The 261,820-nt window shown below is 39.8% G+C and overlaps 2 protein-coding genes and 2 long non-coding RNA genes across 15 annotated transcripts; 3 read left to right on the top strand and 1 right to left on the bottom strand.

Annotated features, from left to right (window-relative positions):
* Positions 1 to 69,209: 69,209 nt before the first annotated feature.
* RXYLT1 (ribitol xylosyltransferase 1) lies at positions 69,210 to 80,524 on the top strand. The gene is made up of 6 exons (XM_086884573.1): positions 69,210 to 69,461; positions 69,874 to 70,053; positions 71,018 to 71,120; positions 76,340 to 76,654; positions 78,326 to 78,496; positions 79,564 to 80,524. The coding sequence occupies exons 1-6, from the start codon at positions 69,320 to 69,322 to the stop codon at positions 79,979 to 79,981; spliced, it is 1,329 nt and encodes a 442-aa protein (XP_086740699.1). The 5' UTR covers positions 69,210 to 69,319; the 3' UTR covers positions 79,982 to 80,524.
* A 3,624-nt stretch (positions 80,525 to 84,148) lies between these two features.
* On the bottom strand, positions 84,149 to 111,873 carry LOC111932414 (uncharacterized). Of its 3 annotated transcripts, XR_015285552.1 has the most exons (7): positions 110,277 to 110,491; positions 109,181 to 109,420; positions 99,367 to 99,528; positions 97,575 to 97,655; positions 97,071 to 97,173; positions 96,798 to 96,891; positions 84,149 to 88,191 (listed from the first exon to the last, which is right to left on the bottom strand). It is a non-coding gene; the product is annotated as an uncharacterized LOC111932414 (long non-coding RNA). The 3 variants fall into 3 exon arrangements; XR_015285553.1 differs by lacking the exons at positions 109,181 to 109,420; positions 110,277 to 110,491 and adding an exon at positions 111,706 to 111,873; XR_002866132.2 differs by lacking the exon at positions 110,277 to 110,491 and having other exon boundaries at positions 109,181 to 109,638.
* SRGAP1 (SLIT-ROBO Rho GTPase activating protein 1) lies at positions 110,386 to 249,398 on the top strand. 10 transcript variants are annotated; one of them, XM_086884567.1, is made up of 23 exons: positions 110,386 to 110,478; positions 111,147 to 111,241; positions 177,191 to 177,386; positions 179,797 to 179,959; positions 188,081 to 188,143; positions 197,751 to 197,933; positions 198,324 to 198,452; positions 205,398 to 205,619; positions 206,412 to 206,513; positions 208,193 to 208,390; positions 208,511 to 208,595; positions 212,854 to 212,881; positions 215,857 to 215,890; positions 219,021 to 219,081; positions 219,235 to 219,312; positions 220,833 to 220,967; positions 230,696 to 230,801; positions 234,066 to 234,290; positions 235,395 to 235,474; positions 243,184 to 243,364; positions 243,932 to 244,066; positions 244,193 to 244,538; positions 246,294 to 249,398. In XM_086884567.1, exons 2-23 carry the CDS (start codon positions 111,175 to 111,177, stop codon positions 246,669 to 246,671), a joined length of 3,195 nt encoding a protein of 1,064 aa, XP_086740693.1. In that variant the 5' UTR covers positions 110,386 to 110,478; positions 111,147 to 111,174; the 3' UTR covers positions 246,672 to 249,398. The 10 variants fall into 10 exon arrangements, with proteins under 10 accessions (XP_086740693.1, XP_086740692.1, XP_086740694.1 ...); XM_086884566.1 differs by lacking the exon at positions 215,857 to 215,890 and adding an exon at positions 215,244 to 215,346; XM_086884568.1 differs by lacking the exon at positions 110,386 to 110,478 and adding an exon at positions 110,508 to 110,653.
* On the top strand, positions 125,984 to 132,372 carry LOC111937178 (uncharacterized). Its single transcript, XR_002868478.2, has 3 exons — positions 125,984 to 126,025; positions 126,697 to 126,730; positions 132,264 to 132,372. It is a non-coding gene; the product is annotated as an uncharacterized LOC111937178 (long non-coding RNA).
* Positions 249,399 to 261,820: the final 12,422 nt, after the last annotated feature.

Raw genomic sequence — 261,820 nt, 5'->3', positions numbered from 1 at the left:
AAATTATGTTGGACTCTACAGACCTCTTTAGACTTCCTGGAACCAAAGGATAAGACAATTGCCAAGGAGCTGCTGTGCACATTGCACAGTACTGTGAAACAAGCAGGTACACAGGGCAATAGGAAGAAACAGAATGGGATTTAACACAAGCTAAAGTCTTAGTGGCTTTGTTTCACTTCCAAGAATGTGAATAGAAGCTTTTCCTAAATGTGTTGAGATCCGTGGATACAGAAAGAACCTTGGTGTAACAGGTGCTTGCACAAGATACAAAGCTAGGCAGGCTGAAGTGTTCCATGTATGTGCTGTCTAATCTAATGCTGGCCAAGGAACATTGCAGATTTCCTTACAATACTGTGATCATATCCAAATGTTTCTTATGACAAGTCAAGGAAATTAATCTCCTCAAACAAAATGAATAAATGTTTATAACAATTAAAAGAAACACATGCAGCATTTTCCCTTTGCTTCTTTTTCATAGATTTCTTATCTTTCTGGGTTTTATAACAAAAAACAAACCAAAAAAAATCCACTATACATAGACTTGGAGCAACTAGTCCATGCATTTCCAATGCCACAGAAGAGGCCTCCTGCATTTTGCAGAAGAATATGTAGAGCAGACCAAGAGTTTTGGATTGTTGTCTCTTGTTTATCATTTGTGCACTGAATCAATACAGCAGTGGGGCAGGTGTCTAAATGCTCCTGTGGAACAGAGATGCTTTTCCAAGTCAGGAGCCAGCCCCTGCATAAATGCTCTTTATTTTCCAAGTCAACACCATGCAGTAGCTAAGAAGCACTGTAGAGATGAAACACTTTTTTAGAGATTAAATCACTTGGAGATGTGAACTATTTGCCAGAATGACACATACCTAACATTTTGAGGACTGAGATAAATTTACAAGTATAGGTCCCAATTATATTTTTGGGTCTAATACATTAACTCAAATGTCACTTGTATAAGTAAGTGAACTCTGTCCTGCTTGTACTGTGCATTTTGCAGAATTCAAACTTTGATTTAAAAATAAAAAACACATGGATGTTGTAGGTACTAGAATATATCCTATTCAGGCATGGGAGCTACTTTATAAGCTAAATTTGGATTATATATCAGTGTATAACAATGGGTCTGAGAGAAGAGAGTTTCTCTTTAAAGACTCCAAATCTGGAACCCATTTATGACTCCAAGGGGCAACAAACTTGCATATAACTTTTTTACTATGGGATAACAATAAAGAAGCTGTTTCTGTTGAAATCCATTTTAGGGAGGGAATAAACTGTGCTGCAGCAGAGGACATGCAGAGGTGACAGGAAAAGAGACAAGAAACAGGAAAGAGGTAAGCAAAGAGAATAGAAGAAATGAGGAAATATCAAACTCCATTGAGACAACAATGCCCATAATGAAGAAATATCTGAGGTTTCAGCTGTTATGGTCAAAGGAGAGAGGAGTGTTGCATATAGGTAAAACCTTACAAAAGGAAGGTCTTGTGAAACTATGGCTCAGGCTTGTTACTTTGACTAAGTATAAAAAGACTTTGGGAAAGTGGTTCAGCTGAATTAGACATAGAAAAACAAATTACATAAATCATTGTGTGTTCACACCGTGGTGTATGGTGGTTGGATTAATGATGTTTGTTATGATTTAAAACTATGTAGCTGATAATGGGCTAACTGCTTAAAAAGGCCTGGGTTTTTGCAATGAAGCAGCTCTCCCCTGCACCTGCCTGGGGTCTCTGTGTTGCTTCACACAGAGGAGAGGTAAGATTTGTGATACCACTCTAATGATTTGTATCTGTTGTTTTAATGAATCTTTTTACCTTTGCCTACCAATATGGCCTCTGGTACTGACAACCACCAAGGATTGATGTCAGAAAATTTGGTTGTCTTGGGGTTTTTGCTTATTTACTTTTGTTTGTTGAAAGTACATTAAGGAAATATGCACTCCTAATTTTTCAGGATTTCACAGAAAACCTTTTAATCTAAGCCCCTCAAACTTTTCATTTTCCTGCAAAAAAACCTTAACATTGCTTGCAGGAGAAAACATAATTGAAAATTAACATTCTTTTTTGGTGAGTGATTTTAATACACATAATATTACATTGAACATGACAGTATTTTTCAAGCAAAAAGATTGGAATATGAACTTCCCTCAGTTGAATTATTTTCTACCTTAAAGAACTGCCCTGACTCACAACAACTTCTCTTCCTTTTGCCTAACTGCTGAACTAATTTGTAATGATTTCCTGCCACTACCTCAGAAGAGAAAAATTTATGGAGTAAGGGAGATCACACTAAATATACCCTGAGTTCTGTAGTAAGGATCCTGCTGACAGGAGCTGCACTGCAGCTTTATGAAGTCTCCTGCAGTAAATACATCAGATGAAGTAACACCTGCTGAAGAGTACTTCAAAAAATGACCAGATATTACTCCAAGGTGCTGTCCCCACTGAGCACAGAGAACAAACTCAGATGGATGCATTGATCTCTCAATCCATCAGTCACCCCATCTTTGCTCAGGGCTACCCCAAAAGCTGGAGGTTACTTAGCATTACTTCTCCAGTCAAGGCAGGTGATAATCTAAGCCCCAGCCACCCTCCAAAGCAACTAAGGGTTAGAGCCAGCTTTATCTGGACTTTGTGGAACTTCTGAAGCCCCAGCATTCCAAGAGAGGGAATGTCTACATGCCATTCATCACCCAGGAGCAAGATGTTGTTATCCTCTGGATGATGTTCATCTGGATGAGGTTCATAGTCTAGGGAAGACAAGACTCAGAAGTGGGTTTCCCTGAATGATTCAAGTTGAAATTTTTATGCAGAGGCCACACAAAAATATTGGTTGCTGTGGCAGAGCCTTTGAGGCAGGACAAGCTGCAGAGGAGGCTGCAATAGTAATCAGGGGGTACAGTGAAGCAATGTCAGAGGTGCAGAACTCAAAGGATCCTGGGGTCCATCTAGGCACAAAGTAACTCAGAAAGCTGACAATAGCCCAAGCAAATCTTGTCTTGCACAAAGGGGACAGGAAATATTTTGTGAATTTGTTTTTGTTATGTAGTTTGCAGAAAATGTGAGAAGGGAGTAAAATAGTGTGGACAAATTTCTGGAAGCAGGTGGGGAACAAAAAGTTAATGATCTAATGGAAAAGTAGGGATGGAGGGGGGCAGCAAGAAAATGCTTGTCAAAAATACATCAGAAATAAGAGACAGCAACATTAGGAGGGGATTGAGGTTACACATGTCAGGAACACAGACATAGGGAGAGAAAACAGATCTGTTTCCTGTCTCTTCTTAGGGTAAGGCATGAGGATATAGTGGCTTCTGTTGTAGTGTTTGCTAGGGCTGTGATGGCAACAGATAGCTTCATGTACTACTTGATGGTGTCTGCTGGTGAGAGAAGGGGGGAAAGTGAGGTCAGAGTAGGTGCACAGGGCCTGGAAGACATTAATGATGCTTCTGCTATGAGATGCTTCCAGAAATTGCTAGGGCATTAGCAGCAACCACAACATGTCTGTATCCCAGTGTTTATGTCCAGCTGCCCAAAAGTCTATTCCACATGAGACCATGCAGGATCAATTTCAATGTGTGAGCATCCTGGGTTCAGAAGTGTTTAGGATTCTTGCCAGGGTCACTTCAAGTAGGCACATAATTTGGATGCAGCCACCTCAGTCTGCAGGCAGCAATTTTCAGTGTACAGACACAGACTAAGCTTGCATTTTGGCCGTATGGTCAGAAGCCACTGTCAGGCCCCCTCTGGTTACTAAAATGGTAATGGACCTGGCCCTCTTGCAGGCAACTGAGATTATATGAGACAAAACCAAACTCTACTCAAACCTGGCTGGTTTGGTCTCCTCTCTGCAGTTCCCTGCATTGATCACTTGTATAAGGGCCTCACATTCTGCTGGCTCTAGCTGATTTATGTCTTCGCCTATGAAAAAGCGTCACCTCGAATTTCTCATCACCTTTGTCCCTTTAGAAGTTGCAAAGGGCTTAAAACAGCTCAGTGACTGTGAGCTCTGCTCTGTGACTCGTTGGTACCATTGGTGGAGCTTGGAGAGAAAGTGACAGCAGTGTGTGTGTACATACATACAGTGTGTGGTACTACGGCAGCAATGGCAGTGCAAAGCATTGCCTTACTTGAGAACACCCTTTCAGACCCTACAAAATGCAAGGAAGAAGGGAAAGAAGGAATGCTTTTTGAATGGCAGGTGAAGGTCAAGTGCACCTGCTTACAACACTCATACACTTTCTCTTCTCTTCTGCTTGACACATCGATCATGGAAATGCATGCAGGGCTCAGCTCACAGGGAGAAACTCTGACAGACCAGAGGGAAAATACTTATTCCAAGAACACAACATCTCATGTCCTTCCCTTGCCTTTTAAGTAGGATTATGTTAACCTGTCAGCATTAAAATAAACTGAAATTCTTCAAGCCAGTGCTATTTAAATTAACATTAATTTTATCTTCCTGTACTGTGGAATAAAGAAGTAACTTCCGGTACTTTAGGTAGAGCAAAGCAAAGATGAAATATGTTTTTTGTTTGTAGAAACCTCTTTCTGCATCAATAAATATAGCAAAGTCAATGCTTGCCATCTAAATTCTTAGATGGTTTCTGCAGGTTTAGCAGATTTCTGCTTTCCATCAATTTCAACAGATTCACTGACATCCAAATGCTTTGTTATAATGGTCGATAACTGCTACAGTAATGGGAGGCAGAACCATCCATTATCCAAATAGCTTTGCAGACAAGCACTAACTAATATTTTATCTCCCCTACTTGTATTCCTGGTTGTCTTCCAGTTCTGCATGAGCACCTCCAACCCAGGTTCCTGCAGCTGGAAATGCACCTGTACTATTCTAGACTATTTACAGTTATGATTTAGATGGTTTTAATTAAAATTTCATATTAATAATACCAAACACATAATGGTTTGTTACTGAAGGTAATTTCATACAAGTGCAGATAGTTTCATACAAAAAGTTTTATGTTTTCTCCCACTGAAATAGTCTTCACTTCTCCACCACCAGAAATGAAGTAACCCTCAGTTTTATGCAGTGTAGTAGATACTGGAAGCATGAATGTCTACCTCCTTGTCATTCCTTGGCCTACAGCTCCTGACTGAATCACCCATTTCCCTCTTCTCCTCAGGCAGTGTAAACAGTTTCCCTGCGCTGTTTATGGGGATCCAAGAAACAAATGATAAACAGAATCACTAACGTATTTGGAGATAGAATGCACAAGGTCTGGCCCTCATACTTGTCCCAAAGAAAAATGGGGCTCAAGTTGTGACAGAAGAAGACCATTGCCGGAAGAAGACATTTCCCACCTTCAACTCTTAGGTATGGAATATGTTCAAATCATAAAATACAGAGAATTTACTGGAGTTCTCAGTAAATAGCAGCTCACAAAACATCAGGGCTCCTATGAACCTGGAGATGGAAACTTTCACCCAAAAGTCCATCCAAAGATGGAAAGATTGCATTGCGCTGAGGGTGGAGAGCTGGGTGATCCTTCTCCCTAGACAGCATACAGCACCAGGAGATCTATCAGAGAAACTGCCCTTCCATGGGGTAGAAGGACAATGGCAAAAGGAGCAATAAACCCACACGTTCTTTCAGATGTTCTAGAATAGTCTGGATGCAATGACACTTTCTTATGTGACTTAGGGCTCTGCCTCTGTCCAGCCAAGAATGCATCTGGGCTGGCATGCAAGTGATCTTTTCAGCTGATTTGGTTGAGGCTGTAGATTTGGCTCTTCCTGATGCCTCTCATGCTTACTTCCTTTGGTGAAATTAGGGCTTCGCATGCAGAGTATATCACCTGTAGCTCCAGAGTCAACCTAGTCCAGTGAACGGGACTGTGTTCTCCCCTTCCCCCTTGCACACCTCCTCAGCTGCTTTGGGGGGATCCTGCACTAAAGTTTGTGATCAGAGATGATAGAATTACATTTCACAAGGTTTCAAAGAAACTTTGGAAATGATGGACCATTCCTGTCCTCATTTGTCCATGATTATGTTAAAATATTCAGTTCACACAGCGTTCAGCAGTGGTGCCTGTCAGACATGGTGGTTCTGCTTGCTTTTCCAGGTATCAAAAGCAAAAGGTAGAATATCCTGGGCACTTGTCCTATACTGCTGCCTTGAGGTATATCTAGTTCTCTTTTACTTATGTAGGAAACCTCTTTGACACACCCTTTCCCCTTAGTGACACCACAAACAAGCAAAGAGCTCTCATATCCTTCGTGAAACATGAACCACCTTTTCAAACCCTGCAGTAGACTGCAATTCATTTTCATATTTGCATCAGAATATTTGAGAACAGGATACTTGCAGCTTTTGAGAAATAAGTCAGGCACTAAGTCCACTGTGCTTCCACATGACCCTCAAACCAAAGGTCAATCCATATTCTCACTGCTCTCAGCACAGATGGTGAGTTTGATACCAGACTTCTGGCATGAAGGATCATTTTGGTGTCTAAAATAAAATATAGCTAAATGCTCTAAATTTTTCACTTTCAGAATGATTCAAGAAAAAAGTGTGTCAGTGTTCCAAGAGCAATGATGCTGATATGAGAGATCAGAAAGTTAGCTGAGAAAATTATGGGACATTTGAAGAGTTAATTATTACCTTAATTCCTGCTTGAATTTGACCTGGCTTTTCATAGGAATGGAGCTCCCTGGCTACCTGCCTGTACTGAGCTGGCAGTGTCAGAAACAAAACCAGCACACCACAGCTGAACTTCTCAAGCCAACACAGAAAACCAAGCAAGCAGGATAAGCATTTTTATCACTACTCAATTCTGACACTGTCATCACTTCTCTGTAAATTATTTTCAGAAGGGAGGGAAACCAAAACTAAGCATGATTTATAACTTGAAACTTTAAAGGGGGAAAGAGATGTTGAATTGAGATTTTATATATATATATATATATATATATATATATATACCAATCTCCAGGCAAATGAATGATAGAAGTTTGGAAATGAGGTGGTAAGTTACCTACTGTGCATAAAGCCTTGGAGAGCCTTTTCTCCTACTATCTGTTCCCTGTCTTATCTGCTAGCAGAACAGTTACCTGATGACTTACAACAGGGGGACACATGCAAAAGCTAAATATAGCTCAGTCATAAGTGTTTATATTTGAAACATCTATGCAACTGGATACAAAACAAAGGCACTGCAGTAAAACACACACAAAACACAGAGAAACCCGTGACATGACACCAGGATCTGCAATCTGTGTATTTTCTGAGCAAAAGAAAACACTTTTTACTGTGAGCATGATGGAACAGGTTACTTGAGGATGTAGTGGAGCTCCCATCCTTGAAGAGCTTCAAACTGTGACTGGACACAGTCTCTGGCAACTTGCTCTAGGTGACCCTGTCTGACCAGGTGAGTTGGGTCAGATATCTCCAGGTCTCTCTTTCTGCCTAAAGACTTCTAATTAATTAGTGTAAGTACTAACATGTGCAGTTCATTTAGCAAGCGATGAGATCTAATACTCTACTGCATTTAGAAGCAGTGGGCTCACATATCATGTCAAGTTACACACATACCACTTCCACTCTCCTGTGTGAAAGCACAAGAGGAGTGCATGCAGATCAACAGCCTGTGAGACCCAGGTAACCTCTTATACAGATTCTAAGACAAATTATAAAAATAAACTAAAATAGCTTATCCTTCTGCCTTGGTCTGCCCATTTGTCATAGTAATTTTTGTCCCAGTTGCTTTCATTGACTGTAAAAATCCCAGTTATTAAAGACAACACAATATTGTTATTTTCTTACTGCCGGTAGCTCATCTGGGGACTGTGTGCAGCTGCAGTACTGTGCAGGGTAGGAGTGAGCTTTCTTATGTATGCTCTGGTTCCTTTTCACATCACTTGCAATGATCAATGGCCTAATATTCACAAAGTACTTTGTCCTTTGCACAAGCACTTATGAAGTAGATGCTTCTATTTTGCTGCCCTAACAGAGTCCTTTTTGTTTCTTTTGTATAGTCTTGTGAAGAGAATGAAGAGTCTAGTTAAAGAAGATATTTTGTGGCAGTTTGCTTTATTTTACTTTAATTTCTTAATGTATCATTATTATAGAGAAAAATGGGACCTGTCTTGCCATTTTCATTCCAAATTAATCTTTCCTGCACTGGATAGGTAGAAAAGGCACCAAAGGACCTCTGGTGATTCCTCAAGGAAGAATTTTTCCAAGCCAAGAGGCCAGTTTTCATTTTGGTGGCTTGTCCTGCACCCTGATGGACCAGGTCCTCTCTGTCCTCTTTTCACAAGCCCACATTTTCGAAAACACTTGTACAAGGATGGCTCTATTGATCAGAACAAAGGGCTATCTGAATTTCTACCCTATCACTGGCAGTTGCCGACACCCAAAGAGAGAAACATCTATCATTATATTTTACAAATATTTTTCCTCCAGCAGTTCAAAGAGTAAGGATTTTACTGACCCTGAGGGGATGAATGTGTTTAATGACTGTCATGGGCTCTTCTGGGAGTTTTGTTTAGTTGCCATTTGAACTCCTGAAAGTTCTCAGGTGGCCATGTGTCTGCCACCTGTCTGTGGTAAGAACCAGACCAAGGACTCTTTTTTATATTGAGCATACCACCAACTAGTTTCTCTCAGTATCTTTCATTTTTGTACTAAATAGATGCCTGTTTCTTCAACACTAGTCATGACTTCAGAGAGTTTTGTAGTATCCCATCCCCCTCAATAGTTCTTTTACAGTCAGTTTGGGCATTCCTTGTACAGAATATATTCCATACTTTCATCACACTTGTGGTCTACTTTAGAACTTTTCCATTGGTACTACTCATTCTGAAATGGAAGAAAGGAAATGTAATGTAGCATTTCAGATAAGAGCTAACCATCAATTCAGAGAGTGGCATAACTGCTTTGCTGTGTTCCTTTCTAATCCCCTCTAATATACAGGTGGGGTTGTGACTTTTCCTGACTGTTAACCTAATGGTTTTCTAGAAACATTTCTAAGACTAAAACCTTGTTTGTGAGACATGGCATTCTCCTCCCTGGTCCTGGGATGACTGAATAGTACTACCCCCTTTTTTTAAGTTCCTATCAGAGTCCAAACTCCAGTCAGTGGGCATATTTGGTGAGGGGTGGGCTTTGATGCTCAAAGATGAATTCCTGTTTGTAGTTTACTACAGTGAGCAATGTCCTTCAACGATTTCAACAATACTTAAGCCATTAACCATTTTAGTCTCTCACACTTGCTCCTATGTTTATGGATTCCTATACACCCCTCTTCTGATATAAATTTAAACCAAGGTCCAGGAAAAGAAGAGGATTCTTGAGCCATGGTGTATCACATGAACTCTTATTCACACGTTCTTATTCACACTCAGGCATGGTGAGAATACAGCACGGCACAGCTCTGTAAAGGATGGAGCTTTGAGCTTCCCCTGCACTAGAGCACCCCATTGTGAACAGAAAGCTGACCACAGTGAACACATCCCCTTTCCAGAACATTTGACAGCTCGTGCACAAGTCAGTTTTCAGAGCTGTATCTCTTGCTTGACACAAGGCAGAACCATGTCAGTTATCCTTGAGGCCTCTGTGGAAAGATGACAAGCACAGTACATACATAAGTGTTCAGCATAAAATCAACAAGCACCTTTCACTTTTAGTGATGCCTAACACCCAAAACACTTACTACCCTCTCCATTTATTTTTCCCTTTTGTCTGTATGCAGTGGATATATTCAACTTCACAACAGATTTACTCCTGAATGCCACAGCTTCTGAAGAGTCAGTAAATGGTTATCATAAAAAGTCATTTATGTCAAACCACGGTCCCCTAATAAAGCACAAGAAGAAACTAGTCAGTTCTATGGCCCATCTCTAAAAACATTTCCTATGCTTTCCTTAGTTATTCTTGGAATTATGGTGTCTGTCTGCTGAGCTTTTCCTGCTCTGGAGCTTGACTTTCACCAGTATTCCCTGCATTAGCTTTGACATTACCCTGCTTTTATATTCTGGAATAACTTTGCCTTTAAGGGCAAGCAGGTACTTTTTCTGGACCAAGTTTAAAGTAGGTGAAACATCCATAGTAATCCCCCAGTGTTCAGGTAATTCAGTCACTGCATCTTCACCCACATGGTGTTAAATTCAACTCCAGGCTCAGTCCTTTGCCTCCAGATCTGAGATCCAAATAAATCCTGGTCCATGTGGGTTGCTCCAGAGCCTATGTTTCCCAGATGTCAATGTCATCAGAAAGGGTCATCAACACTAAGCATATTAATGATAAAAGGGTGACTGCTCAGGAGGGAACCAACCAACCTGAAAGAGAAGTTCTCAAAAAAACTCCAAATGTACAAGAATTTTCTTTGGCGTTCAAGTAACATGTACAAGATATTCTTTGGCCTCGTCTGACAATGAAGGAATGTGAACCTCTTTGCCTAGCCATGCATTTCTCTGCCTGCTTTGGGAAAAAAATTATGCTGGTACAAAGTAGGTCACAATGATAATGACTGCAGATGTAGTCTGACCTCTGAAGGTGGATACTCCTGAAAATCTGTTGGCTGGTTCATAGAGAGAGGAGAAGGCTGGGACATAGTGCAAGGGATGCTACACCAGGAGGAAGAGTCCTACAAGGATGAGGCAGTGCTATTACAGACGAGTGGTGTGAGTACAAGGTATTTTCCCTTTCCCACCTTGCTGGAAGCAACTATTCAAGACTGGTTTAGGGTGAATTCAGGATGTGCTCAGGGAGAGGGAACTGCCCCAAGGTCTTCTGGAGGCAGTTTACTGTGGCTGTTGCAGGAACCTCTCAAAACCAGAATAGCAACAGAAGATGAAAAACACAACAAAGTTACAAAAAGCACAGACCAGATTTTGCTGGTGTGTTGCCTTCCTTCTAGGAGCCAGGATACTCCTAGCTCATTCTTCTGTGTCAAGGGGTCAGATTATGGGTTATAGAAAGAAAATTGAATGGTAAGGAAAAAAGTGGCCATAATCATGTGCAAGCAAAAGCATTCTAAGAATTTTTTTCCCTTTTGGTTAGAATTTGGCAAGATACATTTAAAAACAGTAAGATATATTCTTTCTTGAAATAATTGGGACAGAAAGTATAATAACAAACAAGAAAATTGCTATATTCCTCTGACCCCAAGGGTTCTGTACATCATCAGCTATGATTTAATATAGGGACCTGCAGCCTGGGCATAAGAAGTTCAGCAAAGCATGGTCATGAGGAACAGGCAGAAGTTTACTGTAATGGCCAAAGTCCTCTGTAGCAAGAGATGAGATCTAATACCTGCTTGAGAGACCTTGAATTTTGAGACATGTCCCTTTGGAGAAAAGACCTACAGCTTCAGGCAGAACAGAGTATTCCTGATTAAAGCAAACTGAGAAACTTTTATAGCACTGCTATTCTAGGTTATGTGAATGCATATGCCAATTATATTACTACAAATTTGTAACTGTGAATTAAAGCTGAGACCTGTAATTTAATCTAGTGTATACAGCCTTTCACTTTGGAATCAGCAACAGTTTAATGCTGGCTCTCTATTGAAAAGTATTCTCCACCTCAGAAACTTATATTCCTAAAAAGTGCCTTCTGTTTGTTCTTCCCACCATTGTTATATTTTTATACTAATATTTATTGACAGTTATCTACCATTCAGTCGATTCCCTTGATATGTCCTCAGTTAGGGAATTTAAGTGAACTCAAGCCCAAATAATCCTTGTTGCATCAGGTACTAATGTCTTTGCAACTATGAAATTCTGTAATATTTTTTCAAAAGTACACATCCTACTGTACTAGGTCAGTTATGGGCTCAGCTGGAGAAGCCTCTACTTTGTAGGAAGTCAAAACTAATACAGAGTAAAACTACAGCTCCTTATGTGCATGTGCTGTAAAGCATAAATTACTTGTAATAAAAATATGGAGTTATTTCACATTGTATTTTTGACAAATAAGCATGGGCATTGTGCACATAATTTTTATGCAAGAGAGAGAAGATGGATGGGAATGAGAAAGAGAGATGACTCATCATCTCAACAGTCTGTAATTCCAGCAAAATGTCATGGCATATTTGGAGAGCACAATCATAGAACCCTATCCATCTAACAGAATGTTTATGAGCCAGGACGGCTATCAAAAGATGCACAGACTTGTATTTTTGGAAGTTGAGAATGGTACCCAGAGTGGGACAGATTCAACTTGCAAGCATCTATCCTGCCTTTCAGGCTGAATATACAAGGTATTCCTTCTGGCTCATGACTTTCATGCTGATTACCCTGTCCACTCCAGCATCTGCAAATAATTTGTACTCATTGACAATGCAGGTAAGAATTGCTGTCTCTGGTGACCACCACACAGAACTAACAGCCATGGGTTCCCAAAATTTAAGTAGTTTATTATGGCCCAGCACTTAATTCTTCAGGCAGCTGTGACAATATATGGAGAAAAAAAACTTTGGGCCATTGAAAATAACCTTGGTTGTTTAACTGTGTGCACCTCTGTGAATATCCTTCACAAGGTTTATAAACAACCTTACAATCTCTAAAGTAAGGCATGATTGGAAACAGAACATTTTGCATTACAGAGTACATTACATTTCACATTGCAGAGCATTGCCTGTTTTAATTGTTTGTCAGTTTCCTGGGATTGTTATGAGCAATCAGACTTACAGGCTGAAAAATGAGATGTTCAGAAAGCCCTTACTTCTTCATTACCAGGAAAATACTAAATTAGTAGGAAAATGCTCTTCACCTAGAGGGGAATTTTGGGCTTGTATTTATTGTCTCTTTGCATATACCTGAAATATCACTCCTTGCTAATCAGCTTGGAGCCAAGAACTTTTCTCAATGCTTGTTCTATTGAAGTGCTTGGAATTAGATTAGCAGAAACTCCATGAAAAAAAGACAGACAGAAAGAAAGAAAGTTACTAAAACATGGAACTTATTTACAATTGGTCTTTTTTTAATAAGGTTTTAGCTTGGGTTTGGGATAATGCAATAAAACTAGTCTCTGTTTAACACAGAAGGCATTCTGCAGGGGCACAGTAGGATGGCTCCAGATGACCTGTATCACATCTGTTAGAGATGCTATTTTATCCCGTAAGAAGACTGAAGGCATTCAGTCAGACTTCTCATCAGTCTGGTTTAAAAGCTCCAGGCTGAAAATGAATCACAAAAATTTAATCATGTCTTATAAAATAGAAACACTTTCCTCTTCAAATCAAACATTTTGTAACAACTAATACATAACTTGTCTCTCCTCTTCTGCTTTAGCTTTGGCTCCAGTAATTATTTCAGGAAAATAGTGAGAAACCAACAGAGTTTGAGAAAAAATTAAGAGTATGCAAACTCAATACATGAAATACATTTTCAAGAATAACTTTAATAAGAAAGTTTAAAAAAGGTAATCATGTAAGCCTTCATCTGAAAGAAATATAGACAAGTATTAAGTACTTTTGCTTCTGTTAGTCCAAAAACAGACACTTGCAAGAAGGAAGCTGATAGAAGTAAAACCTGCTCTTAGAAGGGAAAAAAAAGAATGATTATAGTCTATTAAGTGGCATAAACAGTGTACTTAACTAAACAGGAACTCCATCATGTGTGATAAATAACACACACGCATTAGAACAGTGTCACACAGAATTTTGATCAGACAAGAACCCTTGAGACACAGACCAGAGCAGGAAACCATCAAGATATTATAACCAGTATGATGTTTCTAATAAAATGAAATTCTACCTGAAGTCCTAGAAGAAAAAAAAATAACAAAGAGTAGTTCTGCACATTACTTTCATGTCTGTAGAATACAATGTTGAAAAATTCCCGTCATGTTTTGACTGTGAATGCTGGAATAAACCAGGCCAAAGAAGGGAAGTCTGCTCTTCTCATCTGTGCATTTAAGTTTAGAGAAATGATGAAACTCTATTTCATCTGCCATTAAAAGGGGCAGTGTCACTCTCCCCAGTTCTTCTAGCCAAGAATCTCCCACTTACAGTAGCAAGAGCAGTCTTAGATTGTTAGGTCAGTTGTAAAACTGCATTCTCAAAGCAGCCTTCTTAAATGTTTTCTCTTTGGACAAATCCAGTAACTTGGCAAACTGTGTCTAAATCACCTAGACAACAGGAATTATCAAAGTTTGCAACACCAAGCGTGTCTGAATGGACAGATACCTACAGAATGCTGCTTTCCTGTAAAATATATGACAAATGCAGTTTAAAAACAGATTCCATTGCAGAAAAATCTCACAATATTAAAAGTTCACACAACCATTGGAGCACTGATCACCTCCTTAAATCATCTGAGAAATATTGAACCTGATTCAAAGGGAGAAGGGAGCTTTCTTGTAAAGCTGCCAGTATTTGAACTGGGGCATGAAGTTTACCTAAGACATTTCTGTGTTCAGTACTGTAATACAGAGCAGAAACTCTCATTTTGAAGGCTACATACACATCCTTTCTTCTGGTGTTCACCACAGCTGACCATCTCTTCATTTGCTTTCCAATTACCTGCCTCAACCATTGGAACAATAAACATTAGCCAAATACCTTTCATCTTTCTCAGATAGTGACCTCTGTATCCCAACTACATCTGGGAGCAATGGGCCTACTCAGATTCTAAGGCAAGCATCTTTCTTGCAAGTTTTGCTTGGGTGATTAAGATTCTACTGACTGTCAGTGAAATTTGGGACCTCCCTGCAGAGGTCTAAAAACTAGCAAGGTTGTGGTGAGTGCCCTGAGGGCATGACAAGAGCAGTTGGGTGTTCAGAGGCTGCCGCGACATGGGCATGAAACAACAATCAGACACTCCATGGGCCTCTGGGAAATGCCTCTGTCCATGGACAATACCAAGGGAGAGAAAGAAAATGAGAATGCAGTCCACTGGGGGAGAGGTGGGCTCATCAGAGTCAGACTCCCTGAATGGAAAAAATGCCCAAACCTTAAGAAGATGCCCAGGGTCACAAAACCAAACACGGCCATCATGCAAGGGAAGAGGGTCACTTTGCAGTTTGCAGTTTTAAAGCAGCATCTGCAAGAAGACAAGTGCAGACACAGACAAAGAACCAGTGATGTTTTATTCTGAAAAGAGTTTCATCCAGTGAATTGAATCCAGATAGAGCCCATGTCTTTCACTTCAGCTGCTCCCATGTCCAGCCTCAATCACACAGAGAGAGTTATGATGCTGAATTTATTCTGTCATCTTCTTTGTCCAGCAAACTCCCAACTGACTTTGGCAGATGGGAGACAAGCAGAACATTGAAATCTGAAATGCTGATGGATGCTCCAAGGAAATGGCAAGGACTATTTACCTGCTCCTCCTCATCCTTTTTCCCAAGTCCTACAAGCATCACTACACCAGTTATCATCCTGTTAACCCATGCACTGGGAAGAGTCCCATGGCTTTTTTTCCTCCTGTCATGCTGCACCATGCTAAGATACCTGAGCCTGCCCAGGCCTCCCTTCACCTGCTTCAGGACTTCAGAATTATTCAGGCTCCAAGACTTCCTCAACATTCCCTGAAGCATCTTTCTCTCCTCAGCCCAGACAAAAACAGCTAGTCACCTAGAAACATAAAAAGTGGAATTCAAAGTTTTTATTAGAAGTAATAAAAAATTATTATATTTATCTTACAAAGAAGCTACCAGATAAGCAAATACAGCTGAGTTATGACAGGCTACAATTCGCTTAAATGTAATACAGTATAAACATCAAATTTCAGCCATTATAGGAGAGAAAGTTAATCAGATCATAAAAATTTGTCTAGACATTGTCAGATGTCAGACCACGGAGACACATATCTATCTTTCTAGTAGAAACACTGAAGATATTAATATTGAATCAGGCTTCTGTATTAAACCACAAACCATGTTAAAAGCCAAAATCTTAATTTCACAGGTAAACCCTGCCTCCCATCTCTATGGGATTGTATGTTACAGACTCCTGAAAGGTTTAAAAAAATCTCTTACCCATGGGAGATGAGATTGTTACAGTTCCACTCTGACTATATCCACAGGCATCATCTGCTCTGCATAACACTGATGGTCTTCAGGATGCTGGCATTTTATTCATTTAAGAGAGCATAAGCATATCCCTGATTATTCATGCCAAAAATAATTTCTTTGCATTCCTCATTACAGCAGGTTTAGGTTGTTGTTATCTTTATTATTAAAGGTTAAAATAAAACAGCAAAACAGTGATATGGTTTATACTGTTCATTATGATTTTGGTGGGTTTTGTTTGGTTCTTGTTCTGGTATAATTTATCAAAATTCACTAGTATTTCCAGATTTTGGGAAGGAAAAACAGCAGATTTGGGTGATGAGAGAGAAAAGAGCCAAGGGAAGAAGCAGCAATGTTGAGATATTATGGACAAAACGCATAGATGCACATCACACATCTGTCCCCCTTCCCATCACAAAATTCAGCATTGCCACAAAACAAGTCAGCCTGTGGCCAGGCATTCCCGTAATTTCTGAATCTCATCTTCTTTTCTCTCTCATGACCATAGAAGATCCTGAGTTTCCTAAGACAGTGCTCAGCAAACAGTCCCACCTAAACCAAACAGTCCCTCTTGGATGGGATCCTGAGCATCAGGCAGGCCAATACGTGACATCACCTGGAGTCTAGTGCACACAAGGGTCTCATATCACACTGTAGGCATCTTATTTAGAAACAGCTAGTCCCAAAACACTGGTGATTAGCAAGAGGACACCATGAAAGAGCGAAGTGTGTTCTTCTGACAGAGCATCCAGCCAACCAGGCAAACCTGGAGACAACAGGGAGCTAAAGAAGGGCCAGATGGGCATCGGGACACACGATCCCCTGAGCATGGCACTGCCAAGGGGCAGCGTAGGGCTGGGGAAGGATGAAATTGGGAGAGGAAGAGCAGAATGCTGACTCTTAGGGAGACAACAATAAATCCAGTGAGAAATTGCCAAATTCAAATATGAGAGCCATTGTTAACAGGCTTCTAGGAGCTCTCAGAAAACTCTCTGGACTGAGCTTTTTGACAACATCTGCTGTGGACTAATCCTACATAAAAATCTCCTAGAAAAAAAAGTTCTCTTTATTTTTTCACTACATCAGACTTGCAGTTCAAAAATCTATTCTTCTTGTGGTCAATGGCCACATTTCTTAAGTAATTTTTTTTTATGATCTTGACCAGTAATTCCAATAATATTCGACTGAAGGAGCTACAATCATAATTTTTAACATAAAAATGCTATCTGCAAAAGGCCTCTAGACTGTGAGGGTTATACTAAGCAGTCTTGCCTGTATAATTTAACCATTCACAGATAAGTGATGGACCATACAAAATAGGGCTGAGTTTTTTTCATTCCTTTGCAATAATAATTTATTATTGCCAATATAATTGCAATTGACCAAACCATTTTTGTTGAAAAAAATACATAGCATATTAAAGTACAACTAAAATATTAATATAATACTAAGAAATCTTTGAATGGTTTGCTACTGCCTTTATATTTTGTGAAGTACAGCAATTATTTAGTTGCTAGTAGAGTTAACATAAAATACTTCTCTACACTTTTATCCTACTATTGCAGTAATTGCAGTGTTCTCTAGATCAAGATGAATTTGTTGCCATGGTAATAAAAGCTTCAGTTTTCAAGTGTCTATAAAACAGTGGCTGTTTTTTTTGCTGACAGGAATGGGCTCATTAATCACAGCGGCTTCAGAAAAGCTCCTGCACTGTAGTTCTCCATGCAGAAGTTTTGGACCCACTGTGGAGGATCTCTTGTACATGTGATGATATCACCTCTCTTGTTCACATCCAAAACTTCCCCATGGAGGGACCTGTAATAACAGTGACTAACATCAGCACAAAGTCCTTGGACCAGCCAACATTCACGCCATCCACTGGTCACCTCACTCCTGGCAGCCCCTTGGCCCTACCATCTCCATCACCAGGGCCTCCCAACCCTGGCAGAGGGTATTTGTTGTGGGGAATGGCTGGAGCTTCCTACAGAGACCCTCTGCCAGGCTGGCCTGGAGGACAGACTGCCAAGTACAGCAAAATGAAAGTGCAGCAGACGTCACTGTCCACAGCCAGAGTCTATAGCCAGTCATAGCTTTGTGGGGAGAAATGTTAGGCCAGAAAAGTACCAGAACAGGAGCCTACCAGCTGACATTGACAACCAAAATGCTGCCAGACTTCTGTTTCACAGTACTGCCAAGTGGACTCTAGGAAAAACAGAAAGCAAACAGCACGAAGGGTCATGTTGAATCATTTGCTCCAAAAACCAGAAATGGTCCTCAACATAATTAAACAAATGCGATTTTTTCCATCACCAAAAATTAGTTCAGCCAGCAGAAAATTGTGAAGGCAATAAATATACATATGGAGTGAAGGAGAGTAAAGTAATTTAACATATAATATTTCAGTTCACACACAATTTAAAATTGTTTTTAACTTTGCATATTTAATTTTATGTTTTGTTTCAAACATAAACTACTGCAGCAAAGTAATTTCTATAGAGATGAAAACCAGTGCTACTGGGATTTTGGATTTAGTAGCTTTCTGTACATAATTGCAGGAGGCTTGACACTTTGATGCAAAACTAATTTATAAACGTATTTTCAGTGCATATATTGGAAATTAAATACATTATTAATACATTGTCAGACTACCTGTTGCAAGCAGAAAGTTAAACAAAGTAGGGAAATAAATTGGTGCCACCTTGGTGTACAATCAAGGCATAGGAATATCTCTTGCTTCTTTTACACTGCCTAGATGTTTCATAATGATAGCCAAAATTATAAAATAGTTTGAAGGAATTGTGATCCTCCATTTTTAAGATATTAACTTTTGAAACATGTTGCTTTAGATGTACCCTTTCTTGTATTATTCTGAGAGAGTGCAATTCATCTGCAAAACCAAAATTTGAACAACCCTTTTAAGGGTTGTATTTGAAGGCAACCATTATTAATTCCTGTATAGTGGCCAAAACATAGCCTATACATCTTAGGCAGGAACTGATTTAAATTCCAGTAAATCCTATTTTAGGGAGAAGACCATTAACATTATTAAATCAGTAGGCCATTAGGGGAAATAGCAGTAGCACAGTGACTGTAGTGACGTTTTTCCTTAGTTGGTCCCAAAACACAGTCATGATGTCTCTATTCCCTGGTCTCCCATATTGCTTAATGGGGTGCCATCAAGGTCCAGGAATGGATTTTCAAGTAGGAGCAGTTCCCCTGCTCAGCTCTGAGACAAAAAATGGCATTTGCTGCAGCAACTTGCTTAGGGGAGCAGGATGGGTCCCCGGAAAGCCTGTGTCAATGTCTCTCCTTGATTTGCCAGCTCTGCTCCTTTCAGCTGGGGAACAGGACAGCTCAAGGAATACCACCTAAAAGCAGACAGCTCACGGTGCTAAGGAGTCCAGGGCTGCAGCCAGGTGTCTGCAGAGTGAAGTGAAATGCAGTCTGGCTGGCAAGCTCCAGAGCTGGCAAGCTCCAGAGCTGAGCCAGGGCCCTGCTCCTCAGGGGAGTGAGTGCACCAAGCATTCCACTGCCCGGCAGACAGCAGTCTCCTTCACTTTAGAGAGAGTCTTAAAAACACTTGAACCAAAATAAAATATTCTTTTCTTGCAAGACCATTTCACAGAATCTCAGGCAGGAGCAGATGAGAGGAGAATAAGGTTATAGGCAGAGAGCGGTTCTTGACATATTGAGGTGTATTTATGGGTGTTTTGACAAGAAAAATTTTCCTGTGTGATACTTGAGAACGAGCCAGACCACCAGTTACAGAATTAGTTTTATAAGGAAGAAACGTACCATGACACCAACATGCCTAATCTTGGGGGAAATCTTTGCTCAAACCCCAAACCTACCAACTCATTTAAACAAAAAAACCTTCTAGTTAAGACATATGAACTGGATTTTTAAGAATCCAAGGATCTTGCTCCTGTGTCCTTGTTCTTGCGAGTTCCTAGAAAGAAACTGTTGTTTTTCCCAAAGAAGATAAGAAAAAAAATCCTGACTTCTAAGCAGCAGGACAGTTCATTACCTGCTACATCATCTCCCAGTTTTTATTTCCATCTGCACAAGCACTAGGTATCCCCAGCTGATCTCAGCGGTTACTTTCTCTGCAAACACATTCCAGTTTGCTTTCTCTCTCTCTCTCTGTATCTACCAAAATGGAAATGGAAAATCTCTCCTGAAAACTGCTGCTTTCTCTGCCTCCTAACTGAAGCTCTTCATATGGCTTCTCAGCCCTAACTCCAGGAGAACTCTCTTCCACAAGGAAATCTTTCACCATTAGTGAAACATCACTGGTCAGGAGCCTTTTGCTTCTAATTGTTCACTTAAGTCATTATACCTGTCCAAGATGGAAGGATTTAGGGTCTGACAGAGAAAATCTCTCAGGTGGAGGGTTGTGCTGGAAGTGTTAGAATGATAGAGTTCTGTTGCACTTCATATTTTGCAGCTGTGGCAGCAGATTTGGTCAATTCTGGACTATAGTTACTAAATTAATCATTTTTCTGCAGCAGCATTTTACAGCAAAAGATTCATTGAGGATTTTAAAATGTGAAGCTTGTGCAATTATGTTTTTAAGTTCCCTCTCTTCTGTCTCGCTCCAATGCCTCTGGTCACTATCCCTCTGGTCTGGTATGTCATTGTCACCATACCCCATGTCTCTGGTGCTTTGCCAAGGGAGGCAAAGGAAAGACAGAGACATGCTGGTTGGAAAAAGACAAGAAATTATTATGGCAAAGTAAGCACAAATTCAATAATCCCAAAAGAGTTTTTGATTGGCTCTTTCAGAGGAGCAAGAGCTCTTCTGAACTCTGGAAAACATTTCTGCAACAGTGCTTGAACTGCTGCATCTTTGCTCTCACCCTACTATTTAATCAATGAGAAGCGCTGCTAGCCAGCCGAGTCCTTCCATTCACTGCTTTTTTTCCCTGTGTCACCTACTCATAGCTCTGATGTGAAAGCACACTGCACACTCCCTGAGAGATCCTCCTTTGCTTTTTGCTTTTATGGGAAAGCCATTTCACTCTGGTAATACAAGTGTGCAATTCCCCACACAGACAGCAGCTTCCAAAATCGGAAAACATAGGTCATGCCAGGTCAAGCATCTTTCTGCAATTGTACAGCATCTAATTGGAGCCTCCAGCCTCCACTCTACAGCACTTGTACCCTGGTGTCAGCATCACACAGTCCTGAAGGGGGACTGCTTTAGAGGTCTGTGTGTTCCAAGTCAGACTGTACTTACAGCTACTCCTTGTCACCTTACAACACAAAATAGATGCAATGTATGCTCATTCATAAGCTCTACAGACAGGTAGGAATATGCAAAGTTGTCATAGGATTTTTAAAGTAAATCCAAAACACCTCACCATATGACAATATGTCAGGTTAAAAGGAATAATTCAAATATTAACATATGTGACTTGCAGTATGGACTTCACCATCCAGGCTAGCTCGTACACTATCAGAAACCTGTTTATATTATCATAAAATCACCTCTGAAATGAGTCCAGGCCTTGTGATTGTGATGAAGGTTAGTTTATTTAGCTATTCTATTCCTGTGAAGTGATACATTTTCCAGAGATTCATGCTAAGAATTCTTTCTTTTTTTTTTCCATACAGCATCAAAGTCATCCTCCCATCTTTGTCTTTAGACCTTACCCAGCTCCCTAGTGCTCTGTACATCAAACTCAGAGCCCCTGCTTTGAAGGCTTGCAGCATGTGTCTGTGGCAGTGAATTTACCTTCTTTTACAAACCATATTTTCTATACTACTCCCACCACCTCCCACTCAGAAGACATGCAGTTCCTTTCATACTGCTTTACAATTCTGGAATGTCCACCCTAAATCTGTCCTAGCTCTGAGCACCTCCAGCTGTTCCTTATCTTTCGCTCTTTCCTTCAATTAAGTGATTAAGCTGGTTTCAATGCAATCAAAAGCTCGTAAAGACTCTGCTGTCTGTCACCCTCTTCTCGGGTTCTGCAGACACATTTTGACACAAATCAAATCATAAATCTTTATGGTATTACATCATCTTTTATACAGTAAAGAGGCCCTTACAGCTGCTCCAAAATTCTTACCTTGACAGTAAGGTATATAGTGCAAGCAGCTCTGATTTCTTTAATTCTTGAAAAGGTAGTTAAAGCCTTATCCTGCTATCCTTTGGTTGAAGTGGAAGGAAAAAAAAGAATGTATGTAACCTATTAAAAATAATATTGATCAAGTAAAGATGAGACATAGGGAAGGAAATTCAGGTGAGTGAAGTTGGAACCATTTCAGTCAGTCACAGTGAGATTCCAAATTCTTAATTAGAAACTGAAGACTCTTCTTTCAGATACTCAATTAAAAATGATACAGACATTCCTATTCTGTTTTCCCATAAAACTGCAGTTTGAGTATCTCATAACAGTATACACATGAGATACACAATGAAATACATGCAATATGCATATTATTGCCTATAAATAATGCATATAAATAATGTGTATGCACATAAATAATACACAATTAATTATGGCTGAAACTAAAAAGCATCCACTATGCATTTTGTGAAGAGCTAGATGCCTCTGAATCCTGGAAAATTCTGTTTCTTTGTCTGGGATTCTCTGGTGGCTCAGACCAAGGGTGAGCATAAACGGGAACTCCTGGATTGTTTTGAAATTCCATCTCCACATACAGGATCTCAATTATTTTTGCAGGATCCAAGAGAGGGCAAATGATAAAAGAATGAAAATTTTTCAATTTGCAGAAATGGCAGTCCTGCTCCACACCAGCTCCCAAATCAGCATGGACATCCCTCCCAATCTGGCTCAATGGATCATGTGCCAGGGACGTCCCCTGTGGGATCTGCTGAACAGACACTGCTGGATGTTCAGCCCGCCCAGAAGCACGGGACACTCAAGGTTCCCTCCAGAGCTAGCAGCCAGGTTTGCAGTCCAGAAGGACTCTGAGGGGAAAAAGAAGAAAAGATGTCTCAGGTTTCACTATTGAAAAAAGTAATAAATATGATCTGTCTTGGTGCAGATCATAGAATCACAGACTATTTCGTGTTGAAAGGGGCCTTAAAGACCATCTAGGGCCATGGGCAGATACTCCACTCACTGCATCAGGTTGGCAAGGGCCCCATCCAACCTGGCTGTAAAGACTTCCAGGAATGGGGTGTCTGGTTTCTGGCCTTCCTTGCTTGATTTCTTACACTTCAGCTCTTGTGTTCTAAGAAAAACGGCCTAAAAGAGTTGCCATCCCTTCCAGAGCTCTCTGCCAGAGAGCTAATGCTTTTTTAAAGCTCTGATTGCTGAGAAAGGAGGAGTGGAGTATCGTGCCTCTCCTTTTTTTATGTCCCAAAGAAACCCATGGGCTGATTCTGGCAAGTTTGGCAGGAGAGTGGAGATCTCAAAGATACTTACCCACCTCTTCATCTGCTGTAAATAAGTAACTAGGCTTTTAAAACAGTGTGCATCATAAATAGCTGAGGCTCCATGAGAAGCAATCCTTCCAGGAGGGAACCACCATGTCTGAACATGTTCAGTCTTTGGAACTTATTTGCTAAACACATTAGAGCATCTGAATGCAACACATGCATCAACAGGAAGCTGGTGTGGCTGCTAAACCAACCTCTCCATGCCAAACATGCAGTACAGAGCCTGATCTCTTCAGACACGTTGCCTGTCCGTGATGCACGCAATAAACAAAGACAGACCCAGGACAGGCTAGTCTGTTGAGTAGAGCTGATGTAGGTCTAGCCATGACCCCTTGCATTTCAGGAGATTCTCAGGGATGTTGTAAACAAGTACAGTTTATAAGCAACCTCTTAACCTCTAGTAAAACAATCACATTATGCTTGTCCCCAGGAGCTAACTCCAGGATCTGTCTTTCTCCCTGCATCATTTGGAGGCTAGAACATGCTAAGTTAAGTGCTGCAGCAACCTTCTGATAGCAAGTCTCTTTGGTGTTAGCTCTGTACCTAGCACTTCACCACTGAGCACCAAAATTCTCATGGCCACATTTACATCTGGATGATGAATCTTCATACCAAAGAATGTGTCAATGTTACATTGTCTCAGTCATAATAGTCAAATCTTGAATTTTGCTTACTTCCACATAGCTCTTCAGAAACTCCAAAGACAGCCCAAAAGGAATCAGATTTGTGCAAACCAAGGTATCTGAGGGAAAGAGCACAGAATGGCATGCATTTCTCTCCTCATACTAAATATGGACCTGATAAAGGTGCACATAACTCAAGTTATGAATAAGAAGTAAGGGTAGAAACAGAATGATGACACTTTTCTATTTTTCGTTGCTGCTTATAATTCATTCTTTGTTTCTCCATTACATTAAGAATACATAAGCACGTCCTTTTTGAAAGATCTATATTTAACTTGTGCTTCTGGGTTAATAACTCAGGTTATTAACCAGGTTATTGAGTTATGTCTCGAATCAAGGGTTTTGAAAAGTGAGTCTATTATGAATATTCAGACAGATTCTCTCAAGTTAACTCAGGCAGGCACTGCAAAAAAAAACACTAAGGATGGGTGAAGCACAATAAGGAAGAGCAAAACATTCTTTTACACTCAAAAACTGCCTTGTATGTTGAGCACCTCTCCTTTTAAAGTGCTAAAAGCCATCTTATGTAAGAATTTAAGTACCAGCACGTTCACAGATGCCAGTATTCACAAACATACAACCCTCCTTGCTAAATGAGCATTGAATTCTACCCAGAGAGCAGAAAACCTGGTAAAACACAGTGAAGTCAGTCAGTCAGCATACATTTATTTCTATGAACATTAAAGGAATAAGGGACTTTGACAGAGAGAAAGAAGATTTAAAAATGAAAGCAGTATTAAATAAGAGCAAAGATAAATCTAGCAGTATCCTATTGCAATAAACCAGTTTGCAGACTAGTGATGAAAAATAGCCTTAGATGACACATGCATGACCCTTACATTCATTCTGAGGCCTGTCAGTAAGAAAGGGGAAAATTTTTCATTTTTTTGTCGTTTGCCCTCTTGTAAAAGATGAGCTGTTGGATACTGATAGCAGGTATATTTGTATCAAAAGTACCCTGAAGAGAATATTAACAATAACTTCCATATCCACCCACATACAAGGACAAATCCTTCAATATTTTTGGGCAGCCACAGCAAATGTTGGAAAAAGAAAAGGAAAAGGAAGATAATTTGAATGAATCATGAATGTGGACTTCAACAGCCATCAGATTTTGAACATAAGGACTGTGTTTTCTAGCCTGACATGACTCACATACCAGGATCAATATACCCCATTTCTCCAGCACCTTAGAAAATCAATGGAATGCAACCTCAAAGACTCAAGAGAAGATCTAAATGATCATCACTATATCCAGAATTATTCATCTGGGCGTTAACCTACACATAGCAACTTCTTCAGTTACTTAGGGTATTTATAGACATCTAAAAGTCCAAGAGAAAGCAATAAAGACAAAACAGATAAGAAAAAGTAAGGGAATAATGAAAAGTATTATTACTAAATATTTCATCTTGGTGAATGAAACAGAAATAAGATTCCTTCAGTTTTGCAATTCAGCATCGAGGTACACATATTCCCAAACTTCATGAGAAGATAGTGGAAGACAAGGAAAATGGAATCGCCCATGAAATTATGACAATGTAAAGAAGGCAGACAAGTGGTTAGAGAAAATCTCATAGGATGATGAGCCCATAAGAATGAGGGAGAACTGGTAACTGGCACAGATGAGGTAGAGAAAGCAGTTGAAAATATTTACAAAACCCTGTCCATTGTAGAGTAATATTCAAGTTAATAATAGAAAAGCTAAGAAAATAACTACCTCAAAGGCCTAGCTTTATTTAAAAACAGAATATAGACAAATTTACATTATTGGTACTGCAGAAGAGAAAAGTGAGGCTTTTACAAGGTTCTTAATGTGCACATCCATTTATTTATTTAATGAAATCACAAAAAAAGGAGTAACTCAAGTCTTCTTTATTAGCAGCTTGGATGATTCAGATGCCTAAAGAGGAAGGAAACTGGACCAGCTGTTCTCCACAGGAGCTAATTTTATTAATAAATATTGACTCAGAGATTCTTGATAATATGTTTGACAAATAAAGACAAGTGAGTATATCAGTGTTATGTGCAGCCAGATAAGGATTTGTAGTTTGCTGATTTTCTGTGGAGTACAGTAAGAAGACCTTTTTGCAACACACAATTTTCAGGGGAAAAAAAAGGCTTTTGGGTTATTTTAGGTTCTGTATGCATGTCTACAAATCCTGCACTGAGAAGAGGATGATAAGCTGCTTTTTGTTCAAAAGCATATTGGTATACATGTATGTGTAGTAAACACAAATGCATTCTTACCCAAAAGAGAAAAAAATCTCTTGACTGAGCAGATTAGGAAGTGTAGTATGTGGATTGCAGAAAATAATATCACTGAGGATTTTAATTTCTGCCTTACTTAAGCCTTGCAGAATTCGTCTTTTAAACAGTAAAATTATCTTAAGTAGATTTAAATTAATAAAGAGTACCTGGCAGAATGCTCTCTCATTCAGGACATGCATCTGAACCATGATAACTCTTACTGAAGTAAAATTTCAGCTTTACCACATGAGGAACGAATTTTGGAACAGACCAAGATCACAGTTTTAGGCAAATGGTTGCTAGTTTTGTACAACATCACTGTTCTTGAAAGCAGTACCATCTGTGTTAGATCTTAGTTCTGATTCAATTCCCACTTTACTACAGATCTCCTAGTCAGTCACACTGCCACAATGGTAGGTCACCCAAATCTGCCTGTAAACCAGGCAGTACCCAACCCCAAAATTTGTTGTTTGAGAATAAATCACATTGTGTTTCACTGCTGCCACCTGAGACTGTCCTCCAGCAACATCCCAGGAAGCCCTCTGTCCTGTTGAATTCCTGTTAACCAGCATACAGTTAGCGTGACAGGATTCTTCAGAACAGAAGCAAGAACTCTAACCAGTTCAGTTTTGAAATCTACATGACTTACCAATCAAAATATTTATACCACAGAACACCAGTAAAATGTTCTTTTTAAAGTCATGTTAGGTAGTAATCCAAAGAATGTGAAACTCTTTTATGTCTCCAGATAATTAATGTGGCTGATATTTTGAGAATGAATAATATGATGTTTTGGAAAAAAGTTATTCCAACAATAAATAAGGATGTTCTTTCCTAACTTTCCCATGCATGAGAAAGAGGCATAGACACCATTAATTTGCTTTACTACTCCTGACTAATACCCCATACCCCTACCAGCAAAACAACAAAAGTATGACCTATTAACTTAATGGATCGTTAGTGAAAATTAGGAGTTTATTTTATTTTTTGTAATAATTTATTCTGTGACACGGATGTTCATTAATACCTTCTTCTGACAAGTTATAGTTAGAAGCACAAGAATTGGTTTAATGATCTGAGCTTTCACTGTGAATATTCCGGTCAATTTTAGTCAGATCTAGCAAGTGCTTTTGAACAAATTCAGCGTATCCACATACAACTTACTAAATTCTGTTAAAATGACATTTGACATTACCAAAATGTGCTGCTTTCCTTTAAACAGTTGTGTGGGGCAGGTTCTTTGGGAGCAGAGCTCTGCCACTGCACATCTCTCACTCAAACATCTGTCTACATGAGCCTGCAGGCTCTCTGCTCTGCATGAGTGCACAGAAATCCCCACCCAGCCGAAGGGTGAGGTGTACCTACTCACCTGGAACAGAGAAACACCATCTGGTACAGCAGGACCACCACACTGAGATGCCAGAGCTGTCTCCAGGTTCAGTGCTTGGCTGTGGAAGCAGCACCTGGTGGCCACAGGAGTGAGACAGCCGAGAAGTGTGGCTTAAATGCACAAACTCAGTGAGCAAGGGCCCTTTGCATGCTGCGTGTGCAGTGCTGTGATTCACCAAGGTCCGTGCTGGAAATAGGGCATGGAGAAAAAAGCTGAAGCAGGTAACTGTTGAAAAACTTAACCCAGCAGCCTGTACTTCCTGTTCCAAAAGAGAATCACAGGTTTAATGTCTCACAAACGATTTGCCAGGAAAGTTGGCAGGTAGTGCAGGATTTTATAAAGAAACTATGATTATCTTTCTGGGGCAAGGCTGTCCAGGGTTGCTCTGTGGGCCTTTAATTTGGTGGGAGAACTCAGAAAACGCAGGAACATGATCAGACCTGAGAATTTACAGAAATTCCACGGAGTTTTTGAAGCAAAGCTTTATATCCACGAGTCCCTTCACATCAAGGGCATTAAGAAAAATTAAGTTACTTGCAAGGTGAGGCCTTTCCTGAAGCTGTCACAGACCATCCCAAGCCTCCTGGACTGAGGTCTTGCTCCCAGTTGCATGAAGATGATCTGGTTGCTACACTAGCTCACCAGAAGTTTCTACATGCTTCAACCATACTGTCAAGTTGAAGTTTAATGTCAACTTGAAATGAAAACACAGATTTGACAAACAACTGATTAGGTCACTGCACCAAGTGAAGCCAGTTAAGCTTTCTACCAGGTATTTTCTAGAAATTCTGGAGCCTGTTTTCTGTTACACACATAAGCACAGAAACTTCACAACTGTGTCTGGACAACTTTTAGTTATTTTATGAGATTCTGGTCTTCCATTTAATTTTTCCAGCTCCATCTATTCTTTTTTTACTGCTGTAGTGTAAGCCATTAAAAATACCTGAGAAGATGGGGCTAGAAAAGGCAGTATCATCTTTAGCAAAAGAAAAGCAGACATATATTTCTGTAATTTTATCTTTTTCAGTGAGTAAATGTTTTTGATTCTTTACTTTTCAGTGAAGATTTCTTTTGTCTTTCATTTTAGAAATGTTCCCTTAATTTTAAATCATATTCACAGCCCTGAAAGCTTCAGATAAAATAGTTGTGCTCATCTGAAGCATTCTCTTTGATCAGTAGCAATGGTGAAATTACAGAAGACTCTTTATAAATTGGCATTGCATGAAATAATGATTTTTACAATATTAATCCAGAGCAGCAGATCCCTCTGCTTCCCTCCCCTGCTCAGCAATGTTGCTCCTGAGGTAGAAGGTGTGAAGCATTTTTTTTTACTATTCTTTCCAGTTACATTAAGAGGAGGCAATAAAAAAATAAATGTCACTTTCATGATCTTGTTTCACATTCCAAGAACGAAACCTAGAAAATTCCCCAGCCTAGGCTATATATGAATAAATAATATATGCAAGATATATGAGAAACACCAGAAACAAGCCAGAGCTGCATTATCTCAGAACATTTTTATTAACATAATGTACAAACATTGCTCTTTCCCATCGTGATCTCACATCATTCCAGTATTATAAAGCAACACATAAAAATGTCTATCAGAAAGAAAACATTGGGGTGAATAAAACCCTTTTGGAATGACATCCTACCTACTCTACCAACCTCCTTTCTCCAGGTTTGGTGTGATATGTGTGGCATGTAAGCAAAGGAATCTCTTTTTTCGGTGCTATTCTGGGAGGGGTGTCAGGAGGTAATAAATCTGTGCAGGGCTGGAGCAGGAGGCTCATGTCTGGTACACATCAAGGTAGGGAGGGGGTGCACAGCGGGTTCTGGGAGTCACCAGCTTCCTCCTCCAGTGTCACATCTCTGCACCTACAGCTCCCACTGCTTGGAATGGGTCAACAAGGGGAAGACATCACCATTTTTCTGATGGTGTCTTTTTCATCATCCCTCAGGGCTGCTGTGCTTTCCCCCAGGAATGTGCACAGACAGAAGGGATGACAAGCACCATCCAGATGCTTAACACATCCTTGTTCTCTACTGAGGAGAGCACCCCTTGGAATAAAACCCACTGTGTCTGAAAGGACTGCAATGTTGGAGCATGATAATTATATTATATATATTATATTATAATGTTACATCTGGGTGAAGACTTCCATTACATTTTGGTATCAATGGACACTGACATCTCCTCTGTAGCTGCTCAAAACTGAATAATTGCTTGGTCCAATTATTGCTGAGGCTTAGAAGAAAGACTTTTCATGATGCATTTAATCAATATTATCCATTATATGCATTCACAGGCAGATGAAACAACAAAATTAATTGACCAGTCATCAGAAGGACTCATGTTTTCCCCAAGAGAAATAGTCATCACTGATACAAATGTTACAGTCATTTGTCTGTCATTTGTCACATGTCACACAGAGACTCTGCTTTGGTTTCAAAAGCGGGCTTGAGCTACGAAAAAAAAGTGTTTCAATTTAAATTTCAAAGTAGATGATAAAACTAAAGCAAAAACAGTGGTACATATAACAATATGAAGCTGTGGGACTGCAGAAGAAACATTTATAAAACGTTTTCTGAAATATTTTTATATGGGATGTTGTTGCACTAAGTATTAAAAATATCCTTCAGATTCCACCATAGAAAAGTTCATGGAGTCATCTGACTGAGAAGCTGTGCAAGAGTCAGTAATGGTCACTAACTGGGAAACAGAGGCAGATAATTAAGGAAAACAATTCCTTGAGTTTTATGTTGTCATTCATTAAAAATCAAATCTACTTAAGATGATTCAACCAGAAAATAATTTTCAGCAGTAGAGGGACCTGCAAATTGTAATGATACATTTACTATACCCTGGTTTTGAGTAGTTCTGAGCTGAATTTTTTCCTTGGGTAAGAAATCCCCAAATCTTTCAATAGAGAATGTAGAGGAGAGGGCTGTTCAGCCAAATATGGTGAACAAACACTAAATAAGAGAAGCTTATGTAATGTGGAAAAGGTGGAACTACCAGGTCAGCAAGAAGATAATACAAATATAACACTGCCTTTATATTGTTTAGCCAGACACCATAAAAGGAATTGATCTAGAAAGTATCTAATACAGCTCCAGTTTTGGTTCCAGTGCAGTAAAACATAAAATTAATTCTTATATTTAAACACATGCATAAATACTTTGCTGTGATTTGGCTATTTGGATTCATATTTTGTCCTGCCACATCTAGTTTTGCAAATGTGCTGACACCTATGCCACATCTTCTCCAAACTAAGCCAAAGATAGATTTGAAATAAGCAGTTTTGGTTTTATGTGTAATAGCCACAGAGGTAGTTTTGTAGCCAGGTCCATGTTTGGATCATCAATAAGCAGAAAAATGAGTGAAGGTTTTAAGAAACCACAGATGTCATGGAAAAAGGCAAAAATTAGAGAGTCTTCAGAAGAAAATGTAAATAAGTAAATAAGTAATGTAAATAAGTAATGTAAATAAGTAAAGCTTCGTTTTGTGGGCTTTATTTGGACAATGCCAGTGTCTTAAATTTAGGCACAGTCTTTGATGTATTTCTGTGTGGAAATTTTCTATATGAAAGTTAAATTTCAGGCACTTGTATAAAAATATTTTCACCCATAATCTGCTAGATACTGGCACTTAGTATTTTCTCATTCTTCGAAATACAGCTAATGGGTCTCATGTCTAGACACTCTGTGAAGAATCCACCCATTTGATAAGGATCCTGTGCTGTAATTCACATTACCAGAACTGAGCTCAATGCTTCCACAAAAGTGAGCTGTGCCTGGTGGAGCCTTCGTGCACAGCTAAAATCCAGATGTTTATTTCAAAGTTGAATTTTACAGTGCTGACATTTTCATTCTGATTTATAACAAAGCAGTTCATTTTAGAATCAAGTCAACACTTCACCAGGTAATAGAGATACCTTTTTTTTGTGCTACAGTTTCCATTGGATTATTCATTACACTGTTTCAGGAGCTACTCTGTAAAACTTTTTGAAGCTTCTGATTATATATGAGAGAGTATTGATAGTACATGATAGATTCATAAATCACTCTAAGAATCATTTTCATGTAAATGAATATTGGGATCTTAGTATAATTAACAGTAAAGACTAGAAGACACTTCATATTTATCTGAGCCATAGAATCATAGAATGGTTAGAATTGGACGGGACCTTAAGGATTATTTAGATCCAACCCCCTGTGCTGTGAGCAGGGACACCTCTTACTAAATCAGGTTGCTCAAAGTCCTGTCCAAACTGGTCTTGCAATCATCAAAGAAAATCTAATTAAAACAAACCAGTGTAATAAGTAAAAAGTATATTCTCTGCATTCATTTTGACAGATTAATTTATGAATCATAATATAGCAGACTAATCTGATCAATGTATTATATATTGTGGGAATAGGAAGACAATTCTATAGCAACTAAGTTTCTATTTTTATGTGTATTTAAAATTGATTCTAAAGAATAGTAACCAAATAATCTGTCTGATTTAGGGAATAATAAGCAGCAATCAATTTCACTGGCAGCAATTAATTTAATTGAAAATCCCAAAGGATTCATGGTGAGTCAGTGTCTCAACCTGGGCTGCTGTTGACAGGGAATTCTGCAAGTCTAGCATCCATCCTGCTCACTCCCAGAGGTCTCCCAGGATGGATGGGGACCAGGAGAAAAATGTGAATGTTTCTGGGTGGTGGCTGCCTCTCCCCAGACACCCTCCCTCCCTGGTATAGGCAGCACAGAAGAAAACTGTACTGCAAACCCAGCTCTGGGAGACAGCCTCAGTCCTGCCGCTGCCCGGAGCCCCAGGGAAGGGTGGCAGCCACTGAGTGGACCAGCATATGCCCATGCTCATGGTCCTGCGGCAGGAGCATAAAGGAGCATGTGACTCTTTTCTGACACTCAAAAACACTGATACTTTCTTGGCCAAAAGATTGGCCATCACAGACTTTGAGAGTTTTCCACTAAGGTGTGTAAAACATATTGCTGTAATTCGCAGATTGCTATCAGCAGTTATTAATCACTGGTTGTCTCTTTATAAATCATTTATAATCTTATTAATCCAAATTCCTACCTCCAAATCCATGCCACCAAAGGAGGAGAATCTGCTTTGTCTGTAAAGCACAGGAGAAAAGAAAGCAAAGCTCTACCTACCTACAGCTTGATAAACTTGGCAGTCATCCTCATCATCCTCCTCCCCTCCTCCTGCTTCTCCTCTTCCTTCTCCTCCTTCTCTCTCTATTCCTCCATCAAGCAGACCTCTTGTTTAGGGAGGAGGTAAAAAATACAAAATAGAAAGAGATGACTACTTAGACATTGCATAAATCTTTCCATTATAAAAGTTACTGTGGATGACCAGCTCTGTGAGACTCCATAAATTGTTTTATTGAACTGTCCTTGCAAGAAGATAGTAATATCTGTTATTATTTACCAGTTAAAATGTTTGAGGATCTTGTAAAGGAGGATCAAGGTATTTTTCAAGAGAAATCATTGACACATGACTATTTTTAAAAACAGACATTTATAATGTTATGTAAGAGCACTATCCTCTTTCAGTCACCCCTGAAGCAGAGATAATTCTTAAAATTTCCTGTGTGTAAGTATAAATATTTATTATACTGCTCTAAACTTCATCAAAAACCATGATAGGAAAGACTTCCAACGCTTGATGTGAATTGTCTCATGTAAAACATCTGGTTAGTTCTGTTTGTAATAAACAAAAATCTCCAAATTCAAATTACCCTGATTTGTTTTGTGCCGGTTGCTTATGGCTTGTATGTACTCTAAGCAGTTCCTGAAAGTAGAACCATAAAGCCTCCCATGTCCTCTCCTTAATTTCTGTATCACCTGCCTGGTTTTCACAAGATTTCTCTTATGATACCTTCAATCCAACCACCAAATTAATTCCTTAAAGCAAACTTTTACCTCTGGTCCAGCCCTTTTTTACTAAACAGCATGCAGTGGCATTCTTTTGGTTTATAGGCATGCACAGTTAAGTCTTCTGAGGCTTTCTGAAACAACTATTTGCATTAAAATACACTAAAAGGAAGAATGACAGAACTGGAATCATCATTTGGACAAGTTGTGCCACAGTGTGATACCCAAAGGAATCAAGCATTCATTACTTTTAAACAAATTATTGAAACTCAGTTCATCCAGAAGTTATAAAAGAAAAGAAAAAGTTATCTGCTTGCTGTAGATAAAGACTATTGTAACCTTTACTTGCCTGCAGTCAATAAATTTGATGATTACATTCTGATTGCTTCAAACAGGATCAACAGGAAAGGACTGTTGCCTGTAATGCTCTGAAGAATTCTTCTGAGGAGGGAAAAAATAACAAATAATTAAGAACTTGAAGATTTCAGCAGCCACAAGTAAAAGTGCCTGTCAAGGGGGTAATTTTGCCAAAACCCAATCTGCCTGGAGTTGCTGCCAGTTTACCAGCTGTGACTGAGCATCTCTGCAGCACTGATGTTTTGCATGGGGCACTGCATTCAACATCTGGATGTCTGCAGGGTCATCCAGCCTCTGCAGCACAGGGAGCAGAGCCCATTGCCCAGCAAAGCACGCCCCAGAGCAAGGCTACTGCTGTCTGCAAAAAACAAGGAACAGTTGTGGTGAAACCCCTTGCACTGGCAGTGAAGAGCACACACTGTTCCAGAAAGAGGGTAGCAACCAAGCAGCGTATTTTTCTCTCTTCTTTCCTTACTTGCTGGCTTTAATCTCTCTGTCATCACAACTACACAGTGAAGGCTCAACCTTTTAACAGCAGACATCGCCTATGAGCTGCTCTCTTCTTCACACAGGACTACAAAATGGGGCTATGGAAGGCCTGGCAACACCTGGGTTCCAACAGGAGTGGAAAAAATTCATAAAACATTCCGAAAAATTTAAATCCAATTACTCTCTCAGTATCTGAATGAAGCTCTACAATAAACATTCAGTTTATTGTAGAGCTCCAGCATATGACCCAGAAACACAAACAAATAATAGAGATCATTATTATCATTATAATACAAGTATTGAGGCAAGGTACTTGAAACATCCTCCTGAGCCACACAGATGAGGACCAATCCTGCTTTATTCTCAAACTGCCATCAAGGGTTGCAGCTCCTTAAAGAGTACAAAGCAAGTTGATGTCAGAAAATCCTGATGACTGAAATTTTGTTATTGTCTTGACAAACCTTTTGCTTTATTAAAAAAGTTGAACTTCACATTCAGTGGTGTAAAAGTCAGCTTGAATACTGAATCAAAGTCAAACTTGTTGACGTAGTCATACTTCTAAAGCATGCTGGAATATGTGTGTCTTGGAGAAATAAAAACCAGGGCACGTGTCTCTGGAAGGGGTCCATACCTTAGCAGAAGGTGGTATAACGCCTTTACAGTTTGGCCAGAAATCATCAGAATTCAAAATCAGTTAATGCAAATACTCTTTCCCATCCAAATTTTTACTGATCAAAATATGAAAATATATTTTTTAAGTATGAACTGGAAAGTGTTAATTTTTATCAAAAGGGTTTACATTGGTTACTTTTTTTTTCAGTAGACAATTCATTTTATAAATATGTCTTTTAGAAAACAGTAACATCATTATGATGCAGTTGATCTCACAGACTGACAGCTATAATGGACTCAGACATCACATTAGAAGGAAAACACTTGTGAACTCCTAGCTAGAAGTAATTTCTCTGTGTTTTCAAATTCTATTAGAGCTATGAAAAGGTTACACTGTTTAGTCTGGAAATATTACACCCAGAGGAGAAGTTTAAGCAGCAAGAATAAAACCACCAGGGTGCAAAGTATTCTTTGTACAACGTATTCTAAACAAAGTATTCTTAAAAGCAGGTGATGTATTATTTTATGGTGAGCAAAACAGTGTGCAATAGTAATGTGTCTTTACAAGTAAGCTGGTAGGACAAAAATATCAATCAGACTGTGAGCCACAAAGTAAACACTGAGCAAAATGACTACAGGGACTTCTGCATTAGTTTGGACAAAGTAGGAAACTTCCGTCAAGTTACTCTCAAAAAAGGGCAGGAAATGCAATATTAAGGAACTGCTTTCTGTGCTGATCCTGAATCACATGCAGAGGGCCAAAGCAGATGCTTTAATGCATCATATGCAAGGCAGTGGTAGACCCTGTTCAACTCTGCAGAGCAGCAGCCCCCATGGCCAAACACTTTCCTCTCCTGTCAGGCAGTGTAAGAAGGGCAGGTCAAGCTGGTGAGATGTCTGCTGCCACAGACACAGTGACATATAAAGCAAGATTAGCAGGTATCTAAGAAACCTCAGAGAAAATGGGGAAAAAAAGAATTATTCTTCCTTCTATGGGAAGAACTTCCCTGCACAGATCGACAGTGAATGAACCAGTTGGCAGGCAGTGAACAAGTCATCATATTTGCTTCTGTCCAGGCCATGGGCAGAGATCAGACACCCTCAGGGAGCAAATGAAAAGCAGTTTTATTCCACAGACTCTCAGCAGCACAGTCATATGAGAGATTCTGTCAGTAAACCAAGTTTCTTCACATTCAGTCATTAAGGCAATGATAGCCAAACTGCTCAAGGAAACCACTGAACTGTTACAATATTTTGCTACCTTTATATTCCTACATCAAATATTACTTTAAGAGAAACACTTCTTGATTTTAATTACTTAGACAGATTTCACTACTGATTTTGATATATTGAATACATTTCAACATGTTTATATACCTACTCACTAATAAGAATGGGCTTTGAAAACATTCAAAGAAGTTGATCAGAATTCATTTTTAGAATAGGCTGATTAAACTAAAATGAATCCTTTTGTGAGAATGTTCTTTTAATATGAAATAAGGCAAACTGAATTAATTTGGCTTTTGCATTGGAAATGGGGTGTAGTAATTTCATTTCTGTATGACATTAATACATAGTGCAGTCAGACTGATCCACTATAGATTCTTACTTAGTACAGGAAAATTTTCTTAATTTGCCACTCAGCATTAAGCACAGAGAACCTATTCCCTGTGCCATCAATCACCAAAAAGCTGTGTCCTACTGAAAAGCCAACACACAGTTTGCTGATATATTACCTCCTCTTTTTAAAAGGCAGTAAGTAGTACTAAAATGTATAAAGTCTTCTTTCCATTCACTGATTTGTCTAAAAAAATATGAGAAGGGTCATACTGAGCAGCAAGATTGTTGTATCTTGCAGCATTGAACAATGGAAGGCATTTAAAAGAGTACATTCTCTCTTCCCTGAAATATTCATCCTTTATTCCGACCTTTAATCTGAAATAAATGGGATTGTGTGTTAGAGACTGTAATTTACATCTTTTCAGGGTATCACAAGAGTGCTGTCCACACCCATATTTGTGGTTAGGCTGAGTTTCATCATCCCTCTTTTTCTTGGTTGTGGTGATAGAGGCAGGTGCAGACAGTCACATTCAGAATCCTTACTCCTGTGGTCAGTGAAGCAATTAATTTCTTTTATAGTGGCTCAGGTGCTTTTCCTGAGCCTTTGATACTGAATGCAACTTGAACCCTTCAGGAACTGCCTTTCTCCGGTAGCTGTAGAGGCTGAGATTTTCAGTGACTACACAAGTCACCAAGTACTGTCTGCACACAGTTATTCTGTAAGATAACTAAAAATTTAAACCTTACTTATTTTGATAAGCATTAGCCCACTAATTCCATTCAATCTAACTACTTAGATTACTTAAATTGAAAACCACTACTAATTATTGCTGTCTATATGTCAGCAGTTATGGCTGTTTCCTTGTCTAATTATAGAGAGAAACCCTACCATAGCCCACACAGTACTTAGAAATTGTAATATTAATACTTGTCACTACTAATAGTTCAAAAATTGAAACTGTATCTCCAACTGACTTTTTTTGTTAACCTGGCCAAGCTATTTGTAGTGAATACAAATAATGAGGTCGGTGCTTTCCCTTTTTATATTGATTTATTATATAAGTGTTCCCTTGTAAGAAGATAATCCATCACCCCTTGAATGTCAGAAATAAAAGCAGTAAATAGTCAAATGACATATTGTCTCTCCTTATCAATATTCTGACTCACCTGCATCCACACTTGGATCAAATAAAATTTGCAATTTGTATTCTAAATTTTGTATCCAGTGGGACTGTGCTTGCAGGATGGCCACTTAATCTTTCCACTGTGAATGTCAGAGCAAACTATATCTCTTAAAGATAAAAATCCAGGAGCTCTACTAGACCACTGAGCATTCATGGAAGAACACATAAACCTCAGACTGTTTCTGCCTTAGAGACTTATTTAAAATACCATGGCAGAAAACAAACCATTATGGACTTTAGAAGGCTCTTATGAATATGTGGGATCTCAACTAATTTTTTTCTATTTGTTTGTTATTTGCTTGTTTCTTAGTATATAGAGTCTAAGGTTAATTATAGTCACCCCTTCTGCAGTAGGGAGACTGAACAAAACCAAGAGATCCTCCCAGTAGTAATGATGCTTGCAGGCAGGGATATCCAGATCTTCACCCCTGCCTGGATATAATAGTGAATAAATCTAATGGAAAAGTGCTCATTCTCTTGAGACACAGTTTGACAAGTTCTTCATATCAACAAATTCATCCAAACCTCCATCTACCAGATCCCAGCTTGTGTTTCTCTTCAGAACTGAGCACAAAGGGCACTGTGCTCACTGTGGGGAGCAGGCTGTCAGTGCTCACTTCATGCTTTTAACTGGAAGCTGCTCTAAGCCCATGGTGGAGCCCAGGAAAAGGGCTTTGGGGTGGTATTTAATTGATTTGATTATTAATTAATGTATTCTTTTAAATGTTAAGATGCAATTTGCTTCTTTTGTCCTCAATTTTCCAGAGCTGCAGAAAATGTATGGAGCAGGCTGTAAGTATAACATATAACAATATAACATAATAACAAATGAATGGTAGAGGATTTTGCACATTTTGTGGCCTTTCCTGAAATTTCCATGATTCTTGGTAACCTCAGAAATTATCAGCAAGCTCCTTGTTCAAACCAGAGCTGGCCTTTCTGTTTTTATCTTTGGCAGTGCCTAGCACTGTGAAGATGGGGGTAGCTGGAAGAGTTGCTGTCAGATTGCTGACAATGCAGAACAATTATTATTGGTGCTGTTGGAGTCATTGTCGACATTTCAGCCTCATGGATTGATCTAAATTACCATCTGACCTGACCTATGTAATGTTCTATGGTACCTAGCAGAAGTGAAGAAGGATTTCTAGGAAATTGCCAGACGTCTGACTGTCTGCTCTAGTCCACTAAAGCAGCTTAGAGCTGCTTGTCCTCATAGCTTTTTATTCTTTGTTTTTCTCTCAAGAAGCCCTCAAGTCGTACATTTTTTTGGATGGGATGGATCAAACTCGCATTACCAGCTACTCAAATTTATTTCATTTGTGAAAATATGTGAAAACACATATCTAAAATTTAAAAGTTTCCATTTCCTTATACCTTTTTTCACTTTTTCAGGTGAGGGGTTACACCTAGATACTTCTGAAGAGCCTCTACAACCAGGAGACAAGCCCTCCTCTTGGAAATGGCAAGTCATGAGCACAAGGAAGGTGGGTACTTCATAATTTTAATATGTGTTTCAGTTAATGCACTCTGAGAAATCTTTCAATCTCACAAGACGAGGGCCTAGGGAAGGTCAGAAAAAGACAAATGGTCTACAATATCCCTTACTGACTCTTATTTTACTTATGCTCAGGCAATTTCCAATACTGGGAGCATTAAGTTTGCAGCAGTTTCTTGCAGGAACTAGGACAAGAGCACAACACTTTAATATCTTGAGAAAATTAAAGACAGAAAACTTCATTCCTCTAAAGCATTTTCTCAAAATGGAGGTATATATAGCCACAGCTTGATTACAGCCTCTGCAAGTTTCTCAAGCAGATTTTTTTTAACCACCAGACTGGTTAGAGAGAGTATATTCTATCTTGTATTTTGTTCTGTTGTTTTTGTTTTACCTATCTTTATTTTACTTTACTTTTACTTTTACTTTACTTACACCAAATGATTTGTCTCTCCAGTTCTGAGCTGCTGATCTAATGATGAGAAAGTTAGACTGAACTTCCCCAGGGATGCAATCACAATATATAAGTCAGGAAATTCCAGATACAACAATGTCTGTGGTGCAGCTGGCAGTAGGAGGATTGAGTTTAACCCAATGCCTTTGTTGTAATCCTGCCACAGGCTGGACCTTCCTGGCCCTCACACTCTCCTTCAGCTGCCTCCCAAATGTTCAGTGCCTGTGCAGTAAGATGTGGCCTCAGGCATGATCTTCCCAAGCCCCTGTTGCTGCTTTACTCCCTCTCAGGGAAATAGAGCTGCCTATCCCAGAGCTGGTTTTACCCTGCTGGGTGGATATCATCCACTAACCCAGTTGGTTTCATCCTTGCCTACCAAAACTGGTATCTGCCAGATCTAGTGGAGAAGGGAAAGCTGCATAGTCAGGCTGTGGAGAATCTACAGCACCTGAACCTCCAACATGAGATGGAGGCACAGAGCCTCTTTTCTTCTGCCTTTACATTTCATCAGCCTGGATCTTTTATGGCTTTTGCCAGCATAAAGTCCTCATGGAAAAGAAGAGAGGTGTGAGGACAATGCTTTGTTTTTTTAAAATGTCCTTCAGTTTCAGGATTTGGGCTAGCATTAAACAAAATATTGGACTAAATATTAATCTAAATATTATTAATACTGTTTGGCATTTTCCTCAGAAAGCCTGTGTACCAGCAAAGGTAGGTAAGTCTGATAACCACAGTGGCTGCAGGAGGCAACAGCTGGCAAATTCTGACAACAGCTGACAATGACCTTGATATGAAAATGTCATTTTCATATCAAGCTGCAAACAGACTGAAGTATCCTAATTAATAGCCTTGTGGACCTTAGCACAAAGCACAATGATAATCCTTCTCAAACACTAAAATATTCCTCTTCAAAATACTCAAACGCTTTTATTTCTATCCTATTTATGTTGAGTTTTTTTCAAAATCCCATTCAAATTGGTGGGATTATTTTTCTTATGTGATTTTAAGGCCAGGAATTTAAGGTACACTTAGAAACTGACAGACACCTTGGTGCTCAGATAACTCCTAGTGCACTCAAGTAGCTGCTTTCTTGCAACACCCTTTATGTGGTAAGTATTACTATAATAAATCCACATGTCAATTAAGTTCTACTCCAGTGATCTTCAGGGACAGGAGGATTTGAGGCATTAGAAACACCTAGGTTCTCGCTTTTTCCTGTGCCACAGTATTCTGTGTTTCCTGTGACCTTTGGTACTCAAGTACAAATGTTTGCATATGCAAAAGTAGAGGTAGGGGAAGCAAGGTGTGCAGTAGCTTGTATTTCTCCTTGGAGGTAAGGACACAGCAGATACCTGGGATTTCACATGTTTATTGACTAGCAGACACTTGCATTTAACCACAGAAATATCATTGTTAGGGTCCTCCCTGCTTTCATGTTTCTACTACATCATCTTGTTATGGGTTTGCATCTGATTGTATCTTGGCATCTGAACCACCACCTGCTTTATAAGGACCACAGTCTGCAGGAAAGTTATGCAAAAGTTTCTGGTACACAGGAGGAGCAGTTTACACGCTCATCTAGGAAAAGTAAGGGTCTCTCAGTACTTATGCATGCTATGTTTTCATCCTCTATAACTAACTCTACTAATCAGATTGGACTAAAAGCCTTCAAAGAGCTGTAAAATACTGTCTTAAAACTGCAAAGTACTGCCTCTAGACACTATGTTTAAGCTGTCAAGAAAACTCCAAATTCATCTGAACAGCAAAATTTTGAAGACCTTTTTTTCCACCTTTAACTTTTGAATTATTTTTCATTTCAAAAACAGAGCAAGCGAATAGCAGAAGATGGTGCAGAAGGATGCCAGAAGGGGGCTGAAAAATCAGTAACTTTGAAGTTAAATGCCTTTGAAGTAGTACTAAATAGCAGTAGTTCATGCCAGTATCTAAAAAATCACGGTTAACTCTTTATTTTTGTTAGCAAAATTAAGAATACAGGCTGCCAAACAACATTCATGCAAAACTGTGCTGATAAATACTGTTTTCTATTTTTTGTCCCATCTCAATTCCCCTTAATTTCTCTTTAAAAATTTGAAATTATTCTATTGTTTCATGGAAGCTAAATCTTTTAATGTGGCAATTTTTTTCTGTATTTTCCAAAGTAAGCACATAAATTTCTGGTTTACTTTTTTTTCCCCCTTTTGTTCATCAATATTTTGAAAAAAATACATTTTTCCAGCCAGTATTTTCAAAGTAAGCTTGGACTGATAGATGTGTGAATTAAGAGCAAGTCTTTAAGGACTACTGACACCACCAACCCAAGTGTCAAATCAGATGAAACACTGATTATTGGATTTTTGTAGAAAAATATATAAATATAATAAAAGTACATAATTTTAAGATGCATTGGACTTTAAATCACCATTAGCACAAGTGAGAATAAAAACTACAACGGATAGATAGCTAGCCTACATTTACAAGATTTTATTCCTAGTACAAGAAAAATATATGCAGAATTATGCAAAAACAGATCATACAAAATTATTATTGTGGCTTTTAAAATTATTATTTCCAGGGACTCATTGCTGGAGGTAGCATCTTTACTCTTTCAGCAATATCATATAATCTTTATAAAGCCTCAGCTGTTGAATAAAGAGACTGCCTGATGATCTAAGCTTTCAGAGCATTCAGGAAAGATTACCAGTTCTATTTTGTGAACATCATAGTATTTGAATGGGGGAATTTGCAGATATTATCATATTGTATCCTATTGCCTCACAAACTCAAGCAAACAAAAGTAACCCATCATTTTTTTTGCTGTTTCAGACAATTTTTTTGCATAAGTATTGATTTAGATGCTTTATTTATGTTTTTGTTTTCAATTTATACAGGAAAACAAAGCCCTGTAAAATATGACTCTACATCTCAGTGTTTGGTCAAGCTTTAATGTTCTGTTTTTGAAGAGATAGATAATACTTGTACCAGAACATGGTATCTGTATCTTTTGAGTTTAGTAATATACAGTTTTTACCTAATTCTGCACTAAGCAAATTGTACACTGTTCTGACAGCTTCTTAATTTGATTCAAGTATGCCCTTAAGGAAAAGATAGCCGGCTATCCTTGAAAAATATGATTTAAAAATTTATTTGAACATGAAAATGCCTCATTATCTCTGACATGTGTTTCTGAGTAATAATGGTTAAACAATAAATCACTGAAGACATATATTGAGTTGATTCTGCTTAAAAACAACCTGTTTTCCTTTGTGAAGATATTTAGATACACCTCTGCTCTGCTTTTGTGAAACCTCACCCGCAGTGCTGTTTTCTGTGTCCTCCAATATAGGAAGGCCATGAACCCACTGGAGTGGGTCAGAGGGCTGGAGCATCTCTTCTGTGAAGACAGGCTGAGAGACCTGGGTTTGTTCAGCCTGGAGAAGAGAAGGCTCTGGGGAGACCTTAGGGCCCCTTCCAGTACCTAAATGGAGCTACAAGAGAGCTGGAGAGGAACTTTTCACAAGGACCTGGACTGACAGCACAAATGGGAATGACTTCAAACTGAAAGAGAGTAGATTTAGGTTAGATATTAGGAAGAAATTAATGAGTGTGAAGGTGGTGAGGTGCTGGAAGGGGTTGTCCAGAGAAGCTGTGGATGTCCCATCCCTGGAAGTGTTCAAAGCCAGGCTGGATGGGCCTCTTTGCAACCTGATCTAATGCAAGGTGCCCCTGCCCCTAGCAGGGAGTTTGAATAGATGATCTTGAAGGTCCTTTACACACTCAAATATTCTTATTCTATGGTTAATGATGCTATGTTTATATGATAACTACTACATTAGAAATTGCACACAGCAGAGTTTATTAGATCTACTTCTTGCTCCACTTAAATCTGTAACTAAACTTCATTAAATTTCATAAGTGCAAGTCTGGTTTTGCAATATATTATGTTTGAATCTTCTCTTCTTAGCACTTCTTTATGCATGTGACTGGATTTCTTCCATAAAAATATAAAAAGAATGTTCTAAGAAACTGAACAGCTTTCTTCTAATGAGAACCACTACTTCACTTCAGCAATACTGCTGCTAGTTGAAGGAAGGATTTGCATATTTTTTTTTGTGCAAGCAACAGATATACAACTTGTTCACAAAGGCAGGAAGTCATCAGACTTACTTTGGTTAGCTTGGACCTGCCCTATTGTGTCCATTTATTTCCTTTGTTTCATTGAAGAGACACATCAAAACTTAGCAACAGCCAAATAAAAAAAGTCCAAAAGTTGACCTTTTTTACCCAGCTGTCAAAATGACCCAATAGAAGATATTACTCCTCACAACCCAAACCCCACTAAACATATGATAAATGTACTTTTTTGAAAGATGCTCACAACCTCTACCTGCAAAAAATCTTTACTGTTTACACATAACAGACTATGTTAGGGCTTTTTGTGAGGGTACTTTTATCCTTCTGGCTAGTGTCTGTAGCAACCAAAATAAACAGGGAATAGGAATCTTCCTGGTTTCTAACAGTCATCTAGGGATCCACTCAAACACCTTGTCATTTCTAGATGTCATTCTGGCATACATAGTCATAAGCCGATTATTGAGTTAATTATTCTACAGCCAGACAGCACAGGTTAAGAGAAGGCTGTCCTGGTTGCTTTTAAGCATTGTTTTTGAGACAATTCCCCACACCCAAATTAATTTGAAGCGTCAATTTCAACATTTAGGATGTCTTTGATAGCAACTCTGCCAGGGAGATGCCCTTTACAGGGTGTAAATTTAGGTAAAATTGTCAAAAGCAAACAATAAAATCAAGTCTGATGCTGTGCACAGCTGGTACCAACAAATTTCTAAAACATCTTTCATTCAGACAGAGGTAATAAATTGATATTTTAATTAGCAGGGATGGATGGATGGATGGATGGATGGATGGATGGATGGATGGATGGATGGATGGAATCCTTGTTCTTTTCTCTGTGCCATGTACCCTCTTCACCAGCTGCAGAAGAGGCTAACAGCATGTCAAGATGTACAGCAACTCATTGCTATCTGCTGCTTTCCATACCCAGCATAGGTACCAGCAGACATAGTGTAACATTTCATTGTTCTTTGAAAGAGTGGTTTTGGGAAGACTTTCTGCACCACAGATCCTTTTATCCATACTGTACCAATGAGCATTGCAGGAGCTGGAAATGCTAGTGCAGTTAGGTGAGTGGAATTCCTGCTTAACATTTTAGAAAAGCTTTAAAATGTGCTCATTGCCATCAAGCTCACAGGGCTCTAGTTCCGGGTTTTGGAGGCATCACAACTCAAACTCTCATTTTTTAATCTATTTTTCACTGCTTTCTGTTTATACCACAGTGGAAGCTGGCATTCAGGAAATCAGTATGACTGAGGAATTGATTAATTATCCAATAGCAGCATAATCTCCAAAGTGTACTTCTAAACTTATGAATCCAAAACTTTACCCAACCAAAAAAAAAAATCTCAAGCTGAAATCTTGTCATTTGGTTTGGAGTTTGACACTGGGGCTGTCCTTTCCCTCCTTTGCCCTGAAATCATCCCCACAGAATTAGTTGCAGGTCACTGGCATTGGAAATGCTGCTCCGTGCTGCTCCAGCAGCCCTGTGCTTGTCTGGACTAGCAAGAGAGCCAGCTAGCATCCAGCATATTGTGTTGCCAAAACAAAGCAAAATAACTGCAGTGAATGGTCTTCCCTGCTCTGCATTTTTTGAATATATTTGTACTCCAGGAAGCTAATGGTTTTTGCAAGATTCATATTCTTTTGCATGTATGTATCCAATGAAGTAAACAGTCTTCCTGGATTGCTTGAGTATGTGCTTTTCTTTCTATCTATCTATCTATCTATCTATCTATCTATCTATCTATCTATCTATCTATCTATCTATCTACCTATCTATCTATCTATCTGTCTGTCTGTCTGTCTGTCTGTCTGTCTGTCTGTCTATGCCATAAACAGTCTCCCCTGCCATGTAGGCAGCAGATTCCCTCTGAGGTGCATCGCTTGTGCTGAAATCATGCAACATATGTGCTGAGTGGAACTTAGACATCTGTATTCCAGGAAGATCGTGCCTAATGTTGCTGAATTAAGTTGCTAAGCACTGTCCTTGTTAATAACTGACTAGTAACATGAAAAGGGAAGTGGCCAGCTTTGGCAGACTTTGACAAGCTGTGTAAATCAAGCACTGAGTACACAGAGGGCTTTTAGGCCATGCCAGATGCTCACAGGCAGCCCCCCCTCATTGCCCTGTTAATGCATTAAACTGTCACGGCATGGCCCAATATAAGAACCATGTGAACAGCAGAGCCTCCAGCAGCAGGTGCTGGGCTCAGAGCCCCTGGAGCCCTGGGGGTGACATGGAAGCCTCTCTGGGCCCAGCTGTGCCACCCCCCTGGTACTGTGTGCTGTCCCCTCAGGCATCCTACACCAGAAGCCTTGGAGCAGCTGGGGCTGAGGGAGGTGAGCCCAGGGTCCCCTGCTGCTCTGGCACTGCAGAATTGCTCTACTCCCTTCTCTCATGCATCTACTGAAGCATTTATTAGCACCATCACTAGCCACCTGTATAAAAATGAACAGACTCTTTGCAACCTTCTGTCTTCCAGTTCCTGGCCCTGTTCAGAACACAGAAGCCCATCAGACCATTTCCTTACTCAGTAGCCACAAATCTGCTGATTGATAATGGCTCACATCAAATCTTATCAGAAGGAAGCAGAACTGATATATGTTCTCCTCAAATGCAATTAAAAAGTATTTCTTCTGGGTGTAGATGCAGCAATTGGTGGTAGGCTTTGGCTGCAGGGCTCCATCTTCTGGTTTTAGGGAGATATTGTCTGACATGAGGAAACAGCTCATATTCAAAAATACTTGTGAAATTAAGACATTATTGATACACCGGAAAGATACTGAGATGTATTAAAGATCGATGTTATTTTTCATTTCTAAATTAACAAAAAACATTACCAAGATTTTATGATAATATATGCTGCTGTGTGCAGCTTTGGACTTGCTTCTTTGAGATTAAATTAAATCACCCTTTGACCACTTAGGAAACTCTTGCTGTCACTGAAGAAGTGTGCTAAGCTGGAAGTGACTTCATTTCCACCTGAGCCTTTAACTAGATGCTGTAGCTGAACTTTGAAGGTCCCTGAACTTTGAAGGTCCCTTCCAACCCAAACCGTTCCATGATTCTATGAAAACATTGCAAAGAGGCATTTTGCTGGTTTTCTTTTTATCAGACAAGGTCACCAGGGACATCATCTTAGATGTGGGAAGTGGAACAGCTGCTCCTCTGGGATGTACAATTTTCCAGACCCCTGTCACCTTTCTCTACAGAATTCATCTTGCCAGCTCTGTCTAGACATGCTGGAAATATTGACCTTTGGCATGAGTATGTCCTCAATAGCACTCATTCACCAAATAATTTTGAAATTCATTCTTATTGGGTTTTTATCTCAATCAAATGAAAAGACTAGAAGAATACTTTCACATATTTATCATCCACACACTACTCAGGGACACATAGACAGCAATGTGGTCAATTCATGGACCCAAAGCTGACTAACAGCATAGGAATTGCCACATTTCCCTGCACTGCCTCAATGCAAAGCAACTAAAAATAAAAATAAAAATAAAAATAAAAATAAAAATAAAAATAAAAATAAAAAATCACAGCAGAGCAATTTCAGCAAACCTGTCTAACAACAATCCTTGTATGAGAAGTGAGACCCAGCTTTACTTGCAAATGCTATTGTTCATATTAGCTTCAGACACACATAAAACATACCTGGAAAGTAGGATGAAGGTCAAACCTTGAGGTGATCTACAAAGGCAATGTTAGCAGAGGAATTGTAGCACTTGCAGTGAAATGAGTAAAATAATCTGCTATGCAAGAAAGCAGAGATCACCTCATGTAAAAGTCTGCTTATTATTTTTAATTGTTGAAGAGAAAGGTTTTTGAAATACTGAAATACTGCATTGAAAATGCAAATAGTGCACTGAAATATTTTTATTTCAAGCTGTGTATTTAAATTATGACTTTACAGTGCACTACCAGAGAAGATATCAAGAAAAGACATCAGCATTCATCACGATCATGATTTACAGTTTTTATTTGAACATCAGTCCAAAAGGCAGAGCATATAAAGGAAACACCAGATTCCTACACCACAAACCAGGCAGTCTGAGCTTCTCTATTATCTGTCACTCAAAGAGCCAGAAAAATCCTTCAAGTTCTTCCTGCACAATATTATAAGAGACCTGTCCTTATCTTCCCACTCTCTCTGAAGTCAATGGAAATCTCCTGCCTTGCAGTGGTGATGCATCTAGTCTCACTTGTTTAAAAATGCCACTACCAGCAGAAATGATTCCTCTTCAGAGCAGATAATACTCCACATGGATCTGACATTTTCAAAGGCTGCAAAGGTAGACATGGAGGACTTAAAGACATTTGACCCTGCTTTAAATTTGCCCTGTCCTTTTCACTGTCTCCTTGTGAACATAACACATTTTTCATACAACTGTGGGCACAAAAAAAAAATCCTACAATTTTCTGACATAAGGTGCTTTTTTCTCTATGTTGCCTCATCTCTTTTCCCCAAAGAACATTTTACCTGTCAATGGATGACATAAATATAACCAATGGTGTGATGTTGAAAGGCAATTTCAATGTAAATGAGCTACATGTAGCAGCTTTCTTGTGTCTGTAATAAATGACAGGTTACTCTGCTCAGTGATCTCAGCATACATTGAGGAATGTTGTGCCAGTGGTGTGTCCACATTTCAGGCATTTTGCAGTGCAGTAAAGTGACCCTTAACAAATACTTCAACACCCTTCTTACACCCTTTTGACCAGTTTGTGGCATCTTTGATCTGACCATGCAGCATTTTCTGCTGCATCATTCCCATAGAAACATGAAAAAAGCATGGGAATGAGTCCCCATACAGTACTTTTTTCTCTTTACTCTTTTTTTGGGAGGATAGTATTTACGCATAACCAAGTTACAAAATCATTTGACCAAAACTATTATTTTGTAAAAATAAATTATGCATAAGGCCAAATGGAGGTAAGAGCTTGATAACAACTTGAAATCATACAGCCTTAGATTTGCCTGCATTTAAAGTGGCAAATGAGCCACTGGGAACCAAATTCTGTCAGTTTTATAAAGGAAACATTTTATTAACTTCATGCCCTACACAACTTCCATATATTAGCCATGAGAGTATTGTGCATGACTACCATGTTCCTCCAACTTACACTTTAAATTGTTGCCTAGGCTGGTGGCTGGTGGCTCCTTGTTTCTGTGACTCTGGAAACCACCAGGGCTGACTTTAGCAAAGCTGTGGCTGAGAACATGGGTCAGGTCCCTGTTCTCCCTCACACAGAGGATGGTAATGATAAAGAAAGGGGAGAAGAGCCCTACAGGCAAAGTGGGTTGACCTTGGCTGGCTAACAGCTGCCCACCAAGCCACTTTCTCCCCTTCCTTAGCAGGACAGGGAGCAAAAATACAATCAAGAGCTTGTGTGCTGAGATAAGGACACAAGGATTGCTCACCAATTGCCATCATGGGCTAAACAGACTTCACTTCGGGAATATTAATTTATTGTCAGTTAATGACAATAAATATTGTCAGTTAATGACAGAATAGGATACTGAGAAATAAGAATAAATCTAAAAACCTCTTCGCCCCACCCCTCCCTTCTTCCAGGGCTTGACTTCACTCCCCATTTGTCTACCTTCTTTGCCACAGTGGCACAGGGGGACAAGGAATGCGGGTTGCAGACAGTTTATCACATGCTGCCGCTGCTGCTCCTCCCTCCTCACAGCCTCACCCTACTCCAGCACTGGGAGCTTCTCACTGAATGAGAGTGAGTCCAACATGAGCTCCTCCTTCATGGCCTGTCCCTCAGACTGCAGTTCTTCAAGAACCACTCCAGCATGGATCCCTTTCCATGGGGTCAGTTCTCCAGGAACAGTGTGCTCCAGCATGGGTCCCATGCCAGGACCCTTCACTGCACCTTCCTCCACGGCATCTCTGCCTGGTCTGGCATAAGGTCCTCCTCCACAGGCTGCATGTGGGTCTCTGTTCCACTCTGGACTTCCACAGAGGAGTCTCACCAAGGTCTTCATCACCGCCTGCAGGGGAATCTCTGCTCTGCTGCCTGGAGCATCTCCTCCACCTTGATACCTGCAGAGCTGTTCTTCTCATTTTTCTCACTTCTTTCCAACTCAGTTCTTGCTCAGAATTTTTCTACTCTCTCTTAAATATCTTATCACAGACAATGCCCTGGCAACACTGCTAATGGGCTCGGCTTTGGTCAGCAGCAGGTCCATCTTGGAGCCTGCTGACATGGGGCAGTGCCTGGTGTCTTCTCACAGAAGCCACCTCTGTGGCCCTCCACTACTAAAACAAGCCAAGCAAACTCAAGAGGAGAGGCAATCACTTCAGTATTCCATTCTCATAATAAATGTCTATCAAGCCCAGAACCTACCACACTTAAAATCTACTTATGGGAATGTGGTACCAGCTTTTGGTCAATGTTACTAGTCACACAGAGCTGCAGCTGTATGAATGTACATCTATGTTATGAACCACACATCACTAGACACAGTGAAAAAAACAAGATTCAGCTGAGCAGAGAGCTGGAGACTGAATTCTGAATTTTCAGAAAGCAGTCCATACTTCAAAACAGTAGAAATCTAATGTGTCACAAATTCTCCTGCTCCATTCCCTAATTATATTTCTAACTCATTTAAAGCTGAATTCAGAAAATTATTCTGTCTGTATATAATGACTTATGTAGCCTGTTCAAATTGTTACACTGCTTTTTTTGTGGTAATTGTTTCTTTGTTTACTTTTTCCCTTTTTTTCACACATTTTTGTATGCATCTTTTCTCTGTACAGCTTTGAAATGCATCATGAGATGCCAAAGAGCAGTGAGGTCACAGAATAATAGCTTCAATTTTCCTGATATTTTCACAGTTGAGTTTCAGAATGCACATTTTCTTTTGCCTTTTGAATAATGAAATTCAACAGAAATATTTTAAAAATATGGCAAAATCAATGAAATTTTCTGTTTTGTTCTAAGGAAATCTGTGAGTCACTATATTTGCATTTTGTCCCCCCTGACTACCCGTGCTTCCTTTTCTTCCCTACCACATATTACTCTCTGGTGTCTCAGGTGTACCATAAGGATTGGTATTTGTTTCCTGAAGCCAGGAGAGAACTTTATTATCCTCAAGCTGAAAGAGCTGGTGTATTGCTCATGTCTGCATTAAACACTAAAACAGTGTTTCTGAAGCAAGGGGCAAGGCTGATAAGGATGTATGTCACTCCCCAGTGTGGATAGCAGCCCACAGTAGCTGAAACCTTTGAGGAGGTCTCTGAGGACTTCAAGGCAGACACCAGCCTGTTTTTATTCAAGCATATTCCCATGTGTCAGCTGTGGCACTCTTAAATACAAAGGTATGGATCAAGCTCTTTATTTTTGCTCCCCCTTCCTAGTAGCTGAATTATTATGGGGACACGTTGCACAAATTACATCCTATTGGTGTTTGGAACTTGCTAAAGGAGAGGCATTATTACCTACAAGCAGCTAATCCCACATCTTCCACTCAGAGAGCGAGGGCCTCTTTGCTAGAGGAAATCAAGCACTGGCCAGGCAAAACAACACCAGATCCCACCTGGCTACAGCTCTCTCCCAACTACAACATGAATTCAGCTTCTCAGATGGGATTTCGGTAGCAACTGAGGAGCCAATGTGCAGAAAACAAACCCTGTCACAGAGAACGACTCTCACATGGGTTGCTGTCGTTTTCCAAGCCTGACTTGTCATTTCACAGGACAGAACTTGTTCTTGTTTGCATTTAAATCCCTAGGTGAATTCCTACTGAATCCCTGGATGGCTTTGTGTTCAGCAGAATCTAGATCTGGTCATGGCAGTACACTGGGGCCAGCAGCAAGCTCCACACCATTCTCTATTTGCAGCAGTCCTGGAAGGCAGCATCAGGGGCAGAGAAAGCACAGGCTCACATTTCCACATGTGTTTCCCAGCAATATCTTTAGCACCATGAATAGCTATTTAATGCTGATGAGCAGAGCCCTCAGATCTGGGTGTATTTAAGGACAGGAGAGAACCTATATTATTGCAAATAAATAAAAAAATAATTCAGCACCAAATTGAAATTAAAAATGTAAAAAAAATATATATTATTGCATACCCAAAGGAAAAGGTATTGTCAGAACTGAGGTGGCAACAGGAAAATACAGCTATAGAGTGCATTCTGTCACATGGCAGGTAGCATGTTGCTGCATGTCCAAAACCCCAATCACAAACTTAGTACCAGCTATTTCTGTTCTCCCACTGTCCTGCTAACAAGAGAAAGCAAGCAAGGTGAAGTCTGCTCAGAGCCTCTGCTTGTTTAATCTGCAAACAGAGCTACAACACACTGGTGGTTCAAGTGAGAGCATGGCCTAATGGCAGTCAGTACAAGGGGGCTTTGCTTTACTCATCTGGGCAGTCCCTAGACTTTCAGTGGGTAACCCAAAGAAAGGCTACCGAGGAGGAACAGTGCCCTTGAAACGTTCTCCCTGTTCCAGTGGAGTGTTTTTAAATTACTTCATGGCCAAAGGAGCACCAGATGAGTTTCAAAAGAAGAGATTAATGTTTGGGGAAATACTGTCTTTCTATAACACTGTAAGTGCAGCAAGAATTTTCTACTTTCTGGCAGTTGACATTACAGGATTAAAACCTCATTTATGTTATAAAAAGCCTTGGCTGGGTAATATTTTAAAATGAAAAGAATGTTCATAAAATATAACAGTTTCTGTATTTGTTACCTTTTAGGGTCTTAAAAAGGTATTTAATTAATGTAACAGGAATTAATCCCTGTTACATTAACATTAAACACTGCATTTTTCTTAAAAAGTGACTGAGGTCTAATAAAAAAGGGGAAGGGATCTACAAAACTAAATAAAACTTAAAACACCATTACAGCTGATCAATTTGCAGAAAATGAATAAAATAAATAACATAAAACATATATAAAATAACATGCTTCTATGCTCAAAATAGCTCAACTGCTGCTGTAAAAATACTGTTCTGTTTAACAAAGAACTAACTTAAAAATATTAAGAACTAACTAACTTAAAAATATTAAGGCTTTACTTAATGATACTTCAGGCATCCTTCCTTCAGGCATGGGATTTCAGCTCATTCAGAAAGAGAGATGAATGCCAGATATGTACCTCAACTGCTGGATGAGATGAAGTATTTTGACCTCAAGCCCAGTTCAACTTGGGCTGCCAGGTCTTTTACACAAGATTGGCCTTTGGAAGGTGAGTCTCAGAGGTCCCACTCATTTCAGTGAAGACAGAATGCCATTACCATGAGCCAGGCTGCAGAGGTAAAGTTTGGCCACTGGCATGAGTCATGTGAAATTTAGTTTATTTTATTAATTTTAACCTAAATATGTTTCTATTTTATCTTCTTCATGATTCAAGCACTCACTTCTGAAGCCTGTCTAGTGAATTTTCAAGTGTCAAACTCCCAAGGCATCTGCTACAGATCACTGATAGCATCTGAGGATCAGCTACTAGGACCATTCTAGTATAAGCAAAATAGAAAGAGTTCAAATCAGACACAAATGGTCACACTATCAAGGATTTAATGTAACTCCTCAGCATTTCTTGCTAAAGCCTGAAAATTACTGCTTGCTTTCCCTTGTGTTTCTGAAGATGAAAAGTTGTTGAAAGCCCATACTCTCACTCCTACTGCCTGCTTTATCTAAACACAAGAATGATAGTCAGACACATGTTCACAGAATTTTCCATCATAAACACTTATCTTCCTCATATAATTTCTAGACTGTGCATGTGATTAGAACATTATTATGTTCTAAGAATTTCTAAGAATGTGTAAATTAGCAATAGCTGAGATTAAAAACTTTCATACCCAGATTAAAAGGGGAGGAAAAATCTGTGAAGTTCCAAAATGTTTAGCAAATTTCTTTTACACTTCATTTTCTCTTGTCAACTTTAATCCAAATCTTAATATATTAACGGTTATTAGCATTAATTTCCAGGCATGTGATATAGATGAGGCCTAATCAGTTTCTATGCCATGTCATCTAGCATTCATATGCAAATTTTCCCAGATCATTTAATCATGAGATATTGTCACTTAATCAAGCTACTGAAAACAGAAACCCTGCTAGAGGAAGGAAATTATCCCCACAGATGAGACAAAGACACATATATTTGATTACACTTTTTTTTAAAATCTCTCCCTCAAGAATTATTTTAAGTTATTTTAGGAAAATTAGAAAAGTCCATATTCTGCAGCCTTCAGACTTTTTCCCTAAACATTTTTTAACCTGTTCATTCTCTTTTTTGGTCCAAGTTCCCAGATCAAAGGGAGCTTGATCTTGCCAGGCAGACCTCTGTTTGCTGTGGGCCCTGGGGTTATATAGTGTGCAAGGGAGGTTATCACTTAATTCTGTAGCTAAAATGAATGGTAATTAATTAGCTAATCCAGTTGTTAAAAATTTGCTGGATTAACAAATAAAACACTGTTTAGTAAAGCAAAATGTTCAGATTTCTTTCTTAGTTTCCACAAAATTGAATTTGTTTACAGACTTCATTATCAGAAAAGAAAAGCAATAATCATGATGGAATTCTATGGACTTTGTTTGGGATTCATCTCATCTAACTTTGGCCAGCTCACATCAGTATTTACATCTGAGCTGGCTATGTAGTCTCTCTAGTGAGCAGTAAGAAACATGCATTCAGGAAATGCAATCCATTGCAATTTATTCTATACATTTACACTTTTACATTTTATACATTTACACATATTTGAGTGAGTGATATCCTAATAACGAAATATTTAAAACTATAACAAAACTGTCTCTCACACAAGCACAGAAGCCTTTCATATTAGAAAAACTAAGACCTAAAATCCAGCATAAGTTTAGATATGGAGGTTTATAATGGCTTGAGTATCTTTAATTCAGCTGTCTCCAATGCATTTTGATTCACTCCTAACTGAAAGATCACATCCTTTTTCCCCATCAGATGCCTCCACTCCATACATGATTAGTGACCTGGCATTCAGTGACTGAGAAAGGGAATACAGGCTATGTGGAAAAGTCAGAATCTTTGGCACTACACAACATTTTGATAATTAAAACAAAGCCATGTGGTACACAGAAAATTAATTTTTAAAAGCTATTGACAGGTTGCAAAACAGGTTTGCAAACAGCGAGGTCTCATTAAGGGCATGTATCCTTAAGGCCATGCTAGGGTCAGTTCTTGCCCTTTGCATTTTTATTAGTGCTCTGGAAGAGATGAGAGAATCTTTACTGATCAAAGTGCACATGTGACTCATGAAGAGGGTACACTGAAATGAATGAGTTGATAAGCTGCTGCAAGAAAATGACATGTGCATCAAGACAGATAATTGTAATTCAACAATATTCAGGAATTACAGACATAATGAGACACTGTTTGGAGCAGTAAGTGAAATAATTGGGGCATCATGTCAGTCAAATGGAGATTAGCTCCTTGTGCAGTATGAAAAGGGCATAACAGCAAAACAAAATGCCAATCACGTCAGGAATTAGCAGAACAATATCAAAAAAGTGTTAGAAAGATTATGCAACCTGGGACTAACAAGCCTCCTTCTGAGATGCTGGTCACAGTCCCAGCTACCCACAGCTGAAAAAACAATATATATGGTCTGTCTGGTTCAGAGGTGAGCCAGGAGAAAGATCAAAGGACTGGGGAAATGCCATGGTGGAAAACTGAAGTTCAATCTGTTTATCTTAACAAAAAGTCTAAAGGGTCCCTTGATCACAGCTTCTAATTACCTCTAGGAGGAATAGAAATTCAATAATTGAGGGCTCTTCAGTCTCAAAAAAAAACAAACACGACAAGATCAAGTGCCTGGAAGTTGAAAGCAGAGACATTTCAAAACAGAAAATGCATGTATTAGTACTATGAAAATTAATCACTCCAATAATTTAACAAGATAACAATAGCTTTTTCATACTACAAATATTTAAATTTAGATTTTCTAACTTTTTTAAAGAGATTCTGTAGTTAAACTAAATCTAATTCAGGGACGAACTGACCTGTGCTACACTGGAGGTCAGTCTAAACTACCATCTCCGAATTTAGGATATAGAACACCACTGCTTCATTTAATTGCTGAATTAGGCCTCTGTGTCTTACTTACAGTACATTATTCAAAACCTCATCTGGTTACAAAATGTTCTTTCTTCATGGAATTACTTTTGCTGTACTGTTACAGTGTGGCACCAGCCTTAATCTGTACAGCAGACCAGTTCAAGATGAAGAAGTGGAATTGTGGGTATTTTGGGGAAAGAGCACTAATACGAGATTAAATTTAAAAGTACCTGTTAATTGTGGATGCACAATTTGGAAGGTTTGTACTTGATCTTTAAAAATATCTTGCACTTTTTAGCACTTCACATATTTAAAGCACAGCTCCTACCAGCTTCAGTCATGGCTCTGAAATGTCAATACTTCCACAAATCAAACCCTAGCAATTCACATGGAAACTCAGAAATGAACACGACACAGTTTGTGACCACTTGTGTATGAAAACTTATTTCAAATTATTCCTGCAATAGAGAACTGCAGGAACTCTGTATCCAAACCCAGTTTGAGGCAACATTCAAAGATTTAATTTCAGTTTTTCTATTCTGAAATCCCTTTCTATGATCTGTAAAGACCATTTTGTTCCTGGTGTGTAGAAGGCAGGGAGAATAAATAGCAGTTCCCTTCACTACACAGTCCTAGTTGATCCTTGGAATACACCCTGTCCCCACAGTCAGCCTCATAAAGGTCCTTATGTATAGAGACAATGAAGGTACAGTATAATGCATATATATCCAATATGCTGTAGAGATTTTTTTCTGCAATTCTGGTATGTCTTAGTTAACAAGAGTTTGAATTAGCAATCTTGGTGGTTTCTGTTTGTAACAGCTGAGTTTTAAAAACATCAGTTCCTGCGTTCTTCTATTATCTTTCAAGAAGAAAAGGTATTTTCACTGTCATTTTACTAGCTGGTTCCTCAATAGAGTAAAGATTTTTCAGAATTGTGCCATACAGGCTAGAGCAGGAATGAGCTGACACTGAGCAGCTGACATCCTTCTCTATCCCCAAATGCTTTCTCACTGAATCTCCTACACAACCGCTGAAGCAGAGTGCTCTGCTACCATGGATCACTCCCTCATAACCTGCAGCATGTCCATCCCTCACAGCTTGTCTCCAGCCCAGACCTTCCCCTGTTGCACTCATGACCTCCTATCCATCCTTGCTTGTGCAGAGAGGTAGGGACATATAATAGTGAGCTTTTGCAGGTGCAGAAAGTAAGGGGAGGATCTTGGCACATGTCTGCATTAAAGAAAGGTAGGACAAAAAGGGGAAGTCCAAAGAAAACAGAAGGACAAATCTGCAGAAACAGCTTCTCTGGACACCTTATCTGCTACAAAGGCAGCTCTGGGATCTGAATCAGAGACCTGCCATCAGAGCTTTCTATAAAAACAAAATGCCTTTGGCTGTTAAGCACATTGGGATGCAGAGGGTGCATGGAGCAGGCTGAAGGCAAGGAAGAGGTGGCAGAGGCCACCGGGTGGCAGCCACCCCTGTGAGACTGCTGCAAGCCAGGCTCTGTGCAGTGTCCCAGAGCCCAGCAGCGAATGCTTCCCTAAGCAAGCTGGGGCACCAGCTGGACTGGTGGGCATGGGCAGCACTGCAACAAGGTTGGGAACACCAGACTGCCTCACCATGCTGGCCTCACTCTCCAGATACACATTCCTAACTTTACAGGGTACATAATTCTTTTAATAGCATAGAGGTGCCTGGGAGAAAGAGACTTTTCTCTAATATGCAGGGAGTATATTGTGCCCAACTAATTTATGGGTACTTATTGACAAAAGGCTTTATCTGTGTTTTCTATCCATTCAGTTACAAATCTCTGTGATTCATGGGGACCCATATAATAGTTTGATGAATGATTCTGTGTTTTATGATAAGGCCATGAAATTTTTTGGTAGGATGTAGTAATTCATTTCTTCATAATTAAGGGGTCACAGACAACACAATACAGAAATAACTGATTTTTGATCAACAAATATATAAAGGTGAGCCAAAGCCTACATAAACTGCCAGTTACGAACTACACAGTGCTTTTGTAACAGTATGAAATCCAACAAAATATGTAAAATTAAATTATAAATTAATTTCCAAGCAGTCTTGGTCCTAGATATTGCCTGTAGTATCCATCTGAGACACCCTTTCCTCCTTCAGTGCCTTGTGTACACTGTGGGGCCACCCACTGTATGTAATACCTGCCCTCACAGACTGTGGGGCTGGAGTTGCTACAATTGCCTTGTTCTTCATCATCACCTCACATGCTTTGTGATTTCCAAGACCCTTCAAGTGAATAATATTGACTGGAGAGTTGGAGGGATGCCTTGAGTCTGCATTGCTTGCACTGGAGAGGCAATCTGTGTCAGGAGAGCAGATGCTTCTCCCCAGGAACATTCCCATGACGTTTCCCATCTAATAAATATGACATGTTCAGTACATCTAGAAACTTGTATTTCACTTAATGACAAGGTGAACATCAAACATTATTGAAAGCTTTTTATTATTTACCTAGAGTCTCTCAAAGAGATAATGTTTCTTCATCTTATTTACTGAAAGGTCAAAACTGTATTACAGAGGACCCTGTTTGTATTCTGTTTATATTTAATATCTATTTGAAGGAACCAAAAGTAGATACCGTGGCTGACAGGCTAGATAGGATAACAGATGTTGATACCTACAAACAAAACAAGCTCTCCATAATTATGCCTTAAAGTATCCAATTGTGCAAATCTATTTTAAAATGCTAATGTTGCCTGGTTTCCACCCAGTAGCCTAAGGTAGTGGTTCATTATAGTTCATTAAGAACATGAGAAAAAACAAACAACAAAACAGAAGCCATTTAGAAGCTTTCAGTTTCTTGCTGCTGGAATATCTCCACAGAGAGTCTCCTTATAATCAACATAACTATTTGAAATTTGTGCATGGCTTTGATCAACAAGACTTCGTGTGACTTGTCATATATTAAAGATGCTTTCCACAGCAAGTGTTTGACCCCTGTGCCATGGGTCAGCTCTCACTGGTATTCTGAACATAGTGAAAGGTGATCCAGAACTCCCAAAGCTTAGAGTACCCAAAGGAGATAGGATCACATGCCTGATGTACATGACAAGCTGTAAACTCTGCATTGCTGAATTAGACACAGATAAACTCCACTGACCTGTATTTCTCACACAATAGGTGCACACCTTGCCTGCCTCCTTGCAGGGTGTGCTGCAGGTGCAGACACCACAGCTGCTGAAGTCACCTGCGTCAGGTACAGCAACAAAGAAACTGACACATGGCTCTTTTATGCTGAAAGGTTAATGAGTTTTGTCACCTTGGATGATGAGGCTACAGACATTCTGCTGTGAAGAACAGCCAGCCCACACATGGCCTCAGAGCCAAATTACCTGCTGCTGTCTACTGTCTGTCCCAGGGTACATCATAATGTGGTGTCAGCAGAGAGGGGATTTGAGAAGATGCTCTGCAGCACTTCTAGGGTATCCTTACTAGCACCATATATATATGTGTCTGATGCTCTATGCAGTGGCTACCTGTCCTGGAGGTCATAACATCAGATAGTCCAGTGACACAGGGTCCTTCCATGAAAGTCCCTGACCACTCCTGCTGGAAGAGTTATAATTTGCAGGCAGTCTCAGCTGAGGCTGAATTAATGAAGAATCAGTCTGGTTCTGTGCTCAGGAAGCAGTAAATCTGTATACTGCACATTTTCTGGGCGGTCTGTTGAGGGCTGCAGACAACTTGAGAGGGTCTTATCTACTTTGGGGTCTTACATTGTCTCATTGTCTCAGTTTCTTACTTTTATCACTGGCAAGACACTTAACAAGGTAAATCTTTTATCTGATCCATCCATTGCCTTTGAACATATTGACTTTAACTGCAAGAGAGGCCTTCCCAAAATTTTGTATCTATGAACTAAATTTGGAAGCAGAAGTCATATGTTAACATAGATGCCATCAGTGTAAGTGCAGGATATGTGGTATTAGGGAGATGCTGTAAAGTTAAGTTTTAAATCCTGTTCACTACATTATAATTACTTTTGTGATCTGCTTAGAATAGTATCAAGACATAATAAAGATTAATTTTAAGTAGAATAAATAAATAAGCAGTCAGATAACTATTTTGAGGAGTTCACTGTAAAATTGTAATAAAAGGGAATTGAATACCTGTGATGGGGCTTCAGTTTCTGATTAAAAAACCTATCAACAGTCATTAAGCCTCTGTCGTTCCTCCCAAGACTAGAAAATGAAACCATTTATTTAGTCAATGGCACGATGACTTCTTCCCTAATGATTTTTAATGAGTCCTTTTTGACATTCTCTGATGGTTTTAGAGCACTAGCTGTGATAACTCTAGGTCTTTTCCCCGTGTATCATAACAACTGATTCAGAGACAATCAGTCTGTATCCTTAGTAAGAGTCTTTTTTCAAACTGAAAGCATTAATAGCCCTTATTTGCACTGAAATTCATCTGCCATATTGCTGTGCAGTTATTCAGATGAGGTTCTCTCTGCCTTAAATGAAGCATATTGTGATGAATACAACAACCAAGCTAATCCTATTACATCTTTGGACAGACATCATGTAAAACACAGCAGAACCAAAGATAAGAATTTACAGTCTAACACACATGGTAGTCATTCAAAAGACTAAACATAATGTAGCTCTAAGAAAAATATCTCTCCCTCTTTCTCTTTTCTTTTTTTCTTTCTTTTTTTCTGTTTCTCTCTTATTACCTGGTGAATTTCTTTTTTACACAGAATGTGGCAGAAAAGGATTTTATATTCAAAAACATCATCAAGTTGTACTCAGCATTGCCAAACATTTTAAATTTAACCAGCTGTATTGATTCAGTAACTACAAATGGACAAAATTAGAAATAAACCCCTCTTTATTCATTGTACTGTTTGAACAAATATAAGAGGTGCCCATGAGATACTGTATTTGAAATGAAAATCTCTATAGAGTTCTCAAAAAATGTGTATTCCTGAATACAAATAAAACCAAACCATTAATCATAACAGAAATGTTCAAAGAATTTTTATACTGGTTGCGTGAACTTTTATGAGGAATTGTTATCTTGTAAATAAGTATTGTTAAATGCTCTGAAGTTAACTAGAAAACAAGGGAATAATCAGTCCCAGCAATGAGTGAAGGACACTTTGCTGACCCCATACTGCCATGCCTCTGTCACCTTCAGGCAACTGCTATTCCTGCTGCAGCAATGCTTAACGTTGCTGACTGCTCTTAGGCAGGTCACAGTGCCCTAGGAAGCAGAACAGATATGCTGTTATGAGGATCAAGACAGTGACTAGGAGATGAGTTTTTCCCTCTTCTTTTAGAACACTGTTTTAACATAGAATAAAGCAAGGCATTAAACAGATGAGAATAAATTCCTGGTCATGTTCATTATGATGTCTTAGGAGATTCAGTGCTAACACAGCCTACTTCCCTCTGCTTTTTATCTTGGCTGCCTAGCTTGTAAATTTGTTATGCAATGTTCTTGGGTTTTGATCATTTAACCTCTTATGACAACCACTGAGCAGCTCTTTTACTAAATTTGCAGTTATACCATTCTCAGAAGTTCCAAGGACTTCCAAATCAGGAAGAACTGGAAAAATTCCCTGAATGTAACAGATTTGTCTCAGTCTCCCTCAACAGTATTGTTGGTCCTGTGTCTCCTCTCTGGACCATTTCGCTGTAGAAGCCCCAGACTAAAGGCACTGATATCATGAACCTGACAGTATGTAATCTAATTCTCCTTAAATATTTGCTCAAGACAGCAAAGGTTATGGATATTCCCACCAAGAAGAATGTCACAGTCTCCAACCAAATAATCTCCCATAAAATGGCAAATGTCCTTTCTGAATTAGTGCAAGCACTGCCAATGTCAGCTATTTGGACACAGCAATCCCCATACACAGCTGAAGTCAAACTCTGTAACCAATACTTATAAATCTGTATTCAAATGTGGGTATTTCAATATGTATCATGTTCATTACATCCACAGGCAACATCCTTGTCTTAATAACAATCTGCCCTGTACAATGAGCTGTTGACATGTTCATCCAGAAGCTGTTTAGAATGCAGAAAATATATACAGGTGGATCAAATATGCACCATCAGAAACACACAAGATAAGTATATCAAACATACGTTAAAGACTGGAATATTGGGACATAAACTCCTTTCAGTAGACTAGAAATCAGTGCACAAACCCTCACTCATCCTGTTCCTGTCCTGATGGGTGCTACATGCTGGCTCTGTAACTCATTGCCTGTAGAAAGTGAAATGGCACTACTGGAATATCTGAGCTGTCTTCACCTGAGAATGGAAAGACCAGAGATTGCTCTTCCTCAGGCCCAGTACTCTGGGTTGGATTTTACCTTCTCATGACAGTAGGTGGTAGATATAACTCTGTAGCCTACACAGAAGACCTAAAATGGACTTTAGGAAAGTTTAAACTTTCAGCTTTAGGAAAATTGAAAACATTCATGTGTGGATACTTGCAATTTGACTCCTTCCTGAAGACTGTAAAGATGCTTTCATTAAGGTGTAGCAAAAACTTCTCCTCAAACTGCTAGAAATGTGGTAGCTGACTTCATTCAATCAGATCTTCTTGTTGATGAAGCTTGAGTGACAAGAATCAGCAGCACTCATAAGATCCTTGAGGAAAGATATCCTGGTACCTCTGGCCAGTACAAAAGATGCAGTGTTGAAAAATGACTGCCTTCATCATGCCAGGACATCTAAACACCTTCAACGGGAGAACAGATTTTTTGTTCTGTTAGAGCATGCTCACCCGATGGCCAGGCAGAGCTCCCATATTAAAAGAGAAACATTCTGTTCTGATTTAAATAGCTTCACTTAGTCATTAGGGAACTGTGAGATTGAATAAATAGATGCCATTTGGAATATAAATGGTGGAGTCACTTTATTTGTTCCCTTGTGACAGAGTACATCTGAAAGGATGATAAGCAAAGATAATATATCTTGAAATTCCATCCTAATAAGCAATAAATTACCCTGCTGCAAGCAGGCTTTCAAAGTACAGTTCACACAATTTCTCAGTTTAGCACACAGCCAGATGCCTTGAAGGCCACGTAAGCTACTTCAGAAGCAACAGTAGATGGCAGGCCATGTAAATGGCCAATAATGAGACAATCACATGAATCTCTGAAAATAAGAGTAAATTAATTTCAGAACAGTAGAAGTTCTGGAGCTAAAAAGCATTTTTTATAGTCTTCCATGGTAATTTCAAAGAGTCTAAAAGAATTTGCCGTATAAATAAAACCTTCCAGTGGGATGAAATAGCTAAACAGGAAAAATCACATGCTCAAAAACAAAAAGGTGGCTTCTAAATATAATATCATACTACTTGCTAAATCTTTAATGATTAGCTTCATTTTCAGTTCTTTCAAATCATTTCCTTCTGGGATATATACAGAAAGCCTGGGGCTTCCATTATTTCCATGTCTAGTAGGAAAAAAAATACAAAAATTAGGAAGATAAAATAGACACAAAGGATTTGATTGAGACTGCATACATAAGAAGAAGGGCACAGCTGCATTTCCTTAGGTAATTCTGGTATAAATAGCTGAGAGAAATGCTCACAATCCCCTGAAAAAAAAGATGTGTCAGTGTTTCAGAAAATTATCTTTCCTCTGCTGAAATTAGCTGCTTCTCACTAAGAACCAGTAAGTAACTGATTTTGTGTGCCTTCTTAAGACTTAGTTGGAAGTAACCTGGAATCTCCTAAAGCGCCTTCAGGCTGGCCACTAACATGAAAACCAAACAGAGCTGTGATTGTACACTTCTTGGTAGCTAGCCCAGTGAGGCATGGAGGAGTGAAGACACCATGCTTAAGAACAGAAGCTACTTCTTTCAGTTCAATCTCAGAGCATTTCCTTCTGTTTTATCACTATAGATAAAAAAAAACTAAACACAAAAAACCCCAAAACCATGATACCAAACCTATAAACTTCTGAGCCTGAACAACTTTCACACATACCTGCTCTGTCTACTGATAAATCCCCAGACAGAGGAAGTAAATGAAGTGCATCTCACATGAACCATTCAGACAGGTTTGCCTAGTGCCTTCCTTCTCTTATCACCCATGTAAGTGCCATTTAAATGAGGCCTATACACAAATATCACAGAAATTAGTTTGATAAAATGCAGAAGTAGTGCTGTTCTTGCACCAGAGGGAACCAGAAATAACAGCTCTAGAATCCTTCATGAGAGATTATGTTGCTTGCCTTCCAGAAATAATTTTTAAAATATTTAAAATAATTTCAGTATCAAGTGATTATTAAATGGCACTGTAAACACCTCAATTAGCACTGCAGATTTTAAATGAGCCTTTCTTCCCCATGATACAGAAACTTAGATGACTCACACCACAGTGTGATATGCTAATATAGCCAAAATTCCTGCTAGTATAAAACCTACTGCAGATTTTCCTGTAAGAATAAATTCTTTCCCTTTGAATCTGCTAGATGACAGTGACATACAAATACATCTTTATGCTACTCAGTAACAATGGGGTGAGGATATACTATCATCCCATCTTTGCACAATGAAATCATACATACCATGAAAACATTGAAGATCTATGCAAAAGGCCAATATAACAATGTTGGGTTTATAAATGTTTAACACATTTATCTGTCTTAGATTTGTACATGAGATTGTAAAAAATTCTGAAAACAATGGTTTTTAAAAAGGTGTAATTAGCCTATTGAAATAGCAAATGAGCCATAACATTTTTATCTGGGGAGGAACATCCAAAGAAATGTTAAAGGAGCAGGGAACTGGCTTTACTGTATGCCAACTTAGAAAAACACTGGAGCTGTGACAGTTCAGGGAACAAGGAGGAGCATGGTTAAGAATAGTTTGGTATGGCTAGTTAGGCATGGCTCACATCAAACCCATTTTGGCTGTTGGAAAGGTCTAGACATAGATATTAAAAAATGTGTAAGACGTGAAACAGTCAAGGAAACAGCACCTATGAGTCCTTTCTTCCCATGTCTCAGGAAGAGACACAGTGTTCTGAGACACTTTATGCTTTGACAGAATAGAATATAATAGAATAGAACATGTATCACTAAAGACTTCAGCCTGGAGACACTCTAAATGTAACACATGGGAGGATTACTGTTTGTTATCTAAAAATGTCTTCAGATAGATAAGTTTTGAATGTGAGAGCAATATAGAACTAAGAATGGCTGAAAATTTATTTTATTCTGATGCTCCTGCAGTGGATTAGCTTCTCAGGAAGACTATCCTTAAACAATGAACTTAGAAGGCCACAGGTGGACACCCTCTTACTGATCTACCTGTACCAAAAAACAAGAGCTTACTGCCTTTCATTTTTTACCATCATCAGAAGTTCCTTACCATCACCTCGCTGCCTGCAGCAATATCCTGTTGAAGTGACAGTTCAGCCACTGTAATTAGTTTCAGGTAAAAACGAAATCAACCTGAGCCTTGTTCTGCCTGAAGGATGATGTCAGGGTGCACTCCTACAAACCAGAGCTAGTAGAGAGGAGCACTTCTATTAATCACGCAGTAACAAGCACCAAAGACTGTTACCTCTCATCACAAGAGACTTATCCAGAGCACCTCTGCCAAAGGCTAGGAATGGGCACTGTGATCTGCAGCGAGCAGAGAGACCTCCCAGGTTTAATTGTTCACTGCAGACCTCTCACTTTCATTCAGCCTTGTATGGTACAGCCTTAAGAGGGGATTCAGGCTTTTGTGGACAAATTGTAACAGTGTCTGACTACAACACTGCAGGTGGCAAAAGAAAACCCTGAAAACCTCTTATTTAATGAGGACAGGATTGATAGAGCAGTAACTGAAACTCAACACCTTTCTGCAGGGATTCTGGCAACAATTGTCTTCATTCCATGTTCTAGTTAGATGTCTAACTGGTGCTCTCTTTCATTCCTAACTGCTTTAAAACCTTGCTCAGATCTGCCTATGTCACATGTTGATCAATACAGCTTTTTTTAAAACTTCCCAGTGACATCTGCAATTCTAACCCAATAGTCAATGAGCAGAAACCAAGATAAGACCGTTCTGCAATAACTGCAGTTCTGCAATAATTTTGTTGGGAAAAATGGAGACCAAAGAATAATTTATTGTAGGCAGTCATGAATAGTAAAACAAGTATCAGGAAAATCTGCTTTTATTATAATATGTACAGAAAAATAATACTTTTCACAAGAAAAAAATGTACTTTCTCAGTTGCTTACTCAAACTACCCGATGTACAGCAGAATGTATTTTAATTAGGCTTTCAGCTGCTCTCAGTCTTAATTTTGAAACTCCAGGTTAATTTTCATTTGTTGTAATGAATTTGTGAACAGAATAGACATTTGTTGAAGGTACTTGACACTTCTGTGTTCTTGTTTATTTTTTCCTCTTCCTAAACAGTTATTGAACCTGATGATACATTTTTAAACTGTCTCCTAATTTATGATGCCTTGTAAAGGTTAATTGTTTACTGCTCAAAGTCATTATTATTAAATAGACTTTCCTTTTTTGTTAGAACTCTTTCTGTCTTTATTGAGTAACTTCCATTCAAAGAAAACTTCAACTATTTTATATCAGCTAGGATTCCAAACAGCCCAAGAAATTTTACAAGGGGTCAGTTGGAGCCCCATGAGACAAGATAATCTGCCAGAAGATCATACAGTGAGCCATCAGAGCCAGGAAAGAATCTAAGCTTCCTGGTTTATCAGATCTGGGTTTAGGTTTTTTCCAAGTCTCATTAGCTGTGGCTGTTGGACTTTTCACCCTCTCCTACACTGCAGGGCATGTCTGCCACTTAATGCCATCTAGACACATAATGATCTTGTCTTTGACAGAGGTCCAAGATGTCACTGATGCTTTTGATCTCTCCTCCCTTCTTGTAACATAACATTTGGCTTTTGGTCTTCTACAGCAAATCAGAAATTTCTTATAGAGTGCTAGGAAGGAGTACTTGCTGGGTTTTGCAGGCCCCTACAGGCACTATGCATGAAATTCAGGCATTTCCTAAATTTGGTACCTGCTCCACGTTTTTCCATTATTTCAGGGAATACCATGGTCCCAAGGGAATACCAAGGTGTTCTTCCAATTTAATGTTTCTGTAAGTTTTACTCCCTAGACAAAGCTCCTACTCCAAGATCTTAATTCATGTAGGCATTTTGTTAAGTCCACCCCACACACATACACACACTTCCCCTTCGTACATTCTTAACAGTATATTCTTAATTCCCACTAGTTTCTATGTGATTTGAGTTTGTGTTTCAGGAAAACCATTTATTTGAGTCTGTCCTGAATTGTCTGGAAAAGAATACAAAATTTTATAAAATTAATATTATTTTTTACATAATGTATAGCTTTTTACATCACGTTTTGACCACGAAATGAGCCAATGCAACTTGCAAAATGTACAATGAGTTAGTAAGGGTAGGAAATATAAGATTAAGAAGCTATGTTTGAAAGTATATGCTCTTCCTTCTCACACATTTTCAGTTCTGTATTTCTTCCAAATGATCAGGCATTGCCATCTAATACAGTTGTTCTAAGAATTTGATTGATATTGCCTGTTTACCTCACTTTTCTTCTTAGCTACAAATAAGACTACATTATCATCAGTATTGTGAAGGACCTGCTCAGCAATAATCACTGCTATTCCAAATCACATTCACTTTTTCATTTCTTACTGAAATGCACGCAATCAAATGCAGACTTTTCAGACACTATTTTTGAGATGGTCTATAATCCAAACTCCTCTCAAATTAATCCTTCTTGACCTTTTCTTTTCAAAAAAGAAATGTCATTTTTGTAAGAAATAAACTGCATCTGTGTGGGAAGGAGAAGTCTCTAACCATCATCCAAAGCAGTGAAGTTGTGCAATAGGCAGCCTGTGTTTCCAAATGATTAAACATTTTTCATTCTTCTTTGCCCTTTGTAATTAATTTTTACTACCATCTTATTTCCCTTTGGTTCTATGTTTATCATATTTTCATTATCATATTCTGTTTTAAAGTAGTTGTAAAAAGATTTTCCTTAAATTTTAGCAACTCAGCACACAGATGCAGTTACTGATACAGTCTAGAAAACAAACTGCAGTTAAAACTGATAATATTTTAATATTGATCACTACAGATAACATGTTGCTGGTCTTCCCAAAGGTTGTGACTGCACCACTTCATTGAGCATTCACACAGATGTAGAAAGACAAGAGAAGTCTTCATTTTGAAACCATTTATGAGATGCACTTTCCTAAAATTATAAATCACTCTAGCCAAAGCAAAGTGGCCATGATGCCTAACAGAAATAAGTGTATTGACGTGAAATTTTGCAACAGATTACCAGTAATATTGACAAGTGATATCTGCATTATATGTAGGGTTTGAAAGGGTAGAGTTTCAGTAAATAAAAGGAGCTTAAAGGAGAGAGAAAAACTTTTTAGCAGGGGTAGTAGTGACATGACGCATTTCATTATGAGTGTGGTAAGACAAAGAAGTAGTGAATGTCCCACTCTTGGAAGTGACCCTGGGCTTTGAGAAACCGGGTGTGGTAGGAAGTGTCCCTGCCTGTGGCAGGGGGTGTTGGGACTCAATGATTTAGAAGGTCTCTTCCCACTCCAACCATTCTGTGATTGCTGCCACTGCAGTCATCAGGCTAAACTTACAGTTCAGCAAGAGTATAAGCAATTAAATTAGATTAAGGATTTGGTAGGATGGCTGTAAGCCTATTTCAGAAGACCTTCTAAGACAAGTTGTTACATTTCTGTTGGAAACAAGCAGTGGTCCATTCAACCAATTTTAGTTCAAGGTCAGAGCAAGGTTTAGTGTTCATAAGGGTAAAAAATTGATCAAGAAAAAACCCACGCATACCCAGAGGAGGCCATGGGTCATGCAGTGCATTACAATCTATACTTTTCTAGACTTTCTTCTTTGGGTAGGTGAAGGTCACTGTGCTTTTGGCTACAATTAGGGTCACGGTGTTTGTCTACAGGCAGAGGCTGTACACGAACACCATGTCTAAAGGTAGAGGCCTTACAGAAGCTGTAGCGCCTAGCCTTAAGGACTCGTGGATAGTCATTCTATTTTTCTCTGGAACGTGAGTGACTGATCCATGCAAGCTTTCTCCGTTATAATAAAATTCCCATAATCTGTCTGTGCTCTTCATCTATCCGTTTTCAGCCTGGTTATAGCTGTGCCGGCAGCGCCCGTGGAGCTGCGGCCAGGCCATGCCATGGCACCGGCGGCTCGGAGCCTCCTCGGCGGCGAGCACGGCCCAGGCCGGCGGGCGGAGTCTGCTCCCGCCACCGCCTCCCGGCGCCGCCCGCCGGGCCTTCCGCCCACGCCGGGCGGGATGCGGGCCGCTCGCAGGCGGCTCTGCTCCGCCCTGATCGTCGCGTACGGCCTCTTCTCCCTCTACGCGGCCTACACCGTGTTCTTGCGGCCGCGCCGCCCGGCCGCCCCTCGCCCGCACCGGGACCGCCGCGGCCCTCGAGGTGAGCGCGGCGGCGGGGCCGCTCCGAGCCGCCCTGCCCGGCCTGTCCGCGGCCGGTGGGGCAGCGGCAGCGGCAGCGGGGTTGGTGCGGGGCCGGCCCGGCCCGGCCCGGCCCGACGGGCGGCGCCTGGCGGCGGCCTCTGAGGGAGAGCGGGGCCGGCGCCTCAGCGCCTCAGGCCGTTCCCGCGGGGGGGCCGTGGTGGCACCGTGCGGCCCGGTGGCGGAGAGAGGGCGGCGATGGATGTGGTGGTGATGGTAGCCATGGTGGTGGTAGCCATGGTGGTGTTCCCTGCCCAGGGCTGAAGGATGGTTGTCAAGTGCAGCGTGAAATTACGAATTTGAGAAAATTCGTCAGTCTTCCTAAAGCTGTGAATTTGATTTTTTTTTTTTTTTAATGTAAATCACGCTTTTAGGTTTCACAGATCATGTTGCCTTGGGAAATGAAGATTGGAATCCATGGGATGCGGATGAGAAAAACGAGCTGGCTGCTTCTCAGCAGAGATATGAAGCTAATCTTAAAATGATAAAATATGCGAGGTCTCACCTAGAACAGACCAATCTTAGAGTACAGATTTGGGGCAAGGCAGCAATTGGTAAGCAGAGGTAGTCCATGTCTACTGGTTATTTAACCTTTGTGGTATAACACTTTTCTCTGTTTCCTGATGATTAAAATTTATGTATATGATTCAGTAATATACATATTGGTACATGAGGGCTATTAAGGAAATCCTAGCTGTTATTCAAATTCATAGCAGTATAAGAAGTTCAACTCCAGTTTCTTTGTATCAGTTCCTTTCCAGGCTTTTTTTCTGCATCTGTCAAGGAGAATGTCTCAGTTGGCAAAGAAACACAGTTACTTTTTAAATCCAGTCTAGTTTCCAGTATGATGCAAGAAGAGGCCTCTTACTTGCCTAACCAGATTATTTTTGTCAAATTTACACTTCGTGAAATAAAGCATCACACAGTGAGAAATAAAGCGTTTTCTGTATTGCAGTGTACTGTCACTTATGAACTTGGAAATTCTTCTGTTGTGGAAGATACTGAGTTTCCCCTCTATACAAACTGAGAGCCAAGGTCTTCTCAAGCTCTTCAGCTACTGCTGAAGACACATCACTGTTCTTACTTTAGGTTTTTTGTAAATGCTGGGCTTACAGTTAAACTTTCATGTAGCATTGTAGAGCACATAGGTATATTACCTGGTATATTACCATCATAAAAATAGGTGCATTTCACAGAAGCTTAAGAGAAGTATGCTTGTCCTTAAAATGCCAGGTAATATTTGCTCATTTTTAGTGGTGCAGGTGCTGGGAAGAGTTGCTAACAGAAGCAGTAGTGTATATCTTCATCTGCTGATACTTTGTCAGAAAGAATCTTTTTAAATGCTAATGTAGAAAAAAATCATCTTTACTAATTCCAAGTCATGTTATACAAGAAGCTCTAACATTTTTTTTCTTATGTTGTGATGCTTTTTCGTTTTCCAGAAATAATTTTTTTTTGGAGTGTAGAGGAGGCAAGATCTGTACATTCAAATTCTCCAACATGTCTTCATTTACGTAGGTCTTTACCTTTGGCAACATATTTTTGGGGGGCACCTTGAGCCAGCTGATGTGACTGCACAGTGGAGAGAAGGAAGCCAAAAAGCAGGAAAAACATACTTCAGGTATTGTTCATGATGTTGATTTCAATTGTGTAAACTTTAACAAATAATTAATTGGAAAGTTAAATTAAATAATGCACTGCTCAAGCATTATTTTGCCTATCTCAGAGTTGTGGTTATTTTAATACAGTTGCAAATACTTTAATTCTGTAATGTTTTGATAACTATGGAATATGCACACAGCTTCTCATTGAAAATTACCATTTTTACACGGAAACACATACTTGATAAATCTAACCAATTCTAGACCAATCATGTCACTGTTAAAAAATAGAAAACTAGGGAGCAATTTAATCTGCTTTTTGATGGCTTGTGTTATTAAAAAAAATACGGAAAAACTTAACAATGCTGAGAGAAAGAACAGCCAAGAAACCTCGGTGGCAGGGTCAGGGTACAACCCCAAGAACAGTTGGGATTGGGGGCTCATAGCTGATAAAGTCAGGCATGCATATGTGAGGCAGGAAAATGTCTCCTGCTATTTGGTCTCTGCTGTATTCAGGGAAAAGGGACTTGGCTCATTCATTCGTAAATAGGAATGTGTCAAAACCATAATTTGTTTCTTTTTATAACAAAGGCTATCTGTGAGACTTAGCTTCTGGTTACCTACTTGATTTGCAAACAAAAATTTTGCATGGAAGGGAAGATTTCACTTAAAGCACTGTTTGCTTTAACAGTGGTGTTTGATCTGTAATCATGTATATTTTAAGACTGTTGTCGAATATTTTATATTATTCAGTGAATAATACAGAGCTTTTCTGTGTGTCCCTATTTAATACAGTTTTAATGCTTTCTGTGAAGATACAGTGGAAGCTGAAGGATTTTTTTTCTATTTGGCCAGTTAGCCAGTCTGCAGAAGTAGGTCTCCTGCAACATTTAGTCCCTTGCACCAGGACTGGCCTGTTAAAAAAGTTTTCTTTTAATAAATAAATTACACAGTTAAGTGAGTTTAACTTTTGAAACATGTGTTGCTTTAAAAGGCTGTTTTTCCCTTGCACAAGATGTGTATCTAGTTGAAATATTTCAAGGTAGTGTTTGAAGTACGCCTGTGATTGTGAATTGAAAGGAGGTTTTAAGTGATCACAAAACTTCTAAAAATTATTTTGAATTGTTTATCAAAGTGTCTAACAGTGAGCATGGTACAGGCCATAGAGTCTTTTCAGAAGAAATAGGTGAATTTATATACTCTTCAACAGAAAAAGCTGTATTCCTTGTCTGCAAATAAAAGATGATCCTACAGGTTGAGAGAATCAACTATGAATGATGCTACTGCATCTTGGTAGTCTCCTTGACAGAGCAATAGAGCTTTCAATTCACAAATACAGAGAAAGGATACAGCCCTTTCTTTGAATATTGAACCAGTGCAGTCTTAGTGGCAAAAGACTTTGTTGTTTCCAGAGTCTGCCATGATAAGTTATCTTCCTGGTATTGACATGCGAATTTCTTCAAGCTCTTGCTTTTCACATTTATAACATGAAAACAATTTGCTCTGCTTAATGAGTCTGCCACTTGACTGATTATGGTTATTTTCTTTCTAGTGTGCCTGTTTCAGATGATTAATAACTTCACATGTTTCCTTAGGATATGCATCTTTCAAATAAAGACTTCTATACTTGCATTTAAATACCTTCTTGTTATGTGTAGATGAGCCAGGGATAATCAAGTCCCTATTTTAATTTCAACTTGGATGCTAGGCCCTATAAAAATACAAAGCTTAAGTTTAGTACCAACATAGCAAAGGTTGACTTCTGACAGACTAGTAGAAACTTGTTGTGCAAAGTATAGAACATATGTGATATAACTCTTATTTTAACAACTAGGCTTCTGAAATAGCTACTTTTTACTCTATTTGGAAATGTTGTGGAGAAGAATTATGTGATTTTGGTTTCTCACTGGTTATAAGATTTTCTAGAATTGTTTACTGCCTGGCTGAGGTAAATTATCTCCATTTGATTACTAGATGAGGCTAGAGGGAGCTAGCTGAGGTGACATATTTGGAGAATATGTGCTGCTCTGCAGTTTTCTGTGGTAAGTCTAATGATTGTTAAAAAATAGACCTCTGGTGAATGTTTTCAAAGAATACCAAATTTAAAGACACAAAAATGCCAAAATATCACTTGAACACAGTTGCATGAATAAGTCCATTTTGTGTGTATTTATATATATATTTGATGGAGAATACACATCTCTATTATGGATGCTGATGGGTTCATTTTTTCACCAAAGAAATTGCCAAAAAATACATAAAGTATCAGCTTCTGCATAAAATGCAGATTTTTTTATTTAAAAACAGGAGGGGAGAAGGAACTTCATAGCTGCGGATTTTAGTAACATCTTGGCCCATTCATACAAAAAGCAAGAGAGCAGAAACGCTTTCTCTGGCTTGAAGCAATTCACACCATTCTCTTCTGTCATCTAGGAAGATGTTGTATAGCACAGAGTGTCAAACTTCTTACCTCTTTATTTGGTAAGAGCTTTCCTATATTTCTATTCCACTAAGTCACACCCTCTCTATTTTATAAACATTCAGTGCTGCATTGCCTCAGTCAACCAGGAGAGGTTTCTATCTATCAAAGGATTCCACCTGGGATAGTTTCTGGCAGTTTAGTTTTACTAAAACCCAGTAGTGAAGCTTTTTGAAAATCCAGAAACACTACATCCACTGGTTCCTCTTTATCTGTGTTCTTATTGACATGCTCATAGATCTTCATCAGATCAGTGAAACAGGGTAACTCATTTCGAGCAGTGCTTATCCTTATATGTAATCAGTGATCTTACCTTGCCTATTGATCTTACCTTACCTATTGATAAGATCAGTGATCTTACTGCTTATTACAGATTCTTCCAGAGAGGGAATTAATACTGACTGTTCTCCAGAGTCCTGTCAAGTTGTTTTTGGTGTAAATACGGTGAACCACGTAGCAAGCATAGTGTTTCTTCATAGTGACAGCTGCATGCCTCTGCCAGCAGTTCTGCAATTCTGTGTTCCTTCAAAACTCTCAAGTGAATGCTATCCAGGTTCAAATCCTCCATTTGATATACTATTTCTGATCTTCAACTTTTTATTTCTTGCTGAAGCAAATAAGTTAGGTGTGGGAATCTCCCTTACTTTTCTGTTAAGCCATATGGGGCTGGGGGGGAGGTTCTGTGTTGTTTACTTTTTGGATTGAAGCACACAGCATGTCTAGGCTTCTTATACAGTGTTTTTGAACAGTCTACAAGCTCCTTGAAAGTTTCTTGTGATTTGGACTGCTCATTTTCAAGTTCTTTTCTTGTTTTTTCTTTCATTTTTCTGTAATTCCTTTATTGCATATGGATTATCTCTATGCTGGATGTATTTATTACTATTTCTCCTGCTGCAAGTGTTAAATTTAATCATTGCTGTTACAGAATGACTAACCCCTTCAGAATGGGCACTGTAGGACCCAGTCTAAAACAGCCTCTTTTTTTATGACTGTCTATGACTAGTATGGAAAAATAAGGGGTTTGTAGAAAGCAAGTCATGTATTTAGTCCAAAAAATGTAACCTTTCCATATTATCTTTGATCTAGCCTTCATATGCATAGTTAGTACTGTTGGGATGATTTCCTTAACTTTGCAGCTTTTGTAATCTCTGTTCTGTTTCCCAATCCCAATTGAGTTCTGACTGGGAGTTAATAGTACAACTCTAGCATGGTGGTTTAATTATTAAAGTATGGGATTTATGAGACTTGCACCATGTTACTTTCCCCCCCCCCCCCTGTAATTTTATACCATTCAACTTCATGTATTCTTACACACAGGTCATTGCTTCCTAACCTGTACATCTTGTTATTGCTGTAAAGATGTTGAAGTGCTGTGTCATAGAAAAAACCCTTTTTCCTCAAGCCACTTTTCAAGGTGATCACTGGACCTGTACATATTTGTCCCTATTTTAGGCATTTCAAAACTCAAGGTATCCTCTCTTAGGAATTCTAGTGATTCCGTTCTCATTGTCTGTTAAACTTTGGATTTAAGTCTTGATGTGACTTAACATTTAATGTATTAGAAGTCTTGATTCCAAGTCATGAGTCTTACAAATCTCTACTCCAAAATACATCACTCCCACCAAGCCAACAGCATGTTGGCTTAATGTGGGTTTAAAATACACTTGTCTAAGGTCAGTTTGTTTGACACAATCTCACTGGAATAGTTTCTACAGCTTTTGTGGTGAGGGTGTTTTTTCCTCAGTAAGTATATTTGAGCTAAAACTAGCTGTTAGTCTCAGCACTTAATGAGTTAAAACTCATGCCGATTCTAAATTAAGTTTTGCTGGTAGCTGAAAAACTAGCAATGCAGCAGACCTAGAAAACTAGCACTTAACTGGCTCCTAGCAAAAAAAAATACTGCTTTTTGTCCTTTTTCCCAAGCTGTGTAACTGCTACCTCTTTGCACTCAGTCAATAATCTCTTAACACACCAGGTAACTGAAGAGCAGGAGCTGGCAAATACTGATTTATTTCACTGCAGTTCATAAATGGCTTTTGTCAGATAACTTGCAAACGATTAAAGATTTAATGATTTTGCTATGTGACTGAAATTCTTCCATTAAATACACTGTGCAAGATTTAGAAATGCTATTTTATAACTAAAATGTTTACATTTACTACTTTATATCAGAGCCTCAAGTTTGACCTGGGTCATGCAACTAACCTAAGTTTACATTCAGATATTTCTTGTGTTATCGATTCTACTCAGTAGAAACTTAATCAAAATACTGAGAAAAGAGCTAAGCAAGACAAGCTATCACTCTTAATGATACCAGATTTAGTGTAGTCTTCAGGTTTTGGGAAGGACCTCTCTCTTGTTCTAACACAGCATTCATTGATTATTACTGGACTTAAGAAAATGTTTAACCTTTAGTGAACATCAAGGTGCACCCTTTTTTGAAAGGTGATTTGCACACATTTTGAGGTCTGAGTATGGTATTAGTTCTGATTTATTGACAAAATACCTTATTGAAGTCAATCCCCTTTTTCCTGAATAAAAATGAAAGCAGCTTTACTCCTGTGCTAAGCAGTAGATACTATCAACAGAAGTGGTTATAGTTGCACAGTAATTTTGCAGTATATTGCATTTAGTTTATCAAAGAAAAAATAATGGAGTACATACTCCGTTATTGTGTAGAAAGACTAGCTGGAAGATTGAAGTCAATAATTTGCCTTACAAAGTCTAGCTTTATTTAGTGTTGTATTTTGGTTTTCTCAGCTTCCTCACCGGCCCATCTGTAGTTCCCGGCTACTTCTCGGTGGAAGCGGAGCATGTGGTGCTGGTGCTGAACGGGAGGGAGCCGGCGAAGATCGCCTACGCCACGCAGTGGCTGCACTACGCACAGACACTGATGGAGACCCGCAAAATCCAGCACGTGGCAGTGCTGCTGCTCGGGAGCGAGCAGTGCAACAACGCCTGGATTCAGCCATACCTGAAACGAAACGGGGGATTTGTAAATCTGCTCTTTGTTACCTATGACTATGCCTTCGTAAATGAAGAAGATATTTTCCAGTGGCCTTTAGGAGTAGCTACGTAAGTGCCATAGACAGGAGTTGCACTTGATTAATTAATTGTTGTGCATGAGGTATGGAAAATATGACTGAGTGTTACTGCTGGTGCCCAAAACAATTGTAATAAGTAAATCGCAGAACACGATCCTATCAGTCAATTTCTAAATCAGGCATTGGAGTCTTTGAAAGTTGCATTTAGCAATAAAAATGATGACAGGAAAAGAATAGTCGTGTTTAGGAGACCTTAGGAAAATGAACCTGTGTCTCCTAAAGTTTTCTGTTTATTCATTCTTCAGTAGATTTGCTCTTGAGATTTATCATAACTGCTGATGCAATATGTTCCAATTACATGGAGATTCAAAAGATGTTTATGTAACTAAATAACTTTTTATTAGTGGCAGGTACTATTAGTTCAGGAAAGGAAGGAGTACTTTTTTTAACCTCCATTATGGCTCAAAAGATTTCTGTTTGGAGTTGTTATACTCCAGTATCACAGCAGTGTAAGCTGGCTTAACTGCTTGTTTAAAAAAATCCATTTTTGTTGTGCTCAAGTGCTCAGACTACTTATGTGGACTAAATAAAGTTTCAGCTAGATATACTACTTCATATAGATATATTACTTCATATTAGCAGAGTTTATAGTGGTCTAGCTACTTACCAGGGTAATAGAAGCTGAAAGGAATACAGGATTATTTTCATATCTTGTGTTGAATTTGAATTCAATATCCTGTATTGATCCAGTTGGCTCAACAAGCTGGAAAACTGTATAGATCTTTTTTGTATACAATTTTAATTTGTTCACAGTGTCTCTGAAATACACAAAATTTGGACTCTTGATGGTGTCAAAGAATTGATGGTAAGTTCCTGAGTGGAAAGATGTTGAGTTTTGAGATACAGAGATTAAGGTGACAGTTAAGAGAAAGCAACAGCACTTAAAGCAATAAGCTAGGGTGCAGAGCTGGCTGGAGAAAGATAAATTTGGTATCAAAATGGGGTTCCTGGCCTTTGCATAAAATGGCTGTAAAAAAATGGGGTTAAAGGCATTAAAATATGCCAGATTTTCCAAATAAAGAGAGAAAATGAAGATGTAGAATGATGCAGAAATATTTATCATGAAGGGACAAATGGTTATTAGAAACTAAGTGAATTAACATTCATCATGCAGTAGGAGAATGAGGGAAGGACTGCCCCATCAAATAATGTACAACAAGTTATTGAGGAGCCAAAAGATAAGAATATTGAAATTCACTCAGGTCAAGGTGAGATTTTGCACTGAGAGGTTACCAGTGGTATTTTCAGTAGATAAGCACATCCAGAGATCAAGGTAGGTGAGGCTTATGTGCCACTGTTAGCGTTAAACTGGCCATTTCAGTCAAAACTTGTGGTTGCATCAAGAACAGCTTCTTTGGAAAAGCATGTTAGGACATTCTGTAATACGTACATGTAATATTTCTGATGTTGAAAGAAGATGTAAGTATTCTGGAAACTTTGTGAAGGGACTGATGGGGGCAAAGGGAATAAAGACATAATTTTAGGAGAGGACTTAAATTGATTTACTTGTGGGTCGGTCTGTATAGATAGGGATTGGCAACAAGTAGGTGGGTTTAGTCTTAAAATATGATGCACTGAAAAATAAATGTTGCAAAATGTTTTCCTTTGATAAAGTTGTCTAACTTGCACGTTGTTTTTACAGCTACAGAAATTTTCCGGTTGTGGAACCCAGCTGGTCAATGCTACATGATCCGAGATCATATCTATGTAATTTCTTAGGAACAGTTTATAAGAATTCTTCCAGAGAAACCCTAATTGAAATTCTGAAACAGGATGGGCTTGACAAACTTTGCTGGATTGCAGCCAGAGAACAGTAAGACTTTAATATACTTCATGAAAATATTGAGGTTTTTGTCTGATTCATTATTACCAATCTTTTATTGAGTGTTAAAAAATAGTACAAATGAAGGTAATCAGCCCTGTAGGGTAATTGTAAGGTAATTAGTTGGGATATTGCAGAGACTCTTTGTTTAGGTCATCATAACATAACTGCCTTCCTGTTATATTTTACATAAAGCACATTTTTAAATCTAGTATAGAAAAATCTCCTACATATATATATATATAAAACTATCAAAGACCATCTGTTTTTTTCTTACAAATATTTGATTATGAGAAGAAACACTTCTCCTGTATTTTGTGGAGTTTAATGTCTTTCTAGAGAAAGGAAGACAGCCAGATTTTGTTGTGTTCCACATGATAGTGGATTTAATCTGTACAGCACAGTTGTTTTTGACTAACAAGAGTAGGGTTCTGATTCTGTTTCTTTACTTTGAAAAGCATCACCTCTAAAATGCTGGATAGCAGGCACAGTGGTGCTCAGTTAGACCTTAGCTGCCCTGATGAAGAGTCTCAGGAGATGAATTGTATCTGTGACACAAACTCTTATCTCCCAGACATACTGAGACACTTCAAATAGATGAATTCAGTTTAAACAAATTGCTGTGTGTCCTAGCTTTTGAAGAGCAAGCTTTTTCTGAGGCCAAAAAAAGTCATTAAAAAGTCCATTGAGTGTCTCAGTTTTTGTCTGTTTCTAAAGTGTGCTGTGAAGTAAATTGATGTATGCATCATCCAAGTCATGCAGAAGATTTGAAGTGGCGTTTCAATTTGTTTCTTACACTTCTAAGTATTAATAATTTCTGAAAAGGGCCACATATTACAATCTATTTTTAACAGTGACATTTTCAATACATTTTTAGAAGACTTTTAAAAGCAATGAAGACTAAAAAGTAAAAGTCAATTGACTGTGTGTGTAATATAAAATTTTTACACTGATAGCATTTTCAGTTTTATAAATAATAGAAATAAAAGTGTATCTCTAATTTTTCATTGTGGTACCTGTGAGAAAAATACTAATTTTCACCCCTTTTACCTTCCTAGGTGGCAGCCTCAAGAAACAAATGAAAGTTTCAAAAACTATCAAGATGCCTTGCTGCAGAGTGATTTGACATTGTGCCCGGTGGGAATAAATACAGAATGTTACAGAATTTATGAGGCTTGTTCATATGGATCTCTGCCCGTTATAGAAGATGTAATGACACCGGGTGATTGCGGAAATTCATCAATGTACCACAGTGCTCCGCTGCAATTATTAAAAACCATGGGGGCTCCATTTATCTTTATTAGAGACTGGAAAGAGCTTCCTGCTATTCTAGAGAAAGAAAAAAAACTGAGCTTACAAGAAAAGATTCAAAGGAGAAAAAAGCTATTAGAATGGTATCAAAACTTCAAAGCATGGATGAGACAAAAATTCATTAATACTTTGGAAAATTCATTTTTGCCCAGTGATAAAGGATAAATTGTCCCTTTTGAAAATCTATAATAGATGACAGCTTAATTTCCATTAACCTGAGGCAGCTTTTACTTAAAAGTAACCTCACAGGACAGATGCATTCCTTTTAAAGTCAATGGAATTGCTCTAAGCTTGGCCAAGAGCTGCATTTGGCCCTCCATCCTTAATGATTTTCAGAGAGGTTGTTGACATAATAGGATGGCACAAGAATGACAACAATTTTGTTACTATTTTCAAATTTTCTATGTTGCTGTGCAACTTGATCAAATTTTTTAAGGATAATATCTTTGAGCATGTGAATTTGGTAAAATCCAACATACGAACATCACTTGTGTTTGAAGAAAAGAGAATGGAGAGTGTATGGTACAGGGTAATTTATTAGAGAGACTACAAAGTAAAAGCATTATGACAAAGTTGCCAGGTTTATCAAATTCTGGTAAGTGCTTGTTTTGAAAATGTGAACTGTTTACTTGCTTGACATTTCATTTCCAGCAAAGTGACCATAATGCTAAAGATTTGGGAATAAAAATGTGTATTTCAAGGTAAAAATAGAGAACTCTTTCTTGAAAATACTTGATAGCAATATATTTCATCTTGATCTTCAGGTAAAAACTTACTTTTTTTAATTTCTTTTTAGTCTTGGGCCATACCTTTCTGCTTTACTGGTCTTCCGTTAGCTGTAGTTACAGCTGCACATTCAGAACACCGGGCCTTAGACATGAACCTGCTTGTAGCTTATCTGGTTCCTCAAAATCTGCTGAAGCTCGTCAATGCCAAAAGATGGCAGAAGTGTAATGTGGTAAGAAGTGTAATGCATGTTTATGGTACTGTGTATACCATGAACAATTTCAATGTTTTTTTGTTAAACCTAGCCAAAACGATCTGTTCCTGTTCTTGAGTGTGAGCAGTTCCCTCCAGTGTGTTCCTCCGAGCAGTAGGGACTGCACACACACCACTGCCATACCAAAGGGGTGTGGTAGCCACTTCTGTCTGACCACAGCATGACACATGGGTTCATTCTCCCACAGGAATTAAAAGGCCAGTGCAACTGTACAGCTACGTAGATAAGACATTTGTGTACTGTCTAGTTCTGGAGTATATATATCACACAAGAACCCTTCACTAGGTAATCTAAATTGTCTGTCTAACATGAACTTCTGTAACTTACCACCCACACATTTCATCTGAAGTGTCCTGCAGTTTCAGTACAATGCAAACATACTCCATTCAGCTGAGATGAAGTACAGCAGTGAGTTGATGAGCACTGCTTGTAGGTGCACCTTGTTAGACCAAATTCACAACAAATGTCCGTACTTAGGATCTGAAGCCCATCAGTAGTACACAGCACCCAAGGGTTAGAGGAAGCTTGAGTATCTACAGTAATCATGGAATGCTTTGGGTTGGAAGGGAGCTTAAAGATCATGAACCTTCCCCTGCATGGGCAGGGACACTTCCCACTGTCCCAGGTTGCTCAGAGCCCCATCCAGCCTGGCCTTGGAATGAATCCAGCTTTGTGGATGAGGCATCCACATCTTTTGTGGACAACCTGTTCCCATGTCTCACCACTGTGTGACAGTGCTGTATTTTTCCTCTAGTAGAGACTTTATTTCTAAACAAGCTACAAAACTGCAGAACAATTACTTAGAGCAGTGTTTCTCAACTTGTCAGCAGGAGATCCCTTGGCACTCCTGCAAGATTTCAAGAAACTGCAGAAAACAGCTCTGAAAAGTCTTTATCAGTCAGCTGACTTTTGTTATAAAAGAGGATGCAGCTCCTAAAAAAATCATAGTGTGCAGGTTGAAGTCTGAAAAGCAGTTGAGTGTTACTTGGGTCATTAGCAAAAGAAAGATGCTGCTATTGATGTGCTCATTTCTAAGTAAACGTTTTTTCAAACTCATGGCAATTTTGTGTTAAGGGAGGCTGAGACATGTACTGAAATTTTAGTGGAATTTCACTTTGCAGCTGCTTGCCTGCTTGGCGAGTTCAAAGGGAATTATTTTATCTATTGAACCAATTCTTGACAGTTCAGAGTTTTCAGTCCAGCAGGAATTAGCACCAAGAGTTTTTTCTTGTGTTCTATTTCTAGTGCTAATGGAGCAAAACATCTTGAAGTCAAGGGAGGGTTTCCTAACACATTAGGCAGGTGCTAGTGTTCTAATTGCTTTCTCATTCCACTGTCCAACTTGTGGAAGAAATTGTCAACTCCGCTCTATTTAGATCCAGAGCTGAGTAAGACCACAAAAGGGACCTTGGTAAAGAAAGGATGAGACTGAGGGAGGAAAGACAGTGAGGACTGCAAGAAATCAGAGAGGATGTCATACAGTGGTAGAGGAAACTGGTTAAAACAAGGGAAGTGGTTAAGCCACTGGCAAAAAAAAGATGGCATGCCACATCCACATAGGAGTAGATAGTATCTATTGTCAGTGAGAAGATAATGAATCAATTCAGGTGTTAATAGTAAGAGGAGAATGATTTGATTGCATGCTCTGATTTTGTGCTTAGCTGTCAGGTTCAATACTGGGATCATGAAACATCACTTTCCCAGCACAGAACAATGCCTCTTGTAACTGTGCCTGGTGTTTCTTGGAGAGATGCACAGTACTGAGCCTGTCTGGAGTTGGAATGCCAACTGTAGCTCCAGATGTTAGATTGCTAATTATGTGATGTTTTGCATCACGCTTAGATTAGTGTGTGGAGTACATAACTCTACCAGCTTCATTATCAGGAGCATTTCTTGTTGATGAAGACATTACAAATTAGGCTGAATTGCCTTGCTATATAAGAAGAAACAGATCCAGCTTTTCCTACCCTTAGGGTAACTCCCCTACATTATTCTGAGCTCACTGAGTGGCTGTGAACATATGGCATAAACAGTTTAGAAGATCAGCTTCTAGAGAGCAATATGATTGTAAAGAAACATAACCAGTCTTCATAACTGTTTGTAATTCTGTAGATAAGGATGTGGTTTGAAAAGGACCTATCTGCCATTTACTTAATATTCTTGGATATTTAAGTTGTAATAGTGTATTTCAAATGTTAGGTTTACCATCTTTCCAGGGCTGAAACTTACACTAGGAGTGATAAGACAGAGAGTTTTCTAGAAGCCTATCTAACAGCAATTACTAAGTTTGAAACAGGATTACTTCGTGCTGGAAGCACCATTTTCTCTCTTGGCTTGCTGCCCTCACCAAAACACTTGCAAAACCACAGAAATAAAATCCTGTTGCTTCTTGGCAAATGCTGCATGTTAGTAATAGCCACTTAGAACCGGGTAAACTCAGGAGCAGCTTCCATTCCACTGAGTCCTAAATAGTTCCAATAATTCTTCCTACTGTGATCGGAAAAATGAAGGATGATTGAACAAGATTATGCTTATTTTGGCTTGTACGTAAAGATGTACTCTCCCCTGATGTTGGGAGAGGCAAAGGTATTTCAAATGCAGTTCCAACTGTGCTGTAAGAAACTGCTGCTTCCAAGAAAACTGCTAGCATAAGACATGTTGGGACTGCCATTTCCCAATAGCTAAGGATTTTAATGTTTATGTAGTGCTGTGACTCCTACACAAAGGGTTTGATGAATAAGATGAGAAGAGCTGACCTGATGAAAATGTGCCTGAAAGGATGAGGTGCAGTTTGTATTACATCCCAGGACTCTGTGTTGGTTGGGGTTTTTTTTTGCTTTCTGAGTTGAAGTTAAATAGTTTGTAAAGTTAAAAAGTTAAGTTAAATAGTTTGTATTATAAACCGTTCAGGGATCATTCCAAAGTGATGCTATAAAAACCATGCTCTGCAGCAGAAGTGACAGTGGATCTAAAATCTCATTCGAGCAGTCCGTGCAGTTTCAAAGAAATATAAGGACTTACTCCTCACCAGTCCATGAATTGTAACTGATAATCCTCTTGATAAAAAAACAACTGCAGAAGGTCATGAGAGCAGTGAATATTTAAACTATTTGGGTGGGTCAAATTTCAGGATTTCTTCAGTGTCTCCCGAACAATAAAAACAAGTAAATGATTTTCAATATATCTTACCCGTGTAAATTCCTTTTACTGCTAATCTGAGCATGGAGAACTGCTTTGAGTGTTAAAATTTCTCTGGTTTTGAAGGATGTAAAAGCTGAAAAGGTACCAGAGGTAAAATCTGAGGACCAAGAAGAATGCTAAAGAGAAAAATGTTCATTTAGATTTTGGATTTATTTAATTCAAGGGTTTAAAGATAATATCCATCTTAGATTGGAACTACATGGCAGTAAAATGGTGAAGCAAACATTTTCTGTGGCTATGTGTACCACTATCCCCCTAGGGTCTGGTCATTCAATTTTGCTACTCTTTGAAGTGTCTCGATTCAAGGTCCCATTAGGAGCCCTCAGTCTTCAGAGGAAATGCTACATGTGTTGAGTCAAGAACCAGTTCAAATAGCTGTAGTTCAGTGCCCAAAAGCCAGTGCCTGGTGTTGAGAAGCTGGCCACCCAGCCAGGGGGTGGTACAGTACCATCTCTTACCTCCTAATTGTGCTGAGTGCCCTGGCATCACATTTTCTTCCCTGAACACTCTTGGATCCTGACTGCAACTCCATGAATGCTGCTATAGTAAAATGCAGGTTATTTCTGATCCACAGTCACACAACACAGATGTGTTTTGTAAAGCATGCCATGAAATAACATGACTCATTCTCTTAGCCACTCTTACACCAGCTTAATCACACAGGGATAGCTTGAGGTAAAAATCCCCAAATTGCTTCCTATGTTCAGTAGTCTCATTTGACAGTGCAAAATTTCTGGATTTCACATGACAGCATTCACCATTCCTATAGTTCAAATTTTTTTAATCTTCAGGAATATATAATTTGTAGGTAGGGCTGCATTTTAAAAGAAACAGATCTGAAGTATTACAAACAGCTTCATTAAATACATGCTTTCAGAAGTTATGAGATGCAAAGCGAATGCATCAAACAGAGTGAGTCATTCACTAAGATCCAGATGAAGATGCAACCCATTGAAAGACAGCAAGTTGTGCAGGTGGCCACAAATGAAGAAAAATAGATCTCTGAATGACTGAGATTAGCCTGATTCTTTCAGATTAAGTTATTCAAACAGCACCAAACTGTTAAATATTGTATTTTGAGTTTGCTGTATCAAAGGGATTTTGTTCGAGGCCCAAAGTAAGTGGTTATCTTCATATTTTTTCCTCTGCAATTGAATTCTTTTCTGAAGAATAAAGGTAGTCTGTGGTCCTGAGTGGAGATCCACTTTCATATTTTCGTAGCAGATGCTGAAACATCTTCCTCTGTGGCTGCTTATTTAATGCATTTTCATATTTGTGACACCCCTTGTCAGCAATGTGGCTACCACTGTGCTATATCTATCTTATTGCAGACTTCTCTGGGATGTGAAATAGCCTTGGTTCAGGCTTTCCATCCAGCCTGGACACTGCCATTACCCAGCTGCCATTTCAGAAACCCAAACATGGGGAACTTCTGTGTTGAATCTCATTGCTCTTACTTTTGACAGAGGGCTGGGGAAGGATGGGATGGGATAGTAATAAGCTCCTGGGGTATTTACCCTCATTCTTACTGAATATGGAAATGGAGAATTAAGGGCAGCTCTGTTTCCCCCGAGGGGAAATGGAGTGTATTGATTAATTGCTGTAGGAATATAATGGTGCTTCACACTTCCTTCAAATGCTAGCATAGCTTGAAGACAGCCCGTGAGTTTTCTGGTATGCAGTCTTTAATTGCATATCCCTTTTTGCTGGAGGGTTCAGTTTATTAATTTAATAGTGTTTTATCAACCTCTGTCAATGCAACCCCTTGCTGGTGGTTGTGGAATATCATGACTCTTTTACAGTGAAAACTAAATAGTCTTACTAATGCTAAAGTTGAAGACAATTTTCCATCTGATGAGCACACAAGCAGGCATCTGTACTTTATGCCATGTTGTACCAATTTTGCTTCCTTCCTTCCCCTCTCTAATCAGACTCTGACTGTTTGTTCTTTTGTGTCTCTTTTCTTTGCTGACCCTCTTTTCACATTGTTATTTTCAGATTAGAGAAAATTGCTTTCTGTCTGGTAGGGATATAATTTCCTTGTACCCACAGAGAATTTCACTGGGTACCCAGTCTTGGAGTAGATGTAATTAGGCTTTTGCTAAATTCCTACTGTAGCAAAACTCGTGCTATGTCACAGCATGCTGCCAAAATATCTCTCCATAGGATATTATGTCTTCTGAGTGCTTGTTTCTTAAACATTTACTCTGCTGTTTAAAATTTTTGACTGTCTGTATTAAGAGTTCAGTAAAAAGGATTAGCTTTGTAGGAGAAAAAAAGAGGGCTAGCTTCAAACATCTCTTTGTTTTCCATTTTACAGCAAGGAATGCTCCTTGTTCCCGGAATGAAACTTCATATTAAACTATAGATACCTGAACACAGCCTATGGTGTTTAACACCAAAGTCTGAGACATTGGCTCATGACTTCTGGAATCTGACCGTTCCCCACAACATAAATTACCAGGGCCAAATCCACCAGAGGATATTCTTATCCAGGGTAAAGTCTAGGGTGGGGCAGTTTTGCCTAGATTGACTGTCCAAAGGACCCGTGCTTTCAACTACTGCCAGGTAGCCTGTGGTGCTTGGCCTCCTGGTGAGCTGTGAAACACCACAAAGTGGTCCTTAAAAATGTTGCTTTTTTTGTTTCTCAATTGCAAATGCATATTCCTCACATGTAGGTAAACAAGAAGTTCCTCAATCCTTGTGTTGGACAGCTATACACTTTGAAACTTGGGGAGTTTGAATGTGCTTTGCTCTCACTATCCCAGCAATTTCTACTCTTGGTTAGTATTTTTTGATTGTGAGTTTATATATTGTTTACAAAAGCCTTTAAAATATTTTTTCTTAAACAGCTGACAGCTGGATACAATACTTTTCTGTTTAATACTTAAATCAAGCACTTAACCTGCTTCTGGGTCTAATCAACAAGACATTTTTGATGTATTTACCAATCTCCCCCTATTTTCCTGTTGACTTAAATGGGAGTATTTCAGTTATTAACTGAACCTCCTTTGAATATTAAATTGTTTAATCAAAGAAGCATAGCTTCTCTCTGTTGAATTCACAGCTACCAGTAACACCACCTCCCTCTATCATCTGGATTGCTCTGATATTTTGTTAGAGTCAGCTCTTCTCCTTCAGGGTTTTGACTAACTTTGTTTCCTCAGACTGTAAGACTACTCATTATCATGGTCATCCTTCTGCTACTTTCTGCTACAAATAGGCATTACAGATGATCCTGAAGAAGAGATGGTTTTGTTGTGATCTGACATCTTGGAATGACCACACATCACTGTAATATACCTAGTCTCAATATGAGAAGTATAAATATTTAAAAAACTTTGTAACAATTTGTCAGCTGTTTAATGTAGCAAGAGTAACATGACATTCATGTGAAGGGTTTGCTAAATGGCTGACCTAAAACAGTTCAGGAGGCAGAGAAGCACTCACTGAATATTATATGAACTTGCAACTACAGTTGACAAAGAAACATATAAGTTGTTAAGAAATAAATATTACTTGTAGTTAAAGAGCTTTTGTTTCAATGCAGTTATTATGTGAATTTCACCTCTGCAAGATGTGATTTCCAAGAGATTCTGGGGAAAAGCCATACTGGAATCATTCCACAAGTATCTCTCTTCATCAAAGTAGCAAACGACTAGTCTTACCACGTCATCATTTGCTGTTCAGTGAAAGCTGAATCCACTGAGGCTGCAATGAACATAATGCTATTTAGAGAAAGCCAGTGATCCAGAATAGGCATTACTAATTTATCATAACACCCTATGTGCAAGAGCTTTTGACTCAATTCATGAAGTTGCTCTGCACCACAGGTCCAGTAGCAGGTCTGTTACAATTCAAACATCCCTGGTAGGCACAAGAAGGTCAAACTACGCTTGGAACAACAAAGGAAAAGTTAGACATTTCACAACATGAGATCTTTGTGGTTTAATCAGTCCAGATTATCTGTTGGTACATTGAACAGATGGACAGCTCGTCACAGGGGCAGCTCTGTAGATACTACACACTTGTATGTCCTTCACAGCACGTCTCTGTGGGAGCAGTGTGACCTCAAAGAAGATGCCAGCTGTGCTCCTACATCCACTCCTTGTTCATCATCCAAACTTCTTGTTCCCGTTGTACTTATGGCTGATAATTCTGGTACGTGCTTCTCCTGATAAAAGTGGAATCAGAAATGAGGAAAAAGTTCTTAGAGGTTTCTTGTTTAAAATCACATTTAGTTTCTTTCATTGAAAGCAGATTTAACTGTTCACCCTTTCTTACCCTCCTTTGCTGAGTTTTCACAGAAAGAACTTCTCTGCTGGAGAAATAGAATAAAAACAAGCTGCAGAGAGCAGAGCTGTAACTATTTTTTATTTAAGCAATAAAAAAAGCAATACTGCAATCCTTAATTAAAGCAAGTTGAGACAACTATGTGGTTTAATGATCTGGTAGAACCCTTTTTATTCCAAGAAGAGCTGCATTTGTCAAGACAGGAACAATCAGGGAAATATGTCTTGTTTATCTCACAGAACAACTATTATCTCCTGAAAATAGCAGAGTTCTCCATTTTAGGAAGTGCAGTTAGAATTGGCTTCCCAGTCCCCTCTTTGTGCCCCTGAGTAAATGCATGTGGGAATTTTTACACAGGAGTACTCTTAGAAGATGTGGAGCTGGCATCGCCTGCTTGGTAGCATCTATTCTCCATCACCACCCCATCCCAGTACGTTAGCCATGCCAGGTAATAAATCACAGCACTGTAGAGGACTATAGCAAAGGGCATTTGGCAATTCTGGACTATTGTTCTGGGTAGTTACAAGACTATCTCTCAATCTCTCCTTTGCTCAGCTCTCTTCAGCTCCTTAACACCAGATAACATGTGTGAGTTGCTTCTACACAGCAAGGTGTCCTCTGTCTCCACACTGGTAACATTCTGTATCTCAGAATGATCTTTCCTCATGATCTTTCCTCAACAGCAACTTGCCATGTGAGTGGGAATGGGAAGGGACTTGCAGGAAAGCACTCATGTCCTGCTTTGTGTAGAGGTCTTCCCCTGCAATGTCCTGAGCAGCTGTGACTAGTCAGAGCAGTATTATGTTCAGTGAAGATCATGCATGGACAGGTAACAACTGAAGGAACACCTTGTGTCCTTAAATGCTGTTTTGTCCTAAAAGAAAATTGAATTTGTCTCTTTTTGATAAGCACAATGCCTTCCTCAAAGCAGCAGGTGGCTGGAACCATTTAGCCAGGTTTGTAATTTTCCTCTGATGATCACATTAACTAATGTTTAGCTCCTGGGAAGCTAATGAGACGCCCATGGTATCCAGAGCACTCTGCCAAACGCTGGGAGGTATGTTCTCTGCCTTCATGCTTTTAAGGAACACAAACACGTGCCAACACTGCCAGTTGGGTCAGATAGGATAAAGAGAGACTTATTGCTGGAACCACTCTAGTTCATGAAGAGTATCCTTAGAACTATTTTATGAATAGGACAAAAAACAGTTGAAAACACATATGAGGAGGGAATTTCTTTTGGTACTAATCTTGTCCTTTTGGGAATTCCCATAACCACTAGGATATTGGACTACAGGTTTTTCCATATGGGATCAGTATGAAAGACATCTTTTCAGTGGTTACAAACTGGTATCAACCAGTAATATTGAAGCTGATTTGGGTTTCTTTTTAGATTTTCAAATAGAGTATTTCCATGATGAATATTTAGAATAAAAGGTGTGTAGCCAGGCCAGTTTTCATATGGCACTTTTTTACCAGAGGGAAATAGCACTTTATGATAAGGTGTTTTTCAAAGGAAATTTTTGATGTGTCTTTTTCTGGAAAGCCTCTCTCCGTGCATATTTTGGTGTAAACCTTGTTTGTCTAATACATGTTTATATAATGAATTCAAGCCTTTTATTTCAGAAGGCTTTCACAGATATCAACTCATCCATACAGTGGAATAAAAAGACCTGACCAGATCAAATGTAGCAGATCTGATGGATCTGCCCAGTAAGGCCTGAGACAAACCTTCATCTCTGAAAACTGAGCAGTTAAATTAAACTAAACAGGATAAGGCTGGGCACTGGCTGTACTGCTGAACAGGTATGCTCGTGAGATGGACTCAATCAGCCATGGGAGAGGAGAGCAGAGCATCTGCCTTGCCAGATGCAAGGTGCAGGGTGCCCAGCACGGATAGTGGAGCTGGACACTCTGTGCAGGTCTTGACTGAGGAGGACTGCTGCCAGTCAAGCAGGAGAGCTCTCCTGGGGTATGTGTTCTGCTAGAAAGAGCAAAGCAAACCATACCATAAGAGGTGAGCAGATAGCAGGAGGGTGCTCAGGGCTTCCCAGGGCTGGCTGAGGCAGGGTTGAATGTATTTTGAACTGAGAAAGAGAGGCTGTGCTGGTGGCTGTGTGCCATGGCCCTTCTGCACAGCCTGTGCCCTTGGAGGAGTGTGGGAAGCAGGGGAATATTGAAACCACTTCAAAGCTTCCTCTGTGCCTCTGTAATCAGAGAAAGATGAAACCCATTCACAGTCTGTCCGTGTGAGATATAAATTGTTGGTGCAGCACAGCCAGTGCTGGGGACTCTCTACTCCCCTGTCCCAGTTTCCATTGCATCCTGGCAAAAAGGTAAAAATCAGCACAAATTTCACCCAAACTCAGGATGTCAAGAACAAGAACTCACCCCAATGCCAAGGAATATAAAGGAAACAAAGAAGTAATTTGCAAGAGGAATTACAGCATCAAGAACGTAAGTTCTAGCTCCTTTGTGTTTTTCAGACCTGTAGGATGATTTGAATGGTTAGACTAACAATGTCCCACAGCCTGCTGAAGAAATACAGAGAAGGCAAAAAGGAAAATTGTGTACGTCTCTGTGTCCAACATTAAATTGCAGAACCACAGGATATGCTGGATTGGAAGCAACCCACAGGATCATCAACTTCAACTCTCAACCCTGCACAGAACATCCCCAAGTCACACCATGTGCCTGAGAGAATGTGACCATTTCTCTCCAAGTCAGTAACAGCTTGAAAATAAAAATCCATGGTTACATCTGCTCTGTGAAGGCAGAAAGAGCCTTGCGTGTTGATATTTGCCACAGACCAGTAAATCACTTTGGTAAACATGACCACCGGTACATAAACAGCTGTTGGTAACATGCAGGGAGAAAAATCAGGATCACTGTGAGGGATTTCAACATCAGTAACTTAGAGAAAAGACTCATAAAGCCAGAATGAAATACCCTTGGAATTCTTCAGCATTGTAAATGATGATTTGCTAACTAGCAAAGTACTGCATCCAGTAGTGTAGTCTTGTCAAAACTTCATCTTGCAAAGGACACAAAAAAAGTCTGTGCAATAAAAAGCAATAATTGTTTAGGTTACACTGACTGTTTTGGCCAAAAACAGCCTGCTTGATGTGGAGCAGAATCTCAGCCAGCTCTGCAGATCTTGGTGACTGCCCCCAGAAAAAAACTGTCTGGGTTTGTCTAGCACTATTTAAATCAAGATTGGACCTTTTTCTGAAAAACACATTCTGTTTCAATTTGAGCTATGAGACTTGAGGCAGCCATTCCTGAAATCTCTGCTCTTCATAATGCAGCAGATCAACCTAGGAGATCTATAGAGACTTCTTAGTAACTCAGACTTAATAACTATGACACTTAATGTAGGCAAGTGTCATAATTTAATGGTCATGCCATATGCCCAAGCACTTGACGTTTTCAGTGGAAACACTGTAAGCTAAACTTCAGAAAGGCAGTTTAATTGTAATGCTTGAAATTTTTTATGTACATTTACCTCTAGTAGAAGCTGCTTACTTAACATTTTGCTGTATATGCTCCATTTTACTTAGAAAAGAGCAATATTTTCTAACACCCAGATGATGCGACATATCATGGCAAAAAAAAAAAAAAAATGTTTTCATGTAAGTAAGATTAATGAAAGGAATTATGCAGGGAGTCAATACTCTATTGACAAGTAATCCCAGGGACCATGAGCCAGCATATTTACAAAAATAAAGAAGGAGCTGGCAGTGTCAAGCCACTCTAGAACCTATACTCATCTGTCACTTGCTTTTCATCGTCCTCTTTTGACAGCTTTCATTTTTTTATTCCTGGTCAAGACAGAATGTTAGGTCCCCAGAGATTTAAGCAAACATTTAAAAACTATGCGCTGTTAAGAAAAACAAACAACTTTAGTCTCACATTCTAGGTTCAGCATGGTAAGGATGAACTAGTAATCATCCTGATTGGGCACTGAGATGTCTAGATTCTATAGAATATCATTAAAGCAACAACATGTGACCTTTACTGTTACAGATGAATATCAGCAGCAGCTTGAAATGTTAGTAGAGTTTTGAAGAGTTAGTAGAGTAGAGGTAGTTTTGTTCTGCTGGCAAAACAGGTTCCTGTGTCAATCAGTCAACCAGGTCAGGTAGTCAAAACTCCAAATGCTCTTTTATTTGTCTGAAACTTTTGAACCATTGTTTTAGGAGATACTATTGTGCTACTCAGTGCAGTCAGAAATGCTGCCTTGACTCTCGTACAAACACCTATATTTCTTATCAATTATACTTCCTGAGGCATTTTTGTCTTAATCCAGTCACAGGAAAAAATTAAAATAAAATTTTCTATGAAACACTTAATTTGAGCTGTTTGAAATAAGCAGGACCATGTTGATAATGGTATAAAGAAAGTGAGCTTTAAGCTTTTGTATTCAGATTCAATTCTTGCTCAGCGGGGTCTCTTAAATTATATTCAGGGGAGGAAATGTCAAGTCACCCTGAAATGGAAGGAAAAAGATTATGTCCTTTCTGGGAGAAACTTTTCAGAAGCATTTCTTGTATCTTAGCAACAGTATATTTAACACTGCACTGATTTTTTAGAATTTATTTTTCTTTTTTAATCTTGTTTTCTGCTGGTTTACTAACTGGGCTTAATGGATGAGATCAGACTGTGCATAGGCAGCTGGAGGAAAAGGATGCTTGCCTTAGCATCTCCGGCCCAGCCGTGGTGCTCACAGCACGTTACCCTCAGCCACTAAGGAACCACCACAGTACCTAACTGTTGTAATTCTATAGAGGAAAAGCTGGATGAGAAGTCAGTTTATCATTACTGTTTTTCATCGGTATGGGATGATTTAAAAAAAAACAAAACGTTTTATTTATATGATATAAACAGAGAAATTCAATAGATTTCCTCATTTTACAAATATTCCTCATGCTGTGTACTCTTTAGAGATTAATGCTCTAAACCCGCTGTAAATTATGACAGGATATGTGTAATCTACCAGTGACTTCAATGCTTAAAAGTCTTTGGCCTCCAGCCTTGGCCGTATCAAGGACCAAGCATGTTTCTCTTAGATCATCCTGTTCACTCCTTCATGGCTCACGGCTTGAGAGCCCAAACCTGCCCCCACTGAAATGGAAGGCAAAGCTCCAGCCTTAATCAGTGTTCGCAGAAGTTTGAACCTTTTGGCAATGGGGACCTTTTTGTTTCACAAACAAGGTCAAATTAAGCACAGCGAAGAGTCTTGTAGCTGTTTGTGAGGAAAACTGGGATGTTGGAGAGAGACGCAGATTTGGTGAGAGTTTGGGGTTCTGCCAAAGGATCTCCATAATTTACAACTACTGAGTATAGCTCTACTACTAATCTAAGCCTGGAATGGCTTGTTGTAGCTGATCAGTTGATCAACAGCTCTCTCTCAGCTTGTGTCATCAAGACAGCTAAATCTGCATTTATGTTTTAGATGTTGTTCCACAGCACAACTTTCCACGTGGCAGGTGGTTTTCTAGTGAGATGACATTTTGTTCCTAATTAATGTATGCAGTTCTTTGCTCAGGATAGGTGTTCAAAACAAGCCCTGCCAAGACGAAAGGAAAAAAACAATTCACAGTGTGAACACTGGGCCAGCTTTCCTATTTTGGACAAATAGTTCTGAAACTGATGTAAAATGTATCCTTCCCTTCTGTTCCTCTTACTAGATTATGATTATATTGCCTTCCTCAAGATTGTGGACAACGTGAGACCACTGGAGAGTAAGCTCCTCTGGCTGACCCAGAGGCAAGGAAGCCTCCCTGTTCTTCCTTTTCTTCCTCAAAGAATTTTCATTCTTGTATCATGGAAATTAATGCTGAGCTTCTGTGTATCATCAGAGAATTTACAAGTGCAACCATGGAAAGGAGATTTTGAAAGAGGATAACATTTCCTCATTTAACATTTTAACAAGCTCATGATCCCTCTTGGATGACGGAAACCAGAAGATAGTAGATGCTGGCTAAATCAGCAGAGCTCTGGAAGGCCACTGGAAAGAAGTTCTGCATCACTGAGAAGCTAGGAAAGTAAAACTGGTGTAAGATTTTGCTTACCAAACCCTGGCTTCCAACTCTGACTTTGAGATGACCACTGCATGGCTGAATGATGCCTCTTCTTAGCACCATTCCTGTACAGCGAGTGCAGGTTGCTCATCATAAGCAATAGCTTAATTTTCTTTCCAGGAGCTCAAGGTCCACAAAGCAAGCTAGAAGTGGCAGTGTGCTATCTGCATATATGTTCTGGTATATTTTGAAACCGAGATGCAGATTAGACTGCACACATGTAAACAAAGCCATTATTCTCACTCGAGCATGCAATGTGACTCTGATACAGCCTCTCTCCAACCTTCTCAGGAAGGAAACACAAAACACCAGCACAGGACCAGGGTATCCTCCTGCGATGTGAATTCAGCCAGCCCCACTGTGCCAGATACAGTGTGGGCCAGTAAATCATTTGACCCAAGCTTAGATTTCAGTACAGCAAGCAGGATACAGCCAGGCTGACAGGTCCTCGGTCCAGGCAGAAAGCACAAAGTGACAGCTTGGTGCTTTCCTGAGGCCAAAACACTAACTAAAACTGAAGACAGGGCTTCTGTGCCTCTGACTACTGTTCCTAAATGAAGCATTTCGGAATTTGTCTCCTGTCATCAGGCCTTAGCAAGGACCATCACTTAAAGAGCATGAGAAGCTCTGGAGATGCTTTGGTAAGGGCCGTGTAAATACCACAGACACAAAGTATCTCCATTGCTCCTTATGTTCAAAAATTTGTTGCTTCCTCTGACCTATTTCTCAAATCCTGAGTTTGCTTTAGTCACCTGGTTAGTGCCATCACTTCCCAGTAAAGACAGAAGGCCATGTCCTCCCTGCCCTGCCCTCTGATAAACAAAGCCTGCGCCACTCTGCTCCAATGATTGTAACTCCTAGCCAGACACTTGGAGGACACTTCCTGCAACTAAGGTAGCCCACCAGAGAGTGACACTGGTCCACAGGTATATTCAACACCCCTGGGTTGACTGGCTGCTCTGGTTCTGCAGATTTGTATCTGGCAGAGCTGGCTGAGCAGGCTCTGCACACCAGACTAGCCAGGCCAGCAAAGCAGCACAGACATGCTGCCCTACTCACAGCCCCTGCACTGCTGAGGCAGGAATGGCAGCTGTTGCAGTGATGGATACAGCTCAGTGCAATTAGCAGGAAACCTCATTTACCCCTAGAAAGTGGAACACACTTCCTTTCCTCCCAGGGGAGGATGGTCCTTTGTAACAGACAGTGACTGAAGAGGTGGATAGCCAGATACGGGCCAGAAAGGGTCAGAAGAGGGACTTGACAGACTTGGTGACTTGGGCTTGTCACATAGCTGGAGAGGTCAAATGGCAGGTGAGTACCCGTGGAGGTACAAATAGGAAAAATACACAGAGGGGAGGGCAGCCCAGGAAAAAAGAGAAGAGGCTTCTTGGGATGAAGAGAAACTGTTTTCCATTTAATGCTGCATCTGCTCCTCAAAGGGTTTTTCTCTTTAATTCCTCACACTACAGAAGGAAGTTAGTAAAACATGAAAAGATGCCGGAATAAAGCATATACATCACTGTACGCTCAATTTTAAAAATCTACACCAAAATCCTAGTGAACTTTCAGCTAAGGCACTGCAGTCTCTTCTTCTTACCTAGTACTGTGAGGAAAATTATCTTATTTATCCTCAAAGTATGAGTCATCAACAAAAAAGGAGATTATTGCATGTGTTTGCTGTAATTAATGACACCCACATAGAATGAGACTTTTGCCCCCTCTGTGAGCTGAAGCTGTTTCAGCTTTCACAGAATCAGAAGGATCCTTTTGAACACTGTGGCGCTAAACTTATCAGTGACTGGACAGAAAGCATTTTCATCCAGCTTTGAAGCCATTTATGAGGGTCTTGCAGAAAGAGAGCACAAAGTTACCTTTCTCTCCTACATGCTCCTTCATTACAGGCTCCCCAAGGATCATGGAGAAGCAAGAAAAATAATGAATATTCATTTCCAAAGTTCAGTTAATACTTGTGCATGAAGACTTTCAGCAGGCTTATGCAAAAGCACACTGGAGACTTTGCTATGTGTCTGTACATAAAACCAAAATTCTCAAGAACTCAGTCATGGCTCTCTCTTTCTCTAAATTGAATTGCAAGGCCTTATTCCTCATCTATTTAATGTTTTTATCATCAGACAGCTTTCATCTTGAGAATATTACAGGGTACAGTGGACTGAATATAACACACAGTAAACCTTAAAATCTTTGACATAGGACTATGGGTGGAACTGCCTCTCTTCAATTACTTTCATATCTAGAGAAATTCCTTCTTAAAGCAAATATGTTGTCTTCTTCCTTAAAGTTAGTAACCGTGCTGAATCTCACTTCTTTTTTTTTTTTTTTTTTTTTTTTTTTTATATATTCTACAGAATACATATTTTTTAATGTGACTTATTTAATGCCTCACCTGCCTGGCTGGGTTCAGTCCAAGTGTCTCAGAAGTACAACTTTAATTCTTCGCTTTCTTCTCAAAGTCAACTCTAGTTTCTTATTTTTGAAGACTGAAAAAAAAAGGAAGAAATTACAGATTCTGGTATTTTTTTACTTTTTTGTTACTTTCAGTAATAAAGGACTTGGAATTTTCATTATCTAAGCCACTTTTCATGGCAGTGCAAAATTTCAGACAGCAGCATTTTGAGCTGGGCTTCTATGGCATGCCTACTACCACCACCAATCTTACCCATGAGGTGGCTGCTCAGGCAGTGGAGTTTCCTCAAGTCCCCAGCTGGAGTCCAGTCACTTGGCATCCAGCCCTTTGCTCTTCCAGCTCACAAAACCTGTGCCTGTTTGATTTGAGGGAAGAGAGGTCTATGGATATCTTGTGTCAATGTGACAGGCCCAAACTACAGACAGGAATCCAGAGGGATGGCGAGATTGACTCTAGCTTGGTGGTAGGGTAATTTCTTGGGGCACAGTGTGACAGGAAGGTTTAAGGGTAGCATGACATTTGCAGAGGTGCAGTAAAGTGGACATGGAACACTCTCTCTCTCTCTCTCCACGGGCCAGAATGCTACAGCCAAGAGTGGTGGAAATACCACTCCAGGTCTCTGCTCCTTACCGGGGTGGTGTTAGGGGGAAGGAAGAGAGATGAATCAGAGCTACATCCCTGTAAGGCAGAGTTCCTGCCTTCTCTTCCTGGCCACCCCAGGAGCTTTACCTCCAGTGAAGAGGTACACAGCTTTACCTCCAGTGAGGAAGTGTGGCACTAGGAAGAACTGAACCTATGTCCCTCTCCTTGTTTTGTTTCACTCAGCAGGAATTCATCCTGAAAAACAAGAATTAAAAAGGCTTACTGCTTAGTCTGGTTTAAGATGAAAGGAAAGATGTTTTCTGGCTGGTGTGTAAGAGGTAAGACTTTGAAAGGATTTGAACAATTATGAAGACCAATATGAAAATTTTAGTATTGTGGCAGGACACAGTGATTGAGAATGAGCTGAGGTCTCAGGTAACTGAACTGAAGCCAAAAGGAACAAGAGCCCTGATCCAGCAAAGATACTTCACACAGGCACAGCAGCTTCTGTGCTCTGAAAATAAGCTTTGTCTCAGATGTTGTGATACCATTTATTGTCTGGTTTAATATCTTAGTGAATGAGCTACTGACACCATAGCTACAGAGGGGAAATACGCTTTTCTTAGCAAAAATAATACAGAATATTGACAAGTAGAGAACTGCTCTCACCAGAGTCTAATTTTCTCTCCTTTGAGAGCCTGCTTTCTGTAAAAGGCATTCGCTTCATAATGCCTTGGCAAAATCAATCACAACAAACATCCCCTGTTTGAGTTGTGCAATATAGGAAGTCTGAAATGTTCATTTTCAGAATAGTTATTTCATATTCACATTATTATTTTAGTTGCCGTGTTAAAAAAAAAGATTAATGAGATTTCTGGCAGTGAAACACCTAGATAAAACACTTTCTAAACATTAGACATAGACTTACTCTATTCCTTTCTAAATAGGAATATCAAGCTTTTTCTTCCCAGTTCAAGATAAGTTGTAGCCACACATTCAGTGAGTTCCTGGGTTGACTCAAGATAACTTAAGTTAACATAGAAACTGCTGAAAAGAAAAGTGACAGAGGATTTTTTCACTATGTCTGTTTTTCTAAAAGAGCTAATGGAAAACAAGCTGGCTGAGATTCTGTTTGCCTGAGGTAATCAGTTTTTTGATGTGTGAATTTTTTTCATCATAGTAAACACAGGGTGAGTAGGACTGTGAGCCTAGACTTGCAAATTTTCATGACAGCTTTGCATACTGAAATGATTCACATAGTGAAATAATGCTGGAAGTTAATAAAAGAAACACAGATTCTCCTGTCATCCTGATACTCTTCAAGATACAGAATCCTACCTTCAAGGCCTCTTGAAGTCAGTAATATTCTATCAAATGAGTTCAGCAGTTTGGAACACATACATAAAGACCAATTCAAATTCTCCTTCCACGTCAGTATGCTTTGCATGATTATTTATCCAGGGCATTGTTCTAGCAGAAGGTAAGTAAAATACTTGTTTAACACTAAAGATAAATTAATCACTGCTTTGTTTCATTAGCAAAGTAATGAAAGTGCCAGAACAGACAGAATCTAGCTCTAAATACCAATCTGGACAGAGGCCTGCCCCTGAAGAGGACTAAGCCATTGTCTAGGCGCCTAACCTTGCTGCATACACACTTGTCTGCTTGATGTCTCCTCCATTCCTGCTTTTGTACATGAGTGGTGGGGGCCTGTGATTAAACATGTCCAGAAAACAAAAGCTGCATACTCAGAGAAAGAAGAGGAATCAGAGGTTTTAATGTCCACAGTTTACATAATGAGCTCAAACTTATGCACTGCAGGAGTTTATACTGCATATTGAATACCCGCAGTTGGTCAGGTAAGACTTTTTACTGACCACTACAATGTTGGCCTGCTCACACATCAGTATTATAGCTCTCCAGCCTGATATAATTCATTCTCCATAGGCACAACACACCCTCTTACCTGACTTTGTACAAACTTGGGAGATGCCTGTCACAAGCCTTGGGCCTCTGTTTTACATCCCAAATACTTCAAGGCCATTATCTGATTCAGCAGCATTCAAGTTCTCTCTTGAATTCTGACAAGAGAAGTAGCAGTTTAAATCCATCAAACAGAAAATTTGACCTAAGAAGAAAAGGAAAATTTTAACATGAATAGATGTCAATATGCTATGTGGCTTATGGGGAAGGTGCAGCTGCAGTTGCTTGATGCTCTTAAGGAGTCATCAAAAGCTGCTGCTCTGCAAAGTGAACCTGATTTAACTTGTTCCCTGTGGCTCCTAGAGCTGAGTAATCCTCTTCAGTATGTCCTGTTTTGGTACAAAACCTGTTCATTCCATCACCTCCAGATCAACTATGCAAGTAAAATGGATCTGACACACATTTTTAACTTGCAATGATTGTTTTTGCCAACTTTTCCTAATTAGTGCAGATTCTCTCCGTGACCTATTTTCAGGAACTGAGCAGTTCAGTAAAGCCTGGATAATAAGAGCCTGTGTTTTTACTTCTACAAAATAACATAAAGCTCATCTGTAACTTCAAGTTTCCCTTTAGCTGCTGCTGTTGCAAAAAAGTTAGAGATACAAAACAGGACACTTATTTTCAAGGTTAAACCTTGAAAGCCCTCCAAGTCCTCAGCACTGAAGACATTTTTAATCAGAGAATCTCTTCTCTAGTTCATCTCCACATTATATCTATAAAGCAGATGTGACACTCACACCTCATTCCTTGACAGTCTTGCTGCAGAGGAAGACTTGCTCTCATTTTCTCTCTTGAAGTCCTGCCTGTTTGTTCTTCAGTGAATCTTATTATCCTGTCTGAGCAGCCACACAAGTTTAATGACTGGGGCAGAGACTACTTCCCTGGCTGGCTGTTGCCTAGAGTCTGATGTTTCTAGTTACATTCTTGGGCACCAAGAGATGTGGCTGTGGATTCTCCAGGCTATGGCAGGTGTGCTTTCCACTCACACACTAGAGAGCTGAGGAGGGATCCCAGACTTATTCCCATTGCCCTGTCTTCTAGCCCCCACAAGACAGCTCCCACACAGCACACTGGATTTCCTGGGCAGTTACTTCTCCCCCTGCACTATGAAAGGGAAGTGGACAGCTAGGATTGCATTTGGTACTAGGTGCTGAAGTCCTTGAGTTGTAGGGATTAAAATCTTACATTGGACCAATCTGATGAATACAAAAGACAACCTCTGAAGTGCATTTATAATCTTGTATCTATTCTTCACAGTTCCCTTTATGAAAAGTAAGTGGTCCACTCTTAGTCTTTTTAAAATATAGTGCAGGAATTACAGTTTACAGAAACCCAGGAACATAGTATATATGTGGGATCTAGCTTTTCAGGTGTACTTAGCTTACTTATATCCAGCTGAAGGATGTTGTAAACTACTGATATGTGCCAAGATGGTCTGTATATTAGTGTGTTTCCTTACACAAGATAAAGTCCAAGCCACAGGAGAGCAAAACAGCCCAAATTTCTGGTCTCTGTGAGCTGAGAGATGTAAGCATATTCTGACAGAGAAAAAAAGAGGCAGTAGGCCCTGACCACAGGAAGGATGCTTTATAAATTCTATAAATCCTGAACTATTGAACTATTCAGGAAAAAGAAAACCGGTTCTGCATAATTATCCTGGGAGTGCAATATTGTAGTGGATGCATAGGAAAAAACACCAGAAGCACAGAATGCTTGACTGAGGCAAGGCATATTGATGATTCAAAAAAGGAGCTGAATTTTTTAATAAATATTATTTTTTAAAGCAATCAGACAGATTCAGTGTTCTTAATTCTGTGGTCATACAGTATCACAGGGACGTAATTAAAAAGTTACTTTTCCAAGCCGAGAGACATGCAGTTGCCAGGCAACATATTATATACTTGAGAACATATAACACTGCACATGATTTATGTAGTGCTGTTGTTGTGTCTCCAGATGCTGATACCATTGTGTCTAATGAAGATTCTTATAGGCTCAGCCACCACCTAGCTACAACCATCATGCTGAATCTACTCCTCAGTACTGCTGGCATCCATCAGCTGCAAGCCCATTTTTAAACCCACAGCTTGGATCACTACTGAAGAGTCAGTAATGTGAACAGAAGTTAATTGGAAAGGAGTAGCAATGAACTGCATTAAAGTCCTTTCTTTACTTTTAATATCAAATAATCATTCTGATAATATTAAAACATCAATCTAAAAATTATTAATATAGATGTTGAGGTTTACTGCATTTGCAAAAATGAAAATATTTATAAATGCTTATGTCACAAGACATCATCTCTTAGGACGCTAGAAAGATTTATGGGATATGAAAATCACATCAAAAATTACACTCAGAATTAGAATTATTGGAAATCACCCAAAATAATTGTTCTGTGTTTTCAGGTTCGTGGAAAGAAAGAACACATTTCCATTTTGGATCTATTACTTAGACTGGACTAGATTCTCATTCCCCATGGACACAGCTTTATCCTCTGCCACAGCTGAAAACTCATAAAAGAAGGCATGAGCTCCTGTGAAGGTTCATAAGTACCAGTAATCCACGTTATGAAAACAAACCTACATGGAGTCAATGTATGTTCAGTTGAATGGCATGTCATTTGTGTTGGGCTTGCTGCAGTAGTTTGATGTTGGAGAATGTAAGCATAGGGAACCTTCCTTATCCTACATCTCAGATGTTGTGGTTTCATAGGCCATGCCACCTTAGTCCAAGTACATTAATTTTCTCAGATTTTATACAAAATATTTTTTTTCTTCAGATATTATTATATTGTGAGAAGGGAGAATAGGCTACTACATTCAGGGGAAAAATGTTTTTTAAAAAATGGTTTGAGTATTTTCTGTTTGAGGTTTGGAAGCTTCGAGTTGGTGCCTGCAGAATCCTCCTCCTGGAAGTAGCCCGCTGGAGGGAGCTGTGACATCTCAAATACATCAGCAGCCTCGGCTGGAAACTCCCTCCTGGAGGCCCCCGGGAAGGATTTTCTACACATTTTTAGTCTTATGCACTTTTGAAAACTATGAATCACCTTAAACAGGTGTTATCTTTTGTCAAAATGAATTTCTGAAGCAGTGGATGTTAACAGCAAGCTTTTGATTATGTGTATCTGAGAAACAGACTACAGAGATAACTTCATTTGGAGACAAGTGCCTGTGTGCAGCTTGCAATATTTGCACACCCAGTTACTGTGACATTGAGTGGCTGAACAGAAATAAAAAAAGGGAACTACAACTAAGAAATGTTCAATCACATGCCAAAAATGAAAGGAAAAAACTGTTCCTGTACTCCTTACTGATTTTCTTCCATGTAGGATGCATCTTCTTGGACGCTGGCATAAAAGCTTAAAAACTTTACTTCGAAGCCACAATTTGAGGTAAGTTAATTGTATTTTGCCTTTGGGCTACTGTGTGTGTCCTGTTGATGAGAGCCAGGTGTGCGGAGAGGGTTAGCTGCAACCTATAACAAGGATATGACAGAAAGCCAGGTTTAACAAAGGACATGGGTACCTTCAAGCACCCAGCAATTCCATGCCTCCACAGCACGGCCTTGGGCATTGTCTGAGGAATCATTGGCACCCCAAAATTCACCCAAAGAGGGAGACTGCAGCAAGGAGCGCCTTCCCTGTACCAAGTCACACTAGCATCAAATAATTAGAGGAACAATTTTCAGGTTAATACTTGTCTTTTAAAATCCAGACACAGAAGAAGGACATCCTGGTGTCTTTTGATACAGGGGGACAGCAGCCCTAGAAGTAGGTCTGGGTTCAATTCCTTCTGCAGCCTGAAACCATTGCAACTGACACCACACAGCTCACTCTGGAGTGCTCTTGGGCCATGCTAGCAGCTGGGATTGTGAGTGAAGTTGAAGTGGAATTAAGCAAAGTGTAAAAATACTGGGTCTCCTCAGAACCAGCTTGGAGCTGTATCCCTCCCTACCTCTATTTCACAGCCGAAGATTCAGTTATATTGGTATTAGCATTTCCATATAGGATCAAGGAATATTTTGAGTAGGAAGGGACCCACAAGGATCATCAAGTCCCAGGTATCACCACCTTTAGCCATCTGCCAACCTTTCTGCATGAGTCTGGTTCATCTTCTTCCAACTGTGAAGGCAAAAGTAGCTAAGGGAAAAAAAACCTCAGGAAAGCAGCATCATGCTATCAATAATCAAAAGAGAAGATGCTAGAGAGATAGCCTTCCTTTTTCTACTCTTCCCTCTCTCCACATATGCCTTTCTCTCAGTCAAGGGCTCAGCCAGAGGGAAGACCAAGGGGCTTAATCAGAGAAATGACAGCATGCCGTGTAGACCATTAATAGCCAGGCACTTTTTTAGCCAGATTGCAGCTGTTCACACCCACCTAGCCACATTAATGAATAAGCAGACTAGCTGGATGCTTCTGAGAGAATGAACAAGGCTGACATTTGAAGTGTCATTGCTGGGCTTCAAAATTAAAGCCCTTTTGAGATAAATGAAGGTGATTCGCAACCTGTAAACTACTGGCACAGATAGAAGCAGCCCAGAAAGCTGAGGTTCCTGGATGGAAAATCTGGATGGCCCATGAAGGCCATATAAGGATAGCAAGACTAGGCAACACAAGGCAGTTGTGTTCCCCTATCTAAGTCCTGAGGGTACAATCCAGCAGCCTTATTCATAGAAGCATTCCAGTTTAAGTCATATAACAGCCTGATGAAGTACATAGGACTGATTTTTTTAAAATGAGATGTTCTTAATTACCAGATGCTGCTTCAAGCAGTTCCTTCTTTTAAACATAACCCAGCTTCTGGTGTTCTCCACTTAAAACCATTAGTATGAGAAGGTCAGGAGTAATAAAGTAGCAGAAGTATTTCATTTTTAGATGTGAATGGATAGAACAAACACAAACAATCCATACAGAAAATTTAAACTCAAAAGCTGTTTATCAGAGTTGCAATTATCTGCTCATCAAAGACTTTAAATACCACTAACACAGCCCCTTAGGCTCACTTGGAAGAGTTCTTTCAAAATGCACTGGTGTTCCTTTATCAGGCTTGGAAAGAAAAGCCAAACCAAAAACAACCTTTCTGCTTCTCTGAACAATATACTCTTAAATTTAAGAAGTAAGATAATACAGAATAATGCTAGTGCATGTAAGCTGGCAGGTAGAAGGTGTGTAAAGCTTACAAATTAGGCATTCAGCTCATTATGTTCAGAAGTGGAATACTAGAGTCTCAAAGGCTACCAACAGAACAAAAGTAGCCCCACAGAGAACACAAACCCTGCAGTGAGGATGCAATTACTTCTGTAATTCTTCTCCTTCCAAATGGCAAGACTGCCTCAGTCTCTTCTCATTAAGTGAGAAAGTTATTACTTGGAATTCATTCCTCCTTGTAATTACTAATTGGGAAGTGAATAGCAATACCATATAAAAAAGGATAATATTCTTAACAACAGCAGAAGGCATAAAGTAGCCTCATCACTTCCTATATGTTAGTTATGTCATTAGTCCTATAGCACTGCTCAAAATGAGTCTCATTAATTTCTTCAAACAAAATAGCAATTAAATAATGTGGGGAGGTTTAGGTTTGGTGCTTTTCTTTTTGATTTAGAAGAAACACAATGCTCACTCAGGTCCCAGACTCTCTCAGTCCTCCAGGACTGAAATCTTACCTTATTGAACCAGAAGGATCTCTTAACATTTCAAGTCAGTGATTTCACTTGGAAGATTTTTTTTTTTTCTGCAATGTGAACAATTGGATTCAGATGTATTTCATGCTGAGAGAGCTATTGCACACATTTGAACATGGCAAATTGGCTGTATACACACATGCATGCACACACATATATAGGAAAGCTTACCTAGTGGTTGTTTTCCTGAATTTGCCTTCAGATGACCGGCTAACAGGATTACTTTCCAATGTGACTGCCATTAGTAAATGAACAAATGCAGTCTGCATGCCCTTAGCTGTGCATTTCATTTAGCAGCAAAGGACAATAAATATTCCTAATCATTGTTAAGATTCAGCGTATCACTTTCAGGTTTAATGAAGACTATATCATCACTGTCTTATATGACCTCTGGTTATGATTATTATTAAGGAAAATGGGAACAAAATCTGTACTAGATTAGGTGTCCAAAATAAGCGAATTTCAGATGCCCACCCCTCTTGATTGACTTTTGAAGGAGGTTAAATGACTTGGTTAAATTACAGAATCACAGAATGAGTAGAGTTGGAAGAGACCACTGGTGGGCATCTAGTCCCACCTCCCTGTTCAGACAGGGCTCCTAGAACGTTACTGAGGATTGTGTCCAGACAGCTTTTGAATATCTCCAGAGAAGGAGACTCCACAACCTCTCTGGGCAATCTGTTCCAGGATGCAGTCACCCTCACAGTAAAATAAGTTCTTCCTCATGTTCAAGTGGAACTTTCTGCGTGTCAGTTTCTACCCCTTGCCTCTTGTGCTGCTGCTCAGCACCACTAAGAAGAGCCTGGCTCCCTTTTCTTGATACCCTCCCTTCAGATATTTAGAGACATCCCCCCTCAGTCATCTCTTCTTGTGGCTGAACAGGCCCAACCCTACCAGCCTGTCCTCATAAGAGAGATGCCTTAATCATCTTTGTAGTCCTCTGGTGGACTTGCTCCTGAAGCTCTGTGTCTCTCTTATACTGAGGAGCCCTCATTTGAACTGGGCATATGACTTGTGTGTGAAGCTCAGAAAATGGGCATTCTGATCATTATATTCTAAAGAAACTCAGCATAATGGACAAAAAAAAGCAACCTGAGGGGGTACATAGTAAAGCCTAGGGCTTGAAAATGCTCATGGACCCTGGAATAACATGAACTTACAGCATGTTTCCAATTCTACATACCCCACCTGTAGGCACTCTTAGTGTGGAACAAGAATGCCTTTTCTTCCCCTTTCTGGAAGAAACAGTGTACACTTGGCTTTACAATCAATATACCGTGCCAATGTGCTGTTCCTGGCAATGAAAGGTGAGTGACAGCTTAGGCTCACAAAGAAACTCAGGTAAGGGAAACATCTCTCCTGAACTACTAAAGCTTGCTAAGCTCACAGTCTTCGTTTCATTTTGTGAAGGTCTAGCTGAATGCTTTGGAATCACTTTCAGGTCAGCCAGGGTGAAGTCCTGGCTCTTCTGCAGCCCGTGGCAAACCCCATAAGCCCAGATTTCATCTCCATGTTTCAGGAGTTTATAAGCACAGAGCAGTATTAAGCACTGCAGTGGTTGGGGGCAGGGGAGAGAAAAAAAGCCTCACTGGTTTTACATCTTAGATAAGCAACTGTATTTGCTAAAATAATCTCATTCCAAAGCAAATAGATTTGACTCTTTAGAAATGTGCATCTTATCAGTGACAAACATTTAAACAAGCTCTTTGAATGGTGCCTCTTACTGATTTTTCAATAACAATCAAATGTTTCATTGTTTCAATTAAAGCTTGGTCTTTCACTTAGAGACTTACTGTCCAATTGTAAAATGACTGATTGACTGCAATTATAAAGCAAGATGAATTATTTGTCATCTTTTCAGACTAAAGAAAATTAGTGTGGGGTTTTATTAGTTAAGGGGGTCAATGTATTTCATTGCGTACTCACAGAGAATAGCTCAATGATACTCCAGCAACCAATTATATGGACTATTTTTATAAGCAGCAGGAGAAAGCAAATACTGCACAGCTCATCAGGCTGGGTAAATGAAATGCAATAATGAAGTTCTCAAGCAAGCAGAATCAAACATACCCATGTTACTCCCTTTTTGCACTAAGTGTATGAAGTATTGCAGGAACTGCTCTCTGTATAAACATGTCTCTGTTCTATCATACATAATTCAGGTTTTCCAATTCCCCAGTGGAGTAGATTACCTAACTCCTGAGGTACAGTCCACAAACCCTGCACCAGAACTGTACCACAACAGTACTGTACCACACTGCATTATTGATACAACAATGTCTCTAGCAACAACATACATGCTCTCCATCAGCTTTATCCCAATACTTTTTAAATGTCTATAGCATCCTCCCTGACAAAACCTGGATATGCTCTACAAGCAGTAAGTTAGAGTTCAGAGAACATCGGATAAACGTGACTTCTGAAGCATCATTCATGAGTTCACAGGGATTTAGATAACAAGACGGTTCCACAGCTCTAGCACTTGCTGCTCTCAAAATTCATGGGAACTCTGCGGGGATCTTTGGGTCTCAAATGACAGGCATTTCTGTAATAATCTTCTGTGTCCTGTAAGGCACCTCAAACGTGGCATTGCAGGGCCCAGGCAGGGTCTGTTCCCGTGCAGGCTTCACAATGGGATTGCAGGCTGTGTAAATCAGTGCGGAATTGAGTCCAGAGACTTGAGCTGCCATGAACATCTTAAAAGAAGATTACACCCATGTAATAACGCACAATCCTTTGCCAATCTCTAAAGACGGGGGGGGGAGGGAGGGGGGGGGTGGAAAGCAGAAGAACAGGGAGAGGGGGCCAGAATCAGATTTCTCAGCCAGCTCAGTCCTGGTTGTCCTGGAGCCCAACCCTAACTCAGGGATCCAGAATCTGTGCAGCTCTGAGCCTGGCACACTCAAGCCTGCTGGGCCCCTGACCCATCCCTCCTCCGTGCTCTTGCCACAGACACACAGCCCTGAGCTGAGTGGCTGAATACAGTGAAGTCAGCTTCCAGAACCCAAAGCTGATTTCTTCATCTTCTCAGGCAGCAACATAGTCTGTCTGCAGCTTCTGTTTTGGCTCTGTGGAGACAGGTTGATCCTATGGATGCAGAATCTAGTGCAGAGGGAATGGATGGTGTAGGCATGGGCATTCAGCCTATCTCTGAATCCTTCTCCTCGCATTCTCTCCAGCACAGGCTCAGTGGTCAGAGAGGGCTGTGTCCTTCAGGACAGGATGCACAGAATGTTTCTACACCTTCAGCCACATTAGGACATGGTTTGTATGCCCAAGTCATAGGTAAGGGAGAAAGGGACTGGCCTGGGTGGAGGTACCAGACTGCACAACCTCACACAGGGCACAAGGGGACTTGAGCACTGTTCCCTGTCCTGTTTGCAAAAACAAAGTGCTCTGAAAGACCAGACAAGACTTACATCCAATTTCCAGCTAGTGCTTTGTGTTCACAGGGAACACGGCCCACTGTCTTGCAAATCAGCCAGTCCCCAGCCAAACAGATGGACTTGAACAGCCAGGAGGCAAGATGTTGGCATCAAAGGTTGAGATGAAAATCAAAGTGGTTGGGATTACAGAGATGACTGCTCTTTTGAGGTTGGGCTTCTTATTCAAGGGATGTAATTTGACTATTCAACCTAAATTTTTTTAGTTGGTTTTAGACAATAACCTCCTGTACTAAGGCAGTGTTAGGTGATCTGGACTGGGATCAGAGTGGAAAAAGATTGCACTGGGAGGGCAAGAGGAAGAAATGTAATAAAATTACAGAGAACAAAGCATGAAGATGCAAAAGGGAACAGGAATCCTGTTATCTTAATCCCCTAGCAGGAAGAGCATGGTACCTAATGAAAGATGAACTGCAAAGGATAAATGTACACTTACTGCTGAAATGCAGAGGTGTGGAAGTGAGCAACTGTAACACCAAGGCAACATGCTTACAAGAATTAAATATAAACACAAGCAAGAATGTCTGCATGAGTACAGTTAATTGTGCCAGAGCTAGCTGTCCAGGACAGGATATCTGGAAACTTCCACCACACAAATTATATAGCCACTGTCTTTGGAAATTAATTGTAAGTAAGTGAGCATCTTTGCTTAATCACTCCTGGACATACCTGACATCAATGGGGCCCTCTGTATCCAGAATGTCCCCTGCCTGTTTCTAACCTCCTCAGAGCTGACTTCCCTGCAGCTCAAAGTCTGAAGCTGTGGCTTGGTTTGACTTTTGGCTTTGATCCATGAATGACAGCCTCATTCTTTGTTACCACAAGGCATCATGTCCATTATTCTGCTTTTTCATTTTTATTTTTTTTTCCAGAAAGCTCTTCTCTGACAAAAGCAAAGTTTCAGAGCAGCTGGTGGAAAAAGAAAAATGGTTGTACAACCTGAGCCACACCTGAGCCCTTCTGCATTCCCAACCTTACAGCGAGGGACCTTGGAGAAGCGTGGCTACCAGCTCTGTGAACCATTGTACTTGACTCCTGGCAGGCATGCATGCTCTCACTGCACCTGCAGAGCTGGCAGCCAGCTCTCATCCTCCAGAGTCTCCAAGGGCTCAACCAGCTTCCAGCTCTTCAGGCAGAGGAGGCTGTCTCCACCACAGCTGGAAGCTGGACCAAGGGCGTGCCAGGGTCACTTACGCCCTTTTGCCCCATGCTCCAAATTTCATCTATTCCTGCCCTTTTGGGTGATCTTCTTCCCCTTTTCCCAGCCCCAGCTTTGCGGGGACGGCTGTGCCCCTCTGCTTGCTGGGAATCCATCCTTCTAAGGCTGACATTCAACGTGGCTGTCAGACAGGGCCAGCCCCGATGCGTGCCACGCACAGCAGCTCAAGGGAGCATCATTTTAAGTGGCCTCCTGCCCAGTTTTGCTTGTTTCCCGCAGGAGATGTGCGGAATGCCCCACACAGGGATGCTGACACTCCTGCCCCCCAGAATAAGCTGTATCCGCAGGGGAGCACCGGGCGGACAAGGGCCGTAAAAGCAAGACCTGCTGTACTGAGGGTGCAGCTCTCCCCTTGGGTGCCGCCATGCTCTGTCCCTCTGGGTCCGGGTCCCTCCGCACACGGTGCAGCCGTGCCCTGCCTCCGGAGACACCAGGGTGCCCCAAAGGCCACTTGTCCCCTCCGGCCTCCCCTTCCCCGGGCGGCTCAGCGCTGACGGCAGCACGGGGCTTTAACTTTCCCTGATCAAGGGCCTTCTGTAAGCGTACCGCGGCCTCACACCCCTGTCCCCCGAGGGCATCCGGCCACCGTGGGTTCGATGGAGGCGGAGGGGCGGTGATCTCCCTCCTCCCACCCCCGCCCAAACCCCCCAGGCCTGCTGGGCCTCCAGCTACGGGCCGGTCGGGGCAAGCGGGTGCTGCACCCACGGGTCCGGCCCGGGGCGGCGGGGAGGCGGAGCGGGCGGACAAGGCAAGCGAGGACCGGAGGCGGGCGGGCAAGCAGGAAGGGAGGAGACAGCGGCGAGAGGGCGGGGAGAAGTTTATTCTCGGAGACACCTCTCCAGGGCGCGGCGGGGGAGCCGCCCCGAGCCGGCGACTGCTCGCCCCGCGAGGTTGGGACATGCGCCGCGGCGCTGCCGCCCGGGGTTAGTCACGGCGGGGCTCCGGCCCCGACTTCCCACCCAGGCGAGCGCGGCGGCAGCAGTCACCGCTGTCTCTGGCGTACGGACCGAGGGCGGCCGCCTGCCTCCCGCCCCTCGCTCTCTCCCTGCTTCCCTTCCCCTCTCCCGGGTGCGTGAGGAGAGATAACAATGGTGGGGCGCAGCCGCCGGGCCCCCGCCCTCGCCTAGTGGAAGCGAGTGCCCCGCGGCCGCTGCTCTGCCGCCCCGCCCTGCGGCGGCCCCGGGCCGCGGACCGCGTTGCTGCCGGCGGCGGTGCCGGGAGGCGATGGTGCCTGCGCCGGGGTTAGTCTGATCGCCGCTCCCCGCCTCGCCGCCTCCGGTGCCGGCGGCGCTCCCACGGGGCCAGCGCCCGCCGCCTCCCCGGCCGCCGCGCTCGCTCGGGCTTGTGGCCGCCTGACACAACTTGGGAGCTTCTCCAGAAAAACAAGAATAATTAGTGATAATCATTTATAACAAGGCGGAGAAGCGGAAGAAGCGAGTGGATAATGTCAACCCCGAGCAGATTCAAAAAGGACAAAGAGATTATAGCGGAGTATGAAAGTCAAGTGAAAGGTAAGCGCGGGGAGGCAGCGGGAAAGCCGCCGAGGGAGCTGGGCGTCCTGCCGGCCCCTTCCCCCGGCTGCCGGCCGAGCCGCCACCGCCGGCGGGGCGGCCGGTCCCACTTGCCCGAACTTCGGGGCGAGAGGGCGGCGGAGGCTTCCCCTCACCAGCGCTCCGGGCGGCGCCGGTGGGTCCGAGGGGTCGGGGCCGGACGGCGGCTGCGGCGGCTCTTCCACAGCCCGGCCTCGGCCGAGCACCTTCCCTTCCTCCACCGACTTCGGTAACGCCCGGGGTGGGGGGTGGGGGGGGAGGGAAGGGGAAAGGGAGGACAAAAAAAAAAAAGCTTGTCAATTACTGAGGCGAGAGACAATGCTAAGCCATACCCCTTTCTTGAGGCACATGGCTGGTGTCTCCCACCCTCCCCTCAGGGCCGTAGTTCTTAGCTGAGCTGTAGAAGATGGTTAATAAAGAATTACCCTTGACTGCTGAATGAGCCCATTCAGCCATCCCAGGAAGTATTTCAGCCTCGCATCGCCCGGCTGTATCGCATCCAACTATTGTGCCAAGGACAGCGCCGGCAGATCCTGGCTTGAGCCACCGGCGCTTCCAGACCTTCGAGTTTCCTCGCCTAGCGTTTTCCCTCTGCCAGTCTTGGGTGGAACAGAGGTTGGGAAAGTAGCGACATGGCAGTGGGGTGTGGGTCTCTTGGTGTGCATCCTTCTGGGTGCTGTCGGGGAAAATATTGCATAATACAATACAATAATACAATTAATGAATTGTAATGAATTTTAATAAATCCAAGGATGGATGCGAATCTGAAACACGGCATTTAAAAAGCTATGTAACACCTGAACTCTGCTTTTTAAAACGATGCCGGTGTGCTCTTTACATAGGTAGGGTGTTCCCTCCTTGATTCTACACACAGACTGCGATGTGCAGAGATGGAGCGTATCCTCATGCAGGTCCCTGGGCTTCAGGAACAGCCCTCCTGCTCCAGGCAGGCAAGGGCTGGGGACCTTCTCTAGGAGGCATCTGGAACAGGGTGGGAGGGACCACTCCTCAGCTGTTGAAAGATGTATTGACTTTGTGTACTTGAACAATATATTTTCCTCTCACTTGATCCTATGACATCAATTTTTAAAAGCAATGCTTGTAGTTTTGTTGGGTTTTTTCCTCTTAAAAGTAAAGAGGTAGTTTTTGAGGGTTTTTTTCTTACTAAGATTAACATCTTGTGAAAAATACCTGTCACTATTGAAAGTCTTTTCATGTCCGAGAAAGGAATCTATGCTTAAAATAAGAGATCTGCCAGATAGGTGGGCAGAGCTGGCAGGGTAGGCCAGGCTTCAAGTGTTTGTCTGACATGGGCAGGGCCAAGACAGTTCTCACACAGCTGTATTCACTGCCATTGAGCCCTTGAAGGGTTGGCGCTTTTGCCTCTCTGTGGACATGGTGCAGATTTGTCTTGGTCACTGAGCATTAAAAAATGTTTGAGATCTTAAGCTCATTGCACAGCGTGCAGACTGTTCTTTGCCTCCTCCTAACTTGATTGTTAAAGGCTCAGCCTTTGTTATCTGCAGCCAGTTGCTATATATGCCAGTCTTTTCTTTTGAATAATGAAGAAAAAATGCCATGCCCTTCAGCTATGTATATTGTCGTTTCAAAAGACACCAAAGATTAAGATATAAAGTACTCTTGATAACCTGGCTCTCCTTTGGTGTCATGGTTCCCCATCATAATTGCAGTGGGAGGTGGCATTTTTAAATATAGCTTAATAGGAATTTTAACTCGCTTTGCTTCTTTATGGTGGTCTAGGGTGTGTGCAGTCTGGTCCCACCCAACTGTCTTTCTGGAATTGTTCATTAGCAGCTGTTTGAGAAAGTATGCTGGTCTAGCAATTGCAGTCAGAGATGCTTTTTCTTTAACCAGCATCACTACAATTGTATTTTAGGTGGCAAGAACTGTCTGTGCTAAGATATAATTCTGCTTGACACCAACTCAGTACTACTGTAAAAAAGCAGTGATACCACTGTGTGATACCTTGAAAATCTTTTTGATATTGAGGGTTCAAGGCCTAAGGAATCAGTCCTAATTAGCCAACAAGGTAGCAGTAAGGGAATGTAAATCCAGGAAGGTCAGATCCTTATATACTGCTTGGAATTTCTTAGGTTAGGAGAAAGGGTGTGGCCAAATTGCTTTTGCTGCCTGTGATTTCTGGTGTTCGCAATGGCTAGCTGATTTCTCACTGCTGATGTGTTTAGTTGCTGAAGGATGTGGACAACTGGGCAGCAGACTGGCCATTTGAGGTCCTCTGGACAAGCATGTGCCCAGGAGTGTGTGTGTGTATGTATGTACAGGAGGTATCTTCCGTACCTTGTTGTGAGATTTCGTTGAGCCTGGCTTGCTGAGCATCAGTGTTGGTGCTACAGAAACCGCACCACTGATGTGTGCATTTGTAAATCCTGCCCTAAGATGTCTGAATATTAATACTGAGGGAAGAGGGGCCTACAGTGTATATGGTGCCATATTTGGAAATGAGGATTTGATAGTGCCATTCTTCACATAGCTTTTCTGCTCTTAACTCCTCAAATAGGAAACAGTAACAGATGTTAATTGTCGTTCCTGGTTCCTGAGTGGTGTAAACTGACATCTTCTCCTTGGATTTTTAGCAGTATCGCTAGATATTGGCTATTGCTGTAGTTGAAGTCATGCAGGAACAGCAGAAAGTTTGTAAATGTTACCTGTTTGTCAAGCTGAAATAAACAAGGTACTTCTAACTTGTTGGGCAGAGCATTTTCTTGCACCTTTTTTTGCAACATCTTTGTTCTTCAGTCTATTTCCTGTCAAGAACTGTCACAGTTGAATCAATAAAGTAGGTGTGTTTACTTCCCTGCACTTTGTATAGAAAGCAGAAGTATATTCCTTTAGGATATTTTACTACTGAAGTTAGATCTATCTAGCTGGAAACCTATACCTGCTGTTTTGGGGGATGTAAGAATATTATGATGGCATGGGTATCTTACTTTGTAGACATAAAGGCACCTGGAAAGTAACATAACTAATAAAATATTCCTGGTCATCCACAGTATCAGTCATACCTGTGTTTTTTCTGAAGAATGTGGTAATTTTATTTGCACTCTGAAGTCATTTGAGGTAGTTTTACCAACCTTGCAGCTCGGGTGGGGGATACAACTAGAGCTAGAAAGTGGAAGGAATACTTTTAGGTGACCAACAGACTGGTGATACAGTTGTGAGCCAAGTAATAACTTTCTTCTGAATGACCCTATTAGATTTATAGACAGCATGCCTTAAGGCACAGTTAGTGCACAGTGCCTACTGACTGTAGTAGCCTATCTTACTACTTGTATTCTGAGGACCAGCTGCTCTTTGGTACTGCTGATAGTGTCAAGTAGTGTCTGTTGATAATGTTACTGAGCAATTCACAATAGTGAAGAAATAATAGAGCATCCTCTGATGTCTATGAGTGGGTGTCTTGAGTATGGTAAAAAGTGATCTGGTGAGATCTTGAATACCTGGCTCCCTTTGGAAATTTATCCTTCTGAAAAACAAATCTCTCATAGTAGCAGGAGGTTCAGGGATGTATTGCTCAGGAGCTTTTTGATCATTCCTGTTAAACTGGCATGTTTGCCTTTATAGAACTTGTGACTGGCCTTTCATGCATAGGAGAAATGTGCTTTGACTAGGTAAATATTGTATTGACTAATTATCAGGCCTGTCTCTTCAGAGAGATCCTCTGTATGGTGTGATCTGTTGAGAATCATTGGGGTTTAAGTCTCAGCCTTCTTACACAATTGCATCTCCAGCTGAAAAGTGCTGAGGGAAGAGCTACTTAGATCCCTCCTTTTTCCACCTTTTCAGTTGGAAACGACCTAGTTGAAACACAAGCCTAAAAGCAGTTTGTGGAGGAAGATACTTTCCCAAGATCAATATTTGTATGGCCTTCTTCAGAACAAAATATTCCTATTTTTCATCAGAAAGAACTTGGTAGCAGTCTGTATTACATTGCCTAATTCATTTTTATGGAAAATTAAAATTCTCAATTGTGGAACTGAATTTCAACTTCCCATTAAAACAACAACAGAAGCCTCTCTAAGAAAAGGCAGAGTTCTGAAGTACAAATTGGGCTGTTGTTTTAGTAAACTGATAGCTATTTTGAATAAAGTCTTTGTAATGAAATGCTTGGTACCTTGGATGATGCCAGAATTCTTGAGGTTTATTTTAAAAAAGATCTGATGAATAGATGCCAGTTTTCAAAGTTCAAGTTTATCAAGTGTGGTTAGCAGAATTTTTTCTGGTCAAAGAATTTGACCACACACAGGACTTTGTGTGATACAGAAAGGATATGCTATATTCCAGTTGGAGTTATGTTGTGTAATGAAGTTCCTTATCTTTTCTCCCTCCATTTTCTCCCATCTCTCTGATCCTTCCTTTCAGGATACAAACTCGGGTTGTCCAGGTAAATGTTAATGAGTTTGTAGCTGACTATTTAGCTGAAAAGGGTATCTGCAGATTCAGTCATAAACTGAACAGTTTTTTGGTTGGTTTTGGATTTGGTTGGTTTTAGGTTTTGTCTTGTTCTGGTGGGTTTTTTTTTTAATCAACATATTCAGTACTCTTACTCTTCCACAACTTTTTTGGAATGAAAACCAAGGAACTTGGTTTATTACTATGCTGTGTATCAAAGTATTTGGGGCATGGGGAAGCCCTGCAAAATGCCTGCTTCCCAAAGGTCATGACTGAGGAATTTCAGAGGTTTTCTTAGTCTTTCTATATAATTAAAGAAAAAAACCCCACCTTTTACCTTTTTGAAACATAAAAAGGTTTACCTTTTTGAAAACCCCACCTTCATGCCTTTTTAAAATATGACCAAGTGTCAGGAAAGTACACTTTTTTTTCCTGATTTGACCACATACTAGCTGTTGTGTTTCTGCACCACAGTGAAGCTACATTTATTATTTTACTTGAATTTAAAAGTGAATAAAGTCTAAATTACTATAGCACACATGAAAGGATAGGTAGTGAATGCATTGTCTGAACAGTTTCTTTCTGGCAGTATGGCAATCATAATGCATATTTAATGTGTGTATTTTGTAGATACACATTTTCGTTAGTCTTTAACATGAAGTTTTAACTTGCCTCTGACTCTGAAGCAATTCAAAACTTTTTACAATCGCTTCTTTGGGGCTTTTTTTCTCCTTTCCAGGCATATTTTGTATGCAGTTTTGCTCTTGCAGAGCAATGCTTTAAATCATGCTAAGGTCATTTAATTTCCTGCCATTATCTTTTATTGGTCATTTTTTTATGAACTGGAGTTCTAGTTGCTAATAAAATTAAACACAGCTTTGAAGCGGCTGCAGTAAGACTGAATGGGATCCAAATTTCTTTCCATTTTCTGCTTCAGACTTTGCTTGTGTTAGGTTTTGCCTTTTGTGAAAACTATTCTCCTTGTCAGTCAGAGGTGATGGATGGTACTGCTGGAAAAAATTGGGTCAGTGCTGTTGAGATTGGATAAGAAATGCCTCCTGACCATTACACAGCCTGTTAGAAATCACTGACCATGACTTGACAGTGCAGCTTGTCTGATCTCTGCTTTGGACAGGGATGGACATGCAGGAGAGCACAAATGGAGCCAGGCAGGAGTCGATCCAAGCTCCTGTGGTATTTGTTCTTCCCTTTACCTTTTTTTTTCTCAACCCTTCCTACATCTACTTGTGATGCTATCCCACATCTAACCTTTCTGGTCTCCCTAGTGGAAATCGCTGCTACCTTAACTTGTATTAATCCCTATTAGAGTCTAATCTACTCTTACTGCTCAGCTTTCACAAGGCAAAATAGGCTTTGGAGTGTGGGGGTTTGTTTGTGTGTGAGCGATTAGGCTAAATGTGTAGCAGGGCTGCCTGTGCTTGGGGTGCTGCTGCCTCTGCTTCCTGCAGGGTTTAGTCTTAGGGCAGCATTTCCTCTGTGAGCGGCTTCTCCCACATTGCCATGTACGGACTGAACCCTTCCAGGGATCTGTCCTGTACTCTGCTGTGAGTTATCTGGGCTGATGTGATTGAGTGCTGGCCATCTCTGAGGCAAGGCTGGCTGACCTTGCACTGTGCTGGTCAGCCTGGGAGCTGTGAGTCATTAATGGCTTCTTGTTCCTGAAGTTATTTCATCTTTTCTTTCCCCACATTCTGTCTCTTGGGCACTGTGCCACACACCCTGAGGTTCAAGAGACTGAGAGGTACACGTGTAGGTACATACATATGCATGTGGAAGAAGAGCAACAGCTTAAATTTGGAGGCAGTGGTTGAAGTGCAGTGACTGTACCAATAACAGGGATGGGGTGGGTGGGCTGTGCAGTAGCCCATACTTGGGATGAAGTGCAGAGGGCCACTGTTGAGAGCATGGGTCCATCTTTTGGGTAAGAGACAGAACTGTCTGCACAGGAAGACTCCTTGCTGTGTATCTTTTACATTGTCAAGGCTATGTCTGGCACCAAAGCTAAAGCAGTTGGTTATCAGTGCTTTTTCCTTTGTTTCCAAGACTTAAACAACTGCAGGCTGTTCTGGCAGTTTGTGTGGTGGCTTGGTCCTGTGGGAGTGCTCTAAGACAAACAATTCACTTTGATCTGTTGTAATGGAGCCATAATCCTGAGGCACTACTTCCTCCAGAATCTACTGTTTCGTGCAGCTTATGGAAGTCATCTTCTAGTAGACACTGAAATGTGTCACAAGTTAGTTACAGCCACCTGGTAGGCTAAAAGTGTTTTACCTATGCTCTGCCCACTAATCTGTTTTGTCCAGGCAAAGCACTCATATTCTAATGCCATTTTCAGTTAATTTAAGTTTCATAACTGATCAAGGAAGATCTCTTTAAGAACTCCTTCACGCTCATTTTTTCTCCTCTGTCACTATTTCTCAGGCATATACCTGTTTGAATTTCAAGATGCAGTATTCAGTCTTGTATCATACAACCCACTGGAAACCTGACTTTTACCTGGAGGTGCCTGATAAATCCTGAGATTGAGATGTAATCTCATTATGAAAAATGAAGAGCATTTTGGTAATAACCCCAAGCAAATCTGATGTTCTGTTTCCAAGAACTGGCTTGTATATGGCCATGGCCATGACTTCATATTATTCTCCCGTCTCCTCTGGAAGGTGTAATTGCTTGGTTTAGCTCACAGTTAGCACAATAAAATAATCCCATCTTTAGATGCATGTTAATGAGGTAGGTGTTGCAGGTAGGAAGGGAAAACCCACTAAATGTGCTAAGAAAATGTTGTGGAGAAAGTGTATGCTTTATTATTTGACTCTTTAATAATCATATCTATGACATAAATTAAAGATGGCCTGTGTTATTTACTCCCAGTGCAGGACAATGCTGTTGATCTGTCTTTAATGAAGTCTTTCCTAATGTATGTGGGTTCTTTGTCTGTGTTTACCTTGATCATAGCATCTGAGGGGTTGGTAAGAAGAGAAAAAGTACTTTTCTTTGTCTATTTTTCTCAAAAAAGATTCAGTAGAACTTGCTTAGGAGACTGACCATGGATTCATCAGTTAGAATATTCTTGTTAACTTTATCTATTATTGACCAATAAAACATGCTTTAGTTTCAGTTGCAACCTCCTGAGACTTTTCTTTATAGATGCAGAAGTGCTGACAAGCACGCAAGGGAGCTGTATTAGCATATTAACCAAAACATTCTCAAAATATACTAGACCTAAGTGGTTTTTTTATTGTAAAGCAGAAGTTACAAAAAGTATAATTAGAACACTTATGGTACAGTATTTCTTGTTAGCTATATTGGGAATAAAAAGCAAATGCAGCTGGCTTACCGGATGATGACTTCCAGGAAGTAATGATTGTAACCCTTTACATAATTAGCTGTTGTGGGAAACAAAACTGACTAGAGATTCATTTAAACTATCCAGACTCCTTAACTGACTCAATGCTTACTCATCTGAATTACTCTGCATGTAAAATCTGCTAGCAGTTTGTTGGTGCTGTCTTTTCTGGTGAGTCTTTGAGATGTTGCTTGTTTCTTCCAGTGTGTCACAAATGGAGTGGTGCACACTTTTGGCTTTGCTCTGTGTGTAAAACTAAATAAGGAGACAGGCTGATCCCCTTTCACTTTGCAGTGTACATTCTTTCATATGGGAAAAGAAAGCAGTCTCTACTGTTTTAGCCAGTTCTTGGAAGCAGAGTATCTGTTTCCTGAAAATCAGAGGAATCTTTTAATGTTTATAAAGTACAGACTATACCAGAAGTCTAATAAGATTCAGTGATAGCTCTTGTATGACTCTGTTCTTTCGACAGCCTGTCTTTTTTCAAACCTTGCTGTTCTCTGCTTTTCCCCTCTGATTCTTTTTTTAAGCAGAGAGAGGATAAACAATCTAAAGCATCAGGTCAGAGGCAAGATAAAATAAATGTTCATTCAGTACCAAGATGAGCAGACATCTCAACTGAAACTTTCTAACTCAACAATTAAATTACTGATTTACAAAATAATGGAGAAATTGAAATGATGACAAGTTACTTAATTGAATTTTTAAAATATAGATCAGGATGATCTGTTATTCTGCTTGTTCTACTAAAACCAAAAAAACCAACCCTTTTGAAAAAAGACTTTGCCCTTTTGTCATATGCTTCAATACTGGTCTCTCTAGTTGCTGTGACTAAGTTGCCTAGGCATAAGGTTACCTTTATTTCTTCGAGAGTATTTATGCAGGCATTCAAAAGGCATGCTAAAAAAGAAAAAAGTTCTTAACCCTTATCATAGGATTCTTACTACACCAAGGTTGCCATAAGTGCTTACACAGTACAGCAGCCTCTACCTCTTGCAAATCACTGATTTGCAGTGAGTAGGAATGAAAGTATATAAGCTCTTGTTCATAGGTACCTCATGTATTTTGCAAATTGGTGTCTGCATTCTTGGTTTAAATAATACTAGTTCCTTGAGGAACCAGCTGTGTAGCAGAAAGCTAGCTTTTGTATGTGTTGTGCATATGGATAACTGCTGTGTTTAAGAACTTGACAGCTATGCTGTGCTTGCTGGCTGGCAGACTGCTTGAGGTTAAGACCAATGTAAAAGGGTTGTTTGTATTTTGTATCTTTTTTGGGGGCTGTCTTCATTTGTGCCTTCCTAATTTCCAAGTAACAATGCATAAAATTAGTGAGATTCTTAATGTAATGACAGAAAATAGAATCAAAGTGTTAATCTGCTCAGATACTTCAGCATTAAAATCACAACCATGTGCAGAGTTGGAGAACGTTCCCTGTGCAGAACAGATGAAGTAGCAGGTCCCCACCTGAGGAGAGATGCTCCTCTCCTCCCAGGGTGCCGTGGAGGAGTCTGGTGGCAGCAAGTGCCATCGTGCACACCCAGCATCACTTCTTCCTCAGCAGCCTGTGATGAGCAGTCTGTGCATCTGCAGCTGAGCTCATCGGATTATTGTGGACTGTATTGTAATCCTTTAATTGCCAGCCACTTCTGATGCCATGATATTGTAGTTGTGGGTCAAATCCTGTGCTTCTTAAGCAGTATTTCCACTTTACCTGTGGGATGGTGCAATAGATTACTCCGTGTGAACTTGATTGTGTGGCCTTAATGAGCAAAAGAGAGCCTCACCACTCTTACAGTAAAGATTTTCTTCCTTATATCTAGTCTAAAGCTAATTTCTTTCAGTTCATGGCCATTACCTCTTCTCCTATGACTACATGCCTTTGTAAAAATTCCCTGTCCTGCTCTCTTGTTCCCATTAGGTACTGGAAGGCTGCTCTGTGGTCACCCCTGAACCTTCTCGTCTCCAGGCTGAGCAGCACTAACTCTATCAGCCTGTCCTCATAGGAGAGATGCTCCAGACCTCTGATCATATTCATCCTGCTCTGGACTTGCTCCAGCAGGTCCCCATCCTTGGTGGCCCCAGAGCAGGATGCAGGCCTCCAGGTGGAGGAGACCTCCAGGTCTTACCAGAGCAGAGTGGAAGAATCACTTCCCTTGGCCCATTGGCCTTGTTCCTTTTGATGCAGCCCAGGATGTGTTTGGAGTTCCAGGCTGCAAACACACATCGCCAGATCATGCTGAGCTTCTTGTCAACCATGGTGCCCAAGTCCTTCTCAATCCATTTTCTGTTGAGCCTGTATTTGTCCTCAGGATTATCCTGACCTACCTGCAGGACCTTACACTTAGCCTTGCTGAACTTCATGAGGTTTGCAGGGGCCCACCTTTCAAGCCAATCTAGGTACCTCTAGATGCTATCACTTCTGTCAGCAGGTTAGCCACACCGCGTAGCTTGGTGTCATTAGCAAACTTGCTGAGAGTGCATTCAATCCCATTGTCCATGTCACCAATGAAGATGTCAGAAAGTCCTGGTCCCAGTATAAACCCCTGAGGAACACCATTCAACACCACTGTCTTCAATTTTGATGTTGAGTCATTGACCACAGCTTCTTGAGTGAGACTATCCTGCAAATTCCTTATTGACCAAGTGGGCCATCTGTCAAATCCGTGTGGCTCCAGGTTAGAGACAAGGATCTGGTGTGGGATAGTGTCCAGTGCTCTATGAAAGTCAAGGTACATGAAATGTTGCTCTCCCCTTATCCACTAGTGCTGTAACCTGCATTAGAGAAGACCACCAAATTTGTCAGACACAGTTTGCCCTTATAAAGTTATGTTCGCCAGTCACAGTGTTTTCCAACTGCCTTAGCATGATTCCAGGAAGATCTATTGTGTGGTCTGGCTAAACACTGAGGAGAGACTCCCATCTCTGGGAAACCTTACTGGACATCCATAATGTTGAGCAAGAAAAACCCTTTTTTGCATATCGAAAGGGAAGAAATCAATGAAAATAAGAGTCAAAGTGTAATTCCTCCAATATATATTCCCTGACAAGCAAACCTAGTGGGTTGCTGGTGAGAGGGTATGGGTGTTCAGAGGGTCTGTTCAATGAGATTGCAAGCACATGCTTTGATAGTGGCCTGCTTGGCAGCTTGATATAGCTCTTTGTTGTTCCCTGGTGGTTCCAAGATGGTCTCTGTAATTGTTGGGGGGGCAGGTCTGGAGTCTGCTCAGGCCTAAGAGGAAAGACTTTCAGACTACAGTAGCAGTTTTCAGTCTTCCATAAGGGCTCAAAGAGGCTTAGGGTGTAAAGTATCCCATGGGATTAAATTAATATATGAACTCTAGCTCTTGTGTTTGCCTTTCAGATGCCGCATTTAGTTCCTCTTTGGTTGCTGCCTCACTTCTGGGGTGTTGGTATGTTTGTGTGACTGCATATACTGGCCTACATGTTTATTCTGCAGTATAGTATGAAATGCAGCATCTCTAATATTTATAGACCAGAAACTGCCTTGCCTCCAGCTGGCAGAGACAAAGTGCGAGCCTCATCCATGATGATGTATTCTGAGTTGCCACCAGAGTAGACCTAAAAATGTTGTTTTTTCTGCTGAGCAATGTGCAAATATGTATGAAATTGCAGCATCAGGAGTCTGATCAGTGCATCCTTCCTAGGGATCAGAGCATTTGCGTGAGGAGTTCAGTTCCGTATTTTGCTACCTTTATCTTACTCAAAATTGAGTCTTGAGTACAGATCTCCCACTTTGCAAATGATTGCTCTGGGAACTAAGGAACTGAGTATTCTTGGACAAGTCTCTCCGGTTTCTTGTTTGTTGAAGCTCTCAAGCTCTTTCCCAGACTTAATGAATATTTAATTATTTAACAGGGTGATTATGAATCCATTGCCTCGTAGTTAGAGCAGCACCAGAGAGATAGTGTTCTTTGTGAATTCCAGCAGAAGTGTTCCTGCTCTGCTTTTTTAAAGAAATGGAAAATGAGGAGGACTGTATGATTGAGAAAATTATATGACCATTCTAAATTAAAAATAGTTACTTCATTGATCTGGAGGGGGGATTGTTCAGAGGATACCTTATTTATGTATTTATTTATTTATCACAGAATATACATAAGTATACAGGAAAAACCACAGCTCTTTCTTTTGTAATGATTTTTAATCTTAAAGCACTTCCAGGATTGGCACCAATTTTTGGCAGATTGTCTCTAGTTTTGCAGATAATCTGTGAAAGAAATGTTTGCTCTGAGCTATTTGAAAGGTTCACAGATGAATGTCTGTTTGCTTGAACCTTTGCTTTGGTGACTCTTCCTGCAGCATTCCCTCCATACAGCATAGTCAGTCCTATGTCCCATGGCAGTTCTGGTCCCCAGGTGCCCAAGTTGCAAATTCACAAACAGCTTTTTTTTTTTTTTTTGTAGCCACTAGAAACTTACTCAGCAAATATTCCTGACTTACTTAATATCTGTGAAGAGTAGGGTTTGGGGTTTCTTAGGGTTTTTTTGAGGGCAGAAAAAGTTACTTCAGCTGATGTTTAAGTTCCCTAACTATTTATCTGTATTTAATTGTAATATCTGACTTGGAAAGCACATGTTGTTTACATTATGCGGGTTTGTTTTTGCTTAGCATTGTTTATGTTAGGATATTTGAAAATAAATTTAGTTTACTTATTTTTTGCTTCCATCTCTGCATTACTTTTTTTTCTCAGTTTGTAAAATGTCAGTAGTATATCATGGGATTAGCCATGATAACTGACAACTCCATCTTACTTGTTGGTCTGTAGCAAGATGCTCTGGAAAAGAGCTTTTTAGTTTGTAACTTAAACCGTGTATAGTGCAGTGGAGATTGAGATGTGTTACAAGGATCATACAGACCATTATTCCTTTTCCAGTGTGTTTATAACCTTGGAATTATCCCTTTGAATCTTATCTGAAGAGTTTGTGATTTTGGGAAGACATACCTGTGGTATAGTTCTTGTGCAAATGAACCTGACCTAGTGGAAAAAAAAAAAAGAAAAGCTTTCAGCCTCTCCTACATCAGGGCCAAGACTCTCCTCTAACTTAAGCAAGAGGACTTAATTTAAAGTGAGGAGACACCTTAATTCCAGGTGACTGAATGGACTGACAAAAGTCTCCTTACGTGTAGTGAAGGTAGCTGTACTTGAATCAAAAATGGGGTATCAAGTTCCTCGTTCACAAAACTAGAGGAGTATTGATTAAACTGGTGTTTCTCTTAGGGAGTTTATTTTTCCTATAATGGGTAAGATTTTTGCTGAGGTCTGGTATTTAGGTAGTTTCCTAAGCAGTGAGGTGGGCTTTGCTGAAGCAGTGCCGCATGTGAATGGGATGGAGCTGGTGATGAGGAAACCTTAGTTGTGTAAAGACATGTCAGTACTCTGTAATGTGCATGAGATGCTGCAGGAAAAGCTTGAGACCCACTGCAGTAAAATTTCTGTCAGTTAATGGAATAGGCTTTGAATGCATTCAGTGCACTGAATAGTTGCTAACTAATGCAGGGCTGGAGGGATGAATGAAGTGGTACTGCTTTTACAAGCAGAATAGTTGTTATGTGTCCTGTTGGGACACATATCAATGCTTACTTCACACACATCAATTTGTTGACCTCACTAGAGCTCTTAACCTTCCTAGGGCTACTAATCTCCATAATATCTGAGGGATTTGGGTTAATTTTGGCATGGGAATGTGCCAAACAAATGTATCCAACTATGAGTCATCATTTTTGTAGCAGGACATTAAGACGTAGTCCCACAGTCAATGTGTCTGGCTGATACTTGCCTGAGAACTTGCAATATCTGATCTATGCTTTTGGAAGCCTGACTTTTTAAGTGTAGGAGAGACTGTTCTGAAGCAAAGGAAATGTAATGCAGAATATACTGAAGCAAAGCAAGAACTGTCACTTGAATCAGATGCCATTCATAAAATAAAATCAGTGTAGGTTGTAGATGGGGTTATACATATATTACAGAATGTTTCAGTAGTACTCAAGATGCCTTGTTAAAACTGTAGTGGTGATGTTTTCAAGTTACTGACTGTTACTTCCTTTTTTGCAAGTGGCTTAACTAAAGTGTGGCACAATAAAATAAAGTCACTTCTAAAATTTATTTGAGGCACTGAATTGTGGAGGTAATGGAGAGTGATGTGAATGTCACTTTCATGTCCGCATTATAAAATGCAAAAGCACAAATGTAGTAACCACAAGGCTCTTCTTGATGTTTTAATCTTTTAAACCTTTGAAATGGTGGTGTGCTTGAAAGGGCTTCTAAATCCATTGGTTAGTCTGTGCTGTCTCGTATTGTGTTCAAAACCATAGCAGATAAAGGAAGAGTGATCAGAAAGCTTAATGCAGTAAGAGCGTCACGACCTGTTATGTAAAGCAACATTTGGCAGGGCCTTCCCAGCTGCTGTAAATGAATGTTAACAGCATTTTATCATCTGCTTTCACTGTCTTTATTACATAATCTGAATATTTATGACCCTATTAATATATTTAGCCTTGAAATTGCAATATTGAAGGAATGAAGGTTCTATAGAAGATTGGACAACAATAATTATTTTATTTTTTGCCTCATGAACAAAATTTGTGTTAATATTAAAAAGCTTTGGTTTCATATTTCAAATAAGTTTACTGAATTGCTTTACAGGTATATATTATTTATTTGCTAAACTATATATTTCTCTAAATATTGCCATAAGAAAAGTATCTTGGTGACAGAATTGCATTGCTGAACATGATTCATCTGTGTATATATAAAATACAAAGCACTAACAAGAAAGTGATGACTTTTGTTACTTGTAATGCAAGTCCTTGAATCCATTGTGATGATACTCTGTAGCTGTGACCAAACATAGCCAACCTGGACCCGGATCCAGGCTATGAGAATCACTTCCACCAGTGAGCTGCTCCAGGTTGGATTCTGGGGCAAGGTGTGGGCCTAGTTGTTACTACGAGGGCTTTGTGTGGGTGGGGGTTTTTTTGTTGGTTGGTTGGGGTTTTTTTGTAACCAAAGTCTTGGTTTCTGCTGCACTTCATCACAGACATACATGCCCTCCCTCTGTTTTGACTAGCTATGCATTCCACATCACAAGACAACAATATATTTTGTAATTAGGGTATGTGTGTACCCCGTTACATATCTGGGCACTGGTTGCAGATGCTGTCCCACTACTGAAAGCATGCTTGCCTGTGTCATGATTGTACCTGGAATTACATGTAGGATGGTAATATGCTTGGTCAGAAGATGAGTGAGGAGCTGTAAGTCATTTCCCTTGGGAGCCTCTTGGGTTATATTATGTCCCCAAACAGAAAATTACTATTTCAATAGTCATCTGAAAATTTTTAACAAGGTGGTGTGTACAGCAAGTGGCTTTCACTGATGGAGTTTACAAGTGACATTGGTATTGTGGTCCTTTACCATCCTGCAGGCTAAATAGCTTAGCTGCAGGCTCGTATTTGCAGGTTGTCTACAAAAATCCAAAGTGAAAAACGAAATTTTGCATCTGAGTGAAATTAAGTTCTTGGTCACTTTTATCTTTGAGTGCAAAATCTATAGCCTGTCTGAAAGCTGTTGTCCTAAAATTCTTCCTGTTGATTGCAGGGCTAGAGTTCAAGAGATGTGGGTGTTTGTGGAGGTAGGTCCCTTTTGTTTCTAAAGGTCTCATGGGTGTCGTGCAAATCCTGTGGTGTGTTGTGACACTATACTTAACTGACTCGTAATGCTCTGTACTTCCACTCTCTCCACAGTTCAAACCTCATGGTACAGGAGGCAGCTGCAAATGACTCTAAGTGTACAAATTCTTAAAAATGTAAAGATCAGTGGTTACAGGGTGTGGAGTGTTAGAGACAGGATATTAGTTTAGATTAACACATATTTTTTAATAGTATTTTATCCCCAAACAAGTTCGTTACAGTTAAATGCAGAACTCCAAATGGACTCTCTTTGCTTGTAGGGATTAGAGATTTAAATATGCATTGTTCTTCTGGGCAACAGTATTGAGCAGTCAAGTAAGGTTCATAATAGAGCAAGAGAGCCTTTAATTAGGACAGGAGTTTCAATTGCATTTTTTTTTGCTTTGTGTAAAAAAAAAACTTGCATTAAATCAGAGAAATAAAACAATGGAGAGATGAAGGAAGTTTGGAAGAAGAACATCTATTTAGAAAGTTAAGTGCCAGGGTTAGAGTAAACCAGTAGTTTTTATTTGGGAAACTCTTAAAATATGATTTGCCTTTTCCCAATCCCTGAGCATCCAAGTCAAAATATTTTAAGGAGATATTTTTCATCTTATTCAGTGGTTTGGGGATTTTTTACTGTCTTTGATTTTTCATCCAGGAAATACCTTTATTGTAGTGTAAAATGAATAGCAATGCTTACATAGTTCTAATATGTTGAGTTAGGTGGGTACATGCATTGTAATTGCATTCTTCCCTTACTCAACTTTGTGCTTACTTTGCGTGACCTAAATACAATGCAGTGTTTCCTTTAAACATAAAGAATTATAATAAATCTTTTCTGGTATCTTCTGGGGTGTACACTGCTTTGTGTTGTTGGGGTCTTGAAGTCAGTAACCTTCCCTACAGCCTCAGCAAGTTGCCAGTGCAATAAATTATAAAACTGTCACTTTTGAGGAATAATACCTAATTAGCTTCAAGGGTTTCTTAATTTGTTTTTGAAATTACCTCTGGTAAAAAAATGCAAACTAGTCTTCTCTTTCCATCAGACACTGGTAAAAGGTTTCAAACTAGCAGGTTTGAAGCTGGCTTTCTTTTGCACTGGCTTATTTAATGTTTACTGGCTTATTATGTGCTATGAGGCAATGGAATAATATGTCTTAAATGAATTTTTTTAAGGAAAAGCTCAAAAAGATGGTGCTGGTGAATTTGGGCATCGGTCTTATGCCTGTCCTCTGCAGTTTAAATGCAAAATCCAACAATGACGAAAGACTGCCGTTGTCTGGGAAACAATTGATTCGACTCTTTGTTTGGGTAGAAGAGCTCTCATACATGACTCAAGGTAGTCCATTTCCCTAATTACCTATCTTTTTGGCTATTTTACAGCCTTCAGCTCAGTCCTATCAGGAGAACACTTTCCAGAGCAAAATTCATTAGGATTTTAAAGGATCCCTTTAAAGGACCTAACCAAATTTGTTAAATTCTGAAGAAAGCAGCTATTGACTTTATTGGACTTTGAGAAAGGGAGGACAGAACCCTTTATGTTAAATAACTGATGTGATCTTCTTTGCTAAAAATTTTATTTTGTGGAATGTTCTGCAAAAATATTCCAGTTTTACTGGGTGAGTGGCAAACTCCACTTTAAGTGCAGAACAGCATCTCAGTTGTGGAGGTGCAAAGAATACTCCATAGTAGCAGTATACTTGAAACTTACTGAAAGCTCCTGCCCTTACCCTCATCTTACATCCCCTTTGGTGCATCCCATATGAGTAATTTATTTGCCAAATAATGCTATTGTACTCCCTCCCCTTGGAACGACCTCAACTGGCATGTGGGATTCTTTACCAGGAAGGAGAGACAGGGACATTGTGTTGCATTTATAGAATGTCCTACTAAATGGCTCTTCCTGTTGCCTGACTTGATCATGACTGGTTCTTGTTTTTCACAAGGATCAGTACAGTAACTTTATGTAAGGGAGGTATTAGTAACCTGAGAGTGGAAATTCCAAAAGGTCTTTTTTTTCCCTTGAATTTCAAATAGTGCCTGTTACCTCTTCTTTCAATGGGCATTGCTGAGAAGAGACTGGCTCCATCTTCTCTCTTCCTTCCCCCTGTCCTCCATTAAATATTTTTATTCATTGTTAAGATCCACTTTAAACCTTTTCTTCTTCAGGGTGAAAATTGCTCTAGTGCTTTAATAATTTTTGTGGTCCTTTGCTGAACTCACTCTAGTACTGCGATTGGACTGGAGAGCCCAGAACTGGACACAGCAATGCAGATGTTGTCTTACCAATTTTGAGTAGGGACAAAAATCTTCCTCTACCTGCTGGCAGTGCCTTCCAAGTGCAACCTGGAAGGCTGCTAGCTTCCTTTGCCACAAGGACACATTGTGGACTCATGTTTAACTTGGTGCTCATCAAGACTTTTTTTGTCAAGCTGCTTCCCAGCCTGTACCATGTACTGGTGCGTGCAGGTGCAGAACTTTGAACTTCCCTTTGGTAAATGTTACAAGGTTCACATCTGTCCATGTCTCCAGAGTGAATGTGTACTTATGATGGATGGATTTCTGGAGCTTATTAACAAAATTCTATATAACTTAGATTACATAATTAAATTAGGGAAATAGTAGTATATAGCTATTAAAGCAATATACTGCAGTAATACTATGGGTCTTTGTGAATTAACTTTTTTGGTTAAACAATAATTATCCTCTAAACTTTTTAAACTAATCTTGCACTGAGTAATTTTAGAATAAATTCTGTAGGGTGGATTTAGTACAAGAATGTCCTAGGTTAGTGGCACATGCTGACTATAGTCTGCAAAAATTTTTTTCTCTGAAAAAACAAAAACCGAAGAAAAACAAAACCAAAAAACATCTTCCATCTTAATTGAACCCTTGAAATTTGTGCCTACAAACCAAATGAAAATGGAAACTAGATGTCTTGTCAGCAATTGCAAGCTATCAGTCACAGCTATAGATGAAAGCTAGCACGACCTACATCTGTCGTGTTGATACAATGGTGCCAGCATTACAGTTTCATTGTTTAGGTTTAGGGTCAAGCCTGTTGAGACCTCTTTTTATTCAGCTTTGAATGTATCCATTTTCATTAAGTTTTTCAAAGCTGTATGAAAGACTCAGCAGGGCAAGATGTGACGATGCTGAACTTAAGTTAGTCTTGCAGCTATCAAACTGTCTCGTAGTCACAGATGGTCACTGCGATTGTCCACACCAGTCTACCGCCAGAGCTGCTATTGAAAGGGCACAAAACTGATGGTACAAAGGGATGCTTTTTTTCCCGCCAATAAATGAAGCTAGTGTTGCTGTGAGCTGGCATTGTCGTAGGTTTTTTTGTGCAGGAGAAGAATGATTGTTGACAAACCAGTTTCCATGCTGAAAAATGCTACTCTTATTACTAAACTTAGAGATCTTGCCTTGGTTGAGTAACTGCTAATAGCAGAGTGGCATTTTGTGAACTCATTTCATTGATTACTTGGATGATGGTTGTACTGGGAAGTCTAATATTGACAGCAGTTAATGTGAGCTTCCTAAAGTAGGCACGTTTCTCTTTGGTAACTCTGTTAGAAAAATATCTCTTTGACTGTACACCATTAAAAACATCAGAGGCCTTAATTACTGCATTTCTGTGTTTAATCCTCAAATGTTAGTGTCCGTACGTATGTTGAAGGAGCTTGGACAGTTGTCTCTGAATTAGGTAACTGTTAACCAAATATCTTGCTTTTCATGCTATCAAAATGGATAGATTTGGAGCTAGTAAATAAATCTTCCAAGTCTTTCTTATTGGCAGTGTGAATGTGCTTTTTGTTTTGTTTGTCTTTAAACAGAACTGCTTTTCCAATTTTCCTACTACCATTTTCCAAATACCTTTTCTTCCTTTCAGGGTGGGGTGACAGCCTCTGTACAAATGGCCTGCCTGTTTGTTAACAGACTGGAGAAAGTTTTTGTGAGGTTAAAACAGTTCTTGCCTGAAAGAACAATAAAAAGCAATAAAACTGATTCCTATTGTATGGGATTCTTTGTGGCCTCTAATAGATCCTTTTACCAGTGGCAAAGGGACCTTAAAGTTCAAGTGACCACAGTGATGAAATGGAGGCTTGTTCCTGGATGGGAAATGTCAAGCTTCTCTTGGAGACCAGTTGAATGACTCATCTTATAACAAAGTACAAAATAATAACAAAGTACAGTTTAGAAATCGTACTTTAATTATTATAGTATGGGGATTTTGGGGTGGATTTGCCATGCCTCTTATTTCACCAAAGCTGTCCATTGCTTAGCCTCCTGTGCTACAGTGGAGTTTTTTGCCCTCTAAGGCCCTGAGTAATTCCTGAGTTGCCTTTGCCCTTTGAATTTCATAGCTCTCTGAGTACATGAATGCTTGTTTTGTTTCTTCATCTGGCCTGTCAGTCTGTAGCTACATGAAAAGTCTTAGGTATAAGTTACAGAAGAGTACATTTCGACATGTGAGAGGTAGGGAAGCTGGTAATGTACTTAAATTTGCAGTCACAAGAATTAAATACTTCTGTGCCAAAGATGGAACTGAAAAAAATGAATATTTTTCCCATAAAATGAAAATCACGTGCAGAGGGATGTATTTGACTGTCACAGAAAGAAACTTTCAGCTTCCTTCTGGCTTGATAATTCTGTTAACAAGGGAATCTAAAGAATGAGACTTTTTGCCAGGAAAGTGATGAATATTAATGATTTTCAGATTTTGCAAGAACTGAAAGGAATTTGACACTGACCTAAAGCTGAGTCACTTGTGTAACTAATGCTTCTTAATGACTTAATGTGTCCTTGCTTCTGTGATCATGCTTTCTGCTGCCTTCCTTGGTCTCAGCTCTGTTATTATCTTCCCATTTCTGCCTTACAGTATGCTACGTGAAAATAAATCCTCAAACAAACATGATGTAAAAAATTAGAATTTCTCAATAGTGATTTCCTGGAAGCTGTGTCCTGTTTGAGGGGTGGTTTCTAGGCTTATGGTTTCCTTTCTCATAGCTAGTCTGTGTTTGTTATAATGTCAGTGTAACTTACGCTGTGCACTTTCCAGGCAAAAGCTTTTCCCTGCTCTTTCTGATGTATCAGGTGCTTGGTAGAATAAGCAATAAATGTGCTTGGGCCAAGCAATACAGGTTTCATAAGCTGAAAACCTTGTGCAAAAACAGTTGGCCTCTCCAGCCCATGGACTGTGGAGCTCTGAGGAATGGGAGCAGGGAGTGGTGGAGGTGGCACTCGGGTGATGTGGTCCCATAGCCTGACCCCTCCAATGCAAGGTGGAACCAGCCGTAGCTGCTTCAGCTGTGCCAGCCAGTCCTGGCATCTCCTGTAACTACATGGTACTCAGAAGAGTGTTTCTGACTGTGGTTGGTTCTGGGACCGTACCAACTATGGACAAACAACCTGTCAGTGAACTGGTCAGGTTTAATTAATTACTTGTTTGAATAATACTGAAAAAAACCTGTTTTGGATTTTTCGTAGTCACTGTCAGAACATCCTCCCTTTTCAGCTTCAATTTAACTTCACATCCAGAAAGAAATGAAGATCTTGTCCTGTCAAATGCACTGGAGTCAAGCAGAGCATCTTAAAGGCAGGTCCATGAGTTGTACCAACACAAGTATTTGCCATGTTTCATTTCAAGAAGTTGTTTTCTGGCTTTGCACACAAAGTCAGATTTTAAGAATAAAGGTAGAGGGAAAAATTATGACGTACAGTGTGTTCTGCTGAAGGAGTAGATCTGGACCAATTGTATCTTCTTAGTTTGGTTTCCAATGCAGCTGTAAGTTAGATGGAACAGCAAAGCTCTATAAACTGTTAGCAGATCTAAGGGGTGAGGGGTTGTTTTGGGCAGTGGTGTTTTATTTTTAGCCTTACATTGCAGTTAAAGGAAAATCTATCCTATTAGTTATCCCACAAGTGTTAAGGTATTAAATAGATTGTACTGACTGTATAAGTTTTATTGAGGTTTAAGATAGCAGCAATATCCCAGAAAAAAAAGGAGCAGATTAAGGTTTGGGTGCTTGAGGAAAACTCTTCCTCCTTTGTGAATAATTACTACTCTGCACTTCAGAAAAAAGCCAATGTTTACACTGCAAAATTAAACACATTTACATTGTCCCAGTGTCATAGAAATATACCAATTATCTACTTAAATGCTCAAAACTACTCGTTTTGTACTTCCTTACTAGTGGTTTAAAATGTTACTTTCTTACCCAATGCCATTTCTTTTAGAAGATGCTTGTAAAATCAAATATGCGATCCACACATAGCAGACCCTACTGTAACTATTTTGTAGATTGTAAAATTTATTTTAGATGTTCATGAAACCCAGAACAGTATAGGATTTTTTTACCTTGCCTGATGATATAGCTGAAAGCACCTGCATGACCTTTAGAGAGGTATCAAGTTTTATGACAGAATTAAAACATCTGGCAAGTGTTCTATTTCCTGGTTATTAGCATTACCATTTCCTTCATGACACCAGTTTCAAATAACCTATCCTGCATCATGGTTTCAGAAGAAAGGGAGAGATTCTACCCCAGGTAATTGTAATGACCCAGACCATTGTCATACTGACTACAAGCCTGAGGGATGTTTTAGCATTCCAGCTTAGCCAGGAGCATGCAAGATCCTAGACTTCATCAGCTTGGGGCTGTAGCTATTATGAGAGTTTTCAGTGTGAGGAGACTTGGGAGCACTGCATCCAGAAAACCAGGAAGACAAACCTGTAGATTGCAGGTTTATATTTGTTGTTTAGGTGTCTCTTCTGGAAAATACTCGCAGAGTTGCTTAGCTGAGATGGGATTGAAATGTGATGCAGACAGGGTACTGCATATCACTGTGTGCCTCAGCCTACAATTTTAACTGCTAGGACCATTCTTCACTGGTCTTTAATACTTCCCTTATTTTATGTTCTCTTCTCTTGAATTCTCTGTCTCAAAGGTGGCTGCTGCTACTCTTTTGCCTGAAGAATGCTGGCAGTCTCACCCCTGAGCTCTTCCTCCTAAATTCTTAATCCAAGAGTCTGCAGCGTGAGAACAAGTGTACTACCTCTGCATCTCTTCCAAAAGCACTGAATTGATATGTTTGTCTATCTGTGGTGGATGAACCTTGCCCACTTGGTGTGTCTCTCTCACCACAGAGGGGTTAAGTGTCTTAGTTTTAAATGCCTTCCTGTGGTTTTGGGGTGTCTGCTATTTGGGGTAACTGCTGTTACCACCAGTTAGACAAATTGCTGCTGCTTTTAAAGCTTCTTTCCCTCCATCCCTTAACTGCCTTTCAAAAATATGCAAAATATAAATGCAAATATTTTGTGCACTACTGTTGTTATCAATGCAAACCTTTCAAGACATTCTCTTGAGGGCAATTAGCAACACCTTATTCATCAGTGTACTTGACAGTAGTCTCAGTGGCACGGGGTATGGGGAGGGGGAAACTGCATTTTTTGTAAGTGGTTTGTATCACGAAAAACTGGAATTTTGTTTGACTCCTTAAGCATGTAATTACTGCATAAATTGCTTATTAAGTTAAATTATTAATTACAGCTGGAGCTTTATATAAAACTGAGGAGTTGCAGAGAGTAGAAGACTTACAATAATACCTTTAAAGAAGTACATTGCACCTTGAAAGTGGTACATTGCAGGGAGAGCTGGAATGGGGCCCCACACTTCCTGAAGAGTCAGCCAAAACTCTGCTTTAATTTTGTCAGCCTTGCTGTGTGGTGCTGTCTGTTTAAAAGTAAAGTTTGATTTTTATTTTTTTTAAAGGTGGAGTTTAACCTTACAGTTGCTCTGTACATTTATAAAAATATTTTTTGAAAGCATGTGATACAAAAATCTCAAAATAAAAAGGCACAAGGGAACTTTTAACTGCTTGAGCTGCATATGCTTAAAGTTTATGAAAAGAAGTATTCAGGGGCAGGGTGCAGCGTTGTGTCTCGCATCCTTAACGCAGCTGCTTAGCAGCGATAAGGAAGCAATGCTCTATTCATGCTGACCTTGTTTCCAAAGAAGCCTTGTCCTGAGAACTACTGAAAATAAGGAAGAATTTCCTGTGACATGCTGCTCGTGTTGCCTTTTTAGAGGGGAGTAGAATGAAATCTCTGAGCACGACACATACTGTATCTAACCACACAGGATTTCCTGTGCTGGAATGGAAGCTCAGTGGAAGCCACGTTTTTCTCTTCCTCTTAATTCATTGAGAAAAACAGAGGTCAGCGTCATGAATTGATATTGCTGTAATTGCTGTTAAAAGCTAAAATCAGCAATTGCTAATGGATACATTGTGATGCCAAGAGAACTGCAAGGCAAATTTTCTTCATTTTGTCACAATAAGGCCTGCACATATCCTGATTACACTAACTCTCATAAAAGAAGAGCAGTGCACTTAAAAATTCCATCTAAGTGAAGGTGCAAAAAATAATGCATATATTGTCCTAGACTTCAGTGTCTTTTGGTAGTAGTAGACTTTTTGCTCTACTCAGAATTAATTAAGCTATTGATGAATTGGGAAAGACACAAAACAACAGTTGGATTTTTCCTCTGAAAACATAGAAAATATTTATTTTTCCTTAAATTAAACTTCATTTTATACTACTTTCATTAAATTAAATTCCCAGTGTTTTTCCTGTCTGTTGCTCATTTGCAGCATTATCTTCTTGGGAGGGTTTCATTTGGTTTGAATTGTAAAATTAGAACTTCCTGCTACAACCACAGGGAAGGCTGGAGTTATGCAATGGATTTTGATAGGATAGAGTGCATACATTTTTAATCTTATTTAAAATATGATCACCCTGTTTGTGGTAGATCTTCAGAGAATGAGCCAACAGCCTGTGCTTAATGGCAAGTCATTCAGATGTCCTCACACTGTGTCCTGGTACCATGCAAGCTCACTTTGCTCCAGAGCCAAGCTGACCAAGCAGCCTCCTGACTGTGCTGTGTTAATGGTGAACCCAGTGCTTTCCTGGTACTTCTTGGCTTGGGTTCAGTGCTTTCAAGTTGTTCAGATATTTTCATTTTTCCTTTAGTCCAAATAGTGGACTGCTGTCATCATGGAGTATGGGTAAGAGCATGTTTGCTGACTTGTGCTGCTTGTTGTGATTCTGCACACATCTTCTCCCCAGCTACAGCATTCTCAATGAAGACAGATTAATTCCTCTATAGTTTTTACTTTTACTCAGTAGTCTTATTTGTATTGCTTTAATGTCATGCAGATTTGCTTGTGCTTGTGCTCATGCCCATGATTTTTTTATTATTATTATTTTATTTTTTGTCTAAGAAGCATAAGGGTTTTTTATACCTGGGATAATTAATCATTTTGCTTCTCTCTAGCAATTCTGAAACATATTACCTTAAAGAGTTCTATTGCAAAGGGGAAGAAGTCATCTCATGGCAGACCTACAGTGCTTCTGCTTGGTAGAGTCTTTGTATATCTTTATTTTCCACAGTATTCAGTCTGTTACTGCAGGGCCTCAATGTCATGAGACCCAACAAGAGGTATGTGTGAAAAGCCTATATGGATGGACTCAACCTACTTTTAAGCACAGTCCTGTTTGCAATACTTCCTATTACATATACCAGTATAGAACTTCAGCTGTTTCTATGTGATGTCTCTGCAGATCATGCTTTATTTGAGTCAGGACTTACATTTGTATGTTACTGAGGGAATACTTGGATCTTGTATTCTCATTTAAGTGATTGAATATTTTAACATCAAATCAAAATCATAAGAGGAAAACTATTAAGGAATTTTTGTATAAGTTTTACATGAAGACTTCTTTCTGTGCTACTTCACATTTATTTTGATTGTGTACTTATGTTAAAATCAACTGCAGAGTACTGCTCTGTTCTGCAGACAGATGGGTGTTTAAACAGTTTGCAGAAGGAAATAAAACTTATAGATCAGAATGTTTCCTCTCAGCTGGATGATCTTTTAAGTAAGGCAGAATTTAAAGGCACTTCTAAACAAATTGCAATGTGTTTTTTCCTCTCTTTCCACAATCCCTACATTCGCCCTGGATAATTATTTGAATAAATGTTCTACTTACTACTGAAGTTGGGTAGTTAAAGAGGGAATTTGATCTCTTTTGAATTCACTGTAACATAGATATATACACATATATACACATATATGCAACTATCTAGAGTTGCATAGAGGTTGCATACAGGAAATGTAACAGATTCTCAAAATACATTTTACTCAAAGCACAGGGTATCATAGGCTTTTAGAGTGACAGCAACTTAAAAATACTATATATCTTGCAGCATATATGGGAATTGAGGTAGTTTTTCAACCTCACATCAGAATTTTTCACCTTTGCTTTTCTTATCATACTGCATGTTACACTGAGGGTGAGGATGGTAGCGTACACTGTTCAACAAGACTGCAGGTGTGTTGGCCCAGCAGGAATAGTTTGGCAACTTAGGGGGTAGGTCCTGGAAGTACTTCATTGATAGGAATAAATTTTTCCCAACCCTTCCAAGGGTCTTACTACTTTGGATACCATTTCCATGCATCCTGTTTCTTTGGTCTCCAAAGGAATCATATGTCCATTCACCAGGTGAATATCTTCCTCTGAATGACATTTTTAGTTTTGCACAGCACAACTGAAACTGGAATGCAGTATTTATGGGTCTGCCAGGCACTGCTCCTCAGGCTACCATTTCTTTTACTTACTAGTCACCTATAATGATGCAGCTAAACTTCAGTAATTGGTTTTACTTGGTCTGTAGGATAGCACCTGGTGCATTTATGCTGTGTTTTCTGAACCTTTCTGTTTTACTAAAACTTATCCATGCTATGAAGACATGAGTAGCCTATATTTCAAGTTATGGCTTCTTGGCTTCTGTTTTAAAATTCTGCAAGCATTTCCAGGTACAACTTGGCATACTCTTATCTGAGTTACAGTTTGGCCTTAGTGTAAAGTTTTGTGACTCTGTACTAAGACAGTGTGATAATTATGCTCTGTACCTGCCTTTAAGGAAGTAAAAGTAGTTTTAAAGTGATAATTTTCCATTAGCATCAATGAGATAACGGCACAGAGTTGGTAAAACCTAAAGGGAGGTATCTGAAATTACAACAGTTTGTGTAAACCTGTGTATGTTGTACTGGTTTAGAGGGAAATTTTGCTATATATTGCTTATCACATGCACTAAATTTATTCAGAACATCAGTCCTTATTACTCTGGTCACTGGCCTTCCTTTCAGTGAATGAATAAATGAATAAATCATTTGCGAAGAATGTCTTTGCATCTGCAGGTTGTGAATGAAACATTGGATTGCATATTACTATGGTGGCATTCCTATGTAGCATTTGGCTGCTCAGAGATACTATCCACAATTCCCTTTGATATTTCAGTACCTGCATTCCTTTGTGTGTGGGATCAGATATATATAAATATATATATAAATAAATATATGAGATTTGTAGTGTGAGGGTGGCATTTTAAGCATATGGTTATCTTTTAATATGTTTGTAGTAACCCAGAAAACCAGTTAAAAAATAATGTAGTGTGCTTGGGATTCATATGACAAGCCTGCTGTCAACATTTTTTTGACATTATTTGTTTGTGCCTGCTGAGGACTGTGTGCCTGAAGGCTGTGAAGGCGAAGGTGGGACGTGTGCTGACCTTTTTTGGTATCACACAGACTTACTGGGCGAATATGTTTAATGCCTGCTGTGAAGATACTGAAGGGCAGGTGTGAACTGAATATTATTCTAGCTCACCTTTCTTTGTGTTTTTCTCCACTTGTTTGAAGACAAAAGAAATTTTGGTCGAAGCCCAAGACACCAATCTGATAGTTACTCGTCTTCTTGCTTGTTAAACAGTTTATCTCTGTTGCCCATCTGGGAAGGGTACATTAGCACAGTTATCTGTACAGGAAGGAAACACTTATCAATGCTATGGAATAGACAAAGTGGAAAGAAGACAGTAAATATTTTAAATATAATTTTAGGCCTTTCCAGTTTGAAAATATAAAATCATTGCTTTTACTTTGTAGTAGCAATGGTTATTTCATGTTGCTTGTAAACAGAAAGATTTAACAATAAACATGTCTGTCTACTAACAATTGCATCTGTGCAGGTACTTAAAGATGATTAATGGAAGACAATACCATATAGGGATTAGTAAGGACATATTTCCAAAATTAAAACTGGAGAATATTTTTTTTAATAATAGATGAAATGAGAAAAGAAGAATCTCTGTGTATCTACTGTGATGTTTGTGTTATGCCCATGCAGAATAGGAAAAGTTGTATTACTGAACAAGGAATCTTTGACGTAGGAACATGTGATAAGGATTTAATTACTTCTTTGGGCTAATACTTTGTATTGTATTTTCTTCGCATTTTTACTGAGTTGTTATCACTACTGTCAATGAAAACAATTGTTAATCAGTCTAGAGAGTCAATAGTTTTGATTTGTTTATGTAGACCAGGATCACCATCTTTCCATTTTTACCACTGGCTGCCCCCATAAATTCTGCAAGGTCCTACACACACATGCACACATTTTGATAAATAACAAATGGCAGGTGCAGCTGGTCACAGATGTTACCAGATTTCGCTGTCTGGTCAGATTGATGATGTTATGTTGAAGCCATGACATGAAATGAAGTGTTCCCTGTGCGTCTTTAGGGAGCTGGTGCCTGTGAGGTGCCAAAACCTCTGGCAAGCTGGAGTCACAAAGTACAGGTGGACTCATTGGAGAAGAGAAAATTTAAGTTACATTCAGGGAGGACAGCATCTTCTGTAAAAAAGATACAAAACTTCCTTCTAGATGTGCTCTGTTTTAGGAGTTGCTCTTACCAAAGCAATTCTCAAGAGCACCACTGCTGTAGGCGAAAGTTTGGAGGTGTCCAGGAAACATGTCAGAAATAGGATGGCCAGCAGGACTAGGGCAGTGATTATCCCCCTCTACTTGGCATTGGCGAGTCTGCACCTTGAATCCTGTGTTCAGTTCTGGGCCCTTTGCTACAAGAAGGACATTTTGATGCTGGAGGAAGTCCAGAGAAGGGCACAGAGGTGGTGAAGGGTATGGAGCACAAGGCTTGTGAAGAGCAGCTGAGGGAGCTGGGATTGTTTAGCTTGGAGAAAACAACACTCAGAGATACTGCTCTCTACAACTTGAAAGGATGTAGCAAAGTCAGGGTCAGTCTCTTATGTCAAGTTACAAGCAATAGGACAAGAAGAAACTGCTTCAAGTTGCACCAGGGGAGGTTTATATTTGTTATCAGGAAAAAATTCGCCATGTTTCTCCACCCAAAAGGGTTTTCAAGCATTGGAGCAGGCTCCCCAGGGAAGTGATGAAATTTCCATCCTTGGAAATGTTCCACCAAAAATGTGTAGATGTGGCACTTGAGGACATGGGTTAGTGGTGAAGATGGCAGTGCTGTGTTAATGGTTGGACTTTATGATCTTGAGGTCTTTTCCAACCTTAATAATGCTATGAAAAAAGAAAAATTGTTACTCAGCTGTTCATTTTCTATCATTTTGCATTATTTTGAACTACATCAATTTTTAAGAAACTTTGAAGAACAGAAATCACACTTACTTTGAAATTTCGTATATTTATATATTAATTTATATATATAGGTCATATATTTACCTATAGCAGGCTTTTAATGTCTTCTAGTCTTGAATTCTTTTTATCTGTCCTTTAGACTCTTGTCTGGTTTCTCATCTTTAAAATTATTTAGGTACCAATTACAGTCTCTGGAAGAAACAGAATCAAGATAAAGAAGGGAGGAGGAACCCCAGACAAGATAGTGGTAGAAACTTCAGTGGATCAGAAAGTTGAAGACGACCTACCAAACTTTGAATTTTACCTCAACTCGTGATAGGAAAATACTATTGCGTACTATTGTATTTAACTTCTTAAAGATAGGATGTCAAGTGTACTCTCTATTTTTTGATGAGGACTAAAACCATAACAACATTGTTCAAAATATCTGGATTTGCTTTGTGAATCAGATCATGGGACATATCTCTATGTTCTTTGCGCTTGAGAAGGAACTGCTCTTTGGTATATTATTTTATTCATTCTGTGTGTTACAAGAGTTCATGAAAGTTCCCCAAGTTTTCTGGTTGTTTTTTTGTTCTGGTTTTTTTTTTAGTTCACAAGTGCAGTAAGTGTTAAAATTATGAATGTAGCAGATCTGGGCATGGTTACTGTTGCCTCCAGCTGAATAGATGCAGTCTCATATTTCCTTACCTGATGAAAATGTCCTCGTCATCAGACAAATGTCTGTTGGAGAGCCTCCTCTTTGCCTTCGTTCTGGCAGCATTTAGTTTTCCATGGATTCCTCATAATTGTTAGAGTCTGAGCTAAAGGAAGAACAACTTCTTTTTAGTGATACAAACTATCACTATTCAGCGGGATTTTTTTTACAAGCCCTTTAGTGATAAAGAGGGACCCTACCCATACATTTTTTTTGCTGAAGACTAGGTGTGGGTGGCTTTTTCTCCTGATCTCTTGAAACAATGAATCTGTGAACTCAGGCACAGTGAAGCGAGGCTTCTGTACAGGTTTTGTGACAGACTGACTCAGTTATTTCAGAACTTCAGAATTTCAGCCTAGGCCATGTCACACTTGGTGAACGACTTCCCAACAGGCTTTTGAATACCATCTTGTTTTGTCTGCCTCTGTCAAGGAAGAGTTAAAAGTTTCAATCTTCTCGAATACCTGCCATTTGTATCTCAATGCAGGGAGCTGTTTCTAAGCCTCAGATACAGCCTGCAAAGTACTTTGGTGGGCTACTGTCCTACTACAGTGGAAGACAAAAATCTTCATTGAGGAGTCTAGAAGCACCATAATTGCATTTGCATGATACCATGTTGGAACAAGTAACTCTTGCTTCTCTACCTAGTCTTCTCTCAACCTAAAGACTTGGAAAACTAAATGAATGCAAACAAATATGTACTTTCTGTGATGTCAGAAAACAATAATGTCCAGAAAATTCAGTTACTTCTCCATATATGAGGGAGAAGTCACAAAAGGTATTATGTGGAAATAATGGTCAAGTACAAATGAGTTTAAGAAACCACAAGAAAAATTCTGATTTTGTACTGGGTCTTCATTTACAATTTATATGGTGAAGAATTGTAATAGATTATGTATTTTGATTCAGTTTTCTCATTAAATGAAAAGGCCTCTCAAAAACCCCTCACTTCCCATTATAATGTTTGAGAAAGGAAGTAGATAAAAATGGGGAAACAATCCAAGGCATATTAAAAGGAGCAGCAGAAAGGGTAAAATACTTAATAGACTATGGATTAAACCATGGATTAAGCTGTTAAACTATGGCTCCAGTTTAATGTGTTATTTGTGTTTTAGGTTAGTAGTATGCCACATATCAGAAAGAGTTTGTTGTATAAAACCATGGTGCAGAATTTATTAAACACCATGTATAATTATAGTCTATCTTATAACAAAGGTGATATACTTAAAAACGTACAGGAGACATTCGCACTTGGGTGCGAAGGTGATTCCAGATGACCTGGCGACAAATGGCGGGGGAGGGAGGTGGGAAATTATGTGTTGTTGAAATAAAAAAAATAATTAAGGTCATGGAAAATATTCCTAGGAATGACTGAAGTGGCAACATTCTGGAAGACATTTTTCCTGGAGCATGCATAGGATGGGGGGAGGGAATTAGATAATTATTAGCCTTCATTAGAAGTGTCCAGGATGAGAGATGATGATCTTTATCATGGAAAGCATCTGCCAACCTGCAAGATTTTCGGCCAGTTGAAAAAAATGTGTGTGTCCAGTGAATATATCATTCTGACTTGCTGTGTTTAATTCCTTACTTAGAAGAGAATATTCAATTCAAGGATGAAATCAAGTATTTAAGGCTGGAAAGCCTTGTACTGTGAAAAATGTTACTTATTCAAAAGCTTAATCTTCTTTTTTGACAAAAGCATGTTTTGTCAGTCTTTATGTACTTCGGTAAGGTCACTTGCTGGATATGTTTGTTAAATTAACTTTTCTTGGTAGTTGTTAGCATTTCACCAAATTACCTGAAAATACTGCTTTATAACAGAGATAGAAAGGAGATGCTTCTGGTCTTCTTTAGGACAGATCTTCAGGAAAGAGCTGGACTTTCCCTTTAACCTTTTTTTTTTTTTTCTTAAACTCCATTAAGTAGTTTTGCTGCTATTTGTTGTAGCATATTGGATATATACTAGAATAGTAAAATTTAGAACATGTATTACTTAAATATGAATACATCCATATTTTTATTTCTGAAGAATTTTCTTCCTAAAGCCTGAAACTCTTATATAAGTCTGCACAGACATTTTCAGGAACAGAGGTAAAGGTTTTTATGCTGAGTATTGTTAGGCTGATCTGATCATGGTTATGTTTTTGGATAACACTCCTTCCTAAAAGTAATGCACATAGCAGCATGAGTCCATGGCTATTGGCCTTGTCATATTAAAAACATTTGAAAGAGCTTTTAATCTGACCCGGTGCACATCAAATAAGCATAGTTAACAATCACTGCTTTTAAAGAACTAGATGTCTTCCTGATACAGGCAAACTGTGTGCACAGCAACACTCAATATTTTTATTTGAAGAATTATTTCCAAATAAGTTAAGTATATTATTCAATTGAACAAAATTCTTTATTTAGAAAACTGTCTACAGTCCAAGGAAGAGTTAATCTGAGTTTTCTTTAGCTGTAATTGTGAAGTAAAATTATTGATTAAAAAGTAGGTATATGTGAAGAAGTTGTATATTCACTTTGCTCATAAATGTGCAGTTTATCTTTTCAGTCCCTGTATACAGTCATGGTCTAATTTAGGTGTGACGTCAATCTAGTCCAGCCTGTTCCAAGCAGCCCCTTAGACGAGGTTGCTCAAGGCTGTTAGCACTTGAACTTTGCATACATGCAAGAGTGGAGGTTTCACTAACTCTCTCTAGGCAACCTGTTCCCTTGTTTGACTGCCATCACAGAGAAGACCTTTTTCTTGCAGCTGATCAGAATTTTCTGTCATGCAGTTTGTGTCTACTGGTTTTTCCACCATCACTCTGCACCTCTGGGAATCCTGTGGTTTGTCTGCCTTCTGTATGTATGCCCTCCCATTAGGCAGCTGAGGACAACACTAGTGTCTTCCCATGTGTTTCAGTCCACAATTAAAAGTGAAAAAACATTCAAGTTGCCATTTTGTTTTCCTGTGGGAATTGTAACATGAAAGTCTTTTGCCTCAAAAGTCCTCTGTCAGCTGAATATTCTAATTATATGAAGTTTTTCCTCCCCTTTTTAAGTAAGTGTAGGCTAGTTGGAGTCAATTAGACAATAGTGGAAAGTATAAAGCCCTTGAATTACAACTCTCTGAGAATTCAGTTCCATTTTGAATCCAGATATTTTCAGCTCAAAGTGTGAGGATGTTTTTCAGGCTCTCTTCCAAAAACATGTCAGAATATCATGTATGTAAAGCAGTCACTTACAGGAAAAATTTGAGCTTTGCCATTCAATATAAAGCTTGGTTTTCACTTAAGTTTGCCAGAAAGCTTTTAAGCAGATGTGTAATGCATCTTAATATAGCGGAATGTGTTTCTGCTGCTGCCAAAGGAATTGTACCCTAGTGTTTTTTGGAAATGATTGCCTTAACCATGGTTTCCCAAGCCTTTTAAAAGTTCATCGTTAGTGTATTCTAAGTTGTGTCAGGTTTTGATGTTCCAAGTAATTTTGATTTGGTTTCAATTGTTGAAACAACTCTTTTTAATAATCAGCTATAATTATTTTTACTATTACACCAGAAAGTATACATGAGTGTAGTTTTCCTGTGCTTTTCAAGTATTAAACTTGAACATTTTTTGGAATATCCAGAAGATAAAGCAAAACAAAAAGGCATGAGAAACTGTTTTATTGAACTGCAGTGTTTGGTTCTGGCAAATCAATTCAAGCAGGTTTAACTACTCAAAACTTACCATGCATAAGTACACACATTGCAATACTTTTACAAAAGGACCTTGCTACCTTGGTATTACAGAGCAAACATTAAACAAGATGGTTTTATCTTCAAAGGTTTATAAAGAAGCATTTTGTTTGTTGGTTGTAGGATTTTGTGATTTGAAAGATACAGAATGCTGCTATTTTCAACTGAGTAAGAAGGAAAAAGAAATACAATTTATTGTAGTCTCTCAAACAGTGAAACTCAAGTTGTTCATATTCATGAAATAAAATGAGGTTCTTTTAGGGCCCAGTGTTTGAGGCTGATGAACATGATTCCATGGCTATAATTTACTTTGCCTTATATCCAGATGTGTTTTACCTGATTTGAGCCCTTTAAATGGACAAGACACCTTTGTATTCTCAAGCTCATTCCCCGTTTTGAAAAAACTTGAGAGCAAGTTTTGAAAAAATCTTTTCATCTTGAAAGGTTTCAAAGTGGCTCATTGTAGCAGGAAGAGGCAAACCCTGTCCAGTGCTTGGATTCTCTGCAAAGAATGAAAAGAAAAATTAGAAGAATTTTCAACTCATTTTTTTATGGGGAACAACATTGATAAAAGTTAATACAGCTAAGGTTAGAAGGACTGTGTGAAAGCAGTGAAAATTTCTTTTCAAGCATTTCTCATGACACATAATGAAAGTGCTCATAGCAACTATCACCAGGGAGACGACTGAAATCCTGAGAAACCCTAAGGTCAGATGTGAGCACCAGGAGACATTCCATCTTGATTAACTGGACTTTGAACCAAACAATCCCTTTTTCCCCATTTCAGTGTTGGTTTTTTTTTTTAAATAGTTGAAGAACACCGTGCCTTAGAGTAAAGTAATTCTTCAGTGCTGAAAAAAGTTAGACAGTATTACATAAGGCAAGCATGGGGCTGGCATTATAATGATGACAAACCTTCGAGTAAGCTGTCAGGATACCAAATGGCTGTAAAAATTAGCTGTAATGGACATAGTTAATGCATATTAGGCATAAGTCCACAGTCTAACAGCTTGCAGCTTCTTTACTTCTGGAATGTATAATGGCCACCTCCTGGAGGAACTGATGTTTTGTTTTGTTTTAAATAAATAAAAACCAAACCCACAAAAATTTAATGGCAAATTTAAAGCAACATTGGCAAATTTCTGTTTTGGGCACTATGAATTGTTAAAAGGAAAGCTTGGAGATATGCCAAAGAATGTGTTGTTTGTGTTTGTTTTATTCTTAGCTTACAAATTGGGAGAAGGTATTTCACAATACTTTCATGAATATTAAGTAAAAATTATATTATAAATTCAAAGTGTGTAATTGGTAAGTCCTGGGACAATTTTTCCATGGTCCATGCTGGATCCAGATGTGTTTTTGGTTTATAAGCACTTAAATAGTGGGTACGATATTCTCAGTTGTAGTTGGGTATTTTACATATGCTTTTATTTTCTTTTTGTGCTTTCTTGAGAGTGCCTTTACATCTACTTATTCATATCTCTTAGTTGCCTTCTTTTGTTCAAGTTTATATTGTTTTGTCCAGGGCTCAATTTTATTTCATTGCAATAAGTCTTAATGTATATTGCTGGCTTCAGATTTATGTGTAAGTTCTGCCAAACTTTTTACTTTAGTTCTGGGAAATATGTAACAGTGAATGTGACACCCTGGTTCACTCTCCAGCCAGTCACCATCTGACATATCTTCTGTTTTGTGGCCTTTTTATTGCTGCTTTTTAAACTGAGAGCATTAAATAGGCCAACTGGCATAAAAAGTGGGGATAGCTGTTTTCTGCTATTGATTAACTTACGCATGACCACACTTTTTAATTTGTGTGGATAAACAAAAATGAAGCAGCCAGTCCAGCAGCTCATTTCTTACATAACCTTGCCAAATGAGTCTCTTTGGGCTGCAGCCTGGATCAGTTGGTCTGGCATGTATTGATGAAACTTAGCAGTAGTGGAAAGACGTGGCAGCTGTTAGTGTTGTCACTGGCTTCCTGGGTCTGTGGCCTGATGAGCTCTGTGTAAAACAAATGGTGGGTAGGAAAGTCATTGGGCTTTATTCTGTGGTGAGGGTATCCTTCACATTCAGAAAAAAATCAAATCTCACTGTAGTGATTGTTGTATTTAAGTTTCTGCTAAGAGAATCTTCAAGATTGCTTATGCCGATGTTAACAAGAGGTTGCAGACCATGCTGTTTGAATGCTTAATGCTGATGCATTTCTGCTTCTGCGGCCTTCCCGATGCCCCCATAAATGCCCTGAGAAGCTGACAGGATTTTGCAGTTTCTGGGGAGCAGTTACCAAGCGGCTCTGCTGGCTGCAGCCCTGCTGACCCCATGGCAGACACTGAACATGAGGCTCCAGTGGGGACATGGTGCTTTGTACGGGGTCATCTGTCCAGGTGAGGCCAGCCCAAGGCAGGAGCAGCAAGGAGGTTGGCAAGAGGATGGCAGAGGGAGTGAAGGTCTGTGTAGGAACAGGTGACAACTAGTGCTGTGTTCCTACAGGGCTGGGATACATCTGCTTTCCGTGGGATGGCGGTTGTAAGAAGAAAACATAATAGGAAAGCAGAATGCCTTCTAACAGAATGGACCGGATCAAATGTCTGAGTCTTGTATCACTTCCTCTGTGTCAGGATGAGGTGAAATGCTAGAGGCATTTTTATGCCCGTGGTTGCAGGGTTAATATCGAAGGATTTACGTAATTTGTCACTAGATTTCATGCTTATACATCTAAACTAAGCAATTTTGGTATACCAAAAAAATCAGTGTCATTCAGAGCTGTTAATGTCTGTAAGGGATGTCTTAGTTTTAAATTAGCAAACTATACTGGATATTTTAAATTTTGCCTTAAAACACATAATTAGGTGCCTTTCAAATGCTGCTGGCACCATCATAATTGTGTTGTGTTATATGCCTAGCTGCCTTTATGTTGATCTTGGTTTCAGCTTAGAACAAGGCCGAAACTTCTCGCTGAAGTTAATGATGCTCTTAAGTCTACACCACCTTAATTCAAGCCGAATAAACAATTGGAAAATTTTCAAGGAAAGAATTAATTTTGTTCCAGAAATGTAGATATTTTTTAATGCTGATTTTTCATGCTATGTGAAAGAGCAAATTAATTTGACCTTAATTTTTAATTTAAGTAAAACTGAAAAAAAAAAAATCTGAATTTTCCATACCTTCTATGTTACTTGCAGAACTTTAGGGTTTGGCTGATAGGAATGGATTGTTTGGTTTACACTAGGCATTCACAGTATAACTGGAAACACAAGAGTAGGAAATGGCTTTTCATGAGACTTCTATAAATGCCTCTAACACGCCTTTTATAATGATACTCTTGCCCAGTCTAAGCAAATAAATAGCATGACGTTTGCTGAGAAATACATCTTGTACCATTTAATATTTTAGTTTTATAACAAAGTGCTCATGAAAAGAATGCTGAGTTGCATAAGAATATGCTGGTTGCTCTCAATAATGGGAGGAAATGCTTGTGACTTAATAGACATATTTTATTTTACCAGTAGTGATGGTGGAAGTATGTTCTGTGAGATGACAAATCTTCTCATCCAACAGAGGAAAATAAATCTTTCATTTCACTAACTTCCTTGTAGGACATCAGTTTACTTGACAGGGTTATAAGATTCAGGGAATCTCTAGTTGAAAAGAACTGGGTTGGATGGTTAACTCTGCCTTTTAAGTATTTGATTATTTTCTGCCTTGATTGTTAATGGGGAGAACACAGTAATTCTGCAATTAAAAAATACTGGGCTCTCAGTGTCACCTTATCAATCCATTTATAAACATTACAAGTTACTGAATTAATTGCATAGATTATTTATGTGTTCCCAGTTCTGGTGGCAACAGGGATAGTTTTGACTTCAGAACGTTGCTTTTGGATTGTCTGGATTTACAAGCTGTAGCTCAAGCATTCTTCTTCACATTGGTTTACACTGGAGTCTTGATAGTTAGTTCACCTCCACACTTATTTATGGCAGACTTCATTCTTGTTGTATGCTCATTTTTCTGGCTTCTAATGGTGCTGTTATGCTTCAGGGACTGCTACAAAATGCACATCCTGAAAAATCTTGATTGCTGGGTGGGCAGCAGCCTGCCTGTGCCTTCCTGGCATCTGCACTTATGCTCTGTCTGACCAGGAAATCTTGAATCCTCTCCATTTCTGGAAGGAAGCTTGAAACTCTCCCACTCTTAGGCGGGACCCCGAGTTTCAGTCCTCCAATGATAGGTTGTGGTTTCCTCACCAAGCCTAATTTATTCCCTAGACAGTGCAATTTTGGCCTTTTTGGAGCAAAACCACTCTGGATTTAGAACAAAACCTGTACTATGTAAACTTTGGCTTTGAAAACAGTAAAATGGTTTAAATGCAGTGCATGTTTACTAAAGGTTTAGCCAGCACTGGATGATCTCAGATCCCTCTTTGGAGCTTCCCTCTGCTAGGTTTCTTGGAGAGCTGACACTTAGGAACCTTTGGCAGCTCCTCCAGTCTTTGCAGCAATGCCCTGTTTATCCTGTCAGGTAAGCCTTTGGTCTGCTTGTGTAAGGCAACATTGCAACTAATTGGAGATAGAGAAAACTGCTTCCTTGAGGCTAACAGCTTGGCTCATTGTATTTCCATGTTTGCTCTTCCCACAGCCCCGCTGAATATCAGCTTTGAGGCGTATTCCTTATTCATAGCTTTATTGTGTATCATTTGTGTTTCACAGCTTTTATTATCTATTTTTTGAATTATGGCTGATACATTGATGTTTGTTACTCCAGTGGCAGAATACGATCCTATTATGGCATTTCTATTGACTCTGCTGGACTCAAACAAAATGTGTTTTTCTTTATAACTAGTTTGCAAAATTTGTAATACTTCTGTCTTTGTAGATAAAAAGAGTGATCTCTGCATCTACTGGAAATTTTTGAGACCTATGTCTACTGATAAACTGCTTCCATCATCTCCAGTAAAATGGGCATTAATAACCATTGAAAGGAGCCACTCATAACAAAAGCTTAAACACTTGCAGCTAGAACAGAACATGACAGAATCACAGTGAAATGTATGATATGCTAATGTTAAGTAGGGAAGAATTTAATGAGGCACTTGACCACTTCAGGTTAAACTGTTGGTGACTCCAAAATGACAAATGACTCATTAGTGAGCTACAATTTAATAAAGTTTAAAAATGTGAGGGAGGACAAAGAAAGTGGGTTGGCAAGCTGACCACTCAAGGGGAAAAGAGGCTATGGAGATCATACCTTGCAAGAGTTAGTAGAGCACTCAGTGAAGTAAAACGTCAGTTTCCTCCTGCCATGGCTGGCTGTTGTGGTTAAATCCGTTGTATCAGGTCTCTACAGATCTGCATTTTTTCTCAGCTCAACTGCATGGTTTGAACGATGTAAGGTAGGGATGGTACTTTCTTTGTGATTCTGCTGATGGTAAACCGTGGGAGAATGTTGTGTGTTACTCTGTATCTGAACATCATTTAGCACAGTGGGGTTTCTTCTCAGGGTTTCTGGGGAGCTTTTATGCTTAAGGAATAAAAAATTTTTATCTACTTCAATTATTAAATCATACACATCTTAAAAAAAATTAAGATGACAGCTAAGTTTTCTTTTGCCATGAAAATAAAATTAATTAGCTTTTGTATTTAAATATGCACTTGATACTGAAGAATGTTAGCCTTGAATGGAAATACCCCACCAAATCTTTTGCCCTCAAAACCTGCTTTGAAAGAGAAAGGGTTTTTAGTTCTCTAATATGGAAAGAGTTAGGCTCTTACATGATATTCATGAATCTCATTAAAAATATACTGTCAAGATACTGTCAGAACCGGTGCATTCCCAGAGTATTCACATGGAAGACATTATTTGCAGGGGGCACTGACTAATCAGGTGAGCCATAGTTTTTTCCAATTGACAGAACTAGGCAAAACCTTCTAATTACAGAGTGCAGTAGAAATCTTCCAGGGGATTAGAGTGAAATCAAGCTTCTCTTGTATCAACCATCGCTAGAGAAAGCCTTTTGCTGGTTTGCATCAAGAAACCCCAGTTCTTCCTTTCTGTAATAATAAGATATTAAGCTGCTGTGTTGTAAAATACAGCAGATGTCATGTATCTCCTTTATGAGATCACTGTGATATATTCTACCTACTTCTTCAGAGTCAAGCTGGGAGCATAGTGCAGGTTGGATTAGCTGCTCTTATGAAAGCAACCAGCTCGTCTCCATCATGTTACAGAAATAAAGACAGTCCTCGTGCATAATTGTCATTTATAGAATATCCTGAATTGGAAGTGACCCAAGATTCCACAGAGGGCAGCCTAAAATTTAAACCGTATATTGTAAGTGCATTGTCCAAATGCTTCTTGACCTTGACAGGCTTGGGGCCACGCCCGTTTCCTTTGAGAGCTTTTTACAGTGCTTGACCACCCTCAGAGTGCAGAACTTGTTTCTAATACCCAACCTGAACATCCTCTAATGTCCTGATGGAAGGGAAAGGAACCACACCTCAGGAAAGAAAGTGAAGAGGAACACCTTTCCATGAAAACTGCTCATAACTGCAGGACACTCAGGAAAAACAGTCACTGGGAGGCAGCTACACTAATGACTCTGTTGGTAACTGGCTGTTCATGCCCAAACTCCCTCCTGGAGCTACAGCCTTGAACAGGAAGGAGTTAGGATTTAATGGCAGAAGCATGTACTTGTGCTCAGAGTCATGTGTGGCCTTTAACTCCAGTGTTCACATGGAATGACCATAAAGATGGCATGTTCTGCAGACACATGGCTGATCAAGTTTCCTGTAAGATGGGGCCCTCCAGTTCCATCCTTCCCACTATTACAGGCTTTGTGGCCTACCACAACATTAGAATTGGGAACTACTGTGCTATTACCAAACACAATACTTGGAGCTTCTGTGACAGGCCTCATGATTCTCCAGTTATAGCTGAACCCTTTGAAATATGGTGTTTCTTGTAGAAAATCACCTCCTAGCTGGTAAAAATCATTGAGAGATGTAGAAGCTATTTGAGTCTCTTTCACTTTTAATGTCTGATTGTATTCAGCACTTGTCCCTGATGTGCCTGTGGCTGTGCTACTTCCTCCTATGTGAGGTCGTAACTTGGATTTGTTTACAGTGAATGTTCAGGTGTTAAGTGTATTTCTGTCTTTAGCAAGTTCCAAAGAGCATACTGTTGATTGATAGTAACTGATGTGCTCACATCTATGATTCTCAATCTCCTTTCTTGTTACTTTTTGCCTAGGAAAAAGAAAGGTAATGGCGATTGTAGTGTTGATGGCCAGAGGTAAGACCTAATTCTGGTTGTTACCAGCCTTTATGAAATTGAACTTGTTTCTCTACCAGGTGTGAAGGTGAAGAACCATAAGTGAGGATCTCCTTCAGCAAAGGTAGCACTAGAACTTGCTTTGGTTTCATTGATGCAGAACTGGATCTTAAGTGAATAGTAGTCTCTTCATTCTTACATGCTTGTCTTGGCTTTAGTTTTCATTATTTTCTGAACTTAATTTTTTAAATAATAATTCATACAGCTGTTTAAAGAAAAACAAAAAACAAAACATCAAAACATAATGAGAACTGTAACCATTTTTGAAATGTTGAAAGAATCATGCACTGGATTTGTACTGGATTGTCAGTGGTGCCTTTTGCAAGACCTGTTCTGTCTCTGAATTGCTCCTCTTGCATCTTAAATGTGTTTCTGCATACATGAAAACTGAGATGTTTAGGTGATCTCTTGTGAAATTAACTAAATTCCAACACATGCAAAAAATTTCCTAAAGGTAAACTTTCAACGAAAGAAAACATTACCATTTTAATTATTCTGGGGTTAAGTAGTCTATTTTTTTAATACAAGAACATCATCATAGTGCTGCCTGGGACACTTGGAAGTCTGGCTCTTTGCTCGCATTGCATCACACTGACACATAGCTCTCTTGAAACTCAAATATTTCTCTTTGCAGTCTGGAGCCACCTCTTCTTGCACTGTATTTGGGGAGCATGGCCTTCTCCTTTTTGGGAGGGTTGGGCTTTCCTGAATCTGACCAACTGAAGAGTGAGTGCATGCTTCACTGGAAGTGCCCGTAGCCCCACTGTGCCAGCATAACTGTGTTATTCATGTTGGAAATAAATGTCTTATGTATCTCTTCACGGGGTCGTGGCTGCGTAAGAAATTTTTATATGGTGTGAGAAAGTTTTTGTTGCAGTAACTGGCAGTGGGATTTGATGACACCACTGCTATGAGCATCAAAACTAAATTGTGGTTTAGATAGTGGGCATCACTTTCACACCGAAGTTCACGCTTGCTTTTCAGACTTCCTCAATATAGTGGAATTCTACAAACTCAATTATGCTGACATAGTAAAAAACTCTCTTAAAATCTGAAGTCCTTAAATATGCAAAGCTACCCATCAGTGTTCTACTTCACCTCTCTTCAACCCAGTTCCCATTTTCCTCCTAAAAGCTTCAGATGATTTCTCTCAGCATAAAAGGAACTTTTCTACATGTTTGTATTCCTTTATCCTTCAGATTTTTTCCTGTTGTCCGTAGTAAAGAGGTGTATCACGAGGTCCTGCTGTGTCCGTCTGTTCGGCTGCCTGCCCTCCTCTCTTTTGAGCACCTTATCGGCTGGAGGGCAGATCTCAGCCACACAGGTCAGGGGGTCAGCAGTCTGAGGGACAGGATGCCCCTGAGAGCTTTTGCAATATGCATAGGAGGGTTTATTCCTGTTTCAGCTGAGGGGTGTACTAATTAGCTCATCTTTCATTAGCTATCAGGAGACAGAAGCAAACAGGTTACATCACTTCTGCTTTTATTTTTCCCTTTCCTCTGCCCTTGTCTATACTTTTTGCCGTTTGTTTCCCCTCTCTGAACAATGCCACTCTCCTGGGAGATCCTGTTGTTTCTCATCCTGTTATTTTGACCAATATTCTGTCTTTGCTCCACAGCTGCTTATCTTTTGAACTTTGCTTGCCTAAAAATTATTGAAGATGCTGCAGGGAAACCAGCTGTGAGTCAGAAAAGTCATTGAAGCTGTGAGGTCTGTCAGGAAACAGGAAACCCAGGTTGTACTGGGGGGATTCTCTGCTGCAAGGCTGCAACCAGTGGCAAGTCTGATTCTGACATACTTTATTCAAGTAACTAATCCTAGTTTGTATGCTCAGGCTCTTAGAAGCCAGCAGAAGCTATCTGTGTTTGTAAAGATTGCTGGTCTAAGTCCTTATTTGGAGAGAAAGATGAATTGTTTCTTGCCTTTGAAACTGCTGCCAGCAGAAGACTGCACACACTTAGAAAAAAGTTGTACTTTGGGGAGCTAATCGCTTGAATGTTCAACACATGGCTAAGTGGTAAACTTTAAGCAGATTATGTTTTACTGAATTGTTTTCCCTGTTTGGTTTTTTGTTTTTTTTTTTGATGTCAGATATATCACAGTGTAATTTATGAAGACATGCCTTCTAGTAGAACTACAAACACTTATAGGGACACTTGCTTCAGACAGCATATGGCAAATCCTATGAATTATGCACAGCCAACATACGGAGAATGGGAGACAGCCTAAGGAAATGATTAGACCTGTTACCGTAGCAGTGACTGTACATTATTTTCACTTGACTGAGAAAAATTGAGTTTTATTCTAGGTTGGGGCCGAGATTTTTACTGCCAGGTGCAATATATTAACATGCACATAAATATTTAATGGTTTCTAGGAAATGTAGTAGCTTAGTTCTCTTCTGTGCTAAACCGTGTTTTCTGATGTAGTTGCTACAGTCTTGTTGCAAGAGTAGCAGCATAAAAATAGATCTCAATTTTTGTAAGTGTATTATTGTAAAATGTAAGTTACACACCAGTGGCAAATATTCCACACCAGATGGGTGGCTTTCATCAGTTTTGCATTCACCAGTTCCCACTTTTCTTGTCCTGAAGAGTAGATTTTTATGTTTTTACACTCAGATTAATTGTATTGTTACACCAACAGAATCTTTCATCCTCCAATGGAAATACTATTAGTAAAATGCTGATAATGCAGAGTTTGGACTCTTCTGAGGTGAAAGGCCCAAAGGTTTTTAATTTAAGTCCTGGCTCTGCTTCTCAGGGTGATACCTTGAGGAGCTGGAACAGAGGCTAGACGGAGTTAAGAGGAATAAAGGATATTTATGGAGGCCTTCAAAGGCCACACCCTGGAAGTACCAGTGCTTACAGTCGAGGCTCTGCCTGGATGGCTCCAAGATGGAATCAAAAGGAGAACCTAGTCATGAGATCTCATATTTTTATATGTTTCGGTCCATTTGTATACAAGAGTCACACTGGTCTGCCCTCCTTTTCATGTTGTTTATACTTTGAGCCTGAAGTTTGAAAAAAATTGTCCTTGAGTTCCCAGCTGGAATAGGATTGTTGTGTCTTCATCACCCTGTGAAAAGATCCTAGTAACCCTGAATAAAAGACACACACCAAAGAACAGAAAAACCAAAAATTTAAGGCATCAAGGGTTGTCAGATGTCTTCTGACATCTTCATATTTGCTTCCTGAAAAAAACACTTAAAACTGGCTTGTAGCACTACAGCCTAGCCCACAGCACTTCACTCTGAAAGAGCCCATGGGTGACTAGGCACCCAGGACATTTGGCCCAGCTGGGTGACCTTGCTGCTCCCAAAATTCCTATTGCAGCTAAAAAGAAATCTGGAGGTGACATTTTAAGTTTAGATAGTTCCAGTTTCCATAACAGAAGTGAGCACCTTCCAAAGCTTCATCTGTGTGATTCTAGTATTTCAAAACCAAGGAAACAGAATTCATAGAAAAAATTACCTTCTTTTGCACCTCAGGGTTTCCAGTCAGAGCTGCTGTACACTGGGAAGCTGACAGAAGTTTAAGGACCAGACTGCTGCTCTCAAACCTATCTGGAAAGCACTTGTGCCATCCATTATCACCTCTTTTCTGATAGCATTAGCCATTTAATTCTTCTCAGATGACTGATACTTAAATAAGTTTTCTTCAGGCTCTGAATTAGATACGTTTTCCATCCCACTTTCTTCTAGCTGGCCTCTTAGGAAGTACTGTGTGGTGATAATGAGCTAAATCAGAGTCCTTACTCTGTGTTAACAGTCTTTTACTTCTTTTGCTTTCAGCACTATACAGTAGGTATATGAACATATGTTGGCTAAAGGTAATAAAGCATCTAGTTTTCTACACTGTAAATCCATAAAACTCATGTGATTCCATGTAAGATGTTGATAATGCTTTCTGGCTTTACTTTTCCTGAAGATACGTGTCAGAGCACAATATAATAGCTTTCACTGTGGAGAATTCACTAATGCTTCACAACATGTGTACGCAAAAAAATTACAGAAAAGCTTTTACCTCTTCTGTAGAGGAAAAAGAATGAAGAAGTGCCTCAGTCAAATGATGAAGAACATTATTAGTTTCAGAAGAGGAAATTTATAGGTAAATCTTCATGTCCCTGTGTCTAGGCCATATGGTGAAAGTTATTTATCTGATTGATTCTCTTCCTGAAAATTCAGGTCAACTTCCTTCACGAGAAATTGGAGTGAAGATGACTCCTCTGCTTGAAACTATCAAGATTTAGAGCAGTGCTGCCTTTCTCTGTCTAAGTTTATGTTAAGGCATTTGTGCCCATAATGATGTGTAAGAATAATATATTTGGATTTCACATCCAGCTCTAGATGAACAGATGTTAATTCAACATTAAAAGATGTTGAATTTATTCAGCATGATGCCTCTAAAAATTGTGATCCTAGTTTTACTACAAATCTGGATGTTTTCAGAATTTTATTACAAATCTGGAGTCTGGGATCCTGGATGGTTTTGCTTTTTTGTTCATTCCTATCAACATCTGTAGAAATTAATATCCACACTACAGGAAGATCAGGCAGTTCTCCCTTTTAGTGTATTGAACAAAATCTCATGTTCAGTCAAAATTCAGCATATATTTGAAACATATAAAATCAGAACAGAATATCTTGATAACATCTTTTTAAAAGCTGTGACTGAATCAGTCTTCTCCTGTGTTATGTTAAGTGAAATCAAGATTTTCTAAGAGAAGACTTACTTCAGTGTCTTTTCAGCCACCTTCACTTTTGTCTGTTGCTCTGATGCTCCTGCTCACCTTTGACTAGCTTTAGTTATGTATTTCTTGACATAGATCAGAGTTTCTAAAATGGAATTGTGCTTTTATGGTAATATTTCATATTAAATACCCTGATTGTTGTAAAAAATATGTACAAGTTTTGGGATATAAAGATGCAATGGACTTGGAAGTGAACAGAAAGCGTATTTGTACAATGGCACAATGACCTAGGAGCTAACCCTGCAGCTCTGCTGCCTGCTGCAGCACAAGTCACCATACAGGCTTGTAATCACAAAAATGGCCTTTTATTTTTGAAGGAAATATGTTTTTCCTCAGTAGGAAGCAGTGAGAGTAGCACCCTTGATTTTAGAGGCATTTCTTATTGAGAATCTCAGACAGCTTTATTTCCATGAGTCTGAGGATTTGAACTTCAGCTTAGGGATTTTCCACAATACTTTCTCCACTCAAAAAAATGCAATCACCTTGTCAAGTTGAAAAGTTTCAGGACAATTTAATAATAAATATTATTTGTAAATCAGAATTGTCTTTAACTGCTGCTTTTCATCACACTCATATATGCACAAAGTCTTTTCCAGATCAGACAGCATTTTTCAGATAGGAAGCAGAAAATGCTAAGGGAACTTCTTACTATTGGAAAGCATCATTTAAATTTCTAGTTAGAATTTTAGACTTGAAGCCAAGATAATTCAGAATAGCTACAACTTCACTTTGAAGCCTTCAAAGATGAGTAAAGTAACAAACAAGCAAATCATACTGTAAATGTAGATGGGTTGAAATAATGCCTCACAATTTACTTTAGATATTTTTATATTCCTGTTGTCTAGTTGTGTCCTTCCTGCCTCCCTGCATATTTTTTGTTTTCAGGCTGTTTGCCATCTGTAATGGAACCTCTTGCACTCTTCTGAACAGTAGCACTTCTTTCCTTCTGTAGCCCCAGCTGCTGAAAGTAGATGTAGAGAGCTGTAGGGCTCTCATGCTTGTGAACTTGGACAATAAATTGCCAGTGACTGACACAGATGTTTGGTTTGCACACTGAAGGCAGCATTGCACACAGTTTCCTCTTTATTGCACAGATGTCTGCATATTTGAATTGTAGAAATGGGCTTCTTGACACCCAGAGCAAAATATTTTCCTTAAGGAGCAGGAGGAAGCTATTAGTATTCAGACTCACAGAAAAGTTTTTAAATGAGATGTTTCAGAAGTACTACTAGTATGCAGGTAAAAATGTCTCCTGTTTTCTCTCTAATCAAATTGTTCACTCCTCCTGGATTTCTTTTGCCATCAAAGCCAGGCATTGTGCCTGTCAGCATGCTATAGGGTCAAGCCTATAGCTTGCAGGAGGAGCTGGTTTGTGTGTAAGAACCACTCTCAAGGCTTGTTGTGTTGCTATTCAGTCATTTCTTAGCTGCTGTGCCCTTGATTCCTCTAGTAGGAGCTCAGACAAGTCCTCCTCCCCTGCCTGCTTTAGTTCCCCAGGCATGCCAGTAGCGGCCTCACTTCATACAGTACTTTGTTAAAGACTGTAAAAAGTTCACTGTGGTATTAATTGTACGTTGTTTTAATAAGAGCGGCCTCTGTGAGTCACAGCAGGTGAGCGCCTGTAGCTTGGAGGCTCTTGTTAACCATGGGAGGCTAGAATAGAGTCCTGATGGTGGGGAACATCATCAAGAAGGGGGATTGATTGTGAACTCTGACAGTAAGATGTACCATAATCTCTGTAGCCTTTAGGTCCCTTGTGCCTCACTTCCTTAAGGTCAGCAGAAGAAAAGAAGATCATCTCAACACCTTTTCTTCCCTGCTGCTGTATGTACAGAGTGACAAAACTAAATCTTCTTCCATAGTATATGACGGCAGCAAGAGGAGAGACATCCTGCCCTCTTTTTCACTCCCTGGCAGCAGACAGGCTGGATATGTCTAAGCCTTCTCCCCAATTCTCACCATGCCCAGTAGCCTGAGAAAAGCCAAGGAGGAAAAAATGAGAGGGAAGATAAGAGACTGAAAAGTATGAGTCTAAAATAGATAATCATGTATTTGTAGCACAAAAAGGAGAGGACATGAGGGATAGGAAGAATAATACTGAGACAGGATCAGCAGTGTAACGTCACCTGGCACTTGTCGGTTTGGAATATGTTAGATCTGAGGTGGGGGTCCATCACATGATGACTAGCAGCCAGTGTGAGACAGTCACCTGGAAACAGCAGCAGTGAATCCATGAGGAAAACACTTAGCTCAGAAGATTAGAGGGTGAAATGCTTTTCCGTTTCTTGGCTTTTGATCCCTGTGCATTTCACTCCTAGTTAGTTTTCTGGTTTCGTTTACAGCATTGATTTCCCTGGAGTTTTTCATCTTTTGTTGGGGAGTATATTTTTAACATGTCAATAAAACCCTCCAAAATCCATAAAGTTCAAGTCACAGGGTGACTCCCTCTGATGGCTTGGAGCTTGAGTGAGTTGAAGTTGGTGTTTCTTTAAGATTGAAAATGATAGAGGAAATCAAGCCATGCCAACTGAGCTCTGCTGAGAGGCAATTCTGGGAAGATTCTCACCCCATTAGAGTTTCTTATTCTGCCATAGTTATGGGCTTGTCATTACTGTGGTTTTCTAGCTATCATCTTACACCTGGAAAGCATTATCACAGGATTCAGTTCCTTGTAGAATCCCTTCAAATGCATTTGTTTGTGGAAGTAAGTTATCTGTTGCATTTGATGTGATATAATAATTATAATTCCTTTCTCCTGAGACAACTCCTTGTTTTGATCTTATGAATGCTTTTTTTTTGCCACAGCATTTCCTTTCTGATTTATTTGTTTTATGGTTTTAAGTCCCTTTGAACAAAGGGATATTTAGTTTTGTTCCTTATTTAATTGCCATAATTACACTCTTTCCTGACTAGTATGTTTGTAGGCATTCATAACTTCTTTTGTGTTAGCATTCCAACATCTGCACTTGGCATTGCAACATCAGCTAAGTACCTCTGATCCATAATAAGTGCTGGCTATCATCTTCCATGGAGCTCTTAAGAAGTTGCCTTAGAATGTCAAATATATTGCATTATAACCTTAACAGGGGAAAAAAATTAGTTGGAAAGACCAGTAGCAATAAGGGAAGTGTTGCTGTAGTCAAAAAAGGTATCCCACTGGTACAGGAGAGGTTGTCTCAAGTCAGTCTGATCGGTGCACAGCAAGGAGGCATGTTTCTACTTCCTCAGAAAACAGCAGTGTGTGTCCCTGTCTAGCATATCTCTGGTAGCCAGCTGGTGACCTGGCCAAGCTCCTGCTTGACAAACCCATCCCTTTCAAGCATTGATGTGTGGGCTAATATTGTATCCAACCTTTCACTGAAGGGAGAAGCCCCAAGCAATGCCATGGATCAATGTCCTACCTTCCTGATAGCTGTTTCAGAGAGCCAACTCAAGCCATGGGAGTCTTTCTCCCTCTCCCATAAAAATAACCAGACCCACAGGATAAGGTATTTCCTTTTCCTCACAGTGAATAACATCCTGACACCTCCATGCCTCAGGCTTAATGCACACATGAAGAAGCAATTACATGACAGACGGTTTTCCCTCAGCTTTCTCCATTATTAAATTACTTCACATTCCCATGTTCTCTCAGCACTGGCTGAGCTGTCCCTTGCCACAGGTGTCCCAGGACACTCATGACTGGCAACATGCACAAAGATGATGGACAAGTTATTCACTCTGGGAGTTGTAGCTGCTCCGAATTCCCTGCAGGAGGATTTCTTTCATGGTTGGCAGCATGAGGAATATTAGGTTCCTGAACTAGGTACTCCTGTGTCTTAGTTACTTAATGTGGGCACTTGCCTTCCAGAGGTACAGAATCCTGTGGATTGCTGCTCTGTACCAATGCAAATCCAATAGTTAGGTGAATGTGTTAAATGATGGTCTGATCCGTGAAGCCAAAAGGAAATTCTTCCATGGGAAATATGGTGAAATGTGTGGTTGTTCCTGCTGCAGGCTTTAGGCAAGAGAGTAATTTATCAAGGAGGAAGCTGTGTCATCCTTCTTGTTAATGCTTTACACATGCATTTTCATTCAAGTGCTTGACAATATCCACTGTACTTTATGGCTGACAGTAATAGAAATTGCCCCCGTGCTGTAGGGTTTGGACTGGAAGACAGCAAGCCCTTGATCAAAAGCATTGATGCCATTATTCTTGCCAAGGCATCAGAGTATCACTTCTAGGGAAATGTATCCTTGCAAGTATTTCACTGGGGTATCTAATGCACAGCTGACGGATAAGAGAGTTCCAGTGCCTGGCATTGTGAGAAACAGCAGAGCACATAATCAGATGACAGTGTATCATGCAAGGAAAACAGGACTTCTCCTACTCTTTTTTTCCTTTCATGTGTGACCACATCTCTGACTAATTTAGGTGGATTTTTGTTCATATGCCACTGCGCTTGAGTGTAGTTGTTCTTTCTGCCCCTCTCTGCCTCCTGGTGTGGGAGGTACTGGTTCTTGTGTGAGGTCCTTGAGAGCTGTGTTCCAGCCTGAAAAGTGGATTATGTGAAAACTAATAGTTTAGAGTCACCAAACTTTTTTGGAAAGGGGGTAGTTTCTGTGGTTTACTTCTGTCAATAACAGAGGGAGTAGCAGCTCTCCCAGGAAGCAGACTGGAGTGTGTGGCAGTTGGCTGCTGCTCTGAATCAGTGGCTGAAGGAGAAGCAGGGCGGAAGATGAACTCTCCTAGAGTGATAGTGTAGCCCTATAATAAGGGAACCTTCACGGATGGAAAACAATCCTTACCTGCAATTCCCTCGCTTGATTTTTATTTTTTATTTTTTTTCCCTGTTTGTATTCAGGCCTTGGTCTGACACATCATGCAGCCTCATGCATATTGTCTCTGAAGCATCTAGAAGAGGAGGGGTGAGCAGCCAGGGAGAGGAGGGAAGGTGGGCCTATATATTTCCTTAATATTCCCACAGTTAATCAGCTAAGAGCGATCAGCCAAAGCTTCAGTCCATCTGCACTTTAGGTCCCATGACTTATTCTGGTTTGCAGTAGCCTTCTTAGCCCCGTCATATGTTGCTTTCCTACTCTCACAGTGGCAGTGGTGTAGTTGCAGTGAGAGCTGATATGAGGGATAATCTTTTTTACCTTGTTAATTTTCAGCAAGATCAACACCCTAAGCACACATAACACATGTTAGCACAGATGCTCTGCTCTGGATCCAGCTTAGGTCAGCTTAAGTTGCACCTCTGCAATGTGCAAAGTGCAGTCAGATGGAAACTGTTTAACAGCAAGTGCAGAGATAGGCAGTAAGCTTTCTGCTCACTCATAACACAAACTTTGCTATAATATTAATAACAATTCTAATTTTGATAGTGCCTGCAGTAAATAGGATGCCTGTTGGGTTTTTGTTCTGCTGGATTTCCTTTTTCTGCTCAAAGAACTGCATAGGTCTTGCTTCAAGAACACAAAGGTACACTCATCTTCCCCCTTCATTACTTTATCTGAATGTCAGAGCTTGGGTTTGCCTCCCTGCTGTTGTCTGAGGTCAGCTGGATTTCAGGCAGTGAGAAGTGGCCCATGATGGAGAAACCATTGCCAAGTACAGTCCTGTTGAACTGGAAGGCTCTGCTTTTATTCACAGCAACCACTCTTAGACAGCTTCATATTGAGGTCATAGTCCTTCATTTAAATGAAATAAAGAAATAAAATTTCTAAAAAAAGTACTTTAAGTCCTCTGTAACAATCCAACTCCTTACTGGAATGTCTCTTACTAGAAAACACCAAGCAACCCACTTCTTTGCTCTTCTTTTAACTTTCTTGAGGAAAGTTCTTCTTCTAAGGAAGTTAAAAAAACCATTTTGGGTGAATAAGTTATGGGGCCTTGTTGAACTCTGTCACAGGAGAGGAAGGTAATGCATCTTCTCAGATCACATGAGAATCTGGTGAAAACCGAGAATAAAATCAGTATTTCCCAGGTGTTACAGTTGTGCTGTCTTCACCCTCACCCAGGCAGATCCTGTCTTCCCTGTATTAGTTCTGGTGTGGGATATTTAATGCCACACAAAACCCACATTGTTCCTCTGTGTGCATCATTTGTCAAACTGAGGTTTGAGATTTAGATGGACATGTTTGATAGAAAGGTCACCATTCTGAGCCTCACAAGAATGAGCACAACTGTGCATCCATTCATTTGATCAATACTGCTGCTGTTGTGAGCTGTAAATGGCTTTCTAGACCAGACCTTAATAATGGATGTCTCGTACTGAAGATGGTGCAATATTCTGTGTTTTTATGCTGAAAAGGTACAATTTTCTGAGCTATTTGGCCTTTACTATATTTCTTCTGAAGTAGCACACCTGTATTGAGATGCTTGTCTACAGTCTTTAATAAAGAATGTCATTAATGTCACAAAATCTTGTTCTGTGTTCGTACAAAAGAGTTTTTCAGTCTTTCAGTTCAAAATCTCATTCATCAAAGCAGATTCTTCTGTCCTCTGATGCTCATCCAAATGTTTGCCATGTAAGCTGCCTGCAATGGAGCAAATGATTCTGATCCTCCAAATTTATTTTTTAAAAACCCCAAAAACATATGGGGAATACAGAGGGAGCATATGCCTGCAAAGTAAAACATCCTGGTAAACAGAGAGTTGCATCCTCAAACCAGTGTGTTGTACATGGCTGTCTGGTGCCTGTGTAAAAAGATAATGGAAGTACTTTGTTTTACCCCAAAACAATTAAGGTTCTTGATATCCCTCCCTCCCTGCATTCAGAGAACATCAGAGGAGGTTCTTGAGCAATAGCAGCATTTATCAGGGTGTCTGTGTAGCGCAGTGGGAATACAGTGAAGGCATCTGAAAACCCATTTTCAAAAGGAGACCTGAAACTGAAACTGTTACCAGGTTAATTTTGGATTCATTTGCGTGAGGGCAAATTCTGAAGTCACCCATGTGTAGAGGAATCCAGAGAAAAGGTGCTGGTGGTGGTGAATCCATGCCAGATGAGAGGCAGGTGTATTTGGCATTATAGGAGCAGTGACTGGCCAGACAGGGTGTTCTCTTGCATAGCTAATGAGTGCAGGTTTCTAATAAGGTCGAGTGTCTGAGACATGTCACCACACCAAGCTGATGGACTGTGCACTGTGTGGCAGTGCAAGGAACAAGGATGGCACTTTTTCCTATTATATCTCAGTGAACAAATGCATAGGTCTGAAGGTGCAAATTGGAAGATGTCTGGTGCTCAGGAAAATGCTGACAGTCTTGTCAAGTATTTTCCTGCCAGATGCAGTCTCTGCAAGGCTGCTTATTCTCCTGGATCCACTATTGTTACATCCACTGAAAGCTCTTATTTCTTGCCTTTAATTTCCTTTGGCAGCAGTCATTCAGATATTTTTTTGCTTGGAGATTTAAATGATAAAACTTCTGTCTAAATCAAGCCAAATAATGACATATTAAAAAAAAAAAATCAGAATTTCCTTAGCGCAGGAAATGGCAAGGTTTGGAACTTTTGTTTACATCTTAATTACAAGCTTTTTATTAATTAAAGGACTGAAACTTTGCAGAAGAGGAAAGTTTTTAATTAAAATCATTAAGTGTTTTAGAATTGGAATATGTTTGTTCTCCTTTGTTAAGTCAGAATGCTTAAGGGCTTTCCTGATTTGTTTTGATTTTTAAAATTTTTAATCACCTCTGCCTGCACTGCTTCCATCATCATGGGTAAAGATACTCTCTGAAAGTATCTTTCATTTTCCTGCACAGCACAAGGGTGGATCTGTGCCACTGGCAATGGTACTTCCTGCAGGAAGAGCTCAGGAGAGGCAGGCTCTCCAGCTTGGCCTTCCCAGCAAAACACCTGAGGAACAGAGGCAGGTCAAGCTGAGTGACACCCTTGTTACAGGATGGCAATGAGGAGGTGCTTTAAGAGGATGTTTTTTGAAAGTTCTAAGTGTCCTACACTGAAATTGAACTCCGGTGCATTTGTATCAAAATGCCATTTTCCTATCTAGCCTTAGTGATTATTCAAGAAACAACTAATTATTCAGCAGAGTTAAAATGTTGCAGATGTGCTTCTAGTGCAAAGGACATGAGATAGGTCTTCAGTTACAATCTAATCATGTTGCTTCCCTCGGAAACTACACTAATTCTGGGTGGCTTTTCCACCCACTCTGAGGAGCTCAAGCAGCTTGTTTGGCTTGAGTATGAACTGCTTGTAGGTCTGCCGGAAAACTTTTTCCTAGCAAGCTGGCTTACAACCAGCTTTTTCTATTCAGGCTATTGGCTTTTCTGATCTGAATCTCTCCTTAGAGAATGCCATATAGCTGTGTGGCTAGGGGACTTTCTCTGTGGAAAGTAGGAAAAGCCTGCTTGGCTCCTTGGGAGAAGGAGGCTGGGGTCAGCAGTCTGGCTGGGTATCATGTGCAGTGATATTCCAGACCAAGGGAGGCTTTTGCCTACTCCTGTCTCTAAAACAATTTTGTAAATAGAGCTCTAGGAGAGAAAAATAAGTCTAATTGTAGCTCTTTGGTAGATTTCTGTATTTGCAAGCAATTTCCATGTGATTGACACGATTTTCGGCAGGATAGTTTGTTTTCCAAGCAAATTCATTTTGTTTGGAAGTTGCAAGAGGGGGCTCCTGCAGAGTTTAGCTGGATTCATCTGGGTGTTACAGTTCTATTGAGTCATCTGACAAGCCCCTCTTCATGCCTGAAGTTCTTTATTTTGTCAAATTTTGACCTCATTGGTTAAAGCCAATGCTAATTTGCAGTGAAACAGGGTTTTACAGACAGGGGAAGAATCATAACCTGGAGCAGTGCATCAGAAAGGCTTAACTTGCAGAATGCTTAAATACTGAGCACTTACTGTCTTTGCTTTCCATTCAAGGTAGAGTTGTTTTTTTCCTTCTATCAGCATTTTGTTCCTTCAAAGTAGACAAAAGTAAATGTTGCTCAAACCCCTTTCACAGCTGCTATCTTATTCTTGTTCTTCATAACCTGAAAGTTTGTGTAAACAAGTAAAAATACATCTCCAGGCTTTTTGATGACACCACTTGTTTTGTGCAGGTAGTTGTGAAATGATTGTTGTATAGAGAAGCCACAGACAAGGTCTTTTAGATAATACCCAGCTTGGAAATTAGTAATCTACGGTTTTAGACTGAGTTGACTGCGACAACTTGAACTTCGTGCAGAGGTAGTCTTCTTTTCTTCTTGATTTTTTGCATGACAGGATTATGACAGATTATCACTGAAGTGACAAAGCAGTAGATTAGCACTAAGATGAAAATGTCTATCCAGGCAGAGAGGACAGGACTGATGCTTCAGTAAGCACTGTCTCTGTCCTTTAACAGAGGAGGTGCAGAAAGGAAGTTGCGGTGCAAATGCACATTTTGCAGAAACTGGCAAAAATAAATGCTTTTCAACTGGTTTATCTGTATTTTTGTGCCTTTTAAGGTTTGTTGATAGGTTTAAAATGGAACAGGAATAGAATAATTTTAGGCAAAGGACTGCAGGTAACTTGAGGCAAAGGATTGCAGGTAACTTGAAACTGAAGGTCAGCTGGGTTTAAGTTATCCACTATCTGTTGATAAGCTTAAGTAACTCCAATGGCTTGCCACCGTAGTTTTCTTTTCCAGGAACTGACCTGGTTTCTCCTTATCTCTCTACCTGTCTTTGTTCTATAAATATTTCTGATGAGAACTTAGTAACTTTTTTCATGCAGAAGCAGCAATTTACTTGCCTAGAACATGTTGACATCTCTCTCTGCTCCCCCTGCCCTTTCCAGGAGTTGCTCTCCAGCCTTTTGGTCACAGCAGCCACTTTCAGGCAAAGGGGACAGATTCTTGTCAGTAGTGTGGCCGTTGCAATCCTGGGTTCATATGGTCTGAGCAAGTGTGCTTTGCCACACTTCATGACTTTTTGGTCTTTACTTAATCATTCTGTTTCAACTCTCTTCCCAGTACTCACTGACTCTAACTCATCTTTGTTTAAAAAAAACAAAACAAAACAAAAAGAATGGCCCTAAGGTAAACATTTGGAAATTTAGCACTATTGTAAAACCAGTATCAGGAGTATTCAGAGTATTTCTGATTAAGGAAACTTTACCCAGGATAAAGCCTTCTTTGGCAAATTGTCAGAAGCCTGTGAGACTCATATTGCTTGCTGGCATGTCTGCTTTGTCCTTCCAGCTACCCTTGGTTTTTTTCCCCAGTTGGTATCTCTTTACTGCATTTATTATTTCCAAAGAAGTTTCCCTAATATTTTGCTTATGACTGGATCATGATCTTCTTACAGGATGGAGATTTCTCCATTGTAGATGTCACATCTTTTATTTCTTCACTAAGTTGTGCACAGCCTTCTGTGAATTTACCAAACAATTCTGGTTTTCCCAGAATAAAGATTTTTGCAGGTTACCACTGCCATACAGGTGCTGCTAATGTGCTTCTCAGAGCCGGAATTTTGTGCTTACAAAACATCAAGATTCATTTTCAGTTTAGCCAGGGAACAGGCCTCGGAGCTACAGCTACTGCCCTGCCCATTGCAGTTCTTCTTTACTCACTCCAATGCAGCTTTTGCTACCAGAATGTCTATTTCCAAATGGAGATAGGCTGAAAAGATAGGCAATAATAGGGAGATTATAGCCTTTTTTCAACAGGAATTCTGAACTAAGCACATGAAGCATTCATCCCTTGGCCATTCAGTTAAGGTGTCCTGAGTGGCATCTGTTTCCTACAGCTGTTTTTTTTGTCTTTTCTTCCATAAAGCAATCATCAAATTGCTGGAAACCCTAATCACCCATTTATCTGTTGGGGAGAAACATTTGCAGAATACACAAAACAGTGAATTAATGCAGATAGTGGGTTCTACAAATCATCAACTTTAAATTTTGTTCGTTCTGATATTTCATCTCATTAAAAAAAAAACAAGGGTGATATTTTCCTTTTTTTTTTAACTTCTAACAGATTGAAGACTGTTTCCAGGGGACCTGTAAATATGCAAATTATTTTAGCCCAAAGTTCATTTACTAGCAGATACTATTCTTCATTTTACTGTTGAATGAGTAAGCAAGTTACCTACAGTCTCCTGGGATTTTTTTTTTCTATTCCCATTAGCAGGAACCTTGAATGGTAGGGGCTTTCCTCTTCTGCTACTGTAATGACTGAAGATAAATTTAATTAAATGTGGTCCACAATCCAATTTATACTTCCCTGTAGCAGGAGGAATCTGCCCTGTGACACTGAAGGATTTGTTTTTTCCCAGCTGCTGTTAGTGGAATTTGAGGCTCCGAGTAATTGGGTTCAAAACCATCCTTTGAGGTAGACATTTTATTTTCTCACTTAGGCATTACATCTTCTACCAAATGAGAGCAGTACATAGACAAATGTATTTGTAGCATGGCAAAATTTATCTAATCTTGTTAGGTGACATATAAAAATACCTGTATGTTACTGCTGATTGTATAATAGTTATAATCAACCAACATGGTGATTATCTATTTTACATTTATTAGTACTCCCACAGAATAAGTAATTCCATCATTATAGGGGTTATTCTTTTGTTTAATTATTAAAAATACAAGTTTTCTGTTCAAAGTTTGGCACACAGAACTTTTTTTTTTCCCGTTCCCAAAACATGATGTCCTCTTTCTTAAATCCTCTAATGAGTCAAATTCAGTTTTATTTGCTACATGAAAATAAGACAAGACACTGAAATTTACTTTTGGATAATATCAGAAGATACTGTCAGAAGGCCAAGTAATCCCTTACTGGGGCTTTGGTTTTGCAGACATCTCAGTGGTATGTTTGTCTCACTGAAGAAGAGGAGCATCATGGATCTGTTGCAAAAAAAGGGTTCGTATTTATTTTAGAAGACACAATGGTGCTCAATGTATTAAGTTGTGGGCTTGGAGTTAAACAAATCAAAGCTAAATGAGTAATAGTTGAAAGTATTTTACTGTATGTTAGGTTGGACTGAAAAGTGATGTGGGCAAAATGCTGGCACACAGCACAGATTACTGTTTCCTTTTTGTGTTTAACTGCACTGTTAATTCACCTTGGGACTTAAAGAGCTGTCACTGAACGTCATGGTTGGATCAAATGCTTGCTCTTATTTATGACATGCAGCAGGGTGTGTATCATCCTAAAAATGTTTTATTGACCTCCTGAAGATGTGCCATGCATGGAGAGTCATTTTCACAGGATGTAGGTAGGGAATTTTCTCTAGTTATTAATTTCCGAGTCTTATCACAGTCATAGTTAGCAATTTGCAGGAGATGCCTATCTGATTGATGTGCAGATTTCACATCAATCAACAAAGATAAGCTTTCTTGCTTATCCTGCTGCTCAGGAGTTTCTGGCCTGCACTTCTACTAGCGTAACTCTTATCTTAAGAGCTATGTCACCTGCCAAAGGTTCAGAATAATTAAATTCTTTTGTCAAGAAAAGGCACATCTCTCAACATCTCCTTTCTAGGAGAAGCCTTCAGGTGTTTTCACTTGTCAGCTCTCCACCCGAGATCTTAAGAAGGGAGGAAGGGTTTTATTGTGACAAATAAGTAGAGCTTAACAAAACGGAATGGTGCTGGTCTGGATGCAATCTGTACTCACATCTGTATGGTCAGGAGCTTTATGCTTCTCTGGAGGTAAAGGACATGTGCCTGTACTAAGACTGGAGTCATTTAGGGTAGTGTTGGTGGACCAGTGATGATGCAGTGTCGGTTGCTGACTGGATACTGCTGTGCTATTCAGAGGCAGCTCCATCCTCAGCCTTGCAGCAGCTGAGGCAGAAATTCAACCTGATTTCACCCAGTGAAATGAAACCTTTACAAGTAAGGAAGCTAATTAAGAGTATTAGGTTTTCATTACTGTTCAGAAAACTGGGTTTTCTTTCCTACTGTATCTCCTGGTTTGTGTGGGGTTTTTGGCTCAGAGAGTGCTAATGCCAACCAGGCCTTCCAGACATTGTGCAAAGAATGTTTGTGTGGAGACCTACAAGTCATTTTCTGTTCTGTTGGCAGATACATCATTGGTGAAAGGATAAGAAAGATTTCGGCATACTGATTTCTTTTTAATTTTCTCATGTACCCAGAATTTAAGACTGTAAGGAAATGCTCATGGTATCTTTAACAAGCATTAAAAAAAAAGATGATTGAAGCCCTTAAGAAGCTTCAGAGTAAGTCTTCCCATAGATCTTGACAGTTTAGGTTTTTAGACACCTGCTTTATGATCACATGTCTGCTTGGCAGACAGTTGCACGGGATCTTTTTTTCCCCCCCCCTCTCTTTCTCCCTCCATCTTTTTCACTCTCTCTGTCTTTCTCTGCAGAGTTGATTTGCTCATATAGAGGTGGGGCACTTGGATTTTGGGAGAGTATCTGCTCCCACAGCAGGAGATGAGGGCTGGTCACTCTGGTGAAAGATCTTAAATCAGTCTGTTGATGCAGAGGAGGCATTTTGCCCTTTGCTCTCTACTCTCCTGGTTGGCAGTGTTTTGAGATGAGCTGAGCTTTTACTGTTGAGCAAAATAAAGTTCCTTCTCAGAGGGACAAAATATTTTGTCCCCAGTTGCAGCTCCCGTGACTACAAGGACAGAGTATGCCAGGCTCAAGTTTTGGTAGGACATAGTGCCAGCACTTAGTTATGTGTGCAAAGGAGCAGTTACCACAAAAGCAGTGGCACTCAAAATGTGGTGCAGGCAGACTGCCTGCTTAAATTCATGGTCGCTTGACAGCAGCACTGTTGCAAAAGTGTCCTGCCAAGTCACGAGCTGGCATAGTGCCCTGCATTTAGACTCGGACTGTAGGCAGCCAACTGACCAGCAGCTGTGGCTGTGAATAGCAGGAGGGCGTTAGTCCAAGAACAACAAGAAGAAAAGTTTCTTCTTCTTCTTCATCTTGAGAATTTCTTGGTTCTTCTAGACATGTCTTCTCATTTCCAAAGGATCTGGAAGGTGCCCTAATGCAGCTGTCCTTTTTGAATCCTGTCCACTGGAATCCCCATTACAGGATTCTGCATAGGCCCATGTTATTTATTGCCCAGTCTGTGACAGGAGTAGACAGGAGTGTGTTTGCTTGAATGTATAGAATGAAATTTGCAGCTTTAAGGAGAGGATTCATTGTTTCCCTGCTCCCTTTGTTTGACCAGGACAACTGAAGTGACCCATAAACAATTGTCTGCCTCCTGCAAATGGCTTCTACGGCAGCTTTCCTGCTAATGGCTGCACAAGGATTGTTTTTTATCATTAAGGATGCCAAAGTGCTCAAATGACTATGGTTTACAGTTTTTAAAGAGGTTGACAGATGTCAACAGGGGCTTCAGATTGCTGACTCTTTGTACACCCTTCAGATAGCAGGTGTGATTCTCACTCCCCATCTATATCTATGTTACAGCCTGAAAGACCTGATCTGTCACAGGCAACCTCAGCCACATCCCCCAAAATCCCCAAACAAAAAGTCTGAAATTAATTCTCTGGAAAATAGCACATAGTCAAACATTAAGTTTAATGCTGGGGTATGCATGGCAGAGGTTGCACTTTAAGTGGTGACATGTATAAAGCTGTATGCTCAATATGCTAAGTGAAATTGGTGAGGGTCAGGGTAGAACAAAGTCCACAAAAGCCCTGCCTATGGAAGCTCAAGGACATCACTGTCTCTGCAGCCACACTTCTTACATGCTGAACACAGGGAAGTGATTTCCCCTAGTCTGTCATAGAAGGTTAATGTTGTGGTACAGGCTCATGATCTATTTAAAGGCATTTCTGCAGCAGCCTTGGAGATTTTTACCCCAGCATCTCTCATTAACTGTCAGTCTGGTGGAATTTCCTGGCTTTTGAAGTGGATTTTCCTGCTTGTGGTCAAAGAAAATGGCAACAAGGACCTGAGAGTGAGTGTGAGCCAGACTCCCTGCTGACCACAGAGCTTCCCTTGCCATTTGTCATAGAAATACTTAAATAGCTTTCTAGCCAAGTCTCTGAGAAATAAAAGCTTTCCAGCACTAGCGTCTTTAGGCTGTGTATCTCAGAGACAATACTGGCAACTGGTCCGAGCACCACCATGGATCTGATACCTCTCAGTGTCTTTAGCTTCTTGTCTGTTGAGAGGAACAATAATGTACCTAGGAAGCACGGGAGCACTGATAGGACATGGCATTAAGGAGTACTAGATGTGCACAGGGACACCTCCAGGCCCTTCTCAATGATTCCTGCTGCAGTTTCTCTGCTGGCAGCATCCTTAGTGGGCTGGAGATAAGTGCTTTCCTCAAACAAAATCTCAGCTGCAGATGCTGGCCAGCTGCATGCAGCTGGTCCAAAGCTCTGCTCGATCTTGACAAAGAAGCCCAAATCAAGTTCTTAAAAAGGCAATGGCTGGAATGAAACTGAAATGATCAGTCCCCTCATGCAGCACCCCAGCTTCAACCAGCAGGGGTAGACATGAGCAATTCTTCTTGCTAAATAGCTAGGGCACAATGAGAGGCATATAAGACTCAAGTGTCTTCAGGGAGGAGCTACAAGATGATTAATGCTGCAATAGCTGCTTAATTACAAATACATGTTGGTCACCAGATTATATCTAGGCTGAATTTAAGTTCTGAATATCTTCCTGTGAAATATGATCTGGATATCACTGGCATGACAGTGAGGGATACTTGTGTTGATAGCTCTCTGGGGTAAGAAAAAATGACTAAGTGTAGTGGTTTATAAATGCAAAGTCTAAGATACCACATATTGGTTTTAGTGCATTTGACGAGACATTTTGGGGTGTTTTAAAAGTAATCTTTTTCTTTTTTTTTGTGAAGGAGACATTTAGAGAAAAATGGGAGATGATGCAGATTTGTCTGGTTACCTAAGAGATAAAACCTGCAAACATAACTATGTCTTGTGAGGGCCTCTGTACTCCTAAGAGTTCTGTTGAGTTACTTTTTTTTATGATCTTTTGAAGGAGGAGGCCCTGAGGCTGTTGGTACGATTATCCAGTAATACCACTGCATTAATATGTCTGCATAGTTTGTATATTGTAATCATGACTTAAATATAGCTCCTTGCCAGGCAGGGTGAGGCAGCAGGTGGGAGGGTTGAAGTGCAGCCATGGGGGGTACTGGGGAGACATGTCCTGCTCTGTGGCATTTTCCACAGCTTTCAGCAAACACCAGAGCCCATGTCAGGGCTGCTGTGCAAGCACAAAAGTTAGGTCCACTTAAATGGGAGCTGAGAGTGGCAGGCTGCAACAGCTTTTGGAGTGGCTCAGGCAGGAAGCATCTTGAAGCAGGTGTCTTGATAGCACCTTCTATCAATAATAATGAAGCATTCTTTAGAGTTGCTTTGCTCAAGAGCTGGTAAGAGTTGATGGTGGTCTGAAAGGTCTCCAAGGTCTGAAAAGCTAGGGCATAGCCTAGTGCAGCATGGCTGGAGTACTGCAGGGCAGGCATGGAGGGGGTGGGCATTGCAGTGGGAAGTTCTGTAGCAGGGGCAGCAGTGTTGGTCTGTCCGTAGGTTAATTTGGTTGATACCACGTGTTTACAAGTTGTGAGCTACTGAGGTCAGGAGGGTGTTTCCTGTGACTTTCTTGGGATGTTTGATTGAGCCTGGTGCTTCGGTGTGTGAAAGTGAAGGTGAAGAACTTTGTTCCATGCTGGTGTTTAGCCAGCATTATGATTGTGCCACATTATAATGTATTTCCACAGGTTCCTTCAGGGGGGAGTGGCCTGTCACTGGTTACATAGGCGTTCTTCAGATTAGTACAGTGTATTACTGCAGTGCTATATAAGTCACTATTTATGATACTGTACTGTGTGCAAAGAGGTAACTTTGAAGAGTTAGTTCTGGTTATGATTTAGGCGATGTCAATAGCTTGGCTTCATCTGCTCTGACTTTACTTTCAAAGCAACTATAATCTTGTCTCTTTTTACTTTCCATGGTGCACAGATTTAACCACTTGTCAAGGAAATAAAAATTTGTTGAAAGTTTAGAGTCATATTTTCAAAGCTGTCATAAACAAAATCTAATTTTATACTTAATGCAGTAATTGTAGTGGAGAGTGTCTGCGAGGGCATAACTAAAATAATTTTTAACATTAAAATCTTTAGAAATAAAACTTTATTGAGTTCATTGATTTAATTGCAGTTAAATTAACTGCTTCCTCACTTTAATCGTGTGTGTAAATCTTGGACAAAGCATAGGGTGGATTTAATTTTTTTTTTCCAGTTGATGTGATCTCAGTCTGTTCAAGCTGCAATATAAATGGATGGGATTCCTTTTGAGCCAGCCCCTGGCCAGAAAACCAATGAGCATGAGTCAAAGCTGCCAAGAGAAAGAAGGAGAAGGTGTTAACTCATCCAGTGTTTAAATGGGTCTTTTCCTGGCACAAAATAGCCTGGCAATTTGAGATCAGCCACTCAGCACAACAGAATAGGACAATGTCATTGTCCATTACAACTGGTACCAATTTGACTCAGAATTTAAATGTGCCAGCAAAACAAGAGTAAAGACAGGCACCCTTCTCTTACTTGCTGCACCTGTCTCTGTGTATCTATGGAGTTTGGACAATACCCATTCTGTTTCTTTGAATACAGTGAAGCAATTTTCCATACCACTCTTTCTAGCCCTAGGGAAATCACACATGTGAACTGGTTAAAGAAAATAGCATTGCCTTGGTGCATTTTTCTGTAGCAGTAGGTAATGGGTAGTCTATTATAGTTAATAGTACCTGGACAGTTGTGATTTTGTCATACACAACCACTCAGGCTGCCTGTCTGTTTTGCCAGTACTTGTTCTGGGGGTTTATTGTTGTTTGGGTTTTTTTTTGAAAATCCACTGCTCTTACCAGAAAATGGAAATCACAACATTTTCTGATCTGATTTCTTATTCTTTGCCATCTCCTCAGCCTGCCAGTATGGCATTACACATGTTATTAGTAAAAGAGGAATTAAAAAATGGAGGAGTAGAATGACATGAAAGGTTGGAAGGGGAACTGCTATTGAAGACACTTCTGGACTGACTGTGGTCAGCTAGTATGAGTGGGATGTACAACTCGCCTTTTTCTCCTCCAGCAGGAGGCCACAAAAGCCTTTTGGAGTCAACATGTTCTTTCTCTTTGCTGAATAACCATAAATAACAAATTTTCAAATAACCAGAAATTACAAATCTTCCTTCATAAAGCCGCAACCCTTTGAGCCCCTAATTTTACCAGCCTTACTCAGAGTTTGTACATCTCCATCAGCTTTCACAGATCATGCTTCAATTTTGTTTCCTAAAATACAACTTTGAAGGAAGCCACTGTTGTCCATTGGAAACCCAGACATCATCAGAAAGCCAAGGCAGTTTCTCATATTTTATCTGTTGTCCCCTGTTCATTGTTTCTTGTATTTCTATTCATATATTCCTGTTCCTAAAATCTTTCTCATTCCTGTTGCTATGGTAAAAGCCTGCCTAGAAAAGAAGAATTATAGCAGCAAGATACACTGACCTACAAAATAATCAGAACATAGTTGCTCTGTACAAATCACTGCTTTCCAAGTAACTGCTAAAAAATCTTGAGTAGGAAAGGGAGATGGCCAAAGTATAGGGACCATGTACATGGATCTGGATTTGGTGAAAACTCCAGCTTATGGACAAAATTGCTGACCAGTGAATCTGTACAACTGTTTTCCCACACATAGGAATTTTCCATGATTGCAATATTAACAGTAGTAGACACCCAAAAAAGTGGTCTTGAGTGTCTGTTTCTGTTGTTAACCTTCCGGCTCCGATGTGATTTTCTCCTCTGTGTACATGAATGTCATTGATACAGTGTTGTATTACAGTGGCTCATCCTTGCTGGAGGCACGGTTTCTTTTCCAACAAACTGATTTGAAATGAAGTGAAAACCAAACCGTGAATTTTTTGGTTCACCTCCCAGACTATAAAAATGGATGGTCTCATTAATGATTAACACAGCAGCTGGTAGCTCAAAGGAGATCTGGAAGAAAATACTGCAGTGTCTCCCTCCTCCAGCAAACATGTTGATTTAACAGTTTTCTGTGCTTGTACTACCTTATTTCCGCAGCAAAGTGGATCTCTGCCTTCATGCCTGCTCTAAGATCAGTAAGGATGCACTAGATCTTAGTTGCATCAGATAATTTTTTGCGGTGTTATTACTACTCAGTGGTCTGCAGTTCCATGTGATGTTAGCATGACTTTTAGAATGCTCTTCTATTTCAAACAATGCTGTGGGCCATGAGGATTTCCAGGATCTTTTTGCCCACAGCATGGTTACGTCATTAAGAATCAAGTAAAATTTCACAACAGTTTTGCATTTACATGGACATCACTTCTGGGTGTTTTGCTATTGATAAATCGTTGCTACAGCATTAAACTCTGTAAAAAATATACACTTTTGTATATATTATACACATATATTATTGTCAGAAACCGTTTACTCCTCATTTTTCTCCACAGTGTTAGAGTACATTTTGCCTCGGTAGCTGACAAAAGTGTAATGAACTCTAAAGAACTAGAGGGATCTTTTTAGACTAAATATTCTCAGAATGTGTTTAACTGGTTAGTACTCGGGAAATAAAGTGCTAAAAAACTACCAACAAAAAATTAAAAATTGAAAAAAAACCCCAGAAATCTCTAAAATAAAAACCCTATTACACAGTAATTTTGCATATGGCAAAAAGTGGTAGAAAATCTGGAGGCTTTTCCCTATTGCTTTAAAAGAGAACTGTGAGCATACATTCTCTATTAAACTGAGATTCTTCTCAACTGATCTTTTTTTTTAACACTAAAAAATAGACTATAGTCTCTGGAACCCTGTGCAAATTTTGAATAGTTGTCTCTAAATATAGCTGCATGTTTTCCTCTATATTTGCTGTAAACATTGTTAAATGCATGTATAGTACACCAGTTCCCTCCCTGGCAGAGACAGGGCAGATATGGAAGCTCACCTGTGCACAGTTACAATGGATAATGCCTCCAGGGTTTATCACAGGCTGTTTCTGTGGTGTACCTGATGATAGAACACCTGGCAGTCAGCAGGCTGATCCTGGCCCAAAGGGTGCTTGTTTATCCAGCCATTCTTCAGGGCAGCACCACCTTCTGCAAGATCAAAAGGAGCTTCTCTCACAACTGAATGTTGTGCTAGTGCCAGAGGCCAGGAGGAGGATGGGAGAGGAAGGTGGAGGCTCACCTGAGCCCCTGCCACAGCTGTTTGTGAGACAGACAGCAGGTGGGAGGATGCTGGGCATTAAGTGCGTGGTGGCAAAAGTGGGAGAAATGATAGCTGCCACTGCTGTGACTGCCACAGGACGTGAAATCCAGCTCCAGCTGGCGTAGCTGTGAGGCTGAAGTACACTGGAGTGTTTGTAATTTTGGTTGGTAATACTCAATTAATTTGCTTTCACTGACCTGAGTGCATATGTGTTTCTCTCATTAGAGATCCGAGCTCAACTCGTTGAGCAACAGAAATGCCTGGAGCAGCAGACTGAAATGAGAGTGCAGCTTCTTCAGGATCTGCAGGATTTCTTCCGCAAGAAGTCGGAAATAGAGATGGAGTATTCCCGAAACCTGGAAAAACTGGCAGAGAGGTTCATGGCAAAAACAAGAAGTACAAAGGATCATCAGCAGTACAAGTAAGAGAAACCTGCTTGCCCATCGCCCCTATGTTGTACCTGTTGCTGGTTCAGAGGCCTATTTAAAATTTCCACCCCTGCTTAGTAGCGTAGCTGTTCTCATTGCAGTTGAAGATAGATGAGTGCCTAAATACTGGTGTTGATGTGGCTCTATGCAGTTACTCATGTCAGCTTCTGACAAGTAGTTTCAGTTTCTTAAAAGGTAAGTTGTGCAAATATCCCTAACCTACCATATGGATTTTAAACCACCCAAAATACAGCTAGTATCTAGAAGAGATTCAGAGCCCCAAAAGCTTGAAAATCTGCGTACTCATTTCTAGTGGAGTTGATCGGATTTTGAAGTATATGCATGAAGGTCAGTCAACAACAACAAGAAGGACAATTTTGGCTAAAAAAGACATCAAGAAATAAAACTATTTTGATTTGTTGTTGCATGTGAACTTTGCTATGTCTTCAGCCCTCTGATTCCTGGGGATAAAGATGATGTGAACATTATGTTATTTGCAGTTTAATGTATCCCTTTAATGGCATGGCATCTTTTGTGCAAAACAGGTGGTCAGGTAGTATCTGGCATGACATGTACGTATGTTTTCTGAAATCCTTCATGTGCATCACTTGCTGACATAGTCTCATGTGGTTATTTTCCTGACTTGAGCTGATTAATGAATGCATGTGTCTGGCCCTGTTATGCTTAGGGATTTAGAACACTATTTTGTGTTTGTAAAACTAAAAAATAATTTTCCCAGTGCTGTGCTAGAGAGACACAGATAGAACTTTTGTTTCAGGACAAAAGTCTTCTCCAAATTCATCTGCAAAGGAAAGGTTAATCAAATACTGCTTGCACAGTTCAAAGAGCATTAATATATATTTCTTAAAATTCATTTTAGTGACTCAGCGGTTCTCTGAACTAACCAACTTGTGCATGTATCACCATTTCAGAGAGCCCTGGCTTTTATTCCGCTTGTGGCAAAATATTTTTTCCCTATGTGTACAAGCATCTTTCCTTGTTCTTGAACACGTTAAATCCAGACTAGCAGCTGTGCATGAGGGTTATGACTTGAGTTCTGCCTTTGGCTTTCTTCTTGTAAGAGATTACAGCAAAAGTGGCTTTAGTTGTAGGTCCCCTGAGCTGTTCCCACCATTGCTCCCAATAAACTCAGGAAGGTCTGTGGAATTGGCTTTGAAACACACAAGAGCAGTGAGGACCAAGTAATACCAGCATGGCCCTTCAGGAGTGCTCACTGTCTGACGTGGCTGATAAAACCCCTTGTTGTGAAGTAACACTGCTAAGATGTCTATCTGAAACAAATGGAGGAAGTTTTCTTAACTCCTGATTCATAGCAAAGCAAAGCTCTGATGATTAAGAAAATACTTTAGTCTGTTAATCATTCCTTGTTGCTTTGATTCTGAGGGTGAGAGCCGAAAGTAGGCAATTAGATGGGAATTAAAGGCCATATTTCTAACAATGAGAATAGCTAATTATTAGAAGAGTTTGCCAAGAGGTGGAGGAGTTTCTCCCTCAATTCATCACCACTTCTGCCTATTTTATCTTAATGTGTTTTATGCTTTCAACTAAAGGAGAATTCCTGTAAAAGAAGAAAAAAAAAAAAGAGCAGTAAGTTTCTAGAGCAGTTAGTTGAAAGGCAAACTTTATACTAAAATGTCAATAAAATCATAAGACAAATTTTATAAATAAGTTTATGATGTCTGTGAAATAGTTGCTGAACTGTATGTATTTTTATTTTGCCTTGTGTAAAAGAAATGAGAAGTCATCTTTGATTTCACTTTTTGCTACATTAAAGCTAGGAGTGGACCTCATTACATTGCAAACAGTCTGTCCTGTGAATTCAGAATTGGATCACTGGAAAAAGTCCAGTGCTGCTCTTTGTCTTGTAATTGACACATCTAGGACTTTCAGTAGTAGTGTTTTATGAAAGCTGTGAATTTATGAGCATTGCTTACAGAATGTGGATGCTTGAGACATTTTCTTCTACTTCATCACTTACACAAATCCAATGCAGTGAAATAGCTACATCTGCAGTTTTGCTTATGAAGGATTTGGGTTGTGCTTCCAGTGCTTGTTTATTTCTAACATCAAAAATCAATTACTGTTACTCTTCCAGGAGTGACCTTTATTGATTTTAAACATTTACATGTACTCCTTCTCTAAGCTTTGTAGCAAGATATTTTTATACTTTCAGGTGGCTTGCAGAGTATCCATGCTTCATGACACTTGAATGTGTCTTAAAAGTCTCTGCCTAACCTGAGTTATTCCAAGAATGGATAGACTGTGCAGAAGTAGCTATTTTTATGTAACAAGTTATGACTGTAAATGTCAGTGAGATGTTTCAGTTAATAACATAACCTTTTCATTTCTTTACATTATACATGTGTGTATCTCCATCCTCAGGAAAGACCAGAACCTCTTGTCACCAGTGAATTGCTGGTACTTACTCCTGAACCAAGTGAGAAGAGAAAGCAAAGACCATGCAACATTGAGTGATATCTACCTGAACAATGTGATCATGCGATTCATGCAGATAAGTGAAGACTCCACTAGAATGTTCAAGAAGGTAATGCCTCTCCTGCAGTCCCCCATCCAGGCTTATAAAATGCATGAGGGAGGCAAAAGTGTCCTAATAGATAACATGTGAGGAGAAGATTCAGCACACACAGCATAAAATCTGTTTTAGCATCCATATAAATTCTTCATGACTGTTCTCTTGAAGCAAATACTTAGTGCTGAAATGCCTGGGATCCTGCTGTATATGCTGGTGACCTTAAGAGCTGAATCACAAATATCCAAAAAGCAGGGGAAAAGCCTGTCCTCTAAAAAGCACCATGTATGTCTACCCATGCAGAAAGGAAACAGTTTTTGCTTAGGACTCCCAAAATAGTAATGCTGTATTAATGAATTATTTGTAAAAAAAGAATTTCATTGTGAATGAAACAGATTGAAGACAGAGCAAGAGTTTGTTTTGTAGTCCCTTAACATAAAGCTGGTAGCATATGCTGCAGTTCTCCTAAAAGTGTTTCCTTTTCTTTCTTTCTTTCTAATGTTAAATATGAACATACACTTTTGAAAACACAAGTATTGCTATTAGATCCTTTAAGTGTTGTCTCTGGACATGTTTGTCCTTGTCCATGACTGCTGATGTATTTTCATAGCACATGCAATGTGTAAATCCCTCATGTGCTAGGCAAGCACTCTAGGCAACCTTAGCTCAAGATCTACATAATGTGTTTGCAGTCATTGTTGTTAAAATGTTCCAAAAGAAAAAAAGATTGTAAATGCGTATTTGTTAGTCACAGTGAGATGCTGGTAGACAATTGGCACACAGAAGAGTTCAAGAAGAGTAAAGGTTAAAAGATGTAAATTGTGTGATGAAATGATAGCAACAGTATGCAAGTTAATGTTTTCAAAATAGGTTATATGGTTTCACATATACCTGACCATAATTCTAGATAGCACTGGGGTGGGGAGAGGAATAATTTAAGGAGCACATAGCTTGTACTTAGAGGAACTTAGCACATAGGTTGTACTTAGAGGAAATAAAAGTAAAAATGTAAATCAAACTTCCAGGTATGCATTAAAATCTGCAGCAGGGGCAGAGTTGAAGTTTATAGTTTCTCAGTCAGTAATGGATTGTTCATATAACATGTCTGATATGTAAAACTGTAATTTGCTAACCACTCAATGTATTTATATGGAAGATAGTTACAGAAGTTGATCCAGTCATGAGAAAAGTGATTTGAACAGGCTGCAGTACTGCCTATGTGCAGATATCTGAGTGGCAAACTAGTAGAATTCTTTTTTTTAAATTGAATCTGGAGTAGTTTTCCAGTTGTTAATGTCTTATCTTTAAAATATTTTCTTAACAGGTGTACATTATTAGACAAGTCTGTTTGCTTTCAGCATAGTTCAGTTCTTTGGTACTAGAAACTTTGCTTTCCCTTCTGTCCAAGTGGACTGTACAATGGTATATTGTTAAAGTTTTCCATGGAGAAGTGTGTCCTTTTCTATTCACTCATAATTTATGAATGCTGCAGCTTCTCTCTCAAAAGGAGGAAAATACATGGGTATTTTCAGTATGTTAACAGGAGGCATATTGTCCCATCTCCCTGATAAACTTGTCTCTGTCCTCCGTGTTGTACCCATGCAGGTGCAACATTTCAAATTTTCTCTTTCTAGCATAGCTTCTTGAAGAAGATCAAGCAGCTGCTCTCTCTGTTTTATTCCTTACCTGGATTTTCTAAAGGTAGAAGAGCATGGAGATTGAGGTGGTCCTGCCATGCATAACCTGAAGCTCATACTAGTAGAGCCCAGATTCTCAGCTGCCCTTTTCTACCTCTCATCAGGGTTTGCCAGCTGACACTCAGCTTGAGAGTGTCATGTCAATCAGCTGTTAGCTGAGGTGGAGCCTGGGCTGAGGGAGCTAGGTAGAGGGTGTGTGCAGGGATCTAAGCCAGTCCCATTATGTTTGGGGAAGGGTGGCAGAAAGACATGCAGCACCTCAGCGTGGTATAAGTCAGCTTCATGGGCACATGGACTGAATGTGGCAGTGCTTGTTCACCAGTATCAATTCTGAGCACACATGTTTAAGACATTTTGTCAGGCTCAGTACTTGTTGCAGAAGGTTGGTATTTCCACTGAGCTCCAGCATGCACAGTTCTTGCTGTGGTGCTTGCTGCAGAATACTGGTGATTTATTTGCTGTTAGTTTCTAGGTGCAGACCTGATGATGCTCTTCCATGATCCTGTAATAATTTGTGTCAGATGTGAATGAGCAGTCTATCTTAAGGTACTCACAGAACTGCATAATGGATGTTTACCAGGCAACAAAAAGATCACATGCAAAACACATGTCCTGTGCTACAGTTCTCTTTGCAAGAAAGAGGTCACAGGGGCAAAGAGAAGGTGTGCTTAGAGTGAGAAAAGTGACAGCCAACAGTGTCCTCCATGAAAATTTTAATCTCCCTGAAGAAAGTGGCATTGATTTTGTTGGAGATTTTTAAACATCAAATAGCATATTCATGCAATTTCTGTCAATTTCTGTGATTCTGCAGATCACTTTTGGAAAAAAATGTACTTAGAATAAAATAGTGTCAGAGAAGAGTATAATCAGTCTCAATAGGTGTCATATCCCTATGAAAGCATATGGAATTTGTTCACTGTTCACAGATTTTGAATTAAAGTAGAGACAAACCATCTCCTGCAGATACTTCCACTCTGGAATCTGATCATACTGTTCTGTGAAATATGTACTGTCTCTCTAAGTAATAAATATAAATAACAAGAAAAGCAGTAATACGAATATTTTAAAAATAGACTAACAAGTGTGTCCTGTCAAGAGCAGGAAATACCTGTATTCTGTTTGCTCTCACAGTATTGTATACAAGAGCATGTAATGTCTACAATTCTATAATTTACAAATACCAGTTAGTCAAGTTTCTCTATATTCAATGATTAAATCTTTCAGTTATATATCTTACAGCTTATTAATCTAACGGTGTTACACGTCACTACTTTTACCTTGTTTTAGTTCCCCATCAGTCTTGAAGCAGCAAGGTGCTTTACTCCATTTCCAAGTCTGGAGAGTAAGTACATACACGAAGTCTGTGATCAGAACAGATCTTCATTGTGCTGCTCTGAAACCACAGTCTTCCTGCTGCAGAAGGGGAAAGTGTCTGAGCCATTGCCCCATTGCCCACAAGCGAGATAAGGCGAGACAACAGAAAACTCATAATCACTCTGAACTTCTTGACTCTTTCTACTCCCTCTTTTTTTCTCTCCCTTTCTCCTTCCAGGAGAATGGGACTTGCCATTCTGCTTCTCAATGGTAGAAGTTACTGACTTTTTCCATCTTGCTGGTGGGCATGTTGGTTCTCAAATAAAACTTTTCCATTAAGTGAGTCCAACATTTTCTAGAGGAGGGTGGCTTGAATTTGTACCTTAAGACAGACTCCAGCTTGCATTATAGTAAAGAAAAGATCAAATAATTTCCCCATTTCCCAGCCATGCTTACCACTGGAGTATTGTTTTGTTGCCCCTCCTATGTGAGATATAGCACAAGCCAAAATTTGCAGCAACCCCTTTTTCTACGTGTTCTGTAAAAGGTGTGTGCAATAGCCAGTGATGATCTGGTAAAATATAGTGGTGAGGGTGTCTGTGTTCCTTGTTTTTGTACCTTGTCCTTGTCCCCGCTTTCTGTTCTTCATCATTCTGGTTTCTTCCTTTTGTGTATTTATACACCTGTCTGGACATTTGGATTGTTTTAGGGAAATGGTCCCTGTTGGCTCTACCTTACATGGTCTGATGGGACAGGATATGTTGTATTCAGATACCTGATTGTACATGGCTTTGCTGTCTACTCTGGCCTCCTTAACATGTCAATATCAATTAATTTTGTTCTCCCAAGAGCTATTTGTCATTCTTTTTTTTCAAGGGGTCAGGAACTGGCATCTGTTCAAATGTACTAAATGCAGGACAAAGATTGATGTAATGCAGAGATTTTGTAGCATTTATTGGAAGACATTATGTCAGGCCTCATACTTTCAGATAAGCACCTAATCTCTTCTCTTTAGTTGCTGGAATATAAAAGCAGTAAGATTGCTGTTGATGCCTGGCCTGCATGATGCACATAAAATTACAAAAATAAAGCAGCAGAGTTCAAACCTTACATGCTTGCACGTTTCTTCAGGCAGATGGGGTAGTTGATCTCATGAGGACAATTAAAGAATAAAGTAATAAGGATAAATGTCAAGCAGAAGGGAAAAATATTGTGCAGAATATTTCATGCAGTGACTTTGGTTACCCCAGCAGTAATAATCAACTGTATAAACACATACCCACCAAATCCTTAAGCAGATTTGTATATTTATATTTTATAAACATGTATTTTCTTTGGACAGAAATCTACATAAGCCAAGATGAACATATCATCTAATGTTTACAGTAAAAGATGCTGGAGAAACCAAGTATAATAAATATTTTAGTTCCTTAATCTGGCTATTAACAAAGAACATGACTACCTACTGAATCTGTTTGGTGTTATACAGATTGTGGCACATAGATTTTTTGCATCATTTTCTTAAACATTTAAATGTTTAAAAGGATAACAAAGCTGTTTGTTGCTATAGAATGGCAATGTCTGGGACAAAATTTTGCTGAGTTGGCCATGTTGGTGTCACACAGCTCATGAAACCTCCATAAAAGAAGGGTTTACACTTCACTTCCCACAGGGACTAGCAGCAGACTCATTTAAAAGCAATAGGCACAGAATATTTTCCTTAAAGTATGTAACTGAGTTGTTGTGTGTGCTAAATACAGCCACTAAAGAGTTCCAAGAAGAACTGGACTGACCCTTAAATTTCAGTTGAAATAAACAAGAGTAAAGCTGGAGTGCCAAAGGATGCTTTAACAGAAATAGATGGAAATTTTTTAACAGACTTCAATGAAAATGTATTAATGTGGTGTAAAATTTTAAGTTGCTCAGACTTTAATCCAGAAATGCAAATTTTGCTAACATCAGTAGGACCACTGGTGTGTTGAAAGGAGAGTTTAGGTACACTTAGGTAATTTGCTTGTCTGTAGCATGGGTATGATCTCTGCTGATATCAGGTGAAAAAATTAGACCTCTGTCTCTTAATTCCTTGAACCAGATTAGTAACATATATAATATTTTTAGCAGGAATTTGCATGTGCCTTAACATTTTTATTATATTCTTCTTTCTTTTGGTTAATAGGTACTAGTGCATTTCTCAGGGACACAGTGAATAAATAAGCACCTTCAGTGATTGTTTGTCTGGTTCTAGTACCCTGATTAGAGTTATCAACTCAGCTCCAGGAAAATGTGTGCTGCATCTTATATTCTATTGTTTGGGTACCCTGAGGGCAAGCTCCTAGAGGAGCACACCATTCACACACGCTGAACCCTACTGCAGGGAATGGGTAGCATAAACAAGAAATAGGAAAGCAATTAACCACTGAAAATAAATTCACTTCTTAACTGGTGCTCTAAGATGCCATATATTACACAGTAAAAGCCATATCACTTGCCACTCAAGTCAGTATTTCTTAATCTTAAATGGTAATGAAAAATGCAATGGTTCTTGAAAAATAAATCCCTCTTACACTGCTAAGTTTAACCTCTGTGAGTTAGAGTCCACAGATGAAATGGTGGAAGGATGATTTCTTTGTGATTGTGTGGCATTGCTTGGTTGTCATTTCCCAATTTCCACTCTTTTTGCTGATCACCTCCCTCCTTCTCCTTTTGCTTTGTATTTTAAAGCTTATTGTCCTTTTACAAAAGCATCTTTCTCTGTTGTGATCTCTTACATTCACTTTCAAATTTACCATTGATCACTGTGTTGCCCTGGAAAAGATCATGTATACATGCTAAGCAGTAAATCCTGAGGGCTGGACTGCTTGTCTTACAGTGCTGGACAGAGCTTAAAAGGAGCAAAGGGAGGAAATGGGTCCTACTAAAGTAGTGATCATTCATCAAATCCTCAGCTCATCTGGTGGGTATTTGCATTAAGGTGGGGCTGCATTAAGAAGAGAAAAGAAGGCTGCATTCTTCAATGAACTGCTGTGCACTTTGTTTACAGTAAAATCTCAAGGGGTAAAGAGGAATTTGATTTGAGGTTTTCTGTCCCACCTTCTCAAACAAACTTTGCTCTACCAGGCTAAGGCATCCTGCCTTAGAATTGCTGTTGCTGCATTTAGGACATGACTTCTCATCAGCCTCAAGATGGCTGTGAGAAAAAGTTAAAAGGGATAAATTGCTTGAAGCTGGAGTTCTTCTAGAGTTTCCTCCCACATGGGTATGCTCTCATCTTAATGTCAAACATCTTATTTGTATGTTTTGCCCTTCTTTCAGCTAAAATAATTTTAAAAACCACTCATATTCAGCACTATAGAAGCAGCTGTCCGAGAATAAACAGGTGGCCTCTGCTTGGAGCTTTGAGGATGTGTGTAAGCTCTGTTAGAGCTGCAGTGCTGACTTTTAAAGGCAGGGTGCCAATGTAAAGCAATGAAAAGCAACTCTGAATTTTTGCTAAAGATTTTATGGCACTTCCCTGCAGCAGCTTTGCAAATCTGCAGTTCTTTCCCAATTCTTCAGAAGCACTCTTTGTGCTGTTACATATAAGAAATTTTGTCCTTCTTATTAGATGAAAATAATCTGATATTTGCAAAGAAATGGAAGTAATAAACCTTGTGTTCTAGATACTTCAGAACTAATGCATGCCTCATAAAAATACCAATCTTTGAAAAGTATAAGCAATAAGGAAAGTTGCATAGTAATCCTGTGTACCTCAGCTTCAGAGCAGCTGTCTTACTGTGCCTTAGCTACTACAGCTAATGCCCTTGGGAATACGAGAATTTCACTGAAGTTTTTATTTTTAATTATATTCCTATCTTGTCAGTGTCAAACCATCTTGCATATAAGGATTGAATACTGATAAGTGATACAACAGGTGCTTTAAAATACTTCCCAGAGTTGGGGTAGGATGGTAGGAGCAGGAGAAAAAACACACAAAATTTTCTGTTTGAGCTGCTGTATATATCTGTTTCATCCTTCTGGGAGACACAGTGGGTGGGATGTGTGGTATGGTTTTTCCTCATACATGGATGCAGTGCTGCAAATTCTCATTCTGAAACCATTATTCCTTCAGGTGTTTTAGTGATGACCAAGTATGCATTAGCAGCTTTGGAGATGAGTTGTCCCTGGGGATTTTCCTTTGGCTTCCATACAAATACAAAGTATTCCTCATAGCTAAGGCCATTATCTATCATGTGGTTGGAATTTTTAGAAGCCAGACTAATTATCTATTTATTCACAGAAAAAAAATCTCACATTTCCAGCATGGATGTTAGAATGCTGAACATCACAGAAGAAGTGTTGCCAGGCTGTTTGCCAAGTCCTGTAGCTCTATTCTGTAGCTGTTTTCCAAAGGCTGTGATACAAATGCCTTCAACTCTTGCACAGTTGCCACCATTTTCATCAGATTGAACTGCTGTGGAAAACTAACAAAGGAGTATATTTCAATGAGAATCCAATTAAATACTCTTGTTTTGACATATTTGCTTGGATAATAACTACTGCTAAGCATTTCTCTTTTTTTGGTCAGAATGAAAGTAAAGTCACAGTCCAGAAAAACTAAACAAAGCTGGTTCAGAAGCCCACTCTGTGGAATATTATGCAGTTGGGTATCTGTTTCAGAGAGGAGCCACAATTATTTCTTGCATAAATATTTAGATAGTTGCATGTGCTGAGAAACAAAGACTCTCCTAGATGTAAAATTGGGCAGGACGTCCCTCTAGAATATCACAGTCTGCATGGTTTAGTTTTTGTATATATCACAGCAATTATCAAACAGTACACAGTTTGTTCTATTAAAAACATTAATCTTGAACTTTACCCTTTCTGTTGGCATCTAATTTCCTAATGCTTTATGGGAAAAATATCTTCAATTACTTCTGGGTTTCTTTTTATAAGTCTTCTGTCCAGATGTTATCTGTCTGTCTCTGCATCCCTGAATTGCTCTTTTTAGTGCACTGTAATTCAGAATGGGTTTTGTGAGCAAGATTGTATTCACTGTCCAGGATGAACAATGAGTATAAATATCAAGAAAGAAATGTATGGTGCAGTTTTTATATGCCCTTTTCTAATGAGTTTTTTTTAATTACAGAGTAAAGAGATTTCATTTCAGCTTCATGAAGACTTAATGAAGGTACTTAACGAGCTTTACACAGTAAGTACAGTTACTTATTTAGCTTATCTTATACAAATTCCATATCAGACTACTTCTGTAAGCTTTAAGTGGTCTCTCATCAACTAAGTTACCCCCAATGGAGTTACTTATTTTTGTCTTTTACAGAAGGCTAAACTATAATTTTGAAAAGACTACTCACTTATTTAAAATACATATGCTAATGCTTTCAGGATTACTCTTTACTTTAAACCCGTATTTTCCCCCCAGATTCTGGTAAGCCAATTTATTATAAGCTTTGTTGTTTATTAATGAGACATTTGTACTCAGAGTGTACCAGAGAAAACTTCTTTTTCTGCGTTGTTTTTGTCCATGCTGCCATCTGCTTAGTTTGACTTGTGAACTGCAGCCAGTAGAAAATCATAGGTGTTTGCCAATCCAGTGCTGTCTAAATGTTACTTATGTGCCCTTTCCCATCCCTGACTAGGATAAGTAAATAATGAAAAGAAAACCAGAGGATTTTGTAGACTTTCCATACCATTTAGAGAGATCAAGACAAAAAAACACTGTGAACATTCTGGCATGCTTCTGCTAATCTGTAGGCAAATCTGAGAGAACTTAGGTCTGAAACTATTTTCTTGTTTGAAACCCATTTACACAACTTGTTACTGCAAAACAATGTCTTGTCTACCTGATAACTGTTTCCCCAGCTATTTTTTGAAGGGGGTATGTTGTGAAAAAGAAAAGAAGCAATAATTACCCTTTTTTAAAAACACAGCTGTAGAATCAAGAAGAGTTGGTGATATGCATCTCTTCTAAAAGCCGGTTGATTCCTGATCATTGAGGAAGTTGCACATTTAAATTCTCTTTTTTTGTCTGGAAGAACTGAAACATACATGCTCCAGTACCCTGCGTAACAGTCTCTGGACAGCTCTGTTCCCCATCGTCAAGATTTGGAGGACCATAAAAAAACCTTACAATATTGATATCAAGAAACATTTGTGAAGTTTAGGAACCTATCAGTGATCACGTCTCCACAGGCAGAGCTCAAACATTACTTTTGTGCATCTTGATGATTTTTCTTTTGACCTAGGGAAAATTGTGCAGCCATCAGTGGATGGGTTGAAGAACATCTGAACTCAAGAACAACTGAGGTGGCAAAAAGGAGATCCAAAGAAAATTAGACTTGTCTTTCTGCACTGAGTTCTTTTGAATTGTTATGGACACAGATTGCCAAAGCCTTCCTTAAACTACCACCCCCCTTTTTCTTTTCATTCGGGATTGAATCATGACACCACAATTTTGTAGGGTGTGATACTGCAAAGCCTTCTTAGCTGAATCCCGTAGTCAGTGAAGTGTTCTGGGATCAGCTTCTGCAAAGTAGTGATAGCCACAGACAATTCACGCAGCTGCAGGGGCTCAGTGACTGCAGGAGCCGTGGCACAAGTGGGACTTGAGTGCTGAATAAGCCCTGAAGATAGAGTCTTGTTTCAATTAAACAGTTGCATAACTCCAGTGTCTGGCGAGGCTTGGGATTAGTGCCTGTGCTCCCAGGACAGGGAAACAGTGAAGCATGTGCTCAGTTTCTGAAGCACCAGTGAAAATCTGCAGTAGACTTGGATATTTTCAATCTTTTTCTTTACACTAGTGCTATGTCTTCACACTGATAACAATTACATTTAATCAGATATTAACTTCCATACTGTGGCTTCCAGCGCATGCTAATTCCTTTCTCAGAATTCAAGATTTATTTCTTAAATGGGAATATTTTTTATGTTATAATAATTCTGAATTTGTCCACAATTTGAGTCAGGCTGCCTGCTGCAAGATGGTTTCTTGGGATGGAATTTACTTCACATGATTTTCAGACATCTGCAGTGTTTATACAAATATCTTAGCATGCTATCGGGGTTCCAGTTAAAGTCCCTGGAAATCTAATATGTGCAGATGAGACCACTTTAATCAGATGCAAGAATCTGCTTCAGATTAAGTGATCTGTACTGTTAACTTTATTGTCCAGCTTTTCATTGATTGCAAAGGGCAGCTGTACATGTCCACATTTAGCTAAATAAAGCCCACACATAATAAAGTGACAATATGGTGCAGAGTAGCATCTGTTTCACTGCTTACATGTTTAGAATGGTCATCATCATATCTGTGTATTATGTCTGTTCTTGTACATAAAGAGAGAACAGTATCTAGACAGATGGGGACCTCACGCACAGGTTTTTAATTCTTTATGATATTTCCTGTGTAAAGAATAGGATCATACTTATCAGAACAAGTATTGACAGTTTTAATCTCCGGCAGTAATATTTCAGTCACAAAAAGGAGATGTCATCTTCTTGTTTGCCCCATGATTTATAGGGGGGGGGAAGTTAAATAAAAACAAAAAACAAAACTACACATCACGTACAGGATTGTTGAAAAAATAAGAACAGAAGCAGGTGACCCACAGCTTCAGAAGATGTTCTCAGAACAAAGCAGGATTATTTTGCTGGAATAATCAGAATTTTGTAAGGGAAATGTTAGTTTCTAATTTTCCATCTCTTCTGTGTAAATTTTTTTTTAAATGTTACATTACATAGATTTTCTACATGTTTTATGACAAATAAGAAGTAATTTTAAAACTCTGTGTTTTCAATTTTCATTATTTTATGCATGGATTTTAAAATTAGGACTGAAAACATCATTCTAAAAACAATTGAATAGCTAAGCTTCATTTTGTATCTTTGCAAGTTCAGTAAATTATGACTGGCAAGTACTTATAACTATGCCTGGTTTCTCCATGGCTGTGCCAGACAATATTTTCAGGTCTGCAGCATCCCAGCAGCTGCACTCCTCTCTTACTCTTTAGAAAAGAATATAAGTTATAGAACCTACAGTGAGGGGGGATGGGGAAGGGGGAGCTCTGTTACTTGTGTGGGGTCACAGATAGGAGTTCTTCCTGGACAGGAAGAAAAGTTGGTCAGATGGAAAGCTGGAAGATGTTTGGTTGTATTTTTTTGTGAACTGATTGATTTAGAAATCCTAGACATTGACTTAAAGAGACAAGATTATTGACTTTGCAATAAATCATCTTTGCATCATAGAAAACTTCCCAGTCAAACTCTTCTTCTGTTTCTCTGATCTAAAATACCTTGCCTTGTGAGATAAAGTACTGGTATGTAGCATTTGTATCTGAGTGATGGGGAGTGAGAGGAAATAGAAGCTAGGCAGACTTTTGACTTGTATTGGAGAGATGTCTTCACTGGACTTATTTAGGGGTCAGGGCATATTCAAAAGTGTCCTCTAAAGACATCAGGAAAGTCAGAAGTTTGCTAAAAATACAGAGCTGTTCCAGTAACAAGGCTGAGGGCAAGTGGTGGAGAAAAGTGATGTACATCATAAAAGTATATCTTCATGTCTCCCACTTGACTTTCCAAATTAATCCGACTGGCATCACACATTTCGCAAGCAATGCAAATGTAAAGCTCTCAGAAAAATGAAAAAGTAGGGACAGTCCAAAGCAGCTTGGTAGTTAAAAAAGACAAGACTGCTATGCCACTTGAATTTTCCATTGATTTATTTTACTCTTTAAAAATCTTGGCTGTTTAATTTCTCAGGGTAGTTGCTGCCAGATTTTCTTCTTTTCTTTACTGAAATAACACAGAGTCTGAATTCCCTTTAAAAAGTTAAGTGCAGTTTACTGAGGCACATCAGAGATCTGAGAAGGTGGAATTGGTAATCCTGTATTGATTGTAATATATGAGTAACAATACCTAAAACTGCATCAGAGTTTGACTTGGAAGTGAGTGAACAGGATGCTGACAACAGCTTATACTGGGCCCATTTAACTGCTAGAGGCCACTGGTGTGGTAGAATTGGCATAAGATTTTACTTATTTCTTGTGCAGAGCACTAACTAACCCAATTTAATGAAATCCTTGCAAACTGCACCTTCTAAGAACTCACAGCTTTGTGGAGACAATTCTAAAATAATTCAAACAGGATAAATGCACTGGGGATGAGTTACTGTTCCAGGAAATTCCTATTTCCTGACAAACACTATGAAAAAGCTCTTAATTATGCAGTTTTATTATAAAAATAAAGTACATGTTAACACAATAATTTCAGTAGATTTTTAGCTCTGTAACTTTCAGTCTTGCCTTGGTTTGAGTTTTCTAGAAAAGAAGTATTCGTGTAGAGAAGGAAAGCCAGTCCCCTGCTATGGGAACATTCTTCATTAATAGCCTATAGAAGTACAGCACTAATTACTGTCTTGTTGATGGATTTGTCTAGATAACAACTGTGGCGTTAAATAAAATAATTATCTAAGGATGTACTCTAGTGTGCCCTTCCTTGTGATAAATATTATCTTCTGCCTTAAGCCTATTTGCTGAGCTCTTAGGAATGATGCTGAAACTTTGGCACACAAATTGAGATGTTTATACTACTAAGTGAACAGTCTGTCACCTACAAATGTGAGAGTACATAGTTAGGGTAGCATAATCCTTTTCATCTGCTTGTAGTCTGACACAGTCATCTGACAGAAATATATATTCTATATCACTGTATCAGCAGAATAAACCTGCTAAATTAATAGGAGATAAACTCAACGTTTCATTTTAGGAAGGTACTAGTATGCATTTAACAATGCTGGTTCACTATGGTGGAGAAATGCAGCAATATCATGGTAACAGTTAAGTACCTGCAAAATTACAACCTTGCTCTCTTTTCAGTGCATACTTGATGGCTGATCAATAAGCACTTTGGAGACTAACTTAAGTCAGTTAAGTGATGGATACTCTCACAGATGGTCTGTCAGTTCAGCAGCCTGGTAGACATTTGAGAAGCATTATTACTTGTTTCATTGTATTATTCATATTTTGCTTTACAGGTCTATGAATCTCTTGCTTGTTCACAGATCAGAGGCCTACAAATCTCATAATTTTTCATACAATAAGTCTATTTAGGAAAGCCTAAGAGTGTTAGAGTGTTTAACAATATCTAACAGTCTTAAAAACTCCAAGGCAAAAAGATTACATAGTTTTAAGGGAAAGAATCATATATGCAACTTAGCCTGCAAGTTGTAAACTAATTTGTTGAGGAAGTATGCACTGAAATACTAGGAAGCCAGCTCCCTAGCTTATTCCCATTTATTTTTCCATACATGTCTCTCTAATGCTTTCTCAAATTAAGTTCAGCTGCTGCAATATCGGCTCTTAAAAAAGCATTGAAATGAAAAATCATGAAAAAGGCTGAAAAATCATGAGTTTTCCCTAAAGGCTTGCAAAATAGTGATGTCACTAGTGCATGAGATAAGCAGTGTTATCAAGGTAACAAACTGGACAGGAGTCATGTGCATAGGCTGATCACTGCTCTTCATAGAGTATACATTGATTCCTAAGCCAGTGAGACTTGGGTAGGACTGACTCTAACTGATGTCCAGCCTGTGAATAGAGAGAAAGGGCTTCTTTTTAAAATTTAATTATTGGAAACCCTTTGTACCAAGAACTAGTGCAGAGTTTGTTGTGAGAACATGGATTTCAAGTAGATATCTTGGTTCTGCATGAAGGCTATGAGTTCCATGTAGTTCTCCCACAAAACTTGCCTGTCAATCACTGTAGAGGGAGACACTCTGGGTTTGGTAGCATGTGCTGTAGGCAAGTGGTGAGAAATACTCCTTTGTGATGTGAAGCTAGTGGAGTCAATGTGGAGACATTGGTGAGAACAGTGATATACCTGTACTCCTTCAAGGGATGCTTCTTTCAACAAGGAGGCAAGCTGAAGTGTCAGCCATTGCAGAAGGACATTTATGCCTAGTCTGCTAGTCTGTTAAAAAACTTCAATGCTTACTGCTTTTGGCAAGCAGAACAAATCCTTGTTTCATCACTTAGGTGCTTTGAGATGCTGTTAGAAAACTCTGAGATGTATTTGATACAGAAACACAGAATATACTGAGTTGGAATGGACCCACAAGGATCATTGAGTCCAGCTCCTGGCCTTGCATAAGACCATCCCTAAGAGTGACATCAGGTTCCCAAGAGTGTTGTCCAAACACTTCTTTAACTCAGGCAGGGCTTGGTGCTGTGACCGCTTCCCTGGGAAGTCTGTTCCAGTGCCCAGCCACCCTCAGGGTGAAGAACCTTTTTCTAATATCCAACTTAAACTTCCCTGACAACTTTGGGCCATTCCCTCAGGACCTGTCACTGGTCACCACAGAGAAGAAATCAATGTTTGCCCCTCACGAGGAAGTTACAGATGGCAATGAGCTCTCCCCTCAGTCTCCTGTTCTCCAGGCTGAACAGATCAAGTGACCTCAGCCCCTCCTCATACAGCCTCAAGGCCCTTCACCATCTTTGTTGCCCTCCTTTGGGCACTCTCCAATAGCTTTATATCTCTCTTCTATTGTGGCTCCCAAAACTGCACACAATACTTAAGGTGAGGCTGTCCCCTCCCTTGCCTGGCTGGCGATGCTGTTCCTGATGCCTCCCAGGACATGGGTGGCCCACCTGGCCGCCAGGGCAGTTGTATGAATATGCTGACTCATATTCAACTTTCCCTTGACCAGGACCCCAGGTTCCTTTCCATGGCACTGCCCTCCAGCCTCTCATTCCCTAGCCTGTCCATCCAGGGTTGCCCCATCACAGGTGCAGAGTACCAATACCTTTCTTTGATGGATTTCATGAGGTCGGTGATTGCCCAGTTCTCTTAATTTGTCACGGTCTCCTGCAGGGCCTCTCAGCTTTGGAGGGAGTCAGCAGTTTCTCCCAGTTTTGTATCACCTGTGAACTTGCTTAGTATCACTTCTAGTCCTTCATCCAAGTCATTAATGAAGATGTTGAAGAGCACAGGACCTAAGATAGCCCTGCAGAACCCCACTAATGGCAGGTCACCAGTCTGATGTCACCCCCTTCACTATAAATGTGCCCAATGAATGGGCCAGTTGCTCACCTATCACATGATGTGTTTATCCAGCTGTGTGCTGGACATTTTATCAAGAGGGATACTCTGAGGGACAGTACTGAAAGATCTACCACAATCCAAGATTACATCAACTGGCATCCCTTGGTCAGCTAGGTGGGTTACCTTGCCGTAAAAGGAAATCAAGTTTGATCAAGAGAACATCTGTCTCTTCAGAACATCTCTGAAGCTGTGCTGGCTGTGACCAGTGGCTGTGGTGTCTTTCAGGTGTTACTCAATACTTACCTGAATAATCTTCATAGCTTTACCAAGCACTGAAGTGAGATTGACAGACTTGAGGTTTCCAGGGTCCTCCTTCCTGCCCATCTTGAAAACTGGGGCAGTATTTGCCAGCTTCCAGTCAGTCTGGACTTCACTAATTCCCAAGACCGCTCGAAAACTGAGAGAGAGGTTTTGTGATGTCATCAGACAGCTCTTGGAGAATTCTTGGGTTAATTCCATCAGGGCTCATAGTTCCCTCTTCAGGCAGGGTACAAAATAAAGCAACTTTTCTAGGTGGTAAGACACATGACTTGTCCCACCAACTAAAAAGTCTCTAGAGATGTCACAGAACAAAAGATAAAAAATAAAAGCAAACACCTTTAGCCTCATGTAAGGAAACGCTTAAAAGATTTGAATAGAAAGGCCAAGAGAAAAGGGCACAGCCTTGCTTTTAATTTCCTTTCCCTGTCATTTCTAATACGAGCCATATCACTTGCTGTGCTTCTCTGTTTTATTACATAAAACATTTCTTTAAAAAGTCCATTTCTTCTCTTTGCAGAAATTCTTTTGTTTCCATGTGGCTGTATGAATTAGGCTCCCTGGGTACTGATTATCAACAACTTTAATAGTGCCTTTGGAACAGTGCAGGATATAGGAGACTGAAAATGCTGTTTGGTTAAACTGGGAACCTTGCAGACCTCAGCCCTGTGGGCTTGCTTCCTCTTCCTAACCCAACTTTGTCCATCTCTGGGGGTTTATTCTGCCTCATGTGTGCAGATGTGAACTGGTGGGGCAGCAGCTGTTCCCAGAGGGTGTAGGCAGTGTTTGGGCATGGAGCTCTGCACTCTGCGTGGGCCTTGGAGCACAGTGTGCTGTAGAGGAGCAGCAGCAATAACACTAAGTCCTGCTCCAGGCAGTTTGGGTTTTTTCACCACAGAGCTGTAAGCATATGTTTCTTAAAATAAAAACAGGGCAACTTTTTAGTGCTTATCTCCAGCTGTTTTACCTTACTACAGGAAGCTGGTGAAGAGTTGACTGTTTCATTTTTAATATCAGTAGCCTCAGTCTTAAGTAATGACATACACAGTTATGGTGTATAGCATACATTGTTATGCAAAATTGCATCTCTCTGAAAGTGTCTGTCTTTCTGCTGCACAGGATCTGAAATAAGCATCAGCTCAGCCACCCACTGGTGGTGCAGTTGGTTTGTGTTGATCCATGCTAAGATGTGCTGTAGTGAATTTGCAATATCTAGCTGTAGTGTTCCCTGTTTTGACACTCTATGGATACTTCTTAGACTGTATCGAACCTAACCACTCAGTTACAAAAAGTACACTCTTCCCAAGGGAATATTTCAAGGCAGCGTCACAAAATTGTCAGTCTCCTCCATGGGTCACACAAGCAGCTGGTTTGATTCCTCCCTGCCTGTGTGTTCTTTGAGATGTGAATGGTCTGCATGGCCTCCACCCAAAGATAATACCTGCTGGTGAGAGCTCTGGCACCCTTTAGAAGAAGAGAGGAGGCCTCTGGCTGCCTGAGGATGCCTTCCTGCTTTGTTCAGTGTTCTAAACTTAACACCACAAAGAAACAAACAACAAAAGACTTGGGAAGGCAGAAAGATGCTTCCTCTGTTGGAAGTGGGCAGAGACAGCCCTACCCAGCAGAGGTGGGGAGTTTGTGATGATTGCTATCCATTACACAGCATTCAGGCTGAGGTTTTTCTTGCTTGAAGAAGAAAGGGCAGACTGGGCTAAACCAGTCCCTTTCCTCTTTGTGGCCTGTGCAAGCAATGTATTTGCATACTGTGAACCCAAGCTCTCTCACCTGCAGACCCAGCATGTATGTTGAGGAGAGATGCCTTTGGGTCTGTGGGGAAAATATTTCACAAGTTCACAAGTTCATGTATCAGGCAGCTCCTTCTTCAGTTCTCATCTGGTTTTATGTCGGGCCCAGTCTGTGGCTGTGCAGTGGGCAGACACTTCTTTCCAGGCCATGGACAGCCATCCAGCAATCTGAGGATTTTCTCCCAGGCAAAAGCTTCCCATTTCCTCTCCTTCCTTCCCCTTTCCTCAGTGCTGAAGGGATCCTTCCGCTTTCAAAGAATCAGTGTCCACAGCCAAGCTGTTATTTAGCCCAAAAGATAGTTACATATCAGATAGATATGGTACTGACACAGATTTTGTTTTGTTGTTTGATATTTTAAATTTTTACTTGAAAACAAGAATACTGAAATTTAATAAGAATGGCTTTTTCTCTTTCCTATCAGAGAAATTAAAGAAAAAAAATCCCTATTTGGAATACTATTAAATGAATTAGAAAAGAAAAATTTAGCCAAAAGTCCTCAATCTCCACTGGCAAAGAAACTTACCCAAGATTCATGTTTATAAGTCAACATTTTGCTCAAAGATCCTGTGATTTTTCTGTAGACACCTTTATATTTTTATTTCCTCCAGTTCTTCTCCTTTGACTCTTGCCTTTTGCAGGTCATGAAAACATACCACATGTATCATGCAGAGAGCATCAGTGCAGAAAGCAAACTGAAGGAGGCAGAGAAGCAAGAAGAAAAACAGATTGGGAGGTCAGGAGACCCTGTTTTTCATATTCGACTAGAAGAAAGGCACCAGAGACGGAGCTCTGTGAAAAAGATTGAAAAAATGAAGGAAAAAGTAAATAGTCCTTTTATTTAACTTCATTTGAAATAAATTCAGTGCATTTCTGACATTCTTTGGCATGATACTAGACTAGAGAAATCCAGCTGGGAAATAAAGTTAAGCAAGGTACACATAATAAACCAGCAGTGGGTTATAGATAACTTGACACAATTTCAGTTCATATAGGGGAATACTTCGTTCCCAATATAATTATTGTTATAAAGTTTGTCACATTTGAAAGAAAATACTAAGTTTACACTTTGTATTGTATTTGTTGTATGTGTAACAGGCTGGAAATTAAGATTCTTTCTTGTTACTAGGAATGTGTGCTCGAATTGTTACCATTTCTGCTGCATACCAAAAATGAAGTAATTAAAATACATTAATATGCAATGTCTTTCCTAGCGTCAAGCAAAATATTCTGAAAACAAGCTGAAATCCATTAAGGCCCGTAATGAATACCTGCTCACCCTTGAAGCAACTAATGCTTCTGTTTTCAAGTATTATATTCACGACCTTTCGGATTTAATCGATGTAAGTATTGGCATATTTATGTTTATTCTGTTCAGGAATGATACTTTTTTTCCTTTTTAATGGGAATATATTTGACATATGGATTGCTCACAGTGCACTTGCTGTTTGTAGTATTGTATGATACAATCAGAAGTTTTTCCCTTATTTCCACAAAATAAAGTGGCAGTAAGATGCTGAACCCATTCCTTTAAAGTTCTAGCATTGTGTTTGCTCCTCATGTGTCAGTAGAAAATACAACAGTTCCATTATGCACAGTCTGTGGGATTTAAGTATTTTTACAAGATAAACTTCTTAATTGGTCATCTAATGGTATTTAACTCAAAAGAAGCAATTTCTTCCATGTTTTCAAAATTCTTCAGCTTCATTCATTTAGTCATTGAATCATACATACAGTGGCTTCTTACTCCTACTTCATGCAGTCTGACTTAGAATCAATCCTGTACTCTATACTGTCAGCACACTTGTTACTTATTCTTAGTAAGGAATAGTCTCTTGTTTGTATGAGAACATCCTAGAAGAACGAGGTTATACACTAATGTTGGCTTGTGCCAGTATTTTTAGTCTCCTGTATTACTGACATTTTTACATGATGCAGAGGGAGCATCCTGCACCCTTATCACATCCCACCCTCTTTGAAAGCTGACCATATGTGATAGAGAAAATACAGAGACAGCAAACACAAGCCCCAGAACATTCATTCACTTGCAATGTCGGGTTAAATAGCTTAGTGGGTCCACCTCTATGGCCCATTTGAAATTCTAAATATTTGAATATGCTTGCTACTGCAACAGTAACATATGTTGCATGCAATAATAAACAACATTAATATAAAGCTCTGGGTTTTAATATAAAGTTATTACAGAAATTGACAAGAAGTGTCACTTTTCTACTGACTGGAGAAGCAAAGAAAGAGAAAGGGAAAAATACCTTCTTGAGATCAGTGGACTAAAATAGCTGCATATACCATTTTATTATATGTCATCTAAATACTGATAGAAAACAAAGTTTTCTTTGTCACTTCTAGTTTTTCTAGAATTTTTAAAATCTTGCCTGATTTTGTTATAATTTTTCCCTTTCAAATGGTTTTGCTTCATTTCTCTCTTGCTTTCCTACAAAAAACGGCAATGAATCTTTTTTATCTTTTCAATATTTTTTCTGTCTCTATTTCAACCTCTCTTTTATTCCTTTCCTAGTTGCTACTGCATGTTTACTCCTGATTTCTTCTGGTTTATTCTGTTCCCTGTCCTTGTCTAATCTGTATCCATCCACTTGCACAACTTGCTCCACTCTTCTAGGCTGCCTGGGCAATGAAAGCATTTACCAGGACCAGATTTACCAGGCGGACGATTAGGTCAGAAAACAACCCTCTGGGGTACCCCCCAAGTGAGAAGCTGACCTTACCTAATGGATAATTTTCCTGCTACTGCTTAAAGGATGGCAGATTTTTGGTCAGTAGTTAGGGCATGTTTCCTACATGTGAACTTCATTAATTCTTCCTGGATTCTGGAAGGAAGGAAAAATCCCTTTCTTTTTGTTTCTATTGCCTTCACCCCTTCGGAAGCTGGATAGATGCTCATTTTGTCACCTCTCCTGCCTTCCCTTTCAGAGTTCACATTTCTCAGAGAATGTCTCCAGTGTGTGTTTCTACTTGGTCAGAACCTTATCAAGCCGGAAAATGCATGTGATTTTTACCCACTTCAGTGATGTCCACAGAGGTTTCTGTAGCAGTGAAAACTGAGGGGAGGAACCACAAGCCTGGAGGTTTACTAGGAATTGTGAGGGGAGGAGAAATGAAGCTTTCTGTCCATACACACACAGAGCTAACACTCACTGGAGTTAGTGTATGTAAAGGTATTTAAACAACCATGTGGACTAGAGTTTCCTAACTGCTAGTTTTTAATAAAAATACACATTCCACAATATTTAGTAACACAGAAAAATACAATCTACTCTGCCTGTCTTTTTGAAAGCCATGGACAAATGTACACAATAATATTCTTTTGGCAAAATGGCTTGAGAAATTACTCTTCCCTAAGGAATTTAAATGGAAAGTCTAGCTGCCCTTTGCATCACTCTTTTGTAAGAGTAGGCTGTAAACATGTGCAACCAGAATTTGCTTCGGAGATAATTTAATCCAATTGTGAGCTTGTTTAAATGAAGTGTCTTTCAGACATTTGTATTTAATCAGAATATGCTGTGAAAGCATTGGTATTTAGACAGTGTTTGCCACTTGACAAAGGAAACTCTTTTTGTAAATGCAAGAGTCTTGGCAAGGTTTTGGAGTTGTATCATTGGAATGTACAACATGTTTCCCAGTGGCCATATGTTGCAACAGTCCAGACTACTTCATTCTGTAAATCTGGTAATGTCACGGTACAGTTTGCACTTTTCAGAGCAGTGGTGGCAATTTCATTCTTTGTCCTCTCTATTTTTTCACAATTTGCTTGCCTGACTTCCTGTGCTTCCCTGAACTCTCTCTCATTGCCTGTACAGAAGGGGATTGCCTCTCCTCTGTGTCTGAATTCCAGTTAACATGGAAGAATGTAGATCTTCCCAAGCTGTTGGTGTTGCCCGTAAATGAAATGGAATGTTTTCCTATGTTAGTGAAAAATATAGCTAATGAAAATGGGATAAATACATGCAATAATGTAGTAAAGTGCTCCATAATTTTTTTTTTCTAAGAAGGTGGAGGAGGATAGTAGAACTATTAATTTTTACCAAAAAAAAACCAAAAAGCAAACTACTTTCCATTTGGATTCCACTGCATTTTCCACATATGAGACTTACATGGAAATCCTAAATTGCTGTTCCCCATCTGAACTCAGTCTGAACTGCGTTCATGTTCAACTCTGTCATTTCATTAACAGAGCTCAGGGCTTCTGACTTAAAATTATGATGTGTTGCTCATTTTAAGCTCTTGTGATAAAAGCAATATAAAAACATTGCTAGAGTCTTAGCTGGATGATTTAATGCATTTAGTGAGCTGACGGATGAGACCAACATTTGCAAAGAAGCAGAGAGATAAACAGGATTTGATATGCACAGTGTATTTCTGTCCTCTGCATATTGTACTAGAGGAATTTGAATTTTCTGTTAAATATTCCTTCTCTGCTGACTAGAGTGGGGTCTAGTTCAAGTGCAGGACAGAATTAGTTTTAGTTTTTTTAATTTGTACCTGTAAAAAACAACAAAGATTGGCTGAATTAAATAAGCTTTACCTAGTGTGCCAAAATTTAAGATTCTGAATTTCAGAGGAACAACAGATTATACGCTGCTGCCAGTCTGACTGTTGGTGCCAGCATCTGTCCATATGGCACATACTTTTACTCATTTACATTCATTAAATTTGTCTGAGTATAAGAGGAGGGTAAGGACTTTTTTTCAGACTTACTGTGCAATTGTATGATCTGATGATAAATACTAGGAAATAGTGATCAAAACAACTTTACTGTTGTTCTGCTGCTGAAATAAATAAAATATTAATGTGGTGGTCTTTCTTAAAGTGGAGTTTCTGAATCTCTAATTGCTGTATGCATGTTTTGGATCATTAAGAAGTTGAGGAACATTTAGCTATTGTGAACTTAATTTATTCTGCAAAGGTTCTTTATTAATCATTCATAAAACCAAGTTTAAAACTAGGGTAAAGTGTGTACAGCTCACAATCTATTACGTAAGTCCTCATAAATATGGTATGTATCCTTAGATCCCTTTGATTTGAATGTGGATGTCTGTGTACCAGAATACTTAGAAAGTGACTTATTCAGAGATTAGGGTTTTTTTATGAATTTCTCTCTCCGTTGACATTAGAATTTTATTACTATTCCTGAAACAAAATTAAATGAAATAAGAGCAGCTTGGTTTGGCTGAAGCTCTGTGCTAAGCACTGCAGTTTGTTTTGTTCAAGCCTAAATATACTCTGGGGTACAATAAAGGCAGTAAATGCCCTTGAGACTGCTTCAGATTTTATTTCAAATAAGAATAAAATGCAAATTACAAAATTAATTTTTCACACTTATCCCAAATGCATCCCTCATCTCCCTTCACTTTGCCCTACCAAAAGTCTTTATGAATCCAGAAATGCAAACAAACTCATAGTCTCTGACTTCCTTCTGTTATTTTTCATCTTCATGTCTTACTGCACCAAGTGCAGTAAAAATCTCATCAAGTAAAATCTCATCTCTCTAGCCCACAGATAGGCAGCAGATCCGTGGGTAGATAACCACCCTGGCTGTACCCTCAGCATGCTGACTAGTGAACCTCTAAGACTCCTATTTATTTTGGCTGACACTGTAGTCACTCACTTGAACTGTGGAAGTCTTTCCACAAATCTACAGATTTTTCCTGAAAATCATGTAAATACATGTGCGTGTGTGTGTGTGTGTGTGTGTGTGTGTATAGACAACTCTCTTTTCTAAACCATCTTTCCAGCAGGTGAAATCAGTATATTTCTTTCTGGGTAATCAAGATACTGTGACACAGCTGTTTCCTTATTATGATCTATGTCTCCAAATTTTGGGGAAAGTGGGCTATGGCCTGCCAGAATTAAGAGTTGTGATGTCTGAGTGTTTAATTTTGCTTTTAAAAAATAACTTCCCTCATACAAATTGTATTTTTACATAAGTAATTGGAGCAAAATGCCAAATGCAGATGTTTTGAATTCCATTCAAAGAGATACTTGTGATAAGGCATTAGTTCAGCATCTGCATTTAATTTTTGTTTTCTCTGCTGGCATTGGCATTGCAAGAAAATGCCTTAGCCTGGCAGGATACTCTGCTTCACTTGAAAAATGTCTTGTCTGAGGGGCCGTATTTGTTGCCTTGTTCAGCTGTCCTCACTTGCCAAAGATGATCGTGGTGATACTGACTGTGTAGATTAAGGGTTAAACAATAAAGTTGTGTCACAGCATAAAGGTTACAGTCTTATATTCCAGCTTGCAAAAAAGCTGCATCAGAAACCCACATGGCTCTAATTGTAAATCAATAAGCTTTCTAGTAATACTCGGATTAATCCACTAGAGCCAAAATTCAGGCTGTAGTTTTATAACACATGGTTAGTTGGCAATGCTGAACCTGGCATTGCCCTCTGTTTCTAATTCCTTTTCAGTTTAATCTTCCATGAGGTCTCTCTGAAACTAATGCACATGAAATAAAACAGCTGTCCCAATTCGCTTTCTTATCAGCACTTTCAGTCTGTCTTTTTCATCCAAGATAGTGAATTAAATATGAGATCTGATTTGACATAGAACAAGAGAAAAACACCAAGAGACTTCCTTTTAGAAATAGTATTTTTGAGGCTGGTGTTCTTTGAAATATAGATGCACCTCAGTATAAAAGTTCAGTGGCTGTTTTAGTAAGTGTAACGCAAATTTCCATTTTATAAATGCAAAAGAGAGAGGTTAACATATGTGTGTTTGATTGAATATGACATCTTTTTCTTCGAATGGTTCAGCATCATTTTTTGGAGAGCCACTGGCCTATTTGCAGTCACTACCTGGAGTACTTGCTAGGAATGAAAACTTACTCTTTCTGGAAGCTTTGTTCTGGATCAAACAGTTCTCTGTTAGATTTCAGAAAGCAGCTCCTTTGCTAGTCATTACCTTACCTAAGTCAAGGTGTGGAGTGTTTCATTCCCTTCTACACACAGGTTTTGGTATGGTAAATAGGTTGAAAGCTCTTTCCTTTCGTGTGTACAACTCTGTGTCGGTCCCCCTCTCTGTCTCTTTCTTTCCTTTTTCAAGTAAGAGGAAAGGGAGGGGAATGTGGTCCCATGAGTCCTGTGGGGTTTGTAGTAGCTGTGAGGGAAGTACTTATAGAAACAGTGCATATATGCATATAGGGTATAGTGGACTGAATTCAAACCCAGCTCCATGGTTACCCTGCAAGTCCTGCAGGGATGGATGACTTTAGGCTGTGGGAGGGCATCGAGGAGGAGTAGCTGGGGACTGAGGGATGCCCTAAAGCAGAGTGCTCTGACTGCTCTGGCCAGGCCTTGGCCTCTGGTTGGGGCAGATCTCACCTGTGTGAATAAAGAGCAATGCTTTGTATGCAGCTGTTAGCAAACTTATGTGCCACTGTTGAGGTGAGATCTCCCCTTACCTGGAGGCTCACTGAGCAGAAACTGAGGGTATTTACTGTACAATGTAGGGAAACAATCAGTTGATGTGCTACTGCTGTGACATTTTTAAAATACATTCAGCTGTTCTCTAAAATATTAACGAAACATGAATAATGCAAACTGAGGATGTTTAAAATTCGAGAACAAACACAACTTTATGTTTTACCAATTAGGTTTCAATTACATTCCATTTTGTATTAAAAAAAAGACATAAATTATGACTTTCTGTGCTTAGTAACATGATGTACATTGCTGGCTCTGTATGATCTTGGGAAATAAAGTGTTTACATTAAATACATTTTTGTGATCAGGGAAAGGTGTTAAACCCTTCCTGTTGTATCAAAAAGCATTTTAGATGGATTGCTTATGCTCAATGTATTTGTGGAGGTTTTTGCTTGGGCACAAGTATGGCAAGCAGGAATTGCTTCAAGTTCACTTTGCTGCTGTCATTAACTTAGATGACAGTTTAAATAGGTGATTCAGGGCTTACAGATGTTATTGATACTGAAAAGCCCACTTGTGTGTGGAGTCTTTGACTTTATTCGTATAAATACAGTGCCTGCACTTCTATATCTGATCAGCAAACTGTCACACATGTGCGCTTGATCTCTTTTCTAAAACTGTCCATTAATCTTTGCAACAGATTGAGGATACTAAATACTTACTGTCTTGACCCCAGTAGTGTATTTTAATTAGAAGATATTTTGTTAAATACTTCAAAGATAGAAAAACTTCAGGGCAGAAAATTTTAGTGACAGTTTCAGGACTGTGATATTGGAATGGCGTTCCTCCTTATAAATTTGTTTTCTTTTCCCTTTGTTGTTTTTTTAGTGTTGTGATCTTGGATACCATGCTAGTCTCAACAGAGCCCTAAGAACATACCTTTCTGCAGAGTATAACCTTGAAACTTCCAGGCATGAGGGATTAGACATCATTGAAAATGCAGTTGACAGCTTGGAGCCACGCAGTGACAAGCAGAGATTCATGGAAATGTACCCCACTGCTTTTTGTCCACCAATGAAATTTGAGTTCCAATCTCATATGGGTGATGAGGTCTGTACACTGACAAGTATCCCCACAGTGACTGTTTCTGTATACCAGGATAGAGAATTTATCATTTACCAAACCCTTTTACAAAGAGATTGGTAAAAGCTACCCAAAAGTCAGTGGATCAGCAATAACATTTTGCAAAACTTGCAGCACTGTCTGTTGCTTCAAAGTTCTCATATAAAAAATGTTTAGTGTTACTATATTCTGTATCACTCATAATGACATTACTATAAATTTTCTGGCCAGACCATGCTCAGCCCAACACCAGTGTAGGCAGTGACTTTATGTCTTTACCACCTGCATCACTCAGAGTTTGTGACTGCTATTTGAGAGCTGTTATGGAGCCACTCCAAATTGTTTGTGCTGCAATACAGCCTTTTCCTCTCCTTCTTCCCCCATTTTATCATCTGGAGATTTCAAGCATACTGGGTACCCCAGCTGTGCCCTGTTCTGCTACACCAAAGGCCAGTAGCAAAGCAGAATTCTAAATGACTATGTACATCTTCTTTTCTGAAGGTAGCTCCAGGGTTTGCATTTCTGTGTGATAAAAAAGCAACAAAAAACAAAGAGCAGACATACAAAAAGGCTGCGATCTTTGTTCATAAGCTGTAGTACATACTTCTACACCTTATAACACATAAATACTTTAAATTTAGATAGGCACATTTTATTGTCTGCTTTAACTTCTAATAGCTTTGGTAGGAATTCACCTAGTTTTAAGAAGAGCAACGAGAGACTATTGACTGCTTTTTTTAATTACTTGCATCTTACTGCTTTTTTTTGATTCTTTGTTAGGTTTGCCAGGTCACTGCCCAGCAACCTGTGCAAGCAGAGCTTATGCTTAGGTATCAACAACTACAGTCACGATTGGCTACACTCAAAATTGAAAATGAGGAGGTAAGATCTGTGTCTACAAGGGCTAAGCATTAAGCATAATTTTCAGGAAGGTGTGGTATTTTCTACCTTGCCAAAAGCATGTAAATGACCCTGAAGTGGCTCCAATCTGTAAAAGTGGTTTTCATTTTAAAAATCAAATACTGGCACATATGCTAAGATAGATCCTCACCTGCTTTACAGAGGTTTGGAAACTTTGTTTTTTACCTGTCCATACATTGACATTATGGAGTACCACATTTTGCAGATGCTTCAGTGTAAACTTCTTAGAGCACATATTTTTAAATTCTTGTGAGAGAAGGCTACTGAGAACAATTATTGTCTTCTGTGAGCAACCTCTGTCCTGTCCTCAACTTGCTACTTCTGTAGTACAAAGGAATTGGAACTGTCTTTTGTGGTAACTGAGTCAAGATCTCTTATCCTCTCAGCTACAGTTATTTATAAACATGACTAATGAATGCCTGTGAGGGGAACAGCTCACCTAGCAAAATAAAATGCACTTTTTTGTAAAATGTGGAAAAAACTATGCTCTTCTCTTTCCCCTGCTCTGGCAGTGGAAATAAAATGCACTTTTATCACAGTTAAGGCAATGTTGAAGTCCTTCAGTTTAAATGAGAATCTGTTCCTAAAGGAAAATATAGAAATAATTTGATTTCTTCATGTATTTTTTACTGATAAGTTTTCAGGATGCCAGTTTTTCTCATTCTAGTGTTCTAGACATTCAACTCATGTTGAATGTCTAGAACAAAGTATTCATGTCCATGAAACATGTATAGTAGTCTTAAAAAAACCAAAACCGCTTGCATTCAGAAAGTCTCTCAAGGTAACAAAGATGTAAGGAGAATGATTATTTATTTCATTGAAATGAAGTGCAAGGGCATAGGGGGAGAAATCATGTTGGACAGGCGTGGAAGGGATATTTGCCTATATTGGAGTTGTGTGTAGAAATGTCTATGATTTGGTTGACCCACTAGAAACTCCATCTGAAGCAAAACTGGGAAGTTAATCATATCCTTGTGAATCTTACCTGTTACTTTATTGCACTGTGGAAACTACATCCCTTGTCCATAGCAGCCATACTTGGGTTTCCACTATGAGCTCTAGTGCTTCATAGTTTATAGGAAGGGCTGGGAGTTCGGTGTTAATTGTTCTTTCTCAAGCCCTCTCTGTTAACGATGTATTCCACTTCTGCAATCTAAACATCACTGTGCCACTCATCATATCACTGCCAAAATAAGGGGTCACAGATATTTTTTCTTGGAAGATCCTGTTGTTCTGGCCAGATCCAGATCCCTGGATGTACAGATTCAATGTAATACACTGACCACATTTAGGAGAGCTGACCCTCCAGAGTAGTGTATCATCTTTATTGCCTCCCAGATTAGGGAAATTAATCAAATCATGTCACATTTCAATTCTAATTGCAAACAAATGCTTGAGTGCATTACAAAGCCCACACAAGAGTACATCTGTGTTTGTGGGTTAGACCATGGTAAAGCATGATACTAGACATGATACCTGTTACATAGATACCTGTTATAGCACACCTGACTTTTCACATTTGCACACCAGTTTGTTTGGGGAAGTGTGCCGGAGAGTTACTGTGAGTAATGAGCTTCCGTTCTAAGCTGTTCCTATATATATTTATCTGGCATTTGGCAAACTCTGCTTTTTAATACCAGGTTAAGAAAACAACAGAGGCTACCCTGCAGACAATACAAGATATGGTCACCATTGAAGATTATGATGTGTCAGAGTGTTTCCAGCACAGTCGCTCAACAGAGTCTGTGAAGTCAACAGTCTCTGAGACATACTTGAGTAAGCCTAGCATTGCAAAAAGAAGAGCTAACCAGCAGGAAACAGAGCAATTCTATTTCATGGTATGTTGGTTGCTTCCTCATTAATTGTGATGCAGACCAAGCACCTGAAGTAAACTTTATCCAGAAGTTCCTGGAATTTATGTGTCATGCATAGTAATAGATTCATCTGCATCTCTACAGAAATTCAGAGAATATCTGGAAGGTAGCAACCTCATCACAAAACTTCAAGCGAAACATGACTTGCTGCAGAGGACACTTGGAGAAGGTAAATACCACAGAATAAACTGAAAAGTGATTCCAAACTATACAGTGAACCTACTGAAATGCCAAAGATACGCAGGGAAAAAAATTACAAAATTTAAAGCTTAATGGTCCAGTAAACATGGATTTGATTTTTACCAGTCACAGTTTTGGTGCAGTGGTAAGAGTACACACAGTAAATTGATTTTATTTTTTCAGCACATACTTCCACTGCACAGTTGTTTTGACAAATGACTCTATTTGGCAACAGAACTATTGAATGAAAAATCTCATGTCTGAAAGGAGAGCAACACAGGCAGTGCAGGTTGATTTAAGAGCTGTGACAAATGTACTGTTTCTACAGCCTAACAATTTCTGTTAACTTGAGGTTTTTTAAGACTTGGGGGAGAGTGATCTTTTTAAAGCATACAAAATTATACAGGATGCATCTTGTACAATGGACTCACTAGTGCAGCATTTCTAACACACTAATGTCCTTGCAGCCTAAGAACTCTATGGAGCATTTATCAAAGGTAAAAGGTGAAATCCTGACCTCACTGTTGTCAGCAGTGAGTTTCTTACAGACTTAATTTAGTGTTGTTTTTTCACAAAGTATTTGCATATTGTAAACTTAAGTGAAGGAAACGTTAATTAATAGCTCTGTATCTGTTGATTATCATTATTTCCCATAAAGTTATTCCATTATTAATAACAATAGCAGAGAATTATCTGTTTTCCTGAACACTCTCCACGGTTTTTAAAAAGTACATCTTGAAATCTGAAGCAAGTCAGCAGAAGTAAAGATCAAATGAAGTAAAGCTGAATTAAGGCAGGAATGAATCACACAGTATGCACAGCTCCAGCCTGTCTCTTACCAGCCCTCCCAACAGATACTTCCTCATGCACCGAAGGGAAAAGGGGAATTGCAGTACAAACCTTGAGGACTAGACACACAGAGTGGAACAGACTTGAGAGGAAGTGAGATTATACCACAAAGAATAAAAATCCTTTCCTGGAGGTTAAAGACTGTGATTTAAAGTTTAGACTCAAGAAAGGAAACCTGTTTGCTAAAAGAATGACTCTAAAAGACATGACAACTTACTTTCTTTTTACTGCCAAATATCTGTTGCTAATCACATCTCTTCTTGCTTTTAATACAAAAGCTCAGATCCCCAAATCCCAGGGAGATGCCTGAACAACTGTTAGCAGTTCAGTGGCTATAACCCACAAACAAAGCCCCTGTCCAGGGAGTGACTGAGGTTGGGAATAGGACATAAGCAGCATTTTCTTTCAAAACTGAACTGTAGAAGATAATAGCTGTTTCTAGACATCTACCTATGTTATCTTGTTTTTCATGGAAGTTTTCATTTAAAATACTTTTGTTTTGAATGTGTGTAGTGAGCATTTATTCACAGAAAACAGTGTGCAGCTGACTTTAGTCAAAAAAGAGGACATTTTTTCTTCTGCAAGCTCATTGAAAATGTATTTGGAAAAATACAGTGAAAGAGAGGGAGATAAAAGGCAACAGAATCTGATGCATAAACCATGTTGGAAAAAAGCAAGGAAAGAATTGTTTGAAAGGAAACCTAAAGAAAAACTCGGCAGGGTGACCTAAGTGATAAATTGCCATTAGGCTCTGGGCCATTCTGCCATGCTGAGGCATGCTTGGACAATTCTGTTTGAAGAGTTCCCTGCTACACACCGTCTGTAACCCCCACAGTTAATCTGTGTTGCTCACAGTGGTTTTGCACATATTTGTTGACCCAGCACCATAGCATGGCACATACAAATAATACCTCAAACATACACATTTACATACAAAGCTGATATTTGGAGTGAAAGCCGTCATTTTTACGGGTTAAAAAGTTCTAGTGCTCGCTTCAGCTGAGGCTTGTCCTTCATTAAAATGCCCGTGCCTGGGATGGAGGACCTAGATTCTGAAAGTTTTTTGAATGGGGAGGATTGAAAGGATTGAATTACAGTGGAATTATGAATGTTATTGCTGTAGCTAATAAATAAATGAATTTGTAGGATGTGAGCTGCTCCTCTGCTCCCCTCAAATGGCCTTTTCTGGAAATTTTTATGTCAGCAAGACTGCAGACAAATAACACAGTGTGCTGTGTTAAATAAAGCTAGGGAGAATGCGGGGAGAAGGAGAGGATTATCTCAACTGCAGGTTTTCCTTCGGCACCCTTTCTTGCTTTTATTCAAAACTCTACAGTGTAGGGATGTAGGCTGAATAGATCCAGGTTCCCATCTGGTGTCCACAATATTGACAGCATTTGGCTTCTATTTTGGTTCATCACCTGCCTACTACAGTCTTGCTGTTTATGAACACAGCAGATACATATTTATGATCTGCACAGGGAAGATAGATGAAGTGCTCTATGTTGAATCTGCAGGTACAGAATTGGAAAGTAGATAAGAAATGCTCAAATGAAGTTGATACTAAACATAGGAAGCACACTAATGCTCATATTAGTCCTGATCCAAAGGTTCATCTATTGAAAGAAGAAATTAACAAAGTAAAGGGAAATGCAAGAAAGTAAACAAGGAGTTGTAGAAGAAACTTCCCCTAAGGCAAAAAGATACCTTTTGCCCTAAACTGTTAAATATCAAAGATGTGTTTAAAATCTCCCAGGCACAATGTTTGTAACGTGTTCTGTTTTACTAACATTTATTACTGAGATTTTTAGTCTCAGTGAATTTCCCTTAGTAACCTGAGCAGGGAGAAGTCCCTGGCTTACTCTTTTTCTGTCATAGGGTTATTTTTCTTACTCTCCTTTGATCTCTCTTTTTCACCTATCTAAAATAGATGCCAACAAGATTCACCTGTCTTACTGTCAGAGATTGTTCTCAGAGCTTTTTCTTTGTGCCGCTTTCAGGGAATCCACACTCTTCTAGTACTGCAAAATATGTTTTCAGACTAAGGCCTTCAGTACTGTGCAGTACTTTGCATTCATCTGAACACTGGCACATAATACTGTGTTTTTCATATCACTGTTATTCATTCTTCCTGGAGTCTGAAAAGCTGGTTTGGTTTTGAATTGAGAAGTGTACTTAGACATAGCCCAAGTAAAGCTCAGAGTGATTTTCAGAGGTTGTATCCGTGGTTCTGTTCACTGGCATATGTGTTTAGTTCTTCCCTAATACCTTACTTGAACCTGTTAATAGTGAATTTTGTTTGCACTGTGTGTCACTTAACCCCTTTAAAGGGCTTCATAGTTTTGTCAGGATTTGATACAAAAGTATTCCAGTCATCTGCACAGTGCTCTGCCTCCTTTAGCTGCTGTGATCTCTCAAGATATTAATAAATGCCTTATGGATTGCATAAATGGTCCTAATGGGAAGGCTTGAGTAAATGGCTGTTATATTTTTTGCCATGATGTAAAAAGAACATTATAAGTCCACTGGGTTTCCCTTTCCTTTGCTTGTTTTTGATCAGTGAGAATATTTTGCCACTCTGTTTAGTTTCTTTAGTCACCTCCTGTGAAGAAAGTTACCAGTGGCTTTTGAAAGCTTCAGTAAATTAATTGAACTGATTCATCGCTGTCCAATATTTTTCTGACATGTTCAAAGATTTTTAATAAATTAATAGGGCACAATCTCCCTTTGGCAATGCTGGGCTCATTGGAACTTGCCATACCATGATCTTTGTCCTGTTCCATTATTTTGCATTTCATTATGATGAGTCTGTCATGCCTGATTTGCTGGTCTGTAGATCTGCAAAGGAGCCCTTCTGGAATATGATACTTGCTTCTTTACAATTCCCTTCAGTTCTCTGTGTTGTTTCGCAGTGATAGTGTTGTACTTCTTTCCTGCAATACACAGAGAAAACAGAGTAGGGAGTCTTTTAATAACTACTCATGTCTAGAGCCCTGCATTTTCAGCACTGAACAGGTTTAGGCACAAGGCGCAGGGGGAGATGTAATCTAATCTTGGCACAGCTCTATTTCCATACTGATTTAGCCACTGAAACATATGAGCACCAACAATAGACATTGTTTGGAATTTTACTTGAAATTATTTACAGTATCAAGTGACTCTGTATCTTTGGGCTTCTTAAACGTTGTTCCATAACATGGGTTGGGTTTGTATTTTAAGTGGAATTGTGGAGATAGTAGGTAACTACAGTGCCCTGATTGTTGTATGTTTCCTGTTGTTTGTCTTTTGCAGGTAGTATGAAAGTTAGGGCTAAAAATAATTTGTTAAGTATAATTTAGATACAAAAAATTCAGTCTAAAACCTACAAATTGTTGTTTCCTGTTTATTGAACTTTCTAGGTCACAGGGCTGAATACATGACAACAAGGTAAGATATTTTTATCTGACTTGGTTTAGAGTTAAAAAGTAGGTAAAATCTTGGAAGTTGCAAATTTTAGAACAACTTTGTAAGGCTTGTTGCTGTTGTTATATAAATTATGTACAGACCGTGTGTGTAACATTCAGCATTTCTGTTTCAGCATGCTTGATGAGTAAAGGATCAGACCGTTCATCTTCCTCATTTTTGTGAGCTGCTTTGGCCAGTGTCAAGGGTGGGACAAGCTGAGAGATCCTTAAAAATATTTGTGAATCACATATCAAATCTGGAAATTGCAGGGGGCACTTTAGTGCTCGAAAAATAAATACTTTTCAGTTGCCAGAGATACCTTGCCTCTCGTAGTTTGTAATTCTACGGTCAGACTACACACTTTAAAAGAAGCTGGTAGGAAGATCAATTTGGAAAATGGGCTGTGTCTTTGATAACCTAGCTCCAGACACAAATACCTGCCTCCCCCAGCATCTATGTGTTCCATACTTAGATGGCTTCATATATCCACAGAAGAGAAGGGATTCAGTGATAGATCTCCCAGCTTTGTGCTGCACGTACTTTTTCAGTTCTGTAATGCCACACCTTTGAAGCTGCCTCCAGATATAAACCTGGATAAGCTCTGCAGCCCCCAGAGACTAGGAGGGGGCAATAGCAACTGCTTGGATTTGCAGCTGCCACTTGTATGTATCACTGCTACAGGCAGTGTACCCTGCTAAAACAGGAACATCCAGCCCATCTTGCTTGATCTCACTCTTCCCTTTCCATGCAATACATCCTTGCCCAATGCCTTCAAGAACCATCTTTCAAGGGCCCTATGTTCCCAGGATATCTCTACAGACTTTATACCAGGTTTTCTCCCACCACTCCATGTTCTTTTGTAGCTCTGTAAAGTTGGACTTACTCATCTGCTTTCCTTACATGACATCAGTTGAAAGTGGTTACAAATCAGAGCGTTCTTCCCAATTGCTGACATTAATTCTGACAGCTGTACCTTTAACTCTGCCTCCAGGTGCTACCATTCTGGGAATGCATGGAAATCAACAAGTTTATGTCTAATGAGAAAACTCCTTTCTTGACTCCAATGCAGGCGACTCATCAGGCTCACATCATCCTAAATTCCCTGCTGTGTGAATAACTGAAAGGAGATGGTAGATTTAGGCAATGATTTTACTGTAGTAAAGTGGGGGAGCAGTGAAGCCATATCTTATATCTTACCTCATATCTTCTTACAGCTGGTCACTTAGAGAAAGATACTCTAAGGAGTAGGGCCCATCTGTTTCTCAGCACCAGCTCCTGGGCCTTGGCTGGTGCTTTGGCCCCAAGGTTCAGTTCTGTTTCCAGACTGTGAGACATGCAAAAAGAAATGTTCTTTAAGCTCAAAGTTAAATTGTAGAAAAGAAGAGGATATATTTTAAGATGATTTTAAAATAGCAGATAGTACTCAAGCAAACTGAAGTCCCATTGCTGAATGCTCTATGCCTTATTGTTTCTCACTGATCCCCCGAAAACATTTGATTTTTTTGCTAAGTCCAAAAAAAACCTATAGAAACTGCTGGTGCATGGGAACTAAGGAGGCTGTTGGCATGTAGCTATTGGCATGACATTCACAAAGCAGTTTGTGACCAAGAGAACATTATTTATTTCCTGCAGTCTCTTTCAGTTGTAGCCACCAAACGTGTAACACACTAGGTAAAATTTTGCAGACCAAAGTTTTGTGTTTTTTGTCCTTTACTTCTTTATGTGTTGCGCTGGTTTTATTTATTTGTTCAAGTTGATATACTTCTAATTCCATTAGCTAATTATCAAGTTGTTTCTTTTTGTGTGTGAATTTGTTGATGGTTGGATATGCAAGGCTAAAGCTGTTTAACCTTCGTGGCTCTAGAAAATGCAGACAGTTTGGTTTTGAAGCATCTTAGGAGTGTGCTGAGCAGCTTTAATTTGCATTTGGAGTTTCTCCAGCATGAAGCAACTTTTCTGCTTGATAAGAGGTGCTTCGAGTGGTCTGTGTTCTGCCCTGGCTGGCAGGATGGATACCAGTGGTTGCTGCACATTTTATGCATGAAGACAACAGAAAAAGGCGCCATTCCAATTGTGCAGTGTTTGGAATAAATGTATATGGTAAAACTGCAAAACAGGGATTCATAAAGAATGACATTATTTATCCATAAGTAGTTTTTAATGGGGGAGTTCTCCATTCTTTAATGTGTTACACTTAAATTTGATGGAAAGTCTTTATTTGATAAGTACTGTGTTTATTGCTCCCTTTACAGTGTTCTGTTGTTTTGCCATGAGCTTGCAGACATTTCATTTTATTGCATAACTTAATTCTACCTTGCTCAGTAATCATATTCCCTTCCCTTAGGCCTCCAAATCTTCCCCCTAAGCCCCAGAAACACAGGAAGCCCAGACCCCGATCACAGTATAGTGCTAAGTTGTTTAATGGTGATTTGGAGTCGTTCATCAAGGTACTGGCACCAGCCACCCCAGTGGCTGATCTCAACACTTCTTACTATAATGGTCAGCACCTCACAACAGCTGAGGTAGATCATTATGTTTAAGTCTGTCCTGGGGCTCTTCTTTCCCGGTTGATCAATATAATACTTCCTGAAGTCAAAGGGAAAGAGGGGGATTCATTTCTCACATTAGCCTCCCTACAGTTTTGTTAATCAAGTACAAATAGTATTGTCAGCCTGCTTTTAATAGGAAACTTAAGTTCATGTAGAAGATAAGATGTAGTGGTGCATTCCACAACTTACCACAATCTCCTGCTTGCTATTTTCATAATACCCAGTGTTGAAAGTCTGTGGAGAAGCAGTATTTCCCTGGGGTTTGATATCCAGATTTTGATTTCCTATGACTTTAGGAATTTATTATATTGTGTGAAATTGTGATCACTGCTATTCTGGATCTTGTGTCTTTGCTGTATTTACTATCTTCTTCTTTCTCGTACTTTTTATTTCTAATAATGCTTCTAGCCGAGGCCGAAGGAACTCTCACACGAGACATCAGGTATAGTTCTGGTGACAAGAGCTCAGCCTTGCTCTCGGGTTGCATTCCTGCCTGACTCAAAATAAGTTATTTCAAAGACCTAGAGGGAGAAGTTTGCATTAAGAAATGAGTGTACAAATATAGCAGGCAAAACTAAACCAGAGCAGAACTCTGGAGGGATTATAGTCTTAAATGATGGATATTTTCTTACTCACTTTCAAAGATCTGCCCATCACAGATTGTGCCTCTGGATGCTAGCTGACACACCTACAGGAAAGAAATCTTTAAAAAATTGTAGAAATACATTTATAAATGCAGTGAATAAAATTTTTGACTGCAAGCTCTGTGAATTTGGTTTGAATGTTACGTGGTTTTTTTCTTCTTGTTCAGTATAGCTAGTGGCAAACATTTTGCAGAACAAGTTCTGTGTTCAGTACAGTGCTGATTTAGCTGTCTTTGAATTTCAGTCATCCTCAGTACAACTAAAGGGAAAACTATTATTTTTTTTTTATTATTATTGTTACACATGAGGTGCCATGAAATGCAAAGACTTTGAGAAATCATCACATGATGAAATAGATGAGTATCATGAGCAGTTTCTTGCTTACGTTTCTTTCTTGAAAGTAAGCAAGGAAACAGAAATTCTCACAATGAAGGCCCCTAGACTTGGGAAGGACAAAGCAAATCAGTAGAGATGGTACCCCATGATTTTTCCTCACAGAGACACGGGTTATTACACATGGCAGTGTGGCTGACAGGGCTTACTTGCAAGTGAGGAGTCCTACATAATTAGTCTTTCAAAAGGAAAGAGGTCAAAAAAGCTGGTAGCCTTATGACAGATTTGCCAGTATGGGAGCTACGTTAGAACAGCATCTCTGCCGAAAGACCATGTCATTCCTGATAGGGATGAGTCATTTGGACAAGCACAGCTAGTGGAATGCAGTATCAAGCCAAACTGCTTTTTGTTAGAGTTTTGCATCATAAGAAATTACAGCTAGTCACAAACATACATTCACTGACTACACATATTGGATTAAATTCACAGTAGCAGTAGGGTCACTGTTCTTGACACTCACCAACGCAGATTGTTACTTCAAATTATTTTCATTTGATTAGAGCGAAAAGGCCAAGCTGTTAGTTTAGATTATTTCATGGTATTACTTAAGTACAAAGTTTTGTCTAGTTCTGAACAGATTCTCCAAAACCAAGTATGAAAGGGATTTGAGTTTTGGGGTTTTTTTGTAATTTCTTACTGCAAACACCGTCTTTTCCTAGGCTTTACATTCTTTGCATGAACCAGTACTAACTTTCCTGTACTAACAGGAAATATGGGTGCATGTTGTGCATTTTTTCTAATTGCTTTTCTGGAGAGCCAGGCTGCTCAGCATTGGTGGAGATGATGGTGTTTCTGGGTTTAACAACTGAAGTGTTCCAAGGGGTTTTTTATTTAGCTGTTACTCAACCATGACACAAGTCAAAGAGGAAATGCTAATCCAGCCATTACTCGTTTTTGGCTAGCCAGTCTTTTCTAGGTTTTAAATTAAAAGACAAACAAGCCACAATTTAAATAGCATAGTTAGTGATAACAGTCTTTTGTAAGCCCCACTAAAACAGCACAGAGTACATGTAAGATTAGGGGGTTAGGTTACCACAGGAAGTGCAATGTTTCATTGCTTAACTGTGTGTTATTTTTCAAACTTTTCAGGTTTTTTTTCTACTTGAGCTTAATTTATAAATTTCCCATTAATATAGTTTAGCATGAAAACGAAGTAGTAATTTGTAAGAGGAAATGTGTAAACTGAGTTACAAGGGGCTTTTGAATTAATGATTTTATACTAAACTTCCAAATGAATTAGTCAATTCTCTGAGCACTTACATATTGGAAATTCATTTGGAAAGAAAAATTGGAACAGCTTCCAAGACAAGAAATTCTAAAATTATTTACAAAGCAGTCGTTTCTGCAGCATAAGCACCAACTTTACCAAATAATTTTTAATTACATCATTTATGTCTTTAATCTATATTTGATAACTTGTGGTCACTAGTGTGCTTGGGTTAAAATACCCATTTTTAACCTTTTTTTAAAGTTACAAAACAAAAGGTTTCCAGTGGTTCTTTTGGAAAATAAGCAGTTTAAAAAAAAAAGACAAGTAACTCGCTAAAAATTAGTGTATAGTCATCTTCTCTCCCTCCCATCACAAATGCTTTTTATCCCTTTTTAAAACACTTTCACGTAACAGAAAACATAACTACAAACCTACTGCTGTATCATTGCTGAGCTGAGCTGTGATTCCTGAGCTCTACTAGTGGCAGGTGGAGAGATACAGGCTGTGACCTCCCTTTCCCAGTAACCTTGTGCATAGAGATGAAGCAGCTGAACCACATGCTCGGCTCAAAGTAGCTGCAGTTCACCACTTGGGGATTACCAGCCCTTTAGAGCAGCCAGAAACAACATGATGCCAGGCCATCATCTGCCCCATGGCAGGGCACACAAAGCGGCAGAGCCCACAGCAGTGCTCTCAGGAGGGAGACATTGTGGTACTTGGTGACTCTGCTCCAAGAATGTTTCTGATAGTCCAGAAAATCCAGAAAAGCCTTGTAAGTTGTTTGTAATAAACTTATTTTTACAAAAATAAAAACCCCTACCAAACGACAACAAAAAAAAATTCACATTGAGGAATTGGGTGCTGTGTAATTAGGTCCGTGTAGGATTTTCTTCACCAGAAAAAGAAAGGTCAGTTAAATGGTTGCAGAGGAATCATCTTCATCATGAATTATTATTCTTAATAATAGTATTTTTAAAAGGCAAATTCACTGCTTTAACTCATTTTGCTTCAAAAATCTAAAATGCATGCATGAGCTTAGATGTCACATACAGTGTTAGCCAGATATGGTGACAGAGGTAGACAACTGAATTCCCCAATTAAATGATTTTAAGAACCATAATCCTTTTCTTCACCTATACCTTTTCCTCTCTCCCTAAACGGGAAGAGAACTCTGTTAGAAGTGGGGGTTTTTTTGGGTGATTTTTTTGCCAGCACTGTATGTTCATCTAGATTGACCAAGAAAGTGCATTTTCACATTGAGGCCCTAGCAGGGAGGTTTCCTCTTTCTGATCTGCAGCTCACTCATTTTGCTCTTGTTTTGGCAGGATTCAGGGCAAGTCATTCCTCTTATTGTGGAAAGCTGTATCAGATTTATAAATTTATATGGTAAGCTCTGAAAAAAACTGTCATTTTACTATTGCCCTGACTTTTTTGTATATCTTTTACATTACTCGTTTAGCACTACAGCTTTCTTTTTAAAATTCAGATTTAAAGTATCTTAAAAAATAAATTAACTGCTGTCTCCCATCTTTTCTGCAGGTCTTCAGCATCAGGGAATTTTTAGAGTGTCTGGTTCCCAGGTGGAAGTCAATGATATTAAAAATTCATTTGAGAGAGGTAATTGGATTTTCATTTATTTGAGCACCTTAATATCTGACATTGAAAAATCTTTTAAATTCTAATTATTTTCTTGGCTGTTTAGACAGATTGTCTGTACTATGTTTACTTCACCTAAAACTTTGCACCATCACATGCTTAAACTTGATGTACAATGATGATATGTGCATGTTTTCCCCCATTATGTGCTAGGAGCTTGAGGATTTTTCTCATTTAGTTTAGACAGGATATATGGCTCTTCAATCAACTATAAACATTAGTTTTTTGTTAATGGTAAACTGCAAATAATAGTTTTTGTATATTTTATTTTAAAGATCATCAGAAAAGAAATGTTTAATTTGATTCAAGAGTCTACTTAATGAAATTAGAAAGTCCTGTTGCTTGATGTTCTGGAATACAGGTGCTCAGCTTTCTGGTCTCTCTGCCAAAGTTGCATGACAGTCCAGGAAAATGGGGGGTAAAAAAAAGGGTCATTCCATTTTTCATTCCCAAAGAAAACTTCAGCCCCAGAGGAGGAATTACATGAAAAATGCCAGGAAGTAAAACCAGCTTTTTCAATATCAGTGGCTTGCAACACCCAGCCTAGGATTGCTCTGCTAGGGAAACCAGGATCCAGCCGTCCTTCGACTGTATTAAAGCAATACTTGTTACAGATTTTTTTAAATCTTGCATTCTTTTTTTCTTGAGTCTTAAAAGCTGGGTTATTTTAATTTCCAGGGAAAATTAAAACTTCTGCAGATCATCTGCTAATGACAAATACCTTGGAGCAAGAAGTCTTGTGACTAAAAGCATGAAAAAATATGTGCAGTATTTTACTCTCCGGTATTAGTTATATATATCTTGTTAAACTTGATCTTTTTTTTGACAAGACACATGAAGCAGCTGTTTTCACTTGCTAAGTGAAGCCACATCCCTCTATTCTGCAGCTTTAAATCTGCTTATTCTTAACTCCTCCTCCTAGGTAGTGTTACCCTTGAAGATTCGTATATTTTAAAGTGTTTCAAAATAAAGATGAAGCCTTTAAAATTACATAAATAAAATATTGCAGTCATGGCTGAAGTTTCAGTTGGGTGTTCAACAAAATAGTTGCACATACTCCTGATGTTTTAACTTTTGAGAATGAAGACACATTTTCAGTTCAATGAATGGTCTAACTCCATTTGTTTTAGTAGGGCTCCAAATAAAAGTCTGCAAAACCCTATTCAATTAAGAGCATTTGGCTTTTTTATTAAGCTAACTGTAAATCACAGCAGGTCCATAAATACCTAGCTGGAAGTTCAGGACCTAAGAGATCACTAGGTTATGTAATTTTAAGGAAGCTTTATTTAGGCTGCCCTTTTTTAGTTTAATCATAGCCTGGGATTTCTAAATCAGTGTTTATTATCTTACTTGAATGCTTGCATTGCCACCTCCCACACACTAAAAACAAAAACCCACCCAGAATGTCACTCACTTATAAAAATGTTTCATGCAAGAATGCTTCTGCATGTGTGTTTCATTCACTTTATTTACTTTTTAAGGTGAAAATCCTTTGGCAGATGACCAAAGTAACCATGACATTAACTCAGTTGCTGGAGTACTGAAGCTCTATTTCCGAGGGCTGGAAAATCCTGTCTTTCCTAAGGAAAGATTTAATGATCTTATTTCTTGTATCAGTAAGTAGAAATTTCTGGGTTTTTTCTCAATAGAATTTTACTTTCAGATACACAGTATTAGCCTGAAAAAAAGAGCTTACTTTACAGATTTTCCTGAGATTGTTTGCCCTGTGTAGCAGTTTGTCTCAGTTGTTAGTCATACTCACAGCTGTGGTTGTTCCCTTTTTCCGCTGGGATTAATGTACAATTCATTGTTTAATAGGGCAGGAAGAATACCTTTTGGTATACAAGGGATGGTTAAATTTAAATGCATTATTATTTTCCTCTGTGCAGTGAGGCAGACAGAAGTGCATGAAGTCATGAACATGCAAACAGATTGTGTTCCTTTCCAAGGGTTTCATGCCCCACAGCTTGGGGTCAGCACTGGTGAATAAGTAACAAACTGCTTAGCATTGTGTGATTCTGGACCTTTATTGTGCTCAGCTGAAAACCACTGATCCAACCCAGAAAGCTCTTGGGTGCAGGGATAGAAGGGGACAGCTGAGTGTTGTCTGCTGGAGAGCCTGGTCTGCCTTCCTACACACGAGTTGTAATGCCTTGGAGGAGCGTCGCCCAATCTGTGTGCTGGTGGTGCTCATAACCAGACACAGAGGAGCTGTAGTAATTTGGAAAGTTGCCTGTGGATGAGTGAATTGCTCTGACATGCACAGAACTTCTTTCAGTTCACTGACCCCTGCAGGTGTTGAGGGGTGAGGCCAAGCCAACCATCAGTAGACTTGCTGTTCCCTGTGGGCACAGTGGTCAGAGGAGCTAGCTTTGAGGAAGAATTCCCTTTCTACCCTTCCTTTATAACTTGCCTCCTTCAACTAAATGGAGAAAGAGGCAGTTTCACGAGCAATGAGAGCCAGTCCTTTGGGATATTAATTAGATAAGGCTCTCTAAACAGTTATTTTGGCAGGGGTCTCAGCCCTGCAGGCAGGACCAGTTGATGGGTGCACAGTGTCCCAGGCTGGCAATTAGATGTAGATTTTGGTTCCCTACCTGGGGGACACAGTGTGTGTGGTTTGCTTCCCACATAGGGAGGATTGCAGTAATTTCTCCTGGAGGTTACAAATACGTGGATCACTGTGACCACGTCTGTGTGCAGTGTTTTGTGTTTCATTTTTTTTACAGAAAATGTTTGTAACATTTTTTATTTATTTAACATGAACTGTAACACAGTTTAGCAGTCTGATCCCTGATGCTGAGGGGGATGCTGTCATTTTTAAGTATAATCCTGGTTCTGCTTCAGTTCAGCTTTAAATGACTGGGGTGCCACAGCCCAGAAAATCTCTGCAAGTCATAGAAATTGAAATCTAGAAAAGGATCATTTTGACTGAGTGATTTTCTGCATGACAGGGATGATAGAACTTTACCTAATAATCCTGTACCAGTTTCCATAACTTCTGGATGAATTAAAGCATATCTGCTGGAAAAAAATATTGATTTAGTGGCTTTGGTTGATAGAAAATCTTCCACATTCTTGGATAAGCTGTTCAAATGAAAAATCACTTTCATCATTAAACATTTGTACCAGATCTCTTTCTCAAAGTTTCTGCTGTCAGATTCTGCCCATTTGATCTCTTTATGTCTTCCTTATTTTGACTAAGCAGTAAGAAAAATATAAATGGTGGTTCTTACATGTTACGTCTTCACGTTACTGCAGTCTGCTGTGTTGAAGAGCTTTAAATACAATTGTAAACTAAATTGTAAAATGCCGTGAAGGAGCGTTCAGTTTACAGAGATTATACAAGTGAATGCTCAGGAGATGCAAAGATACTTGCCAAAAAAAGCCTTTTAAATGTGTTCCAAGAAGAGGAACCTGGATGATTTCAGAGCTCTCATTCACTGTTGAGGGTGCTAATGAGGGAATGTTCGGAAAGGAGGGGGTAGAAGTTCAGTGGACTGAGCAGATAGATGTATGTGGCAACTGCACAGGCCAGAGAGATACAACAACCTTCCAGAGCACCACTGCCTGAGACGGTTCCAGTTCAGATATCCTGAAAAAAGTATTTATTTTGTTGTTAAGAACTTCAAGAAAAATGGCTGTGAATACTAGATCCCTAGTGCTAGATCTTGTTTTCCTTAGAGAATGTTCCTAGTAGGCAATGAATTATTTTCTTGTGAAAGGGTTGGCAACCTTTTATTTAAATAATAGTATCACCCAGAAGAATTGAAATCAGTAACAACAATAGCCTAGAACAAAGTCACTGCTTTTCACAACAACATTTTAAAATGTTTATTGAGAAAGAGATGTTGCCATCTGATCTGGTTTAGACTGAGTATTCTCTGAGGGTGTCATAAATCTGGATTGTCATCTCTATGACAGTTTGTCAAAATAAGGTGTAATGACTGAGTAGTTCTGCAAGCTTTGACTTCTGCTATTGCTGTTGTACAAGAAAGCAGAGGATTTTAGTCTGATAATATGTTTTCACAGTCCGAGATCTGTTTTCTTACAGGTTTTGGGAGAAGCATGGGAGTACTGATTTTGTTGCTGGGTTTGGTTTTCATGAGTTTATCATTTGGGGCATTCTGAAATGGCATATCAATGCCTTCAGCACAGGGAGGAGAGTTAAGTGTGGAGCAAGATGGGACAAAGGGGGTTTTCTCTGTGAGCACACCGGGGTCAATTTACTTCGTGTTGTCACAGTGAGGGGAGTTCGAATGAAGTATGAGGAAAGAAACAGTTCTTGTGCCTTGCACCCAGAGCCAACCCCAGAACGATATGCTGAGAACAAGGGGCCGTGTGGCTGCATCTTTTGGTTATCTGAAAAGCCTGAGGTGGAGTATTTTTACAACTGTGTGCTATTCTATGTGTTTTGTTTAATGATGCACCACTTCCAAGGAATAAGAATGCTTTGTTGAGAAAAAAAAACAAAGCAAACATTTTGAAATACACTATGTAGCATCTACATGGTACATACTGTCACAAACTGCAAGTTTAAAGCAACATTTCCTTTGCTGTATTTTGATGTTAACACTGGATATCTTGTAGAAAAGAAAATCATCCAGGCAAGATTTATCCTTCATTTCAGACTTTGTATCAGTCATAGTTGCATTAGGTTTTTTTCTGTGCTTATATGGCCTCACATATTATGTATCTTGGTCTTTCTGCGAATGGGAGCAGGGCCAGACTCCCTTTTTCTGTGAGAACTTAGGTTACTGTAACTTCTTTAGATCACAGTTACACAGATACATAGAGTCCAGAAAACTTTCACATGTTTAATTAAGATGTTTTAAATACTCTTAATTTATATTGCATTCATGATCTGAAAAACAGTGAGGAAGGGAATAATCATTCTTTTCAAATAGTTTTTCAAAATAGATGTCAATGTGGTTTCTTAATCGTTGGCAGAAATTGTTACAGAAGGGGAGAGGGAGAAAGCAAATTTTTAAAGTTAATGTTCACATAAAACTGTAACAGGGCACGATGTCACACATTTTATATGGAAATGTAATGTTGCCAGTGAAAAACCCCTTGAAACTGAAGTACTTGGTTATGGATGTCAGGCATAATTGAGGCTACAGCTGCAAAATGAACCTTTCCTCAGTACAGCCACTGAGAAATTCCTTTACATTTATGCATACATTTCCAAATGAAATAAAGCATTGTGAGTTAATGCTTTCCATTTTGTAAATACAGTGGAAACAATGTGAAATTACTGTGATTTTTGTGGCAATTTGTATTAATTACACTCATGAGAACAGTGTTACTCTGTTTGGGCTTATGATCTAATTTAGATAAAATTTGGGCCAAGTTATATGCACTGGCCCAGAACAAGCATGAAAGGTAGAACAGAGCATAAAGAATCCATCTGATTATAGGCCATAATTGTTTATTCTCATCATAAGGAGTGGCTGCTCTTGGTCCCAGCAGCATTCTGTAATCCAGAGGACAATCCACGGTTGGGGTGGGAAGGAGGAGAGTCGCAGTGTACTTCTTTCTGCCCCTTTGTAGAAACAGATTTGGCCACAGACAAGAAAAGTGTTGGCAGCAGGAGCTACATGGAGGCAAAAGGTGCAGAAGCTGAGCTCAGTAGGGCTGGCTGTAATTCACTTCACTTCTGGGTGACTGCAGTTTCTCTTCTTGTACGAGCTCTTACACAGATAGCTTACTGAAGTCCACATTTACATAGATAGCTGTGCCATGTAGCAGCAGACACACCTCAGCTATTCAGACTGCTTAACATCCACACAGAGCATTAAAGTTCTTCATTGTTTCATCTCCCTTGCTTTTAATTTCATAGACAAAAATGGCAAGATGAATGAAAACTTAGATCTTTTTTCCCTCTGATTTTTATAATTTTAGTCCCTTGCTACCAGCAGTGCCTCTTTACCTAAAGAAATAAATGTTATGAAAGATAGTTATTTTACTGCTTTTCCGACTATTGCCCATTACTTAAAAAGTAAAAAACTATTCTGAATCGTCAACTCTCCATGAAAAGGTTTCAACAAAATAGGAAGTATTTTCTTCCCTGAGTGACAGTGGAGACTGCTGGGTTTGTCCTTCTGTAATGCCTCCTTAAATAGATCTGAAAGAGCTATAAGAGGCATTGCTGAGTTAATATATACGGATCTCTGAGCTGGATTGGACTCATCTACCAAAATGAAAAGAGGCACAAATTGTTAACTTCAGCACTACTACATATTCATGTAGATAACTTGTCAGCAAATTGACCATAAAAATTACATCTGCAAGTGTAACTCAGTCCCATTTGACATTCACAGGGTGTGTAAAATATGCATTAGGCATTCCCTCTGTTAGTAGTCGGCACCACACCAAGTGGAAATAGCAAGTAACCCCCACAAAGAGATACTAGATTGGATTTTATCCTTCAAAGCCATGGTCCTAAAGTAGAAAGACGTCTTACATTGCCATTGTTTGCTTCCTCCTTTGTGCTGCTGTTGCTTGTGAAATATGCTTACCTTGCACAGCACCAGGTGTTAGTTGTAACACAATTCATTAGTTGCTGACACCAGGTTTCTCCTTCCATATGTTTTGATCAGTAATATCTTCCCTTTGCCAAATGTTTGCAGTCCTGTTGTTAATACTGAGATTGGCCCATGGAGGCTGGCTGTTAAGAGAAGAAGCTGGTCAAACATTCGAAATCCAGAACTGATATTTCTGAGCTCTGCCTGCTCCCTGGCTGAACCTTCTCAGTTAGAAAACCATGTCTCACCTCCAGTGCAGGAGAGGCCATGTGCATGACCAAGTACAGTGCTTCTTTTGCTTCTACAGATTAAAAAAACAGAGTAGTAAGCAGCTGTCCAGTTGGCCCAAAATTCTTTAGAAGCCACCAGCAAAAAGACTTGTATTATGCATCACTGCATCTATATATTTGAGTATATTGCCTTTTATGTGCTCCACTACCTCAGAGTTATTGTTTAATTAAACTTTAATTTACATTTTCCTGATGTTATTTGGGATGAATATACTCCTATTTTCATTTCTTATTTAGTTTTTGTTTATTTATGTTTGGGGGCTTTTGTTAGTAGTTGGTGTTTTCTCCCCTCTCAGGTTTCCTTTACTCTTCTGTGGTAGATTGTTCACTTCTGATCTGTTTCACTTTAGTTACCTTTGCAAAAACCTCATCATGAGTTACCAGGTGGTTAAAACTGTTATTTATGCTGGAAAAGTAGAGATTCACTGTTTCTGTATGTCTCTACAGTAAGTGAAGGTGCCTCTCCAGAAGAGGTTCCAATGTTCTTGGAGAATGAAGATCACACTTTTCAAGGCTTGAGTGCCTACGATTTATGTCTATCTCATGCAATTGAGAACCAGTCCTTAGCATGTGGCTGACAGAGAGATAGCTAGCTGATAAATATATGCAATGACATTAATCTAATCTGGATTCATTCATCCAGATCAAGGACAAGGAGGGTTTGTAAAGTCCATGTGAGATCAGTAAATAAAATCTTTTCCAAGAGCAATGCAGGATTGAACCTCAACAGATTTTCTTGTGGAGCTTGTGATCTGCCTTTTTGGGGGATTTTATGAACAAGTTGAGCAGACATCTCTCAGAGGGGATTAAAGTGAAGTCAGAGGCTAAGATTGTAGACTTAAATGACCTCTGAGTTCTCTGTTTTTAATTTTTTGTAGTAACTGGCGGAGACTTCTTAGAACCAAAACACCTCAGAAACTTACATGCCTTGATAATGTTATGGATACACAGAAAATCAAATTCCTTATATTATTAGGATACTTTGTTCCACTCTTGTCTGATGAAAATACATTAATAGTTGTGGGCTCAGGTGTCTGGCTCTTCTACAAAGTGCTTTAGTCATGAAACTCCAGAAGCTGGCTCCTTCCCCTCCTCTTGTTTCACCCTAAGAAATCTCCTGTGCTCTGCTTTGACAGAAGCTCAGTGTCCCCCCACCAAACAGCTTCTCATGAAGCAGACTGTCCTGCTTGTGGGTTTGACCCCATGGCAGAGATGGGTCTGGAAGGCAGATGTGTCAGACCAGAGCTCCAAAAGTTTTGCTTTGTTCTGAGAACTGGGAACTAGAAAATAGTAACCATTTCACTGTGTGATATTTACTTGACATTAGTCTTGATTTGTAGTTGATATTCCTGTGTCCTTCATAGAGATCTCTCTTCCCTGTCTCTCTCAACAGTCAGAAAAAATACAGTCATTCTCAGTGTGTCTGGCCTTGCCGGAGGCTTGTCCTCTTGCTTGTCTTTGGGAATATGAGTCTCATCATATCATTAGAGTAATGAACCAGTTTTCAAATCCCCTGATTTCTGTTTCAGCTTGGCAGTTAAATTGCCTTACCAGGACAAATCATGTAATATCAAGCATTTCTGTTTTCTTAGCTGAGAAATGGGTAATACCTCACCAGGCAGTCAGGTAAAAAAATCAGACTAATGAAAAGAGTGTCTCCAGCAGAAGTGCTGTGAGAGGGGAGATGTGTTCTTTTTCTCCAGTGCTTTCTCCAGCATTGATCTTGCCAGTGTTTCCGTTCAGCAGCAAGTTTCTAGTTCGGATGGCCCTTCTGCCCTGAGGCAATCTTTTGCAAAGCCAGTGGAGGCAAAGCAGTGCCTCAGCTTTCCTCTGCATGGAAAGCAGCAGAGCTGCAAATTCTTTCTCCCTGCATGTGAAAAGATTGCTCTGTATTCATTCCATCTTTCCTAAGTACCCGAACACTAATGTACTGCATACACTCAAGCAACGATGAAACACTCAGCTCCACATTTAAAAGCAGCATGCAAATACATTACCTCATTACCTAGCTCCTTTAAAGCAAATCAGTGCTGGAAAATAAAAGCCTCTTTAAATAATGTGGAAAGCACATAAATTTGCCACTTGACAGTAGTTTGGATTTTCAATAAAAGGACTTTCATGGAAACTGGGTCTGGGTTACCAGGAAAGTACTGGAAACACATCTCATTCAAGCATGTATGGCTTGTAACAGCTTCAGCATGGAGGTCAGATCACTTCTAGTACATAGTACTGATCATGCTCCTGGTAGGACAGCTGGGATAGTTCAACACATGACTACACAGCCAGAATCTCTGTACCTACTCTGCCATCTCTGCACTGCCTACTGGGACTGGTTACTAACTCATGCATCCTGTCAAACTTGTCTAGGAATTGCTTGGAAGAATTGTAGTTGGCAGGGACCACAAGCACACTGGAGAGTGTGATAGCTACTGAGTAGTAGTTGCCTGCCTGGATGTCCCATCCTGGTTTAGCTCACTAGTTTAGACAGAGCTATTGCAGCCATACAGGCACCACACTGCTGGAAGGAGCTGCTGAACCCAAGCTGGGGTCCCAGCCCAGTGCATTTCTCAGGTCTGATTTGAATTCAGCAATTCAGCCCAGGGCCAGTCTCCAGAGTTGTCTGGAGGAGGCAGGACTGTGGCACAGGGCATTAGCGACAGGCTGTAGTGCAGAAAGCAAGTCCTGATGTTGCATCAAAAGTCCCCTCCAGCTTCCCACATGCAGCACAGTGCTGCTGAAGCAGGAGCATTGAAGGATGCACTTGAATGGGAAAGGAGAGTTGTGGTTGCTCTGTGAATCCTCTGTGTGTAGGCAGTGCCTGGACTTAGCATGTCTCTGCCACGGACACCAGTTCTTAACCAGTAACCAGAAATACTTCTTAACTCACGCAGTCTGTGTTTACAAGAAACAAAAATAATTTTCAGGTCCCATGCTCCACTTGAGACGGCTTGAACTGATTTCCAGCTAGTGTTTGGGTTCAGAATGACTCATTAGATTATAAATTATACAGCTTGTCAGCAGTCCTTTTTTCTACCAGCCCTGCAGCAACTCACCAGGGACACTGTCCAACCTTCAGGGTCTCTGCTGGTGAATAGGTTTTTACTCCTTGCCAGAGTTTTGCTATTCTGCTCCTGCAGTAGATACCATAATACAAATGGACTTTCTTCATGCCAGCAGTGCTAAGCTGTTGTCCTTCTGCAGAAACTCTGATGGAGTCCAGTTTGACCCCATTCCAGAATCCTTTGTTCCCAGCACACCAGTGGTGCTGAGCCAGTGGAATCTCCTGTGAATGCTGATGTGGGAGCAGATCTCACACCCTTTTGCTGAACTGGCATTTCCTAGCTAGGTTGCAAACAAAGGTCTTGCTGCCAGTATGCTCTTCTAATGCTTAGTTTTTAATACCAAAATAACAATTACTAGATACCAGTTTTCTTCTAAGAAATGTAAGTCAATGCAGGTTTTGCATCTACAAATAAATACTGAAATAGCCATACCAAAGAGCACATAAGTAATACACACCAGTAATTCTGTTTACACTTAACCACATTTTTACTTAAGTAATTACTCTAATTGTGGACTCCTAAATACCACATTTTGTGGTACGATTGGCTTTTCAGCTATTGGAATTAGCTCCTGTTTCTGATTTTCAAATTTTTGAATATCCACTTCAGTGCCACTGGACAGGATTTCTCATCTTAGTCTGCTAAGATTTCCCCTAGATGCTGTTAATTGCAGCATACTTTCTTGGCTCATATAAAAAGCATTACTGAAATTTGAGGTTGTTTCCAAGTGTTATTTATTGTGGACTTGGAAAACACACTGAACTAAAAACCGAGATACTGTTTATTCTGAAAAACAGCTCAAGCTTTTATCCCAGCATTGCTCCACATGCAGCCACATAGCCTTTCTGACCAACATAGAAGATAGTGCATCCTACAAGACATATTACTAATGAAGCTTTTATCAGATGATTTTTCCCACTTCAGAAGAATTTCCATGGATTGCTATAAAATCATTTGAGAAAAATGCAGTCTTTGTGTTTCTTGGATCCATACAAAAAAAAAACAAGGCCTTTCTCCTATTTTGCCGCTAAGAGACCTATAGGTGGATATTTGATTAAAAAAACTTGCTAGAGCCACCAAATAGGTGATTGGATTATATATCTGATATGAACATTCAAATAAAAAGAATGCATCTGTATTTAAAAGGAATGGCCAACATCTTTCCTTGGTTCCTTCAGGTTATTTATGTACTGATTTTGTGGTTTTGTGAGCTGTCAAGCTCAGCAAGTGGCCAGTGTTTGACTTAAACAGATTTTATCTTTGAAAACTGTTACTTCTAAGCTGTGTGATTTTAATGAGAGGGGGAAGAACTTCTAGATCTCATTTTTCTAATAGGCCAAAATTAGACAATACTGACTTAGAGGCATGTGATGATAAAGAGTCAAAGTAAATTGAGTAAATTGATTGAATGCTCTTTTAGACAATCATATACAAGGGAACATAAAATACTTTATTCTGTTTGCAGGAATAGACAATCTCTATGAGAGGGCTCTTCACATCCGCAAACTCCTCCTTACTTTGCCCAGGTCGGTCCTTATAGTGATGAGATACCTCTTCGCCTTCCTCAATCAGTAAGTATTTACCCCAGGTGCTGCATCTTTATCTGCCTTCCTTTGCTACTGTGAAAGTTCTTTGGGTTTACTCATACCCTATGTAGATTTCACATTTAAGTTCCATTTAACACAAAACATGATCTTCTACTTGGCAGTGAAAATAGAATGAAAGTGCTGGATTCCATTCAAATTAAAATTCCAGTTGTCCAAAATTGAACAAGACAGATTAAGGTGTTGTCTGAAATGAGGAGTGCAGTCTACAGCATTAAAGCTGGCAATAAAATAGGCCAATAAGAAAAATAGCAAATACAAACTGTAGCTACATTAAAACTAGTTTATGCAATTTAAAGATGCATTTCTGTTCTTTATCAAGCTGATTTTTCCTGATAGGAAAAAACCCCAGTATATTCAAGCAACACAGGCCCTGCAAGCTACCTGTTTGATGCTAGGCACTGCCAGGGTGAGACTTTGTCTCGCTGCTTCTGTTTTCTGATAACAGGAGTATGAGTATAGAGAACACACATCCCCTGTGTATCCTTTGATGTAGAGCAGCTTGGTTCTCACATTGCAAAACACAGGCTGGAAGCAAGATTGTGTGAGAGGGAAAATGGTGTTCATGTCTTCATTATCCCAAAAAAAACAACTTCTTTCTGTAAGAGAAAAAAAAATACAGCTTGGGCAATGCACTCTGTTTCTCCTTCCAGTCCTTCATGGCCCTCTCTGCTTTGGCTGACTCCAGTGGTTTCACAGAAAATTTTGGTTGTGTGCACTTTGTCCTGATTCTAACTCTTCTCTTTCTACTTTCAATTTGTCTGTTTCCTGTTATATCTGTTTTCATATCACCTTTTTCCTCTTTTTTCCTACATTTGCCCTTTGCTGATTCATTCTGTCTTTGTGACCTTCCCCATTTAATCCAGCCTGTCTGTTCCTATAGAAACAGGGTCTATTGCAGCCAGGTTATTTGTTCATGCCTGTAGTCACAGCTGTTCCTGTTTCCTTTCTTCTAGCAATTTCTGAACCACTTTCAAGCAGTATATAAGAGAGGGGCAGAGATCTAAAGTTTTATGAAAGTAACCATTCATTTGAAACCGAATCCATCCCCCAAAAATGACACCATGTAAATGTCTTAAAAGCTTACATCACAGCTTCTCCTCTGCAGAGGGCATACATATCAACCAGAGCTGTATGGGTTGTACTTGTTATGTGGTCATGTTAGCTACATCTGTGCTCTCCACAGGAATGCAGTTTGGAAAGCAGATTAAATACCTTATTGCCTCCAAATTGGTCCTGATGCATCCACAGGAAAAATATTCCCATTATTTGACTTTCTGCAAATCCCATTCTGCTTTTTGCATATGCAGTTATTCCTGCTTGGCCTCATGAAGTCATCAGGTCTCATGGCAGACCTAATCTGGTGTAGCCTCCTGCTCAAAGCTCCAAAGTCAGATCGAGTTGCTCAAGGCTTTGGCCAGTCAAGAACTTCAAATGGCAGCAACTCCACAGCCTCTCCAAGCAGTCAGTCCCAGTACTTGGCCACTCTTACAGTAAAGAAATTTTTTCCTACTTTCATTGGAATATCCCTTGCTGTGTCTATTGCCTCTCATCTCTTCGCACCTGTGTCTGTCTTGCTCTTGTTTATAATCTTATATATAGTAAGAGATTGAAGCAAAATTCTCCAGTAACCTTCTCATCTAAAGACTGAACAAACCCAGTTCTCTCTGCTTTAGATTAAAATTCATAATGCTTCAGCTCCCCAGCTATCTCCATAGTTGTTCTTTTCTGGGCTTGTACCAGTTTGACAGTCTCTCAAAACTAGCCACATAACCTCATGTGCAACTTCACAAGCATCAGCTGGAAAAGGAATAATAAATTCCTGTAACCTGCTGGCTTTTCTCTTCCTAATATAGCCACAAATGCTGTGGAACAACTTCCATCCCATGGGCAGGACTTTGCATTCATCCTTGTTGAACTTGGTTGAATTCCCATTTCTCTGTTCCTCCATCTTGGCAAGGTCCTTCTAAATGGTAGCCCTGTGTCTGACCTTTGGCACATTTGCTGCCCCCTTCCCAGCATGGCATCATCTGTAAGTTGGCTGAATGTGCACTCCATCCCCTTGTCCAGGTCATTCATGGAGATGCCAAACAGTACCAGCCTTGCTATTGAGCCCTGAGGAGCACTGCACATTTACTGCCATCAGCAGAACTTCACTCTGTTGCATGATAGTTACAATCTTTCTTTTACAGTTTCACATGTATAAAGTCTGAACCACCTGATAAATCAGAAGAACAAGATGTCTCCAATTAACTCACGGGACAAGATAGTAAAATCATGGCATAAGAAAGGGGCAGACATTATTCATTTTAATAGATAGTTATGAGGGTAGTCATTTTGAAGGTTTGCCTCATGCATACCTATTGTTTATACATGGGAAACTCTCTAAAATTCCCTTTCTAGAGGGAGCATGGTGTTGTATTTGAGCACAATCAGACATCAGAATTCCTAGGCTGCTCTAGAGTGCAGGACAACATAGTATAGGGCATCCAGCACTTCAGGTTCTGCTTGACTGGCCCCGCACAGGGCCATTCAAAAGCCAGATTTTCCACTAAAAATGCTAATGCTTTTAAACAAGGGAATAGATCTCAACTTCTCATTCAGAATTGAAAACTAGTAACATTGCATTTTCTGAAAGAAAGGAGAGCTTGCAAAAGTTGATTAATAAGAACAATGAAAGCCTTTTATTTTGACACTTCCATAATGAAACTATTGTGGGAGTTTGTGGGCAGAAGGTGCTTAGGAATTGTAGGCTGTATGATAAGAAGAGAAACCAAAAGTCACAAGAGCCCTTGCAAGATCCAGGAACTTAGTTGCCTTCAGGAAACAATTCAATGTGCCTAAGTTGTGTAGCCAGCTGTTGAAAGAGATGCACCAAGGTATGAGAAATGTACAATGAGAAATGTATACCCACTTTGCATCCAGTTCACTTAGAGCACTGATGAGATATAAGCAGCAGCAGTTGATGTTAGCCCATTAAGTCAGCATACATTCAACGTGGTAGCATGGGAACATGTACATATACATAAATATATATGTGGTAGAAACTCACTTTATAGTGTATATAATAACCCATTGAAGAAATTTTGGTTTTTTGTTCGTTACTTTATGTGATTGTCAATGACAACAGGAAATCTCTAAGTTGTGATTTAAAAAAGTTTTCTACAGTTTTTAGAATAAGGTTAGTCACAGTGGAAAAGTCAATTTTTATTGATTTTTCTGTTATAACAGCCTTTCACAGTACAGTGATGAAAACATGATGGATCCGTACAACTTGGCCATTTGTTTTGGGCCAACCCTGATGCCTGTTCCAGACATACAAGACCAGGTGTCTTGTCAGGCACATGTGAATGAGATAATCAAAACCATCATCATCCATCATGAGGCTATTTTTCCAGACGTGAAAGAACTTGATGGACCAGTGTATGAAAAATGCATGGCTGGAGATGACTATTGGTAAGTCAGAATCCTGTCTCCTAAACAAAATCATTAGGCTGGTTATCTGGATAACTCCTGTGGTACAGAATTCCTTTTGCACACAATAGAAGTATGAAAATAAATGAGAAGAGCATTTAGGTCCACACAGTAAAGTGTAAGGTATAAAAAAGTGAAGCAAAGGCAATTATGATGAGGTTTCCTACAACATTTTGTGGAGGGAGCTGCTTTGTGTTCAGCCAGACAGAAGTAGAGTTCCGGGTGTAGAGAACATGCAGGCAGGTAGGAAATTGTTTCTTCAGCTGTGAACTACCTTATCAAATTTCAGCCTGTGATACCTGCTCCTTTTCTTTGTTGTGCTCTAACTGGGCAGGTAGCTGAACACCACACAGCCACTCACTCACTTTCCCCACAATGGGATAGGGGAGACAGTTGGGAAAAAAAAAAAGTAAAATTCATGTGTTGAAATGCAGACAGTTTAATAGGACACAAAAGAAAGGCCAAATAACAATAATTAAGATATGCAAAACAAGGGATGCACAGTGCAGTTGCTCACCATCGTTGACAGGTGCCCAGTCAGTGCCCAAGCAGCAGCCCCATACCATCTTTGCCCCCAGTTTATATACTGAGCATAACACCATGTGGTCTGGAATATCCATTTGGGTGTTTGGGGTCAGATGGCCTGGCTGTGTCTCCTTCCAGCTTCTTGTATCCCCCAGTCTACTTGCAGGTGGGGTGGGATGTTCAGTGTAAACACTGCTCAGAAGCAACTTAAACATCAGTGTGTTATCAACATTATTCTCATCCTAAATACCAAACACAACACTGTACCAGCTACTTGGATGAAAATTTACTCTATCCCAGCCAAAACCAGGACACACCCTTGACAACAAATGCACACACATTTTAAGGAATCAAACGTTCTGAAGGCTTCTTACTGTCTGAATTTTGTTTCAAGGAAACATATAGGCTTCTTTATTAATTATGTATTCATAGCATGCTAGGATAATTATGTTGCACGTAACTTTGTAACATTATAAGAATAATTTTAAATAATCTCATGGAAGTGATGTATTTTTGATGTATTTGGTTCCTCTCTCTGCTCAACCTTCTGCTTGCCTGCAGTGACAGCCCATACAGTGAACATGGTACATTAGAGGAAGTGGACCAGGATGCCAGCACAGAGCCCCACACCAGTGAAGATGGTGAGTCTGTTACTTTACTGTGCCTTTGATGGGAGTAAGTTCTACAGGTGTTCCAGGCAGGAGACCTTCTTCCTTTCTTAATTGTGTCTTATTTGAAAGAAGGAAATTTCAGTCCTGGTGTTCTGTAGCAAATCTTTAATCTCTATTTGTGTGCTTTTGCACTCTTGATTCATCTGTGTTTGACCAGCTGTTTCCTTGTTCTCTCCTGATTTGCCCAGTCACAGGAAGGGCAAGAGAGAAACTATTTCAGTCAGCACATATTATTTTCTGAAATAATATTACATTTTTAGTGACTCTTTCATCTACAAAAACTAAACTTTTCAAAAGTGTGCCCTTAAATATTGCAGCTAGAGGATATTTTCCATTTAGGCTCTATTTTTAAATGAATTTAAAAGCTGCTCTCTCTAAAGTATTTATAACTGAAAAACATATGTGTACCCCCCACAGTGAAACTTTGGAACAGCAATAATTTTCTCTAAATACCAATCACATATACTTCTGGGTATGAGAGGTATCCATTAAAAACTTGATGCAACTGTTATATTAATTCTTTTTATCCAGGTCATAAATGTGTATTCAACACATTTATGTCCTGGGTAAAATTCACTATGTGACAGTTTGACCATCCCTCAGATGTCCCTCACAGTAACTTTTGCAACTTTTGTAACTTTGTACAACAAGTTTCCAGCAAATTTAACAGATAGAAAAGGATTCTCAAAATTGTTATATAACTACTATTTTTGTGAGAATTAGTAGCCCATTAGAGGTGAAGGATTGAGAATAACTCCCAATGTAGAGAACAGTAGAAGAGTAGCAGGCATTCCAGACAAAGCAACCAGTGCACTTAGCAGCAGTAGAAACAAAAGCTTCCCCTTGTCCCTTTCAGAGGATGTGTGGAGGAAGGAAGAGGAAAAGACAGAGCGGAGGAAAGGGGAGGAAAAGAGTTACAGCAGAAAAGGATTTTTTTTTATTTTTTTTTTTTTTATAATGTCATAAGGGATACTGTTTAGGAGCTGGGACAATTGCTGTAGGGAAGGGAAACCGGAAGGTGTATGTATAGGAAACCTGGCTACACTGCTCCCATTGCACACAGAGCAAAGTAAACAATAGTTCCACTCTAGCTGTACCCGTCTGCTTTGTCACGTACACAAGCTGTCAGTGACAGATTGTCTGTCTCTTCCCCTTTGCCAAGGTGAAGAGGGGCAGGCAGAGTCTGTCAGTGCAGCTGTTTGGAGAGGAGGGACATTTGGGTGAGCAGACATTTCAGAAGGGGGGAAAACAGAGTAGGAGAAAAATTTTGGTCTTCTGCCTGGGTGTGTAGCCATGCCTGTGCAGCAGGGAGTACAACAGCTCTACAAGAAAGGCTGTGCATGGGTTCCTCTTGACCAGCTCTGTACAACTAAACCCACCATCTTTCAACAACACCTCTCTTCTAAGCAGTGTGAACGAACTCATAATTGCACCTTATTTTTCCAAGACAGTATAGCTATACTTTAGAAGAACTCCTTCTTCCATTGGAGGTATGAAGCAAGAGTGGAAGCTGAGGAAGTCTGCCTGTCTCTCATTTAGAACACATGTGAATTGTAGATGACACGCCAGTTCAATATATTGGGGCCAACTTCAGGGTTCCATTACCAAACTGAGAGACAAAGGCATGAGTGGACATGGAGAAGAAGTGCAGCTTTTCAGCAATCATCAAAAGCACTTACTTCAAAGCCATGACTAGGAAAGATGAAAACATCAGCAGGATCCAGAGGAGCAGGACTGTGGCATCGCACGATGCATCATTTGTGCCTCGATCATCATGGGCTTTATCCCACCACTTCGCTGTTACACCAGTTTTACATTCCTGTCTAGTATTACTTGTGTTATGACTGTGTCACTTGGGAAGACAAACCTTGAAGAGAATACTTGTCAACAGGACAAAGTTCTGTTACAGGATTCAACTGCTCAAGATGTGGTTTTGTTCATCAGATCACCCAGTAGTTTAATTCTAGTTGCTTTGTCACACCTTTTAATTAATTCAGTGCCAAAAGGAAGCAGACATTTGTGTTTATAGAGAAATAATTGTTAGCACAAAAATATTTGTAAGCTAGGTAAATACTGCTGCAAAATTGAAGATTATTAAGCTAGGATTGCATACAAAACCTTTTGGTCTTCAATTTCCAACCTGCAAGGTCTAAACCATTTTTTCCCATTAATATGGCTTTCTGTTGTAATAGCACATTTTTCTAATGTAGGTTACAGACTAAATTAAATGCACTCACTCTCTCTTTGCACACACTTTCATATGTTTGTTCTCTGGTCAATTCCTTTTAAAAAACATTCTTTACACCAGATACAAGGTGAAAATTTTTCAGTTTGCTTATTGAACTCTATGAGAGTCACTGATTGACACATGGTGGATTTAAAAAACCTTCTATTAAAGGGTCTGGAGTATTTTGGGGGTTTAATGTGATTGATTCATTGATTGTAAGCTGGATGCATCACTGCCAGCTGCATGTGGAGAGAGAGAAAGGGAGGTACCGCTTTGCTGCTGTATTGATTGGACACATGGTACTTACATGGTTCCCTCTGTTAGGACATGGAAGAAGCAGATTTTGTAAATGCTAAGGGTTTTTCCTCATGTTGGAAATCTGATTAGTTTTATGCTAAAATGTTGTATACATACATAAGACCGAGCAGCCTACCCCACAGGAATTACAGGGTCATTTAAATATAATCCAGAGGTTATGATCAAAACCAGAAGGATTTATTTTACTTGCTGTTGCTATAAAGTTAAACTGCAAGTGTCTCTCTCTGTGCCTACCAGAAAAACGCCATCTGTAGGAACTGTGTCAGTAGTGCTAGAAATTTTCATTACAATTCAGAAAACAACAAAACTTTAAAAACTGAACATTAAATTATGTCCGCAGAAGTAAAATGAAGTAGACTGGGGGGAAGAAAGACTAGCACATCTAAATAATTGTTTTGGGATTTTTCCCCTAAGTTTACTGGTATTTCAGTTTATCACTGGAAATGGAAGCAGGAAAGAAAAGGAACTGCATTTTACTGTGGTGTTTTCCGGCCTTTTTAGATATGCAGAAAGTATACTGATGAGGATAACATATAAGTTTTTCCTTTCTCCTAAATCTGGAAATGAAATTTAATTTGTGAAGTTCAGAACATTTGTACTCAAGATGAGAGACAAAAAAAATTCTGTAATTTTGTTGCAGACAAACCTTCTCTTCAGTAAAGATTCGAAGGACATTGTTCATGTTTTACTGAAACAGCTGTTAGCGTATTTCCTTTACCTTCAAATCAATGGAGATTCTTTATTCTTGTTGTAGTCATATAGTAAAGAGTGACGAGATCTGTCTGCAAAGGAAGTAAACATTTCCTGAGGAAGTTAGGCAGATGGAGTTTTCCTAGGAAAACATACATAAAATTAATACCATACTCTTCATAGATATCTCATAAACTTAGGATAAAACTTCAGATGGTATTTCTGCTGAAAACAAAATTTACAGGGCCATGTTAAACTGTAAGTTGTTGTTGTGTTCCCAACACATAATCATTTTATTTCTCTTCAGTAGTGTGTGCTGTGATTGACACTTTGTCAAATTCTGTTTTGTCAACACCTTGCAACACTTCTTTGCTTTTGCTCTTCCCAGTCAGAGAATTGCTGTCCTGAGGACAGGACTTTGAAATTGCAAAACCACTCTATTCTTTGATGGAATGCAGAAGAAGATACAGAAATAGGGAGATAGCATCTTCCTGGGGAGCTCAAGGATATAATTTATTCCAAACAGACAGGGTACACCTGGGAAAACTGAGGAAGTACAGAGCAGAGGGACAGCAACTCTCCTAGAAAAAGTGCAGGGGATGGTGTCCCCTCCTTTCCTTAATTCCTTGTGTCCTGAGGCATAGAGGGCAGCCCAGGGCCAGTTCAGTACCATCACCTCTATAGGGAGGTTAGGTCTACATCTGGCACTCTAATCCCAAAACTAAAACTAACACTTGCATTTCTTTTGCCCTTTCTGCTCTCCCAAGCAGCAGAAGTTTTTCCCACAGTTCTTCAGTTTGTCCTAATTTTTCACTTCCATAGCATTGCCTGATTCACTGGAGATGATAGCTGGTGAGATCCTGTATGTCGTCAAATACTTCTTGCTATTTTAGGTGAATGCCCGCAGGTGTGGACAGAGCAGTGCAATTACACTTCCCTCCAAACTGTCAATTTTACTGTTAGATATTCAGTATCACTAATTTGAGTTACAGATCCCAAATTTAGCTTTCATTGCCTTAGTTTTCTGGAAATACTCATCTGTCATTCAGTGGCTTAACTTTCCAAAATGCATTTATGTCTAGGAGTAACTGTCAGTGTACTTTGGTTTTCACTATTAAAGCTTGACCTGTAACAAGGTGAATTATTATTTAAGTGCAGTCTTAGTACTGTTTGCTGTATGAAAATTATCTCTGTGTATAGGGAAATGAAAACACCCCTTTCACAGTAGAAAAACCTGTCTGAACTCATTTTTTGTCCTCTTCATGAAATCTGTGTGAAATCTACTGGGCACTCCTCCCTGAGGAGGTGGAATTTGTTACCCAGGAAATCTGATATACATGTCTCAAAAGTCACATCCATTATGGGTTCATTAACAATTCATACAGCTGGTTCCAGTGGGACAACATCATTCAGACCTCTGAGAAAGTACGTGAGTTTTGCAGGTGGTAGAAGGACACAATAAACAGGATTACCATTGCACGCCACACTTAGATGAGCATAATTCCACTGAGCAAGACAGAGCTATTTCTAGTTTAGTTCACTAATTTGTAAATAACAATACCTGTATACTCAGTTGTGGGATACTGTATGGTCTGTTGAAGTTAGCAGAGAAACAGGGAATTCCATAGCTGAACAGTGTAGGGGTTTGTCCATCAATCCAGTACTCATGCGCGCTACCAGTTAACTGTGGAGAATGTCTAAGGAAAATATGTGAAGGAAATTTGAGATTTATGACTTACTGTAAAACTCCTTTGTTTGGTTGACTGTTTTGGTTTTTTTACATTTTAAAGTATTTGCCTGTTAGTGAGTGACTGGCTCTCCAAAGCCTGAGAGGTTATATTTCTGAATTCTTGACCAACTCTACCATAACCCATAAATTAGCTGTAATCTGAGAACAGTGTGTTCATACAAGTGTCTGTTCCTTTTCAATCCTACCTGATTCCAGTTATTTCCTTCTTAAAACAAATTCCACGAGCAAGGTACATGATAGAAGAGGAACTGTGTTCTTTTGTCAGTGTTACATTATTGCCATTTCATGTTACCTTTTCATATATAAACAGGCATGTTTGGTTTTACCTCTTTTCATTTTCTGTGCCTTACAGTTGCTTTGTGGCATCTGCATTTTGTGTTAGACTGTAGGAATGACGACAGGGTAGCATATTACCATAACCACCATTAGAGGTTTCCCAGTTTTCCAGAATGTTTCTTTCTATGTCAACTTCATATTTCCTTTGCTTAATAACATAAAACGGAGAACCCGTTCAGCCCTGCCCACCAGGAAATGCTGGTGAGCGAGACATTCGTAGGGGCTGTGATATTTGTTACAAATTCTCATCCATCAGGCTGAACAAAGACATTGGACACGTATCAGGGTACTCTTATGTTTTATTGTACAGTCACCATAACAGAATCACAGAATCACTAGGTTGAAAGAGACCTTCAAGATCATCGAGTCCAACTGATATTGGCTAACACACCCTTAGATTTCTTACAGCAGACTTCCACAAGAGTGGAGGTGAACAAGCCCTTAGTTTTGTACAGTACACTTCAGCAAGTTCTCAACTCCCACAACACAACCAAAGGTGCTGACTCACAAGTCACAGTACACTTGATATTCAAAGGTGCTGGCTCACAAGCTCTTCCCTCCCACAACAAACTTCAAAGCAGAGTATAGGGTGGAATATGATAGTTGTGCTTTGCCCAGGCAAGGCAAGAAAACAAGAAATAACACCAGTGATTAGATCCCGCATTGTTGCTGCCGTGTCAGTGGTCCAGAGCAGGGGCTGCTAGACAAAGAAAGCAAAAGGGAGTAAGAGAGAAAAAAGACAAAGAACAAAAAAGATAATATGGTCCTCTATAGCCATCCAGTAGGGATGAATTTTCAGGAATGAATACTGTTATTGCTAGGTTATTATTTGTATTTATATAATAAAGTAATTTCTGCCACCATACATTACTTTTATGTTTGTAACAGTGAATTCTGCATATCACTGTATTCCATTTCTGTAAAGTTTCGGAGTTAGTAACTTCTAAACACTGCAGTTTGTCACTGACAGGAACGCTTAATGTGACTGCAGAAGCAGCAAACCAAAAGACAGTCTTCTGCAGGCTGGGCAAGTTATTAAAAAAATGAGCTGCAAACTATAACCTCAATAAAGGTGCTGTCATTATGTTTTCACACTGTAGAACAAAGTTAATTTTAAAAAGACATTCCTGTGCAAAATGTTGTCATAAAGGGACAGTGGCATTCATTACCAGCCTGGTTCTTTGGGGAATTACAAGCTCAGCAATTTTAATTTTCACCAGACAGAAAGTTGCTATGCTAGTCATTAGCCCAGATGTTAATTTCCATCTAAATATTGCTCTAATTATGTAAAGAAATTAGTCATTTCAGGGACTCTTGAGTTACTGGAATCATCAGAGTATGTGATTTTTAGACCTGTATTTTACAATTTTTTCTTTATGTTTTCAGACTTTGATGACAAAATTTAATCTGTTAGAGATCAGGTGCCTTTGGTTTTATGCAGACAAAATGAGAGCTTGTAAAAATCACAGCTGTTTGCTGGATGCCTGGGCACAGCTCTGGCCATACCTGCAGGGCCCCTTTGCTGACATCGGTCAGGTCTCCAGCCTGGCACAGGTTACAGGATGAGCACGTTGCCAGTCTAAGGCTGAATTTACGAACATTCTGACAGAGGATTAGCCAGGACTGCTGGAGCCAGTGTTTGGCTTCAGAGAGCATCAGCCTCCCCTGCAGAAACCAGGGCAGCTCAGGATTTTGGAGCAGGCAGAGCTGCTTTAAGCAACTTGAGGCCACACAGGGACTGTTCCTGTGGTGTGGAGCCGTCTTGTCTCGCTCCAAAAGGGCTTTAAGGAAGTGGATTAAAGCACGAGGCTCTGGTGCTGTGTAAAAGGTTTCAGTAGGTCTGTATGCTTGTCACGTAAAAGACAGAAATTCCATGGCCCAGTTAGGCAGGGTATCCCTACTCATGCACACACTAACCTTGTCTTCCTTCCTTTGCCATTGCAGATGGTAAAAGCACTCCTATTTACTTTTCCCTTATCATGCTGGTTCCTTGGGCTTTTGATTATTCATCTGAGTTTGTTCTTTTTATTTTCAGAAGTCTTTATATTGCCTGGCCTCCATCCCACTCTCCAGCCATGCAGGAGCCCTTCCAGCAGGAGGCAGAGGCCTCTCTCATAAAGGCAGTTGTAGTATTTGAGTACGCTGTTGTTTTCTGCAGCTGCTGAAGCAACCCAGATGTTTTACACCTGGGACACCGATTATGCTTCTTTGTAAGGGGCACATTGTAACCAGTGCCTGTTGTCTGCCTGCCTTCAGCTGATCTCTGTCAGAATGAGCGCTGAGAAAAAGCAAAAAATGGGGTTTATGAAACCAAAATGAGCGATATGGAATCTGATACTTGTTGTTCTTCCCACCCAGAGTGTGAGCCCATAGAAGCTATTGCCAAGTTTGACTATGTTGGAAGATCTGCACGAGAACTCTCTTTCAAGAAAGGAGCTTCCCTTCTGCTGTATCACCGAGCGTCTGAAGACTGGTGGGAAGGAAGGCACAACGGAATTGATGGCCTTGTCCCTCACCAGTACATAGTGGTGCAGGATATGTAAGCAGTGTCTGGTGTGACTGGGTTCTCGGGGGCTGTAAAGTCTGAAGTGCTTAGCAATATTTTCCAAATGGGTCAGTGGTTTGAAGGGCCAGATAGATTAAACATTTGCCTTCTATGCAGGATACCTGTCTTTACTGCCCTTAATTGAAAGCTCTGTCAAAAACTACTGCTAGGCCAAGCTACTTCCATGGCCACGTTCCCAGTACATTAAGAGAAAGACACTGCTGCACCTATTTTAATTTGATTATCCTTTTGTAGCAGTTGCTGACTTTTAACTTCAGAATAGCAAGAGCTGGGGAAATGCAGCCCTGAACTCTTGTTTCGCAGTATTAGGCATGTGCTTTGCCAAGGATAACAAAGTTCTTTACAGAAAGGTTACATCCACTCAAAGTGTAAAGAGCTCAGTAAACAGAAGGATTATAAACAATTTTGGGAGATGTGCAAGGGCTGCAGTGCATTTATAACATGCCTGCTTTTCTTAAGGGGATTAAAATCTGAGAGTGCCAAGGTGTTCTGTCACGCTTCACTCGCTCGTTCTCATCTTGCCACCTGTGTTCTATTCAGGGATGATACCTTCTCAGATACACTGAGCCAAAAAGCAGACAGTGAGGCCAGCAGCGGACCCATAACTGAGGACAAGTCATCGTCAAAGGATATGAACTCCCCCACTGACCGTCACTCAGATGTGTATTTAGGAAGGTAAGCTTCAGCATAACATGTTCTCAGTTCCTGCTCACAGCTCAGTGTTTACACAGTAATTACTCCTCCACATGTTTATGCTGGGTCACTACAACTTGTTCTACCACCACTTATCCACCGGTGCAGGCAAAGAAAGAGATCAGAACCTCCACCTCCGCTACGACGCCCAGGAAGGAGCAGTGATGGCCACTGCCCAGTACACCCACCTCACCCTCTCTCCAACTCAGCCATGGAGCTGGGCTCCCCCAACCTGGCAACTCACTGCAGTCCCAGAGCCCTCCTTCAGAATCGCAACCTCAACGCCGACAGCCCTGAACGGCGGCGCAGGCCTGGCCACGGCAGCCTCACCAACATCAGCAGACACGATTCACTGAAGAAGATTGATAGCCCCCCCATTAGAAGGTCTACATCTTCTGGTCAGTACACAGGTTTCAATGACCATAAACCACTGGACCCAGAGTCAATAGCTCAGGTTTGTATCTTTTTTATTTATTGGACTGTCTGATTTTCTGAGCAGCAAATCTCATTGAATAGCACGGCACAGAGCACGTGCACTGGTGGGAAGGTGTGTGCGGGGAATATCCTGCTTGGCTTTCCAAACAGGGTGTGTGTGAAAGAAGATGCATTGAGCAATCATGAATAGAAGAAACATAAAGGAGAGTAAATATTGCAGAAGCAATAAAAAGAAATTATTTCCCATTACACTGTAATGAAATTGCCTTTGCCATACAGAACACTAGGACAGTATTACAACAGCTACATAGATTGCTGTGCTCTGTTGAAGGCTGGCCTATTCTGACTTGCATGTAATTAGTGTTCAGTTATGTCTCAGTATTGTGGTAAGCAGAAAAGTGCTCTGACTGGCCAGTAGTGACCATTGCCATTCAAAGCAGGTTTACGGTCCACAGTCTTGTGTATTTTATGGTTTTCATGCAGTTATGTTTTCATGCAGTTATGTTTTGATTTGATGCGTGTAGTAGAACCTGATGTGCAAGACATTGCAGCTGCATAAATTGTGGGCCATCTTACACCTGTGTGAACAGTCACCACTATCATTCCTGGCAGTGAAGAGGTGAAAAGAATGGAGTAGGAAGCACCCTGATCATCAAATTGGTCTGTTGTACTGAGCTGGTAACAGCTCTTGAGTAAATAGATACTTCTGTCTTCAGAACTCACATTTTGTCTAGGTAGGATAACGTGATTACTAGGAGCACCCTGAGGGTGCTCTATGATTGCAGACACATCTTACAGTAACACCAGCACTCATGTTTTAAAATTTAATGCACTGATACTGCTTGCTTTCAAACTCTGCCTCCAGTAAGGAATAGAAGTGACTGGCATGCTTAGGTCAGAACCTATGTACTAGGCTTAGAAAGTGCAAGTGTTTCACTGTTTTGTTTTATTCTAAGTTATTAATTTACTTTCCTGGAATAGTGCTGTTTTGCTTAAGATACCTCTTTTTTTATGCAGAGACCAGTGATCATTTGGCAGTGGGAGAACCCAAACTTTGATTAAATTATGTGAAATTCCATGTGAGCAGGCAGGGAACACAAGATATTTTAAGCTTAGCTGTATCTCAGTACTACTGAAAAGCAGTAAACTAGTATCTTGGTGCATTCTTTTAGCCTTCAGGCCTGAAATAGTTTTTCTTAGGTATGCATACTGACCAATATCTTACAGAATTTTTCTGTTTAAGGTTTAACTCGGTGAAATAAGGAGAGAAGAGCTGATAGGCACACAAACTTTATTTCCTTAGAAAACTAGGTTTTGTAATCCATGTGAGGGAAAGAAACCCTGAACACTTGAGGCTTTAGATGAGCAGAGCAGTTAGATGAGCAAATGGAAGAGTGAGTAAATGGACTAAAATCTTTACAGTTGCCAGTACCCAAGAGATGACAGAAATCTTCACCACTAAAATACTCCTTAAGCAAACATCAATTGTGCTGACAATCACTTCATAAATGGCTTGCAGATTTTGGTGTAATACCATTTTTTTTATTCTGTCATACGAACAAGGTTAAATGCTTGTAATGTCCACTCAAAGCTGCCATATTGTCAATCGTAATGTCTTTCAAATAAATCTGGTGAAAACTGATTTTAGTACCATCATAACTGTTAGAGGATGGTTGGTGAATTAATTAATGCACTTCCTTCCCCCTCCCCTTGCTCCTCTGGCATTCAGTAGCAATGTGAATGACATGCTGCTCTCTCTTGTGCTCTGACCCAGGACATCGAGGAGACGATGAACACAGCACTGAACGAGCTCCGTGAGCTGGAGCGGCAGAGCTCAGCCAAACACGCCCCTGATGTTGTGCTGGATACCTTGGAGCAAATGAAAAACACCCCCACCCCTGCCACCTCCACAGAGTCTCTCAGCCCTCTCCACAGCGTTGTTTTAAGGAGCTCTGAGCCTCAGATCCGCCGTAGCACCAGTTCTTCCAGTGACACCATGAGTACTTTCAAGCCCATGGTGGCCCCTAGAATGGGAGTGCAGCTGAAACCTCCTGCTCTTAGGCCAAAACCTATTGTTCTTCCAAAAGCAAATCCTAGCATAGGGCCTTCTCCTCCTTCCCAGGGTCCAGCCGACAAATCTTGCACAATGTAGGCAGCTCAGCCACCCACAGTGCCCAGCTGGGGTGTGCTAGGGAAAGGGATGGATTAACAATAGAAGTCAGGGCTCCGTAACATCATCTGTTCATGTTTGTAACTGGAGAGGCTTTGTTTTTCAGTGTTTTTGAATGTATTGTCTGAAAGTAGCTACATTAACATGGGCATTTGTATTTTGTATGGTTTCGATTAAATGAAAAACTGGACAATTGTGCATAGTTTTAAAAAACAAACATAGACTTACTTGAAAACTTGATGCTGCACCATTTGTAATAAAACCAACACAGATCACAAACAGCTTGCCACGTTGTACCATACTTCACAGTCTTACTGTAGCTATATAATAACAGATCCTGCACAGAACTAAGGGGTGGGAGGGGGTTCAGGGGACATGGAGCCTCTCATTTCTGGGTCACCAAACCAAATCTCAAGCAGGTTAGTAAGAACTGAAATTTAGCATGTGAGGATTAAGTGTCTGTGTGGAATGTCTAAGTCATCTCAGGCCACATTTCTTATTTAAGACACAAAAAAAGAAAATCACCAAACCCTCACAACTCATAATTGGCACCAAGTTTTAGCTTTCTTGTTGGCAGTCTCACTAGAGGCAAGTGCTGGATGGAGCTGGAGATCACATTGCTCTCACTGATACAAAGCAGCATTCCAGGACACAGCTAAAGCACATCTCCAGGATAGTACCTAGAAACTCCTTTTGCTGCCCTCTGTAATAGTGTACCTTTTCCCATGAAGCTAGACCTTCATTCCCTGATACCACATTCTTTACAAAAGCTAAATTTGTTTGAAGTTCACAGAAGCCAGGCTCTGAGGAGTGCATGAACCTGTTGGTCCTTTAGGGAGCATGAGGGGCTATTAAAGGGATCAACTAGTCAGTAATTCAGGAAAGTATCCCATTGACTTTTTTGCTCAGTGTCCAGCTAAGGAGGCGATTTGGGTTGCAGCAGTCCCAAGTTTCGAGCTGACCCAGCCGTGCTGACCGCCTTGCACGGCACAAACGCTCAGTCGTGCTGACGGCAGCAAGACAAGGACTCTGAAGAGGGACTGCCCCCTGCCAGTGGTGCAGGGGTCATTCACAGGACAGGCAGCTGAGTTTCTACTGCCTAGATTTAAGCTGACTAAAGTTTTCCGTAACCCCTTTCCCCTCCACTTCCCCTTTTTTTTAATGGCAGAAATCAGTACCTTTCTTATGTCTGTGTGAGTGGCGACTGTCAACTTTGCTTAGTGTTCTGTTTTTAAACTTTGTTAGGCATGAGCTAAACCTTCAGCTTGTTGCACACTGCAACAGTAAGCCATAATATTATTTCTGTGAACATGTTTTCAAACATCTAATCCATAAAACCAGTTTCATTGAATAAAAAGGGGGGAAAAAAATCACTTGTGGGCCACCTACAGAAGTATGACTGGCTGTAATTAAAGTCTGTCTTTCCACGTACTCTGTAAGATCTCACTTTTGGAAAGCTTGAAATTGTGTAACTCAGTATACATGAACAACTGAGTTTGGGAGGAGAAGAGTAGTGACAAAATTTGATAGACATAATTGCTGAGATGACAGGAGTAATTTCCTGTTGTTATTTGGGAGCAATTTATTCCTGCTCTAGTTTACAGCTTCTAGACAGGCGATGCAAAGTGAAGCTCCAAGCTTCACAGGTGAGAAGTACTCCATGAGCTGCCTCAGAGCCCCAGACTATTGCTGATATTTGAAAACATTTTTCAGTCCAGTCACAGACTTCACACCTAGGTTAGAGGCAAAGTCATAATCCACCACAGTGGGCTGTGCAGCATGGGTCAGCAAACCTCCATCCTTGTCAACTCTCCTGCCTGGTCCTAGCACCAGGGCCAGAGCCTAAGCCAGACCAGCCCCAGCTGCAGACCAGTGCTGGTCTGTAGGGTCTGCTCACTTGTTTGGGACCAGAGATATTTTCAAGTAGTTCCCCAATTTACTAGACTCAGTGGAACAAAACTGGAATTTCAGCTTTCATTTGCATACAGTTTTTGTCTAGCATTTTTAAATTAACCCACCTGGCACAATTGAGATGGATACCTGTATCTTTAAATTGCATAGGGAATTTTGTATGTTTAAATAACTGTACTGGACTCCATAATGCTTATATTAGAAATTGTTTAGCAAAAGAAAATATTAGAAACAGTGCATTTAGTGAATGCATCCACTTAGTGCATTCACACAGTTAATGTGTAGTTTGATGGTTATTATAGATACTTTAAAGCATAGTAAGTGGATATGTAACAGGAAAGACTGCTACATCTACAGGCGTACTAAAGGGTAACTCCTGCACACCTAATCCAATCAGTATTGTCCTTTACTGTCAAGTTTGATGAATTGCAGTACTGGTAGCTTCCTGCTTGTTGACTGTTACCTACTTGTGTCAATGTACATCTGTAGTATGTACATGTGAAAGTGCCTTTAAATTTTAGAGGAGCTTTAGCTTTGCTCTTGTACTGTTGCATTTCCATTGCATCCTTTCCTGTTCGTGTATGGCTGCATTCCCATTGCATTCCTTCCACTCTTGAAGATGAAATAAAAACATGGAAAATCCACAGTTCTGGAAGAGAAATGTACTGTTAATCTGTTGTGACAATGCACTTTTATGTATAGTACTGTACATTTTTGGCATGTACCATTACAAGCTTCAGTATACATTCAAGTTTGTTCCTCATAGTGTATCTTTATAATAAAGAAGATAGTTCTGTCTGTGTGTGTAGTTTTGCTGGGGAAACCACTGTATTTTCCAACATGGATTGATGATCTACTTCCCACACAAGGGAGCATCCAGCACACCAGCATCCCCCAGCTACCCACACCCCACACTGCATCAAGAGCTATCACCCTCTGAAAAAGTGCTTGTTCCTGGAAAGTTCCTGCTTAACTTAAAAGCCCCTCTGTACCTGAAGACCCCTCACAAAGAGCCACCAACTTCACATAGTTCTGCCTGAGCACCCATCAAGAATAGTCAGTCGTGCTCACACTGGCTGAGGAAACCCCCCACCACTCATTTGGCCAAGCACCCTGCTACCACACCTCCTGCTCCCCACAGGAAAAACAGGGTGAAGAAAACACTCCAGGTTACGTATTTTAAAAATAGAGTGAAAATAATTTTAAAAGGGACATTTCTTAAAATGGGGATATTTCTTGGAACAAAAGAGATGCTGTCAGGCTGGGAGGGGGTGGGGGGGAGTGCCACAGTTAAGGGTTATCTTCAGTGACCTCGTGTCTGATAAGTGGTGGCAATAGACACTCTCCCAGCTGGCTTCAGGAACCAGAGGGTCTCTGATTGTCAGGCTGATGGCTGCAGAGCGGTGTTCTGCCATATGTGGATCAGATGCTATCAAGGACAATTCCTGGGCTCAGACTACAGCTACCCAAATAGGCTCACCATGCTGCCAGCTTAGATGTTTAGGGGCAGAAGAGCTGTTTGGAAATGCATTCCAAATTCTTGCTAAAAACATCCCAAACCAGTCATCCCTGGTTGTTGCTGAGGACCACCATGTGCCTGAAGAAGACAAATGCTCCATTCCTGGAAGCATTCAGGCCAGGCTGGATGGAGCTTTAAGTAATCTGGTCTTAAACTGGAAGGTGTGGCAGCCTATGGCAGGGCCTGGAACTGGATGATCTTTAAGGCACCTTCCAACCCAGCCACACTATGGTTGTGTGTCAGGCAGTGTGGGGTGGTGTGGGGGAAGGGGCAGAGCAGCCACCCCAGCTCAGAGCAGGGCCGTCACTCCTCGCTGAGGAAGCTGCCGTGATGCGAGTGCTCATGGATCAGCCCCCGCGGCAGCCTCTGCACCGCAGCGTCCAGAGACCTACTTCAGGCATTTCTTCTTGTCCCCTACTGCACAAAAGCTGACTAAGACACACAGGAGGGGACAGCAAAGGTCATTCCTCATTCAAGGTCCTACGCAGCCCAGAGGATACATAACCCAATTTCCACAGTCAGATCATTCACTGGTGAGGGGAGAGGCTTATGTGGTGGCTTTTAATCTGTTTTTAAATAAGTAACAAAACACAAGAAGGGGAGTCTCCTCCTGTTTCATAATATGAAGTTTCAGTGTTGCACGGTGCTGACTTCCTAACTTCCTTCCAGTTTTTGTAGTGGAAAGAAGCCCAGCTCTCACTGAGACAGACAAAGCTTTTGGCAGGTGGCAGAGGAACTTGCTGACTCTACTGATGCTCGAAAAGCAAAAGGGTGATGAGATGTTTTGCTGGGAAAAGTGTATTGGCTGAACAGAAAAAGAGTAGCAGTGGCAGCAGGGTGTTTAGCTGTCAGGTCACTGCTGCAAATTATAGTTTCAAGCCACATGCAGGTCCAGGATGTGGCACTGCACAGACACCTCCTCACACAGCATAAGGAAAACATGGAGGATCCACCCAGGTTTTAAGTTCTCCTTGGCAGAGACACACAGTTTGTTTCTTACTCTTCCATGGCTCACGTGGATTTACCCTGACCAGAAGAATCCACAGTTGCTCTGTTCAGTCACTGCTATCCCATGGAACAAACCTTGACATTAGTCTGGATGGAGCTGATACATGGGGAGCAGCTGAAATGGGAAAGTATTACCTAGAGATGGTACAAGATGAAGGTACCGTTCTTATACACGGGAATATTGCATTTTCCATGAACTTGCCTCTTGAGGGAAAAAAACTCCCACTACAATATATGAAAGCCTAAACAGATCAACAATTTAGCATCCTAAAACCCAGTTAGCTGAACCAGCTCAATTATTGCTTAAAAACAAGCAAACCAACCAGCCACTCATTCAGACATGCCACTGTTAACTGCAGCTACTCCCTGTCTCTGCATCTTCCACAGGGGCATTTGCAGGTCACACAGCACCAGTCTCTGCCAGCACTCTGGCTCCAGCAGACACAGCCAGAGAAAGTTTTTCCTGCCAGGGAGCCCTTATGGCTCAGAGGTGTCACTCGCTCCCCACCGCAGTGCTGCAGCAGCCTTGGCCTCAACCATGTCCTGCCACCCCTTTCCTGGCAGTCAGCCCCACTGGACACCCACCTCTCCCTGGCCCCAGCAGGGCTGTAGCCCTAGCACCATGTTTTGGTTCCTCTCATCCAGCCATCCCACTGATCAGCAAGGCTAAAACCACTGAAAAGGAAAACAGGAAATTTTACCTTCTTGCACAGTGAGAGCTCCCAGGCTAGAAGGAGACATGCACAATTTGAGGCTGACTGAGGGATTAAATAGAGTTGAATGACATGATCTGCTCAGCAGGCTTTCTCTTACCTTTCTCAATATATATATGCAAATTAAAAACGCAGGAATATACTTTTTACCGTAGCTGCAGTCAGCTGAGCCTCTGCCCCATGGCTGCACAAGTAGTGTGCCCCATGTCTGTCTCTTCTCCCGAGTAACAAGTGATAAGCCAAGAGAAAATGGCCTCAGGTTGAATCACAGGAGGTTTAGATTGGATGTTAGGAAAAATTTCTTCACTGAAAAGGTTGGCAAGCACAGGAAAAGGCTGCCCAGGGAAGCGGCTGAGTCACCATCCCTGGAGGTACTTAAAAGCCGTGTAAATGTGGCACTTGGAGACACAGTTTTGGGACATGGCAGTGCTGGATTGATAATTGGACTCAATCATCTGAAAGGTCTTTTCCAACCTAAACTGCTCTATGATTCTATGATCCCCAGCTGTGTCACTGCCATCTACCAGCAGGGTCAGGCCACACTGGTCACACATGAGAGCAGCTTAGTGATTCAGGGCTGGAGGTTTTCACTTTTTTAATTAACAAACCGCATTGATTTATTTTTTTCAAGTAGCATGCTAATGGAATATGAAGTACAAAGCAAAAAAAATCAGCTGTAAAATATAAACAAGTTGTGCTGTACAAAGGAGGTCAAACACTTGCGGGATCAAAATCAATAATAGCTGCACTGAGTGGATAAACCAAAAACCAAACCCTGCCTGTTCTCATCTCTGTGGAGCTCATTGATTCCTCCCTTAATATCTAACATGTGCCTTTTCAGTAGTGTACAGTGACATCTATAAACCCTGACTAAACAACATAAAATAGTGATTTACATTTATTTGAATGAGTTACGCTCCGGGAGAGACAAATCACTGAGCCCAGCACTCCTCTGGAGGTGAATGAGACACTCATTTAAATGGTCAGGCTTCTGGCAGTGAGTTTCTGATTGAAAAGAAATGGTATTATCGTGGATGTTGGTACCAGAGTCATGAGTAGAGAATTTAAATGTGTTAAAGGTGGAAAATGCCTAAAATCCTTGATTACTGCAATCCAGAACTGCTGAGTACCTTAAAACGACTCACTGCAACACATATTTTAAGTGGGTTTTTACCTGCCTACAATATTTTCTGAGACAAACATTACAGTAGCACTGCAACACCCTCAGCAAACAGCATCAAGGCAAATACAACAGGGTTATCCATATATACTCACTCACAGGTTTAAGCTGAATTTCATCTAGGCAGTTTTCTCAGCTATTTAATTTTTTTTTCCCTGAAAGCTCCTACAAAAATATGTCAAAAATTCATTTCAGACCTGGTGTGAAGACCATTTTTAAATTTGTCATACACATCACAAGGCTTGTTTTACGATTAAGTCAAAGTTATTCTGAACATAATCAGTTTACATCCAATGTTACAATCAGAGATAGAGATGTGGCTAGTCTGGGGCTGCTAAATCACGTAGTAATTCTGAACCCCTCCCAAAATTACAAATTAAAAACAAATAAATATATATGCATACATCATTTCTTGAAAGCATTGGACCAGGTACATTGCAAAATTCTTGATGCATGTTTTATTTCTGGTTAAGAAAACATGGTCACATGGTCTGTTTTGGAGGGGGAAAACCCTCCATCCCTGACTGGAGGGACCCCCATTTTCACACTCCCTTCTTCTTCACCCACCAGCCTTCTCCTGCACCCCAGGCAGCACAGCAGGTTCTGCCCAGCTTTCTCCAACCACATCCTGGGCAATGCTGTCACTACACCTCAGGCCTTCAAAATTCAAAAAGTTTTAAAAATTATTTTTGTCAAACCGCGGAAGTTCAGAACTAATATAATTTCTTACGTACCGTAGGCTTAAATGCCATTTGTATCCAGTTACATCCATGAGTTGTGCATGTGAAAATGTGTATGTTCATTGAAGCAGCAGCTGATTTACAAGCTTTTATGTAAAAACTTGAGTTTTTTCTGTACCTATATAGTCATATTGTGTCTCTGGTTTGGCCTCTGTAGAAATAACTTGATATTCTGTTAACATGCCATCAGTTTTGTGTGTTTTTCAATTCACTGCTTTAGCTTTCTTCCTGCTTTATAGGCATACCAGCAGGCTCCAGCATTTCAAAGCAATTTCTGTGTGCACTACAGTTCCATTTCCAGCACCAGGTACAATTATTATTACCTCAAAGCAAACTCAATTTTTTTAGAGATCTAACAGTAACACTAGTCATAGAATAATTCAGTTATGCTTAATGTGCTTTTCATGGTTAGTTAATAATATGGATGGGAAGGCAGTTCCTGAAGATAATTTTACTTTCCCCAGTTTTCCCAGTGTTTCCTTTTCTTGGTGAAAATAAACAAGAGTTTTGCTCAGGCCTTACAAACTGAGCAGCATCTGCCTCGGATATCAGCTGTGGAAGGGGCCCTGTTTGAGGGTGCCTGTACTGAGACCTCCAGGGCTCATCACTGTGACCCCCTGGGCATCACAATGTCTGGGGCACACTTTCCCCTCTGCTAACCTGACTGAGCATGAGAGCATTCACATCTGTACAACTCCTCTAATGCTCCCTGGATCCCATGTGTCACGGTCAAAGGAAAGCAGCACTCAAATGCAGCGGGAGACAGTCCACACCTTGGTTCCCTGGAGGAAGACTGGAGGTAAATGTGTCACCTGTGCCATCCCTACAGGCTGCTGAGTGTCACACATCATCCCGAGGCTCTTTGCCCTCTTTGCTAAAGCCAACACAAACACCTCCAGCGCCTGCAGTGGCTCAGTTTCCCCTCTGCATCCGCTTTTCAAAGCACTGGCAGCAACCATGTCTCATCTGACCAAAGGAAGGATTCCAGTATTAAATAAAACACATCAAGCAGGGGGGAAAAAAACCCATTTGTATGTGGCAGAAATGCTTGTAGAATTAGGGGCTGCAGTTCTGCGAAAGGAAATACAAATCACTTTATGTTTACGTGCAGGAATATTTTCCAGTCTTGCCTGCAGTAGTCTGAGTGAGGGATAATCAGGTTTGTCCACAACTTCTGTTGAGATAGTGCTGAAGTGGGACCGGTTCTTCTCTCCAGGGCTTTTGTAATCCACTCCTGTCTCTGGGAAATGCTGCCCAGCGCTTCTGGTGTCCCTCTCCACTGGGGGCAGTTTGACAGGGAAAGGACCTGAAGATGATTCTGTGTTAGAGTGGCAAAAATCTGGGACAAAAGATTCAGGCAAAGAGGGAATGAGCTGGGTCCAGCTTACTCTCACATGCCCAAGTGCTGGGAGATATTTTGCTGCAGGGTATCCTCGCTGCCAGGACAGGGTGTGCAGGGAAAGGAAGCAGCAGGGCCTGGGGGAAGTTGCAGCTGTTTCAACACTTAGAGGACCGGGGAGGAAAAAGAATGGTCACTAATTCAGGTGAAAAGTGACGCTTGAATTCCTGTCAAACTCCCTATCCCCCACAGGTGATGCTGTGTCCTGTGTCCTGTTGCTGGAGGCAGGAGTGGCAGCCCTGGGCACACTGGGGCAGTGCAGGGAGCCTGGACATGCAGGGGGTGAGACACTGGGCACAGGCAGGCAAGGAAAGGCACCACAGATTCTGTGCCCACACACAGATCTGTCTGCAGAGTTCTGTCTCCAGAATGATTGCTTGTAAAACTGTCCTGTTTAACCCAAAGCAGAGAGTCCTTTGGAAACTTCATTTCCCTTCACGTACTGTTGCATGCACTATTCAGAGTATGAAATATAAAACAATTTATTTTAAGCTCTAGCTTGTACCTCAGGGTAACTGAAGATTAAAAATTCATGGTTCAGTTCATAACAGTTTCTCATAATCTGTGTGGGTTTTCCGTGGGGTTTACCTTTTAAGGGGAGCTGAATGCACATTTCATGGTGGGAGCACTGGCATTTGGCCTCGAGCAAAATCCCAGTCCCCAGCAAGTTAACCTATACAGGAGCATAAGACTTATTCTATTGCCTTGTACTACAAAATATAATGTCTGAATTTTTTAAAAGAAAAATCCTCCAAAAGGCCTAAACCAAACTGTCCAACAGCCCTTGAGTAGCTTCTGTTCAAATCTGATTATTTTACAAGTGACATGCTCTCTTCCAGATTCAAACACCAAACCAGAGAGTCCTGCCATTTTTTAAGAAACTCAGGAGTTAAATTCAACTGCCTCTCTCCTTCCATATATAGGATATTACCTCTACATTGCATCTTTGTGAAGTATTGTATACCTAAGGTATAAATTACAAAAGCTTGGGCTGTAAAGATATTATACAGCAAATAAGTTTAAGCAATCAAAAAGTCAACCACAAACTGAGAAAAAAAACATTATTTCTTGCACAGCTGAACACCTCATTAATACAAGACATAAAACCAAAGCAAAGCAGCACAGAGAGAGAAAACAAAGCTGGCTTTAATAGGATTTCCCCTTTCGCAGCAAATTCTGCAAGCTTAAATATATTTTCCATAATAAAAATGGACAAAAGAACCTCTGTTACTTGCTCCTAAAGAAATATTTTATTGAAATGCTTTGCTGCATTTTTCATGTTTATAGAATAAATGCATTTCATTGTAAAATCTTATAGAAAACAGCTCTGCTTTAACATAAGAAAAATGCTTTTTTGTTTGTTTGTCTTGCTCTTTCAGGAATGAAACATTGCTGTGAAGTATGTCTTCAGGAAACATCCTGAGCTTCACAAAGTGGCATTTCCTGATGGCACGATGACTTACTGGAAAATTACAGGTCATTTCTGGCAATCAGCTTTGGGATGTCTCAGCAGAGGAATCCCAAAGCAGAGAAAGCCCCAAAGGCACACAGAAAAAACCCAAAGTACAAGTCAGGGCGCTGGGGACCAAATATTGCTATTAAAATAGTAATACTTAAGAATGCAAAGGAAAAGCTGTCAGACTAAGAACTTCTATTTGAGAGAGACAGATGAAAAATTTAGCAGCCTTGTGTTTTATTTAAGGAGTTCAGCTCAGCAATCTGAGGACACTGAAACCCTACTGCTCTTCCTCCCTCCAGCAGCGCGTGCTGCCTATGGCTTAGCAGCACCCCAAGGAGGAGGTCAGGTATATTTATAAGTCATATAATTTGAGGTTTTCCTTACACTCTTCTAAGTGGCGAGTCTTTGCCCATATTCACGAGCTCTTACCTACCTAAATATCCTTCCTATGTGTTTCCTTCAGTTGTGAGCACCACAGGAAGGGATGGAAACTCGCCACCTTTTAAACTACATGTCAGTCATTTATGGTTTGCAAATGTCCTGCAGCCACTGACTTTTCAGAAACATTATCTTTTTGAGACTTCTTCCTTTTAAATGTATTTGATAACATCAAGTGTCCCTTGGTGAGATCTTAGAGTGTTTTATAGGGAAATAACCTCCATATTTATTTTTTTTTAGAAGTCACTTGATTAAACTGCTACAACATTTACTGTGCAACCAACTACTTCTGGATCTCTACAAGGACAGAATTAATATCTCTTGGTTTCTGTTTTCAGTCTCCATTACACACACATATGAACACACACATGCAAACAGGCTTCACACCCCTACTCCAAATCTGGAGGACAGGTGTTTCCCACTCCCAAGGCTTTTGCAAATTTCCCTGATATCTTTCCTAAGCCAACAGACCCACCAAAGAGGGATAATATTCCTCAAGTGTTTTATGGATAAACATGTATTTTCATATTTAGGAAGATTAAAGGGGACAATATCCCATGCTGAAATCATCTTTGATGCAGTGCATGTGTTTTGCACCACCAAAATCCATTCATGAGTATCCTTGTTTCCTTCGTGTGGATACCAACTTCTCCTTCCTCCTGGACTGCATTTTAACAAGCAGTGTTCTGCAGTCCATTCATGGCAGAGCATCAAGAGCCTGTCATCTCCTGCTTGACTTTGCTCACAGAAGGAAAAAGGGTGGGCCATGCTGGACAAATTTATTTTGGTAGTTCCTTGTAGCATGCTGCAGCATCTCATTAACACTCCTTGCCATGTAAAGAAGCAATTGATGTACATATCAGAGGAGTTTCACTGCTGTTTAAAATTGTCTCTACTAACTTACTAACTGCAATATTTTGTTGAACATCTTGGAAAAATCTCTAGGACAAACATTCCCTCATCAGAACTTCCTATTAAAATATTTGCAGCAACTTTCCTTCTAGCAAGAGAACGAATTTCTGAACCAATGCTGTCTCTGTAAATAAACACTTTCCCCAAAGACAAGGGCTTTAGCAGTATCTAGAAGAGTTAGTTTAACATCACTGAAGTTTCCTCAGAGCTCATAAAAAGCAAATTTACTCATTAGTGGCCTTGCATGTCCTCTAATCTTCTGAGCAGTCTCTGCTGTAGGAAGTTAGTTGTGTGACTTCCAACAGTATCCTTCATCTCATCGAGCTTCAATGTTTTTCAGCAGCTCAATTAAATTACAGTTAAATCCACCTCTTTCAAAATACAGTGACAGAAACTGTGTCTTTTACTCAGGAGGAAGAGGGGTGGGAGCACTTGACAAGTCTGGGCACAAATCTTCTAATCTGTACCAGTGTAATGCAAGAGTAATTCATGATTTCAAAAGCCAGTTTTCTTTTATCATCAGAAAGACTGATAAGGTAGAAAAAAAATCACATTGGTATGAGATTTCTTGAGGTCACTTGCCAAAAATCATGTACAGTATTATACCTGCAGAACAATAGCACAGTTTACAAATCTTTATGCACTGGCGTCACCGGATCTGGGACACAGCTGCACTGACATCACAGTTTATGCCTGACTAGATATCCAAATAAAGATCCTATGAAGCCTTTCATACTTCATTTATTTATAATTGCTCCATGACCACAGACTTGCATTAACCCAAACAAAAGTAAACTGAGAAGATCCCAGCAGAGAGCAGAGACTATCTGAAGAGGCTTTGAAAGTCTTCCAGGGCTGATGCAACATCAGAAGAATAAGATGGGCACTGCACAAAGCCCCCCACGTTGTGATTATTTTTTAGTGTCAGTGGGACAACCCAAGGACACGATGGATTTAAGTCCAGCACTTGAAAGATTCAAGCAAGCAAAAGCTTGGAATATTTTGTATGATAAGCAAACAAATGGCTGTACAATGAGATGATACAACAGAGCACACTTGCCAGATCTTTAATGAGATGGAACAATATTTTTCCAATATTTTATTCAGCTCCTTGTAAAACTAATGGCTCTGAGAAGCCAAAGAAGTCCATCAAGGAGGGCTGTACCAGGTTTGAGCACAGGTCCATGTAGCTCTGTACCTAATCACCAAGAGGGACTCTTAGATTTATCCAGGGTATTTTGGAAAACCAGAACCAGCAAGCAGTGGTAGTTCAGTAACCTGTACTTTGGAGTTTACCTCACCCAGATGCCTCACTTTTTTTTCTTTTTTTTTTCCCCCTTAAATTAGTACATGGAAACCACATGGCTCAGCAAATTTCTGAAAACTGTTGTTTGGGTTAAGGAGTTTAACATCATTTACTGGAGTAATTATAAAGCTCCAAACAAGGGGAAAAGTAAAAGAAAGGAAAAAAAACCAAAAAACCTTGCTTCTGTAGATATCAACTGTGGTGCTGTAAGAGCTGGACTTTGCTTAGAGGAACTAGAACAAGTACCCCAGGACATGTAGCCAGGGGTGCTCCTCATGTCAGTAGAATGCTGAAGCACACAGTAATCAGAGCTTTTTAAAGAAAAAAGGACTTAAAACATATCTGTGATTACTTTCCTAAATCCAAAGTGACACAGCCTCCAGCATAGCCTAGATTCCTACCCAGCACTGTACAGGTCCAAATCCCAAGACACTTCTGAGCCAATATTGTTCCTATGCTCCCTGAGTTCTGCTGGCACACCCAAAACTTACCTGCAAAAATGCACAGGACAAAATGAAATTGGAGACACTTATGAAATATTGGTGCTGTTAGGTTGTGCACCCCAAATTCAGATTTTCCTTTTCCTGGACTTCCTGGTGCCTGCAAATCAGTGTTTGTGAAAGCAATGTGTAAGCCCTGATGTGAAACATCACTACTGCCATTTATCAGGCTTCATTCTGAAGTGTATGGTTTAGCACAGGAACTTAAAGGCGGTGAAGGGTTTAGGGATTTTTAAAAGCAGCTGATCAACAGAACATTATGTTCTTTTAAAATACCCATCACCCTGAGTCAAGCTGAATGCATTTTTATCCCTACAAACCAAATTGCTGGATGTGCTCTGCAGTCCAGGAGGTTGCTTTCTTGCACAACTGCAGAAACATAGCCAATAAGTATGCTCTTGGCTCCTACAGGGTAAAACAGGCACTACACCCCGTCTCCTAAAGAACCATTGAAAGCAATATTATTTACAGTGCACTGGCCCTGTTTATCACCTGAAAGAAAAAGGCCCTGACAAGAAGGAATTCATGCCTAGCTCATGAGTACGGGAAAAAGACAGTGTATTGCTCTTAAAGCCCAAGGAGTAAGAGCAAGCAAAGGCAATTTAAGTAAAACCAAAAAAAGATGCATTTCCAAGGCAGAATATGCATATTTTTTTTTCTATATTAAATGGGAGTATTTGAAGCAAATCAGCTTAAAATTACTTTTTTCAAATGGGCACCTAATGCCCCACAGAATTGTGTCATTGGCAGATTCAGAGGTGAAAAGCACACACAAAGTGTTTGGGAACAGCTCCTGTGCCAGAAGTATGTTTTATTAACACACTTTGTATAGTAATAGTGCACATCATTTGGTTTGGCTTAGCAATCTATGGCTTATCAGAGTGCTCTTAACTTCATAAATGTGAAAGAAAAATCTATCATCAGGACATGGAAAAGCAGGTAATGACACTGGAAGGGCAGGTTCACTGACTGCAGCAGGCACAAGTGTTTCTGTACATACGAGGTGAATGGTTCAGAGCCCCCCAGAATGGCATCCATCAACCTCCTGAAGGAACGTGACGAAAAATCCTGCTCCATCACCATGACAACTCATGCCACACCATTGCTATAGTAACTGGCTGAACATTATTCGTTTTTAACCATACAGTCAATGGTCAGTGTGCAAATGAGGAGCCACCGGGGCACTTAGCTCTGCCCTGCTGCTGCTCCCACCCCAACCTGTTTTATTGGATTGTAATCCAACATCCTTCCATGTTCCCCCAGCCCCACACCGTCAGCCAAGTTCCCCACCACCACCAGTTCTCCAAACCCAAGTCTGTCTCATCATCGGAGCTCTAATTGCATGTATTTTACTGTTGGATTTGTGGGTTTTCCCCCCTCAAGTCATTTATCAGGCTAAGATTAAATGCAAGTAGAAAATTTCATCTTCCCAATGATTCATTGCAAATCTGTTCTATTAATCCAGTGCACCACAGGGTGGCTTTGCGTGCTGTGTTTGCATCCTACGCACGCAGTCGCAATATCAGTTCAAAGGCACCGTCCTGTCCCCTGCAGAGCCAAGATTTCAACATTGTCATGGTGCAGGAATGCATTTACTGCACCACCAAACCCCGTGTGATCATCATTTTAATGCTCCAGCTCAGGCTGCAGCGCTGCCCCCAGCAGTGTAGTCGTCCAGGGAAGTAAAACAGCAGCAGGGAAACTCACACTAATGCCTCCCAGATCACATCAAAGCCCAAGGGGCTGTGGCTAGATAAAGTCTTACATCCAGCTACCTTCCAACACCAAAGAAGGAAAAATAAATACAGTAATTCCTGGGATTTGACCCAGTCTGGGGGCAGAGGGTGAAGCACAAGCTTAGCTGTAATCACAAAAAGTTGTGTCAGCAACAGGTTGGGAGGAGTTTGTCACTGTCTGGGGACTCCATCCCCGCCTGACCCGCGGGCACAGCAAGCCCACAGCCCCAGGTGCTGCAGGTGTATCAATCATGCTGAAAGTGCCATGAAATTGGCTTGCTCTCCTCTTGGAAGACAGATGGGAGAAGAG

This window comes from Cyanistes caeruleus, chromosome 4 (assembly GCF_971803275.1).
Source record: "Cyanistes caeruleus chromosome 4, bCyaCae1.hap1.1, whole genome shotgun sequence".
NCBI classification, from domain to species: Eukaryota; Metazoa; Chordata; class Aves; order Passeriformes; family Paridae; genus Cyanistes; species Cyanistes caeruleus.
The sequence above is the reverse complement of the archived record's forward strand: the minus strand, read 5'-3'. Positions and strand labels throughout refer to the sequence as shown.

Bases quoted from the DNA above. Each gene is read 5' to 3' on its own strand.
- RXYLT1 (XM_086884573.1), top strand. From the start codon at position 69,320: ATGCGGGCCGCTCGCAGGCGGCTCTGCTCCGCCCTGATCGTCGCGTAC. The intron at 69,462-69,873 runs GTGAGCGCGGCG...TCACGCTTTTAG, and splicing joins GGACCGCCGCGGCCCTCGAG to GTTTCACAGATCATGTTGCC. The intron at 78,497-79,563 runs GTAAGACTTTAA...TTACCTTCCTAG, and splicing joins TGGATTGCAGCCAGAGAACA to GTGGCAGCCTCAAGAAACAA.
- SRGAP1 (XM_086884566.1), top strand. From the start codon at position 111,175: ATGTCAACCCCGAGCAGATTCAAAAAGGACAAAGAGATTATAGCGGAG. The intron at 215,347-219,020 runs GTACTGGCACCA...TTGTTTTGGCAG, and splicing joins ATTTGGAGTCGTTCATCAAG to GATTCAGGGCAAGTCATTCC. The intron at 235,475-243,183 runs GTGAGTCTGTTA...CTTCCCACCCAG, and splicing joins GCCCCACACCAGTGAAGATG to AGTGTGAGCCCATAGAAGCT.